The sequence below is a fragment of the Pseudophryne corroboree genome, chromosome 7 (assembly GCF_028390025.1).
Source record: "Pseudophryne corroboree isolate aPseCor3 chromosome 7, aPseCor3.hap2, whole genome shotgun sequence".
In the NCBI taxonomy this organism is placed as follows: Eukaryota; Metazoa; Chordata; class Amphibia; order Anura; family Myobatrachidae; genus Pseudophryne; species Pseudophryne corroboree.
In genome coordinates this window covers 442,408,775-442,681,852 of record NC_086450.1, presented here as the reverse complement: position 1 = coordinate 442,681,852, position 273,078 = coordinate 442,408,775, and the positions used below count along the sequence as shown (strand labels likewise).

The following is a 273,078-nucleotide window of genomic DNA, read 5'->3' as shown; positions in this document are numbered from 1 at the left end:
AAATATCTTTGGCTATAAAACAGTATTGTCTTAGTAGATCCACTACAAGGCCTACACCCAAGAAGCCCCTGTCCCATACCCTGCCTTGCACTAATGAGATCTGGCGAATAATTGACTTGGCCGAGAAGGACATGGATGCAAGCCTCCATCCATAATTCCCTAAGCAAATGTTAAATCCATTGTCCAGATATTACAACATGGACCTGATTCTGATTCGTCTGCAGCGTTTGGTGGACCTATGTAAATATCCAGCCATATTCTGAATTGGATACAACAGTGCAACAGCCCTGCCCCCAGCTGTCATCATCTGCATTTGCCACTACCCCATGCTTGGTGTAGGTGATTTGACCACTCTTCACAGGCTCAACTAGGAGTAGATCGCAACTCTGGCTGCATACTTCTCCTACATACAAATACCCCATTCCCGCCAGTTGCTACCCAGTAACTCCCATTCATCTGTTGCTTCGAAGTGACTAAGATGTTCCGACTCGTAGATGCTATAAGTTGCGTTTATAGGCTGCAACACCTGCAAGAATCAGACCACATGTACCACCCACAGCTGGATCTCCTTGCTGGAGAACATAGATTGCTGCACTGACAAGCCTTACTGTCATTTAGCCCCTCACCGATCCACTCTAGATCATTACAATATGCTTCTGTACCCTGATTAGCAAAAGACCACATAGATCGTTGCAATGATCCTTCTGTGCATTCAACACTCTCACTTCTGCTGATGTTCTGGTAACATAAACAATCCCTGAGAACATCTTGGTTCTACTTGGGGAAATGAAACAGAATGGAATTAATGAAAGCAAATGGGAAAATTGCTGAGCTATCTGTAAACCAGCCGAACCTGTGAAAATAACTCCCTATTAAAGCAATTATAGTCACCAGGCCCTCGTTTAGTATGCAAATATTTCCAGGCAATTAAAGGCTTTGAGACAATGAAGCAACTGGCTAAGCATTTTGTGCATGCAGCAATCAGCAAATGTCATAACACATGTCTGGTGTGGGAAATGATCTGCAGAGAGAAGACTCTGGCCTACAGTGGGAATAGAACAGCTTACTATCCCCCTACCCCTAGGATAGTCCCTGCAGTTATGTGCATGCGTTTGCTGACTTACCACCTATTGGGTAGTCATTAATGTGCCCCAAGGAGCCAATGAAAATGTCAGCAATCACCAGGAATGCTGCACTTCAGTCTTTCACAAATAGTCCCCAAGTGTCATCTTAGAATGGCTCCAGATCTTCTACTGCAAATCCCTACACTGGCTCCCTATGTCTGCCAGAACCCAATTCATATAACTCATCCTCACCTGCAAAGCCCACAACACAACCACCCCTTCATGCACCTCACATTACTCTCCCTCTCCCGCCGATAGATCACCTCTGACCTGCACCTGGTCTCTGGTAACCAGCATTCACCTCTCATTCTGCTTCCTACCATCCCATCCCAGACTCATCCACAGCTTTCAGGGCAATAAAAAAATCTTTGAAAACCCATCACTTTATTAGAGGCTACATTACTCACACACAGATATTATCTACTCTAATGTCACACCTGTCCATCTACCTACTGTATACCTCTCCCACCTATACTACCTACTCTAATACCATGTCACACGTGCCCATCTACCTGTACTACTCCCACCTACCCTATCTACTCTAATACCATGTCACACCTGCCCATCTACCTGTACTACTCCCACCTACCCTATTTACTCTAATACCATGTCGCACGTGCCCATCTACCTGTACTACTCCCACCTACCCTATTTACTCTAATACCATGTCACATGTGCCCATCTACCTGTACTACTCCCACCTACCCTGTCTACTCTAATACCATGTCACACGTGCCCTTCTACCTGTACTACTCCCACCTACCCTATCTACTCTAATACCATGTCACACGTGCCCATCTACCTGTACTACTCCCACCTACCCTATCTACTCTAATACCATGTCACACGTGCCCTTCTACCTGTACTACTCCCACCTACCCTATCTACTCTAATACCATGTCACACGTGCCCATCTACCTGTACTACTCCCACTTACCCTACTCCCACATATACTACCTACTCTAATACCATGTCACACGTGCCCATCTATCTGTACTACTCCCACCTACCCTACTCCCACATATACTACCTACTCTAATACCATGTCACACGTGCCCATCTACCCGTACTACTCCCACCTACCCTATCTACTCTAATACCATGTCACACGTGCCCTTCTACCTGTACTACTCCCACTTACCCTACTCCCACATATACTACCTACTCTATTACCATGTCACACGTGCCCATCTACCTGTACTACTCCCACCTACCCTACTCCCACATATACTACCTACTCTAATACCATGTCACACCTGCACATCTACCTATACTACTCTCACCTACCCTACTCCCACATATACTACCTACTCTAATACCATGTCACACGTGCCCATCTACCTGTACTACTCCCACCTACCCTATCTACTCTAATACAATGTCACACCTGTGCATCTACCTACTGTATACCTCTCCCACCTATACTATCTACTCTAATACCATGTCACACGTGCCCATCTACCTGTACTACTCCCACCTACCCTATTTACTCTAATACCATGTCACACGTGCCCATCTACCTGTACTACTCCCACCTACCATACTCCCACATATACTACCTACTCTAATACCATGTCACACCTGCCCATCTACCCGTACTACTCCCACATATACTACCTACTCTAATACCATGTCACACCTGTCCATCTACCTACTGTATACCTCTCCCACCTATACTATCTACTCTAATACCATGTCACACGTGCCCATCTACCTGTACTACTCCCACCTACCCTATCTACTCTAATACCATGTCACATGTGCCCATCTACCTGTACTACTCCCACCTATCCTATCTACTCTAATACCATGTCACACGTGCCCATCTACCTGTACTACTCCCACCTACACTATCTACTCTAATACCATGTCACACGTGCCCATCGTCCTGTACTACTCCCACCTACCCTATCTACTCTAATACCATGTCACACGTGCCCATCTACCTGTACTACTCCCACCTACCCTACTCCCACATATACTACCTACTCTAATACCATGTCACACGTGCCCATCTACCGGTACTACTCCCACCTACCCTATCTACTCTAATACCATGTCACACGTGCCCTTCTACCTGTACTACTCCCACTTACCCTACTCCCACATATACTACCTACTCTATTACCATGTCACACGTGCCCATCTACCTGTACTACTCCCACCTACCCTACTCCCACATATACTACCTACTCTAATACCATGTCACACCTGCACATCTACCTATACTACTCTCACCTACCCTACTCCCACATATACTACCTACTCTAATACCATGTCACACGTGCCCATCTACCTGTACTACTCCCACCTACCCTATCTACTCTAATACAATGTCACACCTGTGCATCTACCTACTGTATACCTCTCCCACCTATACTATCTACTCTAATACCATGTCACACGTGCCCATCTACCTGTACTACTCCCACCTACCCTATTTACTCTAATACCATGTCACACGTGCCCATCTACCTGTACTACTCCCACCTACCCTATTTACTCTAATACCATGTCACACCTGCCCATCTACCCGTACTACTCCCACATATACTACCTACTCTAATACCATGTCACACCTGTCCATCTACCTACTGTATACCTCTCCCACCTATACTATCTACTCTAATACCATGTCACACGTGCCCATCTACCTGTACTACTCCCACCTACCCTATCTACTCTATTACCATGTCACACGTGCCCATCTACCTGTACTACTCCCACCTACCCTATCTACTCTAATACCATGTCACACGTGCCCTTCTACCTGTACTACTCCCACTTACCCTACTCCCACATATACTACCTACTCTATTACCATGTCACACGTGCCCATCTACCTGTACTACTCCCACCTACCCTACTCCCACATATACTACCTACTCTAATACCATGTCACACCTGCACATCTACCTATACTACTCTCACCTACCCTACTCCCACATATACTACCTACTCTAATACCATGTCACACGTGCCCATCTACCTGTACTACTCCCACCTACCCTATCTACTCTAATACAATGTCACACCTGTGCATCTACCTACTGTATACCTCTCCCACCTATACTATCTACTCTAATACCATGTCACACGTGCCCATCTACCTGTACTACTCCCACCTACCCTATTTACTCTAATACCATGTCACACGTGCCCATCTACCTGTACTACTCCCACCTACCATACTCCCACATATACTACCTACTCTAATACCATGTCACACCTGCCCATCTACCCGTACTACTCCCACATATACTACCTACTCTAATACCATGTCACACGTGCCCATCTACCTGTACTACTCCCACCTACACTATCTACTCTAATACCATGTCACACGTGCCCATCGTCCTGTACTACTCCCACCTACCCTATCTACTCTAATACCATGTCACACGTGCCCATCTACCTGTACTACTCCCACCTACCCTACTCCCACATAGACTACCTACTCTAATACCATGTCACACGTGCCCATCTACCTATACTACTCCCACCTATACTATCTACTCTAATACCATGTCACACGTGCCCATCTACCTGTACTACTCCCACCTACCCTATTTACTCTAATACCATGTCACACGTGCCCATCTACCTGTACTACTCCCACCTACCCTATTTACTCTAATACCATGTCACACGTGCCCATCTACCTGTACTACTCCCACCTACCCTACTCCCACATATACTACCTACTCTAATACCATGTCACACCTGCCCATCTACCCGTACTACTCCCACATATACTACCTACTCTAATACCATGTCACACCTGTCCATCTACCTACTGTATACCTCTCCCACCTATACTATCTACTCTAATACCATGTCACATGTGCCCATCTACCTGTACTACTCCCACCTACCCTATCTACTCTAATACCATGTCACACGTGCCCATCTACCTGTACTACTCCCACCTACACTATCTACTCTAATACCATGTCACACGTGCCCGTCGTCCTGTACTACTCCCACCTACCCTATCTACTCTAATACCATGTCACACGTGCCCATCTACCTGTACTACTCCCACTTACCCTACTCCCACATATACTACCTACTCTAATACCATGTCACACCTGCCCATCTACCTGTACTACTCCCACCTACCCTATTTACTCTAATACCATGTCACATGTGCCCATCTACCTGTACTACTCCCACTTACCCTACTCCCACATATACTACCTACTCTAATACCATGTCACACCTGCCCATCTACCCGTACTACTCCCACCTACCCTACTCCCACATATACTACCTACTCTAATACCATGTCACACCTGCCCATCTACCCGTACTACTCCCACTTACCCTACTCCCACATATACTACCTACTCTAATACCATGTCACACCTGCCCATCTACCCATACTACTCCCACCTACCATACTCCCACATATACTACCTACTCTAATACCATGTCACACCTGCCCATCTACCCGTACTACTCCCACCTACCCTACTCCCACATATACTTCCTACTCTAATACCATGTCACACCTGCCCATCTACCCGTACTACTCCCACCTACCCTACTCCCACATATACTACCTACTCTAATACCATGTCACACGTGCCCATCCACCTGTACTACTCCCACTTACCCTACTCCCACATATACTACCTACTCTAATACCATGTCACACCTGCCCATTGTCACAATCCTGACTGTAGGTTTTATATTTGGTGACTTACCCCTGCCATCTGTCCTGGATCCTGTGTCTTTTCACTCACGGAGTTAAACAGCTTGTCAGTTTTCCTGAGTTCTCTGCCTGAGAGGTAATAGTTAATTAGCTCCACCTGTGGTGATCTCCTGTGTGAGGCTGAATTCAGTAATCTAAAAGCAAGCATCCTGTGTTTTGCAGAAGTCCAGGCTTCAGTGTTCTCTTGGCCTGCTAGGCCTCATTCTACATCACAGCCTTGGCTAGAGTAGTCACATGACAGTGACATCACCTAATCCTGCCCACCAATCATCAAGGACCAGGAAGTATAAATCAGGAGGCTGAGTTGGAATCTGGGCCAGTTCCTCGTGTCACATACAACCTTGTGAGAGTCTTTATGCTGAGCTCCCTTAAGGTAACCATTGTACCTAAGTTCCTGTGGAAACTCTGTTCCCTTGTTCCTGTATGGTTACTTGTGTGTTGCCATTTGATTTCACCATTTCCCTGAGTCTCAATGTAAAGGCACAGCTGCAATGTTTCGTCTTAAAGGCACAGTACTGAATTCCATGTTCTCCACTGAAAACCACAGCTGTCGTGTTTCAGTTTTACTACTGTTGTAGTTGGGATCTCCAGAGCTCAGTACTTCCGTGCTTCCAACACCTCCGTGCCTCCGTGCTTCCAGCATCTCCGTGACTCAGCATCTCCGTGCCTCAGCACCTCAGTGCCTCAGTACCTCCGTGCCTCAGTACCTCCGTGCTTCCAGCACCTCCGTGCCTCCGTGCTTCCAGCACCTCCGTGACTCAGCATCTCCGTGCCTCAGCACCTCCGTGCCTCAGTACCTCCGTGCTTCCAACACCTCCGTGCCTCCGTGCCTCAGCACCTCAGTGCCTCAGTACCTCCGTGCCTCAGCACCTCCGTACCTCCGTGCTTTCAGCACCTCCGTACCTCCGTGCTTCCAGCACCTCCGTGACTCAGCATCTCCGTGCCTCAGCACCTCAGTACCTCCGTGCCTCAGGACCTCCGTGCCTCCGTGCCTCAGTACCTCCGTGCTTCCAGCACCTCCGTGCCTCCGTGCTTCCAGCACCTCCGTGCCTCCGTGCTTCCAGCACCTCCGTGACTCAGCATCTCCGTGCCTCAGCACCTCCGTGCCTCAGTACCTCCGTGCTTCCAGCACCTCCGTGCCTCCGTGCTTCCAGCATCTCCGTGACTCAGCATCTCCGTGCCTCAGCACCTCCGTGCCTCCGTGCCTCAGCACCTCCGTGCCTCAGCACCTCCGTGCTTCCAGCACCTCCGTGCCTCCGTGCCTCAGCACCCCAGTGTCTCTACGCACTCCAGTGTCTCTACGCACCCCAGTGTCTTCACGCACCTCAGTGTCTCTACGCACCTCAGTGCCTCTACGCACCTCAGTGCCTCTACGCACCTCAGTGCCTCTACGCACCTCAGTGCCTCTACGTACCTCAGTGTCTCCAAGTACCTCAGTGTCTCCAAGCACCTCAGTGTCTCCAAGCACCTCAGTGTCTCCAAGCACCTCAGTGTCTCCAAGCACCTCAGTGTCCCCAAGCACCCCGTGCCCTTTAGCACAGTTGTACCTGTTATTCTTCACTGATTCATCAGCGCCTTTCCAGTTCTGTCTTTCAGGAGACCTTCAGCGCCCACACGTGCTTCCTGTCTGCCGACCTCATCCTGCATGAGGAGAACCTGGATTCGGCCATCTCTGCCGCGGTTCCTCTTCCCAGTCACCGGAAGAGACCCCGAGTCCACAACACTTCCAAAACCAGGTCAGTGGTGGTATTCGTGTAGTCCTCCAGTCGCCCGCGCAGACTTCGCTAGCACCGGGTTCACAAAAACCTTAGTCATGACAGTAGGAACTGGCCCATGGACCCGGCCGAAAGTGTTTGTCTGACGCAGGACCTCCTAAGCAATATTGCAGGACGCTTGGAAGGTCTGGAGTCGACTCAGCATCAATTGGCACAGTGTCTGCAGCGGAATTCTTTCTCCAGAGATTCTCTGACCTTCTGCTCTAAGACTCCTGACCAACTGCAGATATTCTACCAGATGTTATTATTACAGTTACAAGAACTTTTGCCTAGTATTCTCTCTGTAATGCCTGATCTCCTCAGGAATACTACCAACGTTGTTGATCCTGTTTTGTCCCAACCAGTTAATAGAGTCTCTTCCTCTGTGCAAGGAAAAGTTGTTCATCAGAGCTATCCACGGCCCAAGCTCTCTGAAGCTGAACGTCAGCGGCGTAGGGAGCTACACCTCTGTCTTTACTGTGGAAATTCCGGTCATTTTGTTAAAGACTGCATTCTTCGCAAGCCAGGGAATGGTGACAAATCGCAGTATCACAGTGCTCATGTCTACAAGTCATCCACAGTAGCCGATCCTGCTACTGCTGACGGGGGTATCAAGATGGCTACTCGGAAAGAGACTCAAATTTATGACTGGGGTCCGGTGATTAAAAGACCTTATCCCAAGTTGGGTGTCCAGAGAAGAATATTCAAGCCATTTACAGTCACAGAGGAGTCCGTGTCCACAGACCCAGGAGGGGCGTCTTCAGAGCGTCCAGCCCCAGGAGGGGCGTCTTCAGAGCGTCCAGCCCCAGGAGGGGCGTCTTCAGAGCGTCCAGCCCCAGGAGGGGCGTCTTCAGAGCGTCCAGCCCCAGAGAGTCTTCAGAGTGCTGCCCAGCCAGAGATTCTACAGAGTGCTGCCCAGCCAGAGATTCTACAGAGTGCTGCCCAGCCAGAGATTCTACAGAGTGCTGCCCAGCCAGAGATTCTACAGAGTGCTGCCCAGCCAGAGATTCTACAGAGTGCTGCCCAGCCAGAGATTCTACAGAGTGCTGCCCAGCCAGAGATTCTACAGAGTGCTGCCCAGCCAGAGATTCTACAGAGTGCTGCCCAGCCCCGTGAAGAGGGGGCTCTTGCCTCAGCCCAGCCCCGTGAAGAGGGGGCTCTTGCCTCAGCCCAGCCCCGTGAAGAGGGGGCTCTTGCCTCAGCCCAGCCCTGTGAAGAAAGGGCTCAGCCCGTCCCGGTTCCAGCCAGTCCAGCAATACTCCAGGACCAGCCTGGTCCGTCTCCTTTGGCTCCAGCCAATTCAAGTATCCTCGGATCCAATCCAGTCCTACTCATCCAGCCAAAGCTTTCTTCAGTTTCATCCTCTAAGCTTTCGTCTGATGGTTTTCCACCTATTTACTTTGATGGAGATTTATTGCAATATGCCGCTCTGGTTGAACAATTTCTTTCTCGGATGGAGTCTGATCCTTCAGGTGCAGTAACTCTTTCCAACGTTACTCGATATCTGTTCCTGGCATTCAGAGGAAGAGCTTTGGAGTGGGCCAACATGCTCTTTGAGAGTAATGATCCTGTGTTCCATGACTTACAGACTTTCAGTAACGCTGTAGTTAAAGAATTTAGTCCTAAACCTTTGGAATCTGCATCAACGAAGGTCCTAAATTCTTCTGTATGAATTTCTCAAGTTCCTCTAAGATTCAAGATGGGTGTCCGGAGTCCACCCTTGAAGAGGGGGATACTGTCACAATCCTGACTGTAGGTTTTATATTTGGTGACTTACCCCTGCCATCTGTCCTGGATCCTGTGTCTTTTCACTCACGGAGTTAAACAGCTTGTCAGTTTTCCTGAGTTCTCTGCCTGAGAGGTAATAGTTAATTAGCTCCACCTGTGGTGATCTCCTGTGTGAGGCTGAATTCAGTAATCTAAAAGCAAGCATCCTGTGTTTTGCAGAAGTCCAGGCTTCAGTGTTCTCTTGGCCTGCTAGGCCTCATTCTACATCACAGCCTTGGCTAGAGTAGTCACATGACAGTGACATCACCTAATCCTGCCCACCAATCATCAAGGACCAGGAAGTATAAATCAGGAGGCTGAGTTGGAATCTGGGCCAGTTCCTCGTGTCACATACAGCCTTGTGAGAGTCTTTATGCTGAGCTCCCTTAAGGTAACCATTGTACCTAAGTTCCTGTGGAAACTCTGTTCCCTTGTTCCTGTATGGTTACTTGTGTGTTGCCATTTGATTTCACCATTTCCCTGAGTCTCAATGTAAAGGCACAGCTGCAATGTTTCGTCTTAAAGGCACAGTACTGAATTCCATGTTCTCCACTGAAAACCACAGCTGTCGTGTTTCAGTTTTACTACTGTTGTAGTTGGGATCTCCAGAGCTCAGTACTTCCGTGCTTCCAACACCTCCGTGCCTCCGTGCTTCCAGCATCTCCGTGACTCAGCATCTCCGTGCCTCAGCACCTCAGTGCCTCAGTACCTCCGTGCCTCAGCACCTCCGTGCCTCAGTACCTCCGTGCTTCCAGCACCTCCGTGCCTCCGTGCTTCCAGCACCTCCGTGACTCAGCATCTCCGTGCCTCAGCACCTCCGTGCCTCAGTACCTCCGTGCTTCCAACACCTCCGTGCCTCCGTGCCTCAGCACCTCAGTGCCTCAGTACCTCCGTGCCTCAGCACCTCCGTACCTCCGTGCTTTCAGCACCTCCGTACCTCCGTGCTTCCAGCACCTCCGTGACTCAGCATCTCCGTGCCTCAGCACCTCAGTACCTCCGTGCCTCAGGACCTCCGTGCCTCAGTACCTCCGTGCTTCCAGCACCTCCGTGCCTCCGTGCTTCCAGCACCTCCGTGACTCAGCATCTCCGTGCCTCAGCACCTCCGTGCCTCAGTACCTCCGTGCTTCCAGCACCTCCGTGCCTCCGTGCTTCCAGCATCTCCGTGACTCAGCATCTCCGTGCCTCAGCACCTCCGTGCCTCAGCACCTCCGTGCCTCAGTACCTCCGTGCTTCCAGCACCTCCGTGCCTCAGCACCCCAGTGTCTCTACGCACTCCAGTGTCTCTACGCACCCCAGTGTCTTCACGCACCTCAGTGTCTCTACGCACCTCAGTGCCTCTACGCACCTCAGTGCCTCTACGCACCTCAGTGCCTCTACGCACCTCAGTGCCTCTACGTACCTCAGTGTCTCCAAGTACCTCAGTGTCTCCAAGCACCTCAGTGTCTCCAAGCACCTCAGTGTCTCCAAGCACCTCAGTGTCTCCAAGCACCTCAGTGTCCCCAAGCACCCCGTGCCCTTTAGCACAGTTGTACCTGTTATTCTTCACTGATTCATCAGCGCCTTTCCAGTTCTGTCTTTCAGGAGACCTTCAGCGCCCACACGTGCTTCCTGTCTGCCGACCTCATCCTGCATGAGGAGAACCTGGATTCGGCCATCTCTGCCGCGGTTCCTCTTCCCAGTCACCGGAAGAGACCCCGAGTCCACAACACTTCCAAAACCAGGTCAGTGGTGGTATTCGTGTAGTCCTCCAGTCGCCCGCGCAGACTTCGCTAGCACCGGGTTCACAAAAACCTTAGTCATGACACCCATCTACCCATACTACTCCCACCTACCATACTCCCACATATACTACCTACTCTAATACCATGTCAAACCTGCCCATCTACCTAAATGACTCCCACCTACCCTACTTCCATCTATACTACTCCCACCTACCCTAATTCCATCCATACTATTCTCACCTACCTTTCTCCCACCTACTGTATACTATGTATTCTAATGCCATGTCACACCTGTCCATCTACCTATACTACTCCCACCTACCCTACCCCCACTTATACTATCTACTCTAATACCATGTCACACCTGCCCATCTACCCGTACTACTCCCACCTACCCTACTCCCACCTACCCTACTCCCACCTATACTATGTATTCTAATGCCATGTCATACCAGTCCATCTAGCTGTACTACTCCCACCTATACTATCTACTCCAATGCCATGTCACACCTGCCCATCTACCTATACTACGCCCACCTACCCTACTCCCATCTATACTACTCCCACCTTCCCTACTCCCACCTGCCCTACTCCCACCTATACTATGTATTCTAATGCCATGTCATAACTGTCCATCTACCTATACTACTCCACCCACCCTACTCCCATCAATACTATCTACTCTAATGCCATGTTACACCTGCCCATCTACCTATACTACTCCCACCTACCCTACTGACATCTATACTATTCCCACCTACCCTACTCCCATCTATACTACTCCCACCAACCCTACTCCCATCTGTACTACTCCCACCTATCCTTCTCCCACCAATACCATCTGTTCTAATGTCATGGAACACCTGCCCATCTACCCGTACTACTCCCACCTACCCTACTCCCACATATACTACCTACTCTAATACCATGTCACACCTGCCCATCTACCCGTACTACTCCCACCTACCCTACTCTCACATATACTACCTACTCTAATACCATGTCACACCTGCCCATCTACCCGTACTACTCCCACCTACCCTACTCCCACATATACTACCTACTCTAATACCATGTCACACCTGCACATCTACCCGTACTACTCCCACCTACCCTACTCCCACATATACTACCTACTCTAATACCATGTCACACGTGCCCATCTACCTGTACTACTCCCACTTACCCTACTCCCACATATACTACCTACTCTAATACCATGTCACACCTGCCCATCTACCCATACTACTCCCACCTACCATACTCCCACATATACTACCTACTCTAATACCATGTCAAACCTGCCCATCTACCTAAATGACTCCTACCTACCCTACTTCCATCTATACTACTCCCACCTACCCTAATTCCATCCATACTACTCTCACCTACCTTTCTCCCACCTACTGTATGCTATGTATTCTAATGCCATGTCACACCTGTCCATCTACCCATACTACTCCCACCTACCCTACTCCCATCTTTACTACTCCCACCTATACTATATTCCCTAATGCCATGTCACACCTGCCCATCTACCTATACTACTCCCACCTACCCTACTCCCACTTATACTATCTACTCTAATACCATGTCACACCTGCCCATCTACCCGTACTACTCTCACCTACCCTACTCCCACCTACCCTACTCCCACCTATACTATGTATTCTAATGCCATGTCATACCAGTCCAACTAGCTGTACTACTCCCACCTATACTATCTACTCCAATGCCATGTCACACCTGCCCATCTACCTATAATACTCCCACCTACCCTACTCCCATCTATACTACTCCCACCTACCCTACTCCCACCTGCCCTACTCCCACCTATACTATGTATTCTAATGCCATGTCATAACTGTCCATCTACCTATACTACTCCACCCACCCTACTCCCACCAATACTATCTACTCTAATGCCATGTTACACCTGCCCATCTACCTATACTACTCCCACCTACCCTACTGACATCTATACTATTCCCACCTACCCTACTCCCATCTATACTACTCCCACCAACCCTACTCCCATCTGTACTACTCCCACCTATCCTTCTCCCACCAATACCATCTGTTCTAATGTCATGGAACACCTGGCCATCTACCTAAACGACTCCCACCTACCCTACTTCCATCTATACTACTCTCACCTACCCTACTCCCACCTGTACTATGTATTCTAATGCCATGTCACACCTGCCCATCTACCTATACTAGCCCCACCTACCCTACATCCATCTATACTGCTCTCACCTACCCTACTCCCACCTATACTATCTACTCTAATACTATGTCACACCTACCCATCTACCTATACTACTCCCACCTACCCTACTCCCACCTATACTATCTACTCTAATGCCATGTCACACCTGCCCATCTACCTAAACGACTCCCACTTACCCTACTTCCATCTATACTACTCCCACCTACCCTACTACCACCTATACTATCTACTCTAATGCCATGTCACACCTGCCCATCTACCTATGCTACTCCCACCTACCCTACTCCCATCTATACTATCTACTCTAATACCATGTCACACCTGCCCATCTAGCTGTACTACTCCCACCTACCCTACTCCCATCTATACTACTCCCACCTATACTATGTATTCTAATGCCATGTCATACCTGTCCATCTACCTATACTACTCCACCCACCCTACTTACATCTATACTAATCCCACCTACCCTACTCCCATCTATACTACTCCCACCTACCCTACTCCCATCTATACTATTCCCACCAATACCATCTGTTTTAATGCCATGTAACACCTGGCCATCTAAACGACTCCCACCTACCCTACTTCCATCTATATTACTCCCACCTACCCTATTCCCACCTATACTATCTACTCTAATGCCATGACACACCTGCCCCTCTACCTATACTAGTCCCACCTACCCTACATCCATCTATACTGCTCTCACCTACCCTACTGCCACCGATACTATCTACTCTAATACCATGACACACCTGCCCCTCTACCTATACTACTCCCACCTACCCTACTCCCATCTATACTACTCTCACCTACCCTACTCCCACCTCTAATGCCATGTCACACCTGCCCATCTACCTACCCTACGCCCATCTACCCGACTACCACCTACCCTACTCCCACGTACACTATCTACTCTAATACCATGTCACACCTGTCCATCTACCTACTGCACAGGTTCTCAAACTCGGTCCTCAGGACCCCACACAGTTCATGTTTTGCAGGTCACCTGTAGATTTTTAAAATGTGACAGTTGGTGATACACAGTGCAACTGCTGGGTGACAGAAAACGTGAACCGTGCGGGGTCCTGAGGACCGAGTTTGAGAACCAGTGACCTACTGTATACTACTCCCACCTACCCTACTCCCACCTATACTATCTACTCTAATGCCATGTAATGTCTGCTCTACTCCCACCTATCCTACTCCAACATATACTATCTATTCTAATGTCATGTCACTCCTGCCCATCTACCTATACTACTCCCACCTACCCTACCTACACCTATACTATCTACTCAAATGCTATGTCACACCTGCCCATCTACCTATATTGCTCCCACTTACCATACTTCCACCTATACTATCTACTCTAATGCTATGTCACACCTGTCCATCTACCTATACTTCTCACCTACCCTACTCCCACCTATACTATCTACTCTAATGCAATGTCACACCTGCCCTACTCCTACCTATACTACTCCCCCCTACCCTACTCCCACCTATACTGTGATACACAGTGCAGCTGCTGGGTGACGGAAAACGTGAACCGTGTGGGGTCCTGAGGACCAAGTTTGAGAACCACTGACCTACTGTATACTACTCCCACCTATCCTACTCCAACATATACTATCTATTCTAATGCTATGTCACACCTGCACATCTACCTATACTACTCCCACATACCCTACTTACACCTATACTATCTACTCTAATGCTACGTCACACCTGCCCATCTACCTATCCTATACTACTCCCACCTACCCTATTCCCACCTATACTATCTACTCTAATGCCATGACACACCTGCCCCTCTACCTATACTACTCCCACCTACCCTACACCCATCTATACTACTCTCACCTACCCTACTCCCACCTATATTGTCTACTCTAATGCCATATCACACCTGCCCATCTACCTACGCTACACCCATCTACCCGACTACCACCTACCCTACTCCCACGTATACTATCTACTCTAATACCATGTCACACCTGTCCATCTACCTACTGCACAGGTTCTCAAACTCGGTCCTCAGGACCCCACACGGTTCATGTTTTGCAGGTCACCTGTAGATTTTTAAAATGTGACAGCTGGTGATACACAGTGCAGCTGCTGGGTGACGGAAAACGTGAACCGTGTGGGGTCATGAGGACCGAGTTTGAGAACCACTGACCTACTGTATAATACTCCCACCTACCCTACTCCCACCTATACTATTTACTCTAATGCCATGTAATGTCTGCTCTACTCCAACCTATCCTACTCCAACATATACTATCTATTCTAATGCCATGTCACTCCTGCCCATCTACCTATACTACTCCCACCTACCCTACCTACACCTATACTATCTACTCTAATGCTATGTCGCACCTGACCATCTACCTATATTACTCCCACCTACCGTACTTACACCTATACTATCTACTCTAATGCTATGTCACACCTGCCCATTTACCCGTACTACTCCCACCTACCCTACTCCCACCTAAACTATCTATTCTAATGCCATTTCACACCTGTACATCTACCTATACTACTCCCACCTACCCTACTTCCACCTATACTATCTACTGTAGTGCTATGTCACACCTGCCCATCTATCTATACTACTCCCACCTATACTATCTACTCTAATGCTATGTCACACCTGCCCATCTACCTATACTACTCCCACCTACCCTACTCCCACATATACTACCTACTCTAATACCATGTCACACCTGCCCATCTACCCGTACTACTCCCACCTACCGTACTTACACCTATACTATCTACTCTAATGCGATGTCACACCTGCCCATCTACCTATACTACTCCCACCTATACTATCTATTCTAATGCCATATCACACCTGCACATCTACCTATACTACTCCCACCTACCCTACTTCCACCTATACTATCTGTCACAACTGAGGGCCTGAGCTGACGGGAGGCAGCCTCAGTTGTAGGGGCTGAGATGTACCGGAACCTGGGAGGTTGTATCAGACCCCTGGACATGTAAGTAACATGAATAATAACTGCCCGAAGGCGTGACCACGACAACTTGGATAAAAGTCAATGATGTTTATTATGACAACTCCGCAACACAGCAGCAGTAAAAGAAAACGTAAAAGTCAGCGAAGAATAAATACAGTTCCTGGGTACTACAGGATGGCAGGAGCCACAGGGCACTGGTAGTGTGAGATAGTTCTTATAATCTTCTAGATGGAAAGTCCTTACCAGGCCCGACTGTAGCAATGGAGATAAGCCAGGATTGTACCAGCTGGTGTTCCAGGAAAAGCTGGGTTGCTGAAGATAAAACGGCTGCTGTGGATACTGGCTGGAACCAGACTGTTGTTAGCACGGAGTGGATACTGGCTGGAACCAGTTAAATAATAAATGAACTTGGGAGCGATGAAATATGAACTGAAATGTAGAACTTGAGAGCGGAGAAATAATAATACCGGTGGAGAGTGGTAAAGTGTAGAAAGGACACCGGCCCTTTAAGAGAAGCTGTACTCTGCTGGAAGCTGGGCTGGAAGCAGGTAATGTTGTAGCTGGAAACAGATGAATCCACAATGGATTGGAGAGTCAGGCTACACCGCAGGTGGAATGCTGGTGCGGGTCTCTATGGTGGAAGTCTTGAGACAGGAGCTGGAACCTGGAAGACAATCACAGGAGAGAGACAAACAGGAACTAGGTTTGACAACCAAAGCACTGACGCCTTCCTTGCTCAGGCACAGTGTATTTATACCTGCAGCAAGGAAGGGATTGGCTAGGCAATTATGCAGATTAACAATACTGACAACAGATTGGAGGAAATGATCAGCTGACAGAATCCAAGATGGCTGCGCCCATGCAGACACTTGGAGGGAAGTTTGGTTTGTAATCCATGTGGTAATGAAAACAGTAATGGCGGCGCCGGCCACTGGAGACAGGAGACGCCAGGCTGACAAGTGCACATCCAACCACGCGGACACAGCGGAGGCCGCGGCTGACGTAATCGCCACTCTGACACTCTGCATGCAGAAGCTCAGGGACGGCGGCGGAGGCCGCGGGAGACGCCATGCCAGATGTAATAAGGCGTTACTGTGACAGCGTCTCAGAGAGACAGGAGAGGATGCAGGAATGTGAACATTAGGATAACAGATGGGATCCGGTCCTGGAGCGCTGAGCCAGCCTTAGGTGGCATCTGATGGGTAAGAAATGGCGTCCAGATACCCGGATCGTGACAGCACCCCCCCCCCTTTAGGAGTGGCCCCAGGACACTTCTTTGGCTTTTGAGGAAACTTGGAATGGAATCTCCGGACCAAGGCAGGAGCATGGACATCAGAAGCATTGGTCCATGAACGTTCCTCAGGGCCGTAACCCTTCCAGTCAATAAGATACTGTAGTTGACCGTAACGGTGACGTGAGTCCAGGATCTTGGCCACTTCATACTCAACGCCTCGTTGAGTTTGGACTTTCGGAGTTGGAGGAAGTGAGGAATGAAACCGATTCAAGATCAGCGGTTTCAACAGGGAAACATGGAATGTCCTGGGTATTTTTAAGAAGGGAGGCAACTGAAGTCTGTAAGCAACAGGATTGATGACTTGTTCAATCTTGAAAGGACCGATATAGCGAGGTGCAAACTTCATACTGGGAACTCTTAACCTCAAATTCTTCGTGGATAACCATACCCGATCACCCACCTTGAGAGCAGGAACTGCTCGACGCTTCTTATCCGCAAACTTCTTGTACCTGAACGATGCCTTGAGCAGAGCTGATCGTACGCTCTTCCAGATATTGGCAAACTGATGCAAGGTGATATCCACTGCGGGAACAGAAGTTGCTGGAAGCGGTTGGAACTCAGGGACTTTAGGGTGGAATCCAAAGTTAGTGAAGAATGGTGTTGAAGCAGATGAAGAATGATACTGGTTGTTATGACAGAACTCGGCCCAGGGAAGTAATTGAACCCAGTCATCTTGAGAGGAGGACACATAGATGCGGAGGAAGGCCTCCAAGTCCTGATTCACCCTCTCGGTTTGACCATTGGTCTGAGGATGGTAAGCCGTGGAAAACTTTAGCTTGACTTGAAGGACTTGACATAAACTTCGCCAGAATTTGGCTGTGAATTGAACTCCTCGATCTGAGATAATTTCTTCAGGAAGACCGTGGAGTCGGAAGATCTCTTGTATGAATACTTGAGCCAACTTGGAAGCTGACGGAAGACCGGTGAGAGGAATGAAGTGTGCCATCTTGGTGAACCGGTCAACTACCACCCAGATGGTATTGAACTTGTTGCACATGGGTAAATCTGTAATAAAATCCATCGACAAATGGGTCCAAGGTCGACGGGGAACAGATAGTGGAACCAGTTGCCCCGCAGGCGACTGGCGGGATACCTTATGTTGAGCACACTTTGGGCAAGATGCAATAAACTCCAAGACGTCCTTTTTCAGAGTTGGCCACCAATAGGACCTAGAGATAAACTCCAGGGTTTTTTGGATACCTGTATGTCCGGCAAAACGGGAAGCATGGGCCCAATGCATGAGCTTCTTCCTTAGCATCGGTTTCACAAAACTTTTCCCTGATGGGGGCGTAGAGTCCATCCCTACCGTGGAGAATGCCAACGGATTTATAACAGGATGCTTGTCTGAAGACTCTGACTCATTTTCTTGCTCCCATGAGCGGGAAAGGGCATCGGCCTTGCGATTCTGAGAGCCCGGACAGAACTGGAGTTTAAAGTCGAACCTGGAAAAGAAAAGTGCCCATCTGGCCTGACGAGGGTTGAGACATTGTGCGCCTTTCAGATATAAAAGGTTCTTGTGGTCTGTAAGTATGGTGATTGAATGAGAAGCTCCCTCCAACAGATACCTCCACTCTTCTAGAGCGAGCTTGATGGCTAGCAACTCCTGGTCGCCAATGGCATAGTTGCGCTCAGCTGGGGAGAACTTCCGGGAGAAGAAACTGCAAGGGTGTAAATGGCCATCTTTAGCCCTCTGAGATAACACCGCTCCTACTCCAACGGAGGAGGCATCCACCTCTAAGATGAAAGGAGAGTCGATGTCAGGCTGTTTCAGAACAGGCGCAGAGATGAACCTTTGTTTTAAAAGATGAAATGCTTGCATGGCTTCTTCAGACCACTTGGACGGGTTAGCACCCTTCTTAGTGAAAGCAGTAATAGGCGCCACAATGGTGGAAAAGTCTCGTATAAACTTTCGGTAATAGTTGGCGAACCCCAAGAACCTCTGGACCCCTTTGAGGGTTAAGGGTATCGGCCAATTTTGGATTGCTTGTAGTTTCTCAGGATCCATCTCTAGTCCGGAACCGGACACAATGTACCCTAGAAACGGAATGGACTTGACTTCAAAGACGCATTTCTCTAATTTGCAATAGAGATGATTGACACGGAGACGGGACAGAACCTCTTTAACCCAAAAACGATGTTCCTCTAAATCGTTGGCAAAAATGAGGATATCGTCTAGATAGACCACGACATGACGGTATAGAATGTCTCTGAAGATCTCATTGACAAAATGCTGGAAGACAGCTGGAGCATTACTCAATCCGAAGGGCATGACGAGGTACTCATAATGTCCGTCACGGGTGTTAAAGGCGGTCTTCCACTCGTCACCCTCACGGATCCGGATGAGATTGTATGCACCTCTCAAGTCCAGCTTTGTAAAGATGGTAGCTCCGCTAACTCTGTCAAAGAGCTCAGTAATCAGGGGTAAAGGATAACGGTTCTTGATGGTAATGTCGTTCAAACCTCTGTAGTCGATGCACGGCCGCAGACCACCATCTTTCTTTTTTACAAAAAAGAAGCCTGCGCCAGCTGGGGAAGAAGAAGGTCGAATGAACCCCTTTGCTAGGTTCTCTTTAATGTATTCCTCCATAGAATGCGTCTCAGGCAGAGAAAACGGATAAGTTCGGCCTCGAGGTGGAACCTTCCCTGGAACGAGATCAATCGGACAGTCCCATTCTCTATGAGGAGGAAGGATATCAGCAGAAGCTTTACTGAACACATCCGTGAAATCTTGATATGGAGGAGGTGGAACATCAGACGACCTGGGGGAGGAAGAACAGACAGGCAATACTTTAAACAAACATGTCTCAGCACAGGAGGAACCCCATGCCAGGATTTGCGTAGTCGTCCAATCAATTGTAGGATTGTGAAGACGGAGCCATGGAAGGCCCAGGACCACAGGATGTGTGGCTCTTGGAATCACTAAAAAAGAAATAAATTCGGAATGAAGAACTCCCACTCTCAGACGAACTGGTAGAGTCCTTAAAGAAATAACTGCATCAAAAATTTTGCTGCCATCCACGGCAGTTAAAGAAATGGACGAAGGAAGTCTCTTGGTGGGTAGGGACCACCGTTTAACATAGGCTTCGGTAATAAAGTTCCCAGCTGCTCCGGAATCAAGAAGGGCAATGACGTTCCGATAACGTTGAGCAACTTGAAGCGAGACTGGGAGATTACAATCTTGAGGAGATGGAGAGGAGATCATTACTCCTAGTCGGCCCTCTCCTTGGCGAGCTAGGATTTGGAGTTTCCCGGACGTTTGGGACAGGCATTAATGGTGTGAGACGGAGCTGCACAATAGAGACAGAGAGACTCGGAGAGACGTCTTCGGCGCTCAGCAGGAGTTAAACGGGAACGGCCAAGTTGCATGGGCTCATCTTTAGATGGTGACAGTTGACGAGGAGGAGGAGCAGAAGATTTTAGAGCAGATGATCTTCCACGCTCAGTTGCTCTCTCTCTGAAACGTAAATCAACTTTCGTGCAGAGTGAGATTAGCTCATCTAACTTAGAAGGTAAGTCTCTGGTAGCTAACTCATCTTTAATACGCTCAGATAAGCCATGCCAGAATGCAGCATACAGGGCCTCGTCGTTCCATGCCAGTTCGGATGCCAGGATCTGGAACTGTATCAGATATTGTCCTACAGTACGTGACCCCTGGCGTAAACGGAGAATCTCGGATGAAGCTGAGGTTACCCGGCCTGGCTCGTCGAAGATGCGCCTGAATGTTGACACGAAGGCAGTGTAGGAAGATAGCAGGGTGTCGGACCTCTCCCATAACGGTGATGCCCAATCAAGGGCTGAGCCACTGAGAAGAGAAATAATGTAGGCAATTTTTGTACGGTCACTGGGAAAATTGCCAGGTTGTAGCTCAAACTGAATCTCACACTGGTTGAGAAATCCCCTGCAGAATCTTGGAGATCCGTCAAATTTTGCTGGCGTTGGAAGATGAAGACGTGGAGCAGAAATGGGTAAGGTGGGTGGGGTTATAGCTGGAGTCACTGTGGTTGACGCACCAGATCCACGGAGAGTTGTCTGAATCCCATCCAGCCGAGTAGAGAAATCCTGGAGACAGCGGATGATGTGGCCCTGTGCAGCCTCCTGATGTTCTAGTCGGGCTGCCAGTTCTTGCATCGGCCTGGCCGCTTGATCCTGGTCTCCGGCTGGATTCATTAGGTCAGTGCTTACTGTCACAACTGAGGGCCTGAGCTGACGGGAGGCAGCCTCAGTTGTAGGGGCTGAGATGTACCGGAACCTGGGAGGTTGTATCAGACCCCTGGACATGTAAGTAACATGAATAATAACTGCCCGAAGGCGTGACCACGACAACTTGGATAAAAGTCAATGATGTTTATTATGACAACTCCGCAACACAGCAGCAGTAAAAGAAAACGTAAAAGTCAGCAAAGAATAAATACAGTTCCTGGGTACTACAGGATGGCAGGAGCCACAGGGCACTGGTAGTGTGAGATAGTTCTTATAATCTTCTAGATGGAAAGTCCTTACCAGGCCCGACTGTAGCAATGGAGATAAGCCAGGATTGTACCAGCTGGTGTTCCAGAAAAAAGCTGGGTTGCTGAAGATAAAACGGCTGCTGTGGATACTGGCTGGAACCAGACTGTTGTTAGCACGGAGTGGATACTGGCTGGAACCAGTTAAATAATAAATGAACTTGGGAGCGATGAAATATGAACTGAAATGTAGAACTTGAGAGCGGAGAAATAATAATACCGGTGGAGAGTGGTAAAGTGTAGAAAGGACACCGGCCCTTTAAGAGAAGCTGTACTCTGCTGGAAGCTGGGCTGGAAGCAGGTAATGTTGTAGCTGGAAACAGATGAATCCACAATGGATTGGAGAGTCAGGCTACACCGCAGGTGGAATGCTGGTGCGGGTCTCTATGGTGGAAGTCTTGAGACAGGAGCTGGAACCTGGAAGACAATCACAGGAGAGAGACAAACAGGAACTAGGTTTGACAACCAAAGCACTGACGCCTTCCTTGCTCAGGCACAGTGTATTTATACCTGCAGCAAGGAAGGGATTGGCTAGGCAATTATGCAGATTAACAATACTGACAACAGATTGGAGGAAATGATCAGCTGACAGAATCCAAGATGGCTGCGCCCATGCAGACACTTGGAGGGAAGTTTGGTTTGTAATCCATGTGGTAATGAAAACAGTAATGGCGGCGCCGGCCACTGGAGACAGGAGACGCCAGGCTGACAAGTGCACATCCAACCACGCGGACACAGCGGAGGCCGCGGCTGACGTAATCGCCACTCTGACACTCTGCATGCAGAAGCTCAGGGACGGCGGCGGAGGCCGCGGGAGACGCCATGCCAGATGTAATAAGGCGTTACTGTGACAGCGTCTCAGAGAGACAGGAGAGGATGCAGGAATGTGAACATTAGGATAACAGATGGGATCCGGTCCTGGAGCGCTGAGCCAGCCTTAGGAGGCATCTGATGGGTAAGAAATGGCGTCCAGATACCCGGATCGTGACACTATCTACTCTAATGCTATGTCACACCTGCCCATCTACCTATACTACTCCCATCTACCCTACTCCCACCTACCCTACTCCTACGTATACTATCTACTCTAATACCATGTCACACATGTCCATCTACCTACTGCACAGGTTCTCAAACTCGGTCCTCAGGACCCCACACGGTTCATGTTTTTTTTGCAGGTCACCTGTAGATTTTTAAAACATGACAGTTGGTGATACACAGTGCACCTGCTGGGTGACGGAAAACGTGAACCGTGTGGGGTCCTGAGGACCGAGTTTGAGAACCACTGACCTATTGTATACTACTCCCACCTACCCTACTCCCACCTATACTATCTACTCTAATGCCATGTTATGTCTTCTCTACTCCCACCTATCCTACTCCAACATATACTATCTATTCTAATGCCATGTCACTCCTGCCCATCTACCTATACTACTCTCACCTACCCTACTCCCACCTGTACTATGTATTCTAATGCCATGTCACACCTGCCCATCTACCTATACTAGTCCCACCTACCCTACATCCATCTATACTGCTCTCACCTACCCTACTCCCACCTATATTGTCTACTCTAATGCCATGTTATGTCTTCTCTACTCCCACCTATCCTACTCCAACATATACTATCTATTCTAATGCCATGTCACTCCTGCCCATCTACCTATACTACTCTCACCTACCCTACTCCCACCTGTACTATGTATTCTAATGCCATGTCACACCTGCCCATCTACCTATACTAGTCCCACCTACCCTACATCCATCTATACTGCTCTCACCTACCCTACTCCCACCTATATTGTCTACTCTAATGCCATGTTATGTCTTCTCTACTCCCACCTATCCTACTCCAACATATACTATCTCTTCTAATACTATGTCACTCCTGCCCATCTACCTATACTACTCCCACCTATACTATCTACTCTAATGCTATGTCACACCTGCCCTACTCCTACCTATACTACTCCCCCTACCCTACTTCCATCTATACTTCTCAGACCAACCCTATTCCCACCTATACTATCTAGTCTAATGCCATGTAACGTCTGCCCTACTCCTACCTTTACTACTCCCCCCTACTGTACCCTCTTTCCATCTATACATCTCAGACCTACCCTGTTCCTACCTGTACTACCTACTCTAATGCCATTTCCCACTTTCCCTACACCTACATACAGTATACTGCTCCCTACTATACTAATAATGTCATGCCGCAGTCACAGCGTGCATGGCGTTCGTGGCCTTCTGCCTTATCAGCAGACTGAATGGGTAAACATGTGTGTGTAATATAAAGCATAATGTATGATTATAATAATATATATATATATATATATATATATATATATATAACACCAAAATGCGTCAGGGGAATAACAAAAACAAGAGGGAGCAGTCCTATCTGACTCTTTCAGATTTGTGCTACTTCTCACAGTACACGCATTAGATCCTTACAATATATAACCAGTGAACTCCCTGAGGTACAGTGTGCGGACCTGTTACTTATTGGAAAGCATCCTATCAGTTCACTAGGAACCAGTGATGTCACTGCGGACATGTGACCCGGGAACACTTTGATGATTTATAAAAGCGAACTGTAATACATAAGCAAGCATCAGCGATTAAAATATTTTCAGGATTAAAAAAGGACATAACTGGATATACTGAAATAATGACATAAGGTCTTGGTTTTATAGGGAGATTATTATTTGAATCAGAATAGTCCCATCTTTGAGAAATGCGTGGACGAGGGATGTGGTAAACTGACGCAGTGACGTGCGGCGGGGTGAGGCAGGTGAGGCGGAGACTTTCCTGTCATACTAACGTTTGTGCCAGAGGTTTGACTGTATACAGTATACGAAAAATACAAAGAATATGTTTGAAATATCTTATTTGTATTATTCTAATCATTATTATAGCCAAAACTCTGGAGTAAAAAGTCTAAAGTAGGTGAGCCTATCTTTTCATCACATCTCTGATCAAATCTCACCAAATTTCTAGGAGTTTATACTGCTGCACCTGTGTATAATGCCCGCATGAACCCTTTGGCTCCTATATCGAATGTAAATCTGGCTCTGGTGCTAGTCAGTGCCTCCTGAGCCATTTAGCTCACCCTTAGTTCACATGCCCAGCTGTATCTAAGACCCTCTCCCTCATCCCAAGGTGTATGGGTCAGTGGGCACACGGCGATGAGGTAGGTAACGCAGTGCACACACATAACTGGTGGAAATTATGGCTACAGAGTCTTCTTCTCAAATAAATAAAATAATTCTAATCTATAGTCTCGACACAGTCTCATCTTCCAATCAAATAATACAGGGCAGCATGAATAACTGATCTGTACTTAAGTTTGCAGTATAATAATACTTTATTATCCCACCCCTCATTACTAGGCCTCTCATGCTATTACACGTTTACTTGGTTAACAGGCTAACACTCGCTCCTTGTGGAACCGTCACTATCAACTCTGCTTCTCTCCACCTGTACTGGCAGTGTAATATTTAGTAGCTGATCTCCCTCCCCCCATAACTCAACACGCAGAACTTGATATATGTATAAATCTTGCTATCGATAATAAAGCTTGTCTGCAGCTTTCTCTAAAGGTAACCCACGCGTTTCATGCTCTATGTATCAACACTTCACTTTGAACTCTCAACAGCTTGAATTGAAACTCCTACTTTTATAACCAGTACTCCACACTCACCTTCACAGAAATATGACGTCACTCCCGTTCTCCATGTCACGTTACTACACCCCAGGGAGCACTGCACAAATACAGTATGCATAGAAAATAAGAATTTACTCACCGGTAATTCTATTTCTCGTAGTCCGTAGTGGATGCTGGGAACTCCGTAAGGACCATGGGGAATAGCGGGCTCCGAAGGAGGCTGGGCACTCTAGAAAGATTTCAGACTACCTGGTGTGCACTGGCTCCTCCCACTATGACCCTCCTCCAAGCCTCAGTTAGGATTCTGTGCCCGGACGAGCATACACAATAAGGAAGGATTTTGAATCCCGGGTAAGACTCATACCAGCCACACCAATCACACCGTACAACTCGTGATATGAAACCCAGTTAACAGTATGAAACAACTGAGCCTCTCAACAGATGGCTCAACAATAACCCGATTTAGTTAACCATAACTATGTACAAGTATTGCAGATAAACCGCACTTGGGATGGGCGCCCAGCATCCACTACGGACTACGAGAAATAGAATTACCGGTGAGTAAATTCTTATTTTCTCTGACGTCCTAGTGGATGCTGGGAACTCCGTAAGGACCATGGGGATTATACCAAAGCTCCCAAACGGGCGGGAGAGTGCGGATGACTCTGCAACACCGAATGAGAGAACTCCAGGTCCTCCTCAGCCAGGGTATCAAATTTATAGAATTTTGCAAACGTGTTTGCCCCTGACCAAGTAGCAGCTCGGCAAAGTTGTAAAGCCGAGACCCCTCGGGCAGCCGCCCAAGATGAGCCCACCTTCCTTGTGGAATGGGCATTGACAGATTTTGGCTGTGGCATGCCTGCCACAGAATGTGCAAGTTGAATTGTACTACAAATCCAACGAGCAATAGTCTGTTTAGAAGCAGGAGCACCCAGCTTGTTGGGTGCATATAGGATAAACAGCGAGTCAGATTTTCAGACTCCAGCCGTCCTGGAAACATATATTTTCAGGGCCCTGACCACGTCTAACAACTTGGAGTCCTCCAAGTCCCTAGTGGCCGCAGGCACCACAATAGGCTGGTTCAAATGAAACGCTGACACCACCTTAGGGAGAAACTGGGGACGAGTCCTCAATTCTGCCCTATCCATATGGAAAATCAGATAAGGGCTTTTATAAGACAAAGCCGCCAATTCTGATACTCGCCTGGCAGAAGCCAAGGCCAATAACATGACCACCTTCCACGTGAGATATTTCAGATCCACGGTTTTTAGTGGTTCAAACCAATGTGATTTTAAGAAACTCAACACCACGTTGAGATCCCAAGGTGCCACAGGAGGCACATATGGGGGCTGAATATGCAGCACTCCCTTTACAAATGTCTGAACTTCAGGTACTGAAGCTAGTTCTTTCTGAAAGAAAATCGATAGAGCCGAGATCTGTACCTTAATGGAACCCAGTTTTAGGCCCATATTCACTCCTGCTTGCAGGAAATGCAGAAATCGACCTAGTTGAAATTCCTCAGTTGGGGCCTTTTCGGCCTCACACCATGCAACATATTTCCGCCATATGCGGTGATAATGATTTGCTGTAACCTCTTTCCTGGCTTTAATAAGCGTAGGAATGACTTCCTCCGGAATGCCCTTTTCTTTCAGGATCCGGCGTTCAACCGCCATGCCGTCAAACGCAGCCGCGGTAAGTCTTGGAACAGACAGGGCCCCTGCTGTAGCAGGTCTTGTCTTAGCGGCAGAGGCCACGGGTCCTCTGAGATCATCTCTTGAAGTTCCGGGTACCATGTTCTACTTGGCCAATCCGGAACCACGAGAATTGTGTTTACTCCTCGCTTTCTTATTATTCTCAATACCTTTGGTATGAGAGGCAGCGGAGGGAACACATAAACTGACTGGTACACCCACGGTGTCACCAGAGCGTCCACAGCTATCGCTTGAGGGTCTCTTGACCTGGCGCAATACCTCTCTAGTTTTTTGTTTAGGCGGGACGCCATCATGTCCACCTGTGGACGATCCCACTGATGTACAATCATTTGGAAGACTTCTGGATGAAGTCCCCACTCTCCCGGGTGGAGGTCGTGTCTTCTGAGGAAGTCTGCTTCCCAGTTGTCCACTCCCGGAATGAACACTGCTGACAGTGCTAGTACATGATTTTCCGCCCATCAGAGAATTCTTGTGGCTTCTGTCATTGCCATCCTGCTTCTTGTGCCGCCCTGTCGATTCACATGGGCGACTGCCGTGATGTTGTCTGACTGGATCAGCACCGGCTGGTGTAGGAGCAGGGATTTTGCTTGACTTAGGGCATTGTAGATGGCCCTTAGTTCCAGAATATTTATGTGAAGGGAAGTCTCCTGACTTGTCCATAGTCCTTGGAAGTTTCTTCCCTTTGTGACTGCCCCCCAGCCTCGCAGGCTGGCATCCGTGGTCACCAGGACCCAGTCCTGAATGCCGAATCTGCGACCCTCCAGAAGATGAGCACTCTGCAGCCACCACAGAAGAGACACCCTGGTTCTTGCAGACAGGGTTATCAAGCGATGCATCTGAAGATGCGATCCGGACCACTTGTCCAACAGGTCCCACTGAAAGATTCTGGCATGGAACCTGCCGAATGGAATTGCTTCGTAAGAAGCTACCATCTTTCCCAAGACCCGCGTGCAGTGATGCACCGATACCTGTTTTGGTTTCAGGAGGTCTCTGACTAGAGAAGACAACTCCCTGGCTTTCTCCTCCGGGAGAAACACTTTTTTCTGGACTGTGTCCAGAATCATCCCCAGGAACAGTAGACGTGTCGTCGGGACCAGCTGTGACTTTGGGATATTCAGAATCCAGCAGTGCTGGTTCAGCACTTCCTGAGATATTGCTACTCCCACTAACAACTGTTCTTTGGACCGTGCCTTTATTAGGAGATCGTCCAAGTACGGGATAATTAAAACTCCCTTTCTTCGAAGGAGTATCATCATTTCCGCCATAACCTTGGTAAATACCCTTGGTGCCGTGGAGAGTCCAAACGGCAGCGTCTGGAATTGGTAATGACAATCCTGTACCACAAATCTGAGGTACTTCTGGTGAGGATGGTAAATGGGGACATGCAGGTAAGCATCCTTGATGTCCAGGGAAACCATGTAAACCCCCTCGTCCAGGCTTGCAATAACCGCCCTGAGCGATTCCATCTTGAACTTGAATTTTTTTATGTACATGTTCAAGGATTTCAAATTTAAAATGGGTCTCACCGAACCGTCCGGCTTCGGTACCACAAATAGTGTGGAATAGTAACCCCGGCCTTGTTGAAGTAGGGGTACCTTGATTATCACCTGCTGGGAATACAGCTTGTGAATTGCCGCTAGCACCGCCTCCCTGTCTGAGGGAGCAATCGGCAAGGCAGATTTTAGGAACCGGTGGGGTGGAGCCGCCTCGAATTCCAGCATGTATCCCTGAGATACTACTTGAAGGATCCAGGGATCCACCTGTGAGCGAGCCCACTGATCGCTGAAATTTCTGAGGCGGGCCCCCACCGTACCTGGCTCCACCTGTGGAGCCCCACCGTCATGCGGCGGACTTGGAAGAGGAAGCGGGGGAGGACTTTTGTTCCTGGGAACCTGCTGTCTGTTGCAGCCTTTTTCCCCTACCTCTGCCTCTAGACAGAAAAGACCCTCCTTTTCCACGCTTGCTTTTCTGGGTCCGAAAGGACTGAACCTGATAAAATGGCGCCTTCTTAGGCTGTGAGGGAACATGGGGTAAAAATGCTGACTTCCCAGACGTTGCTGTGGAAACTAGGTCGGAGAGACCATCCCCAAATAATTCCTCCCCTTTATAAGGCAAAACTTCCATGTGCCTCTTGGAATCTGCATCTCCCGTCCACTGACGAGTCCATAAGCATCTCCTAGCAGAGATAGACAATGCACTTACTTTAGATGCCAGCCGGCAAATTTCCCTCTGTGCATCTCTCATATATAAGACTGAATCTTTTATATGGTCAATCGTTAGCAGAATAGTGTCTCTGTCTAGTGTGTCAATATTTTCTGACAGTTTTTCTGACCATGCAGCGGCAGCACTGCACATCCAAGCTGACGCAATAGCTGGTCTAAGTATAATGCCTGAGTGTGTATATACAGACTTCAGGATTGCCTCCTGCTTTCTATCAGCAAGCTCCTTAAGGGCGGCCGTATCCTGAGAGGGTAGTGCCACCTTTTTTGACAAACGTGTGAGCGCTTTATCCACCCTAGGTGGTGTTTCCCAACGTGACCTATCCTCTGGCGGGAAAGGGAACGCCATTAGTACCTTCTTAGGAATTACAAATTTTTTATCAGGGAAAAGCCACGCTTCTTCACACACTTCATTTAGTTCATCTGATGGGGGAAAAACTACGGGTAGTTTTTTCTCTCCAAACATAATACCCTTTTTTGTGGTACCTGGATGTAAATCAGAAATGTTTAACACCTCTTTCATTGCCTCAATCATGCAGTGAATGGCCCTGACAGGCATTAGGTTTGACTCATCGTCGTCGACACTGTTATCAGTATCCGTGTCGACATCCGGGTCTGCAAACTGAGGTAGCGGGCGTTTTAGAGCCCCTGACGACCCCTGAGGCACCTGGACAGGCACGAGCTGAGATCCCGGCTGTCCCACATTTGGCATGTCGTCAAATTTCTTATGTAAAGAATCTATACGTGCACTCATTTCTTTCCATAAGTTCATCCACTCGGGTGTCTGCCCCGCAGGGGGTGACGTCCCTTCAAAATGCATCTGCTCCGCCTCCACCTCATTATCCTCATCAAACATGTCGACACAGCCGTACCGACACACCCCACACACACAGGGAATGCTCAACAGAGGACAGGACCCACAAAAAGCCCTTTGGGGGGACAGAGTGAGAGTATGCCAGCACACACCAGAGCGCTATATATATACAGGGACTAACTGAGTTATGTCCCTAATAGCTGCTTTTCATATAATATATGTATATATACTGCCAAATTTAATGCCCCCCCTCTCTTTTCCCTCTTACTGTTACTGTATATTGCAGGGAAGAGCCAGGGAGCTTCCTTCCAGCCGAGCTGTGAGGGAAAAATGGCGCCAGTGTGCTGAGGAGATAGGCTCCGCCCCTTTTCCGCGGCCTATTCTCCCGCTTTTTATGGAATTCTGGCAGGGGTATTTACCTCATATATAGCCTCTGGGGTTATATATTGAGGTATTTTAGCCAGCCAAGGTGTTATTATTGCTGCCTCAGGGCGCCCCCCCCCCAGCGCCCTGCACCCTCAGTGACCGGAGTGTGAAGTGTGAGAGGAGCAATGGCGCACAGCTGCAGTGCTGTGCGCTACCTTGGTGAAGACAGAGTCTTCATGCCGCCGATTTTCCGGACCATCTTCTTGGGACGGCGGCGCGGCTCCGGGACCGAACACCAAGGACTGGGCCTGCGGTCGATCCCTCTGGAGCTAATGGTGTCCAGTAGCCTAAGAAGCCCAATCCGGCTGCAAGCAGGCGAGTTCGCTTCTTCTCCCCTTAGTCCCTCGCTGCAGTGAGCCTGTTGCCAGCAGGTCTCACTGAAAATAAAAAACCTAAGTCTATTCTTTCTAAGAGCTCAGGAGAGCCCCTAGTGTGCATCCAACCTCGGCCTGGCACGAATTCTAACTGAGGCTTGGAGGAGGGTCATAGTGGGAGGAGCCAGTGCACACCAGGTAGTCTGAAATCTTTCTAGAGTGCCCAGCCTCCTTCGGAGCCCGCTATTCCCCATGGTCCTTACGGAGTTCCCAGCATCCACTAGGACGTCAGAGAAATAAGGTTTTCCTTGCAGAATAATGTGTGTTAAGGGCCCCATACACTAGAACGATAATGCCCGATTTCGGCCCGATATATTGGGTGAAATCGGGCATTTTGGCTGTGTATCCGATCCGATCCGATGCGTGGCCCCGTGTGCGTTGGATCGGCTCCCCTAGATCGTTAGTGCTGCACTCGTGATATATCGGTTCCTGCAGGCATGGTTGGGATCGGATACGATATATCGCATTCACAATGTACCAAATCGTTTGGAATCGTATAGAACCACTCCCTGGAAGCTCCCGGGAGAATTCAAGGGAAATCGCCTCCGACTTCAGCCTCTAGACATATCGTTCTAGTGATTGGGGCCCTTTACACAGCATTTACAAGAATATTAAGAGGAAATAATGTTTTAGGGACCAAATTTGGTGCTTATGTATGTGGGTGCAACCAACCCTGTTGCCCAAATACAAGTTCTTTACCTTGTAAAGATGCTGAGACCCTGACGCAGTATTCTCTATATTAAATAGTGCAGACAGTGAACCCTACACTTTATTATCAGAAGTGTTCATCTTCTGTCCAGAGAAGCTTGCAATCTATTTCTGGCTTGTAAAAGACAAGAGGACTATTTTGCATTAAAATAGTTTTTTTTTTCTAAAGCGTTAAATCATTTACAAGGCAAAACCATGCCTTGTAAATGAGTGCCGCTTTAAGAAAAAATGTCCGAGTTTGACCGGTAACCCGCACCTCCGGCCAACTCAGAAGGCCTTACATTCAGCTCTTTGTGTCATCCGACAACCGGCCCACGCACAGCTTCAGAAACTCACACTGTGTCATATGTGAAATATATAAATTATATTTATTAATCAAGATATTTTCACTTCCTTCCAGGTACATGATTTTTGGGTTAATATAGATAAGTAGTAAGAGATGGACACAATGGGGCTGATTTCGAGTTGGATTCATATGCAGTCAGTTGTCCATACGGCAGTGGAAGACCACTGACCCGGCCACCCGAGGGACCAAGCCGTCTCCACTTTCAATCTCTTCCATGCACAGTTTAGCGATTACTTTTTTACGGCATATGTCGATATCCCTGGGATCCATCTGTGCTTCCACTTGCGACCAAATCACCTCCAAACCGGCCTACACCTTGGTTTTACCATAGATTTTGAGCAGAATATGGAAATGACAATGTTACTGGTCAGATGATAGACAGCCGGCTCCACACAAAGTATTAACACGCAACAAAGGTCACACAAATGAGGGACTACAGCGTTATAGCATTCTGACCACATCAATGGTGGCAGGAGGTGTCCAGGCTGTTCTCTCCATGGCCTGAGAATCCTTGGTGAAGACATTGGGAGGCCCTTGCAGCAGGGCGGTATAATGCAGAAGACAATTTTTATATCTTCATGCAAGTGTTATAATGGCATTGTGCCAAGCAAGCACACAGGGCCTTCTGCAGATAATTGATGGATTGTTATCCAGGGGGGCTTTGCGTGGAGGCTGCACCATACAAAAGGCCAGACATTAATCTATGTCTATGGGGTGCTCTATGGACATCCAAGGCTCACAGGCCAAGAGGTAACTAGCAAATTAGCAATCCCTGGGCAACACAGCAATCTTATTTTTTGGGGGAACAACAATGCCTACCTACAGTACTCACCACTCCAAATGTGGCAAATATGTCACAATATGCGACGTCTCAGTTCGGCAGCTCTCGGGTCCATCCCATAATAGGAAGAATTTAATATTTGTACTTGAAGAAATAATTTAGATTTTGGATTTGCCCAAATTGCCCCCACCCCTCGACACATTTATTATAATATGACTTCACTTTTCCAGATGTGATGGATGTTTTTTAAATGTCTACATTATACTGTAGTTGTTTTATTCCTCTTAAATGCAATAACTGCAGCTTGTAGCCGCCCAATCCGCCTGTGAAATGAACAGGCCACTCCCACTTGCACGAAGCCCCTCCTTTTGAAATTGTTCCAGTGAGGAATCAGGAATAATCTAAGCAAAATGCCTTAGATATTAGGAGCAAACCGCTCTTTGTATATGTTTCTATGATTTAATAAACAGCAGGCCTAATGTAGTCTAAATGTTCCTGTCGTGCGTGTGTAAGCCCTATGTGTTGTGATAAGACCCCAACTTCTTACATGTACTATGCTTTCCCGAAGGTCCTGGCAATATGCGCAAAACTATTAGATGGGTTCAGCAACATGCTGTTTTGGTGGGTAAGCATCTCAATGTACATCACAATCTTTATTTGCTATTACTGTCCCTCTCAAGCCAATATAAAGCGAGATACTTTGCCTGTTGCTACAAAACAATATCTGGTGACAAAATCCAGTCTCTTACTAGAATGAAGAGAATATAGACTGAAGCCACTGCGATGTCCTCCACATTCTCAGTAGAGCAGAAGGCCCCGCCACCATCTGGCTGTCCTAATCGAAGAAGGTCAGTATTACCAGCCAGAGAAATAAGTGCACTGGGTCACAACTGCATCTGGCTGACGTAGTTCACTGGGAAAAGGCCAATCCTGCCTGCGATCCTTCCACGCCACCAGTTGGGGTCCGAACTGTCCATGACCTCGATGACATCCCCTCGCTGGAATGACAGCTCGCCAGTCTTGCCGGACATGAAGTTGAACTGAGCCTGGACAAACTGTTTCTTCCTCTGCAGGGGCAGAAACAAAATGGGAATATTACTGGTTGTCCAAGCATGGCTGCAAGGTGGGAACGGCAGCATAAGCGGTGACATACGTCCTACCTGACTATGGTGACTGTAGGATGGACAAATTCAGACACAATGAAGACATGGACAAATGGAGACGTTTCCCATAGCAACTAACCAGATTCTAGCTAGTATTTATCAAGCACATTCTATAAAGTAGAATCTGATTGCTTGCTATGGGCAACTTCTCCACTCTTTAGAAGCTTTGATACATTTCCCCCTATTTAGGTGTAGACGTTTAGTTCGCCCTATTTATCAAGTTGATCTTCTGATTTCCAGCAGATATTTAGCTGTGCTTGAAAATGCTCTTGCAAATACTGCCATCATAGAGAGTGATAGAGTGAACTGCACCAAGGGATACAGCAACCCATCTGTACTGTACTGGTAATAGCTTCACAAACGGCGAACAAATGGATTGCTTCTGGCACTACCTCCCTGCCTGGCCACATGCTACAGTCCAAACAGTCTTTTGGCAACAGGCTATTCGGTCTAGCTCCCTGCCTGGCTATACAGTACAGTCCAAACAGTCTTCTGGCAATAGGACATTCACAATCATTATATATAGTCTTCTCTCTCTACCTCCCTGCCTGCCACGTGCTACAGTCCAAACAGTCTTTTGGCAATAGGCCATTCGCTCTACCTACCTGCATGGCCATACACCACAGTCCCAACAGTCTTCTGGCAATAGGCCATTCACAATCATTATATATAGTCTTCTGGCTGTACATCCCTGCCTGGCCACACGCTACAGTCCAAATAGTCTTCTGGCAATAGACCATTCACAATCATAGTAATATAAAGGTGAGATAAGTAGCACATTTACTTTTGGTCATAATACCAGCAGCAAACGCATCATAGACAGTATTTAGGGGCATTTTAACAGAGGAAAGGGCCCGTGTGCAGACTCTGGTGTGCCCCCTCCTCTCCACGGCGCAGTAGACTCCAGCATTATGCTGGCGTTTACTGCGCATGCACAGATCTCCAGGAACATGGCGCCCGCCATGTTCCGGAGACTAATTACTAGTGTTCATGTGCGGCGGACATTTTGGTGGTGATGTTTTCTGTGTCTGCAGCGTCTGTCATGGAACGCTGGAAAGGTAATTATTAAAACATGGGTGCAGTGTGTGGGCCCCCATTAGAGACACGCCAATGACAGTATTGGTAAATAATGCAGTATGTCTGGCCTGAAAATGATCTACATGGGATCAAAATGGAGAATAAAACTTTAGATAATTTTCTAACGGCGAGTTTGGAATTGCCGATACATCGATACCATTGTCACAAAGTGACAGTGCCTCTGTAGACGCGCAGGCTGAGCTGCTCTCCTGGGACGCAGAGGGCTCTCTCCAGTAGCAAGTGAGATCGCAACTGCTAATTTATGCACGCCCAGAAAAATGCCGCCTGAACGCCCATGACACGCCTGCGTTTACCCGATTACTCCCCGCTACCACCCCCAAACGCTGTCTTCCTGTCACTCACTCTGCGACTAATTCCTTGCTGCAACTCAGATGCATGAGCATAGAAAAAACAACATCGACCGATGTGCGTATAAAAGCAGCTTTGCAACCGTATCTGAAATAGGCCCCTTATGTCCAAGCAACATGTGGCTCTCCAGCAGTCAGCTTGAACGGCCTGCAGGGATATGTAGTTCATGCGCTGCCCTGAGCACCCTGCCTGTGAAGTTGTACTAGGCAGCTGTGTACGGGTGATGAATACATGCTGATTACTGCTTGCAGCACACAGGTGGCGGTGAGTGTCGCTGTCCAGGCGTTCATACACGACACAGCGGCCCACCACGTCTGTCAGCCCTATCTCCTCGCTCTGCAGGTCTATCCCGCTCACATGTCCCACACAGCAGCCTCCCATCACTCTCACCTCTCTGCACGCAGTCTGGGCACCTGCAGGCTGGGAGGAGCAGTTTTTCTTCAGCATTGTTGTAATTAAGTTATTGGTGAAAAAAATAGACATGAATATTCTGACAGCCTGCCAGGTATGAGGTGATCCCGTCCTGGGAGACGCACAGCCGACTCGTGATCCTGAGCTGGCAGCTTGTTACAAAATCTCTTCATAATCTTGCAACTTTATTATGATGCAGTCTTTATTAAATATATATGTGACATAAGGGGCCCTCTGGGCACAAGTCATGTACGTGCCTGATTTACCTACAGTGCTGAGGAGATAAAAAGGACTGATTATGATGTGGAATACGAGTTTAATATCTGTACTCAGGGGGCATAACCAGAACTTTGTGGGCCCCATAGCAACATTTTGTAGGGGCCCCTGTCCCAATACTTCTTGAGAGCACCTCTCCGCAGCAGTGGTTCATTTTATGCCCCATAGTAGATCCCTAGGTCATTCTGTGAGTCATAGTAATGCCTAGTTAATGTAATGCCCCATAGTAGTGCCCTAGTTCACATTATGTCACACTGTAGGGCTGCCAGTACACATTACAGTACCCCAAATTCACATTATGACATACAGTGTCCCCGGTTCATATTATGCCACCCAGGGTGGATCAGCCATAGAGCTAATCCAGAAGATTCCTGATAGGCCGTTGTGTCTGCGGGGCCTGTTTTGTATGTTGTCACGTGGCGCCACCACCCACATGACAGGCAGCCCATCACACTCAGTATACTGCATTGTCTCCATTCATTCTGCTATTCCATCTCTGCAGTACAGTAACTCTGCCATCCAGTGATGCTGCCATGGCTACACGCTATGTTATACCTCTTGTGCTGCCCATATTGACCACTGCTACAAAATTTTATAGGGCCACTTTTAGTTCCCAATGTCCCTTTAGTCTGCAGCAAAAGACGCAACGAAGGACGCATTTGCGTACCATCATGCCTTATGAAGGATTCCGCACCCTCAACAGACCCCACCTCCTTATCAGACCGCACCCCCATTAGGGCTGCTTCCATAAATTTCCTGGGCTGGTTCTCCATCCCAATCTGCCCCTGTGCCACACTATAGTGCCTCCACTTCATACTATACCTTACTATAGTGCCTCCACTTCATATTATACCTCACTATAATGCCTCCACTTCATTTTATGCCCACACTATAGTGCCTCCACTTCATATTATGCCTCACTATAATGCCTCCACTTCATATTATGCCACATTACAGTGCCCCCTGTCATTATTATGCCACACTATAGTGCATCCACTTCATGTTATGCCTCACTATAATGCCTCCACTTCATATTATGCCACACTATAGTGCCTCCACTTCATATTATTCCACACTATAATGCCTCCACTTCATATCATGCCACATTACAGTGCCCCCTGTCATTATTATGCCACACTATAGTGCCTCCACTCCATATTATGCCTCACTATAATGCCTCCACTTCATATTATGCCACACTATAGTGCCTCCACTTCATATTATGCCACACTATAGTGCCTCCACTTCATATTATGCCACACTATAATGCCTCCACTTCATATTATGCCACACTATAGTGCCTCCACTTCATATTATGCCACACTATAGTGCCTCCACTCCATATTATGCCACACTATGGTGCCTCCACTTCATATTATACCACACTATAGTGCCTCCACTTCATATTATGCCACACTATAGTACCTCCACTCCATATTATGCCACACTATGGTGCTTCCACTTCATATTATGCCCCAATATAGTGCCTCCAGTTCATATTATGCCACACTATAATGCCTCCACTTCATATTATGCCACACTATAGTGCCTCCACTTCATATTATGCCACACTATAGTGCCTCCACTCCATATTATGCCACACTATGGTGCCTCCACTTCATATTATGCCACACTATGGTGCCTCCACTTCATATTATGCCACACTATAGTACCTCCACTCCATATTATGCCACACTATGGTGCCTCCACTTCATATTATGCCACACTATAGTGCCTCCAGTTCATATTATGCCACACTATAATGCCTCCACTTCATATTATGCCACACTATAGTGCCTCCACTTCATATTATGCCACACTATAGTGCCTCCACTCCATATTATGCCACACTATGGTGCCTCCACTTCATATTATGCCACACTATAGTGCCTCCACTTCATATTATGCCACACTATAGTGCCTCCACTCCATATTTTGCCACACTATGGTGCCTCCACTTCATATTATGCCACACTATAGTGCCTCCACTTCATATTATGCCACACTATAGTGCCTCCACTCCATATTATGCCACACTATGGTGCCTCCACTTCATATTATGCCACACTATAGTGCCTCCACTTCATATTATGCCACACTATAATGCCTCCACTTCATATTATGCCACACTATAGTGCCTCCACTTCATATTATGCCACACTATAGTGCCTCCACTCCATATTATGCCACACTATAGTGCCTCCACTTCATATTATGCCACACTATAAGGCCTCCACTTCATATTATGCCACATTACAGTGCCCCCTATCATTATTATGCCACACTATAGTGCCTCCACTTCATATTATGCCACACAATAATGCCTCCACTTCATATTATGCCACACTATAGTGCCTCCACTTCATATTATGCCACACTATAGTGCCTCCACTTCATATTATGCCACACTATAGTGCCTCCACTTCATATTTTGCCACACTATAATGCATCCACTTCATATTATGCCACACTATAGTGCCTCCACTTCATATTATGCCACACTATAGTGCCTCCACTTCATATTATGCCACACTATAGTGCCTCCACTTCATATTATGCCACACTATAGTGCCTCCACTCCATATTATGCCACACTATGGTGCCTCCACTTCATATTATGCCACACTATAGTGCCTCCACTTCATATTATGCCACACTATAGTGCCTCCACTCCATATTATGCCACACTATAGTGCCTCCACTTCATATTATGCCACACTATAAGGCCTCCACTTCATATTATGCCACATTACAGTGCCCCCTATCATTATTATGCCACACTATAGTGCCTCCACTTCATATTATGCCACACAATAATGCCTCCACTTCATATTATGCCACACTATAGTGCCTCCACTTCATATTATGCCACACTATAGTGCCTCCACTTCATATTATGCCACACTATAGTGCCTCCACTTCATATTATGCCACACTATAGTGCCTCCACTCCATATTATGCCACACTATGGTGCCTCCACTTCATATTATACCACACTATAGTGCCTCCACTTCATATTATGCCACACTATAGTACCTCCACTCCATATTATGCCACACTATAATGCCTCCAGTTCATATTATGCCACACTATAATGCCTCCAGTTCATATTATGCCACACTATAATGCCTCCACTTCATATTATGCCACACTATAGTGCCTCCACTTCATATTATGCCACACTATAGTGCCTCCACTCCATATTATGCCACAATATGGTGCCTCCACTTCATATTATGCCACACTATAGTGCCTCCACTTCATATTATGCCACACTATAGTGCCTCCACGCCATATTTTGCCACACTATGGTGCCTCCACTTCATATTATGCCACACTATAGTGCCTCCACTTCATATTATGCCACACTATAGTGCCTCCACTCCATATTATGCCACACAATAATGCCTCCACTTCATATTATGCCACACTATAGTGCCTCTACTTCATATTATGCCACACTATAGTGCCTCCACTTCATATTATGCCACACTATAGTGCCTCCACTTCATATTATGCCACACTATAGTGCCTCCACTCCATATTATGCCACACTATGGTGCCTCCACTTCATATTATACCACACTATAGTGCCTCCACTTCATATTATGCCACACTATAGTACCTCCACTCCATATTATGCCACACTATAATGCCTCCAGTTCATATTATGCCACACTATAATGCCTTCAGTTCATATTATGCCACACTATAATGCCTCCACTTCATATTATGCCACACTATAGTGCCTCCACTTCATATTATGCCACACTATAGTGCCTCCACTCCATATTATGCCACAATATGGTGCCTCCACTTCATATTATGCCACACTATAGTGCCTCCACTTCATATTATGCCACACTATAGTGCCTCCACTCCATATTTTGCCACACTATGGTGCCTCCACTTCATATTATGCCACACTATAGTGCCTCCACTTCATATTATGCCACACTATGGTGCCTCCACTTCATATTATGCCACACTATAGTGCCTCCACTTCATATTTTGCCACACTATAATGCCTCCACTTCATATTATGCCACACTATAGTGCCTCCACTTCATATTATGCCACACTATAGTGCCTCCACTTCATATTATGCCACACTATAGTGCCTCCACTTCATATTATGCCACACTATAGTGCCTCCACTCCATATTATGCCACACTATGGTGCCTCCACTTCATATTATGCCACACTATAGTGCCTCCACTTCATATTATGCCACACTATAGTGCCTCCACTCCATATTATGCCACACTATAGTGCCTCCACTTCATATTATGCCACACTATAAGGCCTCCACTTCATATTATGCCACATTACAGTGCCCCCTATCATTATTATGCCACACTATAGCGCCTCCACTTCATATTATGCCACACAATAATGCCTCCACTTCATATTATGCCACACTATAGTGCCTCCACTTCATATTATGCCACACTATAGTGCCTCCACTTCATATTTTGCCACACTATAATGCCTCCACTTCATATTATGCCACACTATAGTGCCTCCACTTCATATTATGCCACACTATAGTGCCTCCACTCCATATTATGCCACACTATGGTGCCTCCACTTCATATTATGCCACACTATAGTGCCTCCACTTCATATTATGCCACACTATAGTGCCTCCACTCCATATTATGCCACACTATGGTGCCTCCACTTCATATTATGCCACACTATAGTGCCTCCACTCCATATTATGACACACTATGGTGCCTCCACTTCATATTATGCCACACTATGGTGCCTCCACTTCATATTATGCCACATTACAGTGCCCCCTGTCATTATTATGCCACACTACAATGCCTCCAGTTCATATTGTGCCACATTACAGAGTCCTTCAGTTAATACTACACCACAGTACAACAAGCAGGTCAGATTACGGACCATTACTTTGCCCTACGATTCAGATTATGCCTCGGTTCCTCACCCACAGCCTCACAGTGTCAGATTTCCCAGAGGAGGCTTTCAAAAATGTGAGCGACTCCTCTGATATGCCAGGGATATAGGGCCTGATTCAGTAAGGATTGCAAATTCTGCTAATTAGCAGAATTTGCAATCCTTTTGCTAGCATGCTGGGGGCCGCCCATCACAGGGCAAGGCTACCCACATGCTGACCGCCGCATCCCCCCTTCAACAAGCAGAAATTGCTTGTTAGCAGAAATAGATGATGCCTCCTGCCGGTGCAGTTTTGCTGCGCCCGCAGGAGGCCCGCCACCATTTTCCCGTTCGCGGCAATCATGCACCCGTTCGCACCGCACCGCCCTCGCAGCGCTCTGTCTCCATTCTGGAAACTGAGTGTTGCCACCCACCCCCCTGCCCGCAACCGCCTCTGCCTGATTGACAGGCAGAGGCGATCGCATTTTCTGGATCGCAATTTGCGATCCAACCTGAATTAGCCCCATAATGTGAGGGGACAGTGGATTTGGCTACAGCTGTTCCTGTGAGCTAACTTTAGTACATAGCGAGATATTTTAATTCACAATGAAAATAAGAATTTACTTACCGATAATTCTATTTCTCGTAGTCCGTAGTGGATGCTGGGAACTCCGTAAGGACCATGGGGAATAGCGGCTCCGCAGGAGACAGGGCACATCTAAAGAAAGCTTTAGGATCACCTGGTGTGCACTGGCTCCTCCCCCCATGACCCTCCTCCAAGCCTCAGTTAGGATACTGTGCCCGGACGAGCGTACACAATAAGGAAGGATTTTGAATCCCGGGTAAGACTCATACCAGCCACACCAATCACACTGTACAACTTGTGATCTGAACCCAGTTAACAGCATGATAATAGAGAAGCCTCTCGAAAAGATGGCTCACTACAACAATAACCCGAATTTTTTGGTAACAATAATTATGTACCAGTATTGCAGACAATCCGCACTTGGGATGGGCGCCCAGCATCCACTACGGACTACGAGAAATAGAATTATCGGTAAGTAAATTCTTATTTTCTCTGACGTCCTAGTGGATGCTGGGAACTCCGTAAGGACCATGGGGATTATACCAAAGCTCCCAAACGGGCGGGAGAGTGCGGATGACTCTGCAGCCCCCAATGAGAGAACTCCCGGTCCTCCTCAGCCAGGGTATCAAATTTGTAGAATTTTACAAACGTATTTGCTCCTGACCAAGTAACTGCTCGGCAAAGTTGTAAAGCCGAGACCCCTCGGGCAGCTGCCCAAGATGAGCCCACCTTCCTTGTGGAGTGGGCATTTACAGATTTTTGGCTGTGGCAGGCCTGCCACAGAATGTGCAAGCTGAATTGTACTACAAATCCAACGAGCAATAGTCTGCTTAGAAGCAGGAGCACCCAGCTAGTTGGGTGCATAGAGGATAAACAGCGAGTCAGATTTCCTGACTCCAGCCGTCCTGGAAACATATATTTTCCGGGTCCTGACAACGTCTAGCAACTTGGAGTCCTCCAAGTCCCTAGTAGCCGCAGGCACCACAATAGGTTTGGTTCAGGTGAACGCTGAAACCACCTTAGGGAGAAACTGAGGACGAGTCCTCAATTCCGCCCTGTCCGAATGGAAAATCAGATAAGGGCTTTTACAGGATAAAGCCACCAATTCTGACACGCGCCTGGCCCAGGCCAGAGCCAACAGCATGACCACTTTTTCTGTGAGATATTTTAACTCCACAGATTTAAGTGTGTCAAACCAATGTGACTTTTGGAACCCAAAAACCACCTGGAGATCCCAAAAGTGCCACTAAAGGCACAAAAGGAGGCTGTATATGCAGTACCCCTTTAACAAATGTCTGAACTTCAGGGACTGAAGCTAGTTCTTTTTTGGAAGAAAATTGACAGAGCCGAAATTTGAACCTTAATGGACCCCAATTTCAGGCCCATAGATACTCCTGTTTGCAGGAAATGTAGGAATCGACCCAGTTGAATTTCCTCCGTCGAGCCTTACTGGCCTCGCACCACGCAACATATTTTCGCCAAATGCGGTGATAATATTTTGCGGTTACATCCTTCCTGGCTTTGATCAGGATAGGGATGACTTCATCCGGAATGCCTTTTTCCTTCAGGATCCGGCGTTCAACCGCCATGCCGTCAACGCAGTCGCGGTAAGTCTTGGAACAGACAAGGTCCTTGCTGGAGCAGGTCCCTTCTTAGAGGTAGAGGCTACGGATCCTCCGTGAGCATCTCTTGAAGTTCCGGTTACCAATTCCTTCTTGGCCAATCCGGAGCCACTAATATAGTGCTTACTCCTCTCCATCTTATCAATCTCAGTACCTTGGGTATGAGAGGCAGAGGAGGGAACCCATACACTGATTGGTACACCCACGGTGTTACCAGAGCATCTACAGCTATTGCCTGAGGGTCCCTTGACGTGGCGCAATACCTGTCGAGTTTTTCCCAACGGTTTATAATCATGTGGAAGACTTCTGGGTGAAGTCCTTACTCTCCCGGGTGGAGGTCGTGCTGAGGAAAACTGCTTCCCAGTTGTCCACTCCCGGAATGAAAACTGCTGACAGTGCTATCACATGGTTTTTCGCCCCGCGAAGAATCCTTGCAGCTTCTGCCATTGCCCTCCTGCTTCTTGTGGCACCCTGTCTGTTTACGTGGGTGACTGCCGTAATGTTGTCTGACTGGATCAACACCGGCTGACCTTGAAGCAGAGGTCTTGCTAAGCTTAGAGCATTGTAAATGGCCCTTAGCTTCAGGACATTTATGTGAAGTGATGTCTCCAGGCTTGACCATAAGCCCTGGATATTCCTTCCCTGTGTGACTGCTCCCCAGCCTCGCAGGCTGGCATCCGTGGCCACCAGGACCCAGTCCCGCATGCCGAATCTGCGGCCCTCTAGAAGATGAGCACTCTGCAACCACCACAGGAGGGATACCCTTGTCCCTGGTGACAGGGTTATCCGCTGAAGCATCTGAAGATGCGACCCGGACCATTTGTCCAGTAGGTTCCACTGGAAAGTCTTGCGTGGAATCTGCCGAATGGGATTGATTCGTAGGAAGCCACCATTTTTACCCAGAACCCTTGTGCATTGATGCACTGAGACTTGGTTCGGTTTTAGGAGGTTCCTGACTAGCTCGGATAACTCCCTGGCTTTCTCCTCCGGGAGAAACACCTTCTTTCTGGACTGTGTCCAGGATCATCCCTAGGAACAGAAGACAAGTCGTCGGAACCAGCTGCGATTTTGGAATATTGAGAATCCAATCGTGCTGCCGCAACACTACCTGAGGTAGTGCTACACCGATCTCCAACTGTTCCCTGGATCTCACCCTTATCAGGGAATCGTCCAAGTAAAGGATAACTAAAATTCCCTTCCTTCGAAGGAATAATAAGATTTTACTTACCGATAAATCTATTTCTCGGAGTCCGTAGTGGATGCTGGGGTTCCTGAAAGGACCATGGGGAATAGCGGCTCCGCAGGAGACAGGGCACAAAAAGTAAAGCTTTTTCAGATCAGGTGGTGTGCACTGGCTCCTCCCCCTATGACCCTCCTCCAGACTCCAGTTAGGTACTGTGCCCGGACGAGCGTACACAATAAGGGAGGATTTTGAATCCCGGGTAAGACTCATACCAGCCACACCAATCACACCGTACAACCTGTGATCTAAACCCAGGTAACAGTATGATAACACCGGAGCCTCTGAAAGATGGCTTCCTTCAACAATAACCCGAATTAGTTAACAATAACTATGTACAATTTATGCAGATAAACCGCACTTGGGATGGGCGCCCAGCATCCACTACGGACTCCGAGAAATAGATTTATCGGTAAGTAAAATCTTATTTTCTCTATCGTCCTAGTGGATGCTGGGGTTCCTGAAAGGACCATGGGGATTATACCAAAGCTCCCAAACGGGCGGGAGAGTGCGGATGACTCTGCAGCACCGAATGAGAGAACTCCAGGTCCTCCTTAGCCAGAGTATCAAATTTGTAAAATTTTACAAACGTGTTCTCCCCTGACCACGTAGCTGCTCGGCAAAGTTGTAATGCCGAGACCCCTCGGGCAGCCGCCCAAGATGAGCCCACCTTCCTTGTGGAGTGGGCCTTTACAGATTTAGGCTGTGGCAGGCCTGCCACAGAATGTGCAAGTTGGATTGTGCTACAGATCCAACGAGCAATCGTCTGCTTAGACGCAGGAGCACCCATCTTGTTGGGTGCATACAATATAAACAACGAGTCAGATTTTCTGACTCCAGCTGTCCTTGCAATATATATTTTTAATGCTCTGACAACGTCCAGTAACTTGGAGTCCTCCAAGTCACTTGTAGCCGCAGGCACTACAATAGGCTGGTTCAGATGAAATGCTGACACCACCTTAGGGAGAAAATGCGGACGAGTCCGCAGTTCTGCCCTGTCCGAATGGAAAATCAGATATGGGCTTTTGTAAGATAAAGCTGCCAATTCTGATACTCTCCTGGCAGAAGCCAGGGCTAGAAGCCTGGTCACTTTCCAAGTGAGATATTTCAAATCCACCTTATTTAGTGGTTCAAACCAATGAGATTTTAGAAAGTCCAAAACCACATTGAGATCCCACGGTGCCACTGGAGGCACCACAGGAGGCTGTATATGCAGCACTCCCTTAACAAAGGTCTGGACTTCAGGGACTGAAGCCAATTCTTTTTGAAAGAAAATCGACAGGGCCGAAATTTGAACCTTAATAGATCCCAATTTGAGACCCATAGACAATCCTGATTGCAGGAAATGTAGGAATCGACCCAGTTGAAATTCCTCCGTCGGAGCACTCCGATCTTCGCACCACGCAACATATTTTCGCCAAATTCGGTGATAATGTTGCACGGTTACTTCCTTCCTTGCTTTAATCAAAGTAGGAATGACTTCTTCCGGCATGCCTTTTTCCTTTAGGATCCGGCGTTCAACCGCCATGCCGTCAAACGCAGCCGCGGTAAGTCTTGAAACAGACAGGGACCCTGCTGAAGCAAGTCCCTCCTTAGAGGTAGAGGCCACGGATCTTCCGTGATCATCTCTTGAAGTTCCGGGTACCAAGTCCTTCTTGGCCAATCCGGAACCACTAGTATCGTTCTTACGCCTCTTTGCCGTATAATTCTCAATACTTTTGGTATGAGAGGCAGAGGAGGAAACACATACACCGACTGGTACACCCAAGGCGTTACCAGCGCGTCCACAGCTATTGCCTGCGGATCTCTTGACCTGGCGCAATACCTGTCCAGTTTTTTGTTGAGGCGAGACGCCATCATGTCCACCATTGGTCTTTCCCAACGGGTTACCAGCATGTGGAAGACTTCTGGATGAAGTCCCCACTCTCCCGGGTGAAGATCGTGTCTGCTGAGGAAGTCTGCTTCCCAGTTGTCCACTCCCGGGATGAACACTGCTGACAGTGCTATCACATGATTCTCTGCCCAGCGAAGAATCCTTGCAGCTTCTGCCATTGCACTCCTGCTTCTTGTGCCGCCCTGTCTGTTCACATGGGCGACTGCCGTGATGTTGTCCGACTGGATCAACACCGGTTTTCCCTGAAGCAGAGGTTCTGCCTGGCTTAGAGCATTGTATATTGCTCTTAGTTCCAGAATGTTTATGTGAAGAGACGTTTCCAGGCTCGTCCATACTCCCTGGAAGTTTCTTCCTTGTGTGACTGCTCCCCAGCCTCTCAGGCTGGCGTCCGTGGTCACCAGGATCCAATCCTGTATGCCGAATCTGCGGCCCTCCAATAGATGAGGACTCTGCAACCACCACAGAAGAGACACCCTTGTCCTTGGAGACAGGGTTATCCGTAGGTGCATCTGAAGATGCGACCCTGACCATTTGTCCAACAGATCCCTTTGGAAAATTCTTGCGTGGAATCTGCCGAATGGAATTGCTTCGTAAGAAGCCACCATTTTTCCCAGGACTCTTGTGCATTGATGTACAGACACCTTTCCTGGTTTTAGGAGGTTCCTGACAAGGTCGGATAACTCCTTGGCTTTTTCCTCCGGGAGAAAAACCTTTTTCTGAACCGTGTCCAGAATCATCCCTAGGAACAGCAGACGAGTTGTCGGCATTAACTGGGATTTTGGAATATTCAGAATCCACCCGTGCTGTTTTAGCACTTCTTGAGACAGTGCTAATCCCATCTCTAGCTGTTCTCTGGACCTCGCCCTTATTAGGAGATCGTCCAAGTATGGGATAATTAATATGCCTTTTCTTCGAAGAAGAATCATCATCTCGGCCATTACCTTTGTAAAGATCTGAGGTGCCGTGGACAATCCGAACGGCAGCGTCTGAAACTGATAGTGACAGTTTTGTACAACGAACCTGAGGTACCCCTGGTGTGAGGGGTAAATTGGAACGTGGAGATACGCATCCTTGATGTCCAAGGATACCATAAAGTCCCCCTCTTCCAGGTTCGCTATCACTGCTCTGAGTGACTCCATCTTGAACTTGAACTTCTTTATGTACAGGTTCAAGGACTTCAGATTTAGAATAGGCCTTACCGAGCCATCCGGCTTCGGTACCACAAAAAGAGTGGAATAATACCCCTTCCCTTGTTGTAGAAGAGGTACCTTGACTATCACCTGCTGAGAGTACAGCTTGTGAATGGCTTCCAAAACCGTCTCCCTTTCGGAGGGGGACGTTGGTAAAGCAGACTTCAGGAAACGGCGAGGTGGATCTGTCTCTAATTCCAACCTGTACCCTTGAGATATTATCTGCAGGATCCAGGGATCTACCTGCGAGTGAGCCCACTGCGCGCTGTAATTTTTGAGACGACCGCCCACCGTCCCCGAGTCCGCTTGAGAAGCCCCAGCGTCATGCTGAGGCTTTTGTAGAAGCCGGGGAGGGCTTCTGTTCCTGGGAAGGAGCTGCGTGTTGCTGTCTCTTCCCTCGACCTCTGCCTCGTGGCAGATATGAATAGCCCTTTGCTCTCTTATTTTTAAAGGAACGAAAGGGCTGCGGTTGAAAAGTCGGTGCCTTTTTCTGTTGGGGAGTGACTTGAGGTAGAAAGGTGGATTTCCCGGCTGTAGCCGTGGCCACCAAATCTGATAGACCGACTCCAAATAACTCCTCCCCTTTATACGGCAAAACTTCCATATGCCGTTTTGAATCCGCATCGCCTGTCCACTGTCGCGTCCATAAAGCTCTTCTGGCCGAAATGGACATAGCACTTACCCGTGATGCCAGTGTGCAGATATCCCTCTGTGCATCACGCATATAAAGAAATGCATCCTTTATTTGTTCTAACGACAGTAAAATATTGTCCCTGTCCAGGGTATCAATATTTTCAATCAGGGACTCTGACCAAACTACCCCAGCACTGCCCATCCAGGCAGTCGCTACAGCTGGTCGTAGTATAACACCTGCATGTGTGTATATACTTTTTTGGATATTTTCCATCCTCCTATCTGATGGATCTTTAAGTGCGGCCGTCTCAGGAGAGGGTAACGCCACTTGTTTAGATAAGCGTGTTAGCGCCTTGTCCACCCTAGGAGGTGTTTCCCAGCGCTCCCTAACCTCTGGCGGGAAAGGGTATAATGCCAATAATTTCTTTGAAATTATCAGCTTTTTATCAGGGGCAACCCACGCTTCATTACACACGTCATTTAATTCTTCTGATTCAGGAAAAACTATAGGTAGTTTTTTCATACCCCACATAATACCCTGTTTAGTGGTACCTGTAGTATCAGCTAAATGTAACGCCTCCTTCATTGCCAAAATCATATAACGTGTGGCCCTACTGGAAAATACGGTTGAATCGTCACCGTCACCACTGGAGTCAGTGCCTGCGTCTGGGTCTGTGTCGACCGACTGAGGCAAAGGGCGTTTCACAGCCCCTGACGGTGTTTGAGTCGCCTGGACAGGCACTAATTGATTGTCCGGCCGCCTCATGTCGTCAAACGACTGCTTTAGCGTGTTGACACTATCCCGTAGTTCCATAAATAAAGGCATCCATTCTGGTGTCGACTCCCTAGGGGGTGACATCCTCATATTTGGCAATTGCTCCGCCTCCACACCAATATCGTCCTCATACATGTCGACACACACGTACCGACACACAGCAGACACACAGGGAATGCTCCTAACGAAGACAGGACCCACTAGCCCTTTGGGGAGACAGAGGGAGAGTTTGCCAGCACACACCAAAAGCGCTATATATATATCAGGGATAGCCTTATAATAAGTGCTCCCTTATAGCTGCTTTGTTATATCAAAATATCGCCATAAATTTGCCCCCCCCTCTCTGTTTTACCCTGTTTCTGTAGTGCAGTGCAGGGGAGAGACTTGGGAGCCGTCCTGACCAGCGGAGCTGTGAGAGGAAATGGCGCCGTGTGCTGAGGAGATAGGCCCCGCCCCTTTTCTGGCGGGCTCGTCTCCCGCTATTTAGAAAAATCAGGCAGGGGTTAAATATCTCCATATAGCCTCTAGGGGCTATATGTGAGGTATTTTTAGCCTTTATAGGTATTCATTTGCCTCCCAGGGCGCCCCCCTCCCAGCGCCCTGCACCCTCAGTGACTGCCGTGTGAAGTGTGCTGAGAGGAAAATGGCGCACAGCTGCAGTGCTGTGCGCTACCTTTAGAAGACTGCAGGAGTCTTCAGCCGCCGATTCTGGACCTCTTCTGACTTCAGCATCTGCAAGGGGGCCGGCGGCGCGGCTCCGGTGACCATCCAGGCTGTACCTGTGATCGTCCCTCTGGAGCTTGATGTCCAGTAGCCAAGAAGCCAATCCATCCTGCACGCAGGTGAGTTGACTCCTTCTCCCCTCAGTCCCTCGCTGCAGTGATCCTGTTGCCAGCAGGAATCACTGTAAAATAAAAAACCTAGCTAAACTTTTTCTAAGCAGCTCTTTAGGAGAGCCACCTAGATTGCACCCTTCTCGGCCGGGCACAAAAATCTAACTGGAGTCTGGAGGAGGGTCATAGGGGGAGGAGCCAGTGCACACCACCTGATCTGAAAAAGCTTTACTTTTTGTGCCCTGTCTCCTGCGGAGCCGCTATTCCCCATGGTCCTTTCAGGAACCCCAGCATCCACTAGGACGATAGAGAAATCATCATTACGGTCATTACTTCAGTAAAGACCCGGGGTGCCGTGGACCATCCCTACGGCAGCGTCTGAACTGATAGTGACAGTTCTGTACCATAACCTGAGATACCCTTGGTGAGAAGGGTAAATTTTGACAAGAAGGTAAGCATCCTTGATGTCCCGAGACATCATGTAGTCCCCTTCTTCCAGGTTTGCAATCACTGCTCTGAGTGACTCAATTTTGAATTTGAACCTCTGTATGTAAGTGTTCAAAGATTTTAGATTTTAGATTTTAAAATCGGTCTCACCGAGCCGTCTGGCTTCGGTACCACAATAGTGTGGAATAATACCCCGTTCCCTGTTGCAGGAGGGGTACCTTAATTATCACCTGCTGGGAATACAGCTTGTGAATGGCTTCCAAAACTGCCTCCCTGTCAGCGGGAGACGTCGGTAAAACAGACTTTTGGAAACGGCGAGGGGAATACGTCTCGAATTCCAATTTGTACCCCTGAAATATTACCTGAAGGATCCAGGGGTCTACTTGCGAGTGAGCCCACTGCGCACTGAAATTCATTGAGAACGGGCCCCCACCGTGCCTGAACTTGTAAAGCCCTAGCGTCATACTGAGAGCTTGGCAGAGGCGGAAAAGGGTTTCTGTTCCTGGGAACTGGCTGATCTCTGCAGCCATTTTCCTCTCCCTCTGTCACGAGCAGAAAAGAGGAACCCTTTTGTCCGCTTGCCAACCAGGACTGCGCCTGATAATACGGCGTCTTATTTTGAGAGGCGACCTGGGGTACATCCCCTTTTTTTTTAAGGCAATACTTCCAAATGCCGTTTGGAATCCGCATCACCTGACCACTTTACTGGTATAATTGGACAACGCACTTATACTTGATGCCAGTCGGCAAATATTCCGCTGTGCATCATGCATATATAGAAATGCATCTTTTAATTGCTCTATAGGCAATAATATACTGTCCTTATCTAGGATATCAAATTTCCAGTCAGGGAATCCGACCACGCCAACCCAGCACTGCACATCCAGGCTGAGGCGATTGCTGGTCGCAGTATAACACCAGTATGTGTGTAAATACATTTTAGGATACCCTCCTGCTTTCTATCAGCAGGATCCCTAAGGGCGGCCATCTCCAGAGAGGGTAGAGCCCTTGTTCTTACAAGCGTGTGAGCGCCTTATCCCCCCTAGGGGGTGTTTCCCAACGCACCCTAACCTCTGGCGGGAAAAGGTATACTGCCAATAACTTTTTAGAAATTATCAATTGTTATCGGGGGGAAACCCACGCATCATCACACACCTCATTTTATTTCTCAGATTCAGGAAAACTACAGGAAGTTTTTCCTCACCAAACATAATACCCCTTTTTTTGGTGGTATTTATATTATCAGAAGAGTGTAAACTTTTTCCATTGCCTCAATCATGCAATGTGTGGCCCTATTGGAAATCACGGTTGTCTCTTCACCGTCGACACAGGAGTCAGTATCCGTGTCGGCGTCTGTATCTGAGGTAACGGGCGCTTTAGAGCCCCTGTATGAGACGTCTGGACATGCACAAGCTGAGTAGCCGGCTGTCTCATGTCAACCACTGTCTTTTATACAAAGCTGACACTGTCACGCAATTTCAACAGTACATCCACTCAGGTGTCGACCCCCCAGGGGGTGACAACACTATTACAGACACTCTACTCCGTCTCCTCATCATTTTTCTCCTCATACATGTCGACACAAACGTACCGACACACAGCACACACACAGGGAATGCTCTGATAGAGGACAGGACCCACTAGCCCTTTGGGGAGACAGAGGGAGAGTATGCCAGCACACACCAGAGCGCTATATATATACAGGGATAACCTTATATAAGTGTTTTTCCCTTTATAGCTGCTGTATTGTTTATACTGCGCCTAATTTGTGCCCCCCTCTCTTTTTTAACCCCTTTCTGTAGTGTAGTGACTGCAGGGGAGAGCCAGGGAGCTTCCCTCCAACTGAGCTGTGAGGGAAAATGGCGCCAGTGTGCTGAGGAGATAGGCTCCGCCCCTTTCTCGGCGTCCTTATCATCCGTTTTCTTGCATGTTTTGGCAGGGGTTAAATGCATCCATATAGCCCAGGAGTTATATGTGATGCATTTATTTTAGCCATAAAAGGTTTTCTATCGATTTATTGCGTCTCAGGGCGCTGCCCCCCCAGCGCCCTGCACCCTCAGTGACCGGAGTGTGAAGTGTGCTGAGAGCAATGGCGCACAGCTGCGGTGCTGTGCGCCTACCTTTATCTGAAGACAGGAAAGTCTTCTGCCGCCGATTTTTCCGGACCTCTTCGCTCTTCTAGCTCTGTAAGGGGGCCGGCGGCGCGGCTCCGGTGACCCATCCAGGCTGAACCTGTGATCGTCCCTCTGGAGCTAATGTCCAGTAGCCTAAGAAGCCCAATCCACTCTGCACGCAGGTGAGTTCGCTTCTTCTCCCCTTAGTCCCTCGATGCAGTGAGCCTGTTGCCAGCAGGTCTCACTGAAAATAATAAACCTAAACTAAAACTTTCACAAAGAGCTCAGGAGAGCCCCTAGTGTGCACCCTTCTCGTCGGGCACAGAAAATCTAACTGAGGCTTGGAGGAGGGTCATGGGGGGAGGAGCCAGTGCACACCAGGTGATCCTAAAGCTTTCTTTAGATGTGCCCTGTCTCCTGCGGAGCCGCTATTCCCCATGGTCCTTACGGAGTTCCCAGCATCCACTAGGACGTCAGAGAAAACTAAAAAAACCTGTTGCGATACAGACTGTCAGTAATCACGGCAGTGCCAGTGGCTCCTAGTGGACCCATCTATACCCCATGGTGCTAATGTGGACCCCAGCATCCTCTAGGACGTAAGAGAAATAAAACAACCTGTTGCGATACAGACTGTCAGTAATCACGGCAGTGCCACAATTAGTAATACATAGCAAGGTTTTACTAGGCAGCAGTGTCATATAGAACATTTGTGGGGCAGACACGAGCAAGGAATGCTACATTTCCTTCTGAAACATCTAAATAATTGTTTGTTTTTACCATCTAGGGACATAGGTATTCCCAAATTCCCAGCAAGCTGTAAAGCGGGTACAGTAATTCCCAGACAAAGCCAAAAATCACACGCGGCAAGCCATATAAAGACAACAAATAGCTACATGTGTGACTAGTGACCTCTAGTGAGACGTGTAAGAGAGCCGCGTGGCGGTGCCATTACTGACACGGGAAGAGTTAATGTCTCCATCACACACGGCTGCCCCCACCTGTAGCCACTGAGATGTTCCACGAGCCCACCCAGCAGCTGTGGGTGGTAGACGGACATTAGGAGAAGTGAAACCCCGGCTTCATTCCTATAACCCTGTCTCTGCGCCTCTAAGATGCCGTTTTACGTTTATACAAATATGAAAGCAATGATTAAAGGGGCCCTCCGCCTAAAGTACAGTCTATGTTTCCCCTCTCCCCAGTACCCTATTTACATACAGTATGACCTAATACACACTCATTATTCGGCGCCTGTCACCTACCTCTCTACCCCAACGCCTGTAACAGGGCCTGGCGCAGAGGTGGACGTAGTTTCTGATGCTGCAAGGAGCCGCCAGTGGGCAGCTGGGAGCCTTATTAAGGAGATGGCCCTTGCGGTGCGGACGCAGCACCAATCCGAAGTGTGACCACCTCTGGATCAGGGCCACATTCTCTCACTATTCTGCCCTGATTTGGCCTTTTTAAACATGAGGATCCATGCACACGTGTCACATATGTTATTAGCGTGTTGGGAGTTACTGTCGAGTGAAGAGAGGTTCTTGCGGCGGAATATGACAAAACTGCCTCTAATGCGGATACACAAAAGCAGCGCTCTCGGAAACTCCTGGGCATTCAACTGAACAGCTTGCTAAAATACATCTCTTACCCTTTGGGGAGCCGGAAATCAGGATAGAAACATAGAATTTGACGGCAGATAAGAACCACTTGGCCCATCTAGTCTGCCCCTTTTTTATTTTATCCTTTAGGTAATCTCAACCCTTTTTGAACCTTAATTCTTTGTAAGGATATTCATATGCCTGTCCCAAGCATGTTTAAATTGCCCTACAGTCTTAGCCTCTACCACCTCTGATGGGAGACTATTCCACTTATCCACTACCCTTTCTGTGAAGTAATTTTTCCTTAAATTTCCCCTGAACCTCCCCCCCTCCAGTCTCAATGTATGCCCTCGAGTTCTAATACTTCTTTTCCTTTGAAGAATGTTTCCCTCCTGAACTTTGTTAAGACCCTTGATATATTTGAAAGTTTCTATCATGTCCCCCCCTTTCCCTTCTCTCCTCCAAACTATACATGTTAAGATCTTTTAGCCTTTCCGGGTAAGTTTTGTGATGTAGGCCATGCACCATTTTAGTTGCCCTTCTTTGTACACTCTCTAATGTATTTATATCCTTCTGGAGATAGGGTCTCCAGAACTGGACACAGTATTCCAGATGCATACCTCCCAACTTTAATGTCCTGTGGAGCGGGACACTTGCGCGGCGAAGGGGCGTGGCAAATGGAAAGGGGGCGTGGCTTCGCGGGAGGACCCGCGATCGCGAGCCACGCCCCCGTTTTCGTCACTGAGGGGGCATGCCCAGCGCTCTGTGAGCCGCTGGCATGCTCCCTCTCCCTCTGACTCCACTGAATAGACGCTGTGCGCATGCGCACAGCGTCTATTCACCGCTGCTCTGCTAAGCAGAGCAGCGATTGACAGAGCCTCCCAACTGACCCCCCCACCGCGGGACACTGCGGCCCGCGGGTGGGACAGCGGGACAGTCCCCAAAAAACGGGACTGTCCCGCGAAAATCGGGACAGTTGGGAGGTATGCAGATGGGGCCGCACCAATGACCTATACAGTGGCATTATCACTTCTTTTTTCCTGCTACTGATTCCTCTCCCTATGCAACCAAGCATCTGACTTGCCTTTCTCATTGCTTTGTTGCATTGCTTTCCTGCCTTCAAGTCACTTGAAATAGTGACTCCTAAATCTCTTTCCTCCTCAGTAGTTTCCATTATAGTACCCTTGATACTATATTTAGCCTTTTGGTTTTTGAGACCCAAGTGCATGATTTTGCATTTTTTAGCATTAAACTGTAGTTGCCACAGTCCAGTGAAAATCAGGACTGTTGGTATACCCAAGTTAAGCTATTCAATATTGAACATATACTTATCAGACATGATGCAGCAGTGAGAATACATGGATACAATGGACACATCTGGATGCTCACTAATAGATTGCCAGCTGAGGAAACTGGGTGATTAATTAGATTAGTAGTGGCTATTGTTAAGCTATAACTCTCATCACATTAGGACAGGATCAGTATGAGATACCGGCCCTCAAAATACAGACGCCGAGATCCATATGTGGAAGAAGCCAACAGGGGTGAGTGAGTGGTGTTCTCCCCTCCCCAACCCCTAACCCTCCCTACCCGCAGCCTAACCCTAACCACCCCCAGAGGTATCTAAACCTAACCTTGTGTCCCCGGTGCCTAAACCTAACCCCCACCCCCCACAGCCTAACCCTAACCCTCCAAAGGGGGTGCCTAACCCTAACCCCCCTCCCCGCTGCCTAACCCTAACCCCCCTCCCCGCTGCCTAATCCTAACTCCCTGGGACGCAAGCCTAACCCGCCCCACCAAGCAGCCTAAACCTAACCTCCATCCCCCTGCGGCTTACCTGTGGTGGGCCACGGACTGTCCTCGCTCGGGATCCCAGTTGTCGGTATTCTGGTGCCGGGATGGTGCACCCATTCTGGATGCCATGTCGGCATTCAGAATGGGGTCGGTATTCTGACCGCTGGGATACCGACAGTCAGGATCCTGACTGCTTTCCATTAGGACATGGGTTAGCTGAACCTGATGGGTTTTGTAGTTCAGCTGTAGCGGGTATTCCTGAGCCTGCCTACTGTTGCTGTATAATAATAAAGAGGAACTCCGTCATCAGAAGATCCTATTCGGTACGGGCAGATGTGTCCTTTCTAGCAGCCCTGAGACAGGAGAACAGACCAGCTGTGAAGATACTATTACTATTCAATGCACAGACCTGATTGTAATGGAAAGGAACTCAAGGCCCGGGACTGTACAGCTCTGTGAGGGTTGGAGTTCCCTTTTAAGTTAGCAATGATGGACCTAATGTATGGTACAAGGAACACACAAAATAGATCAAAGTTTGCCTGTGAAAATGCTTTCAGCTGCAGTCCCCTGTGTGCATCCCTGCGGTTTACAAGCACATTCCAGGCGTAGGGTGTACTGGAAGCTTTGGCTGCAGATCCTTGTCATTATTGTGTTATTATCCCCTGGCCAATCAGACATCAGCATTGTATTTTATAGGCGACAATCCCTAAGCATATAATGCTGGGAGGTATTCACCCACAAATAGTGTATGGTAATCATTATTCTTATTTACATGCTCCAGGCGCTCGGACCTGCCCAGATTGTACACATCAGCCTACATGCAGTGCACAACGAGAGCATGTTTCCAGACAGATACACTGACTCTCACATGGCTGTCACACAGGAGGCCTGCAGCCTTTGCTGAGGAAGCTCTGTGGTATGTCCATGTACTGTACGGGATCAGTACTAAATGCCGCCGGTCGGAATCCCGGCGGTCGAAATCCCGACGCCGAAATCCCGACCACACAATCCTGACAGGGGTGGTGAGCGGAACGCAGCCCCTTGCGGGCTCGCTTCGCTCGCCACGCTGCGGGCACGGTGCCTCGCTACGCTCGGCACACTATTATATTCTCCCTCTATGGGTGTCGTGGACACCCACGGAGGGAGAATATGTCGGGATTGTGGCGGTCGGGATTCCGGCGTCGGTATTTCGACCGCCGGGATTCCGTCCGGCGGCATCCTGACCGCATCCCTACTGTACATATACACTCAGTAGCCTGGGATGGGCTGCCTGCAGATCTGCAGCCTACCCTATGTAAGAGATCTCTGCAAGACATACACTGAGCTTACTGTGTAGAAAGGCCAGCTGCTTGCAGGGAGGGGCGCACACCGCCTTGGGGACTGCCAGGTACTAAGGTAATAAGCCAATAGGCACAGCTTGGTTATACGCTGCTTGGAGCTCATTTAAAATGAAACAAAAACCCCAAAAACTGTGTAACCTTCTTTTGAGAAATATAACCCACCTAAGTTTCTGCAAAACTGGAGGCCCGATGCAAAGATGTGCGCTGTGCCATGTGCAGAGCGGTGCTAGTGACTGGGGGCCTGATGCAGAGATGTGCACTGTTCCATGTGCAGAGCGGTGCTAGTGACTGGGGGCCTGATGCAGAGATGTGCACTGTTCCATGTGCAGAGCGGTGCTAGTGACTGGAGGCCTGATGCAGAGATGTGCGCTGTTCCATGTGCAGAGCGGTGCTAGTGACTGGGGGCCCGATGCAGAGATGTGCACTGTTCCATGTGCAGAGCGGTGTAAGTGACTGGGGGCCTGATGCAGAGATGTGCGCTGTTCCATGTGCAGAGCGGTGCTAGTGACTGGGGGCCTGATGCAGAGATGTGCGCTGTTCCATGTGCAGAGCGGTGTAAGTGACTGGAGGCCCGATGCAGAGATGTGCGCTGTTCCATGTGCAGAGCGGTGCTAGTGACTGGAGGCCTGATGCAGAGATGTGCGCTGTTACATGTGCAGAGCGGTGTTTGTGACTTGGGGCCTGATGCAGAGATGTGCGCTGTTCCATGTGCAGAGCGGTGCTAGTGACTGGAGGCCTGATGCAGAGATGTGCGCTGTTCCATGTGCAGAGCGGTGCTAGTGACTGGGGGCCTGATGCAGAGATGTGCGCTGTTCCATGTGCAGAGCGGTGCTAGTGACTGGGGGCCTGATGCAGAGATGTGCGCTGTAACATGTGCAGAGCGGTGCTAGTGACTGGGGGCCTGATGCAGAGATGTGCGCTGTTCCATGTGCAGAGCGGTGCTAGTGACTGGAGGCCAGATGCAGAGATGTGCGCTGTTCCATGTGCAGAGCGGTGCTAGTGACTGGGGGCCTGATGCAGAGATGTGCGCTGTTCCATGTGCAGAGCGGTGCTAGTGACTGGGGGCCTGATGCAGAGATGTGCGCTGTTCCATGTGCAGAGCGGTGTAAGTGACTGGAGGCCCGATGCAGAGATGTGCGCTGTTCCATGTGCAGAGCGGTGCTAGTGACTGGAGGCCTGATGCAGAGATGTGCGCTGTTACATGTGCAGAGCGGTGTTTGTGACTGGGGGCCTGATGCAGAGATGTGCGCTGTTCCATGTGCAGAGCGGTGCTAGTGACTGGGGGCCTGATGCAGAGATGTGCGCTGTTCCATGTGCAGAGCGGTGTTTGTGACTGGGGGCCTGATGCAGAGATGTGCGCTGTTCCATGTGCAGAGCGGTGCTAGTGACTGGGGGCCTGATGCAGAGATGTGCGCTGTTACATGTGCAGAGCGGTGCTAGTGACTGGAGGCCCGATGCAGAGATGTGCGCTGTTCCATGTGCAGAGCGGTGTAAGTGACTGGAGGCCTGATGCAGAGATGTGCACTGTTCCATGTGCAGAGCGGTGCTAGTGACTGGAGGCCTGATGCAGAGATGTGCGCTGTTACATGTGCAGAGCGGTGCTAGTGACTGGAGGCCCGATGCAGAGATGTGCGCTGTTCCATGTGCAGAGCGGTGTAAGTGACTGGAGGCCTGATGCAGAGATGTGCACTGTTCCATGTGCAGAGCGGTGTAAGTGACTGGGGGCCTGATGCAGAGATGTGCGCTGTTACATGTGCAGAGCGGTGTTTGTGACTTGGGGCCTGATGCAGAGATGTGCGCTGTTACATGTGCAGAGCGGTGCTAGTGACTGGGGGCCTGATGCAGAGATGTGCGCTGTTACATGTGCAGAGCGGTGTTTGTGACTTGGGGCCTGATGCAGAGATGTGCGCTGTTCCATGTGCAGAGCGGTGCTAGTGACTGGGGGCCTGATGCAGAGATGTGCGCTGTTACATGTGCAGAGCGGTGCTAGTGACTGGGGGCCTGATGCAGAGATGTGCGCTGTTCCATGTGCAGAGCGGTGCTAGTGACTGGGGGCCTGATGCAGAGATGTGCACTGTTCCATGTGCAGAGCGGTGCTAGTGACTGGGGGCCTGATGCAGAGATGTGCGCTGTTACATGTGCAGAGCGGTGCTAGTGACTGGGGGCCTGATGCAGAGATGTGCACTGTTACATGTGCAGAGCGGTGTAAGTGACAGGAGGCCCGATGCAGAGATGTGCGCTGTTACATGTGCAGAGCGGTGCTAGTGACTGGGGGCCTGATGCAGAGATGTGCGCTGTTACATGTGCAGAGCGGTGCTAGTGACTGGGGGCCTGATGCAGAGATGTGCGCTGTTACATGTGCAGAGCGGTGTTTGTGACTGGGGGCCTGATGCAGAGATGTGCGCTGTTACATGTGCAGAGCGGTGCTAGTGACTGGGGGCCTGATGCAGAGATGTGCACTGTTACATGTGCAGAGCGGTGCTAGTGACTGGGGGCCTGATGCAGAGATGTGCGCTGTGCCATGTGCAGAGCGGTGCTAGTGACTGGGGGCCTGATGCAGAGATGTGCGCTGTTCCATGTGCAGAGCGGTGCTAGTGACTGGGGGCCTGATGCAGAGATGTGCGCTGTTACATGTGCAGAGCGGTGTTTGTGACTTGGGGCCTGATGCAGAGATGTGCGCTGTTACATGTGCAGAGCGGTGTTTGTGACTTGGGGCCTGATGCAGAGATGTGCGCTGTTCCATGTGCAGAGCGGTGCTAGTGACTGGAGGCCAGATGCAGAGATGTGCGCTGTTACATGTGCAGAGCGGTGCTAGTGACTGGGAGCCTGATGCAGAGATGTGCACTGTTACATGTGCAGAGCGGTGCTAGTGACTGGGGGCCTGATGCAGAGATGTGCGCTGTGCCATGTGCAGAGCGGTGCTAGTGACTGGGGGCCTGATGCAGAGATGTGCGCTGTTCCATGTGCAGAGCGGTGCTAGTGACTGGGGGCCTGATGCAGAGATGTGCGCTGTTCCATGTGCAGAGCGGTGCTAGTGACTGGAGGCCTGATGCAGAGATGTGCGCTGTTACATGTGCAGAGCGGTGTTTGTGACTTGGGGCCTGATGCAGAGATGTGCGCTGTTACATGTGCAGAGCGGTGCTAGTGACTGGGGGCCTGATGCAGAGATGTGCGCTGTTACATGTGCAGAGCGGTGCTAGTGACTGGGGGCCTGATGCAGAGATGTGCGCTGTTACATGTGCAGAGCGGTGCTAGTGACTGGAGGCCTGATGCAGAGATGTGCGCTGTTACATGTGCAGAGCGGTGCTAGTGACTGGGGGCCAGATGCAGAGATGTGCGCTGTAACATGTGCAGAGCGGTGCTAGTGACTGGAGGCCTGATGCAGAGATGTGCGCTGTTACATGTGCAGAGCGGTGTTTGTGACTTGGGGCCTGATGCAGAGATGTGCGCTGTTCCATGTGCAGAGCGGTGCTAGTGACTGGGGGCCTGATGCAGAGATGTGCGCTGTTACATGTGCAGAGCGGTGCTAGTGACTGGGGGCCTGATGCAGAGATGTGCGCTGTTACATGTGCAGAGCGGTGCTAGTGACTGGGGGCCTGATGCAGAGATGTGCGCTGTTACATGTGCAGAGCGGTGCTAGTGACTGGGGGCCTGATGCAGAGATGTGCGCTGTTACATGTGCAGAGCGGTGTTTGTGACTGGGGGCCTGATGCAGAGATGTGCGCTGTTACATGTGCAGAGCGGTGCTAGTGACTGGGGGCCTGATGCAGAGATGTGCGCTGTTCCATGTGCAGAGCGGTGCTAGTGACTGGGGGCCTGATGCAGAGATGTGCGCTGTTCCATGTGCAGAGCGGTGCTAGTGACTGGAGGCCTGATGCAGAGATGTGCGCTGTTCCATGTGCAGAGCGGTGCTAGTGACTGGAGGCCTGATGCAGAGATGTGCGCTGTTACATGTGCAGAGCGGTGCTAGTGACTGGAGGCCTGATGCAGAGATGTGCGCTGTTCCATGTGCAGAGCGGTGCTAGTGACTGGAGGCCTGATGCAGAGATGTGCGCTGTTCCATGTGCAGAGCGGTGTAAGTGACTGGAGGCCTGATGCAGAGATGTGCGCTGTTACATGTGCAGAGCGGTGCTAGTGACTGGGGGCCTGATGCAGAGATGTGCGCTGTTACATGTGCAGAGCGGTGTTTGTGACTTGGGGCCTGATGCAGAGATGTGCGCTGTTCCATGTGCAGAGCGGTGCTAGTGACTAGGGGCCTGATGCAGAGATGTGCGCTGTTCCATGTGCAGAGCGGTGCTAGTGACTGGGGGCCTGATGCAGAGATGTGCGCTGTTCCATGTGCAGAGCGGTGTAAGTGACAGGAGGCCCGATGCAGAGATGTGCGCTGTTCCATGTGCAGAGCGGTGCTAGTGACTGGGGGCCTGATGCAGAGATGTGCGCTGTTCCATGTGCAGAGCGGTGTAAGTGACAGGAGGCCCGATGCAGAGATGTGCGCTGTTCCATGTGCAGAGCGGTGCTAGTGACTGGGGGCCTGATGCAGAGATGTGCGCTGTTCCATGTGCAGAGCGGTGCTAGTGACTGGGGGCCTGATGCAGAGATGTGCGCTGTTCCATGTGCAGAGCGGTGTTTGTGACTGGAGGCCTGATGCAGAGATGTGCGCTGTTCCATGTGCAGAGCGGTGCTAGTGACTGGGGGCCTGATGCAGAGATGTGCGCTGTTCCATGTGCAGAGCGGTGCTAGTGACTGGGGGCCTGATGCAGAGATGTGCGCTGTTACATGTGCAGAGCGGTGTTTGTGACTTGGGGCCTGATGCAGAGATGTGCGCTGTTCCATGTGCAGAGCGGTGCTAGTGACTGGGGGCCTGATGCAGAGATGTGCGCTGTTACATGTGCAGAGCAGTGCTAGTGACTGGGGGTCTGATGCAGAGATGTGCGCTGTTCCATGTGCAGAGCGGTGCTAGTGACTGGGGGCCAGATGCAGAGATGTGCGCTGTTACATGTGCAGAGCGGTGCTAGTGACTGGAGGCCTGATGCAGAGATGTGCGCTGTTACATGTGCAGAGCGGTGTTTGTGACTTGGGGCCTGATGCAGAGATGTGCGCTGTTACATGTGCAGAGCGGTGCTAGTGACTGGAGGCCTGATGCAGAGATGTGCACTGTTCCATGTGCAGAGCGGTGCTAGTGACTGGGGGCCTGATGCAGAGATGTGCGCTGTTACATGTGCAGAGCGGTGCTAGTGACTGGGGGCCTGATGCAGAGATGTGCGCTGTTACATGTGCAGAGCGGTGCTAGTGACTGGGGGCCTGATGCAGAGATGTGCGCTGTTCCATGTGCAGAGCATTGCTAGTGACTGGGGGCCCGATGCAGAGATGTGCGCTGTTCCATGTGCAGAGCGGTGCTAGTGACTGGGGGCCTGATGCAGAGATGTGCACTGTTCCATGTGCAGAGCGGTGCTAGTGACTGGGGGCCTGATGCAGAGATGTGCGCTGTTACATGTGCAGAGCGGTGCTAGTGACTGGGGGCCTGATGCAGAGATGTGCGCTGTTCCATGTGCAGAGCGGTGTTTGTGACTTGGGGCCTGATGCAGAGATGTGCGCTGTTCCATGTGCAGAGCGGTGCTAGTGACTGGAGGCCTGATGCAGAGATGTGCGCTGTTACATGTGCAGAGCGGTGCTAGTGACTGGAGGCCTGATGCAGAGATGTGCACTGTTCCATGTGCAGAGCGGTGTTTGTGACTGGAGGCCTGATGCAGAGATGTGCACTGTTCCATGTGCAGAGCGGTGTTTGTGACTGGAGGCCTGATGCAGAGATGTGCGCTGTTCCATGTGCAGAGCGGTGTTTGTGACTGGGGGCCTGATGCAGAGATGTGCGCTGTTACATGTGCAGAGCGGTGCTAGTGACTGGGGGCCTGATGCAGAGATGTGCGCTGTTCCATGTGCAGAGCGGTGCTAGTGACTGGGGGCCTGATGCAGAGATGTGCGCTGTTACATGTGCAGAGCGGTGTTTGTGACTTGGGGCCTGATGCAGAGATGTGCGCTGTTCCATGTGCAGAGCGGTGTAAGTGACTGGGGGCCTGATGCAGAGATGTGCGCTGTTACATGTGCAGAGCGGTGCTAGTGACTGGGGGCCTGATGCAGAGATGTGCGCTGTTCCATGTGCAGAGCGGTGTAAGTGACAGGAGGCCCGATGCAGAGATGTGCGCTGTTCCATGTGCAGAGCGGTGCTAGTGACTGGGGGCCTGATGCAGAGATGTGCGCTGTTCCATGTGCAGAGCGGTGTAAGTGACAGGAGGCCCGATGCAGAGATGTGCGCTGTTACATGTGCAGAGCGGTGCTAGTGACTGGGGGCCTGATGCAGAGATGTGCGCTGTTCCATGTGCAGAGCGGTGCTAGTGACTGGGGGCCTGATGCAGAGATGTGCGCTGTTCCATGTGCAGAGCGGTGCTAGTGACTGGGGGCCTGATGCAGAGATGTGCGCTGTTACATGTGCAGAGCGGTGCTAGTGACTGGGGGCCTGATGCAGAGATGTGCGCTGTTACATGTGCAGAGCGGTGCTAGTGACTGGGGGCCTGATGCAGAGATGTGCGCTGTGCCATGTGCAGAGCGGTGTTTGTGACTGGGGGCCAGATGCAGAGATGTGCGCTGTTCCATGTGCAGAGCGGTGCTAGTGACTAGGGGCCTGATGCAGAGATGTGCGCTGTTACATGTGCAGAGCGGTGCTAGTGACTGGGGGCCTGATGCAGAGATGTGCGCTGTAACATGTGCAGAGCGGTGTTTGTGACTGGGGGCCTGATGCAGAGATGTGCGCTGTTCCATGTGCAGAGCGGTGTAAGTGACTGGGGGCCTGATGCAGAGATGTGCGCTGTTCCATGTGCAGAGCGGTGCTAGTGACTGGGGGCCTGATGCAGAGATGTGCGCTGTTACATGTGCAGAGCGGTGCTAGTGACTGGGGGCCTGATGCAGAGATGTGCGCTGTTACATGTGCAGAGCGGTGCTAGTGACTGGAGGCCAGATGCAGAGATGTGCGCTGTTACATGTGCAGAGCGGTGCTAGTGACTGGAGGCCTGATGCAGAGATGTGCGCTGTTACATGTGCAGAGTGGTGCTAGTGACTGGGGGCCTGATGCAGAGATGTGCGCTGTTCCATGTGCAGAGCGGTGCTAGTGACTGGGGGCCTGATGCAGAGATGTGCGCTGTTCCATGTGCAGAGCGGTGCTAGTGACTGGGGGCCTGATGCAGAGATGTGCGCTGTTCCATGTGCAGAGCGGTGTAAGTGACAGGAGGCCCGATGCAGAGATGTGCGCTGTTCCATGTGCAGAGCGGTGCTAGTGACTGGGGGCCTGATGCAGAGATGTGCGCTGTTCCATGTGCAGAGCGGTGTAAGTGACAGGAGGCCCGATGCAGAGATGTGCGCTGTTCCATGTGCAGAGCGGTGCTAGTGACTGGGGGCCTGATGCAGAGATGTGCGCTGTTCCATGTGCAGAGCGGTGCTAGTGACTGGGGGCCTGATGCAGAGATGTGCGCTGTTCCATGTGCAGAGCGGTGTTTGTGACTGGAGGCCTGATGCAGAGATGTGCGCTGTTCCATGTGCAGAGCGGTGCTAGTGACTGGGGGCCTGATGCAGAGATGTGCGCTGTTCCATGTGCAGAGCGGTGCTAGTGACTGGGGGCCTGATGCAGAGATGTGCGCTGTTACATGTGCAGAGCGGTGTTTGTGACTTGGGGCCTGATGCAGAGATGTGCGCTGTTCCATGTGCAGAGCGGTGCTAGTGACTGGGGGCCTGATGCAGAGATGTGCGCTGTTACATGTGCAGAGCAGTGCTAGTGACTGGGGGTCTGATGCAGAGATGTGCGCTGTTCCATGTGCAGAGCGGTGCTAGTGACTGGGGGCCAGATGCAGAGATGTGCGCTGTTACATGTGCAGAGCGGTGCTAGTGACTGGAGGCCTGATGCAGAGATGTGCGCTGTTACATGTGCAGAGCGGTGTTTGTGACTTGGGGCCTGATGCAGAGATGTGCGCTGTTACATGTGCAGAGCGGTGCTAGTGACTGGAGGCCTGATGCAGAGATGTGCACTGTTCCATGTGCAGAGCGGTGCTAGTGACTGGGGGCCTGATGCAGAGATGTGCGCTGTTACATGTGCAGAGCGGTGCTAGTGACTGGGGGCCTGATGCAGAGATGTGCGCTGTTACATGTGCAGAGCGGTGCTAGTGACTGGGGGCCTGATGCAGAGATGTGCGCTGTTCCATGTGCAGAGCATTGCTAGTGACTGGGGGCCCGATGCAGAGATGTGCGCTGTTCCATGTGCAGAGCGGTGCTAGTGACTGGGGGCCTGATGCAGAGATGTGCACTGTTCCATGTGCAGAGCGGTGCTAGTGACTGGGGGCCTGATGCAGAGATGTGCGCTGTTACATGTGCAGAGCGGTGCTAGTGACTGGGGGCCTGATGCAGAGATGTGCGCTGTTCCATGTGCAGAGCGGTGTTTGTGACTTGGGGCCTGATGCAGAGATGTGCGCTGTTCCATGTGCAGAGCGGTGCTAGTGACTGGAGGCCTGATGCAGAGATGTGCGCTGTTACATGTGCAGAGCGGTGCTAGTGACTGGAGGCCTGATGCAGAGATGTGCACTGTTCCATGTGCAGAGCGGTGTTTGTGACTGGAGGCCTGATGCAGAGATGTGCACTGTTCCATGTGCAGAGCGGTGTTTGTGACTGGAGGCCTGATGCAGAGATGTGCGCTGTTCCATGTGCAGAGCGGTGTTTGTGACTGGGGGCCTGATGCAGAGATGTGCGCTGTTACATGTGCAGAGCGGTGCTAGTGACTGGGGGCCTGATGCAGAGATGTGCGCTGTTCCATGTGCAGAGCGGTGCTAGTGACTGGGGGCCTGATGCAGAGATGTGCGCTGTTACATGTGCAGAGCGGTGTTTGTGACTTGGGGCCTGATGCAGAGATGTGCGCTGTTCCATGTGCAGAGCGGTGTAAGTGACTGGGGGCCTGATGCAGAGATGTGCGCTGTTACATGTGCAGAGCGGTGCTAGTGACTGGGGGCCTGATGCAGAGATGTGCGCTGTTCCATGTGCAGAGCGGTGTAAGTGACAGGAGGCCCGATGCAGAGATGTGCGCTGTTCCATGTGCAGAGCGGTGCTAGTGACTGGGGGCCTGATGCAGAGATGTGCGCTGTTCCATGTGCAGAGCGGTGTAAGTGACAGGAGGCCCGATGCAGAGATGTGCGCTGTTACATGTGCAGAGCGGTGCTAGTGACTGGGGGCCTGATGCAGAGATGTGCGCTGTTCCATGTGCAGAGCGGTGCTAGTGACTGGGGGCCTGATGCAGAGATGTGCGCTGTTCCATGTGCAGAGCGGTGCTAGTGACTGGGGGCCTGATGCAGAGATGTGCGCTGTTACATGTGCAGAGCGGTGCTAGTGACTGGGGGCCTGATGCAGAGATGTGCGCTGTTACATGTGCAGAGCGGTGCTAGTGACTGGGGGCCTGATGCAGAGATGTGCGCTGTGCCATGTGCAGAGCGGTGTTTGTGACTGGGGGCCAGATGCAGAGATGTGCGCTGTTCCATGTGCAGAGCGGTGCTAGTGACTAGGGGCCTGATGCAGAGATGTGCGCTGTTACATGTGCAGAGCGGTGCTAGTGACTGGGGGCCTGATGCAGAGATGTGCGCTGTAACATGTGCAGAGCGGTGTTTGTGACTGGGGGCCTGATGCAGAGATGTGCGCTGTTCCATGTGCAGAGCGGTGTAAGTGACTGGGGGCCTGATGCAGAGATGTGCGCTGTTCCATGTGCAGAGCGGTGCTAGTGACTGGGGGCCTGATGCAGAGATGTGCGCTGTTACATGTGCAGAGCGGTGCTAGTGACTGGGGGCCTGATGCAGAGATGTGCGCTGTTACATGTGCAGAGCGGTGCTAGTGACTGGAGGCCTGATGCAGAGATGTGCGCTGTTACATGTGCAGAGTGGTGCTAGTGACTGGGGGCCTGATGCAGAGATGTGCGCTGTTCCATGTGCAGAGCGGTGCTAGTGACTGGGGGCCTGATGCAGAGATGTGCACTGTTACATGTGCAGAGCGGTGCTAGTGACTGGGGGCCTGATGCAGAGATGTGCGCTGTTCCATGTGCAGAGCGGTGCTAGTGACTGGGGGCCTGATGCAGAGATGTGCGCTGTTCCATGTGCAGAGCAGGGCTAGTGACTGGGGGCCTGATGCAGAGATGTGCGCTGTTACATGTGCAGAGCGGTGTAAGTGACAGGAGGCCCGATGCAGAGATGTGCACTGTTACATGTGCAGAGCGGTGCTAGTGACTGGGGGCCCGATGCAGAGATGTGCGCTGTTCCATGTGCAGAGCGGTGCTAGTGACTGGAGGCCTGATGCAGAGATGTGCGCTGTTACATGTGCAGAGCGGTGCTAGTGACTGGAGGCCTGATGCAGAGATGTGCGCTGTTACATGTGCAGAGCGGTGCTAGTGACTGGAGGCCTGATGCAGAGATGTGCACTGTTCCATGTGCAGAGCGGTGCTAGTGACTGGGGGCCTGATGCAGATTTGTGCACTGTTCCATGTGCAGAGCGGTGCTAGTGACTGGGGGCCTGATGCAGAGATGTGCGCTGTTACATGTGCAGAGCGGTGCTAGTGACTGGGGGCCTGATGCAGAGATGTGCGCTGTTACATGTGCAGAGCGGTGTAAGTGACAGGAGGCCCGATGCAGAGATGTGCGCTGTTCCATGTGCAGAGCGGTGCTAGTGACTGGGGGCCTGATGCAGAGATGTGCGCTGTTCCATGTGCAGAGCGGTGCTAGTGACTGGGGGCCTGATGCAGAGATGTGCGCTGTTCCATGTGCAGAGCGGTGTAAGTGACAGGAGGCCCGATGCAGAGATGTGCGCTGTTCCATGTGCAGAGCGGTGCTAGTGACTGGGGGCCTGATGCAGAGATGTGCGCTGTTACATGTGCAGAGCGGTGCTAGTGACTGGGGGCCTGATGCAGAGATGTGCGCTGTTACATGTGCAGAGCGGTGCTAGTGACTGGGGGCCTGATGCAGAGATGTGCGCTGTTACATGTGCAGAGCGGTGCTAGTGACTGGGGGCCTGATGCAGAGATGTGCGCTGTTACATGTGCAGAGCGGTGCTAGTGACTGGAGGCCTGATGCAGAGATGTGCGCTGTTACATGTGCAGAGCGGTGCTAGTGACTGGGGGCCTGATGCAGAGATGTGCGCTGTTACATGTGCAGAGCGGTGTTTGTGACTTGGGGCCTGATGCAGAGATGTGCGCTGTTACATGTGCAGAGCGGTGCTAGTGACTGGGGGCCTGATGCAGAGATGTGCGCTGTTACATGTGCAGAGCGGTGCTAGTGACTGGGGGCCTGATGCAGAGATGTGCGCTGTTACATGTGCAGAGCGGTGTTTGTGACTTGGGGCCTGATGCAGAGATGTGCGCTGTTCCATGTGCAGAGCGGTGCTAGTGACTGGGGGCCAGATGCAGAGATGTGCGCTGTTACATGTGCAGAGCGGTGCTAGTGACTGGAGGCCTGATGCAGAGATGTGCGCTGTTACATGTGCAGAGCGGTGCTAGTGACTGGGGGCCTGATGCAGAGATGTGCACTGTTCCATGTGTAGAGCGGTGCTAGTGACTGGGGGCCTGATGCAGAGATGTGCGCTGTTACATGTGCAGAGCGGTGTTTGTGACTTGGGGCCTGATGCAGAGATGTGCGCTGTTCCATGTGCAGAGCGGTGTAAGTGACTGGGGGCCTGATGCAGAGATGTGCACTGTTCCATGTGTAGAGCGGTGCTAGTGACTGGGGGCCTGATGCAGAGATGTGCGCTGTTACATGTGCAGAGCGGTGTTTGTGACTTGGGGCCTGATGCAGAGATGTGCGCTGTTCCATGTGCAGAGCGGTGCTAGTGACTGGGGGCCAGATGCAGAGATGTGCGCTGTTACATGTGCAGAGCGGTGCTAGTGACTGGAGGCCTGATGCAGAGATGTGCGCTGTTACATGTGCAGAGCGGTGCTAGTGACTGGAGGCCTGATGCAGAGATGTGCGCTGTTACATGTGCAGAGCGGTGCTAGTGACTGGGGGCCTGATGCAGAGATGTGCACTGTTCCATGTGCAGAGCGGTGCTAGTGACTGGGGGCCTGATGCAGAGATGTGCGCTGTTACATGTGCAGAGCGGTGTTTGTGACTTGGGGCCTGATGCAGAGATGTGCGCTGTTCCATGTGCAGAGCGGTGTAAGTGACTGGGGGCCTGATGCAGAGATGTGCGCTGTTACATGTGCAGAGCGGTGCTAGTGACTGGGGGCCTGATGCAGAGATGTGCGCTGTTCCATGTGCAGAGCGGTGTAAGTGACAGGAGGCCCGATGCAGAGATGTGCGCTGTTCCATGTGCAGAGCGGTGCTAGTGACTGGGGGCCTGATGCAGAGATGTGCGCTGTTCCATGTGCAGAGCGGTGCTAGTGACTGGGGGCCTGATGCAGAGATGTGCGCTGTTACATGTGCAGAGCGGTGCTAGTGACTGGGGGCCTGATGCAGAGATGTGCACTGTTCCATGTGCAGAGCGGTGCTAGTGACTGGGGGCCTGATGCAGAGATGTGCGCTGTTCCATGTGCAGAGCGGTGCTAGTGACTGGGGGCCTGATGCAGAGATGTGCGCTGTTACATGTGCAGAGCGGTGCTAGTGACTGGGGGCCTGATGCAGAGATGTGCGCTGTTACATGTGCAGAGCAGGGCTAGTGACTGGGGGCCTGATGCAGAGATGTGCACTGTTACATGTGCAGAGCGGTGCTAGTGACTGGGGGCCTGATGCAGAGATGTGCGCTGTTACATGTGCAGAGCGGTGCTAGTGACTGGGGGCCTGATGCAGAGATGTGCGCTGTGCCATGTGCAGAGCGGTGTTTGTGACTGGGGGCCAGATGCAGAGATGTGCGCTGTTCCATGTGCAGAGCGGTGCTAGTGACTAGGGGCCTGATGCAGAGATGTGCGCTGTTACATGTGCAGAGCGGTGCTAGTGACTGGGGGCCTGATGCAGAGATGTGCGCTGTAACATGTGCAGAGCGGTGTTTGTGACTGGGGGCCTGATGCAGAGATGTGCGCTGTGCCATGTGCAGAGCGGTGTTTGTGACTGGGGGCCAGATGCAGAGATGTGCGCTGTTCCATGTGCAGAGCGGTGCTAGTGACTGGAGGCCGATGCAGAGATGTGCGCTGTTACATGTGCAGAGCGGTGCTAGTGACTGGGGGCCTGATGCAGAGATGTGCGCTCTTACATGTGCAGAGCGGTGTTTGTGACTTGGGGCCTGATGCAGAGATGTGCGCTGTTCCACGTGCAGAGCGGTGCTAGTGACTGGGGGCCTGATGCAGAGATGTGCACTGTTACATGTGCAGAGCGGTGCTAGTGACTGGGGGCCTGATGCAGAGATGTGCGCTGTGCCATGTGCAGAGCGGTGTTTGTGACTGGGGGCCAAATGCAGAGATGTGCGCTGTTCCATGTGCAGAGCGGTGCTAGTGACTGGGGGCCTGATGCAGAGATGTGCGCTGTTCCATGTGCAGAGCGGTGCTAGTGACTGGGGGCCTGATGCAGAGATGTGCACTGTTCCATGTGCAGAGCGGTGCTAGTGACTGGGGGCCTGATGCAGAGATGTGCGCTGTAACATGTGCAGAGCGGTGCTAGTGACTGGGGGCCTGATGCAGAGATGTGCGCTGTTACATGTGCAGAGCGGTGCTAGTGACTGGGGGCCTGATGCAGAGATGTGCGCTGTTACATGTGCAGAGCGGTGCTAGTGACTGGGGGCCTGATGCAGAGATGTGCGCTGTTACATGTGCAGAGCGGTGCTAGTGACTGGGGGCCTGATGCAGAGATGTGCGCTGTTACATGTGCAGAGCGGTGCTAGTGACTGGGGGCCTGATGCAGAGATGTGCGCTGTGCCATGTGAAGAGCGGTGTTTGTGACTGGGGGCCAGATGCAGAGATGTGCGCTGTTCCATGTGCAGAGCGGTGCTAGTGACTAGGGGCCTGATGCAGAGATGTGCGCTGTTACATGTGCAGAGCGGTGCTAGTGACTGGGGGCCTGATGCAGAGATGTGCGCTGTAACATGTGCAGAGCGGTGTTTGTGACTGGGGGCCTGATGCAGAGATGTGCGCTGTTCCATGTGCAGAGCGGTGCTAGTGACAGGGGGCCTGATGCAGAGATGTGCGCTGTTACATGTGCAGAGCGGTGCTAGTGACTGGGGGCCTGATGCAGAGATGTGCACTGTTCCATGTGCAGAGCGGTGCTAGTGACTGGAGGCCTGATGCAGAGATGTGCGCTGTTCCATGTGCAGAGCGGTGCTAGTGACTGGAGGCCTGATGCAGAGATGTGCGCTGTTACATGTGCAGAGCGGTGCTAGTGACTGGGGGCCTGATGCAGAGATGTGCGCTGTTACATGTGCAGAGCGGTGCTAGTGACTGGGGGCCTGATGCAGAGATGTGCGCTGTTACATGTGCAGAGCGGTGTTTGTGACTTGGGGCCTGATGCAGAGATGTGCGCTGTTCCATGTGCAGAGCATTGCTAGTGACTGGGGGCCTGATGCAGAGATGTGCGCTGTTACATGTGCAGAGCGGTGCTAGTGACTGGGGGCCTGATGCAGAGATGTGCGCTGTTCCATGTGCAGAGCGGTGCTAGTGACTGGGGGCCTGATGCAGAGATGTGCGCTGTTCCATGTGCAGAGCGGTGCTAGTGACTGGGGGCCTGATGCAGAGATGTGCGCTGTTACATGTGCAGAGCGGTGCTAGTGACTGGGGGCCTGATGCAGAGATGTGCGCTGTTACATGTGCAGAGCGGTGCTAGTGACTGGGGGCCTGATGCAGAGATGTGCGCTGTTACATGTGCAGAGCGGTGTTTGTGACTTGGGGCCTGATGCAGAGATGTGCGCTGTTCCATGTGCAGAGCGGTGCTAGTGACTGGGGGCCAGATGCAGAGATGTGCGCTGTTACATGTGCAGAGCGGTGCTAGTGACTGGAGGCCTGATGCAGAGATGTGCGCTGTTACATGTGCAGAGCGGTGCTAGTGACTGGGGGCCTGATGCAGAGATGTGCGCTGTTACATGTGCAGAGCGGTGCTAGTGACTGGAGGCCTGATGCAGAGATGTGCACTGTTCCATGTGCAGAGCGGTGCTAGTGACTGGGGGCCTGATGCAGAGATGTGCGCTGTTACATGTGCAGAGCGGTGTTTGTGACTGGGGGCCTGATGCAGAGATGTGCGCTGTTCCATGTGCAGAGCGGTGTAAGTGACTGGGGGCCTGATGCAGAGATGTGCGCTGTTACATGTGCAGAGCGGTGCTAGTGACTGGGGGCCTGATGCAGAGATGTGCGCTGTTCCATGTGCAGAGCGGTGTAAGTGACAGGAGGCCCGATGCAGAGATGTGCGCTGTTCCATGTGCAGAGCGGTGCTAGTGACTGGGGGCCTGATGCAGAGATGTGCGCTGTTCCATGTGCAGAGCGGTGTAAGTGACAGGAGGCCCGATGCAGAGATGTGCGCTGTTCCATGTGCAGAGCGGTGCTAGTGACTGGGGGCCTGATGCAGAGATGTGCGCTGTTCCATGTGCAGAGCGGTGCTAGTGACTGGGGGCCTGATGCAGAGATGTGCGCTGTTACATGTGCAGAGCGGTGCTAGTGACTGGGGGCCTGATGCAGAGATGTGCGCTGTTCCATGTGCCGAGCGGTGTTTGTGACTTGGGGCCTGATGCAGAGATGTGCGCTGTTCCATGTGCAGAGCGGTGCTAGTGACTGGAGGCCCGATGCAGAGATGTGCGCTGTTACATGTGCAGAGCGGTGCTAGTGACTGGGGGCCTGATGCAGAGATGTGCGCTGTTACATGTGCAGAGCGGTGCTAGTGACTGGGGGCCTGATGCAGAGATGTGCGCTGTTACATGTGCAGAGCGGTGCTAGTGACTGGGGGCCTGATGCAGAGATGTGCGCTGTTACATGTGCAGAGCGGTGCTAGTGACTGGGGGCCTGATGCAGAGATGTGCGCTGTAACATGTGCAGAGCGGTGTTTGTGACTGGGGGCCTGATGCAGAGATGTGCGCTGTGCCATGTGCAGAGCGGTGTTTGTGACTGGGGGCCAGATGCAGAGATGTGCGCTGTTCCATGTGCAGAGCGGTGCTAGTGACTGGAGGCCGATGCAGAGATGTGCGCTGTTACATGTGCAGAGCGGTGCTAGTGACTGGGGGCCTGATGCAGAGATGTGCGCTATTACATGTGCAGAGCGGTGTTTGTGACTTGGGGCCTGATGCAGAGATGTGCGCTGTTCCACGTGCAGAGCGGTGCTAGTGACTGGGGGCCTGATGCAGAGATGTGCACTGTTACATGTGCAGAGCGGTGCTAGTGACTGGGGGCCTGATGCAGAGATGTGCGCTGTGCCATGTGCAGAGCGGTGTTTGTGACTGGGGGCCAAATGCAGAGATGTGCGCTGTTCCATGTGCAGAGCGGTGCTAGTGACTGGGGGCCTGATGCAGAGATGTGCGCTGTTCCATGTGCAGAGCGGTGCTAGTGACTGGGGGCCTGATGCAGAGATGTGCACTGTTCCATGTGCAGAGCGGTGCTAGTGACTGGGGGCCTGATGCAGAGATGTGCGCTGTAACATGTGCAGAGCGGTGCTAGTGACTGGAGGCCTGATGCAGAGATGTGCACTGTTACATGTGCAGAGCGGTGCTAGTGACTGGAGGCCTGATGCAGAGATGTGCACTGTTACATGTGCAGAGCGGTGCTAGTGACTGGGGGCCTGATGCAGAGATGTGCACTGTTACATGTGCAGAGCGGTGCTAGTGACTGGGGGCCTGATGCAGAGATGTGCGCTGTGCCATGTGCAGAGCGGTGTTTGTGACTGGGGGCCAAATGCAGAGATGTGCGCTGTTCCATGTGCAGAGCGGTGCTAGTGACTGGGGGCCTGATGCAGAGATGTGCGCTGTAACATGTGCAGAGCGGTGCTAGTGACTGGAGGCCTGATGCAGAGATGTGCACTGTTACATGTGCAGAGCGGTGCTAGTGACTGGGGGCCTGATGCAGAGATGTGCGCTGTTACATGTGCAGAGCGGTGCTAGTGACTGGGGGCCTGATGCAGAGATGTGCGCTGTAACATGTGCAGAGCGGTGCTAGTGACTGGAGGCCTGATGCAGAGATGTGCACTGTTACATGTGCAGAGCGGTGCTAGTGACTGGAGGCCTGATGCAGAGATGTGCGCTGTTACATGTGCAGAGCGGTGCTAGTGACTGGGGGCCCGATGCAGAGATGTGCGCTGTTACATGTGCAGAGCGGTGTTAGTGACTGGGGGCCTGATGCAGAGATGTGCGCTGTTACATGTGCAGAGCGGTGCTAGTGACTGGGGGCCTGATGCAGAGATGTGCGCTGTAACATGTGCAGAGCGGTGTTTGTGACTGGGGGCCTGATGCAGAGATGTGCGCTGTGCCATGTGCAGAGCGGTGTTTGTGACTGGGGGCCAGATGCAGAGATGTGCGCTGTTACATGTGCAGAGCGGTGCTAGTGACTGGAGGCCTGATGCAGAGATGTGCGCTGTTACATGTGCAGAGCGGTGCTAGTGACTGGAGGCCTGATGCAGAGATGTGCGCTGTTACATGTGCAGAGCGGTGCTAGTGACTGGAGGCCAGATGCAGAGATGTGCGCTGTTACATGTGCAGAGCGGTGCTAGTGACTGGGGGCCTGATGCAGAGATGTGCGCTGTTCCATGTGCAGAGCGGTGCTAGTGACTGGAGGCCTGATGCAGAGATGTGCGCTGTAACATGTGCAGAGCGGTGCTAGTGACTGGAGGCCTGATGCAGAGATGTGCGCTGTTACATGTGCAGAGCGGTGCTAGTGACTGGGGGCCTGATGCAGAGATGTGCGCTGTTCCATGTGCAGAGCGGTGCTAGTGACTGGAGGCCTGATGCAGAGATGTGCGCTGTAACATGTGCAGAGCGGTGCTAGTGACTGGAGGCCTGATGCAGAGATGTGCGCTGTTACATGTGCAGAGCGGTGCTAGTGACTGGGGGCCTGATGCAGAGATGTGCGCTGTAACATGTGCAGAGCGGTGCTAGTGACTGGAGGCCTGATGCAGAGATGTGCGCTGTTACATGTGCAGAGCGGTGCTAGTGACTGGGGGCCTGATGCAGAGATGTGCGCTGTTACATGTGCAGAGCGGTGTAAGTGACTTGAGGCCCGATGCAGAGATGTGCGCTGTTCCATGTGCAGAGCGGTGCTAGTGACTGGAGGCCTGATGCAGAGATGTGCGCTGTTACATGTGCAGAGCGGTGTAAGTGACTTGAGGCCCGATGCAGAGATGTGCGCTGTTCCATGTGCAGAGCGGTGCTAGTGACTGGAGGCCTGATGCAGAGATGTGCGCTGTAACATGTGCAGAGCGGTGCTAGTGACTGGAGGCCTGATGCAGAGATGTGCGCTGTAACATGTGCAGAGCGGTGCTAGTGACTGGGGGCCTGATGCAGAGATGTGCGCTGTTCCATGTGCAGAGCGGTGTAAGTGACTGGAGGCCCGATGCAGAGATGTGCGCTGTTCCATGTGCAGAGCGGTGCTAGTGACTGGAGGCCTGATGCAGAGATGTGCGCTGTTACATGTGCAGAGCGGTGCTAGTGACTGGGGGCCTGATGCAGAGATGTGCGCTGTTACATGTGCAGAGCGGTGCTAGTGACTGGGGGCCTGATGCAGAGATGTGCGCTGTTCCATGTGCAGAGCGGTGCTAGTGACTGGAGGCCCGATGCAGAGATGTGCGCTGTTCCATGTGCAGAGCGGTGCTAGTGACTGGAGGCCCGATGCAGAGATGTGCGCTGTTACATGTGCAGAGCGGTGCTAGTGACTGGGGGCCTGATGCAGAGATGTGCGCTGTTCCATGTGCAGAGCAGTGTTTGTGACTGGGGGCCTGATGCAGAGATGTGCGCTGTTCCATGTGCAGAGCAGTGTTTGTGACTGGGGGCCTGATGCAGAGATGTGCGCTGTTCCATGTGCAGAGCGGTGCTAGTGACTGGAGGCCCGATGCAGAGATGTGCGCTGTTCCATGTGCAGAGCGGTGCTAGTGACTGGAGGCCTGATGCAGAGATGTGCGCTGTAACATGTGCAGAGCGGTGCTAGTGACTGGAGGCCTGATGCAGAGATGTGCGCTGTTACATGTGCAGAGCGGTGCTAGTGACTGGGGGCCTGATGCAGAGATGTGCGCTGTTACATGTGCAGAGCGGTGTAAGTGACTTGAGGCCCGATGCAGAGATGTGCGCTGTTCCATGTGCAGAGCGGTGCTAGTGACTGGAGGCCTGATGCAGAGATGTGCGCTGTTACATGTGCAGAGCGGTGTAAGTGACTTGAGGCCCGATGCAGAGATGTGCGCTGTTCCATGTGCAGAGCGGTGCTAGTGACTGGAGGCCTGATGCAGAGATGTGCGCTGTAACATGTGCAGAGCGGTGCTAGTGACTGGAGGCCTGATGCAGAGATGTGCGCTGTAACATGTGCAGAGCGGTGCTAGTGACTGGGGGCCTGATGCAGAGATGTGCGCTGTTCCATGTGCAGAGCGGTGTAAGTGACTGGAGGCCCGATGCAGAGATGTGCGCTGTTCCATGTGCAGAGCGGTGCTAGTGACTGGAGGCCTGATGCAGAGATGTGCGCTGTTACATGTGCAGAGCGGTGCTAGTGACTGGGGGCCTGATGCAGAGATGTGCGCTGTTACATGTGCAGAGCGGTGCTAGTGACTGGGGGCCTGATGCAGAGATGTGCGCTGTTCCATGTGCAGAGCGGTGCTAGTGACTGGAGGCCCGATGCAGAGATGTGCGCTGTTCCATGTGCAGAGCGGTGCTAGTGACTGGAGGCCCGATGCAGAGATGTGCGCTGTTACATGTGCAGAGCGGTGCTAGTGACTGGGGGCCTGATGCAGAGATGTGCGCTGTTCCATGTGCAGAGCAGTGTTTGTGACTGGGGGCCTGATGCAGAGATGTGCGCTGTTCCATGTGCAGAGCAGTGTTTGTGACTGGGGGCCTGATGCAGAGATGTGCACTGTTCCATGTGCAGAGCAGTGTTTGTGACTGGGGGCCTGATGCAGAGATGTGCGCTGTTACATGTGCAGAGCGGTGCTAGTGACTGGGGGCCTGATGCAGAGATGTGCGCTGTTACATGTGCAGAGCGGTGCTATTGACTGGGGGCCTGATGCAGAGATGTGCGCTGTTCCATGTGCAGAGCGGTGCTAGTGACTGGGGGCCTGATGCAGAGATGTGCACTGTTACATGTGCAGAGCGGTGCTAGTGACTGGGGGCCTGATGCAGAGATGTGCGCTGTTACATGTGCAGAGCGGTGCTAGTGACTGGGGGCCTGATGCAGAGATGTGCGCTGTGCCATGTGCAGAGCGGTGTTTGTGACTGGGGGCCAGATGCAGAGATGTGCGCTGTTACATGTGCAGAGCGGTGCTAGTGACTAGGGGCCTGATGCAGAGATGTGCGCTGTGCCATGTGCAGAGCGGTGCTAGTGACTGGGGGCCAGATGCAAAGATGTGCGCTGTTCCATGTGCAGAGCGGTGCTAGTGACTGGGGGCCTGATGCAGAGATGTGCGCTGTAACATGTGCAGAGCGGTGTTTGTGACTGGGGGCCTGATGCAGAGATGTGCGCTGTGCCATGTGCAGAGCGGTGTTTGTGACTGGGGGCCAGATGCAGAGATGTGCGCTGTTCCATGTGCAGAGCAGTGCTAGTGACTGGGGGCCTGATGCAGAGATGTGCGCTGTGCCATGTGCAGAGCGGTGTTTGTGACTGGGGGCCAGATGCAGAGATGTGCGCTGTTCCATGTGCAGAGCAGTGCTAGTGACTAGGGGCCTGATGCAGAGATGTGCGCTGTTCCATGGGGGTCATTCCGAGTTGTTCGCTCGCAAGCGGATTTTAGCAGATTTGCTCATGCTAAGCCGCCGCCTACTGGGAGTGAATCTTAGCATCTTAAAATTGCGAACGATGTATTCGCAATATTGCGATTACACACCTCGTAGCAGTTTCTGAGTAGCTTCAGACTTACTCGGCATCTGCGATCATTTCACTGCTTGTCGTTCCTGGTTTGACGTCACAAACACACCCAGCGTTCGCCCAGACACTCCTCCGTTTCTCCGGCCACTCCTGCGTTTTTTCCGGAAACGGTAGCGTTTTTTCCCACACGCCCATAAAACGGCCTGTTTCCGCCCAGTAACACCTATTTCCTGTCAATCACATTACGATCGCCAGAACGATGAAAAAGCCGTTAGTAAAATTCCTAACTGCACAGCAAATTTACTTGGCGCAGTCGCAGTGCGGACATTGCGCATGCGCATTAAGCGGAAAATCGCTGCGATGCGAAGATTTTTACCGAGCGAACAACTCGGAATGACCACCCATGTGCAGAGCGGTGCTAGTGACTGAGGGCCTGATGCAGAGATGTGCGCTGTAACATGTGCAGAGCGGTGCTAGTGACTGGGGGCCTGATGCAGAGATGTGCGCTGTAACATGTGCAGAGCGGTGTTTGTGACTGGGGGCCTGATGCAGAGATGTGCGCTGTGCCATGTGCAGAGCGGTGTTTGTGACTGGGGGCCAGATGCAGAGATGTGCGCTGTTCCATCTGCAGAGCGGTGCTAGTGACTAGGGGCCTGATGCAGAGATGTGCGCTGTTACATGTGCAGAGCGGTGCTAGTGACTGGGGGCCTGATGCAGAGATGTGCGCTGTAACATGTGCAGAGCGGTGCTAGTGACTGGGGGCCTGATGCAGAGATGTGCGCTGTTCCATGTGCAGAGCGGTGCTAGTGACTGGGGGCCTGATGCAGAGATGTGCGCTGTTCCATGTGCAGAGCGGTGTTTGTGACTGGGGGCCTGATGCAGAGATGTGCGCTGTTCCATGTGCAGAGCGGTGCTAGTGACTGGGGGCCTGATGCAGAGATGTGCGCTGTTCCATGTGCAGAGCGGTGCTAGTGACTGGGGGCCTGATGCAGAGATGTGCGCTGTTACATGTGCAGAGCGGTGCTAGTGACTGGGGGTCTGATGCAGAGATGTGCGCTGTTCCATGTGCAGAGCATTGCTAGTGACTGGGGGCCTGATGCAGAGATGTGCGCTGTTCCATGTGCAGAGCGGTGCTAGTGACTGGGGGCCTGATGCAGAGATGTGCGCTGTTACATGTGCAGAGCGGTGCTAGTGACTGGGGGCCTGATGCAGAGATGTGCGCTGTTCCGTGTGCAGAGCGGTGCTAGTGACTGGGGGCCCGATGCAGAGATGTGCGCTGTTCCATGTGCAGAGCGGTGTTTGTGACTGGGGGCCTAATGCAGAGATGTGCGCTGTTCCATGTGCAGAGCGGTGCTAGTGACTGGGGGCCCGATGCAGAGATGTGCACTGTAACATGTGCAGAGCGGTGCTAGTGACTGGGGGCCTGATGCAGAGATGTGCGCTGTTACATGTGCAGAGCGGTGCTAGTGACTGGAGGCCAGATGCAGAGATGTGCGCTGTTCCATGTGCAGAGCATTGCTAGTGACTGGGGGCCTGATGCAGAGATGTGCGCTGTTCCATGTGCAGAGCATTGCTAGTGACTGGGGGCCTGATGCAGAGATGTGCGCTGTTACATGTGCAGAGCAGGGCTAGTGACTGGGGGCCTGATGCAGAGATGTGCGCTGTTACATGTGCAGAGCAGGGCTAGTGACTGGGGGCCTGATGCAGAGATGTGCGCTGTTACATGTGCAGAGCGGTGCTAGTGACTGGAGGCCCGATGCAGAGATGTGCGCTGTTCCATGTGCAGAGCGGTGTAATTGACTGGGGGCCTGATGCAGAGATGTGCGCTGTTCCATGTGCAGAGCGGTGCTAGTGACTGGGGGCCTGATGCAGAGATGTGCGCTGTTACATGTGCAGAGCGGTGCTAGTGACTGGGGGCCTGATGCAGAGATGTGCGCTGTTCCATGTGCAGAGCGGTGCTAGTGACTGGGGGCCTGATGCAGAGATGTGCGCTGTTACATGTGCAGAGCAGGGCTAGTGACTGGGGGCCTGATGCAGAGATGTGCGCTGTTACATGTGCAGAGCGGTGCTAGTGACTGGGGGCCTGATGCAGAGATGTGCGCTGTTACATGTGCAGAGCGGTGCTAGTGACTGGGGGCCTGATGCAGAGATGTGCGCTGTTCCATGTGCAGAGCGGTGCTAGTGACTGGGGGCCTGATGCAGAGATGTGCGCTGTTACATGTGCAGAGCGGTGCTAGTGACTGGGGGCCTGATGCAGAGATGTGCGCTGTTACATGTGCAGAGCGGTGCTAGTGACTGGGGGCCTGATGCAGAGATGTGCGCTGTTACATCTGCAGAGCGGTGCTAGTGACTGGGGGCCTGATGCAGAGATGTGCGCTGCTCCATGTGCAGAGCGGTGCTAGTGACTGGGGGCCTGATGCAGATATGTGCGCTGTAACATGTGCAGAGCGGTGCTAGTGACTGGGGGCCTGATGCAGAGATGTGCACTGTTCCATGTGCAGAGCGGTGCTAGTGACTGGGGGCCTGATGCAGAGATGTGCGCTGTTCCATGTGCAGAGCGGTGCTAGTGACTGGGGGCCTGATGCAGAGATGTGCGCTATTACATGTGCAGAGCGCTGCTAGTGACTGGGGGCCTGATGCAGAGATGTGCGCTGTTACATGTGCAGAGCGGTGCTAGTGACTGGGGGCCTGATGCAGAGATGTGCGCTGTTCCATGTGCAGAGCATTGCTAGTGACTGGGGGCCTGATGCAGAGATGTGCGCTGTTCCATGTGCAGAGCGGTGCTAGTGACTGGGGGCCTGATGCAGAGATGTGCACTTTGCCATGTGCAGAGCGGTGCTAGTGACTGTGGGCCTGATGCAGAGATGTGCGCTGTTCCATGTGCAGAGCGGTGCTAGTGACTGGGGGCCTGATGCAGAGATGTGCGCTGTTACATGTGCAGAGCGGTGCTAGTGACTGGGGGCCTGATGCAGAGATGTGCGCTGTTCCATGTGCAGAGCGGTGTTTGTGACTGGGGGCCTGATGCAGAGATGTGCGCTGTTCCATGTGCAGAGCGGTGCTAGTGACTGGGGGCCTGATGCAGAGATGTGCGCTGTTACATGTGCAGAGCGGTGTTTGTGACTGGGGGCCTGATGCAGAGATGTGCGCTGTTCCATGTGCAGAGCGGTGTAAGTGACTGGAGGCCCGATGCAGAGATGTGCGCTGTTCCATGTGCAGAGCATTGCTAGTGACTGGGGGCCTGATGCAGAGATGTGCGCTGTTCCATGTGCAGAGCGGTGCTAGTGACTGGGGGCCTGATGCAGAGATGTGCGCTGTTACATGTGCAGAGCGGTGCTAGTGACTGGGGGCCTGATGCAGAGATGTGCACTGTTACATGTGCAGAGCGGTGTTTGTGACTGGGGGCCTGATGCAGAGATGTGCGCTGTTACATGTTCAGAGCGGTGCTAGTGACTGGGGGCCTGATGCAGAGATGTGCGCTGTTACATGTGCAGAGCGGTGCTAGTGACTGGGGGCCTGATGCAGAGATGTGCGCTGTTCCGTGTGCAGAGCGGTGCTAGTGACTGGGGGCCCGATGCAGAGATGTGCGCTGTTCCATGTGCAGAGCGGTGTTTGTGGCTGGGGGCCTGATGCAGAGATGTGCGCTGTTCCATGTGCAGAGCATTGCTAGTGACTGGGGGCCTGATGCAGAGATGTGCGCTGTTACATGTGCAGAGCAGGGCTAGTGACTGGGGGCCTGATGCAGAGATGTGCGCTGTTACATGTGCAGAGCGGTGCTAGTGACTGGGGGCCTGATGCAGAGATGTGCGCTGTTACATGTGCAGAGCGGTGCTAGTGACTGGGGGCCTGATGCAGAGATGTGCGCTGTTCAATGTGCAGAGCGGTGCTAGTGACTGGGGGCCTGATGCAGAGATGTGCGCTGTTCCATGTGCAGAGCGGTGCTAGTGACTGGGGGCCTGATGCAGAGATGTGCGCTGTTCCATGTGCAGAGCGGTGCTAGTGACTGGGGGCCTGATGCAGAGATGTGCGCTGTTCAATGTGCAGAGCGGTGCTAGTGACTGGGGGCCTGATGCAGAGATGTGCACTGTTCCATGTGCAGAGCGGTGTTTGTGACTGGGGGCCCGATGCAGAGATGTGCGCTGTTCCATGTGCAGAGCGGTGTTTGTGACTGGGGGCCTGATGCAGAGATGTGCGCTGTTCCATGTGCAGAGCGGTGCTAGTGACTGGGGGCCTGATGCAGAGATGTGCGCGGTTCCATGTGCAGAGCGGTGTTTGTGACTGGGGGCCTGATGCAGAGATGTGCGCTGTTCCATGTGCAGAGCGGTGCTAGTGACTGGGGGCCTGATGCAGAGATGTGCGCTATTACATGTGCAGAGCGGTGCTAGTGACTGGGGGCCTGATGCAGAGATGTGCGCTGTTACATGTGCAGAGCGGTGCTAGTGACTGGGGGCCTGATGCAGAGATGTGCACTGTTACATGTGCAGAGCGGTGTTTGTGACTGGGGGCCTGATGCAGAGATGTGCGCTGTTACATGTTCAGAGCGGTGCTAGTGACTGGGGGCCTGATGCAGAGATGTGCGCTGTTCCATGTGCAGAGCGGTGCTAGTGACTGGGGGCCTGATGCAGAGATGTGCGCTGTTCCGTGTGCAGAGCGGTGCTAGTGACTGGGGGCCCGATGCAGAGATGTGCGCTGTTCCATGTGCAGAGCGGTGTTTGTGACTGGGGGCCTGATGCAGAGATGTGCGCTGTTCCATGTGCAGAGCATTGCTAGTGACTGGGGGCCTGATGCAGAGATGTGCGCTGTTCCATGTGCAGAGCGGTGCTAGTGACTGGGGGCCTGATGCAGAGATGTGCGCTGTTCCATGTGCAGAGCGGAGCTAGTGACTGGGGGCCTGATGCAGAGATGTGCACTGTTCCATGTGCAGAGCGGTGCTAGTGACTGGAGGCCTGATGCAGAGATGTGTGCTGTGCCATGTACAGAGCGGTGTTTGTGACTTGGGGCCTGATGCAGAGATGTGCGCTGTAACATGTGCAGAGCGGTGCTAGTGACTGGAGGCCTGATGCAGAGATGTGCGCTGTTCCATGTGCAGAGCGGTGCTAGTGACTGGAGGCCTGATGCAGAGATGTGTGCTGTGCCATGTGCAGAGCGGTGTTTGTGACTGGGGGCCTGATGCAGAGATGTGCGCTGTAACATGTGCAGAGCGGTGCTAGTGACTGGAGGCCTGATGCAGAGATGTGCGCTGTTCCATGTGCAGAGCGGTGTTAGTGACTGGGAGCCTGATGCAGAGATGTGCACTGTTCCATGTGCAGAGCGGTGCTAGTGACTGGAGGTCTGATGCAGAGATGTGTGCTGTGCCATGTGCAGAGCGGTGTTTGTGACTGGAGGCCTGATGCAGAGATGTGCGCTGTAACATGTGCAGAGCGGTGCTAGTGACTGGAGGCCTGATGCAGAGATGTGCGCTGTTACATGTGCAGAGCGGTGTTTGTGACTAGGGGCCTGATGCAGAGATGTGCGCTGTAACATGTGCAGAAGTATATAAAAGGTGCTATACTGCTGTGACTATACAAATGCAGGTATGATAGATGGGGGCACCTGTCTCCTGGTGGCAATGCTGATGGTTTTGCATTCGAAATTCAACAAGGTAAAAAATAAAAATAAAAAAATGTCATGTGACACTAGTGGGCGGAACATGAGCCACAGCACTCCATGTACTAAATGCTTAGGAGATGCTGTATAACTGTGCAGCTCTTTCAGCAGGTGAACTGGATCAAACCTTAACAGATGCAACTGGCTACTTGGGTGGGTGGAGCCAAGGTCTAACGTCATTAGCACCTCCCCTATTATGGGAAAATACAGCGAATTGTGGATTTTGCGACTTACGGGTGGGGCTATTGCATAATTTTAGTCACGCCCCTACCATACGTAACTGCAGTTCTAAGTATCACCTCCCCTTCCTACTCACTTCACTAGGGGGCGATCCACTCGCTTTTCCGGGGGTGCATGGGACTAACCGACAATCCAGGAGTTTCCCACAACCTCTGTGGGGAGAGTAGGTGTAACTAACTGGCTCTTTTCTGCGTTACTCCCAACTCAGAATCAGGTCCATAATCGGGAATTTACCTCTGAATTGCGGTTCATCATTGCTGTATGACCATCTCATGCAGCCCACCAAGAACCTTTACTATCTGGTGGGCAACTATGCAACAGATAGCGCCGATTCTTGTCTATCCATGCCTATTTCCCTATAGAGTGTAAGCTTGTGAGCAGGGCCCTCCTACTTCTATGTCTGTCTGCTATTACCCAGTTTTGTTTTATCACTGTTGTTTCCAATTGTAAAGCTCAACAGAATTTCCTGCGCTATAGAAGTAACTGTTAATAAATAAATAAATTCTAATGACAGACAAAGCTGTGACAATGGCGCTTTCCTCGATGAGCACCTAGTAGTGATAGAATCAGTAATACTGCAACAATCACAATGAATGGACCAATCCCCCCCACCCCTCAGTGTCTACCTTCTCCTCTTCATCCCGCAGGAGCACAAGGTGGGTTTTGGCGATGGAACTTGATCTGTAATAATCCACCAGCTCGTTCAGGGAGCTAAACCTGGTCTCCCACAGGAAGTAGGTGCCACTCTGCTCCCTCAGAACCTTGAAATGTTGCACGTGGTGCCCGTAGCTAGAAAGAGAGGAAGAAAGAGACTGAGGTAATGATAACCGCTTCAGTTATGGCCTCACCGTTCTGTTTTACCAGCAAGCTGCGCACTTACAGTAGCTCCATGGTGAGATGATCTGTGTGCCGCCATCACTTCCACAAATACATTTATTTACTCTTGAAGATCATGCAGCTTTGTTATGGTAAATTAAGAAAGGACACTCCTCAGTCACATATTGTTTAGACATCGGGGGTTAGATTTACTAACGCTTCTAAAACAGACCGGTGGTTTTAACCATAGGAACCAATGAGATTCTAGCTATCATTTCTCTATTGCATTCTAGGAAATGATGGTGGTCATTCCGAGTTGTTCGCTCGGTAAATTTTTCCGCATCGCAGCGATTTTCCGCTTAGTGCGCATGCGCAATGTCCGCAGTGCGACTGCGCCAAGTAAATTTGCTATGCAGTTAGGTATTTTACTCACGTTTTTTTCTTCGTTCTGGTGATCGTAGTGTGATTGACAGGAAGTGGGTGTTTCTGGGCGGAAACTGTCCGTTTTATGGGTGTGTGCGAAAAAACGCTACCGTTTCTGGGAAAAACGCAGGAGTGGCTGGAGAAACGGAGGAGTGTCTGGGCGAACGCTGGATGTGTTTATGACGTCAAACCAGGAACGACAAGCACTTAACTGATCGCAGATGCCGAGTAAGTCTCGAGCTACTCAGAAACTGCACAGAGATGTCTTTTCGCTATATTGCGAATCTTTCGTTCGCAATTTTGATACGCTAAGATTCACTCCCAGTAGGCGGCGGCTTAGCGTGTGTAAAGCTGCTAAAAGCAGCTTGCGTGCGAACAACTCGGAATGAGGGCAGATAGACAGAATCTGATTGGTTTATATGGGAAACACTCCCACTTGTCTGTTTTAGAATCTTTTGTAAATCTACGCCCTGGCGACACAATAAAACAGTTATGGGCCTGTGTCAGAGGTATACACCCTGTAGATGTTGGACGTAGTTGAGCAATATGTTGTGACTGCACAGCCGTCTAAGTGGCACCGCGCGTGTTTCTTGGCTGCTTCCGTGCAGTTGGAATGTCAGGCGCACGCGGGGAGGAGTGCAGTGATAATGTAGTGGACGGGCCTGGACGGTGACAGGGAGATGTCTTCAGAGCACGCACGGACATTGCCCATCTTACGGGCGTGTTATGGGAGATTGTGGGTGTGTCTGAGTAATTGTTTGCATGCTCACTCAGTCGCCCGACAACCGCCATAGGAGGCCATAGACTGACAGAGATTCAGTGCCTGCCATAGTCGCAGATGCGTAACCAATATATGCAGCTGCGGGCGATTCTGATCCACCTCTGACCCTTGCCTCAGTGATGTCACTGGTCTTAGGCAGCATTCTCATTATAACGCTTCAGGACACAAAATGGCTGCCCCTGTGTTTGAGGTGACATGTACATATTAGGTTGCTCACTACATTGTATAGAGACAGTGAATCGCAATGTGTTTATTGTGACCAGAGCATCAAGCAACTACGTTCAAGATTTCTGTATCCAGGCAGACCATGCAGTCCCTATCAGTCACACATGCCGTACCTGCAAACATGGAGAATAGAAGTTGGGACAAGTAAGCCTCATCACCATTGGAGAGTAGCCACAGTCAACTCATACCTGTGCATTTTCATCAATCAATCAGGTTGCTCTATACTGCCAAACTGCATTACTGGTTGACTTTGGGTACTACAGCCTGCATGCAACGCTTACAGGCCCTCATTCCGAGTTGATCGCTCGCTAGCTACTTTTTGCAGCCATGCAAACGTATAGTCGCCGCCCACGGGGGAGTGTATTTTCACTTTGCAAGTGTGCGATCGCATGCGCAGCCGAGTGGGACGAAAACGTTTTTTGCAATTTCTGAGTAGGTCTGGACTTACTCAGCCCTTTGCGATTGCTTCAGCCTGTCCGGTCCCGGAATTGACGTCAGACACCCACCCTGCAAACGCCTGGACACGCCTGCGTCTTCCCTACCACTCCCAGAAAACGGTCAGTTGACACCCATAAACGCCTTCTTCCTGTCAATCTCCTTGCGAACTGCTGTGCGAATGGAATAGTCGCTAGAAGAATTGCACAACAACAATGCTGTTTGTACCCGTACGACGTGCTTGCGCTTTGCGGTGCATATGCATGCGCAGTAGTAACCTGATCGCTGCGCTGCGAAAATCGGCAGCGTGCTATCAACTCGGAATGAGGCCCACTGTACGGTAAGATAGGCTGTATTGTACCCTGGCATTCCAGTATTGTAGAGCGTCTGCCGAATTCTTTTGTGCAACACCCTGCAGATCTCAGAGGAATTATTTATTATTAATATTATTATTTTATTTATATAGCGCTCTTTCTCCCACCAGGAGTGGGGTCCCAACATAACCGTCTACTCAGTGGAAAACGCAGGATTTCTAGAAGGGGGTTTCCAAACGCAATCCACAATTTCCCTCTCTGCGGAACATGGAATACAGTATTAATATTTAACACTAAAGATGATCTACTGTATAGGCTCTATCAAACATGTTTAAATAATATGAATAAGTGGTCAGAAAAAGTTAAACATACTATAATAAATAATATTAAATACGCAAACATAATAGAACCAGCACTGTACTTTCTAAGCACACATTCTCCCACCTCATGATAAGGCTCCTGTCTCTTCTTTCTGACAGCTACTCTCTGGTCCAGTGCACTGATTGAGGGCTCAGATCCACATACACAGCAAAGTTGGTAGAAGCTGCTACCACTTGGCATGTTCAGCAGCTCTAGCTCTACTCTGTCCCTTAAATTGCATGATGTGTTTGCAGCTTTAGTAATCCCATTATATACCATTGCCATTATCATAATTTGAGCCACTTGCCAAGAGGAGGGGGGTTTCCAGGCAACCGGAACCCCCCCCCCCCCCCCCCCCGCCCCCACCCTCCTGCATTTGCCTATGCTACTCCATGTATTTTTTAAATCCTGTGTCCTAATTCTGTGAATAGATAATAAATGCTCCTTTGCCTCTCTAGCAGACAGCATAAGAAGCGTCCTAGGCATACAGTCACTTCCATAATGGGTGAATGTGTGGAACTGACTTCCCAGCCTGTGCCAGCCTAAGGCAAACACTTCCCAGTGAGTAATCCTCAGCAGCAGCACTTTGTCTGGATGTTGCTTAAGCCTGCACCCTACCTGCTTCATACACAGAGGTGGGATGAGGCAGGGGGTGGAGGGGGTGAGGGAATCAGATGCTATGGAACTGGGTTCATATTCTACTGTAGAGCTTATTTACTAACATTGTATTCTGTGCACCATTGCTGTTTTCACGTGTACCTGTCACGTACACAAATGTTGAGGCAGCCATTTAACGTTTAGTTGCTATTTTAGACGAATACTATAAAAACTAATCCACCTATTAGATACCAAAGGTGTTGCCACAGCATCAGACCTTGGGGAGCGATAAATTGGGGAGATATAAAGTAACAGCCAATCAGCTCCTAACTGACATGTTACAGGCTGTGTTTGTAAAATGACAGGAACTGATTGATTGGTACTTTGGGGTCTATTTACTATTACCCCTTTCAGATCTCCAATGCTGGATCCCACCCGGGAATTGGAAACGGGTCCTTCCCAGGTGGGATCCAGCATTGGAGACTCTGCTACCCCTTTCGCTGGCTTCCAGACCCGGCAATATGCTGGGTCGGTTGCCATATCGGCAGGGAGGCGGAGCCGGCAGCGGGGGCGGCGCTGAGAGATGAGCTAATCTCCGCGCCGCCTCTCCCTATCTAGTAAACAGGCCCCGGATCGCCTCGACCCAGGTATCCGTTTATGCAGCCACTGACCCGGTATAACACTGCTTTATTCCCAGGTTGAATTACCGGGTCAGGCGACCTGGGAATTCCGCCATGGCGCTTTCACACCGCACACTGACCCGCGTCAACCTGGCAATATGCCGGGTCGATACCGGGTTATTTGTGCGATGTGAAAGTGGTATAAGGGGGACATGTACTAAACAGTGATAAAAGTGGAGAAGTGAGCCAGTGGAGAAGTTGCCCATGGCAACCAATCAACTGCTCTGTATACTTTTATAGTATGCAAATTATAAATGTTACGTCAATGCTGATTGGTTGCCACTGGCAACTTCTCCACTTTTATCACTGCTTAGTACATACCCTCCTAAATCTTGGATGGAGATAAATTGCACGGAGATAAAGTACCAGCCAATCATCTCCTAACTGCCATTTTACAAACACAGCCTGTGACATGACAGTTAGAAGCTGATTGGCTGGTACTTTATCTCCGTCCAAGGCTTAGTAAATAGAGCCCTTAATCTCTCTCCACATTATCTCTCTCGGAGCTTTGATACATCTCTCCTATTAAAACAATGTACTGGGTTCCGGACTCTGACTCACTTGACTTCATTATCAATGAAGTTGGAGTGAGAGGGTTACATTGGGAAAGAAGGAAGTTTTGATAGCCAGGAATAAATCCTCCATGCGGGGATGTGATGTGAATGAGACTTCAGGTTACAGTGTTATACAAACAGACTGTTCCAGGAGGAGTTGCGTTGGTTGGTGCCAATGACTCACGTTTGCTCAGAGTATTAATTGATCCACCCAATAGGTCCCACGTTTGTTTAACCTGCTGAATCTGTCTGTTTAGCGGCCGGGTGGGGGAGTTATAGATCTTAAATACACCAGAAGGTACGTGAAGGTTTGGTGTCAATCCCTCTAGGTTTTTTCCTTCATTTAAAGCTTAAAAGCATGTATAAGCCGTGAGCTCATTCATTCACTCATGACACCTTACTGTAAATATTTTATAGGATGTAAAACAGAATGCAGAGCTAAGTGACAGCATGAGGGAGCTAATCCCAAGCATCCGTGATCAAAGCTTTGGTGGGAGTACCGACCATTTACTTTCAGAGCAGAAACCTGTAAATCGGGAACTGTCAGGTTATAGAGACACCGTTAGTGGCGCCGGTGTTGTACGCCAGGAGTATTCCTCCCTTTAGAAACCACACTCATGGTTTGAGGCCTAGGTGGTCAACTGCTGGCTCGTTGGCCGGTGGAGGCCCTCATCGCCTTTGTGTCTCTAGCAACGTGAGACCCTTTGTTAGGTTTTGTCTTATGTAGGGAGCTAAGGAGTCTATTTACTAAGCACTGGATGGATATAAAGTACCAACCAAACAGCGTCTAACTGCCATGTTACAGGCTGTGTTTGAAAAATGACAGCTAGGAGCTGATTGGTAGGCTTAGTAAATAGACCCCTTACAAACAAAAAACTGCGACTACCAGGTGACATTAACGCATCGGGCTATAAAAGTCGTCCAGAGCCGCAGAATTAAAAGTCTTGAATAGGAAATGATCAAATCTAACAAAAATCTGGCAATAAATAAATCTACAAATAAATAAAATACATAGAAATGATCAAACGCAGTTAATAATGATTCCTGGCCTGTAAGGACTCCTTGAATGTTATGGCGTGTACACACGGTGAGATTTATCCTTGCGATTTTGACTATATAGTCAAAGTCGCAAGGAAAGTCAGTGCCCATCTCAAGGTGTTAGGCAGCTTGCGATACTGATGCGATACCGATGCGCTTTCCCGTGTGGTCGGTATCGCAAGGCTAGATAGACTGTGCAGGCAAGTCAATCTTGACTGTCTTGTGTGCAATCTAGTACAAAGTATAGTCAAAATTGGCACTTAACCTTGATAAAGTGCTAGAAACAGCACGAAACGCGTTGGTGGATAGCGGTATTACAAGGACATTCTGCCGCCGGAGAGATCGGACGCCGCCGAGTGACGTCACCCGCCAAACCCCGCCACACTCCGCCTCTCCGCTGGACGCAGCGGTGGAGGAGAAGAACAAAAAAGCCACGGACAGCTATTTACATCATCAGGCTGAGGAATCCCGTGGACTGAGAGTGAGGTAGGGAAAGTTAGATCTCTCATGGACTGTGCCATACCGCAAACAAAGCTCTTAAAAAGAGCTGTAAACATATGCTAACAAAATCTTTTTTTACAGGTGCCACATAGCTTTTAATTTTTTTCAAGCGCTCATTATTGTTTGATCAAAATTGGCACTTAGTCAAATTCAGGGCCGGATTAAGGTCTGTGGGGGCCCCTGAGCAACAAATTTGTGGGGCCCCCACACACTGTCCTAACAACTGCAAAAAACATTGGAGTAGGAGTACACCATTTACCCGTCTCCTCTCCGTCCTCCTCGGCAGCTGAGCTGTTCCTTTACTGCTGCGGCCGCCGAAGAGCTTCACTCACAGCAGTGTGAAGTCTCGCGAGAAAATGTAAAATCTCGCGAGACTTGACACTGCAGTGAGTGAAGCTCCTCGGCGGCCGCAGCTGTAATGGAACGTCTCAGCTGCCGAGCAGGACGGAGAGGAGACAGGTAAATGCTGTACTCCTACTCCGATGTTTTTTTTGCAGTTGTGAGGACAGTGTGTGGGGGCCCCACTTGTGTGGGGGCCCCGGGACGACCGCCCCTTCCGCCCTGCCGTTAATCCGGCTCTGGTCAAAATTGTACATAGACAAAATCGAAGGTACAGATAGTCAAAACCGGTGCTTCTGGGCTCTGGGGGAGTTCAAGGGAAATCGCATAGTCAAAATCGGAGGGGATGCGGTCAACATCCCGCCGGGATTCCGACGCCTGAATCCCGACTGCCACAATCCTGACATATTCTCCCTCCGTGGGTGTCCACGACACCCATGGAGGGAGAATATAAGTGTACCGAGCGTAGCGAGGCACCGTGCCCGCAGCGTGGCGAGCGAAGCGAGTCCGCAAGGGGCTGCATTCCGCTCGCCACCCCTGTCGGGATTGTGTTGGCAAGATTCCAGCGTCGGTATTTCGACCGCCGGGATCCCGTCCAGCAGGATTTAGTACTGATCCCAATCGGAGATGGTCAAACCGTACCGTGTGTACAAGGGTGCAGATGGAATTCTGTTCTGCCCAACCCACCCCCGCCCCTCTTCTTCCATATTGTGTTTACAATTTATTAAAATTAAATAAAAAATAGGCACCAATAAGCCAACCCCCATGCAGTTTGGTTCCCCCAATTATTAAGTACTGGGTTAATAATTGTATCAAGTTAAACCTAAACCATTTACTCCTGGCACTAATTAATTAATCTAAAATGTAAAGGTCGTTTTTACTATTAAAAAAAAAAAACACTCGGTCAAATAAATGAATTTTTTTTCTAAATGTTTGTTGTTAAATAAAAACCAGAAATTATAAACAAATCCACAGCTGAAACAATCCCTTATTAGGGAGCTGCCTGTGATGTCATTCTCACGTCCTCTCTAGGAAAGCAATCGCTGATTCGGCGCTGACTTCTTCCCTTTCTATGGGAAAACATTGGGCATCGGCGCTTTCAGTAATTACTTACTAACTTTTACTAATGCTTACTAACTTACTTACTTTTCCTAACTCACTGCCCCCTGCAGCATAGTGTACTACAGTATGTACTGAATGCAAGCACGCCTCTCTGTCTTACTGAGTGCTCGGCATGTGAACGCTGCAGGCAGCACTGTAAGTGACAAAGTTCGATTTGCTTACATTCATTTTTGGACTGTCAGCATTGCAGCATGTTTACCAGGCGTTAAGAACACACAATCCTGTGTACCAGCTTTCTCTGAAAAAAAAACAACGTAAAAAACATAACCACAATTTATTAGCATAGGCCCTCATTCCGAGTTGATCGCAGCAGGAAATTTTTTAGCAGTTGGGCAAAACCATGTGCACTGCAGGGGAGGCAAATATAACATGTGCAGAGAGAGTTAGATTTGGGTGGGTTATTTTGTTTCTGTGCAGGGTAAATACTGGCTGCTTTATTTTTACACTGCAATTTAGATTGCAGATTGAACACACCACACCCAAATCTAACTCTCTCTGCACATGTTAAATCTGCCTCCCCTGCACTGCACATGGTTTTGCCCAACTGCTAAAAAAATTCCTGCTGCGATCAACTCGGAATTACCCCCATATATCACTGGGGAAGGGGATTGAACTTGGCAATGTTGATGGGGGCTAATTTACCGCTTTGCTGGGCACAGTCCCTGAGGATCTGTACAAACATGGCTAATGGGCAAGTGCCACAGAACTGAGTACCTTCATATGGACTTCCCGTTCCACTAATAATAAAATAATAATTAAAAAAAGATTCAAAAAGATTCTTACAAAAAAAAAATCAAATATGTAAAAAAATAGGAATTTAATATCTACCGGTAACTCCTTTTCTCCTAGTCCATAGTGGATACTGGGGTCTTGTACTTTAGTACCATGGGGTACAGATCGGGTCCACTGGAGCCTGGCACTCTAAAACTTTTAGTGTGTGTATGTGTGTGCTGGCTCCTCCCCTCTATGCCCCTCCTACCAGATTCAGTCTAGGAAAACTGTACCCGAGGAGACGGACATAACATGAGAGAAGAGCAATACAACAGCGGTGAGGCAACAAGCCAACACACAACCATAAATGAAAGGAGGGCGCTAAATAGAACAGAGGATAGCAACACCAACCTAACCAGGATAGCACAGCTATCCCAACAACATAATGAGACTGCAACACCGGTCCAACCAAATACTTACACAGGTAAGCAGGAACGAGGCACTGAGGCGGGCGCCCAGTATCCACTACGGACTAGGAGAAAAGGAATTACCGGTAGGTATCAAATTCCTATTTTTTCTTACATCCTAGTGCAGAGGTTCTCAAACTCGGTCCTCAGGAGCCCACACAGTGCATGTTTTGCAGGTAACCCGGCAGGTGCACAGGTGTATTAATTACTCACTGATACATTTTAAAAGGTCCACAGGTGGAGCTAATTATTTCACTTGCGATTCTGTGAGGAGACCTGCAAAACATGCACTGTGTGGGCCCCCGAGGACCGAGTTTGAGAACCTCTGTCCTAGTGGATACTGGGGTCTTGTACTTTAGTACCATGGGGAAGTCCCAAAGCTCCCAAACGGGTGGGAGAGTGCTAAGACCCCTGTAAAACCGCCCGACCAAACTGAAGGTCATCCTTGACCAAGGTGTCGAAACTACAGAATTTAACAAACGTGTTCGAACCAGTCCAAGTAGCAGCCCGGCACAACTGAAGAGCCGATACACCCTGGGCAGCCGCCCAGGAAGAGCCCACTGACCTCGTCGAGTGGGCCTGCATAGACGTCAGCAAGGGCAGAGCCAACGAAGTATAGGTCTGGTGAATGGTTAACCTGAGCCAGCGAGCAATAGATTGCTTAGAAGTCGGCCGTCCAATCTTGGAGGCATCATAAAGGACAAGCAGCAAGCCAGATTTCCTATGACGGGCCGTCCGTTTGACATAAATCCTCAGAGCCCTGACCACATCCAAGGACTCAGGACCAACAGAAGCATCAGACAACACTGGAACCACAATAGGTTGATTCACATGAAAAACTGACACCACTTTAGGCAAAACTGAGGACGGGTCCTAAGTTCCGCTCTGTCTTCATGAAATATCAAATAAGGGCTCTTACAGGATAAGGCCCCCAATTCAGACACACGTCTGGCAGACGCCAATGCTAATAACATCACAGTCTTCCAAGTGAGAAATTTTAACTCCACCCTATGTAAGGGTTCAAACCAGTCCGGTGGGAGAAAGAACAGAATCACATTGAGGTCCCACCGAGCCATGGGAGGTACAAAGGGTGGTTGCAAATGAAGAACTCCCTTCAGGAACGTTTGAACTTCAGGCAACATGGCAAGTTGTTTCTGGAGGAAAATAGAGTGCGCAGAAATCTGAACCTTGATGGAGCCTAACCGTAGGCCTATATCCACTCCCGCTTGCAGGAAAAGTAGAAAACGACCGATTCTAAATTCCGTTGGAGACACCTTTCCACTTTCACACCAGAAAAGATACTTTTTCCAGATACGATGATAATGTTTTGACGTCACCATCTTCCTGGCTTGGATCATGGTGGAAATAACCCGGGAGGGAAGATCTTTTCTTGCTAGAATCTCCCTCTCAACTTCCAAGCTGTCAAACATAGCCGCTGTAATTCTGGATAGACGAACGGACCTTGCTGAAGAAGATCGTTTTAGAGCGGCAGAGGCCAGGAATCCTCCAGAGCCATGGCTGGGAGTTCCGAGTACCACGGCCGTCGAGGCCAATCCGGGGAAATTAGAATTGCTAGAACGCTTTCCCTGTTTAGTCTTTTCAGAACTCTTGGGATCAGAGGTAGAGGAGGGAACAGGTACACAAACTGGTTTGGCAAAGGCATCATCAGCACGTCCACTGCCACAGCCTGCGGATCCCTCGTTCCGGAACAGTAACGGCAAAGCTTTTTGTTGAGACGAGAAGCTATCAGGTCTATCTGCGGACAGCCCCGCCGGTGAATTAATTGTTGAAACACCTGGGGATGTAGACCCCATTCCCCCGGATGGAGGTCATGTCTGCTGAGGAAGTCCGCATCCCAGTTGTCCACTCCTGGAATGAATATGACTGAGATGGCCCTTATGTTGGCCTCTGCCCAGAGGAGGATTTTTGACACTTCTCGCATCGCTGCTCTACTTCTTGTTCCCCCTTGTCGGTTTATGTACGCCACTGCCGTGGCGTTGTCCGATTAAACCTGGATCGCTCGATCCGTCAGGAGATGGGAAGCTTGCCAAAGGGCATTGTAAATTGCCCTGAGTTCCAGTACGTTTATCGGTAGATTCCTGAACCGACCATATCCCCTGAAACTGGGCCCCTTGGGCCACAGCCCCCAACCCCGGAGGCTGGCATCCGGTGTCAGTACAATCCATGAGTGGATATTGAAATTCCTGCCTTCTACCAGGTGAGGAACTTGTAGCCACCATAATAGAGAAATCCGGGCTTTCGGAGATAAGGTCACTTCCTGATGCATGTGAAGGTGGGACCCCGACCATTTGTCCAGCAGATCCAGCTGAAAAGGCCGGGCATGAAATTTGCTGTATGGGATTGCCTCGTAAGCAGCAACCATCTTGCCCAGCAAACGTATGCAAAGATGTATGGACACCTTGTGAGGATGGAGCACCGAGCAAGCCAAAGCCTGGATGGCCAAGACCTTGTCCAATGGGAGAAATACCTTTTGAGATACTGTATTCAGTATCATTCCCAGGAATTGGAGATGTTGGGTCGGTTCCAGGTGAGATTCTGGAAGTTTAGAATCCACCCATGATCTGTAAGCAGGCGAGTCGTCAGATCGATGCTGTGCAGTAGACGTTCCCTGGACATAGCCTTTATCAGGAGATCGTCCACGTAGGGGACTATGTTGACTCCCATCCTGAGCAGTTGCAGCATCATCTCCGCCATGACTTTGGTGAAAACCCTCGGAGCTGTGGAAAGGCCAAAGGGCAAGGCATGAAACTGGAAGTGGTCGTCCAAGATGGCGAACCTGAGGTAAGCCTGATGAGGGGGCCACATGGGAATGTGTAGGTAAGCATTCTTGACATCCAGGGATACTAAGAATTCCCCCTCCTCCAGACCAGACACAACTGTCTGCAGGGATTCCTTCTTGAATTTGAACACCCGCAGATACGGATTTAGAGACTTCAGGTTTAAGATGGGCCGCACCAAACCTTCCGTTTTTGGAACAACAAGAACACTGGAGTAAAACCCCCTTTTGTGAAAAGGAGGAGGTACTGGAACTACCACCCCTGTCCGCAAAAGTTTTTGAATTGCTTCTTGCAAGGTAACTTTTGCATCGGGTAAAACTGGTAAACCCGAGTTGAAAAATCTTTGAGGAGGAAGTGCTTGAAATTCCAGCCGGTATCCCTGGGAAATGAAATCCCTCACCCAAGGATCCCGGCAGGACTCTGCCCACACATAGGCAAAGTGTTGAAGGTGAGCACCCACGTGAAAGTTACCTTGCTGCTGGGGCCAACCGTCACACGGAAGGCTTAGCGGCAGGTGATCCGGTGGCCTGGTCCGGAGAGACGGCAGTTGCAGGTTTACGAGATCCTCTGGAAGTAGTGGAGACCCCTCGGCCCCTGCTTCTGAACCTTTCCACACAAAAGGACTGCAAGGAGGAACCTGTGTAAGAACGTTGAGCAGGTGGCTCGGCCGACAGCAGATAGATAGACCTACCCACCATTGCCTGGGAGATCCATTTATTCAATTCATCCCCAAACAAGGCATCAACTGTAAAGGGAAGATTTTCTACACCCTTTTTGGAATAAGCGCCCGCTGACTATTGACATAACCACAGAGCTCTGCATGCCGACACTGCCATAGCAGTAGTGCTGCCATTTATATTACACAATTCCTTAATAGCCTCACTCATAAAATTTGCAGCATCCTGTGTGTGTTGTAGCAGAGTAATTACCTCATCCCGGGGTAGAGAGTCTAAACCATCAATAACAGTATCAGACCACTTGACCATTGCCCTGGAAATCCACCCACAAGCAATTGAGGGGGGTTGTGCTGCGGCTTCTGCCGTATAAATTGCCTTGCGCGTGGTCTCAATTTTACGATCAGCTGGCTCTTTCAGGGATATAGCCCCTGGCACCGGCAGTACCAATTTCTTAGACAATCTGGAGACAGACGTATCAACTGACGGGGGGTTTTCCCATACCTTCCTGTCCTCAGCAGGGAGGGTAAAAGTAGATAGAAACCTCTGAGGAATTTTAAACTTCTTGTCAGGGTTTACCCATGCCTCCCTGCCAGGGAGTTCAATTCCTTTGACACAGGAAAAGTGGCTGAGGTCTTAGGTCTAATATTAAAATACAACACCTTATCCGATTCTGCCTCCTGATCCAGTATGTGAAGAATCTCTCTTACAGCTTAAATGAGGGCCTCCACCCCAGGGGACAGAGAGCTGTCCTCATCCATATCATCATCATCATCCACATCAGGCTGATCAGAATCAGACTGGAGCACCTGTGGCAGTGAGCGTTTATGTGAAACCACTAGAAGGGGCTGAGAAGCCTTCTTGGTATCTGCTGCTTTAGCCACACAATCAATAGAATGCTTTAACATCTGTCTCTCTCTTTCAGCAGCAGCTAATTCTGAATTTACATTTTGAATCATGCTTGTAAAGCTATCTAGCCAGTCAGGTGCCTGTGAGCTGGATCCCTGTGGAGATAAGGAACATTGCTCACACATGAGTGACCCCGCTGAAGACGGAGTAGAGTTACAAGCAGCACACATAACCATGTCAACAGACATCTTACAAAACTGTTACACAGCGCAGCCCATTTACCAACACCTCCACACAGACCCTAGAGAGCCCCTGGAGTGACACTGAGAAGCGGACACCAGCACACAGAACACAGCAGCACAATGTGTTGGAATATGTGTATGACCTAATAGTAGTGCAGCGGCGCTACCGCTGGCGTGCTCCACCCTGTCCATGACCCCCTGGTACCAGTCTTATAATCTGTAGCAGCGAGGGTCCTGGAGGAGCAGCGTGCATGTAGCCTTGATGATCCACAGCAGGAGGGAAATGGCGCCTTCCCGCCGCTGGTCCCGCTCCGGGAAGCCTCGCCCCTTGCAATGGTGTGAGGTCTCTATCATAGAATATACTGGCCACATTATAACAAACATCAGAAAATGTATAGTACAGTCCACACAAAGCCTTGAGACAGTGAGAACTGCGGGGCAACAACCCTGAGCCAGTTTGTCTGCGGCAGGCACCGCAGCTCCGGGCCCGTGACCGCCGTGTGACTTGCTGCCAAAACTGCACCGGGGACCGCTAACAGGGGACCCCAGTGTAACACTCACTGTACCTTGTAACTTCGGCATCTGTTAGAGGGTGGCGGCTAGCTGCTGGCGTGGGCACACATACTAACGATGTGTGATCATTACCTCAGGAGCTCAGTGTCCTGTCAGCTGGGATTATGAACCATTAACCCTCAGGAGGTTGGTTCGGTCCCCCCTCTAACTCCCACGAAGCAGGTAGCCTGGTTGCCAACCAGAGCTACCTTAAAATAATAAACTAAAATAAAAAATAAAGGAAACTCGAGACATGCACCCGGCTCCTGGGCACATTTTTCTAAACTGAGTCTGGTAGGAGGGGCATAGAGGGGAGGAGCCAGCACACACATACACACACTAAAGGTTTTAAAGTGCCAGGCTCCAGTGGACCTGATCTATACCCCATGGTACTAAAGTACAAGACCCCAGTATCCACTAGGACGTAAGAGAAATAAATATATATATATATATATATCCACAAAGAAGGAGTGGCACTCGTGGGACTTCAGTCAAACAACAAAGGACACAGCGGTCACTATATATTACACAAAAAGCTCTATTTAATTTTGAAGCATTTTTGTGTCCTGGTTTTCATTTGTCGGTGGCAGTCCATCATACGCCAACGATTATTGTTAAATAGGCTCCGAATAGGGATGATCGCATCGGCCTCTGACGATGAATCTTACCGACGGCGATTCTTCTGTTGCCAGTGGTAACACTTTACATTAGCAACAGGCCTTTAATAAATATACCTGTAACATGGCCATGCATTTTTACAATGGGCGAACCCTGGATCCTCTATATTACTTTTAGGAATATAGGCCCTCATTCCGAGTTGTTCGCTTGCTAGCTGCTTTTAGCAGCATTGCAAACGCTAGGCCGCCGCCCTCTGGGAGTGTATCTTAGCTTAGCAGAATAGCGAGCGAAAGGTTAGCAAAATTGCTACTAAATAATTGCTTGCAGTTTTTGAGTAGCTCCAGACCTACTCCTAGATTGCGATCAGCTCGGTCCGTTCAGTTCTTGGTTTGACGTCACAAACACACCCAGCATTCGGCCAGCCACTCCCCCGTTTCTCCAGCCACTCCTGCGTTTTTACCTGGCACGCCTGCGTTTTTTAGCACACTCTCTGACAACGGCCAGTTTCCGCCCAGAAACACCCACTTTCTGCCAATCACACTACGATAACTCGAGCGATGAAAAAACGTTGCTCGAGCTTGTGTAAATCTACAAAGTTTTGTGTGAAAGTACTTAGCGCATGCGCGCTGCCTACCATGCACATGCGCATTTTTGCCGTTTGTTCACTTGATCGCTGCACTGCGAAAATCGGCAGCGAGCGAAAAACTCGGAATGACCACCATTGACTTTATATAAATTGGGAATTAATTTGGTCCAGGTGACCTGAGGAGGGGGGGATGATTGTTCTTTCTCAGAATCAGAATCAGTAGGCATTTCTAAAGGACTTTCCACCTAACAGTAGATCAAATATCACGAAAGTATCTGTTACCAGTGGATAGAAATAATAGTCCCCATAGCTTTACACAGTTGTTTGTGACACTTGTTCTGTAATGTAAGCTGTTGTTCTCTGTCATCAACCATTTTAAGGAGCATTCATAGTTATCTTGAGTTCTTGTTGTTATCCTTCACTTATATGGCATTGGCACCACAAGGGGTCCACAGCGTCAGCACCTTTCATAACACATTAACAGAAGCAATAGGGGGAATTCCATTCAATGCGATGTGCCACCGGGCATCGCTGCGCACATATCGCCATATATACGGTATGGCTGACATTGTAGTGCTGCTTTAAAGAGTTACAAGATGTGAAGTTACAGTAATATGACCTCCCACTCCATTCATTACAGGGAACTGAAGCTCGTAACACATACATTACTGTCTCACCAGGATCGCATCAAGCTGGGAGTGCAATTACTTCCACTATTGTTGTTACACTGCGGTATCAGCCTGTGTGCAAGAATCACCCTATTGCCACATTGCATTTCTACAGGGGAAGTATCAAAGCCTGTCAGTCACTTTCTGTCTGCTCAGTTAGAGAATCTCCTCCCCTAACATGGGCCCTCATTCCGAGTTGTTCGCTCGCAAGCTGCTTTTAGCAGCTTTGCACACACTAAGCCGCCGCCTACTGGGAGTGAATCTTAGCATAGTAAAATTGCGAACGAAAGGTTAGCAAAATTGCGAATAGACACTTCTTAGCAGTTTCTGAGTAGCTCCACACTTACTCGGCAACTGCGATCAGTTCAGTGCTTGTCGTTCCTGGTTTGACGTCACAAACACACCCAGTGTTCGCCCAGACACTCCTCCGTTTCTCCAGCCACTCCCGCGTTTTTCCCAGAAACGGTAGCGTTTTTTCGCGCACACCCATAAAACGGCCAGTTTCCGCCCAGAAACACCCACTTCCTGTCAATCACATTACGATCACCAGAACGAAGAAAAAGCCTCGTAATGCCGTGAGTAAAATTCCTAACTGCATAGCAAATTTACTTGGCGCAGTCGCACTGCGGACATTGCGCATGCGCATTAGCGACTAATCGCTCCGTTGCGAGAAAAAAATAACAACCGAACAACTCGGAATGACCCCCCATGGTACCTTGCAGCATAGGTGACACAGAACATAATGAACATATGTAAGTATTCCAGATATTGCATGCGTATCATTCAGTGCAATAATAAAGGCGTGGATAATTCTGGGGTATCTGGAGCCTGTTTGGTGTCCTTCTCACTACTCAAACACTGACCTATTTGTCAGTATTAGACAAGGGCTGCAGATGTTCTGCGCTGTAAGATTAGAGGCTGCAGTGAAATAGTTAATCGCCCTACCTCATTCTATATAATAAAAGGCCAACGCTGCTCCTCATCTCTTTGGGGGGAATTCAAGTGTTTTACGTGCCACTAGATGGCGCGTGACGGAGCAATTCGCTCGTTCAGGCTCGCAGACAATACTGTTATGTTGTTACGTCATTTTGACCGGCTGGTAACTAGTTACCTAATACACAGTACCACAGGTGTTCTCTGATCTAGCAGGACACTGACAGACAGATATCATAGTCAGAGCACCATAGACACCTGGTCACACAGCGCTACCTACCTGCACCACCAGGAATAGACATTAATTGCAAACGAGAAAAGATTCAATAATAACACATTTTATGACAGAATTGCACAAAGCTTGAACAGAGCTTATACACATGTATGTAGACAATAAATAAGAATTTATATAATAACTGTTATTTCAATTTGGCAATCATTTACCAAACTCTCTACATGTGAGGGTATAAAACGAGGAATGGTATGTGGGATGTATTGCTATATGCTGACGCTTAACTCTTCACATGACGCAGCCGATACCCCCTTTTTGTGTAGAATGTAAGCTCTCTTGTCAGCAGGGCCCTCTCTATCCTGTAAGACTTTGTTTTGTCCACCTTGTGTGTTCCTGGCGTACTGTATGACTGTATATGCTGCTTACTGGGCCTAATTCAAGGTTGATTGCAAAATAACACTTTCCTCTAATGGGCAAAACCATGTGCACTGCAGGTGGGGCAGATATAACATGTGCAGAGAGAGTTAGATTTGGGTGGGTCATATTGTTTCTGTGCAGGGTAAACACTGCCTGCTTTATTTTTACACTGCAATTTAGATTTCAGTTTAAACACACCCCACCCAAATCTAGCTCTCTCTGCACATGTTATATGATCTGCGCCCCCCCCCCCCCCCCCCCCCCAATGCAGTGCACATGGTTTTGCTCATTTGCTAACACATTTGCTGCTGCAATCAGATCTGAATTAGGGGGGTAATTCCAAGTTGATCGCAACAGGAAATTTTTTAGCAGTTGGGCAAAACCATGTGCACTGCAGGGGGGGCAGATATAACATGTGCAGGGAGAGATAGATTTGGGCGTGGTGAGTTCAATCTGCAATCTAAAATGCAGTGTAAAAATAAAGCAGCCATTATTTACCCTGCACAGAAACAATATAACCCACCCAAAATCTAACTCTCTCTGCACATGTTATATCTGCTCCCCCTGCAGTGCACATGGTTTTGCCCAACTGCTAAAAAATTTCCTGCTGCGATCAACTTGGAATTACCCCCTTGGCTCATAGATGGGACTGTGCTGTCACCCCGCGAGCTTTGGGGGCTGTTATTAGGTGAGGGGAAGGTAGCTGGGTCAGCAATATGGAAGCTAGGCTCAATATCCCGGCGCCAGGGACGAGAAACCCCCATCAGGGGAGCTTTGTGCCATAGATGGTGAAGAATCATTGGATCGCAAAACATCTACCATCGGTGGCTAACCATCGATTCATCGCTCCAAGGCACGATATACAATTCAGTGCCATCATTTCCGCTGATCTCTCCATATATCTGTGGTAGCTCTATGTTGCACTATAATTAATGAGAGAGTCAGCCAGCCAGGACGTCCCTTACCCGTGTGTAGCACCGCACAGGATATTATTAGATGATTCCATGGATGACCTCCCACTATTCTGTTTATGTTGGTGCATCCCTCCCATAGAATAACACGGCGCTTGTTTGTTTATATGCAGCAGCGTTAATCACCTCCACGATAAGGGCTTAGAAAGATGCCGCTCTGTTTTGGCAGGTGACACCAGGTGACGTGTAATCAGTCAGTGCTAGGGTCTATGGTGAAACATGGATGTGCGATGATTGCAGTAGGGAACATCGTCACAGAACAATTAGCATGGCTCTAGAACGGAAATACCTGCAGAGAAGAATGAATGGAATTGATTAAAACAATAAGTAATTATTGTGCATTGGTCAGGATCTTTTTGGCAAAGGTCATCAGACCTTACATAAAGCCACAGAGAACACACACACACACACACACACACACACACACACACTTCTCTTGCATCCTGTGCTGGAGATTACGTCTTCTGATTGCTTGTGAGCACGATAGGTGGCTGCAGCTCACAACCAATCAGATGTCTCCATCTATGACTGTAACCCCCTAACAATTCTTTCACACTTCTCCTGCTAAAGGTGCACGATAACCCTTTAAAAGGCAGCATTGCGGGGGGCGTGGCCTAGCGTGACATGGAGTAGCAGCTCGGCGTGAGTGCTCTCCACTCCCATACATCCGTCTGAATATCCTCTGGGGTCCCCCCGAGCCCAAGTTACCTTATCTGGCGGGGGAGGGAGCCGAGCCGCCGTGGAGCTACTGCGGGCCGCCGGACGGGTGCTGGTTGCAGGGATTCTGGACGCCGCGTCTCCTCTCCCCTGGCCTCTCTCCTCTCCTAAGATGGCGCCGTGACTTCCGGTCCCGACTCTCCAGCGCGTTCTCACAGTGTGCGCTGTGCGGGAGCCGCTCACACACGGGACCGCTATATAAGCCTGCCGGAGCCTGCATGACAATCTCCTGCTGTGCACTGTGACGCCCGCGACCCCCCCTCTCACGGGGGAATACAGCGTTGGCCTGTTTGAGCCTGCACACCACCCCCCTCACTTCCCCTGGCGCTGCTGTGAGCTGAGGCACCTGAGACCCCCCCTCTCCTCCTCTGTGCTGCCTGTGTGCTACAAGGCCTGGGGCCTGCATGAAGTAGGGGTCGTGCTCCTTCCTTCTTGGTCCCTGCTGTACACTCCTATGGGACTGCACTGGACTGCCATATAGTTTTCTGTGGTGCTGTGATTATATCCTCCTGCCTCCAGTGTGTGCACACGCTACTATCACTCTGGGCTCTACAATCTCTGTGCTGTTGTTTGATATTCTTTGAGCTGCTGATCCTGAATTACTCTAATTTATCTAAAAATGGTGAGGAATCACCATAAATCTGCTGCAGCCCGGCTTGCACAATACTCGCATACCCCTGGAGGGCGAGCGGCGGCGCCGGGTGGGGATACCCCTCCACCGGTGTCCCCCAGTCAGTCATCCTCCTCTGGCGAGGCCTCTGATGATGTGCTGCAAAAAGTGTTGGAAGCCCTGGCGGCTAGTAAATCCCGTCTCTCAGACAAGATAGGCCAGGTACAGGCTGACCTGACCATAATCCATCACGATATCCAAAAGGTTAGAGAAAAGGTCGGGGAAGTCGAGACCCGAACGTCTACACTGGAGGATAAGATCTCTCCGCTGAGCTCCCGTGTTACTGCCATTGATGGTCAGCTGTCCGCTATAAAAGGCAAGATGCTGGATATGGAAGGCAGACTGAGGAGGAATAATGTCCGCTTTGTGGGGCTCCCGGAGAAGGAGGAGGGCAACACCCCGGAGCAGTTCGTTGAATCTTGGCTGAAAAATTCTTTTGGGACTGACTCCTTTACGCCTTTCTTCACGGTTGAACGGGCTCACAGAATCCCTTTCAGGCCGCTGCCACCGGGTGCACCACCGCGCACACTTCTAGCTAAATTTTTCCACTACCGAGATCGGGACGCTGTTATATCTCTGGCGCGCACCAAGGGTCCCCTGTTGTGGAATGGCTCCAAAATTTCCGTGTTTCCTGACTTTGTGCTGGAGGTGCAAAAGGACCGTGCACAATTTGTTCCGATTAAAAGACGCCTCAGGGAACTTAATCTACAGTATGCAATGCTTTTTCCTTCTAGGCTGATGGTGGTGGCGGACGGAGAAACAAAGGGGGTCATTCCGAGTTGTTCGCTCGTTGCCGATTTTCGCTATACTGCGATTAGTCGCTTACTGCACATACGCAAGGTTCGCAGAGCGCATGCGCTTAGTTATTTTACACAAAAGTTAGGTGTTTTACTCACGGCATAACAAAGCTTTTTCATCGCTGTGCTGATCGTAGTGTGATTGATAGGAAGTGGGTGTTTCTGGGCGGAAAGTGCCCGTTTTCTGGGAGTGTGCGGAAAAACGCAGCTGTTCGAGTTGCAAAACGCAGGAGTGGCTGGAGAAACGGGGGAGTGGCTGGGCGAACGCTGGGTGTGTTTGACACGTCAAACCAGGTACGAAAAGGACTGAGCTGGTCGCAATGGCTGAGTAAGTGTGGAGCTACTCAGAAACTGCTAAGAAATTTCTATTCGCAATTCTGCTAATCTTTCGTTCGCACTTCTGCTAAGCTAAGATACACTCCCAGAGGGCGGCGGCCTAGCGTGTGCAATGCTGCTAAAAGCAGCTAGCGAGCGAACAACTCGGAATCACCCCCAAAATTCTTTGCCCCGCCAGGCGGGCGCTTGCTGATGATCCTTGATGTTTGATATATTCTTATGTTTAAGTTGGTATTTCTTGCTGATATCCGTGTCGCAGTATGTTACTCGGATAATATTACATTGCCTCTGCTAATGTTTATTTTTCGACATCACTGATGTTTACATTTAGGGCTCGGGGTGGGGTCTCCCCACGTTTCTTAGGTGAGGGAGGGGGACCTACGCCTTTTGTCTTTGGGTCATTCTATTCATTGCCCTTTTATGTTGGCATAGTTTGTTTTTTCTTTGTTAAAGGGGAACAGTTTATTGGAATAAGGTATGCCTCAGTTCGGGCGGGTATACAGGGAGGGGGGGCAGGACGGGAGGGATTGTATTTTGTTGTTTGTTTTCATTTTTTCTTTTCTTGTATGTGTTGCAGACGCTATGGGTTCATTGATTTTTTCAACGGCATCTAGTCTTGGTGTTGATGGCCTGCCGGGGATACGCGGGACCGATCATACATTTTGTTTTGTCTTGACCTAAGGCCTCTAAGCAAACCAAATTTTTATCCTGGAATGTCCGGGGGCTGAACAATAAAGTCAAATGTTCACTGGTGCTTCGGCACTTTAAACAATATGGTGCAGATATTATTTGGCTCATGGAGACCCATCTGGTGGGGGCAAAGGTCCTGGCTCTTAAGAAACCATGGGTGGGCTGGGCTTATCACTCCACCCATACGTCGCATTCGCGGGGTGTGTCCATTTTAGTTCGAAGGTCGGTCCCGTTTATCCTTGATCAGGTCCAATTGGACCAGTGGGGCAGATATGTTTTTCTAAAATGTCATGTATATTCTATGTCTTTGCTTATCCTGGCTGTTTATATACCGCCCCCTTATTCCTCGGAAGTTCTCAGAAAGGCAGCCGAGTTTATTACGTTGTATCCAAATGTTGCTATAGTTTGTCTTGGTGACTTTAATAACGTCATCGACCATGCTTTAGATAGAACTAGACGGTCTCCCGATGCCCCTGTGGTGCGTAGGAGGGACTTTGCGCTGCAGGTGGACAGTCTGGGCTTGGTCGACGCATGGAGGGTCCGTCATCCTGACATACGACAGTATACATGCTTCTCTCCTACCTACTTATCCTTCTCTAGGATAGATTTGGCCCTCACCTGTAAAGGCTTGTTGCCACGGGTGATTGATGTTCAGTATGCTACTAGGGGCATATCAGATCACTCCCCGGTAATTCTCTGTTTAGACATGGGAGATGTTAGGGGGGCACGGTTTTGGAGGTTTCATTCCTTTTGGCTGACTCAGATGGGCACCAGTGCGGAGTTGGTGGAGATATGGGGGGGCCTTTTTGCTGGAAAATCGGGGCTCAGTGTCTGACACAGTTTTATGGGATGCCTTTAAGGCATATGTCCGTGGTACCCTGATCAAAACAGTGGCTGTCTTAAAATTTGGTTATGCCCAGGGTGAGCGTGATCTTGAGGCAGGATGTAGGAGAATGGAGCTGCAGTATATGGCCGATGATCTTGACACTACGAGGGAGAGGTGATTGCTTGCGCAGGCTGAATGGCGTGATTGATTGGCTGATAAGGCTAAGTACCGTCTACTTTATGCTCAACACACGTACTATGCAACGGGTGATAGGCCTGGTAGCTTTATGGCAACATTGGCGGGTGCGGACAGGGCATCTAATACGGTGCCTGCAAATTGTACCAATGATAATTTGACCCATTTTAATACGACCGATATTGTGGGGGACTTTGTAGATTACTATAGACGGCTGTATAGCTCTAGATTTACTCACACTGGGACGGAAATAGAGGTGTACTTAGCTGATATTCCATTACCCACGCTGTCCCAGGACGCTATAACGTTTTTGGACTCCCCCTTAACACTGACTGAGGTGGAATCCGCTGTTAATTCTTTTCCTGGAGGGAAGACCCCGGGTCTTGATGGACTGCCCCTGGAACTTTATAAAAAGCAGCTACCTTTTTATGGCCCTAAACTCCTTGATATATATAATACTTTATTTGCACAGGGTAGGTTGCCTGACTCTATGGCTGAGGCCCTAATTATAGTCCTCCTTAAGCCGGATAAAGACCCAACACGGGTCGAATCTTATCGTCCAATCTCCTTGTTAACAACTGACGTTAAGATTTTAGCTAAAATTAGTGATGTGCACCGGACATTTTTCGGGTTTTGTGTTTTGGTTTTGGATTCGGTTCCGCGGCCGTGTTTTGGATTCGGACGCGTTTTGGCAAAACCTCACCGAAAAATTTTTGTCGGATTCGGGTGTGTTTTGGATTCGGGTGTTTTTTTTCAAAAAACCCTAAAAAACAGCTTAAATCATAGAATTTGGGGGTCATTTTGATCCCATAGTATTATTAACCTCAATAACCATAATTTCCACTCATTTCCAGTCTATTCTGAACACCTCACACCTCACAATATTATTTTTAGTCCTAAAATTTGCACCGAGGTCGCTGGATGGCTAAGCTAAGCGACACAAGTGGCCGACACAAACACCTGGCCCATCTAGGAGTGGCACTGCAGTGTCAGGCAGGATGGCACTTCAAAAAAATTGTCCCCAAACAGCACATAATGCAAAGAAAAAAAGAGGCGCACCAAGGTCGCTGTGTGACTAAGCTAAGCGACACAAGTGGCCGACACAAACACCTGGCCCATCTAGGAGTGGCACTGCATTGTCAGGCAGGATGGCACTTCAAAAAAATTGTCCCCAAACAGCACATGATGCAAAGAAAAAAAGAGGCGCACCAAGGTCGCTGTGTGACTAAGCTAAGCGACACAAGTGGCCGACACAAACACCTGGCCCATCTAGGAGTGGCACTGCAGTGTCAGGCAGGATGGCACTTCAAAAAAATAGTCCCCAAACAGCACATGATGCAAAGAAAAAAAGAGGCGCACCAAGGTCGCTGTGTGACTAAGCTAAGCGACACAAGTGGCCGACACAAACACCTGGCCCATCTAGGAGTGGCACTGCAGTGTCAGGCAGGGTGGCACTTCAAAAAAATTGTCCCCAAACAGCACATGATGCAAAGAAAAAAAGAGGCGCACCAAGGTCGCTGTGTGACTAAGCTAGTATACTTGACGACACAGAGGTAGGTAGAGCAGTGGCCTTCCGTACCATACTGCTATATATACTGGTGATCACTGTGTCAGCAAACTGCAAAACTAAAATGCACCACAGGTATAGAATGTAGATGGATAGTATACTTAATGACGACACAGAGGTAGGTAGAGCATTGGCCTTCCGTACCGTACTGCTATATATACTGGTGGTCAGTGTGTCAGCAAACTGCAAAACTAAAATGCACCACAGGTATAGAATGTAGATGGATAGTATACTTAATGACGACACAGAGGTAGGTAGAGCAGTGGCCTTCCGTACCGTACTGCTATATATAGTATACTGGTGGTCACTGTGTCAGCAAACTGCAAAACTAAAATGCACCACAGGTATAGAATGTAGATGGATAGTATACTTAATGACGACACAGAGGTAGGTACAGCAGTGGCCTTCCATACCGTACTGCTATATATAGTATACTGGTGGTCACTGTGTCAGCAAACTGCAAAACTAAAATGCACCACAGGTATAGAATGTAGATGGATAGTATACTTAATGACGACACAGAGGTAGGTACAGCAGTGGCCTTCCGTACCGTACTGCTATATATAGTATACTGGTGGTCACTGTGTCAGCAAACTGCAAAACTAAAATGCACCACAGGTATAGAATGTAGATGGATAGTATACTTAATGACGACACAGAGGTAGGTACAGCAGTGGCCTTCCGTACCGTACTGCTATATATAGTATACTGGTGGTCACTGTGTCAGCAAACTGCAAAACTAAAATGCACCACAGGTATAGAATGTAGATGGATAGTATACTTAATGACGACACAGAGGTAGGTACAGCAGTGGCCTTCCGTACCGTACTGCTATATATAGTATACTGGTGGTCACTGTGTCAGCAAACTGCAAAACTAAAATGCACCACAGGTATAGAATGTAGATGGATAGTATACTTAATGACGACACAGAGGTAGGTACAGCAGTGGCCTTCCGTACCGTACTGCTATATATAGTATACTGGTGGTCACTGTGTCAGCAAACTGCAAAACTAAAATGCACCACAGGTATAGAATGTAGATGGATAGTATACTTAATGACGACACAGAGGTAGGTACAGCAGTGGCCTTCCATATCGTACTGCTATATATACTGGTGGTCACTGTGTCAGCAAACTGCAAAACTAAAATGCACCACAGGTATAGAATGTAGATGGATAGTATACTTAATGACGACAAAGAGGTAGGTACAGCAGTGGCCTACTGTACCGTAATGCTATATATTATATTATATACTGGTGGTCACTGGTCAGCAAAACTCTGCACTGTACTCCTCCTATATAATATTAATTATACTGGTGGTCCCCAGTCCCCACAATAAAGCAGCACACTGAGCACAGATATGGAGTGTTTTTCAGGCAGACAACGTATACTGGTGGTCACTGTCAGCAAAACTCTGCACTGTACTCCTGCTATATAATACAGCTGCTCCCCAGTCCCCACAATTAAGCAGTGTGAGCACAGATATATGCAGCACACTGAGCACAGATATGGAGCGTTTTTTTTCAGGCAGAGAACGGATAAAACTGGTGATCACTGATCAGCAAAACTCTGCACTGTACTCCTTCTATATTATACAGCTGCTCCCCAGTCCTCCCCACAATTAAGCAATAATGCACAATCAAGTTCAACAATAACGGAGAGGACGCCAGCCACGTCCTCTCCCTAACATTTCCAATGCACGAGTGAAAATGGCGGCGACGCGCGGCTGCTTATATAGAATCCGAATCTCGCGAGAATCCGACAGCGGGATGATGACGTTCGGGCGCGCTCGGGTTAACCGAGCCATACGGGAGAATCCGAGTATGGCTCGGACCCGTGTAAAAAGGGTGAAGTTCGGGGGGGTTCGGTTTCCGAGAAACGGAACCCGCTCATCACTAGCTAAAATACTAGCGACAAGGTTTAGCGCTGTGATTCTACAATTGATACATGAAGACCAATCAGGGTTCATGCCGGGCCGGTCCACCTTACCTAATATACGTAGGCTCTATACGCATCTCCAGGCCCCTCACGAGGGGTCCTGCTCCTCAGCTATAGTTTCCCCGGATGCTGCTAAGGCGTTTGATTCTGTGGAGTGGGGCTTCTTGTGGGGGACATTGGACCGATTTGGTATTGGACCTATTTTTAAAAAGTGGGTCCAGCTGCTTTATTCTGCACCCCAGGCTAGGGTTTCTGTTAACGGCCACATTTCCTCCACTTTCTCTTTACAGAGAGGAACCCAATCCTATTTGCTCTGGCCATAGAGCCTTTGGCCTGTATTGTTAGATCCTCCTCGCGGGTGGCGGGCATCCGGTTGGGTGGCAGGACAGACAAAAATTGACCTTTATGCACATGATATTTTGCTGTTTGTATCTGATTACTTTGCCACTATGCCTCACATCTTGGAGGTAATTGACATTTTTGGGGGATTCTCTGGTTTGTCCATTAACTGGGACAAATCCTGTGTCCTTCCGCTTAGAGGCCTCTGTCCGGTCTGCCCTCCCGGGGGCCTGCCGCTTCGCTGGGTGGACTCTTTTAAATACCTGGGGGTATGGGTTACTAACCGGTCCTCGCAATTTATTGATCTGAATATACGTCCACAAATGGACTATCTACGGTCTCGTGTCAGGGTGTGGAGTAAACTGCCACTTACTGTTACGGGTAGGATAAACCTAATTAAAATGGTTGTATTACCTAAAATGCTGTATGTCCTCCAATATTCCCCTGTCTACCTCCCCCAGAGATTATTTGGTATCATAGATGGTATCTTGTCCTCACTGGTATGGTCCAACCGTAGAGCTCGGATTAAACTAGATACTCTAACTAGGCCTCGGGACTCGGGTGGTCTGGATCTCCCTAAACTTAGATTCTATTACTTAGCAGCTCAGCTATTCCATCTAATTCCTTGGGTCTCCGACCCGTCTGGGGATTTATTAATCTCTAATGTATGTACTAGCATCTAAAATCAATTTGTCACCCCTCCAGCTCCTACTTAGTGATAATGTTACACTCCTTAGGATGCCGCTGGTTAAACAAGCGATTATGGTTTGGAGGCAGATAATACATTCTATGTTGGGGGGGGGGGGAGGGATGGGATCCTGACACCCCATTGATGCACACTCGTGCTCTCGCTCATTTCATGTCCCTACAAATGGGATTGGTGTGGGGACGCTGGAGAGTTTGTTCCCTTGATCAGTTGTACTCCTCTGGCACATTTATTTCTTTTGGACAAATGCAGACTGAGTTTAATATACCCGCATCCTATTATAGATATATTCAGCTTCGCCACGCGTGCGCGTCTCAGTTTAGTGCTGCTCCACCTCTCCTTCGGAAGTCACCGGTTCACCTGCTCCTGACTGACACTCTAGGCTCTGGGTCTGTTTCTGATCTCTACGCCGCTCTGCTCAATGCCCATCATTCTGACAGTCTCTCACACCTTAAATCTAAATGGGAGGCTGATTTGGGACCGGTTTCCCTAGATGTGTGGGGGGAGGCCTTGGGGACTTCACGTACCACTACCACCTCGGCTCGTTTTCAACAGATACACTTGTTTATATTACATCGAGTCTACATCACCCCCACACGTCTTGTCAACATAGGGGGACGGAGTGACTCTAGGTGCCCGAAGTGTGCCTCTCCTGATGGTACCTTCTGGCATCTATTGTGGGCCTGTCCGGTGGTGCAGGACTTTTGGCAGGCGCTGATACGGATAATAGCTTCTACGGGAATCCCCTTTGACGTTTTTACCCCCCTTGTGTGTAGCCTTGGGGTCATAGATGAGGAGATATTGGATGCTCATTCTAGAAGATATATTCTTAATCTATGCGCTTTGGCCAAAGTACTGATAGTACGCTCAAGGATGGCGACAGCGGGCCCTGATATTAATAAATGGATCCCGCTAGTGAACTCGGTTGTGTCTCATGAAAAGTTTGTTTATATTTCTAGGAAAGCCCTGGATAAATTTGATAAGATATGGGATAGGTGGTTATCATCTCCACTGTACCAGTGCAACCGTGCTTCTGCCTCGTATTGATACATGGTCACTTCATGTAGCACCATTGTGTAAAGAAATCACGACACTCGCTATGTATAACTTGTAGCTGTTTGCAACCCTATTTATCCTGCTCTGTTGATGCATACAACACTCATTGATTTTTATTTGTGTACACATAGTGCATACCTTTTGTTTTGTTTTTGATTTTTTATTTAATGTTATGGTTTGTATGTTTGTCTGAAAAATCAATAAAAACTTATTGAATAAAAAAAAAGAAGAAGTCAGTATTGCAAAAGTGAATGCTAACCCTTTGTTAGTGTAAAGAAATACATTTACCATTACAGGACTATTTTCAGGCTGCACCCACTGTGTGGAATTCCCTCTCTCGAACACGACTTTTTCCTAGTCTTCAAACCTTCAAGCGTTCCCTGAAAGCTTCCCTCTTCAGACAGATATCGTATTCCAGAATCACCCACTTAACCTCCATATGCTATTCTGCTAAATACTTCCCCTCTACACAGTTCACACAATACTTACATGTGTTCTCTCTCTACACTCACTGACCCCAGGACAATATTGCTGTGTGACTATATCATACAGCCCACAATATGGCTGGACCATTATGTAAGAAGCAGCACCTATCCTTGTGTATCACATAACTATTTCCCTATAGACTGCAGATAGCTTAGGAGCAGGGCCCTTCCACCTCCATGTCTGTCTTGTTTTATTACTGTTTTGTTCACAATTGTAAAGCGCAACGGAATATGCTGGCGCTATATCGGTATATACACTTGCAGGGGTGCCCTGGGTTGGTATTCCAGGACCAATTCAAACTATTTATGGTCAATATAATAGGCAAAACCAGTGCTGGTGGCTGTCAGTCATAAAATATGTGGACAAACAGAAGCAAATCTTGTCCCTCACCGCATAATTGAACCTAAGGATGACATATAAACACAATTTACTTAATTTAATATTTTTTTCTAAATTTCTCAATAAGTAACTTTTGGCCTAGGGGTGCTGTGAAACATTCTGACACTTTAGGGCGCCGTGATTCAAAAACGTTTGGGAACCACTGTGCTACAGACAGTATAAACCATGACACGACTGGCATATACACGTAGACAAACCAGTATACTATATTTAGCAATGCAAAGTACGCTATCATTTCCAAGTGAATAATGCTGCTGGGATTTACGTGACAAAAAAAGAAAATACTTATTAAATATAAAGTCATTTCCCAGTGCAGCGTGGATTCAGCAACATCCCATGACACATGTGCTCCACCCCACTTGCAATACCTGTGTCATATGTGCAGGTAATATAGGTAATTTATGCATCACCTGGATAAAAGCCAATTACACTGTAAGAACCTAATTCCGGACTATGACTGGGCCAATAGCTAGCTGTGTAGGAGGCCAGAGTGGGAGAATGTACTCTGAGTGGGATCTGCAATGCTGACTGTGCTCTCTGTCAGGGAACCAGAGCTAGCTAGGCTTCATGCTGAGACCAGCCGGGGTCTGACTGCACCATCCAAAATGGTACAACCGCCCAGCAGGGTACACACAAACACCTCTAGCACTGCTGTCATGTTGTGGTAGTAAGGAGTGTCCGGCCAGGCTCTCAGCCCTCCATGTAGCATAACCGGTTCCTTGTCTTTTGTTATTCTTGTATAACAATACATTCTATACATTACTGGATTACGTGTAATCTACCGCTATAGTTGTCTGAAGGTTATCACACAAGTATGTTTGTTATCAGTGCTGTTTTTGCTAAGTGTGTAGAATAGGCAGTTGTACAAAAACAATATTCCTTCCACAGAATGTAACATATTAACTCCTAATCTAGATTCAAATAGATATTTGTAGCTGTAATATAGATTAGCTGTCTCCCCTTTCTGAATATATCACAGCGGGATCAGGGTAATTTTGTGTGTTGATGTCTCGTGTATTATGTCATCTGGACATACCTGGATTATCTATTAGGCAATCTATGCTTCTGCCTAGGGTCCAGGGAGAATTTAGGGGCACAAATTAACCTATTACAGTTGGGTTTTTTTTTTTTCTTACAAATAGAAGGGGCCCTAACCAGTGTTGCTTAGGGCCCCATTAATTATTAATCCGGCTCTGGGCTGTGAACTTCAGACCACACTAAGGGGGACATTTACTAAGCAGTGATAAGAGCAGGGAAGTGAGCCTGTGGAGAAGTTGCCCCATCAACCAATCAGCAGCTCTGTATAATTTTATAGTATGCAAATTATAGATGTTACTTCAGTGCTGATTGGTTGCCATGGGTAACTTCTACACTGGCTCACTTCTCCACTCTTATCACTGCTTAGTAAATGTCCCCTTAAGACAGAGAATGCAAAGGATACGGATTCTCATTTGTTGGTGCTCAAACTGTGTCCACCAAGAGATCCCGATCTCGTAGGGCCACCTATAAATACGACCACACATCTCCAGTATAGATAACCCACAAAGGCTTTATTTAGTTAAGATTTTTTTTATTTCTAAAGAAAATGACAGTTTTACATTTTCAACGTTTACCAAAAGTAGAGCTGGACGCCCAAAATCTGTCCTCCTAGTTCCATTGCACATATGTGACCTGGCAATTATAGTTCACATATAGGCAGGCAACACTGCATACAGGCGAAGGTCCACATTTTTTTTCCACGGGGCGTGGTAAATTTTGTCAACATGGTTGTGATGTCAAAATGCAGCATGTCGACTTGCTTGGCAGGTCGACACAGGCCACCTCTAAATTCATCATGATGACACTGATGAAATGTCGACATCATTTGAATGTTGTCAATACTTCCTTGGTGGTCTAGTGGTGACTTACCTAGTAACAGCGGCACCAGCAAGTTCTTCTTGGTGGTCAGGTGATAATGACTTCTGGCGGATCCAGCGGTAGATTCTGCAGTAAATAGGCAACATCCGCTCCTGCAGCCTAATCTTCCCCCTAGTGCCTAATCCTCCCCTCCTGAGGTTTAACCCTAGTGCATAACCCTAACCCTCCCCTCCTGCAGCCTAACCCTCCCCTCCTGCAGCCTAACCCTCTGCTCCTGCAGCCTAACCCTCCCCCCTAGTGCCTAACCCTCCCCTCCTGAGGTTTAACCCTAGTGCATAACCCTAACCCTCCCCTCCTGCAGCCTAACCCTCCCCTCCTACAGCCTAACCCTCCCCCCTAGTGCCTAACCCTCCCCTCCTGCAGCATAACCTTCCCCTCCTGCTGCCTAACCCTCTCCCTAGTGCTTAACCCTCCCCTCTTGCAGCCTAACACCCCCTCACCCTAGTGCCTAACTCTAAACATCCCTAACCCTCCCCCTAGTGCCTAACCCTCCCCTCACACAGCCTAACCCTCCCCCTAGTGCCTAACCTTCCCTTCACACAGCCTAACCCTCCCCCTAGTGCCTAACCCTCCCCTCACACAGCCTAACCCTCCCCCTAGTGCCTAACCCTCCCATCACACAGCCTAACCCTCCCCCTAGTGCCTAACCCTCCCCTCACACAGCTGAAACCCTCCCCCTAGTGCCTAACCTTCCCCTCACACAGCTTAACCCTCCCCCTAGTGCCTAACCTTCCCCTCATACAGCCTAACCCTCCCCCTAGTGCCTAACCTTCCCCGCCCACAGCCTAATGCTAATCTCACTCTAAAGCCTATCTCTAACCTCCCTTCCTGTAGCCATATCCTTACCCTCTGCTGCCGGTCCGCGCACAATGGTGGTCCTTCCAAGTTGATCGCTAGCTGTATTCGTTCGCTGTGCAGCGATGAGGCAAAAAAGCAGAACTTCTGCGCATGCGGCGCAATGCACACGCGCGACGTACTATTACAACAAACGATGTAGTTTCACACAAGGTCTAGCGAAGCTTTTCAGTCGCACTGGTGGCCGCAGAGTGATTGACATGAAGTGGGCGTTTCTGGGTGTCAACTGACCGTTTTCAGGGAGTGTTCGGAAAAACGCAGGCGTGCCAGGAAAAACGCAGGAGTGGCTGGGCGAACGCAGGGCGTGTTTGTGATGTCAAAACAGGAACTGAATAGTCTGAAGTGATCGCAAGCGCTGAGTAGGTTTAGAGCTACTCTAAAACTGCACAAAAAAATGTTGCCGCCGCACTGCGATCCTTTCGTTCGCACTTCTGCTAAGCTAAAATACACTCCCAGTGGGCGGAGGCATAGCGTTTGTACGGCTGTTAAAAACTGCTAGCGAGCGATCAACTAGGAATGACCCCCTATGTCAATATTTCAGGTGTTGACATTCTGCGCATGTTGACATGTTCAATGTTGACATTTCAGCAATTTTGACGGCATAACTGTCAACATTGTGATGTCAACATTATGGATATTTACATTATGACTACACCCCATTTCCAAGCACGCAACGTGGACGAAAATTCATCAGACTTGCGTACAACTCTAAATCAGTCCCAAAATGTGTCGGCAATACACAACATAAACCATTTATCCAGACATCCCTGTACCTGGGCCAGAGCCGGATTAAGGGGGGGGCCCGGGGGATACGTACCCCGGGCCCCCCTTTCCAAAAGGGCCCCCTGCTACACCGCAGATCGGATCTCTCTTCCGATCCGATCTGCGGTGCTGTGCTCCGCTCCCCGGCTCCAGAACAGATTGACATGCGGACGAGCGTCCGCATGTCAATCTGCGGTCTCCTCTCCCTCCCTGCTGTGTTGGAGGGACTTCTCCTGTGTCCCTCCCTGGCTCTCCCCCGGCCGGTCTAAGGAAGTGCCGTTCGTGAGCTCTGATTGGCTCACGAACCGGCACTTCCTGTATTAGACCAGCCAGGGGAGAACCAGGAGGGACATAGGAGAGACGCGCGATGCGCTCCGTGTCCCTCCAACACATGGGGGGGAAGCAGGCACTTGGGGCATATACCTGGCACTGTGGGGGGCAGATCTGGCACTGGGGGCATATACCTGGCACTGTGGGGGGGGGGAGATCTGGCACTGGGGGCATATACCTGGCACTGTGGGGGGCAGATCTGGCACTGGGGGCATATACCTGGCACTGGGGGGAAGATCTGGCACTGGGGGCATATACCTGGCACTGTGGGGGGCAGATCTGGCACTGGGGGCATATACCTGGCACTGTGGGGGCAGATCTGGCACTGGGGGCATATACCTGGCACTGTGGGGGGAAGATCTGGCACTGGAGGCATATACCTGGCACTGTGGGGGAATATCTGGCACTGGGGGCATATACCTGGCACTGTGGGGGAATATTTGGCACTGGGGGGAGCAGGCACTGAGGGGGCATATGTGGCACTGGGGGGGGGGGGTATATGTGGCACTGGGGGCATATACCTGGCACTGTGGGGGAATATCTGGCACTAGGGGCATATACCTGGCACTGTAGGGGAATATCTGGCACTGGGGGCATATGTGGCACTGGGAGCATGGCCCTAGCAACAAGCACTACCCCCTAGCAACGAGCATGACACCCAGTGCATGAAACCCCTTGCAACGAGCATGACACCCTGATCATGAAAACCCCTGGCACCGTGCATGGAACCAAGAGCATGAAACCCCTGTCAACGAGCAGGTAATTTAAAAGTAATTAGAAGCCTTACTGTAGAACTTAATGTGTAATGGGCATTACGGTGTGTGTCATAATGTATCAGGCATTACGGTGTGTTGTATACTATATCACGGGCATTGTGGTATGTGGTATAATGTCTCAGGATCATTGTGGTGTGTGTCATACTGTGTCACAGACATTGTATGTGCTATAATGTATCAGGGGCATTGCAGTGTGTAGCATAATGTATAACGGGCATTGCGATTCCTGTCATAATGTGTCACAGGCATTACGGTGTGTGGCATAATGTGTCTGGGGCATTACAGTGTGTGCATATTGTGTCATGTGCATTATTGTGTGTGGAATAATGTCTAAGGGCCATTGCAGTATGTGGAATAATGTATACTGGGCATTACTATAAGGAGGAAAAATGACAAATAATGTAAGGGGCATGAATCAGGATTATTTTTCTTTCCTGTGGTGGCCAACGTCTGGGCGTGCAGGTTGCAAAACTGGGGTATAAGGTAGTCTTTTCCTGCAATGCCACGCCCTCCACGCAAAGCCACGCCCATTTCGACAAAGCCACCCTTTATGCCGGCGCGCGCCTGCGGCGTGCACATTTTTCTACCTTTGCTAGTGCCAATTACGGGGGGTATGGGGGGGGGGGGGGGGGCGCCGAAGGATTTTTTGGCTCGGGGGAGAAAAATTTCTAGTTACGCCACTGGGCTCAGCTGTCCAATAATGTATCAATGAAACAGCCTGCGTGCCCAGCCAATGACTGAGCGGCAGGCTGCTTCATTCATACTTTATTGGACAGCTGAGCCGTCGCTCAGCTCAGCTGTCCTGTCTGTGCGCCCGCTGCTGCAGTGAGGACGGTCTCCGGGGAGCACAGCACCGCAGATTGGATCGGAAGAGAGATCCGATCTGCGGTGTGGCAGGGGGTGTGCTGCTTGGGGAGGCAATATATATATATATATATATATATATATATATGTATATGTGTGTGTATATATATATATATATATATATATGTATATATATATATATATATATATATATTATTATTTATTTTCTGCCTTCTCTATTAGGGGCCCCACTCTCTTAAGTGCCCCGGGCCCCCCATGGTCTTAATCCGGCTCTGACCTGGGCTATCTGTGTGTGCAATACCAGACACACAGCAGTCGTCTCCTAACCTGACTATGGGGGTAATTCCAAGTTGATTGCAGCAGCAAGAAAGTTAGCAATTGGTCAAAACCATGTGCACTGCAGGGGAGGCAGATATAACATTTGCAGAGAGAGTTAGATTTGGGTGGGTTATTTTATTTTATTTAAGCTTATTATTATTTTATTGCGGCTTTTTTATTTAAGCAGGGTAAATACTGGCTGCTTTATTTTTACACGGCAAATTAGATTGCAGATTGAACACACCACACCCAAATCTAACTCTCTGTGCAAATGTTATATCTGCCCCCCCCTGCAGTGCACATGGTTTTGCCCAATTGCTAAAAAATTTCCTGCTGCGATCAACTTGGAATTACCCCCTATAATTCATTAGCAATTACATTATTGGATGCAGTGATATATGTTCCAGGCTACAAGGGAGATTAATGGCTTGCCTATCAGACACTGACTCACTGGAAACTGATGAATACAATTGTCATTAGACTGAAATAGTTTTGTGGAGCCAGACTTCGGTATGTACCTGACTGCTAAACCTGACAGTCACCGGATCCTGGCAGCCCATCAAGGGTTAAAGCTAATGATTATCCAGAGGAATTATTGTGCAGGTTAGATGGGAGGACTGGACAGGGTGGCATTCCGCCAGGGCTAAGTGTAGAGGGAACATTACCGGCTCTGCTTCACAAATAACCCTGATGGTTTCCTTTCATCATACTACAAACCTAACTATTGTTCATCTGCGAATATTACTGACTTTCTCTTGGTGCAATAAAGCGGAGACAGAAAATCTGTGTTATCCCAGCATTTACCCTACAAAGAATGAAGGGCCTAATTCAGACCTGATCGCAGCAGCAAATTTGTTAGCAGATGGGCGCAAAACCATGTGCACTGCAGGAAGGGGGGGCAGATGTAACATGTGCAGAGAGAGTAATGGAGTAATGGGCCCTACGCACTGATAGATCCGCAGCCGAGCTGACCGACGGGCGACCAGGCGGCGGGGGGGCAGTGATGGGGGGAGTGAAGTTTCTTCACTCCCCCCGTCACCTGGCTCCATAGCAGTGCAGGCAAATATGGCCTGCATGCACAAGCGACGGGGCACCAGCGATGAACGGTGTGCCTCCACACTGAAAGATATAAACGGTATCTCGTTCATTAATGAATGAGATCGTTCATATCTTTCAGTATTATCTGCCAGTGTGTAGGGCCCATTAGATTTGGGTGGGGTGTGTTCAAACTGAAATCTAAATTGCACTGTAAAAATAAAGCAGCCAGTATTTACCCTGCACAGAAACAATATGACCCACCCAAATCTAACTTTCTCTCTGCACATGGTACATCTGCCCCACCTGAAGTGCACATGGGCCTTCATGCCGAGTTGATCGCTCACTAGCTACTTTTTGCAGCCGCGTAAACGTATAGTCACCGCCCACAGGAGAGTGTATTTGCGCTTTGGAAGTGTGCGATCGCATGTGCAGCCGAGGGGACGAAAAAGTTTTTTGCAGTTTCTGAGTAGCTCTGAACTTACTCAGCCCTTGTGATCACTTCAGTCTGTCCGGTCCCGGAATTGACGTCAGACACCCGCCCTGCAAACGCTTGGACACGCCTGCGTTTTAACAACCACTCCCAGAAGACGGTCAGTTGACACCCATAAACACCCTCTTTCTGTCAATCTCCTTGCAAACGGCTGTGCGAATGGAATCGTCGCTAGAAGCATTGCACAGCAACAATGCTGTTTGTACTCGTACGACGCGCGTGCGCATTGCGGTGCATACGCATGCGCAGTAGTAACCTGATCACTGCGCTGCAAAAATCGGCAGCGTGCGATCAACTCGGAATAATGGTCATGGTTTTGCCCATCTGCTAACAAATTTGCTGCTACAATCAGTTCTGAATTAGGCCTGAAGTCAGAATCAGACCCTGTTTGTGGAGAACAAAGGACAAGTTTATTGTCGTCTTGTCACAAGTAATAGAGATGACATGTAAATAGTTTCTGTTGACTGATGGAAGAATTATTACTGCAATTTCCTCCCCTTGCTAAGTGGCCTAATTATAATAAACACAATGGGCCCTGCGCAAATTAACCACATAGGCCCAAATGTACAGTGTTAAGCCTTAGCAAGAGATAAAGTGGAGACAGATAAAGAGTGATAAAGTACCAGCCAATCAGCTTCTTAACTGTCATGTCACAGGCTGTGTTTGAAAAATGACAGGAGCTGATTAGCTGGTACGTTATCACTCTTTATCTCTTGCTAATGCTTAATACATTTGGGCCTTATGTAGTCTGTGGCTGTAGAGTCTAATATATTGGAGCTATCATTGCTCCAGTGCTGAGACAGCTGCTCCGATAAGCTCTAGCATCAACACTTTCACCACTAACAGTAGCAGCTGAAGTTTACACTGCCGGGCTCTCTTCTGGATGCATTAAGGGGTGTGGTTGCGGGGGGTGGGGAGGTGGTGAGTACCATTGGACACCCTGGGGGAAATTTACGAAGGTGGGAGTTCTATTTAAGATGGGATGTTGCCCATAGCAACCAATCACATTCTACTTCTCATTTATCTAGCACCTTCTAGAAGATAATACCTGGAATCTGATTGGTTGCTAGGGGCAACATCCCATCTTAAATACAACTCCCATTTTAGTAAATTTGCCCCCCGTCTTAAGGAGCCCCCCCCCCTTGGCCAAAGTTGCTCTGGTGCTACTGTATGCTATTCTAAACTGCACTGTGACACCGTGTATGCCAGTTTGACTTGAACTGTTATACCGTGTATGCCAGTTTGACCTGCACTATGATGCAGGGTATGCCAGTCTGAATTGCCATGTGGTGCTGTGTAAACCAGTCTGACCTGCACTGCGACACCGTGTATGCGAGTCTTTACTGCGCAGTGACACTGTGTATGCCAAGCGGAATTGCCATCTGGTGCTGTGTATGTGGCATCCCGTGACACCTAAGAAGTGCCCGTCGTATTGGGCAATTCCAGCCCATAATCTACTGGGATTGAGGGGATTAATGTCCCCCGAGGTAGAGTTGAAGCAGGAGGAGGCGGGGCCTACCCCAGTCCAGACAGAGTGACTGACCTGGAAAGGAAAGGCAGGATTGGCTGGAATGCGGAGAGGAGGGGTGTGCTGAGCATGGTGGGAAGGAGCAGCGGTGATGAGGTGCAGAGCGTGCAGGAAGCTGGCGGCTGAACACACGTGGTGCGGATCGGGTGCTCCAAGAGTGTGCAAGTGTTAGTAATAAAAGGTATACCGTTCTTAGCTGAAAATAATGAGTGGGACATACTAATATTAATCGCACTGTTGTGATATGTTATATAAGCTATAAAGTAACTCACTTACTGTTGATGAGACCACTGTACTAAACGTGTTGTGTTTGTTACAAGTGCAGAAGCATTATTGAAGTGACCTGTTTATTTACCAGATTTTTGACAGCATAGAGAAATTCAGGGGTTCTCGCACCAGTGACGTAGTACACATGCCGATTGTAACATGTAAAAGACCCTGATTGGATAGCCGTAGTGTCACTTGCTCCTTGAGTTCCCAGCAGGTGTCACTGAGCTGACGGATAACAAGAACTGGGTTATTCCCCGCACCAACAAGGTAAATCACATCTACACTCGGGTCGTGTGCACCACATAGTTATTTTTGGCGTATACGAACAGGATCCGGAGTACAGTTCAAAGAAGTAACAGTAATGGAACAACAACAACCACAGGCCAGGGATGGAGCACCAGTAGGTGGAGCGCCAATAGGAGAACAGAGAGTAGAACAACAAGAGCCACCCACTATGGCAGCAGCCACGCCAATCACGCTCCCATACTACTTTGGGGCCCCGTGGCTACCTACCTACAGCGGAGATACTAACAAGCCGAGAGGAACCACATTTGTCGAATTTAAAAAAACTGAAGTCGATGTTTCGATTATACTCGTTACAAGAACAGCAGAAGGTGGAGAGCCTGATAGGTCAGCTAACGGGTTCTGCCCTCCGCGAAGGGATATTGTGACCCCCAGACAATAAGAAGGACGTAGAGCACATATTGAAAAGACTATCTACCACCTTTGAAACAATGTCACTCCCGGAACTAAAAATGAAGCTTTATGCAAGGAAGCAGCAATCGGGGGAGATGCTTTGAGATTATCCTCTTAGTTTACAAGAGACCATGAGGGCAATTCCGGCCATCAATCCAGAAGAAGTAAAATACTCAGATGAAGCGTTGTCAGTCCAATTGATAGAAGGGGCATCGAGAGAGAGCGTGCAAGCAGAACTGAGATTATTACACAGACAGATGATGGGGAAATCATTCCTGGACTTTAAAGAAGCCACTATCGCAGTAGTCGGCACCCAAATAGAACACACAGAAAAATACCCAGAATTACTAGGTTTCCACGAACATTAAAACTCACACGGAGCCACGGCTACCAGTCTCTCCGGGGACCAGTTACAAATGTTGCAAAACAAATGGAGGAACTAACAGTCAGGATGGCGGACATGCAAAGAAAGATGCGTCAGATGGCAAGGCAACCAACATACAGCACCGGAGAGTTCGGATGGATGGCAGAACGGCGTAGACCAACTGGGAACCGATGGGACCCCCCGAGAGAGTCCGGCAGACGACCCACCGACCAGTTTGATGGACAGGGACGTCCTATTTGTCGGCGATGCCAAGAGGCCAGTCATGTTGAGAGAAATTGTTACAGCTTGGAGCCATTAAACTCCAATGCCCCGAAGACGGGGGCCGAGCCTCGGGAGAACGTTGGGAATAGACCCAGACCCAGAGAAGTGGTGACCCCAATATGTAGGACAATGTCCGACAATGCCCGTGATAATAAATGGAATAGAGACACTCGCCATGCTGGACACGGGGGTCGCAAATAACAACTATACAGCTGGCGACCCTTCGACAACATTGGGGGAAGGATCTGTTACTGTCACCACCCCCTTAAACTGATTGTCAGCAACGGCCTGCAGATTTCGTGCGTCGGATATTGGGAGGCCAACATGAAAATTGGGGACACTCTCTTGCCCAAACAATGGTGTTTAGTAACCACAAGTTGGGAAGTAAAGGTAACACCCATAATCCTAGGCATGAATATATTACAGCAATGCCCCGAAGAACTAGTGACCATCTTGAGGGGGAGAAATTACAAATATGGGCCCATCAGCACAAAGAGCCTTACAGAAAACGAACAAAGTGTTGCAAGGCCATCAAAGATTTATACAAAAAGACTGGAGAAGTTGGGAAAATCCAATTAACAGACAGGAAAGCCATCAAATTACAACCAAATTCGGAGACGATCCTGTGGGGAAAGGCATGTTGTGGTCCAAGCAGATGTGATTATGATGCCCTCATTGAAGCATGCTTGATACCGGCACGCCATGATGTGGTGGTGGTGGCTAGCGATATCGTCAGGGTTGAGAACGGAAGAATACCAGTGCGGGTGTTAAACCCCCACAATCACACGGTCATTGGTGACGTTGTTGTGGACCATGTTCCAGGACATTTTACATCCAGCCCCGCCGGTGAAATGTACCGCTGGAATTGAAAAAGAGTCAGGAAACACACCAACCTGTGCGTGGTGGAACGAAGTTCAAGTCGGAGATGCGAACACCAGGGAATAACACCGACAGGGAGTCCTACAGGTGGTGAAAGAAAACGCTATCGCTTTCAGCAAAGACAGCTCCGAATTGGGGCTCATAGAAGAAATTTGTCATCAAATTCCTACGGGGGCTGCTCGACTCATCAAAGACCGACACCGACTGGTGGCCCCAGCCCTCTACCAACCAGTCTGGCAGATGCTCTAGGACGTGAAGAGAAACGGAATCATCCGAGAAAGCCATAGCCCCTGGGCCGCCCCGATGGTTCTAGTGAAAAAGAAAGACGGACAATTACACTTCTGCGTAGACTATAGAAAACTGAATAGCGTGACACACCGGGACGCATACTCCCTCCCTCGTATTGAGGAGTCAATAACAGCCCTCAAGGCAGCCAAGTATTTCTCTACACTGGACCTGACCAGCGGATATTGACAGGTCCAGATGGCTGAAGCGGACAAGGGGAAGATGGCTTTCGTCATCCCAATGGGCCTATATGACTTTAACAGAATGCCCTTCGGGCTATGCAATGCCCCAGCCACGTTTCAGCGGATGATGGACCATTATCTGTGTCATCAGCATTTCGAAACTGTACTCCTTTACCTGGATATTTATCATCTTTTCAGAAACGTACACCGCACATCTGCAACACTTGTGGGAGGTGTTTCAACAGTTTGCCAAATACAGGTTGAAACTGAAGCCCAGCAAATGCTTCCTCCTAAAACCTGAAGTCCAGTACTTGGGACACGTGGTTAATTCAGCGGGAGTCTACCCAGACCCGAAAAAAATCAAGGCAGTGGTAGAGTGGCCAGTCCCGAGGACAGTTAAAGATGTCAGGCGGTTCCTGGGGTTCATGGGGTATTACCCTCGATTCATGAAAGACCACTAAAATCGCGACGCTCCTGATGAATATGACAGGAGAACGACCGTCAACTGGACTACAACCTACCATAGCGCCTTTGACCAACTCAAGGGGACCCTAACGAGGGCACCGCTATTGGCTTACCCAGACTACAGTACTCCATTCCATCTGTATACAGACGCAAGTAACCAAGGATTGGTTACTTGCAACTACAAGACGGGCAAGAGCGCGTCATCGCCTACGCCAGCCGAAGTTTGAGGAAGACCGAGCGTAATGACGCCAATTACAGAGTTCTTGGCGCTGATGTGGGCGGTGACAGAGAAGTTCAGAGACTATCTGGCCGCTACCCCTTTTGTACCAGTAACAGACTGTAATCCCCTCGCACATCAAGCGACTTCAGAATTCGTACAGTTGTGGAAGCAACGAGATTGGCTAGAACTAACAAAAGGGCTGTTATACAGATGGTGGATGGATCCAAAAATACATCGCTTGCGGAAACAACTGATTATCCCAAGGGTAGCCATCAATGATGTCCTAAGAGTCTTTCATTACCAGTCGGGCCACTTTGGGGTTCAAAAGACGGAGGACAACATACGCAACCATTTCTATTGGCCCCACTTAAGAAAGGATGTCGAAGGATGGTGTAAGACCTGTATAAACTGCACAACTCGGAGGTCAGCCACCCCACAGGAGAGGGCCCCTCTTCACCCGGTATCCCTTGGAGCTTGTGATGTTAGAGCATGTGAAGCTGGAACCCAGTTGCGCTGGCTATAATTATGCCCTCACCATCATGGATCACTACACGAAGTTTGCAGTGGTGTTACCAGTCCGTGACCTAACTGCTCGAAATACTGCAGAAATATTCTGCAGAGCGTTTGTCCGGCCGTATGGTTTCCCGAATCAGATCCTCACCGATCAAGGACTGTCGTTTGAGGCCCACCTCTTCAAATAACTTTGTACCCTCTATCGGTGCAAGAAATTGCGCAGCACCCCGTATCACCCGCAGAGAAATGGATTGGGTGAGCGCACTAACCTGACGTTCATCAACATTTTAAGGGCAGTCCCTGCTAAACAAAGACTCGAGGGGCCTACAACAATACGTGCCATAGCTCCACAGGCTATTCGCCATACTTTCTACTCTTTGGCCGGCCGGGCAAACTGCCTGCTGATTTGCAGTTGGATGTCCCTGACACGGACCCACTAGGTTGGAGGAAGCTCGAGCACTGGTGGATCAATGGTTGGAACGAGTGCGGGATCGACAAAACACCAACTATGACAAGAATGCCCAAGCTTGTACCTTACCAGTAGAGACCGTAGTGTTAAAAAGGAACAACAGACCACGAAGTAAACTAGATCCCAAATGGGAGTCCAATCCATACGTCGTGCAAGAGAGACCTCACTCGACCATGGCGGTAAACCATATTGCAAAATGGGATGGGTCCCATCCTCAGTGGATCCACCAGGATCAACTTAAACCTCACCCCGACTCTGACCAAGCCCTTGCGGAATCCACCAGTGACGAATCTGAGGAGCAAACAACTACCAACGATGCCAATCAATCCACTAGAACTGTTGCTCGATGTGAGTTGGCCTATGGTGCCTGCTGCGGTGGCGCCTGTGGAAGAATGCGCTTTACCCCCTAGTCAGGCCCTGGTAGCACTTTCAGATGTGTCCCAAGTCCATGAGTTACGACGTTCGACTAGGAGCACAAGAGGCACTCTGCCACTCCGCTTCCAGCAGTAAGGCTCTTCAGATAATGATACTGTGCATATTGATGTATTGTAAAGCTGATTAGGTAAATGCGTTAAGATGTTAATGGTTCAGACTAAATACTAACCTGCACCTCTTGTACGTGAGGACACGCTCTTGAAAAAGCGCGGATGAATGTGGCATCCTGTGACACCTAAGAAGTGTCCATCGTATTGGGCAATTCCAGCCCATAATATGCTGGGATCGAAGGGGTTAATATCCCCCGAGGTGGAGTTGAAGCAGGAGGAGGCGGGGCCTACCCCAGTCCAGACAGAGTGACTGACCTGGAAAGGAAAGGCAGGATTGGCTGGAATGCAGAGAGGAGGGGTGTGCTGAGCGTGGTGGGAAGGAGCAATGGTAACAAGGTGCAGAGCGCACAGGAAGCTGGCGGCTGAACACATGCTGTGCGGATCGGGTGTGACGGCGCGTCAGTGCTCCAAGAGTGTGACATGGGGGTCAGAGCTGAGTGCGGCAATGCATAGCGCCCACACTAGCGTGACTCGGGATTGGAGACAGCCAGGCAGTGATTGCTTCAACAGAGGCCTACTACGCACCAGCGGCTGCCGTGCGGGCGCGTCTAGACGAGACTACAGTGACCAAGGGATACTGTGTGAGCCAGGACATCCAGCTGGAGCTGGCAACTGGAGAAGGTACTGGGCACCCTCACAACCACCGCAGGTTTGAGCCAGGGACACTGGGCATTAGCACTGCCATCGCAGATTTGAACCAGGGCTATTGGGTACCCGCTCAGACACCACAGAACTGAGCCAGGGCTATTACAAAGACACATGTCTCCCCCTTCTCTCCTTCCTTATCTCACATTAACACTGGGTTACCTGCCCAAAGGCAGATTCTGCTACCCAGCAACGGTGAATGGGACAGTGACTGTGGGTGTAAACCCTATTTACAGGAATAGAGACTTAAATCCCTGTGCACAGGTTGGGTTTTGTTTACCACACACTTGCAAGTGTTAGCAATGAAAGGTATACCGTTGTTAGCCGAAAATAGTGAGTGGGGCATACTAATATTAATCGCACTGTTGTGATATGTTATATAAGCTATAGATAAAGTAACTCACTGTTGATGAGACCACTGTAGTAAACGTGTTGTGTTTGTTACAAGTGCAGAAGCATTATTGAAGTGACCTGTTTATTAACCAGTTGTCTGACAGCATAGAGAAATTCAGGGGTTCAGTGACCAGTGACGTAGTACACAGGCAGATTGTAACATTTGTGGAATAATAAAAGACCCTGATTGCATAGCCCTAGTGTTACTTACTCCTTGAGTCCCCAGCGGGTGTCTCTGAACTGCCGGATAACAAGAACTGGGGTATTCCCCGCACCGATAAGGTAATTCCATCTACACTCAGGTCGTGTGCACCACATGTATACCAGTCTGACCTGCACTGCGATGCCATGTATGAGAGTACCTGAACTGCACTGTGACGCTGTGTATGCCAGTATGACCCGCACTGTGACGCTGTGTATGCCAGTCTGACCTACATTGTGACGCCATTTATGCCAATTTAACTGCCGAAGTTTCAAAGGTTGTGCTGCGGTGGCAGAGGTTGTGGTGTAGTGTCTCTGTATAGACAGGAATGCACAGGAACCAGGCTACGCTCATCTCAGACACCCTGTGCCAGGTTCAGACGTCCTGTTTCTTGTGGCTTGTGACCGTAACAGGGACCAGTCTTGGAGGGAGCCCTGCCAAAGCAGACATGTTCTCAGATAAGGGCTTGATGTCATTTGTTTTTGGTGTGTGATAAACTTCCCCAGACACCACGTTCATTTGGAAGAACAAAATATGAATTTTTTTTTACTAAATAATATCTGGCAGGTGTCCAGGAAACAGCACCATGCCGCAATGTATGGGTCGGTATCGTGTGGCGGGATCCCGGCATTTAGATGCCTGGCGGGAGGGCGAGCGCACAAAGCCCCTTGCAGGCTCGGTGGCGAGCGCAGGTTCTGTTCCCAGTCTATGCCAACTGTCGGAATTGTGTATTGTGTGTGTGTGGGGGGGGGGGGGGGCAGGATAGAGGAGTGGGCATTGTGACTGGAGGTCTCCTGACTGCCGGTCTCATAACTATATCCCGTAATGTATGATCTTCTCAGAAACCTGGATGCGCTTTCATCATCATTTCATGGGATCACCTGAACTCAAGCAGGGTAATTAACCTGGGCAACGTTCCCACTTGTCCTCTGTAGAAGGTTTGATAAATCTCTCTCAGTCCTCGTCCACTGAAGAAGGACTGATGTTTAACTGATATTATGGGGGACATGTACTAAGCAGTGATAAAAGTGGAGAAGTGAGCCAGTGGAGAAGTTGCCCATGGCAACCAATCAGCATTGACGTAACATTTCTAACTTGCATACTATACAATTGTACGGAGCAGCTGATTGGTTGCCATGGTAAATTTCTCCACTGGCTCACTTCTCCGCTTTTATCACTGCTTAGTACATGCTGGGAACTACATACACGCTTGCTGATGTCGGCAGTGATGGAGCGATTGTGGGGGCCATGCTGCATCATCTAGTGTATTCCCAGCTTTATGGTTAGTGACACCGCCACCTACCCTTACACCAACTCTGCGTATCCCTGCCGACACACCATCCCTGGAGGCGACACAACCTCCCGGAAGGCGACACACCCTCCCTGAAGGCGACACACCCTCCCTAAAGGCATACCTCCCAACATCCAGGATTATCAACCCGGGACTCCAGCGCACATGTGCCCAAAAATAAGGGTGTGGCCTTGTTAAAAGGGGCATGGCTTACCGGGAATGCCGCAATTGCGAGCCACGCCTCCCGTTTTTGTCACTGGCAGCATGGCCAGAGCTCTGTGAGCCGCTGGCCATGCCCCCAGTCCCTTTGCCTTCCATGAATAGACGCTGTGCTAAGCAGAGCAGTGAGTGACAGGTGGCCTCCCAACTTCCACCCCTCCACGGGTCACTACCCAAAAAACGGGACTGTCCTGCGGAAATCAGGACAGTTAGACGGTATGCTGAAGGGGAGCTGTATCAAGCCTTGGAGAGAGATATAGTGCATACGTTGCGCAGAGAAAGCAATGTGTCTAACTTCATGTCAAATGCTGCGCTAGATAAATGAATAACAGATTCTGATTGGCTGCTTTGGGCAACTTCAGTTCTGGAGCAAAAGCAGTGCAAGAACACGCATGATACGCTCTACCATCGGGCAATACCTTCCACTGTGCATTGGCCCCACTGAGTACTAACTGTCAGGGCTGATGTGGGCAAGACTTAGCAGTGGCTCAGTAAGAGGACAGGTGGAGGAAGACGGACACAGAAGATGTGGTGAGAGAGGACTGGAGGATGCTGAGGGGAAACAGGAAGTCTGGCGGTTAGCCCAGGAAGTCAGCGGGCCGCATACAGCCAGTGTTGTGAAGATGAGATCCAGGACCATGGAGTCTATTTACTAAGCCTTGGATGTAGATAAAGTGGACGGAGATAAAGTACCAACCAATCAGCTCCTAACTACCATGTCACAGGCTGTGTTTGAAAAATGTCAGTTATGAGCTGATTGGCTGGTACTTTATCTCCGTGCACTTTACCTCCATTCAAGGCTTAGTAAATAGACCCCCATATAAGAGCATGGCCCTGGGCCCCGTCTACCAGGATCCTTGTGAGACAGCTCTTCCTCCCTGTGACAGCTTGCTGGTTCACTGGGGAGCAGATCAGACAGAACCATTACTAGGTATACTTAGGGCAGTGTAAGCTAAGGCTGCATTCACTAATGACTATGGGCCTGTCGCCCACACACACAGTACACAGGGCAGGCAGACATATTCAGAGCTGTGCTGATATCATGGGAAAGAAGCATACACAATTCCTAGAACCGGGCTCCAGCAATCATGGGAGAGAAAGACACGCAATTCCATGAAACTGGCTCCAGCTTCCCAGAGAACTGACAGAAAAAAGAGGAGAATAGAGGGGTCATTCTGAGTTGATCGCTAGCTGCCGTTGTTCACTGCGTAGCGCTCAGTGAAAAAAAAGGCTAATCTGCGCATGCTCCACAGTGCACACGCGCGTCGTACGGGTACAACGTCCATTGTGGTTTTGCACTGGTTCTAGCGACAATTCCAATCGCACAGCCGGCCGCAAGGAGATTGACAGAAAGAGGGCGTTTCTGGGTGTCAACTGACCGTTTTCAGGGAGTGCTTAGAAAAACGCAGGCCTGGCAGAAAAAACGGAGGGCGTGGCTGGGCGTTCGTTGGGCGGGTGTGTGACGTCAAAAGCCGTCCCTCCGTCGTTAGAATCAACGCACACGAAGAGTAACTACAGGGCTGGTCTTGTTTTGCACAAAATGATTTTGCAGGCGCTCTGCTGCACAAGCGTTTGCACTTCTGCAAAGAGAAAATACACTCCCCGGCGGGCGTCGATTATGCGTTTGCACGGCTGCTAAAAACTGCTAGCGAGTGATGAGCGTGACATCAGCAAGGTCACACATGACTAAAAGACTGAGAATGTGAAGGAATGACCGGACTAACTGCTTTAAATAACGCTGGTTCACCAGAGAGGTCCCTGGCACTCGGCTCATTATGACAGCCCCACAGGATAGTCCTGAGGCATACATACTGGTACCAGCCAATTAAATAGCAGCTCTGTCCTGGCGAGAATATTCAGCATGCCTGGTGCACATAGGGCCTAATTCCGAGTTGATCGCAGCATCAAATTTGTTAGCAGTTGGGCAAAACCATGTGCACTGCAGGTGGGACAGATATAATATGTGCAGAGAGAGTTATATTTGGGTGGGGTGTGTTCAAACTGAAATCTAAATTGCAGTGTAGAAATAAAGCAGCCAGTATTTACCCTGCACAGAAACAAAATAACCACCCAAATCTAACTCTCTCTGCAAATGTTATATCTGCCCCCCCCCCCCCCCCCCCCTGCAGTGAACATGGTTTTGCCCAACTGCTAACAAACTTCCTGCTGCGATCAACTCGGAATTACCCCCATAATGTGCAGCGTAACAAAACCCTATGTGCCTTTTATACATGGATAACACTCTGACATGACTAATGGGTCCTTTTATCAATAATCACATCTGCAATGCGATCTGGGTGCAATACTAGTGTCCAGAATCGCATTGCAGGATGAGATCATACCGCCTGGGTGTACGCAGGGACAGGGGCTCAGAAAGTAAGCCATCCCTGCATGCAAGGCCGGGATAAGGGAGGGGCGGCAGGGGCAGCTGTCTCAGGGCCCTCACACATTAGGGGCCCCCACACTCTGCTGTGTAAAGCAAGGCAAAGTAGTCCCACTCTGATGGCGGCCAACAAGGAGCTCCCCAGTGTACAGCAGACACTGACGCTGAGCCGGCCGGGTGTACTGCTCCTGCGGCACACTGTGGCTGGTGGGTGGGAGGGGGGTTGCTCAGGGTCAGGGCCGGCTCTACCATCAGGCAGGTTTAGGCAGCTGCCTAGGGGTGCCGGCCCCTAGAGGGCGCCACTGAATTCATCTAGCAAAAAACTGAAAGATGTCTCTGTATGCAGCCTCCTCCTTTTACACTGCACTGGCTTTCGCTGCTATCAGGCTGTACCACATAGTGCCTCAGCGTTTCCTCCATGCCGACATGTATAACATCAAATCATGTTAAGGCACATAGGAGGTGGATGTAACTATGGCTCCTGGGGGCGCCTCCACGGCCGCTCCTCAAAGCCCTGATGCACCTCCTCCAGGCCTCTGGACCCCGGCTCTCCAACAGCAAGCAGCACCTGACTACATGTCGGCACCCATCAGCTTCGCTGTAATGCAGCTGTCATCATCAAAGGGGATCCTGTCAATGCCAAGGGAAAAACAAGAAAACTGCTCAAGGGAAGTAACCCATGGGGGTTCTGAGGTCTGCAGACCGTGCAGATCTTACAGCCTGGTGGGGGTTCTGAGGTCTGCAGACAGTGCAGATCTTACAGCCCGGTGGGGGTTCTGAGGTCCGCAGACAGTGCAGATCTTACAGCCTGGTGGGGGTTCTGAGGTCTGCAGACAGTGCAGATCTTACAGCCCGGTGGGGGTTCTGAGGTCCGCAGACAGTGCAGATCTTACAGCCCGGTGGGGGTTCTGAGGTCTGCAGACAGTGCAGATCTTACAGCCCGGTGGGGGTTCTGAGGTCCGCAGACAGTGCAGATCTTACAGCCCGGTGGGGGTTCTGAGGTCTGCAGACAGTGCAGATCTTACAGCCCGGTGGGGGTTCTGAGGTCCGCAGACAGTGCAGATCTTACAGCCCGGTGGGGGTTCTGAGGTCTGCAGACAGTGCAGATCTTACAGCCCGGTGGGGGTTCTGAGGTCCGCAGACAGTGCAGATCTTACAGCCCGGTGGGGGTTCTGAGGTCTGCAGACAGTGCAGATCTTACAGCCCGGTGGGGGTTCTGAGGTCCGCAGACAGTGCAGATCTTACAGCCCGGTGGGGGTTCTGAGGTCCGCAGACAGTGCAGATCTTACAGCCCGGTGGGGGTTCTGAGGTCCGCAGACAGTGCAGATCTTACAGCCTGGTGGGGTTTCTGAGGCCAGCAGACAGTGCAGATCTTACAGCCCGGTGGGTGGTTTGTACTTGTAAACAGCATAATAGGGAAAACACAGGTACTGGGGCACAATACAGTACAAATGGAGGAGGGGGGATCACTAATGAACTTACAGATGGGTGGATGGAACACTATAAGGCGCATACAAATATATGTATGTCTATGTGTATATGTATGTCTATGTGTATATATGTAAGTATACACATACAATTAAAGGGATGTAGCTGGCATCCCGGCGGATGGGATACTGCTGTTCAGAATACCAGCGTCGGAATCCCGACACCTGTCAGAATGCCAACGCCAGAATCCCGGCATCCTGAATGTTGTGCCAAGGAGGGTTAGGGTTAGGCTGCGGGGAGGAAGATGTTAGGGGAAGGAGTAGGGTTAAGTCCATTCAAAATGTCAGGATTAAGGTGGTCGACCTACCATCCCCATCGCCAATTAAATATCCCTACCAGACCACATAAACAGTATATATATATATATATATATATATATATATATATATATATATATATATATATATATCCAAGCAGTCTGTCCCGGCACTCCCTGCTCGTATTATTAACTGGCTGCGGTGCCCTCCCAGGGCAGATGAATGAAATCTCCCAATGTAGACTGAAGATAACAATAGGCGGCACTCAGCAGACTTGTAGTTGAAAAAAGTGGTTAGTTTATTCCGACATGTTTCGGGGCTAACCCCGTCCTCAGGGCCTAGTTAGGCCCTGAGGACGGGGTTAGCCCCGAAACATGTCGGAATAAACGAACCACTTTTTTCAACTACAAGTCTGCTGAGTGCCGCCTATTGTTATCTTCAGTCTATATATATATATATATATATATATATATATATATATATATATATATATAAAAGTTGAAATTGGCCTCAATGTCCTCCTATACGATTCCTAACATGCTGGCTGGCGTGTATACATAAAGAATAGATGGTGCTCAAGGACTTTTGTGAAGTGAAGGTACAGTTTATTGTGAGTAATTCATACCAGCCCACCTAGGGGCCACCTGCATCTCCCCTCCGGGCAGTTTGGGGGTGGTGGGGTTTGTAGGTTAGGGGGCGCTGGGCCGAAGCTTTGCCTTGGGTGCAGAGAGATCTTGCACCGGCCCTGCTCAGGGTTTACCATCCTGTTCCAATCAGCACGTGCACCTGAACACCACCTCTCTAACACCTGACCAATAGGTTATGGGCAATAGACTTCTCAGCCCTGAGATCTGGCAAGCCTTGGAGACATACTCGGTCCTCAGGACCCCACACAGTGCACATTTTGCAGGTCTCCTCACAGAATCACAATGCAAATAATTAGCTCCGCCTATGGCTCTTTTAAAATGTGTCAGTAAGTAATTAATACACCTGTGCACCTGCTGGGTTACCTGCAAAACATGCACTGTGTGGGGTCCTGAGGACTGAGTTTGAGAACCTGTGCTGTAGAGGTTGTAATGATTTATTTTACTCTGGGATTCCCATCCACCTCCTGCTTGCAGCTCATCCCTGTTCCCATGCTGCCCCCTGATGGAGGAACTCTGTATTACTGAGGTATGACTCAGAACAAATGGGAATAAAAAGGATTTAGTTTAGCTGTAGGAGCACTTATTCCCTTCCACAAAATAATATTGTGATTTTAATTGATTAAAAGTGATTATATTTTATTAAATTACAACATTAATATCGTAAGGAAGAGCAATACCCATATGTGACATGAATATCTTTATTGCTATTCCATAGGGTGTATCATTTATTCCCCTAAATTAGCATACCTCCCAACATGACCCTTCCCAGGAGGGACAAAATGCTCTGCTTCTGGATTTTTTTCCCCTTAATTCAAGATTGCCGGCATCTGTTTCGAACAGGTAATGCAGGCATTCCCAACCACGGTCCTCGAGGCACACCAACAGTGCAGGTTTTAGTGATTTCAAGGCTGCAGCACAGATGGTTAAATCAAAATAACTGAGGTACTAATTAAGTCACCTGTGCTTAAGCCTGGATATCACTAAAACCTGCACTGTTGGTGTGCCTCGACTCGAGGACCTTGGTTGGGAATGCCTGAGGTAATGGATAAGAAAGGTGTTTCAGCACAGATGATGGCAAACCTAAATTAAGAGGGAGGTCCAGGAGCAGAGCATTCTGTCCCTCCTGGAGAGGGTCATGTTGGGACATATGAATTAGGGTCATACAAAGCGAAATATAAAGGAATTATAAAAATAGTGTGTTAGAAAAGAAAAGAAAATGGTTTTGTGTAAATAACGAGTGCGATATAAAAGAAAATACTTGTGCGCTGTCATTATATTCAGGTGATATATCCAAATTGTTCTGCTCTTCACCATACATAGGTGGTCATTCCGAGTTGATCGCTTGCTGCTGTCATTCGCTGCGCAGCGATCAGGCAAGAAATCGGCACTTCTGTGTATGCGGCGCAATGCGCAAGTGCGTCGTACTATTACAACAACTGATGTAGTTTCACACAAGGTCTAGCGAAGCTTTTCAATCGCACTGCTGGCCACAGAGTGATTGACAGGAAGTGGGCGTTTCTGGGTGTCAACTGACCGTTTTCAGGGAGTGTTCGGAAAAACGCAGGCGCGCCAGGAAAAACGCAGGCGTGGCTGGCCGAACGCAGGGCGTGTTCGTGACGTCAAAACAGGAACTGAATTGTCTGAGGTGATCGCAAGCGCTGAGTAGGTCTGAAGCTACTCTGAAACTGCACAAAATTATTTTGTAGCCGCTCTGCGATCCTTTCGTTCGCACTTCTGCTAATCTAAAATACACTCCCAGTGGGAGGCGGCATAGCGTTTGCACGGCTGCTAAAAACTGCTAGCGAGCGAACAACTCGGAATGACCCCCATAAGGTCCTTCTGGCAGTGTATGGACAAGTGGTTACATAGATGGTAACAATGTCACAGATATTTGTTACTTTTATATTCTGTGGTTACAGATGTTACATTTGTTTCTTTTTCAAGTAACACTATGGTCAGAATGTTCAGACAGTGGTTTAATATTCCACTATAGGTCTTTTAATGTTTATGGTAATAAATAATTTGGTCTGTCCACCAAGTAATAATTAATAATAGTATTTCTTTTAATTATTATTAAGCAAAGAATTTTAATCATATTAAATGCAGGTTCTTGTGGCGCCTTGTGACTTCGCTCTCACAACCATGTCAAATAGTACAGCTTGCCTTCCTATATGTGGACCAAGTCCAATATTTTATCATTATAATATCAAGTTCTATACATGGCATGCATACTTTCTTTCTCTTACGTCCTAGAGGATACTGGGGTTCCATTTAGGACCATGGGGTATAGACGGGTCCACTAGGAGCCATGGGCACTTTAAGAATGTAAGTATGGGCTGGCTCCTCCCTCTAGGCCCCTCCTACCAGACTCAGTTTAGAAAATGTGCCTGGAGGAGCCGGTCACACTTATGGAAGCTCCTGAAGAGTTTTCTGCATTTATTTTTCTGTTTGTTATTTTCAGGCAGGACTGGTTGGCACCAGCCTGCCTACTTCATGGGACTTTGGGGGGTGGGGGGGGGGGGGGGTGGGGGGCTGGGAGGCCCAACCTCTTGAAGGGCTAATGATCCCGTTCCCCGCTGACAGGACACTGAGCTCCTGAGGGAACTATTTGCAAGCCTCACCACGGCGAGCGTACATTCCCGCAGCACGCCGCCACCCCTAACAGAGCCAGAAGAATGAAGAGTGGTGAGTACTGAGCCGGCGTCCCAGTTAGCGGGTCACCAGCCATTATGGCGGCATGAGCGTGCGGAGATGCACGGCTTCTAACCGGGGCAGATTGTGTCTCCAGACTCAGTACACTGTACATAGTACCCAGACTGGCAATCAAAGCTTTAAAACGGATCTGTACCCATTTGAAGCACAAAATTACCTCAGCCAGCGGGGCTTCACTATGAGAGGATCCAGCAGCTCACCAGTGCCATTTTCCCTCTGCAGTGGACACAGACGCTGACTGACAGGGACATGCAGCTCCTCTGGTGTGACTCCAGATTACCTCAGCGGTACCAGGGGGTCATAGCAGGGGGGGGGGGGGGCGACTATTAGTGTACTAAGTCCCCAATCTGGGTACTTAGTCTGCGACCCGGCTAAGCTTGGCATTATCGATAAGGGCGCTGTGTGCTGGCTCCAATATCTCTGTGTCTCCCTGAAAGGGCTCTTTGTGGGTTAATTGTGTTTTTAACTTTTCCTGTGTGTGTGTGTGCTGTCACATTTACAATATGTCAGGCAAAGAGTGTGTTTCATGCACGGCAGAGTGTTCCTCTTCCCAAGGGATCTCACTACTATGTACTCAGTGTAGTGCACCTTCTCAGGCTAGCGGGGCTGAAACAATGTGGCTGGATCCCATTAAAGGGATGATTTCCAATATCTCTAATAAATTGTCCCACAATAAGAAAGAGACGCAATAGTTAAGACAGTCTGTGTATGAGATTATGAAAAGAGACTCAGTCCCTAAACAAGCATCTCAGTCCCCTACCATTTGGCCGCAAAAATGTACTCTGGCCCATATCCTGCAGTCTGACTCTGATGCTGAGGGGTCAGACATGGAGGAGGGGGAGGTGGACTTAGAGGCGGGGGGATGCTGCTCTGTCACAGGGAATAGAGGCTCTTATAGAAGCAATCAGAGATGTGCTGCAAATTCCTGATAAGGTGTTAGAGGAGTGTGATGATTCTTATTTTAATGTCAAAAAGAAGTCCTCAGTCACTTTTCCTGTATCAAAGGAATTGAATACCCTGATTGAAGAACCGTGGGTTAATCCTGATAAGAAATTTCAAATCCCTAAGAGGTTACTCTCATCCTTTCCTTTTCCTCCTGAGGGTAGAAAAAAAATGGGAAAGTCCACCGATAGTGGATGCATCAGTATCCAGGCTGTCACGGAAAACTGTATTACCTGTCCTTGGTGCAGCCTCCCTGAAAGACACAGCTGATAGTAAAATTGAGACTACACTCAAAATCCTTGCACACAGCTGCTGGGGTGGCCCAGAGACACACTATAGCATGTGCGTGGATTACTAAAGCCATTGCTAAATGGTCAGTTAACCTAACTGAGGGGTTGGATTCCTTGTCTAGGGGGGAGATTCTTTTACTCCGCCAACATATACAGGACTCTGCGAACTTTATGGTTGAAGCCATAAAAGAGATTGGTTTGCTTAATGCACATACCACTGCTATGGCAGTGTCAGCATGCAGGGGCTTATGGTTATGCCAGTAGACTGCGGATGTGGACTCCAGGAACGGCGTAGAAGGCCTACCCTTCGCAGGAGAGGCCTTATTTGGAGACGAACTAGACAAATGGATCTCCAAGGCTACTGTGGGTAAGTCCACATATCTTCCTTCTGCAGCTCCCCCAGCCAGGAAGACCTACTCAGGGCCTACTTTACAGTCCTTTCGGACTGCCAGGTTTAAGGGCAAAGTCAGAGGATCTTCTACAGCCAACAGAGGTGCTAGAGGTAAACCACGCAAACCAGCAACTGCCGGTTCACAGGAGCAGAGCTCAAGCTCTGCTTCATCAAAGCCTTCAGCATGACGGTGGACTGTGATGCCTGGAAGACTGGCAAGTGGGAGCCCGACTAAAAAATTTCAGACACATCTGGACAACATCATGCCATGATCCCTGGGTCATAGATCTTATTTCCTGGGGCTACAGACTGGAGTTTCAGGAGCTCCCACCTCACAGATTCTTCAAATCAGGCTTACCAGCTTCACAAGAAGCAAGTATAACCTTACAAGATGGCATTCAAAAACCGATACAGACTTAGGTCATTGTTCCACTTCCACCTCATCTCCGAAACAAGGGATATTATTCCAACTTGTTTGTGGTGCCAAAACCGAACGGTTCGGTAAGGCCGATTTTGAATCTAAAATCATTGAAACAGTACTTACGAGTGTTCAAATTCAAGATGGAGTCTCTGAGAGTGGTGATCTCAGGTCTGGAGGAGAGAGAGTTCCTAGTGTCTCTGGATATCAAGGATGTGTACCTTCACATTCTGATCTGGCCGCTTCACCAGGCTTATCTATGATTTGCACTGCAGGACTGTCACTACCAGTTCCAGGCCCTGCCATCTGGTCTCTCCACGGCACCGAGGGTGTTCCCCAAGGTGATGGCAGAGATGATGTTTCTCCTTCGCAAGCAGGGAGTGAACATAATTCCGTACCTGGATGATCTTCTGATAACGGCTCCATCCAGGGAGAGGTTGTTGACCAGCATTGGTCTCACAACCAAACTACTCCTGGATCACGGGTGGATTCTAAATCTTCCAAAATCTCACTTAGAGACAACTCAGAGGCTCCCATTTGTGGGAATGATTCTGGACACACAGTCGAAGAAAGTTTTTCTTCTGTTGGAGAAGGCATTGGTAATCCAGGTGATGGTTCAGGATGTCCTGAAACCAACTCAGATATCGGTGCATCTATGCATTCGTCTTCTGGGGAAAACAGTGGCCTCTTACAAGGCTCTTCAGTACGGAAGGTTTCATGCAAGACCCTTCCAGCTCGACCTGTGGGACAAATGGTCCGGATCACATCTTCACATGCACCAAAGGATCCGTCTGTCGCCAAAGGCCAGAATCTCCCTTCTGTGGTGGCTGCAGACTTCTCACCTAATCAAAGGTAGTCAGTTCGGGATTCAAAACTGGATTCTGATAACCACGGACGCAAGCGTCAGAGGTTGGGGAGCAGTCACCCAGGGGGTGCAGTTTCAAGGAAGATGGTCAAGGCAGGAAGTCATCCTTACAATCAACATTCTGGAACTCAGGGCCATATACAACACCCTTCTGCCGGCCTCATATCTTCTTCAAGATCGGGCCATTCAGGTCCAGTCGGACAATGTGACAGCAGTGACGTACATAAACCGACAGGGAGAACGAAAAGCAGAGCGGCAATGTCAGAGGTGTCAAGAATTCTCCTCTGGGCAGAAAACACGCTGCGGCGTTGTCGGCGGTCTTCATTCCGGGAGTAGACAACTGGGAAGCAGACTTCCTCAGCAGACACGACCTGCACCCGGGGGAGTGGGGCCTTCACCAGTAGGTGTTCAGGTGCTTGGCACGTTGATGGAGATGTCTACAAATCGACATTATGGCCTCTCGTCTCAATAAGAAGCTCAAGCAGTATTGTTCCAGGTCAAGAGACCCACAAGCAGTGGCAGTGGACACTCTGACGACTCCATGGGTCTATCAGATGGTGTACGTGTTTCCTACACTTCCTCTGATCCCAAGAATTCTAAAAAGAATAAAAAGGGAAAGGGTTCAAGCAATTATCATTGCTCCGGACTGGCCAAGAAGGGCCTGGTACGCGGACCTTCTGGAGATGCTCCTCGAAGATCCGTGGCCTCTACCTCTTCGCGAGTATCTTCTGCAACAGGGCCCATTCATCTATCAAGACTTACCACGGCTACGTTTGACGGCATGGAAGTTGAACGGCTGATTCTAGCCAGGAGAGACATTCCTGACAAGGTCATCCCGACTATGATCCAAGCCAGGCAGGGGGTAACGTCTAAACATTATCACCGTCTTTGGAAGAAATACGTCTCTTATTGTGAAAGCAGAAAATATTCTGCGGTGAACTTTCATCTGGGACGTGTCCTGCTTTTTCTGCAGTCGGGAGTGGATGTGGGCCTACGTTTGGGCTCCATAAAAGTCCAGATTTCAGCCCTGTCCATTTTCTTTCAGAAACAATTGTCTTCTCTTCCTGAGGTCCAGACATTCTTGAAATGTGTTCTGCACATCCAACCTTCCTTTGTGCCTCCCACGGCACCTTGGGATCTCAATTTGGTGCTGCAGTTCCTACAATCGGACTGGTTTTAACCGCTACAGGAGGTAAATGTAAAATATCTTACTTGGAAGATCGTCACACTGTTGGCCTTGGCTTTAGCAAGACGTGTGTCGGAACTGGGGGTGTTGTCTTACAAGAGCCCCTATTTAATTTTCCATGAGGATAGAGCTGAACTCAGGACCGTCAGCAATTTCTTCCTAAGGTGGTGTCTGCGTTTCACATCAACCAACCTATTGTGGTTCCGGTTGTTATCGACACCTCTGTTACTTCAATGTCTTTGGATGTTGTGAGGGCTTTGAAGGTATATATGAAGAGAACAGCTCGTCACAGGAAATCGGACTCGCTGTTTGTTCTTTATGATCCCAATAAGATTGGATGTCCTGCTTCAAAGCAGTCAATTGCGCGTTGGATCAGGCTAACTATCCAACATGATTATTCCACAGCAGGGTTGCCGGTTCCCAAATCTGTACAGGCCCATTCAAATAGGTCGGTGGGTTCTTCTTGGGCGGCTGCCCGCGGTGTCTCGGCCTTACAGCTCTGCCAAGCAGCCACTTGGTCAGGTTCGAACGCGTTTGCTAAGTTCTACAAGTTTGATACTTTGACCAAACTGAAGGTCCTCAGAGGCCAATCAGACCTGCAGGAACCTCAGCACTCTCCCGCCCAGTTTGGGAACTTTGGTACTTCCCCATGGTACTAATTGGAACCCCAGTATCCTCTAGGACGTAAGAGAAAATAGGATTTTAATTACCTACCGGTAAATCTTTTCTCCTAGTCCGTAGAGGATACTGGACGCCCGCCCAATGCTTTGTTCTTCCTGCACTGTTACTTGGTTAAGTATTGTTATTTGGTTCAGCTGTTGCTGTTCCTGTTTCAAGTTTGGTTAGCTTAGCTTTCCTCTTGTTGTGTGTGCTGGCTCGGAATCTCACCACTATCCTTTTATAACCTTCTCTCAAAGTATATACGTCTCCTCGGGCACAGTTTCCTAGACTGAGTCTGGTAGGAGGGGCATACAGGGAGGAGCCAGCCCACACTATCAAATTGTTAAAGTGCCCATGGCTCCTAGTGGACCCGTCTATACCCCATGGTACTAAATGGAACCCCAGTATCCTCTACGGACTACGAGAAAAGGATTTACTGGTAGGTACTTAAAATCCTATTTTTTTGCATGTGTATATAGGCCCTCATTCAGCTTCAGCTGCAGTTTTTAGCAAAACCGCAACTGGCTGTGATCACATGCTGGGGGCCGCCCAGCACAGGGCAAGGTCAGCAGCACAGGGTGAGATTACCGACATTGCTTGGCATGGGGGCGGGGCCAGGATGACGGTATTCAGCGCAAATGGCATCATCGGACCCCTGGACAGCAGCATGGGGGGGGGGGCTGCTAGGAGATGCGGGGGGATGGCGCTCAGCTGGGAGACTTGCAACTTTTCCGGGGGGGGCAGATATTCAGGAGCCTCCCGCCCATTCCGGCAGAGTAGACAAGTATATGCAGGACTCAGTCGGGTCTTACTTTCTATCATATGTCCAGATGACAGAGTCTACATCACTTGCCCTTAGCTGACTATACATCATGTTACATTATTCTGCAACTCCATTACCTGTCTGTCCACACAGGTGACCTTCCCGAGGCCAGAGGTGCAAGCTCTGACACTATCACTAGAGTAATTACAATTTTGGCCTGGGGATTACTACTCATGCCCATCCCCCTCTGCTGTTAACTGCTTTAATATATTAAGTTCTGCCTCTGATAGAGCAATGCAATATGCCAACAAAAGCCAATGTCACCCTAGGTCGCAACTCCCTTGTACAGGGGACGTATTTATAATGGATGCAGTGTCTGCAGTGCACACAGGCCCCTGGGGTCCAGCGGGGCCCACACTGCACACTCTGCACCCATCATTTTTAATACTTACCCACTGGAGTCCGGTGGTGCAGCAGCAGCACTGCAGAAATCACTGGGAAAATGGCGCAGGACCATTTTCCTGGTGATTCGCGAATGCACAGTACAAAAATCACTGGGAAAATGGCCGCCGTGCCATTTCCCTAGAGATCTGTGCATGCGCTGTAGACTCTGGGACATTGCTAGGGTCCATTAGGGACCCTAGTGCCCAGAGCTAAGTGCTGCAGGCTAGAGATACACGGACCTCCGGCTCTCTAGAAACGGCCTCACATTGGCCTCCTCCTCCTCTCTAAAACGCCCCTGTCCTGATGGGTCCCCCTTTACACATACAGTATAAATGCATGAAAATGTCAATACATTTGAAGAGTGATAGTGTGTATATAAATGTGGCACAGGGTAAGAATTACAAATCTGATCAATGCTTTCTGCCCATTTCACATGGAAACATCAATAAACACAAGGTTCCAATATGCTAGAACTCATGTCCACCATTAATCTGTCTGGGACCTAAAACACATGGATAAGAAGCAAACAATATTGTTCACACCATACAAAGAAATAGGTACAGTAGTGAATAACATTAAACCATATTCACAGATCATATTATTATCAACTGAAGACTATTCACTGTTTTGCTTTTTAACATTGGGCTGACATCACCTATAAGTGAGCTGTATGCTTTACTACTGGACTAGAATGGTGATGCACCTTATTAGATGAGACTGTGTGTCAGTGACAATTTCCATTGTTCTGTAACCCAAAGTGTCAGTGTGCCATTCTCCTGTAACCCAAAGTGTCAGCGTGCCATTCTCCTGTAACCCCAAGTGTCAGCGTGCCATTCTCCTGTAACCCAAAGTGTCAGTGTGCCATTCTCCTGTAACCCCAAGTGTCAGTGTGCCATTCTCCTGTAACCCCAAGTGTCAGCGTGCCATTCTCCTGTAACCCCAAGTGTCAGTGTGCCATTCTCCTGTAACCAAAAGTGTCAGTGTGCCATTCTCCTGTAACCCAAAGTGTCAGTGTGCCATTGTTCTGTAATCCCAAGTGTCGGTGCGCCATTGTACTGTAATTCCAAGTGTTGATATGCCATTGTCTTGTAACCCCAAGTGTCAGCACGCCATTGCTCTGTAGGCCCAAGTGTCAGTGTGCCATTGTACTGTAACTCCAAGTGTCAGTGTATCCTTGTCCTGTAACTCCAAGTGTCAGCGTGCCATTATTCTGTACCCCCAAGTGTCAGCATGCCATTGCTCTGTAACCCCAAGTGTCAGCGTGCCATTGTTCTATAACCCCAAGTGTCAGCGTGCCATTGTTCTATAACCCCAAGTGTCAGCGTGCCATTGTTCTATAACCCCAAGTGTCAGCGTGCCATTGTTCTATAACCCCAAGTGTCAGCGTGCCATTGTTCTATAACCCCAAGTGTCAGTGTGTCATTGTTCTGTAACCCCAAGTGTCAGTGTGCCATTGCTCTGTAACCCCAAGTGTCAGTGTGCCATTGCTCTGTAACCCCAAGTGTCAGTGTGCCATTGCTCTGTAACCCCAAGTGTCAGCGTGCCATTGCTCTGTAACCCCAAGTGTCAGTGCGCCATTGCTCTGTAACCCCAAGTGTCAGTGTGCCATTGCTCTGTAACCCCAAGTGTCAGTGTGTCATTGTTCTATAACCCCAAGTGTCAGCGTGTCATTGTTCTGTAACCCCAAGTGTCAGCGTGCCATTGCTCTGTAACCCCAAGTGTCAGCGTGCCATTGCTCTGTAACCCCAAGTGTCAGCGTGCCATTGCTCTGTAACCCCAAGTGTCAGTATGTCATTGTTCTGTAACCCCAAGTGTCAGTGTGCCATTGTTCTGTAACCCCAAGTGTCAGCGTGCCATTGTTCTATAACCCCAAGTGTCAGTGTGCCATTGCTCTGTAACCCCAAGTGTCAGCGTGCCATTGCTCTGTAACCCCAAGTGTCAGCGTGCCATTGTTCTATAACCCCAAGTGTCAGTGTGCCATTGCTCTGTAACCCCAAGTGTCAGTGTGCCATTGCTCTGTAACCCCAAGTGTCAGTGTGCCATTGCTCTGTAACCCCAAGTGTCAGTGTGCCATTATTCTGTACCCCCAAGTGTCAGTGTGCCATTGCTCTGTAACCACAAGTGTCAGCGTGCCATTGTTCTGTAACCCCAAGTGTCAGTGTGCCATTGTTCTGTAACCCCAAGTGTCAGCGTGCCATTGCTCTGTAACCCTGTGTCAGAGTCTCAGCTTTCTGTATCCTGAAGTGTCAGTGTGCCATTGTTATAGGATACAAAAGAGGAGGTTCTCACAATGTATAACATACAGTATCAGACAATCTATGGACCACTAACATACATTTTACAACACTGTTGGGGTAAGGAAATGCAGTTTGGACTAGAATACAGAATTTGCTTCTCTTACTTGACAGAGATTGAGAATTCTCCCGGAGAGCTCTCGCTGTCCCGGATTAAGAAGGCTCCTAGGAACCTCCGTTTTAGCAGGATTTCCTCAGCCACTTGCCTGGAGATCCGTCCCGCATACCACCTGTAGTAAGAAACACAATGTTTATGTGGCAAATACAGCAGCTTCTGAGCAATCTAATTCTACACACAATCAGCAATTCATCTTGTAGGCCAAATACGTAGATGGAGCATGTATGTTCCTCCTTTCCCATCTCCCTGCTTCCTGTTAGTGTCATCTCCTGTTGGTCCCCATGGCAGTACACTTATCTGCTTAACAGCATTACTGCAGATGTATACAGCATGTCATTCCTGAGCACTGACTGTCTCAGCAGGCAGAGAACTGCTTATTGTACTGAGAGGCAGACAGACAGACAGACAGGCAGGCAGGCAGACACAAACAGACAGACACACACAGGCAGGCAGGCAGACACACACACACACACACACACACACACACAGGCAGGCAGACACACACACACGCAGATAGGCAGACACAGAGAGACAGACAGGCATACACAGGAAGGCAGACACACACACACACACACACACACACACACAGGCAGGCAGACACACACAGGCAGGCAGGCACACACAGGCAGACAGACAGACACACAAAGGCAGGCAGACACACACACACACACACACACACACACAGATAGAAATACATGCAGACACACACAGGCATGCAGGCAGACACACACCCACACAGGCAGACACACACCCACACAGGCAGACAGGCAGGCAGGCAGACGCACGCACGCACGCACACAGACAGACAGACAGACAGCAAGCAGACAGGCATGCAGGCAGACAATTAAAATAATCTTGGCAAAAACACGTACACATTACACACTTAAAAGTTGTACACATTATTTTCTGTCCCATTGAAATCTATGGCTATTTAATTTAAAGGCATACAAACAGTATTTAGTTTTCTATTTTTACCATCAAGTTCACCCTATATACTTGGCTGAGTGTGATGTGCAATATTATATTATAATGTGCTGCCATAAGCTATACTATAACTTACTATTATTGTATCGGACTGTATAATAATCCAAGAGAAGCCCAGGGGAAGCTGCCACCTGAGAACTCCCATAAAGTTCTAAGCATACAAGTACAGAGCCTGCAGCCATCAGCCATACAGCACAGTCACACGTTAAATATTGCTGTTTTGGATATTTTAATAATGTACTCTTCCATATTCCATTTACATGTCCTCCCGCAAGATTCACTGGTAACATTTACTTTATCTTTCACTTTTTTTCTGTGTATTTCAGCCATGTTTCCCAAGCTCTGGTTTTTTGTTTCCATTGTCCTTTGGATATGACACGGAACTGCTCTCGATACATTAACGCCCAAGGCAAGGTGTCATACCTTACAGGGCAAACAGGAGGTAAATGAACCAGCTCAGCCTGATGATATAAAGTCATGGATGCACAGATGGGAAACAGATTAGAAAATGAAGCATGCTGTAAAAGTGGCAGCGCAATATAGACAGAATAGGAGGCACACAATCCCTGTTACTGATGTTCTGGATAGACGTGCCGCAAATAAAGTAACTGCGTGCTGCACTTTCTCGTGCTTTGCGGCAAATCAGCTTTGTTTTAACAACAAATTAAAATGAACTAAAGGTGGAAAATGCATTTACAGCAAAGTGGTGGCTACTTCAGGAAAGCTATTCAGTATAATAAAAAGGGAAGCATTCGATATCCCGGCTGTCGGGATCCCAGCGCTCAGCATAACGGCGCCGGGATTCCGACCCCGGGATACCGACAACTATTCAACTTCTTGGGGTGTCCATGACACCCCTGTAGGGAAAATAAATTCTACATAAGAATAAGTGTCCGCAAGGGGCTCTTTTGCACTCGCATCACTGCCGGCATTTCAGCGGTCAGAATCCTGGTGCCGGTAGGCTGGGCGCCAGGATCCCGACAGCCGGAATATCATAGTAGACCCTTATAAAAAGGGTAGGATGCTGCACAATTATATGGAACGGTGCAGATTGGATGTTACACAGTATAAGCACTGCACAATAAAAGTATGAGCCATTGGCCAAAATGGGAAGCGGTTATATGACCGCCGGTTACAATACCAACACTAGGATCCCGAACCCCCATTATCCCATGCCGACCAACAGGGACTATTACGTGACTATCCAGGGACTATCCACGACAGTCATAGAGTAGGAATACAACCTATGGCGAGCGCATCAAGCCACCTAGGGTCTTCATTGCGCGCCCCCCCTTCCCACCCCACCTCTGCCTGCCACCTAACTGCCGGGATGCCAGTGTCATTATGGTGACCGGCGGACAAACCCAACCCAACCAAAACATGTCAGCATACAGCCCAATGTCTTTGGTCCTAATTTATGTACATACACATACATGTAGTTACAACCATATATTAAATGTGAAAATAAAATCTTGTCACATTGTACGGATGGTGTAATGGTTAGCATTACTGCCTCACAGCACTGAGGTCATGGGTTCCATTCCCACCATGGCCCTAACTGTGTGGAGTTTGTATTAGAGATGAGCGGGTTCGGTTCCTCGGAATCCGAACCCGCCCGAACTTCAGGTTTTTTTACATGGGTCCGAGCGACTCGGGTCTTCCCGCCTTACTCGGTTAACCCGAGCGCGCCCGAACGTCATCATCCCGCTGACGGATTCTCGCGAGGCTCGGATTCTATCGCGAGACTCGGATTCTATATAAGGAGCCGCGCGTCGCCGCCATTTTCACACGTGCATTGAGATTGATAGGGAGAGGACGTGGCTGGCGTCCTCTCCGTTTATAGAGAAGAGAGTGAGACTAGAGCAGAGAGAGACACAGTATTTACTTTAGTAATTTTGGGGAGCATTAGGAGGAGTACTACTACTTGCTGAAGTGATAGTGTGACTGTATATCTGACTTGTGGGGGAGACAGTGGGGAGCAGTTAGAGTCTGAGAGCAGGAGTACATATTTTAACGTACAGTGCACACTTTTGCTGCCAGAGTGCCACACTGCCATTGTGACCACACTGACCACCAGTATATACTATATATTGTGATTGTCTGCTTAGGAGTACTACTTGCAAGTTGCTGATAGTGTGACCAGTGACCTGACCACCAGTTTAATTAATCACCACCAGTTTAATATATATATATATAACTAGGTGCTTCATCGCGCCCTACGGGCGCTCTTCACACCGTCGCAAGGGGCTACGCCCCCTTAACCCTTGCATGCCTTTCTGGGGTTTAATATTTGTATTATATGGAGTATTACCTGCATTCCTTTGTTAGTGGTTAAATATTGCACAATGAAAGGGCGTGCGATGGTGAAGGAGGCGCAGCCCCTTGCGACAGCCTGAACAGCACCTGCAGGGCACGATGTACAGAATTTAGCGGGTGCGGGGGGACTGCGGATGGTGTCTGTAGATGCTGCGGGTGGAGGGGAGGCAGAAGTGGGGGTGGGGCCCGGATGGGGAAGGTTCGGGAGGTGCTGCGCGTGGGGGAGGGGCAGAGGAGTGGGGGATGCAGATGGGGGAGGGGTCCGGAGGCACTGCAGGGTGGGGGAGGGGCAGGGGTGCCACGGGTGGGAGAGGGGCAGGTGTGGGGATGTTGTGGATGGGTGAAGGGTTCCGGAGGTGCTGTGGGATGGGTGTGCCGGGAGTTGGGTAGGGGACCGCAGGCACCATGGGTAGGGTAGGGGCAGGTACGGGTGTTGCGGCGGATGGGAAAGGAGGTCCGGAGGTGCTGCAGGTGGTGGAGGGGCAGGTGCGGGGGTGCCATTGGTGTGGGAGGGGTGGGTGAGGGGGGGACCGCTGATGGAGGAGGGTGTCTGCAGATGCTGCGGGTGGAGGGGGGCAGGTGTGGGGGGAGACGTATAAGGGGGGTGAATGGTGGAAGGGGCCTGGAGGTGCTGTGGGTGGTGAAGGGGTGGAGGAGTGGGAGCCACGGGTGGTGTAGGGGGTCTGGAGGCACAGCATGTGGGGGAGGGGTGGAGTGCCGCATGTGGTGGAGGGGAAGGTGCGGAGGTGTAGTGCATTGGGGAGAGGTCTGGAGGCGCTGCGGGTACTGTACATGCCATAAAAGGTAGTTGGAGGGTATGCAGTAACAGGGCCAGGACAGGGGTGACAGGGTCAGGACAGGGGTGACGGGGCCAGGACAGGGGTGACGGGGCCAGGACAGGGGTGACGGGGCCAGGACAGGGGTGACGGGGCCAGGACAGGGGTGACAGGGCCAGGACAGAAATGATAGGGACAGGATAGGGGTGACAGGGCCAGGGTAGGGGCGGCAGGACCAGGACAGGGGTGACAGGGCCAGTGTAGGGTTGACAGGGCAAGCACAGGGGTGACAGGGCCAGGATAGGGGTAACAGGGCCAGCATAAGGGTGACAGGGCCAGGATAAGGGTGAAAGGGCCAGGATAAGGGTGAAAGGGCAAGGCCAGGGGTGACAGGGACATGACAGAACACAGGGCACGGGAGAGATTGGTATTAGGGACAAAACAGTGGTGACAGACAGATGCGTCTTACCGGAGTCACTGCTGCTGGCTGCTGCTGTTCCATTCCAACCTGTTGGGATCTGCTGCTGCTGGAGACTTGGCATGGCTGACTCTCTCAGGCTGGAGTCCTGCTTTCTCTGCCAGTCCGCATCCCTCCCCCCCTCCTCAGTCACACACCGCAGACCTCGCGCAGCTGCCGGGCACTGTGGTAAGGTGAGACTGGAAATGACTGGTTAGCCCCCAGGAGATGCTGCGGCTGGAGGGAGGAGGGGGTCATAGCATGCACGTGGCGCGCACCTCACGGCTTCCGGGCACTGTGGTAAGGGGAGACTGGGAGTGACTGGTTAGCTCCCAGGAGACGCTGCGGCTGGAGGGAGGAGTGGGTCAGAGCCTGCAAGCAGCTCGGATTTCTGCAGCGCTACCCGCCAGCTAAAGTGTGTGAATGAGCTGGGCGCACTCCACTGCGGGTGGCAGCGCTGCAGCTAGCGGTGGGGTTGCCGGGGCTGGAGATAACAGAGGCAGTATGGAACCTGCACAGCGGCAGGTGCCCCACTAAACTGCAGCTAAGAAGCGTGGAGTGTGTCAGAAAGTGACGCTCCTCCGTACCAGAGAGACCCTGCTGAGTATGCCGATGTGGGGGGTCAAGCACACAGTGAGCCGGTGCCCGTCTGTCTGTATGACATACCCCTCACACACCCCCATACCTCCCAAATGTCCCGATTTTCGCGGGACAGTCCCATTTTTTGGGGTCTGTCCCGCTGTCCCACCCGCGGGTCGCAGTGTCCGGCGGTGGGGGGGGGCAGTTGGAAAGCTCCTGTACTCGCTGTTCTGCTTAGCAGAGCAGCGGTGAATAGTGGAGACAGAGGGAGAGGGGGCATCAGGGGGTACGGATTACGGGGGGGGTTCCAGCAGCAGAGCCGGATTAAAGGGGGGGGGGGGGTGGCCAGGGGATACGTACCGTTGGCCCCACAGTTTTAGGGGGCCCCCCGGCTGGAGTAGCTCTGTCCCAGCTCAGAAGCTCCCCCCGTCCTGCCAGCAACAGCGGCAGCATTGTGCTACAGTCAGCACACGCTGCTGCATATTGGCAGGTCTGTGGTGTTGCAGGGAGGCAGCAGTCTCCCTGCTTTCTTCTCCCTGTGCGGGTGTGTAGGGGGAGCGACCACGTCCTCTGGATTTAAGCCCTAGCTGAGGGGTCAAAATCCCATAAAAAAAATAAAAATCGGAATTTGCATAAGGGGGCGTGGCCGCGCGGGCCGCGATTAGGCCACGCCCCCAACCCACAGCAGGCACAGCAATGAGATAGGGCTCCCCTGTCTCAAGTGCCCTGTGCCCCCCGGACTCATAATCAGCCCCTGGGGGCATGCCAGCAGCTCACAGAGCGCTGGGCAAGCCCCCTCACTGACGAAAACGGGGGCCCTCCCGTGAAGCCACGCCCCCTTTTTGCCGAGTGTGTTTCCCTCCTTCTGCCTGGAGAAAGCTCCTGCAGAAAGCTGGGAGGTATGCACCCCTGCCTGTGACATGCCCAATGCCCATGCTATCTGCTTCTGCTCCTAGTCTCCTGTAGATTTGGCCAGATCTGTGACTCATTTGAATAACTCCGCCCACTGTTGTGACTCCGCCCAGCGTTAGCAAATGAATCACAAGGTCACAGAATAGGGCTATTATATAGGAGATTGTATATAATATATATATAATTGTATACCACCTACCCGTGTTTTTTTTTTTTCTTTCTTCTTGATACATACTACTATAGTAGCTTACTGTAGCAGTCTGCGGTGCTGCTGAGCTGACAGTGTCCAGCAGGTCCGTCATCAGTCATTACATAATAAATATATATACCTGTCCGGCTGCAGTACTAGTGATATTATATATATATATATATATATTAATTTCATCTCATTATCATCCAGTCTATATTAGCAGCAGACACAGTACGGTAGTCCACGGCTGTAGCTACCTCTGTGTCGGCAGTCGCTGGTCCATCCATAATTGTATACCACCTACCCGTGTTTTTTTTTTTTTCTTTCTTCTTGATACATACTACTATAGTAGCTTACTGTAGCAGTCTGCGGTGCTGCTGAGCTGACAGTGTCCAGCAGGTCCGTCATCAGTCATCTCCTATATAATAGCCCTATTCTGTGACCTTGTGATTCATTTGCTAACGCTGGGCGGAGTCACAACAGTGGGCGGAGTTATTCAAATGAGCCACAGAGATCTGGCCAAATCTACAGGAGACTAGGAGCAGAAGCAGATAGCATGGGCATTGGGCATGTCACAGGCAGGGGTGCATACCTCCCAGCTTTCTGCAGGAGCTTTCTCCAGGCAGAAGGAGGGAAACACACTCGGCGAAAAGGGGGCGTGGCTTCACGGGAGGGCCCCCGTTTTCGTCAGTGAGGGGGCTTGCCCAGCGCTCTGTGAGCTGCTGGCATGCCCCCAGGGGCTGATTATGAGTCCGGGGGGCACAGGGCACTTGAGACAGGGGAGCCCTATCTCATTGCTGTGCCTGCTGTGGGTTGGGGGCGTGGCCTAATCGCGGCCCGCGCGGCCACGCCCCCTTATGCAAATTCCGATTTTTATTTTTTTTATGGGATTTTGACCCCTCAGCTAGGGCTAAATCCAGAGGACGTGGTCGCTCCCCCTACACACCCGCACAGGGAGAAGAAAGCAGGGAGACTGCTGCCTCCCTGCAACACCACAGACCTGCCAATATGCAGCAGCGTGTGCTGACTGTAGCACAATGCTGCCGCTGTTGCTGGCAGGGCGGGGGGAGCTTCTGAGCTGGGACAGAGCTACTCCAGCCGGGGGACCCCCTAAAACTGTGGGGCCAACGGTACGTATCCCCTGGCCACCCCCCCCCCCCCCCTTAATCCGGCTCTGCTGCTGGAACCCCCCCCGTAATCCGTACCCCCTGATGCCCCCTCTCCCTCTGTCTCCACTATTCACAGCTGCTCTGCTAAGCAGAACAGCGAGTACAGGAGCTTTCCAACTGCCCCCCTCCACCGCCGGACACTGCGACCCGCGGGTGGGACAGCGGGACAGACCCCAAAAAATGGGACTGTCCCGCGAAAATCGGGACATTTGGGAGGTATGGGGGTGTGTGAGGGGTATGTCATACAGACAGACGGGCACCGGCTCACTGTGTGCTTGACCCCCCACATCGGCATACTCAGCAGGGTCTCTCTGGTGCGGAGGAGCGTCACTTTCTATCACACTCCACGCTTCTTAGCTGCAGTTTAGTGGGGCACCTGCCGCTGTGCAGGTTCCATACTGCCTCTGTTATCTCCAGCCCCGGCAACCCCACCGCTAGCTGCAGCGCTGCCACCCGCAGTGGAGTGCGCCCAGCTCATTCACACACTTTAGCTGGCGGGTAGCGCTGCAGAAATCCGAGCTGCTTGCAGGCTCTGACCCACTCCTCCCTCCAGCCGCAGCGTCTCCTGGGAGCTAACCAGTCACTCCCAGTCTCCCCTTACCACAGTGCCCGGAAGCCGTGAGGTCCGCGCCACGTGCATGCTATGACCCCCTCCTCCCTCCAGCCGCAGCATCTCCTGGGGGCTAACCAGTCATTTCCAGTCTCACCTTACCACAGTGCCCGGCAGCTGCGCGAGGTCTGCGGTGTGTGACTGAGGAGGGGGGGAGGGATGCGGACTGGCAGAGAAAGCAGAACTCCAGCCTGAGAGAGTCAGCCATGCCAAGTCTCCAGCAGCAGCAGATCCCAACAGGTTGGAATGGAACAGCAGCAGCCAGCAGCAGTGACTCCGGTAAGACGCATCTGTCTGTCACCACTGTTTTGTCCCTAATACCAATCTCTCCCGTGCCCTGTGTTCTGTCATGTCCCTGTCACCCCTGGCCTTGCCCTTTCACCCTTATCCTGGCCCTTTCACCCTTATCCTGGCCCTGTCACCCTTATGCTGGCCCTGTTACCCCTATCCTGGCCCTGTCACCCCTGTGCTTGCCCTGTCAACCCTATACTGGCCCCGTGACCCCTGTCCTGGTCCTGCCGCCCCTACCCTGGCCCTGTCACCCCTATCCTGTCCCTATCATTTCTGTCCTGGCCCTGTCACCCCTGTCCTGGCCCCGTCACCCCTGTCCTGGCCCCGTCACCCCTGTCCTGGCCCCGTCACCCCTGTCCTGACCCTGTCACCCCTGTCCTGGCCCTGTTACTGCATACCCTCCAACTACCTTTTATGGCATGTACAGTACCCGCAGCGCCTCCACACCTCTCCCCAATGCACTACACCTCCGCACCTTCCCCTCCACCACATGCGGCACTCCACCCCTCCCCCACATGCTGTGCCTCCAGACCCCCTACACCACCCGTGACTCCCACTCCTCCACCCCTTCACCACCCACAGCACCTCCAGGCCCCTTCCACCATTCACCCCCCTTATACGTCTCCCCCCACACCTGCCCCCCTCCACCCGCAGCATCTGCAGACACCCTCCTCCATCAGCGGTCCCCCCCTCACCCACCCCTCCCACACCAATGGCACCCCCGCACCTGCCCCTCCACCACCTGCAGCACCTCCGGACCTCCTTTCCCATCCGCCGCAACACCCGTACCTGCCCCTACCCTACCCATGGTGCCTGCGGTCCCCTACCCAACCCCTGGCACACCCATCCCACAGCACCTCCGGAACCCTTCACCCATCCACAACATCCCCACACCTGCCCCTCTCCCACCCGTGGCACCCCTGCCCCTCCCCCACCCTGCAGTGCCTCCGGACCCCTCTACCATCTGCATCCCCCACTCCTCTGCCCCTCCCCCACGCGCAGCACCTCCCGAACCTTCCCCATCCGGGCCCCACCCCCACTTCTGCCTCCCCTCCACCCGCAGCATCTACAGACACCATCCGCAGTCCCCCCCGCACCCCGCTAAATTCTGTACATCGTGCCCTGCAGGTGCTGTTCAGGCTGTCGCAAGGGGCTGCGCCTCCTTCACCATCGCACGCCCTTTCATTGTGCAATATTTAACCACTAACAAAGGAATGCAGGTAATACTCCATATAATACAAATATTAAACCCCAGAAAGGCATGCAAGGGTTAAGGGGGCGTAGCCCCTTGCGACGGTGTGAAGAGCGCCCGTAGGGCGCGATGAAGCACCTAGTTACATAATAAATATATATACCTGTCCGGCTGAAGTACTAGTGATATTATATATATATATATATTAATTTCATCTCATTATCATCCAGTCTATATTAGCAGCAGACACAGTACGGTAGTCCACGGCTGTAGCTACCTCTGTGTCGGCAGTCGCTGGTCCATCCATAATTGTATACCACCTACCCGTGTTTTTTTTTTTTTTTCTTTCTTCTTGATACATACTACTATAGTAGCTTACTGTAGCAGTCTGCGGTGCTGCTGAGCTGACAGTGTCCAGCAGGTCCGTCATCAGTCATTACATAATAAATATATATACCTGTCCGGCTGCAGTACTAGTGATATTATATATATATATATATATATATATATATATTAATTTCATCTCATTATCATCCAGTCTATATTAGCAGCAGACACAGTACGGTAGTTCACGGCTGTAGCTACCTCTGTGTCGGCAGTCGCTGGTCCATCCATAATTGTATACCACCTACACGTGGTTTTTTTTTTTCTTTCTTCTTGATACATACTACTATAGTAGCTTACTGTAGCAGTCTGCGGTGCTGCTGAGCTGACAGTGTCCAGCAGGTCCGTCATCAGTCATTACATAATAAATATATATAACTGTCCGGCTGCAGTACTAGTGATATTATATATATATATATATATTAATTTCATCTCATTATCATCCAGTCTATATTAGCAGCAGACACAGTACGGTAGTCCACGGCTGTAGCTACCTCTGTGTCGGCAGTCGCTGGTCCATCCATAAGTATACTAGTATCCATCCATCTCCATTGTTTACCTGAGGTGCCTTTTAGTTGTGCCTATTAAAATATGGAGAACAAAAATGTTGAGGTTCCAAAATTAGGGAAAGATCAAGATCCACTTCCACCTCGTGCTGAAGCTGCTGCCACTAGTCATGGCCGAGACGATGAAATGCCAGCAACGTCGTCTGCTAAGGCCGATGCCCAATGTCATAGTACAGAGCATGTAAAATCCAAAACACCAAATATCAGTAAAAAAAGGACTCCAAAATCTAAAATAAAATTGTCGGAGGAGAAGCGTAAACTTGCCAATATGCCATTTACCACACGGAGTGGCAAGGAACGGCTGAGGCCCTGGCCTATGTTCATGGCTAGTGGTTCAGCTTCACATGAGGATGGAAGCACTCAGCCTCTCGCTAGAAAAATGAAAAGACTCAAGCTGGCAAAAGCACCGCAAAGAACTGTGCGTTCTTCGAAATCCCAAATCCACAAGGAGAGTCCAATTGTGTCGGTTGCGATCCCTGACCTTCCCAACACTGGACGTGAAGAGCATGCGCCTTCCACCATTTGCACGCCCCCTGCAAGTGCTGGAAGGAGCACCCGCAGTCCAGTTCCTGATAGTCAGATTGAAGATGTCAGTGTTGAAGTACACCAGGATGAGGAGGATATGGGTGTTGCTGGCGCTGGGGAGGAAATTGACAAGGAGGATTCTGATGGTGAGGTGGTTTGTTTAAGTCAGGCACCCGGGGAGACACCTGTTGTCCGTGGGAGGAATAGGGCCGTTGACATGCCTGGTGAAAATACCAAAAAAATCAGCTCTTCGGTGTGGAAGTATTTCAACAGAAATGCGGACACCATTTGTCAAGCCGTGTGTTGCCTTTGTCAAGCTGTAATAAGTAGGGGTAAGGACGTTAACCACCTCGGAACATCCTCCCTTATACGTCACCTGCAGCGCATTCATAATAAGTTAGTGACAAGTTCAAAAACTTTGGGCGACAGCGGAAGCAGTCCACTGACCAGTAAATCCCTTCCTCTTGTAACCAAGCTCACGCAAACCACCCCACCAACTCCCTCAGTGTCAATTTCCTCCTTCCCCAGGAATGCCAATAGTCCTGCAGGCCATGTCACTGGCAATTCTGACGAGTCCTCTCCTGCCTGGGATTCCTCCGATGCATCCTTGCGTGTAACGCCTACTGCTGCTGGCGCTGCTGTTGTTGCTGCTGGGAGTCGATGGTCATCCCAGAGGGGAAGTCGTAAGCCCACTTTTACTACTTCCACCAAGCAATTGACTGTCCAACAGTCCTTTGCGAGGAAGATGAAATATCACAGCAGTCATCCTGTTGCAAAGCGGATAACTGAGGCCTTGACAACTATGTTGGTGTTAGACGTGCGTCCGGTATCCGCCGTTAGTTCACAGGGAACTAGACAATTTCTTGAGGTAGTGTGCCCCCGTTACCAAATACCATCTAGGTTCCACTTCTCTAGGCAGGCGATACCGAGAATGTACACGGACGTCAGAAAAAGACTCACCAGTGTCCTAAAAAATGCAGTTGTACCCAATGTCCACTTAACCACGGACATGTGGACAAGTGGAGCAGGGCAGGGTCAGGACTATATGACTGTGACAGCCCACTGGGTAGATGTATGGACTCCCGCCGCAAGAACAGCAGCGGCGGCACCAGTAGCAGCATCTCGCAAACGCCAACTCTTTCCTAGGCAGGCTACGCTTTGTATCACCGGTTTCCAGAATACGCACACAGCTGAAAACCTCTTACGGCAACTGAGGAAGATCATCGCGGAATGGCTCACCCCAATTGGACTCTCCTGTGGATTTGTGGCATCGGACAACGCCAGCAATATTGTGTGTGCATTAAATATGGGCAAATTCCAGCACGTCCCATGTTTTGCACATACCTTGAATTTGGTGGTGCAGAATTTTTTAAAAAACGACAGGGGCGTGCAAGAGATGCTGTCGGTGGCCAGAAGAATTGCGGGACACTTTCGGCGTACAGGCACCACGTACAGAAGACTGGAGCACCACCAAAAACGCCTGAACCTGCCCTGCCATCATCTGAAGCAAGAAGTGGTAACGAGGTGGAATTCAACCCTATATATGCTTCAGAGGTTGGAGGAGCAGCAAAAGGCCATTCAAGCCTATACAATTGAGCACGATATAGGAGGTGGAATGTACCTGTCTCAAGCGCAGTGGAGAATGATTTCAACGTTGTGCAAGGTTCTGCAACCTTTTGAACTTGCCACACGTGAAGTCAGTTCAGACACTGCCAGCCTGAGTCAGGTCATTCCCCTCATCAGGCTTTTGCAGAAGAAGCTGGAGGCATTGAAGGAGGAGCTAAAAGGGAGCGATTCCGCTAGGCATGTGGGACTTGTGGATGGAGCCCTTAATTCGCTTAACAAGGATTCACGGGTGGTCAATCTGTTGAAATCAGAGCACTACATTTTGGCCACCGTGCTCGATCCTAGATTTAAAACCTACCTTGGATCTCTCTTTCCGGCAGACACAAGTCTGCTGGGGTTCAAAGACCTGCTGGTGACAAAATTGTCAAGTCAAGCGGAACGCGACCTGTCAACATCTCCTCCTTCACATTCTCCCGCAACTGGGGGTGCGAGGAAAAGGCTCAGAATTCCGAGCCCACCCGCTGGCGGTGATGCAGGGCAGTCTGGAGCGACTGCTGATGCTGACATCTGGTCCGGACTGAAGGACCTGACAACGATTACGGACATGTCGTCTACTGCAGTGTCACTGCATATGATTCTGTCACCATTGAAAGAATGGTGGAGGATTATATGAGTGACCGCATCCAAGTAGGCACGTCAGACAGTCCGTACTTATACTGGCAGGAAAAAGAGGCAATTTGGAGGCCCTTGCACAAACTGGCTTTATTCTACCTAAGTTGCCCTCCCACAAGTGTGTACTCCGAAAGAGTGTTTAGTGCCGCCGCTCACCTTGTCAGCAATCGGCGTACGAGGTTACTTCCAGAAAATGTGGAGAAGATGATGTTCATTAAAATGAATTATAATCAATTCCTCCGTGGAGACATTGACCAGCAGCAATTGCCTCCACAAAGTACACAGGGAGCCGAGATGGTGGATTCCAGTGGGGACGAATTGATAATCTGTGAGGAGCGGGATGTACACGGTGATATATCGGAGGATGATGATGAGGTGGACATCTTGCCTCTGTAGAGCCAGTTTGTGCAAGGAGAGATTAATTGCTTCTTTTTCGGTGGGGGTCCAAATCAACCCGTCATTTCAGTCACAGTCGTGTGGCAGACCCTGTCACTGAAATGATGGGTTGGTTAAAGTGTGCATGTCCTGTTTATACAACATAAGGGTGGGTGGGAGGGCCCAAGGACAACTCCATCTTGCACCTCTTTTTTCTTTCATTTTTATTTGCGTCATGTGCTGTTTGGGGAGTGTTTTTTGGAAGGGCCATCCTGCGTGACACTGCAGTGCCACTCCTAGATGGGCCAGGTGTTTGTGTCGGCCACTAGGGTCGCTTAGCTTACTCACACAGCTACCTCATTGCGCCTCTTTTTTTCTTTGCGTCATGTGCTGTTTGGGGAGTGTTTTTTGGAAGGGCCATCCTGCGTGACACTGCAGTGCCACTCCTAGATGGGCCAGGTGTTTGTGTCGGCCACTAGGGTCGCTTAGCTTACTCACACAGCTACCTCATTGCGCCTCTTTTTTTCTTTGCGTCATGTGCTGTTTGGGGAGTGTTTTTTGGAAGGGCCATCCTGCGTGACACTGCAGTGCCACTCCTAGATGGGCCAGGTGTTTGTGTCGGCCACTAGGGCCGCTTAGCTTAGTCATCCAGCGACCTCGGTGCAAATTTTAGGACTAAAAATAATATTGTGAGGTGTGAGGTATTCAGAATAGACTGAAAATGAGTGGAAATTATGGTTTTTGAGGTTAATAATACTTTGGGATCAAAATGACCCCCAAATTCTATGATTTAAGCTGTTTTTTAGTGTTTTTTGAAAAAAACACCCGAATCCAAAACACACCCGAATCCGACAAAAAAAATTCGGTGAGGTTTTGCCAAAACGCGGTCGAACCCAAAACACGGCCGCGGAACCGAACCCAAAACCAAAACCCGAAAAATTTCAAGTGCACATCTCTAGTTTGTATATTCTCCCCGTACTTGCGTGGGTTTCCTCCGGGTACTCCGGTTTCCTCCCACAATCCAAAAATATACTGGTAGGTTAATTGGCTCCCAACAAAATTAACCCTAGCATGAATGTGTCTGTGTACATGTGATAGGGAATATAGATTGTAAGCTCCACTGGGGCAGGGACTGATGTGAATGACCGAATATTCTCTGTAAAGCACTGCTGAATATGTGTGCGCTATATAAATAACTGGTAATAAATAAATAAATAAATAAATAAATAAATTGTAACCTCTGCGCTAAAGGGCCCCATACACTACTGCGACATGTCCATCTGACATGACGGAGGCGATCGCTGGCGATCACCCCGGCAGCCTCTCGGGCGTCAGGATCGCCCAAGATACATCGTATGCAAAAGGACAGCATCCATCTTGGGTGATCCTGGGTGATCCCAGCCACGCCTGCGGGGTCGGACCAGCTTTGAATGTGCAGCACGTTCAATATGGAGGATCCGATCAGATGCTCACGGGGCTGCGCATCAGATCAGATCGGATACACAGCCTAAATGCCCGATGTCACCCAATATATCGGGCCGAATGACCGAATTGGCCTGAAATCGGGCATAATCGTTCTAGTGTATGGGGCCCTTTAGAAGCTCATTTATACTCCATGATAGCTGTAGAGTTTACTATAATTACTTTGATGATCTGTAGTCTAGTGCTTACGCTGGGTACACACTCAGTGATATCAGGCTTTAGACTGAATGAGGAGTCTCCCGCAGCTTCTGGGAGGTTAGGTAAGTATGCTGCAGATATATTAGTGCATCTGGCTGTGTGTACGAGCGGCTCCGCCCACTTCTCGCTCTGCTGTGTATCCAGTGATGTTAGAGAGAACAAGGCTCCGCCCACTTCTCGCTCTGGTGTGTATCCAGTGATTTTTGAGAGAACAAGGTTCCAGATTTTACACTGACCTATTATGCTCATTTCAGAGCCAAGTTCTACCTGTATGAGTGTGGGATGGAAACCTACACGAATATGGGGAGAACATACAAACCCCACACAGATATGTCCTTGGTTCAGGAATTGAACATATGACTGAGACATTGTGAGGCAGTCATTCTAACCACTATGCTAACCGTGCTGCCTGTGTGATGCATCAAGTTTTGTTCAGAAGTTTAATTAGAAGCAACTACTGCAACAAAATGGTGCTGAAGGATTTACAAGTACTGCATGCCGTCTCAGTACCATGTGACTGGAGGGTGCCTGATTTTTACTGACTGCTACTATTTTCCTACTGAGGTGAGAGGTATTACCTTTTTTTTTACTGACTGGCAGTAAATTTACAGTTGAAAGTCAAACTCTTAATTCCACCGACCACCATGTGCTGCAGTGTGAGTACTGGTAGCTGTGGTTTCAATTTCCTACTTTTACCATTGTGACTTCAGGGAAATACCAACAAACCAAACAGACGTTCTGAGTTTGGGCACGCGAAGTCACAGGTGCACAACATATACAAGGCATACAGAGGCGGTGTGTGTGTGTGTGTGTGTGTGTGTGTGTGTGTGTGTGTGTGTGTGTGTGGGGGTGGGGGGAGGGGGGGGTGTTACACACACACACACACACACACACACACACACACACACAGTCACAGAATGGTACTTACGGGTAGGGCTTCACTTTTATATAGTTCTTAGGAACATAACCTTCCATGCCATTTAATTCTGCTTTGTACCAATTCTGGTCATCTTCCATATTAAGTATCTGAAACAGAGACGTAGATATTTAATAATATTTATGTACCTTAGCTCCACCAACTTATTCCATTGCGCTTCACAATTAGCAGCAAAACAGAAATAAAAAAAGACTGTAATAACAGACAGGCAGAGAGGTAAGAGGGTCCTGCTTGCCAGGTTACCATCTACAGGATTACAGGGCTATAATACAGATTGCATATTGGTCTAACAAGATTTCAAGGGTAAAAAGGTCACACGCAGAAATGTCAGTCTGGGGGTCAAAGGGCTGTTTCAGTAGAGAAGAACACATGTGAGTTTTGTGTGAACTGTGTAGAGGGGTAGTAATTGTATAGAATTATACAATTACTAGTTACCAGCCCATCAGAATGACAGAACAGCATAACATTAATGTCGGCTCCGGCGGCTGTGCGCGCTTAAACGGAGCAACAGAATTGCTCAGTCGGGCGCCATCTAGTGGCTGCCAGTGCACAACACAATTGAATTCCTCCCATAGAGGTTGAGGAACAACGTTAGCCTTTTATTATAGATGTATAAAATCATTATTACCACACAGTTCTCCACAGTGCCAGACAGTGTAATTATTGGCTGCGTATATGCTAAGACAAGGGCGTTTTCTAACAATACATTATTTAGAAGGTGGAAGCCTAATGGTTGGGTGTGCACTCATCCATATGGAGAAAGTGCACACACAATTGGTTACACAGATGAAGTAAACCAAGTTTCTGCAATGAATAGAAGAATGAGAGATTCTGAACAGATTGCATCAGTGGATTGCGCATTTCAGACTGCACAGGAAAAGTGGGGGGCATATGAGATGTGGATGAGGTAGAAGGAACTGGAAGTACATAGTGGATGGGACGTTTGGGGGCAGAATGAAAAGTATCAGCAGATAATGGGGTTACACAGTGGCCAGGGGTGGAATATTCCCAGCAGCCATCAGGAGAGGCAGAACGAGAAAGAGGACATGCGTGGATGATTTGTGGGTGTGAGGTTGCTTCTGCTTCTGTGGCCAGTGAGTGAGAGTGAGATGTGGGTGCCGGAAATAGAACAGGTCAGAGGTGACGACTGGCGAGGAGTCACCTAGTGACCTGAGAAAAATAACTGAGCAGGGAGAAATAGGAGGTTGGAGAGAGCAGCGGAATGTGGAGAGAAGGGGGCAGCAGATAATGTGAAGCAAAACTAGCAGGTGTATGGTGGAGTGATGTGTGGCATGTGGATGAATGGGGATTAGCAACGGCAGGTACTGAGGGCCCGATTTGGAAATAAAATAAAAGCAAGTAACTGTGCACCTGTGTAACACCATGCTGCACTGCAGATGTGGCAGATATAACATGTGCAGAGAGAGTTAGATTTGGGTGGGGTGTGTCCAAACTGAAATCTAAATCGCAGTGTAAAAATAAAGATGTACAGCATTTGAGGCTACATACAAAAGCAGCCAGTATTAACCCTGCATGCAAAAAAAACAATTTACGCATGTGCACCCCTTTCAGCGCAACATGGTGTGTCCAGGTACACAGTTATTTGCTCTTTCTACTTTATTCCTAATACCCCTTTCAGACACAGCCTTTTAGACTCAGGATATTGCGGCTCAGCCCAGGTCCTCGGCTATGCCTGAACAGAACTGACCCGGGTGTTCCGTGTCTGCAACCCTTCAGGGTTATTCCCAGGACGAGCCAGGGCTCCTGCATTTTGAAAGGCATTACTTAGGTCACGATGACCTGGGTCATGTCTAAAAGGAGCTGATTGGAGGGCACCGTAGCGCTGGGAGATGACATCATCTCCAAGCTCCATTGTAAGGCAGAAGACCCAAGTCACTGGAAAACCCGGGTCAGGTGTGAACGGCGACAACCCGGTAATAACCCATCCAGGTAAGAAAGGGGGCAAATACTGAATCCCAAGATTTAACCCTGGTTCAGTGTCCTGGGTCTGAGCTGGGTTAAAGCCGGGGTTTATGTCTTAAAGGGGTATAATTCAGAATCAGGCCCTGAAGTTAGTGTGGAGCAGCAATTGGGCAATGGAGGTATATTACAGGAAGAAGTTCCTTGGATTACAAATTAAGAATTTCCATTGGATAGCAAGAAGGACAGCCCCTTGGAATACAAATAAAGAATAATATATTAATATACTTTTTAATTGATAAATTGTTGAAGAGTTTGGGGAGTTTGTTTTCAATAAAATATTATTTGCTTCTGTGTCTTTTATTTACATTGTATTACTACTGGGGCCACTGAGGTATCAACATTGCATGCAGTACACACATTGGAAACACCAACTGAAATGAATTGGCCATTTAAATAATGGGATATTGAAAAGAATGGCTCATTGAAATCAGTGGCCTATGTGGCGCTTGGATTCTAGATGCTTTGACCAATGCAGCAACCATGGGTCTACTGCTACCACAAGACACAATCACGTACAAAACTCAAAGAATGTTTACACATTTTAACATGCAATATAAGTACAGGCAAATAAACTGTAACCAGCAATTAATTAAAAATACATATCATTTTAAAAATGGGACACTTAAAATAATAGTTCTCTTACGCTTTAGAGGATACTGGGAATCCATTTAGTACCATGGGGTATAGACAGGTCCACTAGGAGCCTTGGGCACTTTAAGAATTTGATAGTGTGCACTGGCTCCTCCCAATATGCGCCTCCTACCAGACTCAGTTTAGAAAATGTGCCCGATGGAGCCGGTCACGCTTATGGAAGCTCCTGAAGAGTTTTCTGCATTTATTTTATATGTTTGTTATTTTCAGGCAGGACTGGTTGGCACAAGCCTGCCTGCTTCTTGGGACTTTGGGGGGGAACGGCCCAACCTCTTGAAGGGTTAATGGTCCTGTTCCCCTCTGACAGGACACTAGCTCCTGAGCGAACTATTTGCACGCCCCACCATGGCGAGCGTACATTCCCGCAGCACGCCGCCACCCCTAACAGAGCCAGAAGATAGAAGAGTGGTGAGTACTAAGCCGGCGTCCCAGTTAGCGGGTCGCCGGCCATTATGGCGGAATGAGGGTACGGAGACGCACAGCTTCTATGGGGGCAGCGGGGTCTCCAGACTCAGTACACAGTGTGTACACACTGCTTCTGAGGGAGCGAACTGAGTCTAAGTACACTACGGGTGTACACAGTACCCAGATTGGCATTACAGACTTAAAAGGGGACTGACTCCATTTTAAGCACTAAAATGACCTCAGCCAGTATAAAAAAGAGAGGGAAGACCGCGCTCCATTGACGGGGCGGGGCTTCACTATGAATGGATCCAGCAGCTCACCAGCGCCATTTTCCCTCTGCAGTGAACACAGACGCTGACTGACAGGGATGCGCAGCTTCTCCGGAGAGACTCCAGATTACCTCAGCGGTTCCAGGGGGTCATAGCAGGGGGGGGGGGGGGGGGGGGAGTGCTTACTAGTGTACTAAGCCCCCAATCTGCGACCCGGCTAAGCTTGGCATTAGAAATAGAGGCGCTGTGTGCTGGCTCAGGCTATCTCTGTGTCTCTTGAAGGGCTCTTTGTGGGTTAATTGTGCATTTAAAAGGGGTTGTATCCAAAGATATTTAGGTGCTATGACATGAACTGCCCTGCTAAGCAGCAGCCAATATGTAAAGGGAAGTCACTCCCAATATACAGCAACACAACAAGAAAAAGAGGGGGAGGCTGTGCTCGAGAGGAAAGAACAATTAATTACAATAATATGTCAATTTTAAAAAGAAAAAACAATTTATTAAAAACAGTATCCTATGTAGTGATTTATATGCCACATGAATTCATGTAAATTTAAAAATGAATGGTTTACCCGATATATTGGGTCAGGACATATAGCGTATTGCAGTATATAGAGTCCGTTCCAAATGGTGTCCTTAGATGAAGTCCAATATAGGTCCAATTTGAGGAGTCTTTCATAGAATGACAGAGTCCATGGTTTCTCCCATACAAGCCTTATGCAGCGAAATGCGTCAGGTGACACCAATTGGAACAGGACAATTTTCATTTGGATCCGAACCAGGTGGGAGAGTGCTGAGGTTCCTGCAGAACTGATTGACCAAACTGAAGGTCCTCAGAGGCCAAAGTATCGAACTTGTAGGGCATTCCACATAGTGGGTGCAGCCTGATGAAAGTCCTGCAATCGTGAGTCGGAGCGAGTAATGAGTGTGGATGAGAGACGCAGGTCTTGTGAGCGAAGAGGTCGGGTTGGGAGATATTTTGAGATAAGCAAAGTGATGTACGTTGGTGTAGTTTGGTTAATGGCCTTGTGTGTGAATAAAAGTATTTTATATTGAATGCGGTAGAGTACAGGTAACCAATGGAGGGACTGACAGAGTGGATCTGCAGACGATGAACGTCTAGCGAGGAAGAAAAGCCTCGCCGCTGCATTCAGAATGGATTGTAGTGGTGAGAGTTTCGTTTTGGGAAGATCAGTTAGGAGACTATTGCAATAATCTATGCGGGAGATAATGAGAGCGTGGATTAGAGTTTTAGCAGTGTCTTGTGTAAGGTATGGTCGTATTTTGGATATGTTTTTTAGATGCATGTAACATGATCTTGAGACAGATTGAATGTGGGGAACAAAGGACAGATCAGAGTCAAGCATGACACCTAGGCAGCGAGCTTGTGGGGTAGGGTAGATAGTCGAGTTTTCAACAGTGATAGAGATATCAGGTTGGTACCTACTATTGTCCGGTGGAAATATAATTAACTCTGTCTTTGAAATATTCAGTTTGAGGTGGCGAGATGTCATCCAGGATGAAATGGCAGAAAGGCATTCAGTGACACGGTCCAGTACAGATAGGGACAAGTCAGGGGAGGATAGGTAGATTTGAGTATCATCTGCGTACAGATGATACTGAAAACCAAAAGAGATGATTAGTTTAACAAGAGATGAGGTATAGATAGAGAAAAGCAGAGGACCCAAGACTGAGCCTTGCGGTACTCCAACTGAAAGAGGTAGCAAAGAGGAGGTAGATTCAGAGAAGCGAACACTGAAGGAGCGATTAGATAGGTAGGATAGGAACCAAGAAAGGGCTGTGTCTTTAAGACCTAGGGATTGTAATGTCTGTATGAGAAGAGAGTGGTCTACAGTGTCAAATGCAGCAGATAGATCTAGAAGAATAAGTAGTGAGTAATGGCCTTTAGACTTCGTAGTGACCAAATCATTAATGGCTTTCTTCTGGCGACTCGACCATGCAGCCCATTTTTCTTCAAATGCCTCCTTATTGTGCATCTTGAAACAACCACACCACTTTTTTTCAGAGAGTCCTGTATTTCAGCTGAAGTTATTTGTGGATGTTTCTTTGCATCCTGAACAATTTTCCTGGCAGTTGTGGCAGAAATTTTTGTTGGTCTACCTGACCGTGATTTGGTTTCCACAGAATCCCTCATTTTCCACTTCTTAATTAGAGTTTGAACACTGCTGATTGGCATTCTCAATTGCTTGGATATCTTTGTATATCCCTTTCCTGTTTTATACAGTTCAATAACCTTTTCCCGCAAATCCTTTGACAATTCTTTTGCTTTCCCCATGACTCAGAATCCAGACACGTCAGTGCAGCACTAGATGAAAGATGCAAGTGTCTTTCAGGAGTCCAGAAACTCACTGACCTTTTATACACACACACTGATTACAAGCAAACAGATCACATGTGAGGAGGGTTACCTTTAGTAGCCATTCAAACCCGTTTGTGTCAAATTGTGTGCATGTTATCAGGCCAAAATCTCCAGGGTATGTAAACTTTTGATCAGGGTCATTTGGGTATTTTGACCTGTCAGCATTTTACATGTCAGTATTTTGACCTTGTCGGTATTTTAAATGTTGGTATTTTGTCCATGTCAGGATTTTGACCTTGTCGGGATTTTGACCATCGGTCAATTGGTGTCGGGATTTTGAACGTTGGGATTTTGATTGAAGGTAAACTGACTGCATCTCGTCCTATCACCACTTAACAGTAAACAGACCCATATATAAGTTTCTGACCTAAAGCAGTAGAACAGATAGACATGACAACATAACCAGATGACTGAAAAACAGTAAAATGAAGACTAGGGGTAGATGTACTAAGCAGTGAAGAAGTGAGCCAGTGGAGAAGTTGCCCATGGCAACCAATGAGTGTTGAGGTAACATTTATAAAGTGCATTCTATAAATTTATACGTAGCAGCTGATTGGTTGCCATGGACAACTTCGCCACTGGCTTACTTCTCCACTCTTTCACTGATTCATAAATAGACCTAAACCACCAACATACAGCACAGTACTTGTACCTAACAAATAGGAAAAGTAACATGTAGTTAAGCAGAGCCCTCACCAATGTCACCGGGGAGCACTATTAAATGAGAACCTTGTTATGCAAACCAGCAAGCATCACCCTATTTAGGGCGTGTTTCTGTATTTTCCTACAAAATACACTGACACTGCCCAGCATCCAGTGGTGCAAGTAGAAATTTTTTCTTAGTGGCAGTGATAGTAAAAATGGGAGTGGTCACGTGTCATGAGGGGGTGTGGTCACACAAAACTAGGGGAGTGGCTACATGACAATAGGGGCATGTCCACATAATGCCACACACCATAATGCCCCTTACACGTTGTGCCAAATGCCGTAATGCCTATTACACATTATGCCACACACTGTAATGCCCATTACACATTATGCCACACACCGTAACACCGATTACACATTATGCCCATTACACATTATGCCACACACCGTAATGCCTTACATATTATACCACACACACCGTAAAGCTCATGCTTATTACACATTATGCCACACACCGTAATACCCATTCCACATGATGCCAGACACCGTAACACCCTTTACACATTGCCCACTACATATTATGCCACACACAGTTATGCCACTGACACCATTTTATGTCCCACACACAAAAATGCCCCTTATAAAAGATGCCCCAGTGGTGGGCTTATGTTACTGAGTACCACCACTATATTTCTTAATGGTACTCCGTACCACCCCTTACCACCCTACTTGGCAGCATCCCAACCCATCAATGACCAATCAATTTCCAACATATGATATCTCCTTTATAATGTCCAGTATATTATATGCACAGAAGCCCAGTGTCCAGCACTGTATTCATCAGGTCTAACACTAGGGTTCACTAATATCAATACTAGAGATGAGCGGGTTCGGTTCCTCAAGATCCGAACCCCCCCGAACTTCACCCATTTTACACGGTTCCGAGGCAGCCTCGGATCTTCCTGCCTTGCTCGGTGAACCTGAACGAGGCCGAACGTCATCATCCCGCTGTCGGACTCTCGCGAGATTCGTATTCTATATAAAGAGCCGCGCGTCGCCGCCATTTTCACTCGTGCATTGTAGATTGAACGGAGAGGACGTGGCTGCGTTCTCTCCCTGAAAAGCTCCGTAATCTGTGCTCAGTGTGCTGCAAATATCTGTGCTCAGTGTGCTGCAAATATCTGTGCTCAGTGTGCTGAAAATATCTACGTTCTCTGCCTGAAAACGCTCCATATCTGTGCTCAGTGTGCTGCAAATACTGTATCTGTGCTCAGTGTGCTTTATTGTGGGGACTGGGGACCACCAGTATATAATTAATTATACATATAGTAGTACAACACAGTAGGCCATTACTGTATCTTGCAGCACTGTGTCACTGCAAGTATCCATTCCATATCTGTGCTGCATTTTTGTGAGCAGTATATAGTATTACAGTGCAGCATTTTGGTGACCCAACAGTATATAGTTGTGTACAGTAGGCCATTGCTGTATCTTGCAGCTCTGTGTCACTGCACGTATCCATTCCATACTTGTGCTGCATTTTTGTGAGCAGTATATAGTATTACAGTGCAGCATTTTGGTGACCCAACAGTATATAGTTGTGTACAGTAGGCCATTGCTGTATCTTGCAGCTCCGTGTCACTGCAAGTATCCATTCCATATTTGTGCTGCATTTTTGTGAGCAGTATATAGTATTACAGTGCAGCATTTTGGTGACCCAACAGTATATAGTTGTGTACAGTAGGCCATTGCTGTATCTTGTAGCTCTGTGTCACTGCAAGTATCCATTCCATATCTGTGCAGCATTTTTGTGAGCAGTATATATAGTATTACAGTGCAGCATTTTGGTGACCCAACAGTATATAGTTGTGTACAGTAGGCCATTGCTGTATCTTGCAGCTCTGTGTCACTGCACGTATCCATTCCATATTTGTGCTGCATTTTTGTGAGCAGTATATAGTATTACAGTGCAGCATTTTGGTGACCCAACAGTATATAGTTGTGTACAGTAGGCCATTGCTGTATCTTGCAGCTCTGTGTCACTGCAAGTATCCATTCCATATATGTGCTGCATTTTTGTGAGCAGTATATATAGTATTACAGTGCAGCATTTTGGTGACCCAACAGTATATAGTTGTGTACAGTAGGCCATTGCTGTATCTTGCAGCTCTGTGTCACTGCACGTATCCATTCCATATTTGTGCTGCATTTTTGTGAGCAGTATATAGTATTACAGTGCAGCATTTTGGTGACCCAACAGTATATAGTTGTGTACAGTAGGCCATTACTGTATCTTGCAGCTCTGTGTCACTGCAAGTATCCATTCCATATCTGTGCAGCATTTTTGTGAGCAGTATATATAGTATTACAGTGCAGCATTTTGGTGACCCAACAGTATATAGTTGTGTACAGTAGGCCATTGCTGTATCTTGCAGCTCTGTGTCACTGCAAGTATCCATTCCATATCTGTGCTGCATTTTTGTGAGCAGTATATATATAGTATTACAGTGCAGCATTTTGGTGACCCAACAGTATATAGTTGTGTACAGTAGGCCATTGCTGTATCTTGCAGCTCTGTGTCACTGCACGTATCCATTCCATATTTGTGCTGCATTTTTGTGAGCAGTATATAGTATTACAGTGCAGCATTTTGGTGACCCAACAGTTTATAATTGTGTACAGTAGGCCATTGCTGCATCTTGCAGCTCTGCATCACTGCAAGTATCCATTCCATATCTGTGCTGCATTTTTGTGAGCAGTATATATAGTATTACAGTGCAGCATTTTGGTGACCCAACAGTATATAGTTGTGTACAGTAGGCCATTGCTGTATCTTGCAGCTCTGTGTCACTGCACGTATCCAATCCATATTTGTGCTGCATTTTTGTGAGCAGTATATAGTATTACAGTGCAGCATTTTGGTGACCCAACAGTATATAGTTGTGTACAGTAGGCCATTGCTGTATCTTGCAGCTCTGTGTCACTGCACGTATCCATTCCATATTTGTGCTGCATTTTTGTGAGCAGTATATAGTATTACAGTGCAGCATTTTGGTGACCCAACAGTATATAGTTGTGTACAGTAGGCCATTGCTGTATCTTGCAGCTCTGTGTCACTGCAAGTATCCATTCCATATCTGTGCTGCATTTTTGTGAGCAGTATATATAGTATTACAGTGCAGCATTTTGGTGACCCAACAGTATATAGTTGTGTACAGTAGGCCATTGCTGTATATTGCAGCTCTGTGTCACTGCAAGTATCCATTCCATATCTGTGCTGCATTTTTGTGAGCAGTATATATAGTATTACAGTGCAGCATTTTGGTGACCCAACAGTATATAGTTGTGTACAGTAGGCCATTGCTGTATCTTGCAGCTCTGTGTCACTGCAAGTATCCATTCCATATCTGTGCTGCATTTTTGTGAGCAGTATATATAGTATTACAGTGCAGCATTTTGGTGACCAAACCAGGGCCGAAACTAGGATTCCTGTCACCCGGGGTAAGGCAGTAATTTGGCGCCCCCCACCCCACCCCACAAAAAAAATTAAAATAATGAATACATTTTTTTAAATAAAAACATAAATAAATAAAATAATAAATAAAAAACACAGAAAACCCCACAACTGTACACTTTGCCTTTCAGACATTTTTCAACCATGAATGATGGCCTTTCTGACATCCTTTCTGACATCCCTTAAAAATATTGAATGGTTTCTTAAATAACACCATCAAATATCCAAATTTGTAACACTTAAAAAGACCTGCCTGAGTGCCGATATATTTATATATCTATATGTGTATAACATATATATATATGTATAATATATATTTATATAAATTATATATATATATATATATATATATATATATATATATATATATACACATACATAGAACAGCCAGTCAGGCGGCACTCCAATTACTTCAAATGATTCGCATAAAGCATGCCGGTGCTCTCCAATTGAAGAAAGAAACTTATTCCTCAAACATAAAACGTCTGTGCAGGCGGCACTTACGGCGGAGAAACAGGACAAGAGCCAAAAGTTGCTGTCATATTCATACAAAAATAGGCATATATATATATATATATATTAATGTGGGATACTGGTTTAACATTTTTTTTACCTGTCAGTGAGCCAGTCACAGTGTATATCGTACTCTGCGGCCAAGCATGTTAGCCCCGGCCCCCGTTGCTGATAGTGTGGTGATAGATGCGGCCGCTGCGCCAGAGAATCCCGCCTCCGGCTCCGTCCTCTCTCTAGCCGGGTGCGTGCGTGTGACGTCACATGCACGTGCGACGTCATGATGTCACACGCGCGATGTGCCGCCGTCCGCATCCCAGAAGCCCAGGGAGCCGCGTCTAGTGCTGCTGGCTCCCTACAGCAGGTCAGTTGCTGTCGGGGAGCCAGCGGAAGCTATTGTTACACAAGAACTGGGCTCAATAGCGCACCCTACAGCCCAGCACCCGGGGCACGTGCCCCCCAAGGGCCCCCCCCCCCCCTAGTTTCGGCCCTGACCAAACAGTATATAGTTGTGTACAGTAGGCCATTGCTGTATCTTGCAGCTCTGTGTCACTGCAAGTATTCATTCCATATCTGTGCAGCATTTTTGTGAGCAGTATATATAGTATTACAGTGCAGCATTTTGGTGACCCAACAGTATATAGTTGTGTACAGTAGGCCATTGCTGTATCTTGCAGCTCTGTGTCACTGCAAGTATCCACCCATTCCATTTTCTTCCAGTGATTTGGACCAATAATACCATTGATTAGAACGAATAATTCCAGTGATTTTGTCATTTTCTTCCAGTGATTTGGACCAATAATACCATTGATTAGAACGAATAATTCCAGTGATTTTGTCATTTTCTTCCAGTGATTTGGACCAATAATACCATCGATTAGAACGAATAATTCCAGTGATTTTGACATTTTCTTCCAGTGATTTGGACCAATAATACCATTGATTAGAACGAATAATTCCAGTGATTTTGTAATTTTCTTCCAGTGATTTGGACTAATAATACCATTGATTAGAACGAATAATTCCAGTGATTTTGTCATTTTCTTCCAGTGATTTGGACCAATAATACCATTGATTAGAATTAATAATTCCAGTGATTTTGTCATTTTCTTCCAGTGATTTGGACCAATAATACCATTGATTAGAACGAATAATTCCAGTGATTTTGTCATTTTCTTCCAGTGATTTGGACCAATAATACCATTGATTAGAACGAATAATTCCAGTGATTTTGTCATTTTCTTCCAGTGATTTGGACCAATAATACCATTGATTAGAACGAATAATTCCAGTGATTTTGTCATTTTCTTCCAGTGATTTGGACCAATAATACCATCGATTAGAACGAATAATTCCAGTGATTTTGACATTTTCTTCCAGTGATTTGGACCAATAATACCATTGATTAGAACGAATAATTCCAGTGATTTTGTAATTTTCTTCCAGTGATTTGGACTAATAATACCATTGATTAGAACGAATAATTCCAGTGATTTTGTCATTTTCTTCCAGTGATTTGGACCAATAATACCATTGATTAGAATTAATAATTCCAGTGATTTTGTCATTTTCTTCCAGTGATTTGGACCAATAATACCATTGATTAGAACGAATAATTCCAGTGATTTTGTCATTTTCTTCCAGTGATTTGGACCAATAATACCATTGATTAGAACGAATAATTCCAGTGATTTTGTCATTTTCTTCCAGTGATTTGGACCAATAATACCATTGATTAGAACAAATAATTCCTGTGATATTGAGGTGTTTGTGTCGCTTAGCTTAGCCGTCCACCGACCACAGTGCACCTCTTTTTCTCTTTTCTTTGCATCATGTGATGTTTGGGGCCAATTTTTTTAAGTGCCATCCTGTCTGACACTGCAGTGCCACTCCTAGATGGGCCAGGTGTTTGTGCCGCCCTCTGGGGTCGCTTTGCTTAGTCATCAAGCAACCTCGGTGCAAATTTTAGGACTAAAAATAGTATTGTGAGGTGCAGTGGCGTAACTAGAAATTTTTCTCCCCCAAGCCAAAAAATCCTTCGGCGCCCCACCCCCCCATAATTGGCACTAGCAAAGGTAGAAAAATGCAAAAAGGGGGTGTGGTTTTGTCGGAATGGGCGTGGCTTTGCGTGGAGGGCGTGGCATTGCAGGAAAATACTACCTTATACCCCAGTTTTGCAACCTGCACGCCCAGACGTTAGCCACCACAGGAAAGAAAAATGATCCTGATTCATGGCCCTTACATTATTTGTCATTTTTCCTCCTTATAGTAATGCCCAGTATACATTATTCCACATACTGCAATGGCCCTTAGACATTATTCCACACACAATAATGCACATGACACAATATGCACACACTGTAATGCCCCAGACACATTATGCCACACACCGTAATGCCTGTGACACATTATGACAGGAATCGCAATGCCCGTTATACATTATGCTACACACTGCAATGCCCCTGATACATTATAGCACATACAATGTCTGTGACACAGTATGACACACACCACAATGATCCTGAGACATTATACCACATACCACAATGCCCGTGATATAGTATACAACACACCGTAATGCCTGATACATTATGACACACACCGTAATGCCCATTACACATTAAGTTCTACAGTAAGGCTTCTAATTACTTTTAAATTACCTGCTCGTTGACAGGGGTTTCATGCTCTTGGTTCCATGCACGGTGCCAGGGGTTTTCATGCTCAGGGTGTCATGCTCGTTGCCAGGGGTTTCATGCACTGGGTGTCATGCTCGTTGCTAGGGGGTAGTGCTTGTTGCTAGGGCCATGCTCCCAGTGCCACATATGCCCCCAGTGCCAGATATTCCCCCACAGTGCCAGGTATATGCCCCCAGTGCCAGATATTCCCCCCACAGTGCCAGGTACATGCCCCCAGTGCAACATATACCCCCCCCCAGTGCCACATATGCACATATGCCCCCTCAGTGCCTGCTCCCCCCAGTGCCAAATATTCCCCCACAGTGCCACATATGCCCCCTCAGTGCCTGCTCCCCCCAGTGCCAAATATTCCCCCACAGTGCCAGGTATATGCCCCCAGTGCCAGATCTTCCCCCACAGTGCCAGGTATATGCCTCCAGTGCCAGATCTTCCCCCCACAGTGCCAGGTATATGCCCCCAGTGCCAGATCTGCCCCCACAGTGCCAGGTATATGCCCCCAGTGCCAGATCTGCCCCCACAGTGCCAGGTATATGCCCCCAGTGCCAGATCTGCCCCCACAGTGCCAGGTATATGCCCCCAGTGCCAGATCTGCCCCCACAGTGCCAGGTATATGCCCCCAGTGCCAGATCTTCCCCCCACAGTGCCAGGTATATGCCCCCAGTGCCAGAACGGCCCCCCACAGTGCCAGGTATATGCCCCAAGTGCCAGGTATATGCCCCCAGTGCCAGATCTGCCCCCCACAGTGCCAGGTATATGCCCCCAGTGCCAGATCTGCCCCCCACAGTGCCAGGTATATGCCCCAAGTGCCAGGTATATGCCCCCAGTGCCAGATCTGCCCCCCACAGTGCCAGGTATATGCCCCCAGTGCCAGATCTGCCCCCACAGTGCCAGGTATATGCCCCCAGTGCCAGATCTTCCCCCCACAGTGCCAGGTATATGCCCCAGTGCCAGATCTGCCCCCCACAGTGCCAGGTATATGCCCCCAGTGCCAGGTATATGCCCCAAGTGCCAGATCTTCCCCCCACAGTGCCAGGTATATGCCCCCAGTGCCAGATCTGCCCCCCACAGTGCCAGGTATATGCCCCCAGTGCCAGGTATATGCCCCAAGTGCCAGATCTTCCCCCCACAGTGCCAGGTATATGCCCCCAGTGCCAGATCTGCCCCCCACAGTGCCAGGTATATGCCCCCAGTGCCAGGTATATGCCCCAAGTGCCAGATCTTCCCCCCACAGTGCCAGGTATATGCCCACAGTGCCAGGTATATGCCCCAAGTGCCTGCTCCCCCCCCCCCCCCATGTGTTGGAGGGACACGGAGCGCATCGCGCGTCTCTCCTGCGTCTCTCCTGGCTCTCCCCCGCTGGTCTAATTAAAGGAAGTGGCGGTTCGTGAGCCAATCAGAGCTCACGAACGGCACTTCCTTAGACCGGCCGGGGGAGAGCCAGGGAGGGACACAGGAGAGACGCGCGATGTGCGTTCCGTGTCCCTCCAACACAGCAGGGAGGGAGAGGAGACCGCAGATTGACATGCGGACGCTCGTCCGCATGTCAATCTGTTCTAAGTCAGTGGCGCCCCCGCAGCCCCTCGCCCCCAAGCCACCGCGAGGACTGCGGGGGCAGTAGTTACGCCACTGGTGAGGTGTGAGATGTTCAGAATAGACTGGAAATGAGTGGAAATTGTGGTTATTGAGGTTAATAATACTATAGGATCAAAATTACCCCCACATTCTATGATTTAAGCTGTTTTTGAGGGGTTTTTAAAAAAAAAAACACCCGAATCCAAAACACACCCGTATCCGACAAAAAATTTTCAGGGAGGTTTTGCCAAAACGCGTCCGAATCCAAAACACGGCCGCGGAACCGAATCCAAAACCAATACACAAAACCCAAAAAATTTCCGGTGCATATCTCTAATCAATCCCAACATGTCTGTGATTAATTTGCAGTATGTCATGCCCAGTAATATACCATGTAGTGCTAATGTGATACCATGTACACCTATAGTAATATGCCAACCAGTAGGAATGTATTCCTGATAACATGCACAGTTGTAGTATTAATGTGCCCTACAGTAATAATATTCACAGTATCATCATGCTCAATAAAAGTAGCCATGAAAAATAAGAATTTACTTACCGATAATTCTATTTCTCATAGTCCGTAGTGGATGCTGGGGACTCCGTAAGGACCATGGGGAATAGCGGCTCCGCAGGAGACTGGGCACATCTAAAGAAAGCTTTAGGACTAACTGGTGTGCACTGGCTCCTCCCCCTATGACCCTCCTCCAAGCCTTAGTTAGGATACTGTGCCCGGACGAGCGTACACAATAAGGAAGGATTTTGAATCCCGGGTAAGACTCATACCAGCCACACCAATCACACCGTATAACCTGTGATCTGAACCCAGTTAACAGCATGATAACAGAGGAGCCTCTGAAAGATGGCTCACAACAATAATAACCCGATTTTTGTAACAATAACTATGTACAAGTATTGCAGACAATCCGCACTTGGGATGGGCGCCCAGCATCCACTACGGACTATGAGAAATAGAATTATCGGTAAGTAAATTCTTATTTTCTCTAACGTCCTAAGTGGATGCTGGGGACTCCGTAAGGACCATGGGGATTATACCAAAGCTCCCAAACGGGCGGGAGAGTGCGGATGACTCTGCAGCACCAAATGAGAGAACTCCAGGTCCTCCTCAGCCAGGATATCAATTTTGTAGAATTTTACAAACGTATTTTGCTCCTGACCAAGTAGCTGCTCGGCAAAGTTGTAAAGCCGAGACCCCTCGGGCAGCCGCCCAAGATGAGCCCACCTTCCTTGTGGAGTGGGCATTTACAGATTTTTGGCTGTGGCAGGCCTGCCACAGAATGTGCAAGCTGAATTGTACTACAAATCCAACGAGCAATAGTCTGCTTAGAAGCAGGAGCACCCAGCTTGTTGGGTGCACACAGGATAAACAGCGAGCCAGATTTCCTGACTCCAGCCGTCCTGGAAACATATATTTTCAGGGCACTGACAACGTCTAGCAACTTGGAGGCCTCCAAGTCCCTAGTAGCCGCAGGCACCACCAATAGGTTGGTTCAGGTGAGACGCTGAAACCACCTTGGGGAGAAACTGAGGACGAGTCCTCAATTCCGCCCTGTCCGGATGGAAAATCAGATAAGGGCTTTTTCAGGATAAAGCCGCCAATTCTGACACGCGCCTGGCCCAGGCCAGGGCCAACAGCATGACCACTTTCCATGTGAGATATTTTAACTCCACAGATTTAAGTGGTTCAAACCAATGTGACTTTTGGAACCCAAAACTACATTGAGATCCCAAAGTGCCACTGGAGGCACAAAAGGAGGCTGTATATGCAGTACCCTTTTCAGTGGCGGAACAAGCAAGCGGTGGGCCCAGGTGCAACAAAATGCTTTGGGCCCCCCCCCCCCCATCCCATCCAAGTCCACCCCATGGGCAGTGCGCGCCGTAGGCGCGCGCAAAAATACATAGTGGCGTGGCTTCGTGGGGAAGGGGTGTGTCCACAAAATAATACCAATTCATAAAACGGTGCACAGTAGTCTCCATTCTTCAAATTACGCCGCACAGTAGCACCACTACACCAGGTAGAGACCCTTTTACTCCTTACAGCGAACAGATTCCCATTTTTACACATAACGGCAGACAGTGTGCACTTTTTACACATAACGGCAGACAGCGTGCCCTCGTTACACATAGCGGCAGACAGCATACACTTTTTACACAATGGCAGACAGCGTGCCCTCGTTACACATAGCGGCAGACAGCGTGCCCTCGTTACACATAGTGGCAGACAGCGTGCACTTTTTACACATTACGGCAGACAGCGTCCCCATTTTACACATTACGGCAGACAGCGTCCCCATTTTACACATTACGGCAGACACCATACACTTTTACACATAACGGCAGATAGCGTGCCCTTTTTACACATTACGGCAGGCAGATTCTACCTTTTTACACATAGCGGCAGGCAGATTCCCCATTTTTATACATAGCGGCAGGCAGTCCCCCCTTTTTACACATTGCGGCAGGCAGTCCCAACAAATAAAAAAAGAAAGAGAAAGAAAGAAAGAAAGAAAGAAAGAAAGAAAGAAAGAAAGAAAGAAAGAAAGAAAGAAAGAAAGAAAGAAAGAAAGAAAGAAAGAAAGAAAGAAAGAAAGAAAGAAAGAAAGAAAGAAAGAAAGAAAGAAAGAAAGAAAGAAAGAATTATACTTACCCTCTCTGTTGGCTCAGGCTCCTCGGTGCAGCTTCCCGGGCAGTAGAGAAGAAGGAGGAGGGAGGTGAAGGAGGGAGCCGCAGCAGCGCTGTGTTACTGGTGGAGGCGCTGCTGCTGCTGCCCCTCTGCTTCCCTATAGGCTGTTCTCAGAGACAGCCTATAGTGAAGCAGAGGAGCAGCAGCAGCAGCGCCTCCACCAGTAACAAAGCGCTGCTGCGGCTCTCTCCTTCACTGAGAGACTGTGACCTGTTTGTATATGAGGGAGGGAGGGACGGACCCTCCTCCCTCCTTCGTGTGCGGGTGGCCAGAATCGTTCCTTATGACGGGCGGGTCACGGGAGCGCTGGTGTGCGGCTGCGGCATGACATACAATGAGTCATTGTGACTCATTCATGTAATGCCGGCCGGCGGCTGTGGGCCCTTGAGTGCGGCGGGGCCCCAGTGCAATGCACTGCCTGCCCCGCCAGTAGTTCCGCCCCTGACCCTTTTTACAAACGTCTGAACTTCAGGGACTGAAGCTAGTTCTTTTTGGAAGTTGACAGGGCCGAAATTTGAACCTTAATGGACCCCAATTTCAGGCCCATAGACACTCCTGTTTGCAGGAAATGTAGGAATCGACCCAGTTGAATTTCCTCCGTCGGGCCTTACTGGCCTCGCACCACGCAACATATTTTCGCCAATTGCGGTGATAATGTTTTTGCGGTTACATCCTTCCTGGCTTTGATCAGGATAGGGATGACTTCATCCGGAATGCCTTTTTTCCTTCAGGATCCGGCGTTCAACCGCCATGCCGTCAAACGCAGCCGCGGTAAGTCTTGGAACAGACAGGGTCCTTGCTGGAGCAGGTCCCTTCTTAGAGGTAGAGGCCACGGATCCTCCGTGAGCATCTCTTGAAGTTCCGGTTACCAAGTCCTTCTTGGCCAATCCGGAGCCACGAATATAGTGCTTTCTCCTCTCCATCTTATCAATCTCAGTACCTTGGGTATGAGAGGCAGAGGAGGGAACACATACACTGACTGGTACACCCACGGTGTTACCAGAGCGTCTACAACTATTGCCTGAGGGTCTCTTGACCTGGCGCAATACCTGTCGAGTTTTTTAATCATGTGGACGACTTCTGGGTGAAGTCCCCACTCTCCCGGGTGGAGGTCGTGCTGAGGAAGTCTGCTTCCCAGTTGTCCACTCCCGGAATGAATACTGTTGACAGTGCTATCACATGATTTTCCGCCCAGCGAAGAATCCCTGCAGCTTCTGCCATTGCCCTCCTGCTTCTTGTGCCACCCTGTCTGTTTACGTGGGTGACTGCCATGATGTTGTCCGACTGGATCAACACCGGCTGACCTTGAAGCAGAGGTCTTGCTAAGCTTAGAGCATTGTAAATGGCCCTTAGCTTCAGGATATTTATGTGAAGTGATGTATCCAGGCTTGACCCTAAGCCCTGGATATTCCTTCCCTGTGTGACTGCTCCCCAGCCTCGCAGGCTGGCATCCGTGGTCACCAGGACCCAGTCCTGAATGCCGAATCTGCGGCCCTCTAGAAGATGAGCACTCTGCAACCACCACATGATGGATACCCTTGTCCTTGGTGACAGGGTTATCCGCTGATGCATCTGAAAATGCAACCCGGACCATTTGTCCAGTAGGTTCCACTGGAAAATTCTTGCGTGGAATCTAACGAATGGGATTTCTTCGTAGGAAGCCACCATTTTTACCCAGAACCCTTGTGCATTGATGCACTGAGACTTGGTTCGGTTTTAGGAGGTTCCTGACTAGCTCGGATAACTCCCTGGCTTTCTCTTCCGGGAGAAACACCTTTTTTCTGGACTGTGTCCAGGAACATCCCTAGGAAACAGAAGACAAGTCGTCGGAACCAGCTGCGATTTTGGAATATTGAGAATCCAATCGTGCTGCCGCAACACTACCTGAGATAGTGCTACACCGACTTCCAACTGTTCCCTGGATCTTACCCTTATCAGGGAATCGTCCAGGTAAGGGATAACTAAAATTCCCTTCCTTCGAAGGGATATCATTTCGGCCATTACCTTGGTAAAGATCGGGGTGCCGTGGACCATCCCTACGGCAGCGTCTGAACTGATAGTGACAGTTCTGTACCATAACCTGAGGTACCCTTGGTGAGAAGGGTAAATTTTGACATGAAGGTAAGCATCCTTGATGTCCTGAGACATCATGTAGTCCCCTTCTTCCAGGTTCGCAATCACTGCTCTGAGTGACTCAATCTTGAATTTGAACCTCTGTATGTAAGTGTTCAAAGATTTTAGATTTTAGATTTAGAATCGGTCTCACCGAGCCGTCTGGCTTCGGTACCACAATAGTGTGGAATAATACCCCGTTCCCTGTTGCAGGAGGGGTACCTTGATTATCACCTGCTGGGAATACAGCTTGTGAATGGCTTCCAAAACTGCCTCCCTGTCAGAGGGAGACGTCGGTAAAGCCGACTTTTGGAAACGGCGAGGGGGAGACGTCTCGAATTTCAATATGTACCCTTGAGATATTACCTGAAGGATCCAGGGGTCTACTTGCGAGTGAGCCCACTGCGCACTGAAATTCATTGAGAACGGGCCCCCACCGTGCCTGAGCTTGTAAGGCCCTAGCGTCATACTGAGGGCTTTGCAGAGGCGGGAAAGGATTTCTGTTCCTGGGAACTGGGTAATCTCTTCAGCCTTTTTCCTCTCCCTCTGTCACGAGCAGAAAAGAGGAAACTTTTGTCCGCTTGCCAACAAAGGACTGCGCCTGTTAATACGGCGTCTTATTTTGAGAGGCGACCTGGGGTACAAACGTGGATTTCCCAGTTGTTGCCGTGGCCACCAGGTCTAAAAGACCGACCCCAAATGTCCCCTTTCAAAGGCAATACTTCCAAATGCCGTTTGGAATCCGCATCACCTGACCATTTTACTGGTAGAATTGGACAACGCACTTATACTTGATGCCAGTCGGCAAATATTCCGCTGTGCATCATGCATATATAGAAATGCATCTTTTGAATGCTCTATAGGCAATAATATACTATCCTTATGTAGGATATCAATATTTCCAGTCAGGGAATCCGACCATGCCAACCCAGCACTGCACCTCCAGGCTGAGGCAATTGCTGGTCGCAGTATAACACCAGTATGTGTGTGAATACATTTTTGGATACCCTCCTGCTTTCTATCAGCAGGATCCTTAAGGGCGGCCATCTCATGAGAGGGTAGAGCCCTTGTTCTTACAAGCGTGTGAGCGCCTTATCCCCCCTAGGGGGTGTTTCCCAACGCACCCTAATCTCTGGCGGGAAAGGGTATACAGCCAATACTTTTTAAGAAATTATCAATTGTTATCGGGGGGAAACCCACGCATCATCACACACCTCATTTTATTTCTCAGATTCAGGAAAACTACAGGTAGTTTTTCCCTCACCGAACATAATACCCCTTTTTGGTGGTACTCGTATTATCAGAAATGTATAAAACATTTTCCATTGTCTCAATCATGTAACGTGTGGCCCTACTGGAAATCACGGTTGTCTCTTCACCGTCGACACAGGAGTCAGTATCCGTGTCGGCATCTGTATCTGCCATCTGAGGTAACGGGCGCTTTAGAGCCCCTGACGGCCTATGAGACGTCTGGACAGGCACAAGCTGAGTAGCCGGCTGTCTCATGTCAACCACTGTTTTTTTATACAGAGCTGACACTGTCACGTAATTTTCAACAGTACATCCACTCAGGTGTCGACCCCCTAGGTGGTGACATCACTGTTACAGACACTCTGCTCCGTCTCCACATCATTTTTCTCCTCATACATGTCGACACAAACGTACCGACACACAGCACACACACAGGGAATGCTCTGATAGAGGACAGGACCCCACTAGCCCTTTGGGGAGACAGAGGGAGAGTATGCCAGCACACACCAGAGCGCTATATATATATACAGGGATAACCTTATGTAAGTGTTTTTCCCCTTATAGCTGCTGTATGTTTTAATACTGCGCCTAATTAGTGCCCCCCTCTCTTTTTTTAACCCTTTCTGTAGTGCAGGGAAGAGCCAGGGAGCTTCCCTCCAACTGAGCTGTGAGGGAAAATGGCGCCAGTGTGCTGAGGAGATAGGCTCCACCCCCTTTTCGGCGGCCTTATCACCCGTTTTTTTATATATTCTGGCAGGGGTTAAATGCATCCATATAGCCCAGGAGCTATATGTGATGCATTTTTTTTGCCATGTAAGGTATTTTTATGTTTTATTGCGTCTCAGGGCGCCCCCCCCAGCGCCCTGCACCCTCAATGACCGGAGTATGAAGTGTGCTGAGAGCAATGGCGCACAGCTGCAGTGCTGTGCGCTACCTTATTGAAGACAGGAACGTCTTCTGCCGCCGATTTTTCCGGACCTCTTCGCTCTTCTGGCTCTGTAAGGGGGCCGGCGGCGCGGCTCCGGGACCCATCCAGGCTGAACCGGTGATCGTCCCTCTGGAGCTAATGTCCAGTAGCCAAGAAGCCCAATCCACTCCGCACGCAGGTGAGTTCGCTTCTTCTCCCCTTAGTCCCTCGATGCAGTGAGCCTGTTGCCAGCAGGTCTCACTGAAAATAACAAACCTAAACTAAAACTTTCACTAAGAAGCTCAGGAGAGCCCCTAGTGTGCACCCTTCTCGTCGGGCACAGAAATCTAACTGAGGCTTGGAGGAGGGTCATAGGGGGAGGAGCCAGTGCACACCAGTTAGTCCTAAAGCTTTCTTTAGATGTGCCCAGTCTCCTGCGGAGCCGCTATTCCCCATGGTCCTTACGGAGTCCCCAGCATCCACTTAGGACGTTAGAGAAATTTGAGGTGATTTTTTTAAGCAGTAAGCACTTTAGCATTCTATAAGAATTATGATTGTATTTATCATTTTTACTTGGTTGGTTTCTTCAGGCTTGTATTAATGGTTTGTAATTCTGCCTTCTCTGTGATACCATGGTAACCACAGGCATATGGCACATGATGCAGTGAGCAGCGGCGCTTTGGAACACCCCTCTGAATCTGTCTGTTCTGTGCACTGCTAAATCCTCCCCCTGCATCTTCCCTCCTCTGCCTCCACATGACAGGTGTGTGCAGATGTATCAGTTGAATGTTTAAATTGTATACAGTGTGATACTTAATGGGAAAAAACCCTGGGATTGCTACTTCAACAAGAAGGAAAACATTGATTCATTTCCACCACAGGCGCCTGAACTATATACTGGTCCATGCTCAGAGACAATGCCCTGTCTGTTCACAAACCTACGCAGTATCGAAACCATTGCTTTGGAATTTCTATCTGTAATCTAGTAGGGCCGTGAGAATGTTAGCTATTTACTGACACCTATATATTTTTACTGCAACATGAAAATGTCACAGCATTTTAACTGATGTAAGATTGCAGTAACACCTAGTGTTCCTTTGACCATTAGAAGTATGGGAAGGCATCAACAAGGGTATACACACAGATATGGAGGGAGGTCAGAAGGCTTGCTTTCTAAAGAGCCTCACATGTTCAGAAATGTCCAGACTAGACTGCGAGTGAGGCCTGTGTAGGACAGTGAGACACACAACGTAAAATGTCTATACACAGCATATTTGTGTACTGCCCCGGGCGGAAGAAAACATCCTGTCTGTCTGCAAATCTTATGTTTTGTTGTTGTTTTGACCAAAGACTTGATGGAACTGATAAAGCTGATTCTGGCATATTATGAGCTCACTGAAGGCCATCTATGAAGGTACCAAGCTTCAGACAGGGCAGCTGAGACATCAGGAGATATAGGCCACCGGTAGGGAGCACAGCGGTGCACACAGAGGGAGGGGTGATGGTTGTAGCTCTGTGGGGAGGGGGAATGGGGGCATGGGTACGCTCCTTTGCACTCGTGGGCCGTAGACTGTCTCAGTCCCTGGTCTCACCAACCCCTTCTCATGGCAAGCTTGACTACTGGCCCGCAGTTGAAATGACATTTTTTTATGTCTTTGCACAAAAACATCCTCTCTGGTAGGTGGTGCAACGGATGGCGGTTTCTGCTTGGATGCCAATATCTTAGGTAAAGGCCTACGGAGTGGTCAAAAGGTGGCTGCAACTGCATATACTATTGGGTCTGTTGCATACGGATTGTGCATGACCACTAATTTCTTGCAACACCCTATCTTATAACTACATAGCTCAGCCCATCAGAAGAGAAAAGAAGTTCCCAGGAGTCTAAAGCACTAGAGACTTTGCCAAGGCCCGGATTTCTGACTGAAAAAGAATGTGGGATCTGCCGGACACTTGGAGCTCTAGTGCACAGTTATCCTAGTGGCCATTTAAAGACCATAGTGTGGGCATGCAGCTACTGTATATATGCGTAAGGCCGGAAAATAGCCACTTACAGCAAATAGGACAGTGCTGCAGGGGCACATTAGTATCTGTCTCCTAGGTAAGGTCCAGTGTGGTTTACTACTTAGTGTTGCAACATAATAATGTGAGGCTGAAATTGGAGCACCCAGTTAGTATGGAGGGCTGGGACAGTATTTAAAGGTCAGTAAAACACAGTAATACATAGTATCTGCTGCCTACAATGTAATAATATCTGTTATAAACTATGAGCGTCGCTTATAATCAGTGACCTCTGATGTCATCAGTTTAGTCTTCATCTGGAAAACCATTCAGTGTATTATAAGTAATAAAACAGCCTACTGTAAAATATTAAACTGACTTAAACACCAGAAATTACAGGTGGCAATTGCAATGGCAAGACTGTGGTGGGTATTCAATTAGCCACGGATTTGCGTACATTTTCACGCAAAAACTGCTTTTTGCGGTTATGCACACTCCCATTTTTCGACCTCTTCAAGTCCAAACGGGTTTCACATGAACATTTTTGCAATGAAAAGTGTAGGTGAAAATGTGGAAATCAGCCTATACCCCAAAAAATGCTAAACTAACATAGGGTAACAGAAGAGAAGTGTATTAGAGATCACATTAAAAAGTGTTTGGGGACTTAAATTGTGTGAAATGGCTGTTATATGCATTTTTTTTAAATTTGGTGGTACATGAAAATGGGTATAAGTATATATTTGGATAATTTTAGGGTACTTTAAAAAAAAAAGTGGTAACAGACAGATTACTCCCACCTGCAAGCCTAAAAACACTTGTCCCACTCATAAAGCACCCCAATATACCTGTCCCATACCTTGAACCGCAATTTCCATCACGTTGTACTTTTTCACCCCCAAATGACAATTGGCCAGTTAAAAATAATTAAAAACTTCAACGTGCCTAATTAGTCGTTAAGGGGGGTGTCCCAGGGGTTCTGTACCATATCCAAACGTTTTTACCTTAAAATAGGGATTTTTCCCAACTTTTATGAAAAAATTAACACAGATAAATTTTCCCGGATAATTGAATAGGCTGTTATCACGATTCGCGAAAAAAGTCTGTTTTTTTTAGCGAAAAGTCCGTTATCGCAGCTAATTGAATACCCACCTGTGAGTGTGGTATCTGCAATCATTAAATAAATGATACCCATTATTGCACCCCTCAGTCAGTGATTGTATTGATTATATATCAGTGCCTTTAGTGTGACTCAGAGGCGGAACTACCGCCAGTGCAACCAGTGCGTTGCACTGGGGCCCGCCTCTGTCCAGGGGCCCAAAGCATGTAATGAGTCAAACTGACTCATTACATGCCGCTGTGCGCTGCGGGCAACCGCTGCCCGCAGCGCACAGTCGCCCGGAGAGAGGAGAGGAGCAGCGGTACAGGGGAAGGAGGAGGATGGAGGTGAAGGAGGGAGCCGCAGCAGCGCTTTGTTACTGGTGGAGGCGCTGCTGCTGCTGCTCCTCTGCTTCACTATAGGCTGTCTTCCGAGAACAGCCTATAGTGAAGCAGAGGGGCAGCAGCAGCAGCGCCTCCACCAATAACACAGCGCTGCTGCGGCTCCCTCCTCCACCTCCCTCCTCCTCCTTCTCTACTGCCCGGGAATCGTCAAGCTGCACCGAGGAGCCTGAGCCAGCGGAGAGGGTAAGTATAATTCTTCTTTCTTTCTGTCTCTTTCTTTCTTTCTTTCTTTCTTGGGACTGCCTGCCGCTATGTGTAAAAATGGGGGACTGCCTGCCGCTATGTGTAAAAAGGGGGAATCTGCCTGCCGCAATGTGTAAAAAGGGGGAATCTGCCTGCCGCAATGTGTAAAAAGGGGGAATCTGCTTGCCGCTATGTGTAAAAATGGGGGACTGCCTGCCGCAATGTGTAAAAAGAGGGAATCTGCCTGCCGCAATGTGTAAAAATGGGGAATCTGCCTGCCGCAATGTGTAAAAATGGGGGACTGCCTGCCGCAATGTGTAAAAAGGGGGAATCTGCTTGCCGCTATGTGTAAAAATGGGGGACTGCCTGCCGCAATGTGTAAAAAGAGGGAATCTGCCTGCCGCAATGTGTAAAAATGGGGAATCTGCCTGCCGCAATGTGTAAAAATGGGGGACTGCCTGCCGCAATGTGTAAAAAGAGGGAATCTGCCTGCCGCAATGTGTAAAAAGAGGGAATCTGCCTGCCGCAATGTGTAAAAATGGGGAATCTGCCTGCCGCAATGTGTAAAAATGGGGAATCTGCCTGCCGCAATGTGTAAAAATGTTGAATCTGCCTGCCGTAATGTGTAAAAAGGGGGACGCTGTCTGCCGTAATGTGTAACAAGGGCACGCTGTCTGCCGTAATGCGTAAAAAGGGGGACGCTGTCTGCCGTTATGTGTAAAAAGTGTACGCTGTCTGCCGCTATGTGTAACAAGGGCACGCTGTCTGCCGTTATGTGTAAAAAGGGGACGCTGTCTGCCGTAATGTGTAAAAAGGGGGATGCTGTCTGCCGTAATGTGTAAAAAGGGGACGCTGTCTGCCGTAATGTGTAAAAAGAGGAATCTGTCCGCTGTAAGGTGTAAAAGGGTCTCTACCTGGTGTAGTGGTGCTACTGTGCGGCGTAATTTGAATAATTGAGACTACTGTGCACCGTTTTATGAATTGGTATTATTTTGTGGCCACACCCCTTCCCCACAAAGCCACGCCACTACGTATTTTTGTGCGCGACTGCCCCTGTTTTGCATGCAGGGGTGGGGCTCCGATGCCGTTTCTTGCACACAGTGCAAAAATGACTAGTTACGGCAATGTTGCTAGGTATCCATTTCTCTGGCCCTGAGAGATTTTGTCGCACCTGGGCCCACCGCTCGATAGTTCCGCTACTGAATGTGATGGAGGGGTAAGTCCCAGAGTGGCGTCTCCTTGTCGGCTCCTGTGAGTGCCTATGTTTATTACACCCAACACCCACCAACCCACAAGTGACACACACACAGTGCAGCTTGATGCATGTGCTACCATCTACTGCCCCCTCCTGCAGTCACAGTGAGATGGCGGGGGTAGTGGGAGCCATGTTGCATTCAGCAGCAAGGCCCTCACAAGCGGTATCGCCTGTCAGGTGCAACGGATGATGTCGCAGATGATGCGCGGGAGCAAACATCGTCAATGACATTGTGCATACACACTGGATGATATCATGAATGAGGTGTCTGAATCAGGCACATCGTGCCCATATATAGGGGGTCACCAACATTTATCATGCCTCCGGGCGACTGGGGCGAACTTACGCCACTGAGGACAGTCTTATAATGTAGAAAGCAATCGGAGCTACAGCATATTGTAAGAGAACTGGATTATATTATATATTAATGTTATATTTATCTCATTCCATTACATGTAAATGAACTTGTGTAAATATTCACTATGTATTCCAGAAATAATAATAATAATAATAATAATACTAAAAAATTATTATTAGTATAATAATCAGTAAACATCATAACCATCTAATAATAATAATAATATAGTATTCATGATAAAAATATTATTATCATTATTATTAATATTATTATAGATTTATAATTATTAATAACATATCGTAATATATTATTATTATTATTATTATTATAGAAATGAAACATATTATCTAATAATAACAACAAGAAGAAATAATACAGATATGCAGATATATTGTGTTGAGTGTATATATATATATATATATATATATAATTTTATTTTAATGATCCTTTTTTATGTTTTGGGTATTTTCTATATATTTTCTTATATAGTAAAACAGCTGTGCCTTTAGAAATAAACACTCTACATAAAACTAATTGATTTGTACACCTTAATCCCAGTAATATTGCCTTTCCAGCTCCACTATTACCTTCAGTATATCTCCTTTGCTAAATGGCAGCTCGTCCTTCTCGGTGGTCTTGAAGTTGTATATTGCCACGGCCTCCATCTCGTCTGGTGGGGTAGTCTCCGACACTCAGTGGGTTAAAGTTCCCCCTTACAGCAGATGAGAAATCAGTTGGAAAATCTGTGGGTGGGTGCTCTCAAGTGGTGAACATGTGCACTGAGTTCTTGGCAGTTGAAACCGACTCAAGCATGTCCGTGAAGAGGTCTGGGCCGACAGCAGAAAACCCAGATGGGTCCAGCCAAACGCAGAGACCTTCCTGGGCAAATGAGTCACCAGCCTGTGCCTAGGAGGACACCAGCAAAATTTATTTGCATGACAGTGGTTTTGTGGACATCATGCCTAAAGGCAAACACTCATGATTATACACAACACAAAAAGTTAGCAATTGGGCAAAACCATGTGCACTGCAGGTGGGGAAGATGTAACGTGCAGAGAGAGAGAGTTATATTTGGGTGGGTTAGATTGTTTCTGTGCAGGGTAAATACTGGCTGCTTTGTTTTTACATTGCAGTTTAGAATTCAGTTAGAACACACCCCACCCAAACCTAAATCTCTCTGCACGTGTTACATCTGCCCCACCTGCAATGCAACATGGTTTTACGCGATTGCTAACTTTTTTGGTTTGCTAACAAACCTGAATAAGGCCCTTTATTCAGATATTATACACCAATATACTGTAGCAGCATCATTCATGCATTATAAGAGTTTAAACACACACACAAACATGTCCATTGGGCCTCTTAGAGGAGATGTGTTACCCCAAGTCTCTATCATCAGACAACCACAGAGCTCCCTACACACCTGCTGCAAAGTCTGCCACATACACCGGTCAAACCCTCTGCCCATCTCACCTGCTCAGCGCACTACAAGGTCTCTTCTGGTGACGGCTGGAAGTCAGGACTTGCGGCTGAAGTCTTTCTCTGCTCTGCTGATCTTGCAAAGGAAGAGTTTTTTCTCTTCTAGCAACCTTAACCTTTTTTTTTTTTTAGATAAAGACAAACAGGATGTTACTGTAAAACACACTGCCAAAACACAAGAGCTTGTGACAACACTGGGTAGACAACACAAATGTGTCCTTCCACACTGTCTCGGTCTTTGGTGTGATCAGAGTCACTGGAAAAAATTTTTTTTATTCTGTGACAAATCCAATGTTACAGCATCCTTAAACTAAAAGATAGAGGCCTGAATCTGTGTCTTTTGGCCAAACATCTGCTAAGAACCTTTTCTCTGGCAGGGTCCACAGGTTATCCACAGGATAACAATGGGATATGACAGAGCGACAGCGGAATGGCACCAAACGATCACAAGCTTTCAGTCCTCCCAGGATGCAATGGGCCCGTCCATATATCCTCGCCTACTGGCTCAGGCAAATCAGTTTTTTGTTTGGTGCGGCAGGAGCCGGATCATGGTCACAGGGCTGCTGTTTTTGGCAGCCCTAAGCTTTCTTATTTTATTTGTATAGTCTTACTACGTTTTCTGACTGATCTTTCCTAACAGCATCTTACACGCATATTGGAAAGAGTCGCTCCAACAACTCTCCGCCGGGTCGCAACAACGCTTACCCACGGTACAAGTGCTGTCTCGACGGGCGTCTTTGTCGGATATACTAGCAGGCCCAGCAGACGTTACCAGGCTGTGGCCCGAGCACGGGGAGAAGTTAAGGTATCGGTTCCACTTAGAAGGGGAATAACGGACACAGCCGCACTGTATTGGGAGGAGACTACAAAACAGTAGCTGGCACGCCGCCACCACGAGTGCTCCAGCACTAGGCCTTAGGGATCATAAGGCACCAGGATTAGTATGAGGCTGCGAACCCTAGGGTTGATGTCAGCGGTGGGGAGTCAGACGCTCTCCTGGTTGCCCCTCCCCCCAGTTCATGACCACTTTCTGCCGGTCTTTCGCCATGAACTGATTGCCTCACTTCCGTCTCAGACGCTACCACGAGGGGTCTCGGTCGCAGCATAGCACTGCGTCTGTGTACACTAAGCGCTACCGCGAGGAGAACCGGTCACAGTACAGGCATCTGTATGACCGGTGCGTCTGCATGCACAGTGCGTCTGTGTTCACTAAAAGTTCCCGGAGCGGCAGTGTACACTAGTAGAGTCTGGATCCATTCAGCTTTCGCTAACGTATTGATCGATCTTGGAAGTGGGGTGAGTCTCCCTGTATCCCACTCTACTGGAGTACGGGTTATACAGCACTAAATTTCTATCTACTTTTTGTCAGTATGAATAGTTAAGTTTAGTGCCTATTGCATATGAGTCTGTGTACATTACTGTGGTTTTCTTCGCAATGCGTCTGAATACTTTATAAAGACTGTATAAAACAGGATTCAGTAATGTGTACTCCTACATACTTTGAAATGTGTTTGTAGTTGATAATATGCTCATATGACTAATATATAACATGTGACTGCTAGTGTGATTGCTGACTTTATATATGTTTGTCAGTGGTTTCTTCTGAGCCTCAATGCTGGTGCATGGGATGGGGTCATTTATATCACTTTAATATAGTAAAGTGATTACAGTCACAAAGTGTGTAGTACACTATGAAAAGCTGATTATTTATCATGTCTAAGAGCGGCAAAAGTGACGAGGTTACATTAACAGTAACGCCAACACTCATAACATGTTTGTCCTGCAAAGTAGGATTACCCTCTCAGGATCTGGCACAAGATGGGTTATGAACAAATTGTTTTGCGTTCCAGCAGATTGCAAGGCAGAACCCTGTTCAATAGCAGGTAGATCCACCTTGGGCTATGTTTGCACAGACCTTGTCCAGTATAGCTGAACGTGTAATCCTTACAGCTTCAATACCAGGAGTAGGGAACACTATTAACCCATACATGCAGCTCCCTTCTTACGGTATAGCCCCAACAGCTTCTCCAAGGAGACAAGCTGATAAACCGAATGTAAATATATCATCAAGTTCACAGGCTACACAAGATGATACATCTGATGATAATAGCTCTATATACTCTGCTTCAGCATATGAAGAAAAGGTAGAAAGTATCAGCTCAGAGGATATAGCTGAATTAATTAAAGCAGTGAAGGCTATTCTATCCCTAGAGGATTCAGCAGAGCCAATGTTAAAAACTAAGCATCTGTGTTTAAACATCCCAAAACAGTTAGGGTCGAGTTTCCAGGGTCAGATCAGCTTACGGAAATCATGGAGGAAGCTTGGGCTACACCCAATAAAAAATATAGAATAACAAAAAAAAATGGGATTCCTATCACAATTCCACTCAAGACCTCTGCAGCATCTGATTCTGACCAGATGGAATGGAGTACATCAGACAATAAAGAAACAGACGATGGTACTTCCAGTAAAGGTAAAAAGGTCATTAACCTGGTGGCTGCAGACATCCCATCTAGACAAGGGGAGACCCTTTTGGATATCAGATTGGGAGATCCTGACAACGGATGCCAGTCTTTGGGGCTGGGGAAAATTATGGTTCCAAGGACAGTGGACCACAGAAGAAAGTTGCCTGCCAATAAACCTGTTGGTACTTCGGGCCATATACATGGCACTAATTCAGGCAAAGGACACTCTGCAAGGAAAACCAGTCCAGATCCGCTCGGACAATGCAACGGCAGTAGCGTACCTCAACCATCAGGGAGGAACTCGCAGCCAAAAAGCAATGAAGGAGGTAAGTCACATACTAAAGTGGGCAGAACTCCATCTTCCAGCCTTGTCCGCAGTGTTCGTTCCGGGAGCCCTAAACTGGGAAGCGGACTTTCTCAGTCGACACACCATTCATGCAGCAAATGGGCTCTACACCCGGAGGTTTTTCAGACTCTAGTAGACAAATGGGGGTTGCCAGAGATAGATCTCTTGGCATCCCATCTGAACAACAAAGTACCAGCATTCGGGTCAAGAACAAGGGATCCCAGAGCGATATTTGTGGACGCCTTGTCAGTGAAATGGGACTTTCATCTGGCATATCTGTTTCCTCCGATCAACCTGTTACCCAGGGTGGTGAGGAAAATAAAACAAGCAAAGGGTGCCGTGATTCTAATAGCTCCGGCTTGACCCAGAAGGCATTGGTACATAGATCTGCAGAGGATGTCGATGGATGCTCCAATTCTGCTCCCTCAACGTACAGATCTACTGATGCAGGGTCCTTGTTATCACAGGCATCTGGATCGATTGTCTTTGACGGCGTGGCTGTTGAAACCTCTATCCTGAAGTCAAGATGATTTACACAACAGGTAATTCAAACTATGCTCAGAGCAAGGAAACCTTCCTCAGCTCGCATTTATCACCGAATATGTCAGGCCTATATTCATTGGTGCAGTGAAAGAAGTATGGACCCAAAATCTTTCCAAGTTTCCAGGGTCCTAGATTTCCTTCAGACAGGAATGGATAAGGGTTTGAAGGTGGCTTCCTTGAGAGTGCAAGTATCAGCATTGACTGTATGGTTTCAAAAGAAAATTGCCAATTTACAGGAGGTGCATACTTTTTTTTCCAGGGAATGCTGCGCATTCAACCACCCTTTGTTCCTCCTGCAGTGCCTTGGGATTTAAGTCTGGTTCTCAAAGCCCTTCAAAGTGCTCCGTTTGAACCACTTAATAAAGTGGATCTTAAATGGTTGACAGCTAAAGTTATCTTTCTACTGACTATGGCATCAGCCAGAAGAGTATCAGATTTAGGAGTGCTGTCATGTAAATCTCCTTTTCTGATGTTTTATCCAGATAAAGCAGTTCTCAGAACTAGGTCTGGTTATCTTCCTAAGGCGGTATCTAAATTCACCTTAACTAAGAAATTGTAGTCCCGGCTTTTCAGGTACCGGGACTTTCTGCGGGAGAAGCATCGCTGGACGTAGTCCGTGCATTAAGAATCTACGTGGATCGTACCAGTGCCATCAGAAAGACAGATTCTCTCTTCATTCTCTACGGATTTCACAAGAGGGGATGGCCTGCTACTAAACAGACGCTAGCAAGATGGCTTTGAATGACGATTTCAGAAGCATATTCTCGAGCTGATCTCCCTGTCCTGGCTAATGTCTCTGCTCACTCTACGCGTAAGGTAGGTCCTTCATGGGCAGCACAACATGGTGCTTCGACAGAACAGATATGTAAGGCAGCCACATGGTCTTCCATTAACACATTAATTAGACATTATGCCTTGGATACTTTTGCCTCTCATGACGCTGAATTCGGGCGTAAGGTTCTCCTGTCTAATCAGGAGCGTCCCCACCACTAAATTGCTTTGGGAAATCCCATTGTTATAACCTGTGGACCCTGCCGGAGAAATATATACGTTTTGGTAAGAACTTACCGCTGATAACGGTATTTCTCCTATGTTCACAGGATTCCACAGGGATCCCACCTATACTCACTAACTTCTTCCCTCTTGCATAGAAGGGTGTGCATGTGTGTTCTTCTCACCTGAATAGGGTTCTACATAATGCTCCTGCCTAAATGCTTTGGAATCCAACTGATTTGCCTGAGCCAGTGGGCGGGGATATATGGACAGGCCCGTAGCATTCTGGGAGGACTGAAAGCTTGTGATCGTTTGGTGCCAATCCGCTGTCGCTCCATCATATCCTAATGTTATCCTGTGGAAACCTGTGGACATAGGAGAAATACCGTTATCACCGGTAAGTTTTTTGTACCATAACGTATATATTTACGTATAGTATGTTAATTGTACAGTTCATTAGACTTTTTTTGATTATCAGTAGTCTTAGTGTTTAGAGGCCCTGATTCAGATGTGCGGCGGGATGTAATGTTGTCCGAGATCGCCAGAGGTGCGGGATGGCGGCCGATCTCTGATGTGTTTTTTTTTAAAGGCGCAACACTTAAAAAAAATAGTTTTGCCTTGTAAGTGTTTGCCCTTTTAAAAAAACATTCGAGATTAGCCGGCATCCCGCAGCTCCGGCGATCTTGGACACCATTACATGCTGCCGCCGATTGGAGGTGTGGCAGCAGCACTTAGCGCAAAGATGTTCAGTACTATTAGTCTGCTGCCATTTAGGGGCGGGGGCAGTGACAGGATCTCCGTTGGAAGATGGAGATTTCCTGGCCTCTATGTAAGAACTGCGTCGGCTGGCTTGCACGACCCCATGTGTCACGCAGTCAGTCAATAGTGTTGCAGGTGATCTGATGGATCACTAATGCATGTTACATACAGTAGTTACATAGTTATTGAGGTTGAAAGGAGGGAAAATGCCCATCAGGTTCAACCTGTATTCTGTGTTAAGCTGTTTATATTATAAAGCACCTGCTGAAGTAATGGTTTAATAGCAATTGACAACTACGATTCTACCACTCCCAGATATTAATGCATCAACTTATATCTGACGCCTCCTGCTGCATTACCATGTTAGCGCATACCTCTGCTTCCAAGGCAGCTGCAGCGACGCCTCCTCCAGCCACATCTGAATAAGGCCCATCTGTGTCTTTTGTCAGCTTTGTTTATTGCGACTTTATGCAAATACTAGTGATGAGCACCGGAAATTTTTCGGGTTTTGTGTTTTGGTTTTGGGTTTGGTTCCGCGGCCGTGTTTTGGGTTCGAACGCGTTTTGGCAAAACCTCACCGAATTTTTTTTGTCGGATTCGGGTGTGTTTTGGATTCGGGTGTTTTTTTCAAAAAACCCTAAAAAACAGCTTAAATCATAGAATTTGGGGGTCATTTTGATCCCAAAGTATTATTAACCTCAATAACCATAATTTCCACTCATTTTCAGTCTATTCTGAACACCTCACAATATTAATTTTAGTCCTAAAATTTGCACCGAGGTCGCTGGATGACTAAGCTCAGCGACCCAAGTGGCCGACACAAACACCTGGCCCATCTAGGAGTGGCACTGCAGTGTCACGCAGGATGGCCCTTCAAAAAACTACTCCCCAAACAGCACATGACGCAAAGAAGAAAAAAAAGAGGCGCAATGAGGTAGCTGTGTGAGTAAGCTAAGCGACCCTAGTGGCCGACACAAACACCTGGCCCATCTAGGAGTGGCACTGCAGTGTCACGCAGGATGGCCCTTCCAAAAAACACCCCCCAAACAGCACATGACGCAAAGAAAAAAAGAGGCGCAATGAGGTAGCTGTGTGACTAAGCTAAGCGACCCTAGTGGCCGACACAAACACCTGGCCCATCTAGGAGTGGCACTGCAGTGTCACGCAGGATGGCCCTTCAAAAAACTACTCCCCAAACAGCACATGAAGCAAAGAAGAAAAAAAAGATGCACAATGAGGTAGCTGTGTGACTAAGATAAGCGACCCTAGTGGCCGACACAAACACCTGGCCCATCTAGGAGTGGCACTGCAGTGTCACGCAGGATGGCCCTTCCAAAAAACACCCCCCAAACAGCACATGACGCAAAGAAAAAAAGAGGCGCAATGAGGTAGCTGTGTGACTAAGATAAGCGACCCTAGTGGCCGACACAAACACCTGGCCCATCTAGGAGTGGCACTGCAGTGTCACGCAGGATGGCCCTTCCAAAAAACACCCCCCAAACAGCACATGACGCAAAGAAAAAAAGAGGCGCAATGAGGTAGCTGTGTGACTAAGATAAGCGACCCAAGTGGCCGACACAAACACCTGGCCCATCTAGGAGTGGCACTGCAGTGTCACGCAGGATGGCCCTTCCAAAAAACACCCCCCAAACAGCACATGACGCAAAGAAAAAAAGAGGCGCAATGAGGTAGCTGTGTGACTAAGATAAGCGACCCAAGTGGCCGACACAAACACCTGGCCCATCTAGGAGTGGCACTGCAGTGTCACGCAGGATGGCCCTTCCAAAAACTACTCCCCAAACAGCACATGACGCAAAGAAAAATGAAAGAAAAAAGAGGTGCAAGATGGAATTGTCCTTGGGCCCTCCCACCCACCCTTATGTTGTATAAACAGGACATGCACACTTTAACCAACCCATCATTTCAGTGACAGGGTCTGCCACACGACTGTGACTGAAATGACGGGTTGGTTTGGACCCCCACCAAAAAAGAAGCAATTAATCTCTCCTTGCACAAACTGGCTCTACAGAGGCAAGATGTCCACCTCATCATCATCCTCCGATATATCACCGTGTACATCCCCCTCCTCACAGATTATCAATTCGTCCCCACTGGAATCCACCATCTCAGCTCCCTGTGTACTTTGTGGAGGCAATTGCTACTGGTGAATGTCTCCACGGAGGAATTGATTATAATTCATTTTAATGAACATCATCTTCTCCACATTTTCTGGATGGAACCTCGTACGCCGATTGCTGACAAGGTGAGCGGCGGCACTAAACACTCTTTCGGAGTACACACTTGTGGGAGGGCAACTTAGGTAGAATAAAGCCAGTTTGTGCAAGGGCCTCCAAATTGCCTCTTTTTCCTGCCAGTATAAGTACGGACTGTCTGACGTGCCTACTTGGATGCGGTCACTCATATAATCCTCCACCATTCTTTCAATGGGGAGAGAATCATATGCAGTGACAGTAGACGACATGTCCGTAATCGTTGTCAGGTCCTTCAGTCCGGACCAGATGTCAGCATCAGCAGTCGCTCCAGACTGCCCTGCATCACCGCCAGCGGGTGGGCTCGGAATTCTGAGCCTTTTCCTCGCACCCCCAGTTGCGGGAGAATGTGAAGGAGGAGATGTTGACAGGTCGCGTTCCGCTTGACTTGACAATTTTCTCACCAGCAGTTCTTTGAACCCCAGCAGACTTGTGTCTGCCGGAAAGAGAGATCCAAGGTAGGTTTTAAATCTAGGATCGAGCACGGTGGCCAAAATGTAGTGCTCTGATTTCAACAGATTGACCACCCGTGAATCCTTGTTAAGCGAATTAAGGGCTCCATCCACAAGTCCCACATGCCTAGCGGAATCGCTCTGTGTTAGCTCCTCCTTCAATGTCTCCAGCTTCTTCTGCAAAAGCCTGATGAGGGGAATGACCTGACTCAGGCTGGCAGTGTCTGAACTGACTTCACGTGTGGCAAGTTCAAAAGGTTGCAGAACCTTGCACAACGTTGAAATCATTCTCCACTGCGCTTGAGACAGGTGCATTCCACCTCCTATATCGTGCTCAGTTGTATAGGCTTGAATGGCCTTTTGCTGCTCCTCCAACCTCTGAAGCATATAGAGGGTTGAATTCCACCTCGTTACCACTTCTTGCTTCAGATGATGGCAGGGCAGGTTCAGGCGTTTTTGGTGGTGCTCCAGTCTTCTGTACGTGGTGCCTGTACGCCGAAAGTGTCCCACAATTCTTCTGGCCACCGACAGCATCTCTTGCACGCCCCTGTCGTTTTTTAAATAATTCTGCACCACCAAATTCAAGGTATGTGCAAAACATGGGACGTGCTGGAATTTGCCCAGATTTAATGCACACACAATATTGCTGGCGTTGTCCGATGCCACAAATGCACAGGAGAGTCCAATTGGGGTAAGCCATTCCGCGATGATCTTCCTCAGTTGCCGTAAGAGGTTTTCAGCTGTGTGCGTATTCTGGAAAGCGGTGATACAAAGCGTAGCCTGCCTAGGAAAGAGTTGGCGTTTGCGAGATGCTGCTACTGGTGCCGCCGCTGCTGTTCTTGCGGCGGGAGTCCATACATCTACCCAGTGGGCTGTCACAGTCATATAGTCCTGAGCCTGCCCTGCTCCACTTGTCCACATGTCCGTGGTTAAGTGGACATTGGGTACAACTGCATTTTTTAGGACACTGGTGAGTCTTTTTCTGAGGTCTGTGTACATTTTCGGTATCGCCTGCCTAGAGAAATGGAACCTAGATGGTATTTGGTACCGGGGACACAGTACCTCCAACAAGTCTCTAGTTGGCTCTGCAGTAATGATGGATACCGGAACCACGTTTCTCACCGCCCAGGATGCCAAGGCCTCAGTTATCCGCTTTGCAGCAGGATAACTGCTGTGATATTTCATCTTCCTCGCAAAGGACTGTTGGACAGTCAATTGCTTGGTGGAAGTAGTAAAAGTGGTCTTACGACTTCCCCTCTGGGATGACCATCGACTCCCAGCAGCAACAACAGCAGCGCCAGCAGCAGTAGGCGTTACACGCAAGGATGCATCAGAGGAATCCCAGGCAGGAGAGGACTCGTCAGAATTGCCAGTGACATGGCCTGCAGGACTATTGGCATTCCTGGGGAAGGAGGAAATTGACACTGAGGGAGTTGGTGGGGTGGTTTGCGTGAGCTTGGTTACAAGAGGAAGGGATTTACTGGTCAGTGGACTGCTTCCGCTGTCGCCCAAAGTTTTTGAACTTGTCACTGACTTATGATGAATGCGCTGCAGGTGACGTATAAGGGAGGATGTTCCGAGGTGGTTAACGTCCTTACCCCTATTTATTACAGCTTGACAAAGGCAACACACGGCTTGACAAATGTTGTCCGCATTTCTGTTGAAATACTTCCACACCGAAGAGCTGATTTTTTTTGGTATTTTCACCAGGCATATCAATGGCCATATTCCTCCCACGGACAACAGGTGTCTCCCCGGGTGCCTGACTTAAACAAACCACCTCACCATCAGAATCCTCCTGGTCAATTTCCTCCCCAGCGCCAGCAACACCCATATCCTCCTCATCCTGGTGTACTTCAACACTGACATCTTCAATCTGACTATCAGGAACTGGACTGCTGGCGCTCCTTCCAGCACTTGCAGGGGGCGTGCAAATGGTGGAAGGCGCATGCTCTTCACGTCCAGTGTTGGGAAGGTCAGGCATCGCAAACGACACAATTGGACTCTCCTTGTGGATTTGTGATTTCGAAGAACGCGCAGTTCTTTGCTGTGCTTTTGCCAGCTTGAGTCTTTTCATTTTTCTAGCGAGAGGCTGAGTGCTTCCATCCTCATGTGAAGCTGAACCACTAGCCATGAACATAGGCCAGGGCCTCAGCAGTTCCTTGCCACTCCGTGTGGTAAATGGCATATTGGCAAGTTTACGCTTCTCCTCCGACAATTTTATTTTAGATTTTTGAGTCCTTTTTTTACTGATATTTGGTGTTTTGGATTTTACATGCTCTGTACTATGACATTGGGCATTGGCCTTGGCAGACGACGTTGATGGCATTTCATCGTCTCGGCCATGACTAGTGGCAGCAGCTTCAGCACGAGGTGGAAGTCGATCTTGATCTTTCCCAATTTTTGGAACCTCAACATTTTTGTTCTCCATATTTTAATAGGCACAACTAAAAGGCACCTCAGGTAAACAATGGAGATGGATGGATACTAGTATACTTATGGATGACGAGCAACTGCCGACACAGAGGTAGCTACAGCCGTGGACTACCGTACTGCGTCTGCTGCTAGTATAGACTGGATGATAATGATATAAAAAATATATATATATCACTACTGCAGGACAGGTATATATTATATAATGACGGACCTGCTGGACACTGTCAGCACTGCAGACTCCTAAAGTAAACTACTAGTATGAAGAAGATAGAAAAAAAAAAAAAAAAACACCACAGGTAGGTATACAATTATGGATGGACGAGCGACTGCCGACACAGAGGTAGCTACAGCCGTGGACTACCGTACTGCGTCTGCTGCTAGTATAGACTGGATGATAATGATATAAAAAATATATATATATATATATCACTACTGCAGGACAGGTATATATTATATAATGACGGACATGCTGGACACTGTCAGCAGAATGCGTTTATAGAATAAAAACACCACACGACGAGCGTTTAACTTTTTCAGGCAGACAATCACAATATACTGGTGGTCAGTGGTCACTGGTCAGTCACACTGGCAGTGGCACTCTGGCAGCAAAAGTGTGCACTGTTAAATATGTACTCCTGCTATAACTGCTCCCCAGTCTCCCCCACAATTAAGCTGTGTGAGCAGTGAGCACTCAGCACAGTTAGATATACATAGATGATGCAGCACACTGAGGCTGAGCACAGACATGGTATGTGACTGTGTATCGTTTTTTTTCAGGCAGAGAACGGATTATATTAAATAATAAAAATAAATAAAACTGCACTGGTGGTCAGTCACTAGTATAACTATCAGCAAAACTCTGCACTCTCTGAGTACTCCTCCTAATGCTCCAGTAAATCAAGTGTCTCACTCTCTATCTATTCTAAACGGAGAGGACGCCAGCCACGTCCTCTCCCTATCAATCTCAATGCACGTGTGAAAATGGCGGCGACGCGCGGCTCCTTATATAGAATCCGAGTCTCGCAATAGAATCCGAGCCTCGCGAGAATCCGACAGCGGGATGATGACGTTCGGGCGCGCTCGGGTTAACCGAGCAAGGCGGGAGGATCCGAGTCACTCGGACCCGTGTAAAAAAAGGTGAAGTTCGGGCGGGTTCGGATTCCGAGGAACCGAACCCGCTCATCACTAGCAAATACTGCAACAAGCCCTTCCCTGGTGTACAGCCGTGCGTCTGAACATGGAACTTGTGAGTCTCTGATCCCTGCCCTTCTGTAACAGGTGCCTGCCTCAGCATGGTAATCCCCGCCTCCCCGATCCCTGCCCTTCTGTAACAGGTGCCTGCCTCAGCATGGTAATCCCCGCCTACCCGATCCCTGCCCTTCTGTAACAGGTGCCTGCTTCAGCATGGTAATCCCCGCCTCCCCGATCCCTGCCCTTCTGTAACAGGTGCCTGCCTCAGCATGGTAATCCCCGCCTCCCCGATCCCTGCCCTTCTGTAACAGGTGCCTGCCTCAGCATGGTAATCCCCGCCTACCCGATCCCTGCCCTTCTGTAACAGGTGCCTGCTTCAGCATGGTAATCCCCGCCTCCCCGATCCCTGCCCTTCTGTAATAGGTGCCTGCCTCTGCATAGTACTCCCTGCGTCTCCGATCCCTGCCTCTGCATAGTACTCCCTGCGTCTCCGATCCCTGCCTCTGCATAGTACTCCCTGCGTCTCCGATCCCTGCCTCTGCATAGTACTCCCTGCGTCTCCGATCCCTGCCTCTGCATAGTACTCCCTGCATCTCCGATCCCTGCCCTCAGTAACAGGTCCCTGCCTCTGAATGGTACTTCCAGCGTCTGATCCCTGCCCTCCGTACAAGGAGGGTAATTCAGACCGGATTGCTAGCAGGCGATTTTTGCACTGCTGCGATCAGATAGTCGCCGCCTACAGGGGGAGTGTATTTTAGCTGTGCAAGTGTGAGAACGCATGTGTAGCAGAGCTGTACAAACAGATTTTGTGCAGTCTCTGCGCAGCCCAGGACTTACTCAGCCGCTGCGATCACATCAGCCTGTCCGGGACCGGATGTGAAGTCAGGATCCCTCCCTGTATGGACACATCTGCGTTTTTCCAGACACTCCCTGAAAACGGTCAGTTGACAGACACAAATGCCTTCTTCCTGTCAGTCTCCTTGCGATCACCTGTGCGAACGGATCTGTCGCACAAACCCATCGTTAAGCAGCGATCCACTTTGTACTTGTGTGATGCGCTTGCACAGTTTGGACCTGATCGCCCGATGTGCGAAAAGCAGCGATCCGATCTGAATTACCCCCAGATCTCTGCCTCTACTCAGTACTCCCCGCGTCTCCGATCCCTGCCCTTCATAACAGATCCCTGCCTCTGCATAGTACTCCCCACATCTCCGATCCCTGCCCTCCATAACAGATCCCTGCCTCTGCATAGTACTCCCCGCGTCTCCGATCCCTGCCCTCCATAACAGATCCCTGCCTCTGCATAGTACTCCCCGCGTCTCCGATCCCTGCCCCCCATAACAGATCCCTGCCTCTGCATAGTACTCCCCACATCTCCGATCCCTGCCCTCCATAACAGATCCCTGCCTCTGCATAGTACTCCCCACATCTCCGATCCCTGCCCTCCATAACAGATCCCTGCCTCTACTCAGTACTCCCCGCGTCTCCGATCCCTGCCCCCCATAACAGATCCCTGCCTCTGCATAGTACTCCCCACATCTCCGATCCCTGCCCCCCATAACAGATCCCTGCCTCTGCATAGTACTCCCCACATCTCCGATCCCTGCCCCCATAACAGATCCCTGCCTCTGCATAGTACTCCCCACATCTCCGATCCCTGCCCCCCATAACAGATCCCTGCCTCTGCATAGTACTCCCCACATCTCCGATCCCTGCCCTCCATAACAGATCCCTGCCTCTGCATAGTACTCCCCACATCTCCGATCCCTGCCCCCCATAACAGATCCCTGCCTCTGCATAGTACTCCCCACATCTCCGATCCCTGCCCTCCATAACAGATCCCTGCCTCTGCATAGTACTCCCCACATCTCCGATCCCTGCCCTCCATAACAGATCCCTGCCTCTGCATAGTACTCCCCACATCTCCGATCCCTGCCCCCCATAACAGATCCCTGCCTCTACTCAGTACTCCCGCGTCTCCGATCCCTGCCCCCCATAACAGATCCCTGCCTCTGCATAGTACTCCCCACATCTCCGATCCCTGCCCCCCATAACAGATCCCTGCCTCTGCATAGTACTCCCCACATCTCCGATCCCTGCCCTCCGTACCAGATCCCTGCCTCTGCACAGTACTCCCCGCATCTCTGGTCCCTGCCTCTGCACAGTACTCCTCGCGTCCCTGGTCCTGCATAGTACTCCCCGTGTCCCCGATCCCTGCCCTCCGTAACAGGTCCCTACCTCTGCACCGTATTCACTGCGTCTCCGATCCCTGCCCTCCGTACCAGATCCCTGTCTCTGCACAGTACTCCCCGCATCCCTGGTCCCTGCCTCTGCACAGTACTCCCCGCATACCCGGTCCCCACCTCTGCATAGTACTCCCCGCGTCCCTGGTCCCTGGTTCTGCATAGTACTCCCCGTGTCCCGATCCCTGCCCTCCGTAACAGGTCCCTGCTTCTGCATAGTACTCCCCGTGTCCCCGATCCCTGCCCTCCGTAACAGGTCCCTACTTCTGCATAGTACTCCCTGCATCCCCGATCCCTGCCCTCAGTAACAGGTGCCTGCCTCTGCATAGTACTCCCTGCGTCTCTGATCCCTGCCCTCAGTAACAGGTCCCTGCCTCTACATAGTACTCCCTGCGTCTCTGATTCCTGCCCTCAGTAACAGGTCCCTGCCTCTACATAGTACTCCCTGCGTCTCTGATTCCTGCCCTCAGTAACAGGTCCCTGCCTCTACATAGTACTCCCTGCGTCTCTGATTCCTGCCCTCAGTAACAGGTCCCTGCCTCTACATAGTACTCCCTGCGTCTCTGATTCCTGCCCTCAGTAACAGGTCCCTGCCTCTACATAGTACTCCCTGCGTCTCTGATTCCTGCCTCTGCATAGTAATCCCCGCCTACCCGATCCCTGCCCTTCTGTAACAGGTGCCTGCCTCAGCATGATAATCCCCGCCTCCCCGATCCCTGCCCTTCTGTAACAGGTGCCTGCCTCAGCATGGTAATCCCCGCCTCCCCGATCCCTGCCCTTCTGTAACAGGTGCCTGCCTCAGCATGGTAATCCCCGCCTCCCCGATCCCTGCCCTTCTGTAACAGGTGCCTGCCTCAGCATGGTAATCCCCGCCTCCCCGATCCCTGCCCTTCTGTAACAGGTGCCTGCCTCAGCATGGTAATCCCCGCCTCCCCGATCCCTGCCCTTCTGTAACAGGTGCCTGTCTCAGCATGGTAATCCCCGCCTCCCCGATCCCTGCCCTTCTGTAATAGGTGCCTGCCTCAGCATGGTAATCCCCGCCTCCCCGATCCCTGCCCTTCTGTAATAGGTGCCTGCCTCTGCATAGTACTCCCTGCGTCTCCGATCCCTGCCTCTGCATAGTACTCCCTGCGTCTCCGATCCCTGCCTCTGCATAGTACTCCCTGCATCTCCAATCCCTGCCTCTGCATAGTACTCCCTGCATCTCCGATCCCTGCCTCTGCAGAGTACTCCCTGCATCTCCGATCCCTGCCTCTGCAGAGTACTCCCTGCATCTCCGATCCCTGCCTCTGCAGAGTACTCCCTGCATCTCCGATCCCTGCCTCTGCAGAGTACTCCCTGCATCTCCGATCCCTGCCTCTGCAGAGTACTCCCTGCGTTTCCGATCCCTGCCTCTGCATAGTACTCCCTGCGTATCCGATCACTGCGTGACACTCTGAACTGGGCACCCTTAATTTGTACTACAAAGGGTATGCATTGCAGGCATCTGTCGGACTGGATAAGACATGAGTAAGGTCCCCTAATTTTCCCCTTGCTGAGCTTCGATTACTACCCATCCTGTTAATGCTGAAGGGGTTAACACTCACTTCTGCTGTTGCCTGGGAGACACCAGCAGGACCAGTGAGCAGACAGGCACTAGGACCCTTGGACTGACTTATAATGGAGGAGGGAGTGAGAAGGCTGATGGAGTTTTGATTGGCTGTGGCAGAGCGGAAAAAGATGAGACGGGGTTCGCACGCACCAGTGTGTGAGAGAGGAGACACGCTGTGGAGAGCGGAGCCGCTGCTGAGACCACTGTGAGAGCCGCCAGCCGCTGCACTGATACCAGCCTGCTCAGTACTGAAAGAAGCTGACGGGAAAGGTCTCAGGTGATAGAGGGGAGTGGGTGAGGCCGCTGATAGCAGGTACCTACCTCTGACACACAGACACTCCAGCTAATGCCCTCAGATAGAAACCCAGTCACCCAGCTCCGCATACACAGCTGAATAGGGGTCAGATGAGAGAGAGAGACACTATCCCCTGTCACAATAGTGCATCTTACTCAGAGTCAAGGACGGTGCCCTCCTTATCAGTCAGAGCAGAGGACCTCAGTATACCGGCGCCGGAATCCCAACACCCGGCATACCGACACAACCCCCCTGGAGGGAGAATAAATAGCGTGGTGTGCGTAGCACGCCACCGTGCCCGCAGCGTGGTGAGCGCAGCTCGCCCAGCTGCCGGCGGTCAGGATCCCGGCGCTGGTATGCTGGCCGTCGGCATACCCTACTACACCCTCCTAGCCAACTAAAGTCATAGAGTATGAGACTGAGCCACCTCACAAATGCTGCCCCTTATTTAGCTGATAACACGTTGAGACAGGCAATCAGGCTCAGCTTGTCAGTCACTAGTATAGCTATTGGAGTTAGAGGCTGAGGGGCATATTTATTAAGCTCGGTGAAGTGATAAAGTGGAAGGTGATAAAGGACCAGCCAGTCAGATCCTAACTGTCATTTTTCAAACCCAGCATGTGTCATGGAAGTTAGGAGATGATTGGCTGGTCCTTTATCACCTTCCACTTTATCACTTCACCGAGCTTAATAAATCTGCCCCTGAGTGAGAGAAAGAGACACTACCATCTTTGCTCCGTAGACACAGTTATTCAGCATCCCAGGGATTCACTACAGCCGGCATCCAGCTTTGCTTAGAGCCCTTTTGTTTTGCCTGAAACTATTCATCTTTTATGCACCCTAACTGAGCTCTACTTCCTGCATGATAATAGACTTCTGTTCAGCTTGTAAGCTTATGCATGCTTTCGCTATTGATTGAACACTGGGAGTCATTCCGACCCGATCGCTCGCTGCAGTTTGTCGCAGCGCAGCGATCGGGTCGGAACTGCGCATGCGATGGCGCCGCAGTGCGCCGGCGCATGGCAGTCGTCGGTGCCCTGCGATCGCCTCTGAGACAGAGGCGGTTGCTGGGCTGGGCGGCGGCTGAACGGCGGCGTTAAACTGCCATTTAGTAGGCGTGGTCCGACCAACGCAGGCGTGGCCGGACTGTTGGGGGGGCATGGCGCGGCGGCTGCGTGACGTCTTACACAGCCGCCTCGGCCAGCGGCAGCGACACACATCTCCCGGCCAGCCGCAGGAGCTGCGCTGGCCGGGAGTTACTCCACAGATACAAAGGCATCGCCTTTGTCATCGATACACCCACATCTGCCTAGCCACGCCCGTTACCTCCCAGTAACTCCCACTAAAATTCAGACTCCCTGCATCCAAATTTGTTCAGCGTCTCAGTGCAGTAACAATCAGATGCATGCACAGAACGCAGCACTTAAACCATCCGCCAACTGCGCTCATATCGGCATAGCATGCAAACTCTGATTTAGGTCCAAGGTGCACGCCATGTGCCTCTTTTAAAGGTATTTTTACTTTTTTAGGGATGGCCTTCAACCACGGTTCACAAGCATCAATAGTTTTGACACTGATGGTCGATGGTTTTACCATCTCTGGTGGAGATTCGATGGGTCCCTGCCAATGAAGGCAGACAGCATGCCAATGTTTTTTTGTTTTTTTCTTGTTGCAGGGGGCACAGAGCTTAGCAACACACCCGCTGGCCAACTAAGCCTCGCCCTCTTCCCCGATTTTCCAGCCATTTGCCATTCCCTACAGCAGGTGTCCACGAATGGGTGCAAACCATTGATAGTCCTCCTCCTCTGATTTCATGCCATCAATGTTAAACACCGATACACTATCGATGGTAAATATTGCTGGTTAACCCACCGATGGACATCTCCAGGGCAAAATTTACTAAGCAGTGAATTTGGCGTCATTTAGACACTGGCACCCTGGAAAGACCAGTTTGGGACTGGTTAACGTTATGTCAGGGGGACTGACCCTGTGTGACTCCCTGCTCTAGGGTTATCGCCCCGGTCGGTTCAACTGGTGCAGGTTAATGGGAAAAGAAAAATGTTCCCCCTATTTTCCAGTACCAACGCAAGCTCAGAGATCCAGGGCAGGTTATGGATTTGTAGGGGTACCCATACATAGTTAAAAGTAAAAAACAAAAAATAAAACCCAAACAATTTTCTATCATTTTAAACGGGTGTAGTATGGTATGCCGGTGGCGGGGCTCCCGGCGACCAGCATACCGGCGCTGGGAGACCGAACGCCGGCATACCGACAGCATGGAGAGCGCAAATGAGCCCCTTGCGGGCTTGCTACGGTGGCACGCCACGCTATTTTATTTTCCCTCCAGGGGGGTCGTGGACCCCCACGAGGGAGAAAGCGTCGGTATGCCGGCTGTCGGGATTCTGGCGCCGGTATACTGTGCGCCGGGATCCCGACAGTCGGCATACTGAAGACCACCCTTTTAAACATAATAAAGCCAGCACAGATCACACCAAGGAAGACCTTTCTAGTGGCGTCTGCATAAAGTTACCAAGGTGCGACTAATAGCCGCAGCCATATCCACCTCTGAATCATGTACAGAAAATGTATAACCACATGTAAGCAGTAGGGTTAGTGTTAAAATATCTGTAACCCAGTATAGTCAGTATATCAGTATAAGGCTGTATATCTCTGTATGTTCTAGGATGTGAAGAGAACATTTTGCTTGTTCCCATGGGCCATGAGAACAGGTAAATACATGATTTTATATGTTATTATTTAGCTATAACTAGAAATGGAGCAATACTGCCCCCTGCCGCTAAATAAAGTAGAGCATCAATGTATGGATGCTCTCTTGTTTGTATATATCTTTGGGAGACACCACCCCCTAATCTCAAGGGGGATAAAAGATTGTAATGTGGAATACAACTTGGCCTTTGCAACTTGAGCTGATATGGATGGATGTGTCCAGTATTCACGTTCTTCAATCTGGATATCTGATTAGAAGTGTGTGTGTGTGTGTGTGTGTGTGTGTGTGTGTGTGTGTGTGTGTGTGAGAGAGAGAGAGAGAGAGAGAGAGAGAGAGAGAGAGAGAGAGTGTGTGTGTGTGTGTGTGTGTGTGTGTGTGTGTGTATTTTTTTGTGTGTGTGTGTTCTGCTGTATGCTGAAAACGCTTGGTCTCTAAATATATATATTTATATTATAACAACGTTGCTGCTGTGTCTCTTACTTGATTCCGTCACATTTTCATGTATAGAATGTGTATGTCTTTTATTGACATTCTCAAAATATGACAGCACACAGGGGCGGATCTAGACTTTTCTTTTAGGGGGTAGGCGATTTGATGATTTATTCCAACTCCTCCCCTTTCCGGTTCCAACTCCTCCGCTTTACTTTTTTCTATTTTTACTTGTATATAAAAATTGGAATAATCTATATATCTATAAATAAATATCTAATGACGGGATGTACTAAGGGCAAAAATGCATCCAAAACTACGAAAATGATGTTTTCGAAGAAATTGCATTTCCATTTGTTGGGGTTACTCATAAACTCGGAAGCTCTGTGATTGCAAAGGACAGTTCTTATCGTGAGAGCTGTCCTATGTGATTCTTATCACATTTCTGGGTACATACCGGCGCTATTAATGCCGGTAGGTACCTGATTAGTGGTGGGATGTATCGCATCGATTTCCCCCCAGGAATTCCTCACTCACCCCGGCCCCCACCTTCTTGGCCGAATCACCGCGGGATTGGGGCAGATTATACAATTTTAGCTAGAAGCTTTGGAATGAGGAGCGGACCGGTCGGTATATATCCATGTGTCTTATTACTCCTATAATATATGGATATGGGGGGTAATTCAGACCTGATCGCTAGGGTGCGTTTTTTGTATCCCTGCGATCAGGTAGTCGCCGCCTACAGGGGGAGGGGGAAGTGTCTGTGTAGGTGTGTGATTGCATGTGCAGGAGAGCTGCACAAGCAGCAGTTTGTGCAGTCTCTGCACAGCGCAGGACTTACTCAGCCGCTGCGACGATCGGGGCCAGAGTTGACGTCACGAATCCTCCCACAAAACGCCGGGTCCCTCCTGCGTTTTTCCGGACACTCCCTAGAAACGGTCAGTTGCCACCCACAAACGCGCTCTTCTTGTCAATCTTCTTACAATCGCCGGTGCGATTGGATTTTTTGCACCGTCCTGTAGCTGCCCGGTGCTCCCCGCCGCTGCGGACTGTCTCGCCTGCGCATTGTGGTGCATATGCATGCGCAGTTCAGGCCTGATCGCACGTGCGAAAACGCACAGCAGCAATCAGGTCTGAATTAGCCCCATGGTTATATGCTGTAATATTAATTATTTATATAGTTAGCGCAATGCAGCAGAACCTAGCATGACAATATGCGATGACGTACAGCTTATGAAATGGTACTAAAATGGTGTCATTTATAGTGACAATTTTATTTTTCTTAATGTGTTATACATGATTTTACAAAATACAATGTTCTAAGCTCTCTATATATCTGCTGACTGACTGCATTTGGGCTTTGGAGAACTCTATAGCCGATATATGATGAAGCCTGCTTTTTTTTTTAAAGGGGCAATCGTGTACAAGGCTAAACCACGTCTTGTTCATGATTGCCCCTTTAAAAGAATTAATTACATCCCGTCCTATGTGTAATACATGTGCAAATGTTCATATAGCTCCCAGCAAAATGCTACCACTATAGAAGGAGTGTAGAGAACCCAACATAATGAAGTAACATCAGAATAGCCTGCGTCTGGCACTTATGGAGAAAGAAGGCAGCCATGCTTCAGCCGCTCACTGCACAAACTATGATTCACACTGACCATCGATGGCTTCCTCCCAATGGTCATTGTTGTTAGAAACAATGGGGGAATTCCGATGGTGAATACAGTAACCAATTGTTTTGCTGTATTGTGCGTGCTCCTTTAATTTGCGCACGCAAGACTGAAACCAGTGATGGTTAACCCCTCGATGGACAATGCTAGCACAAAGTATTGCACGGACTCTGTGACGACACTAGCTCCTAGTGAATTAGCCGCAATACCCTTCTTGTTACAGAAAGTAAATGGGTTTGATAAAGAGAAATGAGGGCCAGGCATTTGGCATCACTGGTGTAACCAGCACTCTGGCGACATCTTGTGGCCAATATAAGGTCATGCACCAATAGCAGCTAGTATAAGGCACAGTGGCAGGGGAGGTGCTATGGTGCTGATCCCAGGTTAAGTCATCACACTGTCACATTTTAGGACACAGCCAAGGAAATCCATACACCCTGGCCTGCTATGTAGGTTGCTTTCACATCCAGATTGTCATCCAGCAGCACGAAATCTGTACACGAAGGAAAAAGTATAAATTAAAAGAGAAAAAAAGTCTGTTACTAGCCCTATCCAGCTGCCGGTGACTTTTGGGCTCAGTGTAGGGTTTAAGCTAAAATGTAAAAGAAAACAGAAAGATAAAAAAAAAAAAAAAAAAAAAAAAAAAAGTTTCCTATAAGGGAAGATGAATTAAATTTTTGAGAGTATATAAAGTAGAGAGGTGGCCCATAACAACCAAAAAACTCCAGCTATCATTTATCCGACAGTCTATAGAATGACAGAAGCCGATTGGTTTCTATGAGCACCTTCTTCACTCTCTCTCAAAGGTTTGATACATCTCCCCATAGCCTGTTTGCAATGCCCACATGGGGAAAGTAGCATCTCCTGGCTGCTGGCCCAGTGAGGCACCGGAAACACAAGCCTGCTCCCCCATCCTGCAATCACCATTCAGTCCCCAGGAGAAACCAGACTAGAGATGTTCAGCCAACTCATCTACAGAAAATAGGAAAATCCGGGCAAATAACATTCTATACTCCATCCCACACATACAGACATATATACCCCTCAATACCACATTTACTATCATAGATCTGGTCTGCGTCATCTCACGTGAATGTTCTACCTGCATCTGAACCGAAATCCAGAGTTCCCTTGCGGTGCTGTAGGCCAAGGACTTTTGCTGGATGAAGAGACGCAGCTTCTAGAGCCTCTTCCACGGTACAACCTGCCAGGAGACACAGGAGGCCGCTGTATTACCCTGCACAGACTCCTGGTAATATAGTGAGGAGCTGTATATCACATACATACAGACAGACTACAGCTGGCCACACATGGGAACTTATCAACTTACATCCTGGAAAATAGGATTTTGGTACTTACCAGATAAATCCTTTTCTTTGATCCACAGGGGGAGCTGGAGTACTCTTGGGATATGGACAAGCCATTAGCAGTGATAGGCACAATTAAATATTTAAAATGAGTAACCCTCCACCCCCTCCAAACTCCCAAGATGCTTCAGTGTTTTTTACTGAGTCGAACAGGAGCGAAAGAGAAGAATAAACAAATAGAAAGTTGACATGACAACAGATAACAATCACCTTAACATTCCAAAAAGTCTGTGGTAATGTGTTCCATAAGCGTTACTAAAATTACCACAAGCCAGGTGAAACTGCTCTGGGTGGGCATCCAGTGCCCCCTGTGGATTCAAAGAAAAGGGCTTTATCTGGAAAGTACCAAAATCCTATTTTCTTTTTCATCCACTAGGGGTCAGTGGAGTACTCTTGGGATGTACAAAAAATTTCCCCTTGGGCGGGAGAGCTTGTTGGCACCTGTAACACTAGACGGCCAAAGCTAGATGCTGATGCCGCAAACATATCAAACTTGTAAAAGCGCACAAACATAGACCATGTGGCTGCACGGCAAAGTTGCGTTGTGGAAGGTCCACGACCTGCCACCCATGACGTTCCCACAGAACGCGTGGAATGTGCTGAAATAGATACAGGCAGTAGTAGACTAGCATGAAAGTAAGCCTGACGAATGGTCAGCTTAATCCATCTAGCCAAGATCTGTTTGGAAACTTGCCACCCTATTTTGACTGCATCATAGAGAACAAACAATGTATCCGTTTTCCGTACTGTAGACGTTCGGGCTACATAAACGCGGAGTGCGCGTACCACATCCAAAGAAGCTGGAGATTCTGAACCTTCTGAAAAAAACAGGAACTATGATTGGTTGATTGATGTGAAAAGATGACACTACCTTTGGTAGAAAAGCGGGATTCGTCCGAAGTTCCGCTCTATCATCATGAAACACCAGATACAGTGGTTTGTATGACAAGGCACCTAACACTGAAACACGCCTTACTGAAGCTAAGGCTTGGAGAAACACTGTTTTCCAAGTTAGAAACTTAAAATCCACTTGTTCAAAAAGTGAAGACTGCAAAAAATCCAAAACTAGATTCAAGTCCCATGACGCTGTAGGTGGTATAAACGGAGGTTGTTCTCTGAGGACACCTTGCAGGAAAGTGTGAACTGTTGGCAAAAGGGCCAAACGCCTTTGAAAGAAAATTGATATAAAGCAGAGACCTGGACCTTTAGTGTAGCTAAACGTAGTTCTCCATCTAGGGAGGCCAATCCCGGGCCGTTATTTCAATCCCGGGATTTGGGATTAAAAAAAGATCAATCCTGGGATTCCCGGGATTGCAGTAGAGATCAGTGGAGGGCAGTGGAGAAGGGTGTAGGGAGCAGGGAGGCTGTAGGGAGCAGCGCTGGAGGGTGGGTGTAGTGTAGGAAGCGGCGCGGGAGGGAAGCTGTAGGGAGCAGCGCTGAGGGTGGGTTTAGGTAGTGGCACGGGAGGGAGGCTGTAGGGAGCACTGCAGCGAGGGAGGGTGGGTTTAAGTAAAACTACTTACAATTAGGCGGGCGGCAGCCATGGACACACGCTGAACGTGCCGGTGGCCTTTTAAATTGTAGCGCTGGCCACCAGCCAGTCAGAATGGGCAGTCCGGCAGCCCATCAGGATCCGCTGCTGTGGCCGCTTCCCTGATTGGCTGGCGGGCTGCACTACATTTGAAATGCCGCCGCCGCGTTCAGCATGTGTCCATGGCTGCCGCCAGCCTAATAGTAAAAGTATTACTTACACCCACCCTCACTCACTGCACATATGCAATCTAATCCTGTGAATCCCGGGATTGGAGGATCCCGAGATTGGCCTCCCTACCTCCATCTAACCTAGTCCGTAAAGATAACAAAAGACGGTATAACTTGAAAGGAGATGTCGGAAACTTCTGAGCTTCACACCAACCAATATAAACTTGTCAAATTCTGTAATAATGAGCTGCTTTAACTGGTTTCCTAGGACGTAACATGGTTGGTATAACCGACTCTGGATGCCCTCTTGTCTTAAGAGATCGGTTTTAACAGCCACCCACGTCAAATTCAGCCGCGCTAAATTGGGGTAAAGAAACTGACCCTGTTGCAGAAGGTCTGGACGTAGCGGAAGTGGCCACGGATCGTCTGCGAGTAGACCGCAGAGATCCGAGAACCACGTTCTCCAATGAGGCGCCACTAGTATGACGGTCGTGGACTCTCTTTTGATCCACTTTAGCAACCGAGGAAGCAGCGGAAATGGTGGAAATAGATACACGAAGCTGTACGCCCACGCTATCGTGAGAGCATCCACTGCCACTGGCTTTGGATCTCTTGTTCTGGACACATAATTGGGTGTCTGATGATTTTGGCGAAATGCCATTAGATCCACCTGTGGGTAACCCCACCGCTGGACTAACATTTGGAACACTTTTGGATGCAAGGCCCATTCTCCTGGATGAAAATCCTGACGACTGAGATAATCTGCTTCCCAGTTGTCCACTCCAATGAATACTGCCGATAATATCCCTTGCTCGGCCCAATTCAGGATTCGAGCAACTTCTCGCATGGCCATGCGACTTCGAGTCCCTCCTTGTCGGTTGATGTATGCGACTGCCGTCGCGTTGTCTGACTGAACTTGAACAGTCTAAGACTGGAGTATGTGAACTGACGGTCGCAGAGCGTTGTAAATTGCACTGAGTTCCAGGACATTTATTGACAGTAATCTTTCTTGGTCTGACCATAGACCCTGAAGCTGATAATGTAGGACCACTGCTCCCCAACCTCTGAGGCTTGCGTCCATCATCAGAATTATCCAATTCCAGACTCCGAACCTTTTTCCTGTGGTGAGATTTTGTATGTGGACCAACCAGAGTAGTGATACTCTGGCCCTTGGAGACAACCGCACCATCTGATGTATTTGCAGCCTGACCGCTGTGCGAGAAGATCCAGTTGAAAAGGGCGTGAGTGAAATCTTCCGAACTGGGTTGTTTCGAAAGACGCCACCATCTTTCCTAACAGTCGAATGCACAAGTGCACCAAGACTGTCCGTGGTTTGAGCACTAACTGTACCAGATGACAAATACTTTGTGCTTTCTGTTCTGGCAGGTAAACTTGTTGATACACCATATCCAGAATCATTCCTAGAAATGTAATTCTTTGAGATGGAACCAGGCTTGATTTTTTGAAGTTGACAATCCAACCGTGCCGAACCAGTACATTGTACATCAGTAAGGCATTCTGAAGGAGTAATTGTTGAGATGAAGCCTTGATGAGTAGGTTGTCTAAGTACAGAACTATTATCACTCCCAGAGACCTGAGATGAGCAATCATCACAGACATCACTTTCGTGAATACCCGAGGCACTGATGAGAGGCCAAACAGTAATGCCTGAAATTGATAATGGGTTTGTTATACTGCAAACCTTAAGTACGCCTGATACGGTAGCCAAATTGGAATGTGTAAGTACGCATCCTTGAGATCCAGCGAATTCGTGAATTCCCCTGGTTCTAAACCTACAAACACTGACCACAGGGATTCCATCTTGAATCTGTATTAAGTGACGTACTGATTGAGCCCCTTTAGGTTCAATATCGGTCTGACTGAGCCGTCCGGCTTTGGTACTACAAAAAGATTGTAATAAAACCCTAGACCTTGTTGGTGTACTGGTACTTGAATTAAAACTGCTGAATCTACTAGAGACTGAACAGCGGTGTGCAGAACTGCCGTTTTGTCTGCTGACACCGGCAGCCCTTTCTTGAAAAATTGCATTGGCGGTAGGCAATCGAACTCTATTTTGTAACCTTTGAACACTGAATTGCGGATCCACCCATCTGTGGATGTCTGAAACCACGCCAAATGAAACATTTGATGGCATGCTCCCACAACTGAAGATCCGAGATGGGCTGGAAGCCGGTCATGCCACTGGCTTGTCAGCGGTCTTGTGTCCTCATGGCGGTTAGTGGTTTGTTGAAAACCACGTCCTCTACCATTTCTACTCTGTACTGTTGTTCCTAGAGCACGTCCTTAAAAGGACTGAGGTCTAAAAGATTTGAACGCTGGTCCAGCGCATTTTCTTTTAGGAACTGGTGTGGGCAACGATAGGAAAATAGACTTTCCCCCAGTAGCCTGAGAAATCCATATGTCCAATTCAGGACCAAATAACATATCACCAGTATAAGGCAATGCTTCGATTCCTCGTTTTGATTCAGCCCCGGCCTGCCAAGAATGCAACCAAAGCGCCCATCGGGCCACAATTAGTGAAGCTGAAAGTCGAGAACTAACCTGCCCAACGTCCATAAAAGCCATACCTAAATACTCAGCCGATTCACAAATGTGATCAGTCAGAAGTATAAGCTGGACTGTGGAAAGATCCTGTTGTAGGCCTAACTTGAGCTGTTTTGCCCATGCAACTACAGCCTTGTTAACCCAAACTCCAACTAAAGCAGGTCTAAGCAACACTCCTACTGCTGTACACATGGACTTTAGCATAGCTTCTAGCTTCCGCTCTGACGGATCTTTAAATGTTGTTGCAGCTGGGACTGGAATGGTTAACTTCTTTGAAAGTTTGGAAACTGAGGAATCCACTGGTGGTGGATTTTCCCATTTTTTTTTTAAATAAAGTATTTTTATTTCGAAGGAGATTAGTTTGCACACAGATAATGCATATCAGGAACATACCATACACATAATGACATGTCAACATCGGGAAACATCATTCATTTTCGGCTTAATATGATACTATGTCATACGTTGAGAGGCGCCTAGGTATGTACATTTATTTATACCAAAATCTTGCATAATCCGTGCACACTAGTACTCAAGAAATTTCATTATACTTAGTTTTGGTTTTTCTCCCCAATTAAAACACTTACGGACAACTTGTCCGAGTAAATCCCCTCAAAGAGGAAATATCAAACAGAAACCAAACACAGAAAACCCAAAAAAAGAAAAACGAAGAAACAACAACAAAAAAATAGGGGGAAGAGGACACATTGGGGGATATTAGCACTCTATATCCTACCCTGTCTAGCTGGGCGTAGAGCCATCCTCTCATACACAACCCATTGGGTGAGAGGGAAGCCTATAGCCCTAGAAAAATCATATATCAGCAAATCCAGGACCCATTAGCAACCCTGGCGCCACTAAGTTATAGGGTCTGGCAAGGAGTATATGGAGTCAAGCCATGGAGACCAAATTCTGTCAAATTTAGCGGAGGCATTATGTTTCATATAAATGTATCGTTCCTTGAAGACAGTGTCGTTTATTAGTGCCTTAAAAGCGGGGAGTGTAGGGCCCTTGGGGGCCATCCATAGCCTCGCAATGCTCACCTTCGCCATTGCACAGATGTTGCGGGCATAGAGGCCCTGTGGACTAGATACAAAATCAGATCCTCCCATTCCCAGGATGCAAAATTGCGGAGTAAGCATGGCCTCGTCCACCCCCGTGTTCCCCAGAATCGACCCGACCCCCGACCAGAAAGCCCGCAACTTCGGACAGTCCCAAATAAGGTGCCAAAAAGTACCTGCAGTTATCCCACACTTAGGGCAGCCACCCGCACGGCCCGTCCCGAGTCTAGCCAGTCCGGCCGGGGTCATATATATTCTATGCAAAAGGAAGTATTGTATTTGTTGATACCTGATGGATTTGGTAAACCTGCTCGGAGTTTCCAAAGCAAGGGCCCAGTTCTCCTCATCTATGGGGCCCAAGTCCTCCTCCCATTTGACACGGAGACGTGTCAAAGGGTCTGTATGCAGTTTGGCGAGTAGATAACCATAACCATGGGAAATCATCTTAACTCGACCCAGCATACTTACAAAGGTCTTAATGGAAATATGGTATGATCTTAGGGGGGGGGAGTGGCGAATTGGGACTGCAAAGCATGCCTGAGTTGGAGGTATCTAAAAAAATAGGAGTTAGGTAGATCAAACTCATCTTTTAGTTGTTGGAAGGATTTAAGTGTATTATCCGTATAGAGGTGATTTATGGAAACTACTGATTTAGGGGCCCAAACCTCCCTTCCCTCGAGCGCATATAGGCCCTCATTCCGAGTTGTTCGCTCGCAAGGCGAATGTAGCAGAGTTACACACGCTAAGCCGCCGCCTACTGGGAGTGAATCTTAGCTTCTTAAAATTGCGACCGACGTACGCGCAATATTGCGATTACAAACGAGTTAGCAGTTTCAGAGTAGCTCCAGACTTACTCTGCCTGTGCGATCATTTCAGTGCTTGTCGTTCCTGGTTGACGTCACAAACACACCCAGCGTTCGCCCAGGCACTCCCACCGTTTCCCCGGCCACTCCTGCGTTTTTTCCGGAAACGGTAGCGTTTTCAGCCACACGCCCCTGAAACGCCGTGTATCCGCCCAGTAACACCCATTTCCTGTCAATCACATTACGATCGCCGGAGCGAAGAAAAAGCCGTGAGTAAAAATACTTTCTTCATAGTAAAGTTACTTGGCGCAGTCGCAGTGCGAACATTGCGCATGCGTACTAAGCGGATTTTCACTGCGATGCGATGAAAAATACCGAGCGAACAACTCGGAATGAGGGCCATAGTTCAGGGAGCCATTTAGAGTACCAGAGGGGGGTGTCCGGGTCCAATCCATCAAATTTCAAAAGAATTCTTAGTGCCTGCCACACCTTCATGGCTTGATATAGAAGAGGAGGAAGGAACCGGGCCAGGCTCCCACTCAGCAACACCTGCAGGGGAGACAAGCCGGGGAAGTAGCATTGTATAAATACCCAATGGAGAGAAGCGACGCCAGTATCCTGCACCCATGCACTAATAGGATTTTCCCATTTAGTTGTCATAGACTCTGGGAACGGGTAGTTAGACAGAAACCGCCTGGGCATAGAAAACAGTTTATCTGGATTTTTCCATGTTTCCGTTAACTGCTTATTAAGAGAATCTGAATAAGGAAAACACACAGTCGCCCTCTGTTTTTTAGCAAATAAAACTTCATCCTTTGACAGAGGCTCCTCAGTCTCAGTAAAATCTAGTATCTGGCATACTGCCCTGATGAGATAATCAGTGCTCGGGCTATCAGTGACCTTACTATCTGACTCCTGGCCCAATTCCCCTTACTCCTCTTCCTCCTGAGTTATCAGGTCTGGCATTGAATCATCATAATGCCACACCGCTGGAACCGGTAAAGTATGAGACAAATGAGGACTACTTTTAGGAATCGCACTATACATGAACTGTTGTAAACCCTGCAAAGTTCTAGAAATATCCTGAGCCCACTCTGGCTGCTTAGACGGCATTAACCATGAATCAGACTTAGCTGCCTCACGGTCTTTGCGTGCACTGGACAACTCTGATCTCAAATCAGCCATGACACCTGCCATCATCACCCAAGGAGGATCAGGGCAGAGGTCCTTATCTGGACCCGAATTTGCAAGAAACACTGTGCAAGCGGAAATTCCATCACGTAACACACTATCACAGACATCGCAGACAAGCTGCTTCTTTGATTTTGCATTAGTTTTACTTATAATGCACACAGACAGACAAGTATACAGTGAAACAAGTCCCCACGACTCAGTACAAAATTGAACTAAAGTGTGTAAAAGCCAGAAGTGCACCGCACTTGGGGGGTCATTCCGAGTTGTTCGCTCGTTGCCGATTTTCGCTACGGAGTGATTAAGGCAAAAATGCGCATGCGCATGGTTCGCAGTGCGCATGCGGTTAGTATTTTAACACAAAACTTAGTAGATTTACTCACGCCCGAACGAAGATTTTTCATCGTTGAAGTGATCGTAGTGTGATTGACAGGAAGTGGGTGTTTCTGGGCGGAAACTGGCCATTTTCTGGGAGTGTGCGGAAAAATGCAGGCGTTTCAGGGAAAAACGCGGGAGTGTCTGGAGAAACAGGGGAGTGGCTGGGCAAACGCTGGGCGTGTGTGTGACGTCAAACCAGGAACGAAACTGACTGAACTGATCGCTATTTGTGAGTAGGTCTGGAGCTACTCAGAAACTGCTAAGAAAAATTTCTATTCGCAATTCTGCTAATCTTTCATTCGCAATTCTGCTAAGCTAAGATACACTCCCAGAGGGCGGCGGCTTTGCGTGTGCATTGCTGCTAAAAGCAGCTAGCGAGCGAACAACTCGGAATCACCCCCTTGGTACACACTAAGATCTGTTAAATATGTGTTTCACTGAATTCCTACTAACACCCTTGCCCCCTCCAGTGGCCGTGTGTTGTACGACACCAAACTCCTGCAAGAAGAAACAGGAAGTAATTTTAAAATGGAGTCATCATGTTCTATAAACATATACAGTACACATTAGACTTATACACATAACACTGTTGGCATATCCAAATTCTCCTCTTATATTGTGGGGAATCATCAGGGACCGCCATTAATTATCCCTCACCACCCTCTGCATGTGAGACGCGTGCTGGCCGTTAGCCCCAGCTAGCTGTCCTCCCTCCCCATCATGTGTGAGCGCAGGCAGCGGCCAACGGCAGCAGGGGAAGCTGACCGCATCCGGATCAGTGGAGCGGGAAGAGCTGCGGCTGAGAGCCGGGGAGCGGTGACGGCAGCCAGCGGCAGCAGAGGAAGCTGACCACAGCCGTAAGCAGAAGGGCGGGCAGGCGCAGTGCTGCAGAGAGCTGGGGAGCGGTGACGGCGCCCAGCGGCAGTAGAGGAAGCTGTCCGCGGCTGGGCGCTGGGGAGCATTTATACAGTTATTATAACTTCCCCAACACACCAAAACAGCCCCAATTGAGCGGTGGCAGCGTGAGCTGGCCCTCCCGCTCCTTACCTCTGTGGGATGTGGAGGCTACGACTGGACTTCTCAAATAAGCACTATCCAGCTCCTTTTGCAGCCGAGGTTGAAATCAGCAAACGCTGATTAAGGTCTATGGCGGGGCTCCTCTCCTGAGCGCCGACAAGCCTTTGCTACTATCAGCAGCACACACAGACTGGGATGTAACAACAAAAAAAGTATTTTGAAAAATTGAAGTAAACTTTGGAGATCCCTCAAATGTCCCTTGCCCTGTAAGACACAAAAAACCACTGAGGCATCTTTGGAGTATGGAGGGGGAAGAGGGTTACTAATTGAAATATTTAATTGTGCCTATCCCTGCTAAAGCTCCGGCCATATTCCAAGAGTACTCCTGTGACCCCTAGTGGATGAAGAAGAAATATGGATCTGTGTAGGATTAGGCCACAGACTTGGTTAGCCAAAGGGGACAGGGCTGGTCATGATTATAATCTGCAGGATGGTGACCGTGAGGGAAGAGGAGAGGGACAGGAGAGTAATGGAATGGAGGGGAGAGTGACAGGATTGTGATGGAGATGAAGGGGCGAGAAGAATGATGGGACAGAGGGGAGGGGACAGTCATGAGTTGGTGACAGTGACAGGATGGTGACAATGATAAGGAGAGGGGAGAGTGATGGGTCAGTGACAATAACAGGATGGTGACAGAGATGAAAGATAGGGGAGAGTGATGGGACAAAGGGGAGGGAAGAGCGACAGGTTGGTGACAGTGATAAAGGGAAGGGGAGAGTGACGGGACAGAGATGAGGGGAGTGACAGGTTGGTGACAGATGAAGGGGAGGGGAGAGCGACAGGTTGGTGACAATGATGAAGTGTTATAGGTTACTCACCTGTGGCTTCATGGAAGTGCTTTACACATGTCTCCATGGTAGCTATGCTGCCCGCCAGCGTACAAGTACCTGGTATGGGTGAGGGGGCACAGGTCACTGTGCAGAAATCTCAGTTGGTACACACAGAATATTATATCTGTAGCCGGCTCCGGCATTCAGACCTTTTCCTAAGAACATTTGTACCACACTAACCAGATGTGTGTCCTACCTCTACTGCTCTGCCACATGCTGGTATTACCAGGAGCCATTTAATGTATTTCATGAATGTTATGGAATAACCGCTGTGATACCTGTTACCATACACTACTGAAAATGTAACATGATAGGATGAGGATTCCATGGAGGCTGAACCTGGCGCTCAGCACCGCTGTGTTACAAGACACAATGTACTCTAATACAGGGGTAGGCAACCTGCGTTACTACCCATTCAAGAATGCTACACTGCAGTTTTGCTAAAACTGTTGCGAGGCATGCTGGTAAGTGTAGTCCCACAGATTGCCGACCCTTGCACTAATAAACAACAGCAAATACGCAGCTACTCATATACAGACTGACACTTTTCCACTTACCAGCCACGTATGCGTTATACCCATCAATGAGTATTTCCTGCTGACCCAGAGTGTGTCTCCCGGGCCCAAGGCCCATGGCCGTGATGGCATCTGTCACTAGCACCAGGCCTGGAACACACAACAAGATACACCATGACAGGGGTCTACTTATGGGTGGGAATGTGCCCCATGCAGTAAGACAAGAGAGGAGGTGGCACAATGTAGAGGAGTCTGACTGGCATGGAAACGGGTAGTTATGGGAGACAAATGCCCTCCTCCCCCCCGGATACCAGAACACAGGGCAAGTGCAGGACTTTGGAGGTGGAACGCCATACATATAGATATAGCAGTATGTGACCTATCCGTACGGCTCAGAACTTCCCCGTCTCATACAGTCTATCACATTCCTGACAACCACAGAAGATTATACTGGGGGAGGGGGAAGGGGGTTATCCAGAATGATTGGGATTGGAGTTCTCTCATTTAGGATTTGGAACACAGTACATTAACAAAAAACCCATTGTGACTGAGGAAGATATACCGGCTGCGGGTTGTTGGTCATGTGGGTTGGGTACAGGATGCCAGCAGTCAGAATGCCAACCCCAGAATCCCAACTGCCATAATCCTGACAGAGGCGCTGAACTAAACTAACCCTACCCCTAATAGAACCTGTGGCGAGCGCAGCAAGCTACCGAGCCCGCAAGGGGCTTCTATGTGCTCCCCCTGTCGGCATTCTGGTGGCCGGGATCCCAGCGTCGGTATGCTGATCACCGGGATCCCGAACACAACGGTCACCCGTACCCAACCCATATAAACCTTATCACAGTCTACAAGCTGCGCGGTATAACACGTGGTTACAATAGAAGGGCTTTGTTGTCTTTTGATCCACGTTTCTCGGGGTAAAGCCGAGCCCCAGCCATGCCCCCCCCTACCCACGCCAGTGACACTCACCATTGGGGTGGGCACGATGGCCTATCCGAAGTGCGGCGGGATTGGTGTGGATTCCGTCTGCAATCATCCCATAATAAACCGTCCTTCCGGCTGGGATGCGATCACTCGTCAGTAGCCCCACAATGCCAGGGTCGCGGTGGTGGAACTGCAGCGGATGGGTCAGGGTGTATGGTTAGTGTATTATCAGACACAGGCACACGGTATAGAAGTCTAGGTGACAGCAGCAGACGGTACAGGTAGAGAGTGTCCCAATGGCAGGAGATTGGCTGCCGAGACTCACGTACCGGCAGCATGGCGTTGAAGAGGTGCGTAATAAACGAGGCACCGCAGCTTACGGCGTCTTCAGCCTGAGACAGATTGGCCACTGAGTGCCCTGTGGACAGAGAGGACGTTATACCACGGCTATGTCAGCAAAGAAGTCCTCTCTTCTCAATATCAGCTATGGCTAAGTCGCAGGGACCCCAGCGTGCCAGGAGGGGCTATTTGCAGCAATTAGAGCAACTGTTTATGAGGACATCTATCAGAGGTTAATTAAAACTGAAAAAAGTCATTGTTATTATCAGGGGCAGATTTAGGAATCGGGGCGCCCCCAAGGCACAACAGTAATGGCCTCCCCCTTCTGCCCAACTGTATTATTTTCATTGTTTGGTTATAAGCCACCATTATGTATTATAAGAATAAGAAAAGGTTCTGAACTAGAAGACTTCATTTTACTCTAAAAGACCGGTGGGGTCTTTTTTTTTTACTTAATCCGTTTGGTATAAGTCTCTGAGTGCCGCCCATTAGAAAGGAGATATTTACAGATGCTGATCTGCGGGGAGGGCACCGGAGCAAGAAATACGTAAGACCGGAGTGCCAGGGACCCTGTATGCATTGATTATATATATATATATATATATATATATATATATATATATATATATATATATATATATATATACATACACACACACACACACACACACATACTCACTAAGCACAGTAGGACAGATATCAGGGGCAGTCTGTGCATGTCCTACCCATTTACACTCCACTCAAGGTGGTGTATGGTACAGTACAGTGAAATATTTACAGTACAGTGAAATATTTTGTAGGGAAATTTCAGGCTGACAATACTGCAACAAGCCACAAGGTGTCACCCAACAAGTGTCACCCCTAGGCATCTGCCTACTGAGAAATTCACCACTGGTCATTATGAACGAGTATGACATTACTGTCCCCATGGGCTACAGGACAGAAGTGTGCACACACCTAAGGAGACACATATCCCGCGCCGCACCAGTTCTGTGATCACCTCCTGGCTCCGACCCATCTCAGGGGCGAGTGTGACAATGCTGACTCCTTCCAACGTCCCATAGGTGTCCAGGAGCTCGGAGAAACCCTTCTCACTGAAAGAGCGCAGACAATGCTCAGGGTGGGCTCCCTTCTTCTCTGCGCTGATGTACGGACCCTCCAGGTGGACACCTGCAGCCAGAGGAGGAACAGGGATTAGAGAGACTAAGAAACGTCAGTGATTCTGTGTACAGGTACATCTAGTGCTGCCCTGAGGTAAAGGGTGACCGCATAAGGCAGGGGGAGACAGGTCGACAGAGGGTGACAACAGAAGGCAATGGTACGCAGAGGGTGATGGGGAATCAGTGGGTGAGAGGAGAACAAGCACAATGTCTTGTGTGGTGTGGTGAATAGGGAGCATGTACCTCGGTGGGGGCAGGAACACAGTGGCCTGTTATCTGTGACAGTGCCCCCGCCCCTCGTGCTTTCCTCTGCTTGGCACTCGGTCAGACAGTCTCTGACAGGACCAGTTACTCCGGTTGTGAGCTGCCAGCAGTGAATCAGAAATAATGTAAAGCTATCTGTTAATTTGAGGCTGTGATCATCGCTGATACAGTAGGTGGCAGGACTCCTCTATCAGTCCAGCACACACAAGGTCAGCCCCGCCTCCCTATGATAAGGTACAGGTCCCTCAGGCAGTGGGGCCCACCCTGCTGTCTGCACTGGGCCAATCACCCAACATTGCTCAAAATGGACTTCGGAGGGGCCAGGGAATAACTCATTGCTGGTATGGGTAGAGGTGGACCCCTTAGTCCTCAGGGGCCTGGTGCAATGCACCTGCTGCACTAATGGCAGTTCCGTCTCTGGGCCTATCTCTCCTGTATGCAGAAGCTGAGTGACCCTCCACCAATTATCTGAGAGAAGCTGAGGAGACCTCCTGTGTATAGCGAAGGCCCATCTCTCCTGTAAGCAAAAGCCAAATGCCCCTCCATAATCTGTCTGAGAGAAGCTGAGGAGACCTCCTGTGTATAGGGGGAAGACCTGTCTCTCCTGTAAGCAGAAGCCATGTGACCCCCCCACTACGTGTCTGAGAGAAGCTGACTGTGTATAGGGAAAGGCCCGCCTCTCCTGTAAGCAGAAGCGGAGTCACCCTCCATTATCTGTCTGAGAGAGGCTGAGGAGACCTCCTGTGAATAGGGAAAGGCCCGCCTCTCCTGTAAGCAGAAGCGGAGTCACCCTCCATTATCTGTCTGAGAGAGTCCGAGGAGACCTCCTGTGTATAGGAAAAGGCCTGCCTCTCCTGTAAGCAGAAGCTGGGTGACCCTCCATTATCTGTCTGAGAGAGGCTGAGGAGACCTCCTGTGTATAGGGAAAGGCTCGCCTCTCCTGTAAGCAGAAGCTGGGTGACCGTCCATATCGATCTGAGAGAGGCTGAGGAGACTTCCTGTGTATGGGGAAAGGCCCGTCTCTCCAGTAAGCAGAAGCTGGGTGACCCTCCATTATCTGTCTGAGAGAGGCTGAGGAGACCTCCTGTGTATAGGGAAAGGCTCGCCTCTCCTGTAAGCAGAAGCTGGGTGACCGTCCATATCGATCTGAGAGAGGCTGAGGAGACTTCCTGTGTATGGGGAAAGGCCCGTCTCTCCTGTAAGCAGAAGCTGGGTGACCCTCCATTATCTGTCTGAGAGAGGCTGAGGAGACCTCCTGTGTATAGGGAAAGGCCCGCCTCTCCTGTAAGCAGAAGCTGGGTGACCCTCCATTATCTGTCTGAGAGAGGCTGAGGAGACCTCCTGTGTATAGGGAAAGGCTCGCATCTCCTGTAAGCAGAAGCTGGGTGACCCTCCATTATCTATCTGAGAGAGGCTGAGGAGACCTCCTGTGTATAGGGAAAGGGTCGCCTCTCCTGTAAGCAGAAGCTGGGTGACCCTCCATTATCTGTCTGAGAGAGGCTGAGGAGACCTCCTGTGTATAGGGAAAGGCTCATCTCTCCTGTAAGCAGAAGCTGGGTGACCCTCCATTATCTGTCTGAGAGGGGTTGAGGAGACCTCCTGTGTATAGGGAAAGGCCCGCCTCTCCTGTAAGCAGAAGCTGGGTGACCGTCCATTATCTATCTGAGAGAGGCTGAGGAGACTTCCTGTGTATGGGGAAAGGCCAGTCTCTCCAGTAAGCAGAAGCTGGGTGACCCTCCACTATCTGTGGATGATGAGCATTGTCAGGCATGACCTACAGTATGTAGAAAAGAAGAAGTGGAGAGGGTATAATCTGTTAGTCATTACCCAACACTCCGGCTCCGTGCGGCCCACCATCCGTCACAGATATCTGAGGCAGCACCTGTCAGAGAAACAAAAAGGAGTTTGGTCTAAACATTTCTGGCCTTTTCCCAGCTTTGTCATTTATACTTTTTGTCCTGGAAGATGTTATTATAGTACACCGTTCAATAATGAGCACGATGCATGTTATTTATAAATGACTCTCTCATTCCATGCAATAAGCATGACGCTTGTTATTTATAAATGTATTTTAGGAGATTCTTTAGATACGTAAAAAGCCAAAAGAAGACACCAGAAAAAGACAGCATCACCAATAGCTACAGGGGATCTGTGTGTATAGTAACATTCAGACTCACCTGCAGCATTACCACTGGATGTTAGAGAGGCCCTGGGCTGAGGTAACATGGAGCATCTTCAATTAATCTGAGAGTTGTTTGAGCAAATTTGGGAGCCACAGTATTCTCTAAAACTGACTTTATAGGATTCAGGGATTTGATCAGGATCAAAGAGGTAACACTGGTCACTGTGACTACTTAGTGATGCCTTTCAGCCTATGTAATGTCCCAGCTATATTTCAAGATTTTAAGAATGTGACTTTTAGATAATGGCCCTCATTCAGAGTTGTTCGCTCGCTGACGTTTTTCGCAGCGCAGCGATCAAGTGAAAAAGCGTCAATTCTGCGCATGCGCATGGTACGCAGCGCGCATGCGCTAAGTACTTTCACACAAAACTTGGTAGTTTTACCCAAGCTCGAGCGACGCTTTTCAGTCGCTCCAGTGTTCGTAGTATGATTGACAGGAAGTGGGTGTTTCTGGGCGGCACCTCTGCATTTTCAGGGAGTGTGCTGAAAAAAAAGTAGGTGTGCCAGGCAAAAACGCAGGAGTGGCTGGAGAAACGGGGGAGTGGCTGGCCGAACGCAGGGCGTGTTTGTGACGTCAAACCAGGAACTAAACAGACTGCAGTCATCGCAAGATAGGAGTAGGTCTGGAGCTACTCAGAAACGGCATGAAATTTTTAACGCGCAGTTCTGTTAATCTTTCGTTCGCACTTCTGCTAAGCTAAGATACACTCCCAGAGGGCGGCGGCCTAGCGTGTGCACTGCTGCTAAAAGCAGCTAGCGAGCGATCAACTCGGAATGAGGCCCAATATATACGGAGTGTTTTTTGTTTTTGTTTTTAAATAAAAGATGACCACATTCGGTGTGTGTACTGTATTTATATTGCCGTGTGTGAGGGGGATGTATTCATGTGACTAGCATTCAGGAAACAGACGGTCACATAACCTCCCCCTACATCCCGCCCCCTCACAATCCCGACAGTCGGCATGACAACCAACAGGGACTATTCCCACTCGTGTCCACGACACCCATAGAGTGGGAATAGAACCCGTCGTGACCGCAGGTCACCACCGAGCCCGCAAGGGGCTTGTTGCGCTTGCTCGCCCCCCGTGCCGGGATTTCGCTGCCGGGATCCCAGCATCACTATGCTGACCGCCGGTCAAGCATACCACACCCGTGTGAGGAATAATTATGTGGTTTTACTGCTCTCCACCAACTTAGTGAGGGCTAATAACGAGTCCTATAGGCCCCGCACACACGTGTATGACTCAGGTCAGGAGTGCACATACATCCAAGCATGCACAGGGAATACGCAAGCACAATATATCGTGACTTTCCCAGTCCCAAGATGTCAACGTTACAGAAAGTCCCACACATAGCACAGGCTCTAATACTGTACGTGGGAATAGTTCTCGGCTAGAAGAGTTCTGCAGGACAATTCCTACAGCATGAATAGAAGGACACTTAGGGGGGACATTTACTAAGCAGTGATAAGAGCGAAGAAGTGAGCCAGTGGAGAAGTTGCCCATGGCAACCAATCAGCACTGAAGTAACATCTATAATTTGCATACTATAAAATTATAGAGCTGCTGATTGGTTTATGGGGCAACTTCTCCACTGGCTCACTTCTCTACTCTTAGTAAAATGTCCCCCATAGTGGACTACAGGGAGCCGTGATTACTGCTACAGGAGCGGCTAGTGAGTGACAGGGCGCCCAGGCTTTCCCACATGCCGCAGTCCCAGCTTTATTCCTATCTGTTCCAGTCAGCAAATAAATAGTAATCGTGTATTACAATGTAGGGAAATAGCCGCTGTCCAAGTGTGAGCCCTGCAGAGATCATGTACATTTATCACACACGGTCCAGGGGATAAAGTGAGCCAGAACGGGGCGGAACTGCGTTCCGTCAGTTCCACTTGGAGACGGAACGCAGTTCCGCCTCCTCCGGCTCACATAACCCGATGTGTCCACAGCACCGCACAGGGAGATGACGGGCGCCCGCTGAGATTATGTTACCAGCGGGCGCCCGTCTCTCCTCTACACCGAAAGCTGGAGGCAGGAGCTAAGTACTGAACTCCGGCTTCCGGCACTGTCACTGTGCGGCGTGCGCTATGGAAGAGACGTCAGTCATGACGTCTCTCTCATAGTGCTGAGGAGCGGACGCCAAGAGAGGAAGACTGCAGCGGTCTGGAAGCGGGAGCGGGGCTCGGTGAGTATGGTGTGTTTTTTGTTTTCTTCCTTAGTGCAGCGGCGCATCTACTGGGGGGACATTACTACTGAGGGGGCATCTACTGGGGGCAAACTACGGGGGGACATTACTACTGGGGGGGGCATTTACAAGGGGCATTACTGGGGGCAAACTACTGAGGGGCATTACTACTGGGGGACATCTACTGAGGGACATTATTACTGGGGGCCAACTACAAGGGGGCAAGCTATAAGGGGGCTAACTACAAAGGGGCTAACTACAGGAGGGCATTACTACTGGCGGTGTAACTACAGGGGCATTACTACTTGGGGGCTAAACTACAGGGGGGCTAAACTACTGGGGACATAACTACAGGGGCCAAACTACTGGGGGCTAAACTATAAGGGAGGCATAACTACAAGGACTAAACTACAAGGGGGCAAACTACAGGGGGGCATTACTACTGGCGGCTAAACTACAAGCAGGCAAACTACTGGGGGCATTACCACCGGGAGGCTAAACTACATGGGGCAAACTACATGAGGGCATTACCACTGGGAGGCTAAACTAAAGGGGGGGGGGGTAAACTACTGGGGTCATAACTGCAGGGCATTACCACTGGGGGCATAACTACTAGGGCTAAACTACAGGGGGCTAAACGACTGAGGGCATTACTGCAGGCAACATTACTACTGGGGGCAATACTACACACGGGCATTACCATTAAGGGCATTACTACTGGGGGCCCTATTAATGAGGGCATTGTAAAAGGGGCACTTCATAAGGGGCATCACTCCTAGGGACATAAGGGGCACTACTATTGTGGGCATTGCATAAGGGGCACCACTACTATGGGGTCTATATAAGGGGCACTACCAGTACAGTGGACAGTGCATAATGAGCACTACTACTGTTGGGCATTGTATAAAAAGCGCTACTATGGTGTTCATTATGTGTATTACGGGGTGCTACTACTGTGGGCATTATTACTGTTGTGTGACCACACCCCTTTCTTTTGGAGACCACAACCCTTTTTGCGCCGCGCCGTGGGGAGGTGGGGGGGAGGGGTGAGTTCCACCACCTCTCTAGGACCACTTTAAGCACTGCACACACCAATTCATTCATACAAAGGAATAGGTCAAAACGTAATGTAAGCAAAGTGACTGACAGTGAGAGAAGCCAAATCAGACGCCCGCACCCCAGTTACTGGCAAGTGCTCCAGGATCAAAGGTCAAAATAGCCAAAAAGTCACTAAGCCACAGGATGGCTGCCAGGTCCAGGTCCATAATCCAAAGGTCACCAATATATTCCAGCAGAAGTAATGCAGGTGCAGAGGAAGGGGCAAGGAACTTGGGGGGCTGCAGAACAGCATTAACCAAAGCCAGGGTTAATTCCATTGCCTAATGACAGGCATCTATATAACTGCACAGAGACCACCTTGGACAGCTGGTAGAACTTACACTGTCCCCAGCACCCAGGGTCATCCCTATAGTGAGAAGCGGGATGTAGGGGGGATCATTTCCTGTCTGCAACAGTCTACGTTAGGGGTGTGTACCCCAGTGATAGAGCCACCAGTGATCCCGGTGATGGTATACAGTCTATGTTAGTGGTACCTACCCCAGTGATAGAGCCACCAGTGATCCCGGTGATGATATACAGTCTATGTTAGGGGTGTGTACCCCAGTGATAGAGCCATCAGTGATCCCGGTGATGGTATACAGTCTACGTTAGTGGTGCGTACCCCAGTGATAGAGCCACCAGTGATCCCGGTGATGGTATACAGTCTACGTTAGTGGTGCGTACCCCAGTGATAGAGCCACCAGTGATCCCGGTGATGATATACAGTCTACGTTAGGGGTGTGTACCCCAGTGATAGAGCCACCAGTGATCTCGGTGATGATATACAGTCTATGTTAGTGGTACCTACCCCAGTGATAGAGCCACCAGTGATCCCGGTGATGGTATACAGTCTACGTTAGTGGTGTGTACCCCAGTGATAGAGCCATCAGTGATCCCAGTGATGGTATACAGTCTACGTTAGTGGTGCGTACCCCAGGGATAGAGCCACCAGTGATCCCGGTGATGATATACAGTCTACGTTAGTGGTGCGTACCCCAGTGATAGAGCCACAAGTGATCCCGGTGATGATATACAGTCTACATTAGTGGTGTGTACCCAAGTGATAGAGCCACCAGTGATCCCGGTGATGGTATAGAGTCTACGTTAGGGGTGTGTACCCCAGTGATAGAGCCACCAGTGATCCCGGTGATGATATACAGTCTATGTTAGTGGTGCGTACCCCAGTGATAGAGCCACCAGTGATCCCGGTGATGATATACAGTCTAGGCTGAACATTGTGGGAAGACCACATACGCCCATAGCTAGGGTGCCGGTGGCGGAAGTTATCTGCTGGCATGGAAAATATCATTACAAAAGGTGGAATATAATATACTGTATAAGAGGTTTTATTCTTGTATAAGAAGCTGATTTTTACAGGAGATTGTACTATAATTTAGTGTTCTCTTTGTAAATCAAGAACATGGGCACATTTATATGGTTGCCAATATATGGCTCCTCTCCTGGACACATCTAGGGCCTGATTCAGAGCCCATCAGTGTCGGACTGGGGCATGAAGGACCCACCGGGGGAATGCAGTGATAGGGGCCCATACTTAGGGGTGTGACCAGCTTACAAAGGGGGTGTGGTCAGCCTCCATAGAGGCCTGAAATACACAATAGTTTAGTGCAGTGTAATACAAGTGCACAGTCTGGAACCTGATCCCTAGAGGAAGGAGTGGTCACTCAGGCAGTGGGGCCTACCGGTGGTTTCCCTGGTACCCCTGTGGGCCAGTCCGACCCTGGAGCCCATGTTCACGTATTTCAGTGATTATGTGTGAAAAATTCCAAAAATCACAACGGCGCACACGCTACACACAGTGTATCTTCAAACGTGCTGCTGCCACCGGGACGGACAGAATCAGAGATGGGGCAGCACAGGGACACTTGGAAAGTCCATCTTGTGGGTGTGTGATGGGCGTGTCAGGGAAAGCGGCTGCGTTCTCCTACTGAGCATGCAGAGGCCATGCTCAGTAGGAGAAACTGCCGCTGCGATAAAGCTGGTGCAAGCACGGATGAAGCAAGTGCTGGTGCGCAAGTGATGCATTGTCCAGAATAACCAGTGGTATTAGTGTGCAGAGACGCGGATAGTGGGCGTTCAGAGCTTGCACACTTAGGCGCACGCTTGTACACTAGGAGGAGGCAGAGACCAGCATTAGCATATTATCGCTCTTGCAACTTCGCCAACAAACGCAAGAGCAGACGCAGCAGCCTTCCCCTCTGAATCAGGCCCTTGGGTTCTACTTATTCCCTGGATGTCTTGGCCTAAGCCACTCAGGAACCTCCTTGGTGGTCATGAGATGGAAGAGGACAAAGGGGGCCAGGTTTTGTTATGAATGTTCCAAAGCCATTCTTCCCAGACATATGTCAAGTGACTGTGGTTACCATGGCGATCACATGACACTTTGCAAACTGTTAACCATCATTAGCAGCTTGAATCAAACCCTAAGGAAAAAATGGATGACTCCACAGTTTTTCTTATAAGTAACCAGAGGAATTTCGGCTGACACACCCCTCATTTTAAACAGCATCAGCATTAATGTTATAGTAGAATGAGCATTTTGTCTTTATTTTACACAGATGATATATTTGGGAGGTTGGAGCCATGATCTCTATGGCAGAGGGTAGGGGGCACAACTATCCTAGGGAGGGGAAACGGGCAAATCCTGACTGTCCCACCTGTGTTCCTGTGAGGAGATATATAAGCCAGACAGGGGAGCTGTGTACTGTATATATTTCCCGCCCGACTAGAGGAATACCCAATGCCCTCAGTTTAAGGCAGGTGACACAATGACACAATGTAAACACACAGACAGCATGAGATTTTGTACATACTCCTCTCAGTGAATCCCATTATCCACTGCTGCTGTTTTCCTGTGGAAACATTCACAGTAAGTAAAAGTCAGGGTCGCACCTTGTGGTAGACAGACGCGGGGGAGGTCACCAGGGTTGGGCAGAAAGAGGTGACGCCATGAGACAGGATGTTACCAGCGACCAGAGAAAGCCCAGCTCTCACATCATCTGTTTCCTGGGAAAAGTCCACACCAAACCCTCCTGATGTAACAAGAAAGGACGGAAGAGGTCACATTAATCTGTGGGTGATGGCATGTGCCAGGTATACACAGTCAGAACCATGGGCAGACCAGCCACTGACGGGGAGAATGTCCAGCACCTGTTTTCCTCAGCTAAAATAATCTAAACTCAAGAAAACAAGAGCATAACATTATCACACTGGTGATACGGCCCAGGCTGGACATAAGCAGCCACTAGACATGACTCTCTTACCATTGATCTGGGTGTCAATGAATCCAGGTGCAATGATCCTCCCCCGACAGTCCACCTGGGCATCAGCTACCCCTTTCTCGTCAAAGAACAGCTTCTCGGGGTCAAGAATCTTCCCCTGCCGCACCCACAGATCCTCCCTATAGGAGCGAGGGACAGAGACCTTACTGACACACCTGAGCTTTACTGCTTCATTCTTCTGAGTGTTAAGGCCCCCATACATTACGGCTACTTGTCTGAGGCACAAGTCGTTTACGATTTACCTTGAACTCCCCCCGGCAGTTCCCCGGGAGTGCTTCCATCTGATTTGGTACTTGATGTGCCATTTTTCCCATGCGATTTATTGCATGAGATATATATCGCATGCTGCTGCTGCCGCTGTGTGTGTGGGTGGGTGGGTCCAGAGAAAAGCCACTCAAGTGAAGACATGCGAGAATTTGTAGGTATATCGCAGGTGCTAAAAAACTAGCCGCGATGTGCACCTGATGGCTGCGATTCCGATTTATCCTATGTACAGCATGTCCGACCACCAAATCAGCCCCGATGACACGCCACCGCACATCGGATGTCAAAAACATCCAATTTAGCCACTTTTCACCTGATTTCGCGGCCCGATTCGTCAGAACCGGGTGAAAATTGCCCATATCGGACAAGTGTATTGAGGCCTTTGGTTCAACCTGGAAAACAGCTGCCTCCATTGTGTGTGGGTGAGGGGTGATACATAGTGTAAGTGTCCTTTATAGAAGATAATTCTCTACTGCACATACATAGCCATTATACACCCTGACATGATGTATGAATCACTTAGTTTCCGAGGGTAAAAATGATACTCATATAAATGTTATTTTCCCCCATATATGGGCACCTTTCCCCAACATTCTCCAATTTATTACGTCCCATCATAGAAAGCCAACTGTAACCTGTGTATTCCTAGTACTGTGGTACAAAGGACGAGACTTACTCTATCCTGACGTTGGGTGTGGTTCATCAAATCGACAGTGTCTAGGTCGACAATGTTTAGGTCGACCACTATAGGTCGACAGTCACTAGGTCGACATGGATGGAATGTCGACAGGGTTTCTAGGTCGACATGTGCTAGGTCGACAGGTCTAAAGGTCGACATGAGGATTTTTTTAATTTTTTTTGTGTCGTTTTCTTCGTAGAGTGACCGGGATCCCAAATTAGTGCACCGCGTCCCCTCGCATGGCTCGTGTGCTTCGGGCATGGTGCCTTCGCTTCGCTCGGCACACTTTACCGTTCCAATCGTAGTCCACGTGAATCGTTAAGTATGAAAAAATTCAAAAAAAAAAGAAAAAAAAATAAGAATTTACTTACCGATAATTCTATTTCTCGGAGTCCGTAGTGGATGCTGGGGTCCCTGAAAGGACCATGGGGAATAGCGGCTCCGCAGGAGACAGGGCACAAAAAGTAAAGCTTTACGATCAGGTGGTGTGTACTGGCTCCTCCCCCTATGACCCTCCTCCAAGCCTCAGTTAGGTACTGTGCCCCGACGAGCGTACACAATAAGGAAGGATCTTGAATCCCGGGTAAGACTCATACCAGCCACACCAATCACACCGTACAACCTGTGATCTAAACCCAGTTAACAGTATGATAACAGCGGAGCCTCTGAAAAGATGGCTCACAACAATATTAACCCGATTTTTGTAACTATGTACAAGTAATGCAGATAATCCGCACTTGGGATGGGCGCCCAGCATCCACTACGGACTCCGAGAAATAGAATTATTGGTAAGTAAATTCTTATTTTCTCTATCGTCCTAGTGGATGCTGGGGTTCCTGAAAGGACCATGGGGATTATACCAAAGCTCCCAAACGGGCGGGAGAGTGCGGATGACTCTGCAGCACCGAATGAGAGAACTCCAGGTCCTCCTTAGCCAGGGTATCAAATTTGTAGAATTTTACAAACGTGTTCTCCCCCGACCACGTAGCCGCTCGGCAGAGTTGTAATGCCGAGACCCCTCGGGCAGCCGCCCAAGAAGAACCCACCTTCCTTGTGGAGTGGGCTTTTACCGATTTTGGCTGTGGCAGGCCTGCCACAGAATGTGCAAGCTGAATCGTACTACAAATCCAGCGAGCAATAGTCTGCTTAGACGCAGGAGCGCCCAACTTGTTGGGAGCATATAGTATAAACAGCGAGTCAGATTTCCTGACTCCAGCTGTCCTTGAAATGTATATTTTTAAAGCTCTGACAACGTCCAACAACTTGGAGTCCTCCAAGTCGCTTGTAGCCGCAGGCACTACAATAGGTTGGTTCAGATGAAATGCTGACACCACCTTAGGGAGAAAATGCGGACGAGTCCGCAGTTCTGCCCTGTCCGAATGGAAAATCAGATATGGGCTTTTGTAAGATAAAGCTGCCAGTTCTGACACTCTCCTGGCCGAAGCCAGGGCTAGTAGCATGGTCACTTTCCATGTGAGATATTTCAAATCCACAGTTTTTAGTGGTTCAAACCAATGAGATTTGAGAAAGTCCAAAACAACATTGAGATCCCACGGTGCCACTGGAGGCACCACAGGGGGCTGTATATGCAGCACTCCCTTAACAAAAGTCTGGACTTCAGGAACTGAAGCCAATTCTTTTTGGAAGAAAATCGACAGGGCCGAAATTTGAACCTTAATAGATCCCAATTTGAGACCCATAGACAATCCTGATTGCAGGAAATGTAGGAATCGACCCAGTTGAAATTCCTCCGTCGGAGCACTCCGATCCTCGCACCACGCAACATATTTTCGCCAAATGCGGTGATAATGTTGCGCGGTTACTTCCTTCCTTGCTTTAATCAAAGTAGGAATGACTTCTTCCGGCATGCCTTTTTCCTTTAGGATCCGGCGTTCAACCGCCATGCCGTCAAACGCAGCCGCGGTAAGTCTTGAAACAGACAGGGACCCTGCTGAAGCAAGTCCCTTCTCAGAGGTAGAGGCCACGGATCTTCCGTGATCATCTCTTGAAGTTCCGGGTACCAAGTCCTTCTTGGCCAATCCGGAACCACTAGTATCGTTCTTACGCCTCTTTGCCGTATAATTCTCAATACTTTTGGTATGAGAGGCAGAGGAGGAAACACATACACCGACTGGTACACCCAAGGCGTTACCAGCGCGTCCACAGCTATTGCCTGCGGATCTCTTGACCTGGCGCAATACCTGTCCAGTTTTTTGTTGAGGCGAGACGCCATCATGTCCACCATTGGTCTTTCCCAACGGGTTACCAGCATGTGGAAAACTTCTGGATGAAGTCCCCACTCTCCCGGGTGAAGGTCGTGTCTGCTGAGGAAGTCTGCTTCCCAGTTGTCCACTCCCGGGATGAACACTGCTGACAGTGCTATCACATGATTCTCTGCCCAGCGAAGAATCCTTGCAGCTTCTGCCATTGCACTCCTGCTTCTTGTGCCGCCCTGTCTGTTCACATGGGCGACTGCCGTGATGTTGTCCGACTGGATCAACACCGGTTTTCCTTGAAGAAGAGGTTCTGCCTGGCTTAGAGCATTGTAGATTGCTCTTAGTTCCAGAATGTTTATGTGAAGAGACGTTTCCAGGCTCGACCACACGCCCTGGAAGTTTCTTCCTTGTGTGACTGCTCCCCAGCCTCTCAGGCTGGCGTCCGTGGTCACCAGGATCCAATCCTGTATGCCGAATCTGCGGCCCTCCAATAGATGAGCACTCTGCAACCACCACAGAAGAGATACCCTTGTCCTTGGAGACAGGGTTATCCGCTGGTGCATCTGAAGATGCGACCCTGACCATTTGTCCAACAGATCCCTCTGGAAAATTCTTGCGTGGAATCTGCCGAATGGAATTGCTTCGTAAGAAGCCACCATTTTTCCCAGGACTCTTGTGCATTGATGTACAGACACCTTTCCTGGTTTTAGGAGGTTCCTGACAAGCTCGGATAACTCCTTGGCTTTTTCCTCCGGGAGAAAAACCTTTTTCTGAACCGTGTCCAGAATCATCCCTAGGAACAGCAGACGTGTTGTCGGAATTAACTGGGATTTTGGAATATTCAGAATCCACCCGTGCTGTTTTAGCACTTCTTGAGACAGTGCTAATCCCATCTCTAGCTGTTCTCTGGACCTTGCCCTTATTAGGAGATCGTCCAAGTATGGGATAATTAATACGCCTTTTCTTCGAAGAAGAATCATCATCTCGGCCATTACCTTGGTAAAGACCCGAGGTGCCGTGGACAATCCGAACGGCAGCGTCTGAAACTGATAGTGACAGTTCTGTACGACGAACCTGAGGTACCCCTGGTGTGAGGGGTAAATTGGAACGTGGAGATACGCATCCTTGATGTCCAAGGATACCATAAAGTCCCCTTCTTCCAGGTTCGCTATCACTGCTCTGAGTGACTCCATCTTGAACTTGAACTTCTTTATGTACAGGTTCAAGGATTTCAGATTTAGAATAGGTCTTACCGAGCCATCCGGCTTCGGTACCACAAATAGAGTGGAATAATACCCCTTTCCTTGTTGTAAAAGGGGTACCTTGACCATCACCTGCTGAGAGTACAGCTTGTGAATGGCTTCCAAGACCGTCACCCTGTCGGAGGGGGACGTTGGTAAAGCAGACTTCAGGAAACGGCGAGGTGGATCCGTCTCTAGTTCCAACCTGTACCCCTGAGATATTATCAGCAGGATCCAGGGATCTACCTGCGAGTGAGCCCACTGCGTGCTGAAATTCTTGAGACGACCCCCCACCGCCCCCGAGTCCGCTTGAGAAGCCCCAGCGTCATGCTGAGGCTTTTGTAGAAGCGGGGGAGGGCTTCTGTTCCTGGGAAGGAGCTGCCTGTTGCTGTCTCTTCCCCCTTCCTCTGCCTCGTGGCAGATATGAATATCCCTTTGCTCTCTTGTTTTTAAAGGAACGAAAGGGCTGCGGTTGAAAAGTCGGTGTCTTTTTCTGTTGGGGAGTGACTTGAGGTAAAAAGGTGGATTTCCCGGCTGTAGCCGTGGCCACCAAATCCGATAGACCGACACCAAATAACTCCTCCCCTTTATACGGCAAAACTTCCATATGCCGTTTTGAGTCCGCATCGCCTGACCACTGTCGCGTCCATAAACTTCTTCTGGCCGAAATGGACATAGCACTTACCCGTGATGCCAGTGTGCAGATATCCCTCTGTGCATCACGCATATAAAGAAATGCATCCTTTATTTGCTCTAAAGACAGTAAAACATTGTCCCTATCCAGGGTATCAATATTTTCAATCAGGGACTCTGACCAAGCTACCCCAGCACTGCACATCCAGGCTGTCGCTATAGCTGGTCGTAGTATAACACCTGTATGTGTGTATATACTTTTTTGGATATTTTCCATCCTCCTATCTGCTGGATCTTTAAGTGCGGCCGTCTCAGGAGAGGGTAACGCCACTTGTTTTGATAAGCGTGTGAGCGCCTTGTCCACCCTAGGAGGTGTTTCCCAGCGCGCCCTAACCTCTGGCGGGAAAGGGTATAAAGCCAATAACTTCTTTGAAATTAGCATTTTTTTATCGGGGGCAACCCACGCTTCATCACACACCTCATTTAATTCATCTGATTCAGGAAAAAATAAGAATTTACTTACCGATAATTCTATTTCTCGGAGTCCGTAGTGGATGCTGGGGTTCCTGAAAGGACCATGGGGAATAGCGGCTCCGCAGGAGACAGGGCACAAAAAGTAAAGCTTTAGGATCAGGTGGTGTGCACTGGCTCCTCCCCCTATGACCCTCCTCCAAGCCTCAGTTAGGATACTGTGCCCGGACGAGCGTACACAATAAGGAAGGATTTATGAATCCCGGGTAAGACTCATACCAGCCACACCAATCACACTGTACAACCTGTGATCTGAACCCAGTTAACAGTATGATAACAGCGGAGCCTCTGAAAAGATGTCTCACAACAATAATAACCCGATTTTTGTAACTATGTACAAGTAATGCAGATAATCCGCACTTGGGATGGGCGCCCAGCATCCACTACGGACTCCGAGAAATAGAATTATCGGTAAGTAAATTCTTATTTTCTCTATCGTCCTAGTGGATGCAGGGGTTCCTGAAAGGACCATGGGGATTATACCAAAGCTCCCAAACGGGCGGGAGAGTGCGGATGACTCTGCAGCACCGAATGAGAGAACTCCAGGTCCTCCTTAGCCAGGGTATCAAATTTGTAGGATTTTACAAACGTGTTTGCCCCTGACTAAATAGCCGCTCGGCAAAGTTGTAAAGCCGAGACCCCTCGGGCAGCCGCCCAAGATGAGCCCACCTTCCTTGTGGAATGGGCATTTACATATTTTGGCTGTGGCAGGCCTGCCACAGAATGTGCAAGCTGAATTGTATTACACATCCAACTAGCAAAAGTCTGCTTAAAAGCAAGAGCACCCAGTTTGTTGGGTGCATACAGGATAACAGCAAGTCAGTTTTCCTGACTCCAGCCGTCCTGGAACCTATATTTTCAGGGCCCTGACCACATCTAGCAACTTGGAGTCCTCCAAGTCCCTAGTAGGCGCAAGACACCACAATAAGCTGGTTCAGGTGAAACACTGACACCACCTTAGGGAGAGAACTGGGGACGAGTCCGCAGCTCTGCCCTGTCCGAATGGACAAACAGATATGGGCTTTTTTGAGAAAAAAACCACCAATTTGACACTCGCCTGGTCCAGGCCAGGTCCAAGAGCATGTTCACTTTTCATGTGAGATGCTTCAAATCCACAGATTTGACTGGTTTTAAACCAATGTGTTTTGAGGAATCCCAGAACTACGTTGAGATCCCACAGTGCCACTGGAGGCACAAAAGGGGGTTGTATATGCAATACTCCCTTGACAAACTTCTGGACTTCAGGAACTGAAGCCAATTCTTTCTGGAAGAAAAATCGACAGGGCCGAAATTTGAACCTTAATGGACCCCAATTTGAGGCCCATAGACACTCCTGTTTGCAGGAAATGCAGGAATCGACCGAGTTGAAATTTCTTCGTGGGGCCTTCCTGGCCTCACACCACGCAACATATTTTCGCCACATGTGGTGATAATGTTGTGCGGTCACCTCCTTTCTGGCTTTGACCAGGGTAGGAATGACCTCTTCCTGAATGCCTTTTCCCTTAGGATCCGGCGTTCCACCGCCATGCCGTCAAACGCAGCTGCGGTAAGTCTTGGAACAGACATGGTACTTGCTGAAACAAGTCCCTTCTTAGCGGCAGAGGCCATAAGTCCTCTGTGAGCATCTCTTGAAGTTCCGGGTACCAAGTCCTTCTTGGTCAATCCGGAGCCATGAGTATAGTTCTTACTCCTCTACGTCTTATAATTCTCAGTACCTTAGGTATGAAAAGCAGAGGATGGAACACATACACCGACTGGTACACCCACGGTGTTACCAGAACGTCCACAGCTATTGCCTGAGGGTCTCTTAACCTGGCGCAATACCTGTCCCGTTTTTTGTTCAGACGGGACGCCATCATGTCCACCTTTGGTAATTCCCAACGGTTTACAATTGTGTGGAAAACTTCCCCATGAAGTTCCCACTCTGCCGGGTGGAGGTCGTGCCTACTGAGGAAGTCTGCTTCCCAGTTTCCATTCCCGGAATGAAACACTGCTGACAGTGCTATCACATGATTTTCCGCCCAGCGAAAAGTCCTTGCAGTTTTTGCCACTGCCCTCCTGCTTCTTGTGCCGCCCTGTCTATTTACGTGGGCGACTGCCGTGATGTTTTATCCCACTGGATCAATACCGGCTGACCTTGAAGCAGAGGTCTTGCTAAGCTTAGAGCATTATAAATTTACCCTTAGCTATATTTATGTGGAGAAAAGTCTCCAGACTTGATCACACTCCCTGGAAATTTTTTCCTTGTGTGACTGCTCCCCAGCCTCTCGGGCTGGCCTCCGTGGTCACCAACATCCAAAACTGAATGCCGAATCTGCGGCCCTCTAGAAGATGAGCACTCTGTAACCACCACAGGAGAGACACCCTTGTCCTTGGATATAGGGTTATCCGCTGATGCATCTGAAGATGCGATCCGGACCATTTGTCCAGCAGATCCCACTGAAAAGTTCTTGCATGAAATCTGCCGACTGGAATTGCTTCGAAGGAAGTCACCATTTTTTTTACCATGGCCCTTGTGCAATGATGCACTGATTTTAGGAGGTTCCTGACTAGCTCGGATAACTCCCTGGCTTTCTCTTCCGGGAGAAACACCTTTTTCTGGACTGTGTCCAGAATCATCCCTAAGCACAGGAGACTTGTTGTCGGGATCAGCGGCGATTTTGGAATATTTAGAATCCACCCCTGCTGTTGTAACAGTATCCGAGATAGTGCTACTCCGACCTCCAACTGTTCCCTGGACTTTGCCCTTATCAGGAGATCGTCCAAGTAAGGGATAATTAAGACGCCTTTTCTTCGAAGAAGAACCATCATTTCGGCCATTACCTTGGTAAAGACCCGGGGTGCCGTGGACAATCCAAACGGCAGCGTCTGAAACTGATAGTGACAGTTCTGTACCACGAACCTGAGGTACCCTTAGTGATAAGGGCAAATTTGGGACATGGAGGTAAGCATCCCTGATGTCTCGGGACACCAGATAGTCCCCTTCTTCCCGGTTCGTTATCACTGCTCTGAGTGACTCCATCTTGATTTGAACCTTTGTAAGTGTTCAAATTTTTTTAGATTTAGAATAGGTCTCACCTAGCCTTCTGGCTTCAGTACCACAATATAGTGTGGAATAATACCCCTTTTCTTGTTGTAGGAGGGGTAATTTAATTATCACCTGCTGGGAATACAGCTCGTGAATTGTTTCCCATACTGCCTCCTTGTCGGAGGGAGACCTTGGTAAAGCAGACTTCAGGAGCCTGTGCAGGGGAAACGTCTCGACATTCCAATCTGTACCCCTGGGATACTACTTGTAGGATCCAGGGGTCCTGTACGGTCTCAGCGTCATGCTGAGAGCTTGTCAGAAGCGGTGGAACGCTTCTGTTCCTGGGAATGGCCTGCCTGCTGCAGTCTTCTTCCCTTTCCTCTATCCCTGGGCAGATATGACTCTTATAGGGACGAAAGGACTGAAGCTGAAAAGACGGTGTCTTTTTCTGCAGAGATGTGACTTAGGGTAAAAACGGTGGATTTTCCAGCAGTTGCCGTGGCCACCAGGTCCGATGGACCGACCCCAAATAACTCCTCTTCCTTTATACGGCAATACACCTTTGTGCCGTTTGGAATCTGCATCACCTGACCACTGTCGTGTCCATAAACATCTTCTGGCAGATATGGACATCGCACTTACTCTTGATGCCAGAGTGCAAATATCCCTCTGTGCATCTCGCATATATAGAAATGCATCCTTTAAATGCTCTATAGTCAATAAAATACTGTCCCTGTCAAGGGTATCAATATTTTTAGTCAGGGAATCCGACCAAGCCACCCCAGCTCTGCACATCCAGGCTGAGGCGATCGCTGGTCGCAGTATAACACCAGTATGTGTGTATATACTTTTTATGATATTTTTCCAGCCTCCTGTCAGCTGGCTCCTTGAGGACGGCCCTATCTATAGACGGTACCGCCACTTGTTCTGATAAGCGTGTGAGTGCCTTATCCACCCTAAGGGGTGTTTCCCAACGCGCCCTAACTTCTGGCGGGAAAGGGTATACCGCCCATATTTTCTATCGGGGGGAACCCACGCATCATCACACACTTCATTTAATTTATCTGATTCAGGAAAAACTACGGTAGTTTTTTCACATCCCACATAATACCCTCTTTTGTGGTACTTGTAGTATCAGAAATATGTAACACCTCCTTCATTGCCCTTAACGTGTGGCCCTAATAAGGAATACGTTTGTTTATTCACCGTCGACACTGGATTCAGTGTCCCTGTCTGTGTCTGTGTCGACCGACTAAAGTAAACGGGCGTTTTAAAACCCCTGACGGTGTTTTTGAGACGTCTGGACCGGTACTAATTGTTTGTCGGCCGTCTCATGTCGTCAACCGACCTTGGCGCGTGTTGACATTATCACGTAATTCCCTAAATAAGCCATCCATTCCGGTGTCTACTCCCTAGAGAGTGACATCACCATTACAGGCAATTGCTCCGCCTCCTCACCAACATCGTCCTCATACATGTCGACACACACGTACCGACACACAGCACACACACAGGGAATGCTCTGATAGAGGACAGGACCTACTAGCCCTTTGGAGAGACAGAGGGAGAGTTTGCCAGCACACACCAAAAACGCTATAATTATATAGGGACAACCTTATATAAGTGTTTTCCCTTATAGCATCTTTTTTATATATTTCTAACGCCAAATTAGTGCCCCCCCTCTCTGTTTTAACCCTGTTTCTGTAGTGCAGTGCAGGGGAGAGCCTGGGAGCCTTCCCTCCAGCCTTTCTGTGAGGGAAAATGGCGCTGTGTGCTGAGGAGATAGGCCCCGCCCCTTTTTCGGCGGCCTCGTCTCCCGCTCTTAACGGATTCTGGCAGGGGTTAAATATCTCCATATAGCCCCCGGAGGCTATATGTGAGGTATTTTTAGCCAAAAATAGGTTTTCATTGCCTCCCAGGGCGCCCCCCTCCCAGCGCCCTGCACCCTCAGTGACTGCCGTGTGAAGTGTGCTGAGAGGAAATGGCGCACAGCTGCAGTGCTGTGCGCTACCTTAAGAAGACTGAGGAGTCTTCATGCCGCCGATTCTGGACCTTCTTCTTGTTTCAGCATCTGCAAGGGGGCCGGCGGCGAGGCTCCGGTGACCATCCAGGCTGTACCTGTGATCGTCCCTCTGGAGCTAATGTCCAGTAGCCAAAGAAGCCAATCCATCCTGCACGCAGGTGAGTTCACTTCTTCTCCCCTAAGTCCCTCGTTGCAGTGATCCTGTTGCCAGCAGGACTCACTGTAAAATAAAAAACCTAAGCTAAACTTTTCTAAGCAGCTCTTTAGGAGAGCCACCTAGATTGCACCCTTCTCGGCCGGGCACAAAAATCTAACTGAGGCTTGGAGGAGGGTCATAGGGGGAGGAGCCAGTGCACACCACCTGATCCTAAAGCTTTACTTTTTGTGCCCTGTCTCCTGCGGAGCCGCTATTCCCCATGGTCCTTTCAGGAACCCCAGCATCCACTAGGACGATAGAGAAACTATAGGTAGTTTTTTCACACCCCACATGATACCCTGTTTTGTGGTACCTGTAGTATCAGCAATATGGAACGCCTCCTTCATTGCCAAAATCATATAACGTGTGGCCCTACTGGAAAATACGGTTGATTCGTCACCGTCGCCACTGGAATCAGTGCCTGTGTCTGGGTCTGTGTCGACCGACTGAGGCAAAGGGCGTTTTACAGCCCCTGACGGTGTTTGAGGCGCCTGGACAGGCACTAATTGATTGTCCGGCCGTCTCATGTCGTCAAACGACTGCTTTAGCGTGTTGACACTATCCCGTAATTCCATAAATAAAGGCATCCATTCTGGTGTCGACCCCCTAGGAGGTGACATCCCCATATTTGGCAATTGCTCCGCCTCCACACCAATATCGTCCTCATACATGTCGACACACACGTACCGACACACAGCAGACACACAGGGAATGCTCTTAACGAAGACAGGACCCCACTAGCCCTTTGGGGAGACAGAGGGAGAGTTTGCCAGCACACACCAAAAGCGCTATATATGACAGGGATAGCCTTATAATAAGTGCTCCCTGTATAGCTGCTTTAATAATATAGTTTTGCCACAATTTTGCCCCCCCTCTCTTGTTTTACCCTGTTTCTGTAGTGCAGTGCAGGGGAGAGCCTGGGAGCCTTCCTGACCAGCGGAGCTGTGTGAGGAAAATGGCGCTGTGTGCTGAGGAGATAGGTCCCGCCCCTTTTTCGGCGGGCTCGTCTCCCGCTCTTTAGTGGATTCTGGCAGGGGTTAAATATCTCCATATAGCCCCCGGAGGCTATATGTGAGGTATTTTTAGCCAAAAAAGGTTTTCATTTGCCTCCCAGGGCGCCCCCCTCCCAGCGCCCTGCACCCTCAGTGACTGCTGCGTGAAGTGTGCTGAGAGGAAAATGGCGCACAGCTGCAGTGCTGTGCGCTACCTTAAGAAGACTGAGGAGTCTTCTGCCGCCGATTCTGGACCTCTTCTCGTTTCAGCATCTGCAAGGGGGCCGGCGGCGAGGCTCCGGTGACCATCCAGGCTGTACCTGTGATCGTCCCTCTGGAGCTAATGTCCAGTAGCCAAGAAGCCAATCCATCCTGCACGCAGGTGAGTTCACTTCTTCTCCCCTAAGTCCCTCGTTGCAGTGATCCTGTTGCCAGCAGGACTCACTGTAAAATAAAAAACCTAAGCTAAACTTTTCTAAGCAGCTCTTTAGGAGAGCCACCTAGATTGCACCCTTCTCGGCCGGGCACAAAAATCTAACTGAGGCTTGGAGGAGGGTCATAGGGGGAGGAGCCAGTACACACCACCTGATCGTAAAGCTTTACTTTTTGTGCCCTGTCTCCTGCGGAGCCGCTATTCCCCATGGTCCTTTCAGGAACCCCAGCATCCACTAGGACGATAGAGAAAATGTGAAAAACTCATGTCGACCTTTAGACCTATCACATGTCGACCTAGAAACCCTGTCGACCTTCCATCCATGTCGACCTAGTGACTGTCGACCTAGACACTGTCGATCTTCAGACCGGATCCCCCTGACGTTACCACTACGGTACCAGAACAGGGGCAGTTACAGAGCAGCAGAGATGCAGCTTGGACACCATCTCTGCCCCCCTGTCAGTAAGTACTTCAGGTAAGTACTGCATGTACACGTGTGTATGGGGAACACATAGCAGGACTGGATACTGGGCAATGAGAGTACTCCTAGCTGAATACAGAGTAGCCACAGGTCTGCGCCGCATGTAAACACACAGATCAGACTACACGGTGCAGCTGGAGTTATCTGGATACAGGATGGTCAGACAGGGACAGGTTACATGCACATTATATATCCTGGGCCACAGTCCTGCAAATATTCCCACAGATCAATTACACAGACTGCAGAAAGCACACTCACCACTGCAGCTTATGGTCCCTGAGGATCCTGCAGTTCCTGAACTGGGTGATGGGGGCATCAGACACTGACTTGTTGGAAGGCATCGCCTAATACTGGGCCAGTAGCCAGGTCTGTAGCCTTCAGCTGTCCATCACACCCGCTCCATACTCCTCACTCAGTGCTCCACTTTTCTATATACAGTAACTATGCACAGCAGTCACATGAGCTCAGGTCAGGTGACAGGACATGCCTTGCTTCTGGTCACATGACATGGAGGACTGAGTCAACCATTTTTAAAAGGACAGTCACTGCAGCCATCTTGAGAAGGTCACTGCAGGATTTCTTTTTTTCCCCATTTTTTTTTAAATAAACGTTTAATAAGGTAATTTAATGCTGTTCCTGTATCTATAGTCTTACTGCATACAGGATCATGCATTTCTCTGATTCAGTCGTTATATACATAATATTATCCCTTTTTTTAAATCTGTGTAAATCATAGGTGTCCCGAATTAAAGTCATATCATGGATAGCCTTAATATACAGCAGCCTTATTTATACAACTGACTACATTGATGCAATGGAGGGTGATTAGAAAATGTGTTCCAGCTGCCTGCTTTACAATGTTGCACAGCAGAATGATCAAAAATGTAGATCAGGAGACTAGTCTGCAAAAATAGAATGAGGAATTCTAGTAACGTGTAATTCACAGTGTGGCTACCAGGGGGCAGATGCTGGCCACCTCAGGATGCACAGACCAGGGAAACACTGTGGGCACAATCCAATTATTTGCGAATCTGTGAATGCAATTTTGCTTTCGTGAACCTTGCAAACTTTGCCCAAATGTGCGCATCCAAGAAATGCGAGAACCAATTAGAATACTTGTGGCGAGGAGTGTAAATCTTCAAAGTGCAATCTATTAGAAGTGTATGAAAAAATGTTAAAAAAAGTAGAAGGAAAAGGTGACTTAGGGGTAATTTGATGGCACTTTACATTTTTTCAAAACAATGTAAAGAAAATATTTTTGGTTTAAATAATAACTATTTGGGGTGCATAATAAAATGAAAAAGTTGATTTTGGAGTAATTTGAGGCCATTTACTTTTTTTTTTACCCCCAAAAATGACGTATAATTATTGGCCTAATTAAGCTAATTGAAAATCATCAAAATGCCTAATTAGTCATTGGGGGGTGTCCAAGGGGTTCTGAAGCAAGTCCCAACATTTTTACCTTAAAATAAAGATTTTCCCTACATTTTCACACCCTCAGGGGGTTCACACACCAAAAAAATGCAAATTTCCTCTGAAAAAGCAATGTGAATTTGGAATTGGAGTGCAAGTGTAATTTGCTGTGCGATTTCACCATGAGAGCGTCTTGTAGGACCCGACTCACACTTAATTGGATTGATCCATATATACATATACTTGCCACAATATCCCTTTAATCTGAGACACCTGTGCTTTATATGGCTACTGTGACTGACTGCATTCAAGCCTGCATTTCACTTGATTTTAATCAGCCACAGAAACCCATAGCTGTCCCAGATTAAAGGGATATTATGGCAAGCCCTTAATATAAGCTACAGTTACAGTATGTCGCAGTGCAATTGCCTGGCAATAAAGGCACAGCTATGCCTTAGTTACGTTCTGTTATCATAGCTGCCAAGAGTGGTCATGGGCCCGGGTACTGGGGGAGCAAGGCCAAATCCAGGGAGGTGTGGCCACGCCCCCCTAAAAAAAATAGAATTAAGAAAAAATAGTATGTGCTACGCCATGAGCCCGCTGCACAGGGGAATAAGGTTTTCTCTGCATTTGTCATCGACATTCCTGTGACCATCCTGTTCTGTGACTGTGATTCAGTTGTCGTCGCATAACAGTGCTGCGTATCAAGCGCATACAATTGCTGACACATTGTGCCTGTAGCTATGGCTGTCCCTTTTCTGTTTCTCACAATGCACTTTCCTTTAGTAAAGTGAAATCTGTGGCCTCTCTGTTCTAGGACACTGATGACGATACGATTTGTTCCCATCTCTGGTACATAAATCACGTCTCGAATTTCTGAGACTTTTGTAATTGTTGCAATTTTTAAGTAATTTTAATCCTTCCAAACTTAGCAGCTGTATGTACTCGATTGATCCCTTTGATTGTGATAGAGTCACATTTGGTTAACTTGGTGACCCATTCTTCAATGCAGCAGAAATGCCTTGTTGAGCCTGAATCGATATACCAGGAATCTTTTCTGCAACTATCTGTAACACTCACGAATGACTCATCTTTGCCTTTGCATCTCTTGCTTTGTATTCGATTTACATTCTTTTGCTTGCAGTCAATTGCTTTGTGACCTATCTTGTGACAATTGTAGCTCCCCGTTTAGGATCCGCCACTGCGTGTAGCCAGGATATCTGCTTATACATAGCATGAGAGATTCAATGTAGCACTGTTAATGGAAGCTTGCTGCTGAATGGAGTAGTTGGTGTGCTAACCAATCAGACAGGCAGCGCTATTATTATCATCTTTTATTTATATGGTTTCCACAGGGCCTAACAGAAATTGGCAATATATACATGTGACAAGATCCTGCTATACTGTAAGCAGCAAACGATAGGGGGGTCCCATTATCATTGATCACATACTCGATCTGGGCTCGATATTACTGACCAGTATTGCATCTCAATATGCTATCACTTCGGGTGAATGTATCATGATGACAAGGATTCCCTGTGATGTCTCCATGTGCTGCCGGGGTCCTGATGACCGCACATGCACAGTGGCCATTTCCGGCAGAGTGTTCCGGGGGTAACCTCCAGAACTAAAGCTGCGATGTGTAACCTATAGGCTACAATGTGCTACCGCCATCTGCAGTTGGTGGTAGCTGCAGGGGTCAATCAGAGTGGGTACAGCAAGCAGGCTTGGACTTGGCCACAGGGGTACAGGGGACACCACTGGTGGGCCCTACTGCCTGGGAGCCCACCTCCTGCTCTAAGGATCAGGTTCCAGACTGTGCACTTGATTTATACATTATGCATATGTTACCTTATACTGGACTATGGTGTATTTTCTACAGTGCATTGCTGTTATTAATCTGGTACATTATCATGCATGCAGCAGCGAATTTACTGTCTATATTTATGAAGGGGCCCAGACATTGCACTCTCTAATGGTTAGTCAAACCAATGAGGTGGCAGGCCACACCCCCTCTGTAGACTGGCCACAACCCTAACATAGGCCCCTACCACTGCATTCCCCCGGTGGGCCCTACATGCCCCAGTCCGACACTGACAGCAGGTACACGGGGAGTGGTGGTGGTGGGGGGGTCTGAGCACCTAGAATCCCCCTGCCACTGATAATTGCCATAGCCACACCAAATGTTACTGTGCAAGGCGGAGATATCTCAGGGCATGCTTCAATGGAGAGGGAGGGGAGGGGGGGGGGGGGGAATGCAACGCCGCCACCCCAGCACAGCAGCCAAGACCACCCAGAAGACAGTGAGTTTCCTGCTGCCTGCCAGACCCAGTGCCACAGCAACAGGGAGGAGCCAGGGACTGTATTTTAATAAGCAGGGCCAAGGGCAGGTTTTTGAAAGGGGGGTTCCAAATGGTTGTTTTTTTGGAAAAATTAAATAATATGATGTTGTGCGGTGGGGGTAAGCTGAGCAAATGTATCCCAGGCTGGCCACATAGATATATTTAGTTGCAGAATAGTAAGATACTGTATAAAGGGATTTATACATGTGCCCTACTAGGTGTAAGCAGTCTGTTGAAGCAACAGAGTTTAACCTAAAACACAAAACAAACATACAAAGACCAATATAATGAAATGGTGTAATACACAAAGCGCTTCCATATACAGCCTAGAAAATGTGATTGTGATGATGAATAATAATAATTTAAAAAAGCAAAACAATATAATTGTAAAAGTGCAGTTTAGGCGCTAAAAGATCATCCCCATAACTTCTAAAATACTTAAATAAAGTTTTTATGCTGAGTCTATTACGCTTGGCAAGAAATCCTATCCTTACTGTCACAACATAAATGCCATATAAATAAATGGAATTATGTCTCTTTAAGCTATAACTCGCAGATACTAACATTCTGCTGAGTTCTGAGCCTCGATTGGTTGGATGTCAACAATAATCTCATGGACAATTTAGACTTTGTCTTTAAATTCCTCTTATCAGCAGTTAAGATGAGATAATGCATTAAGAGATGTATACCTTAATGAATTTAGCCTCTCAATCCCCTTTTAGTCAGTAAAGCAGGATTAGGAAGAGTGTATTTATATTACTGTCAGGAATCCCAGGACCTGGATATGGGAGGCAGTTGTCACAGCGGGCCAAGCTTTTTGTCAGAAATCTAATATATGAACAATAGGATTGTATGAAAAAGTCATTAGCTCTTTTGTGAACTGAATTTAGCCTAAACATAATATATTTAGAATGGGATCCGGTCTGAAGATCGACAGTATCTAGGTCGACAATGTTTAGGTCGACCACTGTAGGCCGACAGTCACTAGGTCGACATGGATGGAAGGTCGACAGGGTTTCTTTCTATGTCGACATGTGCTAGGTCGACAGGTCTAAAGGTCGACATGAGTTTTTCACATTTTTTTTCTTTTTTTGAATTTTTTCATACTTAACGATCCACGTGGACTACGATTGGAACGGTAATCTGTGCCGAGCGAAGCGGTAGCGGAGCGAAGGCACCATGCCCGAAGCATGGCGAGCGAACGCGGTGCACTAATTTGGGATCCCGGTCACTCTACGAAGAAAACGACACAAAAAAAAATCCTCGTGTCGACCTTTAGACCTGTCGACCTAGCACATGTCGACATAGAAACCCTGTCGACCTTCCATCCATGTCGACTAGTGACTGTCGACCTACAGTGGTCGACCTAAACATTGTCGACCTAGATACTGTCGATTTGATGAACCACACCCATTTAGAACATATGTTCAATAACACATAGTGGTATATGTAATAAGGTGCGAGTTATACCCCGTGGCATAAGTGTTTAATTCCACTATACTGATTTGGGTCCTTATTCTGGTTGGATCGCAATTGGCGATCCAACTGCAAAAATGCTGCAACAATGCTGATGCGGGCGATTGTGCAGGGACTGTCAATCAGGTAGAGGCGTTCCTGGGGCGGGAGGGGGTGGCAACGCTTTATTTCCTAGGCGGAGACGGAGCGTTGCAGGACGGCATTATTGGAACGAAGGCGTGGCAAATGGTGGTGTGGTGTGGGCATGATCGGGGCGGCTGCGTGTGACGTCACACGCAGCCGCTCTGATCAAAAAGATGGCATGCGGGCCTCCTGCGTCGCAGCCAATGATGGCCCCCAGCGTTTTTGCAAAAGGATTGCAAATTCTGCTAAAAAGCAGAATTTGAAATCCTTACTGAATAGGGTCCTTGGTTGCTAGCTTACATCACATAGTAAAGGTATGTGTGTGTGGGGGTCATAGGAAAACGCAGGGGGGGTTCCGGTTGCCCGGAAACCCCCTTCTTTTGGCAAGAGGCTCACATTTTGACAATAGCAGCGGTATATAATAAGAGTACTAGAGCTGCTGCCACATCATGTAAGTTAAGAGACAGAGCAGAGCTGCTGCACATGCCCAGTGGTAGTAGATTCTTCTACCACGTTTGCTGTGTGTGGATCTGAGCACTCAGTCAGTGCACTGGACTAGAGAGTAGCTACCAGGAAGAAGAGACAGGAGCCTTATCATGATGTGGGAGAATGTGTGCAGTACTGGTTCCATTGTGTTTGCGTATTTATTTATTATAGTATGTTTAACCTTTTCATGACCACTTATTTATATTATTTAAATGTTTGATACATTCTATACTATAGACCAGTGGTTCTCAAACTCGGTCCTCAGGACCCCACACGGTTCACATTTTTCATGTCACCCAGCAGCTACACTGTGTATCACCAACTGTCACATTTTAAAAATCTACAGGTGACCTGCAAAACATGGACCGTGTGGGGTCCTGAGGACCAAGTTTGAGAACCTGTGCTATAGACCATCTATAGTGTAACATATTAATACTGTATTCCATGTTCTGCAGAGTAGTAGACTGTGGATTACATTTGGAAACCCCCCTCTAGAAATCCTGCGTTTGCCACTGGGAGTGAGGGCGGGGGGGGGGGGGGGCTGGACTGCATGCCCTAATTTTAACCGTAAGAGGTGATACCTTGCTGAGACTTGTAGTGTCACACAGAAAAAGAGTATGCAGGTGCACACTCTAAGCACCAAGAATACTGGTAATCAAAACTGTTATAATAATACAATTTAACGTGGAGTAAAACTGAGGTTCTTAGCATAATTTGGGCAAAAAATGTGGGCCACCTACTGCGTCATGGTGACCTCATCCGGTGGGTAACTAACATACTGCTTCGGGCACAGGTTGGCTGGGCAAAACATTTTACCACTTTTCACTTAGGAGTTGAAAATCCCTGCTTAGTGGGTGGCTGCAAATAGCTGTCACAGTTTACAGACCACCCAGCAGGTCACATGTTCCAAGTCACCCAGCAGATGCACAGGGAGAGTTCACCAACTGTCACATTTTCCAGAGCACAATGGTGATGCATTGTAAATGGCATGCGGCAGTTTTGCCACATCTAAAAAAATCAGGTATTGTGTATAACATACTCTATGGGAAAGATTCAAATGGTTGAAAAGTCAGTTGGAAGTCTGTTTTTGCTATGTAATAGACAGGAAAAAACAGTCACCCAACCGACTTTTCAAACATTTGAATCTCCCCCTATGAGTGGGATGTATCAAGCCTTGAAGAGTACAGCTGTCAGCCGGGATACGGTCATTAGGTCGACAACACGTAGGTCGACAGTCTTTAGGTCGACCACTATTGGGCGACATGCATTAGGTCGACATGGCCACTAGGTCGACATGTACTTGGTCGACATGGAAAAAAGGTCGACTTGCGTTTTTCAATTTTTTCCCATTATTTTGAACTTTTTCATACTTTACGATCCACATGAACTACAATTGGGAATAGTAGCCATGCGAGGCTGAACACGGGCCTCCTCCTCTCTTAAAACGCCCCCTGCATCACAATGCCGCTACACTCTGCACTGTGTAGTGGGAGCGAGGCCATGATGAAGTGGTCAGGCAGACATGTCCCCAGTACCGCCCCACATTCAGCATCATGATCCCCCACCATTCCTCCCATACCACTGTGCTGACCTGGCTGCCTCCCTCCCAGAGGGGACAGCTAGAATGTCGGCAAGTATGGACATCCCCCCTCCCCAGCCATTTGCAAACAAACAAAAACAAAAAAACAAAACGGGGCTCTAATACAGATGGGTTTACTGTGCCATCCCCAGCAAGTGGAGCCAGAGCCGTCTTAACAGCAGTGTAGGCCCCTGGGCACAGCAATGCACTGGGCCCCCTACCCATCTTCCAGCAGTAGGGGTGGGGGTGCTATAAGCGGCAGCTTTGATGTCCCGCGGGCGGTAGGGGGCGTTCTATCTTCCGCTCAGCATGTAGGACCTGGAGCAGTAATTTCTGCTAATTACTCCTTTACTGCACAGATGGAACTAAACTGTAGAAGGGGGCATTGGGCTGAATGAAGAAGCCCTAGTACATGACTTCTAGGGTGGTAGGGGGTGTTTAATACATAGGGGAGGGGTGGATAGTGGAGTGGGCTTAATATTTATCATTTTCCGGTGGGAGGGCAGCTTGCTTGACTGCAGATATCTCAAGTTCCTGAAAATATATTTCTTAGCTTTGAAAGGGATAAAAAACTAGAGAGTCCCACCTTTACGAAGGTTCTGGGGACTTTGGGATCAGAGTTCAGGAGCCAGAGCAATTCACCAACGAAAATATAAAACTGCATACCAGGAGTGTAGATCTGGAGCAGGGACCAGCTGCTTGAAGGCTGATATCTCTGGTTCTGGGCATAGTAGAGACAAGCTGACAGTGTCCACCAAAAGGGGAGAGTCACAGCTTTTGGTTTATATCTTCAGAAATATTCTAAGTCAGACAGAACCCGAGATATCAGGCTAGGAAGAGCAATTAACAGGCTTGGATGGGGACCATTGCTTTCAAGTCGGATATCTCCGGTTCCCCAGGGCCGATTTTCAAAAATCTAGTACCCCTGGAAAGAGGGGACCCTCAGCTATCAGCCTAGGGCCCTTATACTCCTGAGGCCCTTGGGCAAGAGCCCATTGAGCCCATACGAAAAGAAGGCCCTGAGTGGAGCCCCTAGGCACATGTCTCACGTACCTCATGGAAAATCCACCACTGCAGATCGCACAATGGGGGTAATTCAGAGTTGATCACAGCAGCAAATTTCTTAGCAGTTGGGCAAAACCATGGGGGTCATTCCGACCCATCACACACTGCACTTCTTCGCAGAGGTGTGAACAGGTCGGAACTGCGCATGCGCGCCGTTGCTCGGCGCTGGCTGTTGCCGGGCAACGACGCCGGGAACGAGGAAAGTGGTCGAAGATTGACAGGAGGAAGGCGTGTCGGGGCGTCAAATTACCGTTTTCCGGGAGTGGTCCAGTGAACGCAGGCGTGTCCAGGCGCTTTGAGGGCGGATGTCTGAGGTCAAATCCGGGACCTGCATCACTGGATCGTCTAGGGCTGGTCTTGTTTTACTTGAAACATTTTTAGCATAGCAGGGCTGCATAAGCGATCGCAGCCCTGCTATGCTAAAATACACACCCCCATAGGCGGCGTCTAGTTGATCGCACGAGCAATGTGCACTGTGGGGGAGGGGGGGCAGATACTGTATAACATGTGCAGAGAGAGTTAGATTTGGGTGGGGTGTGTTCAAACTGAAATCTAAATTGCAGTGTAAAAATAAAGCAGCCAGTATTTACCCTGCACAGAAACAATGTAACCCACCCAAATATAACTCTCTCTGCACATGTTATATCTGCCCCCCCCTCCCCCCCCCCCTGCAGTGCACATGGTTTTGCCCATCTGGTAACAAAATTGCTGCTACGATCAGGTCTGAATTAGGCCCTATGACCGGTATTTAACCCAAAAACCGAGAGCTGCGAGGCAGCATTGCTATCCACTGTGCAATTGTTCTTGGCATATTGCTTTAAGCACAATGCATTTAAATGCATCACAGAACCAACCAAAGTAATGAAAGGTCTTTGACTCCTGAACCCAGCACCAAGTTGCTGCATCCTCTTTGCATTTCTGCATACACTGGAGGTAGATCTTTTACAGGGCTAATAAAAGCACAGAACCGTAAATCTTGCCAATCTCTAAGGTTTACATTTGAGAGAGGCATGTTCTTACAGTGCATTAACAATTCATGAATAAATACAGCTTGTGTTCAGACTCCACTGCTGAGTGAGGCAGAAGCTTCATCAACATCCGGAAAGTTGAAACCAAATCACCAAATCTTAGCTGCCTCAAGTCAATAGAGCAGAGTTGGGGAAGAGGCCACTGTCTACCTGAGGTTCTCATTAGAAAAGTACATACAGTACATATCCTCCTCTTCTTCTTCTTCTTCTTTTTTTTCTTTTTCTTCTTCTTTTTCTTCTTTTTTTTTTTCTTTTTCTTCTTCTTTTTCTTCTTTATTAAAGGGCTATTCCACTGTCAAATGACTTTACTGTATTATTATGGTCTGTCTTATTATGGTCTTATTATGGTCTGTCCATGCTGTCCTTTAACCAGGGGCGTTTCAACAGAGGAGAGGGCCCGTGTGCAGGCTCCAGGTGGGCCCTCTCCTCTTAGTGGCGCAATAGATGCTGGCATTATGTGAACTCCGGAAACATGGCGCCCGCCATGGTCCGGAGTCTAAATCTGCACTGCGCATGCACGTGGCCATTTTGGTGGTGATTTTAGCACCGCAGCTGCAGCTCCGAGTCTCTGACACGGGACTCCGGAAAGGTAAGTAATAAAAACATGGGTGCAATGTGAGCGGTGTGAGCCCCTCCTGGACCCAGGAGCTCGTGTGCACCGCACCAGCGCACCCATTATAGAAACGTCAATGCCTTTAACTTTTATTAAATGCGTTGCTTTATTTCCATGGCTCTTTGATGCGCTTTCCAACTGTTTATCTATAAGATCAGGAAAATGTATTTGTTTGGTTGCATAAAATTAATATACCGTATGTGGAAAATCACAGAAAAAAAAAATGGAAAGAAAATATTGGCTCAGATTTATCAAGATTTGGAGAGTGATAAATAGCACAGTGCGATAATAATCAGAACGTGTAGTGTAGAACCCCTGTAGGGCCTGTTCACACATGAGAAAATGAATAAAAGCGCACGAAAGAGAAATTGTTCTGCAACGCGTTTTGGGGGTCATTCCGAGTTGATCGTAGCTGTGCCAAATTTAGCACAGCTACTATCATTCACACTGACATGCGGGGGGACGCCCAACAGAGGGCTAGTCTGCCCCGCATGTCAGTGCCCCCCCCCAGTAGCTCCTGACCAGCGCAGTTTTAGCGTGCTGGGGAGCTTCATCGCTCCCCAGCCCGCAGTGGCTGCGTGTGACGTCACGCAGCCGCCGCGGCCCGCCCCCCCAATGGTCCGGCCACGCCTGCATTGGCCGGACCGCGCCCCCTACATGGCGGCTTGACGCCGCTGTCCAGTCCCCTCCCGCCCAACGACCGCCTCTGCTTCAGAGGCGATCGCTAGGCAACGACGGATGGCATGCGCCGGCACACTGCGGTGGCGGCGCATGCGCAGTTCCGACCCGAGAAACTGCAGTGAATGATCGGGTCGGAATTACCCCCCTTGTGATGCAACAACTCATTTTAAATTCACTTTTTATGCTTTGAGCTTATAGAAATACAAAACATTGTAGAAGAAAGCACATTTATGCTCTAACATATAAAAATTGCTTTCAAATAAAAAAACTATAGCCCTTAAGCTTGTTTAAGGTTGTTTCTAACCTACAGTATCTACTACTTAAATAAGTTGGACAAACTGAATGGATTGGGTAAATGTAATAGCCTGAACCTTGCAGGCATGGATGAGTTCCCAACAAGCCTGCCCAATTTTTTAAATGAGTTATCATTTAAAAGGCAAAACCAGGTCAGCTTTGCCTTTTCAATCATTGCCCCTTTAAAACATTGGGCAGACTCGTTGGGCTTACTTTTACCCCTATGCATGCATTCAGTTTATCAAGATAAAGCCTGGCCTCGCACTTCCCCCTCCCTTATCCATTCATCGTAGCTAAATAATGGGGCAGGTAGTGACTGCTAGCATTTCTTTTAAGCAATAATCTGAAACATTAACAAACCTTAACAAACGTAAACCCACTGTGGTACACAGGAGCTAATAAGCTTAAAAAGCATGAAAAAATTCAGGCATGTCTTTTAACGTAAATCGGTGTGGCATACTATGAGAACAATTTTGATAGTTATCATTTACTAGGGATGGTCATGAAATGGTTCATTATTGGTAGTCTTCATCCACTGACGTATCTATAATAAGTGCAGTGGTGCCAGGGACTCTGGAGATGTAAGTATTAAAGAAATGGGTTCAGCGTGTGCTGTGTGGGCCCCCCTGGACTCAGAAGCACGTGTGCACATGGACCCCTCTCCGAAATTCCCGGCAGCGGCTGTAACAGAGTACAAATCATTTTGCGCATGTGCAGTGCAGAAATTGCCAGGAAAATGGCAGCCATGATATATTTAGGGAGATCTGTGCATGTGCATCAGTGCTCAGACTCTATACAGCGCTGCCAGCTATAGAGAAGGGGGGCAAAATGGAGCCTGAACACAGGCCTCCTCCTCTCTTAAAACACTACCACCTACTGCAAAACCATCGACAATCGGTGGCATGCCATCAAAGGTTGATGGCCCTGCCCACCATTTTCCCTTGTTTTTTTTCTTCTTCAGACAATTATTACTGATTTATGATCCAGGAATACCATAGCAACCACAGTCACATGACACATGATGTAGTGAGAAGAGAGGCTTTGGAACACCTCTCTCAGCTCTGTCTGCATTATGGCAACCTCCCCTCCCCCCACCTCTGCCATCACATGACTTGCTGAAACTGGGAGCTCTAAATGATATTTCTGAATCACGAAGCAGAAGAAAAATAAATAACAAGGGTTGCAGATTTTGTTATTGTCAAAGGGGGATATTAAATGAAGCAGAAAATGAGAGAACATCTCAGAATTTGTCATATCTGGAATACAAATACAAAATGATGTGGAATACATAGTACAGCAGTCTGATTATTTGGATGTGTATTGCAGTAAATTCAGACTGAAGACTTCTGAAAATAGCAAGAATGTGCGATTAATAAAAATAAACTTCTGATTGTGCTGCTGGCGCAAACCACAAATCTATTCCTAATTACATGTGAGATGGAACAACCAAGTACTGTACATACCTCCCAACTGTCCCGAATACAGCGGAACAGTCCCGCTTTTTGGACACTGGCCCTCATTCCGAGTTGTTCGCTCGGAGATTTTCATCGCATCGCAGTGAGAATTCTCTTAGTGCGCATGCGCAATGTTCGCACTGCGACTGCGCCAAGTAACTTTACTATGAAGAAAGTAAGTTTACTCACGGCTTTTTCATCGCTCCGACGTTCGCATTGTGATTGACAGGAAATGGGTGTTACTGGGCGGATGCACGGCGTTTTAGGGGCGTGTGGCTGGAAACGCTACCGTTTCCGGAGAAAACGCAGGAGTGGCCGGGGAAACGGTGGGTGTGCCTGGGCGAACGCTGGGTGTGTTTATGACGTCAGCCAGGACCGAAAAGCACTGAACTGATCGCACAGGCAGAGTAAGTCTGAAGCTACTCAAAAACTGCTAACTCGTTTGTAATCGCAATATTGCGCATACATCGGTCGCACATTTAAGAAGCTAAGATTCACTCCCAGTAGGCGGCGGCTTAGCGTGTGTAACTCTGCTACATTCGCCTTGCGAGCGATCAACTCGGAATGAGGGCCACTGTCCCGCTGTCCCTCCCACACAGTGTCCTGCAGGCTAGGGGAGACAGTTGGGAGAGCCAGTGATCACCGCTGCTCTGCAAAGCAGCCGGTAATCACTGAATAGATGCCATGTGCAGGGAGGGTTAGCTGGGGGGCTGCCCAGCTGCTCAGGAAGCGATGGTCATGCCCCCAAAATGACGAAAACTGGAGGTTGCGCTAGACCCCGCCCCTCCACCCAAGGCCCGGTTCACTCCTCCTGAGGCCACACCCCTTTTTTAGGGCGTGTCAGGACCCGATTTACCATGCTTAAAAGTTGGGAGGTATACAACAACCTGATAAAGGGGTCTATGTACCTGAGGGGTCTATTTACTAAGCCTTGGGTGGAGATAAAGCCGCTAGAGACAGACTGTGTTTGAAAAATGACAGTTAGGAGCTGATTGGCTGGTACTTTATCTCCAGAGACTTTATCTCTCTCCAAGGCTTAGTAAATAGAACCCTAAGCCTTGGAAAGAGATAAAGTGGAGAGAGATAAAGTCCCAGCCAATCAGCTCCTAATGCCATGTTACAGGGTGTGTTTGAAAAATGACAGCTGCTGGTTGGTTGGTACTTTATCTCTCTCCAAGGGTTAGTACATAGACCCCACAATCTGAATCTTGTTCTGCTTACCTGGGAAAATTGTAGTCAAGGCTCCAAACATAAAATTAAGAGGAGCCAGGGACATAAGTGTCCTAGTATGGACGTGTCTTATTCGCCTGTGATGCCATTGCTTACTGGTGATTTGCCAGGCTGAGCTCACACATACCTCACAAATGTCCCAATTTTGTAGGACTATCCTAATCTGCCGGGACGGTCCCTCCAGGGCTGGACTAAGAGCCATATGGCTGAAAATGATCAAGGACCTATTGTGAGAAGCAGAGGAGGAGTGGCCTATGCTGTGGGTGTGATCAGCGCTGTGTGGGTGTGGCCAGTGCTGTGTGGGTGTGGCCAGTGCCATGTGGGCATATACACCCCCTACAGTATCAGCCCCACTGTCTCCCAAAATACATAAAACCAGGAACATTTTGTGAGAAAACTAGAAATACTGGGCTTAATTCGGACCTGATCGCAAAAGCAAAATCTTTCTCTAATGGACAAAACCATGTGCACCGCAGGTGGGGCAGATATAACATGTGCAGAGAGTATTAGATTTGGGTGGGGTGTGTTCAAACTGAAATCTAAATTGCAGTGTAAAAATAAAGCAGCCAGTATTTACCCTGCACAGAAACAAAATAACCCACCCAAATCTAACTCTCTCTGCACATGTTATATCTGCCTCCCCTGCAGTGCACATGCTTTTGCCCATTAGAGAAAAATTTTGCTTTTGTGATCAACCCTGAATTAGGCTTACAATTGTAATATTTAGAATGATGGGCCTATTTGTATGTGTGGCCCGGAGTTGTAGCTCCATTTGCCCTATTATTAATATGGTCCTGGGTCCCACTGCCCCACACTATGCACATTTATCCCAATTTGCAAGGAACGGGGAGGCGTTGGTGCTGCGGTGACCAGACACAGGTGTCCCACATAGTAGACGAGTGTGTTTGATGGAAGGCTAGCATTTTGTAGCACTAAGCACGCCCCAATGGTGTGGCCCCAGCTTCTGCTGTGTGACCTTGCCCTCTGGCATGCTGCAGCCATGCCCATTTTGTCGATATGTCCTGAATCAGATAATGTTCAATGTTTGCAGGTATGCGCAAATGTGTATTGACTTGGGGGGGGGTCATTCCGAGTAGATTGCACGCAGCAACTTTTTGCTGCTTGTGCGATCAACCTGAAGCCGCCTATGGGGGAGTGTATTTTAGCATAGCAGGGCTGCGATTGCTTGTACAGCCCTGCTATGCTAAAAAAGTTTTAAGTAAAACAAGACCAGGGCTGCAGTTATTCATCCAGTGCGACGGATCCAGCGATGAAGGTCCCGGTCCCGACGTCAGACATCCGCCCTCCAAACGCCTCGAACACACCTGCGTCGGTCTCACCACGCCTGGAAACCGGTGACTATCCATCCCGGAACGCCTCCAGCCTGTCCGTCTTCTTGCGATCGCCGCTGTGATCACATTTCTCGCTGGCGGTGGCGTTGCTCGGTGACGATCGTCACCAAGCAATGACGCACGTGCGCAATGCGTCTGCCGCACATGCGCATTTCCGACCCGTTCGCACCGCAGCGAAGAACCGCTGCTTGCGAATGGGTCGGAATGACCTCCTTAGGCCACAATATGTCTACCTCTGACAATACACTTTGGGATCAATCCAATTCCCTGCGAAGGATCCGATGTGCAGTTGCTGCTGCATGAAAACGCTGGCAACACCCCCAAATGCCCCTTTTAGTGCCCGACTCGCGGCTTCTTTTTGTTTGCAGCCCTATGGAACAGGCATGTAAGTGTTGCATAGCGTTGCACTTACTCACACCCGCAAACACATAGCGGGGAATAGGATGTTCCCTGAAGCCTTGCCCATAGTTAGGTCTGACCTAGTGCTGTTTGGCTTCCTTCACATAACATGCATTAGTACATTTTTGGCATATAGCCAACTGGACGGAAGCCGGGCACCCAGAGTGAGTGTGTCTGGGGGGTATCGGGTACATATTACCCAGACCGTGCTTGACAATTCACCTGATTGTTACATACTTGGGGGACAAAAAGAAATTGGAGATACATACATTCAAATGGGATCATCAGCGCCATTTCCCTGCATTGGTTATAAGGCACAGTGGGGCAGATGTATTAAGCCTGGAGAAGTGATAAAGCAGCGATAAGTGCAAGGTGATAATGCAGCAGCCAATCAGCTCCAATATGTAAATTGACAGGAGCTGATTGGCTGCTGCGTTATCACCTCGCATCTATCACTGCTTTATCACTTCTCCAGGCATAATACATCTGCCCCAATGATCCTTATGGCTACATGCATTTTCACTTAAGGAGGCAGATGTATTAACCTGGAGATGGCATAAGGAAGTGATAAACCAGTGATAAGTGCAAGGTGAAAAACACACCAGCCAGTCAGATCCTAACTGTTCATTTACATATTGGAGCTGATTGGCTGGTGCCTTTATCACCTTGCACATATCACTGGTTTATCACTTCCTTATGCCTTCTCCAGGTTAATACATCTGCCCCATTGTTTCTTGTTGCCACTTATATGGAACCTTTTGTAAAACACAATACACGAGTAAGCTCTGAAAAGTATCAATGCATTTTTATCAACTAACTGCTTTGGCGCTCAGTTACATTTGGATGTAAGTAATTTTTATTATACGCCTCTCCGATGTAGCAGTACACGTCCACTTTAACACTGCGCTTATATCGTAGTTATTGCTTTCACGTTCTCCGTGAAATGCTTTTTCAGAAGTTTGACCCAGACTCAGGCATCTGTGGGGTTCCATGAGAGCAGGGGTGGTATAAACATGCCCCCCCCCCCCCTTCATAGGCAAACGCAGGGGGTTTTCCGTTTGCACAGAAACCCCCCTTCTCTTGGCAAGTGCCTCATATTATGACAATAGTAATGGTATATAATACAGTTACAAGAGCTGCAGCCACATTATGCAGTTTAAGGGACAGAGCTATACTGCACATGCCGAATAGTAGCAGCTTCTCCTAGCAACATTGCTATGAGTGGATCCTCAATCAGTGCACTGGACCAGAGAGTCGCTACTAGGAAGTAGAGACAGGAGCCTTATCATGAGGTGGGAGAATGTGTACTTAGAAAGTGCAGTATTGCTTCTATTATGTTTTTATATTAATTTATTATGGTATGTTTAACCTTTTCCTGACCACTTATTTATATTATTTAAATGTTTGATACAGCCTATACTAGAGACCATCTAGAATTAGAGACCACCTACAGTGTTAGATATTAATACTTTATTCTATACAGTATCCAGTATATAAAAAGACCAATGTTTACATTAATGTCCAGGGTCGTTAGTAGGTTCTTCTGCCACTCCCCCAGACTCCCACACTTGCTCTAATATTCCGCAGAGTGGGAGAGGAGATTGTAGACTTCATTTGGAAATCCCCCTCTAGAGATCCTGCGTTTGCCACTGCCCTTGCAATACCACGGTCATGCACCTCGTTTCACTGCCGAGCGCCCCATGTATGCAAGAGGATGTACAGTAGCTGCACCCTTTACAGTGGCCACACCACCCAGTATATTTCTCAGTGGATATCAATGCAGCTAAATACCTACTTTTTAATTTATAGTAAAAACATTGTTCTATTCTAAAATAATATTATTATCCTTTATTTATAAGGTGGAGAGGGCCTTGCTTGCATGTAACTCATTTTCCCGGACACATGGGGAAAGGCAGGATTTGTATAGGGGGCAACGATTATCAGTTGCTCCCTGTCTGTTACCATATTTGTAATAACATATATCCCACATACCTATTCATTGAAATAAAAATTAGAAATTATTTATGCAACAAGTTAATTTTTTATTATTTTTTTTATGTATTATTTGTTACCATTACTGTGATTAGCCCGGTACTTCTCACTTCCAGAGAGCTCAACAAATCAGGCGCCAGTGAACGATGACTAATGGGCTCATTTATCAATGAATAATAAATTTCACTGTGAGTGAAAAATTGCACCAGCCAATCATCTCTTAACTGTCATTTTTCAAACACAGTCTGTAACATGGCAGTTAGGAACTGATTGGCTGGTGTAATTTATCACTTACAGTCAAATTTATCACTCATTGATAAATGAGCCCATTAGATTGTAGCGAGGGTGTTTTTAGTTCTTGGGTAGAAGCCTTTTGTATGCAATTTTCTGTTTTACTGTATACAGTATTTCCCCATGATTCAAACAATATATCAGAAAAGCCCAGATTTGTTACTCTGTCTCTATTCTTTATACCATGGGTAGTCAGGTGCTAGAATACCAGAAACTGACAGCAACATATACAATACAATGCCTAACTACCAGACTACCCCGCCAGACTACTGCCAGCACAATCAATGTATGGGAATAATGCTGGTACTGTATAACTATTATTGGAACACTGCTGGTATCATCACTATGGGGGCACTGCTGGCATAATAACTAGGGGGGCACTGCTGGTGCAATCACTATGAGGGCACTGCTGGTATAATAACTATGGGGGCACTGCTGGTGCAATCACTATGGGGGCACTGCTGGCATAATCACTATGGGGGCACTGCTGGTGCAATCACTATGGGGGCACTGCTGGCATAATCACTATGGGGGCACTGCTGGTGCAATCACTATGAGGGCACTACTGGTATAATCACTATGGGGGCACAGCTGGTGCAATCACTATGGGGGCACTGCTGGCATAATCACTATGGGGGCACTGCTGGTATAATCACTATGAGGGCACTGCTGGTATAATCACTATGGGGGCACTACTGGTATAATCACTATGAGGGCACTGCTGGTATAATCACTATGGGGGCACTACTGGCATAATCACTATGGGGGCACTGCTGGTATAATCACTATGAGGCACTGCTGGTATAATCACTATGAGGGCACTGCTGGTATAATCACTATGGGGGCACTGCTGGTATAATCACTATGAGGGCACTGCTGGTATAATCACTATGGGGGCACTACTGGCATAATCACTATGGGGGCACTGCTGGTATAATCACTATGAGGGCACTGCTGGTATAATCACTATGGGGGCACTGCTGGTATAATCACTATGGGGGCACTGCTGGTATAATCAATATGAGGGCACTGCTGATATAAACACAATGGGGGCACTGCTGGTATAATCAATATGAGGGCACTGCTGGTATAATCAATATGAGGGCACTGCTGGTATAATCAATATGAGGGCACTGCTGGTATAATCAATATGAGGGCACTGCTGGTATAATCACTATGGGGGCACTGCTGGTATAATCACTATGGGGGCACTGCTGGTTTAATCACTATGAGGGCACTGCTGGCATAATCACTATGAGGGCACTGCTGATATAATCACTATGAGGGCACTGCTGGTATAATCAATATGAGGGCACTGCTGGTATAATCACTATGAGAGCACTGCTGATATAATCACTATGGGTGCACTGCTGGTATAATCACTATGAGGGCACTGCTGGTATAATCACTATGGGGGCACTGCTGGTATAATCACTATGGGGGCACTGCTGATATAAACACTATGGGGGCACTGCTGATATAAACACTATGAGGGCACTGCTGGTATAATAACTATGGGGGCACTGCTGGTATAATCACTATGGGGGCACTGCTGGTATAATCACTATGGGGGCACTACTGGCATAATCACTATGGGGGCACTGCTGATATAAACACTATGGGGGCACTGCTGGTATAATCACTATGGGGGTACTGCTGGTATAATCACTATGAGGGCACTGCTGGTTTAATCACTATGAGGGCACTGCTGGCATAATCACTATGAGGGCACTGCTGATATAATCACTATGGGTGCACTGCTGGTATAATCACTATGAGGGCACTGCTGGTATAATCACTATGGGGGCACTGCTGGTATAATCACTATGGGGGCACTGCTGATATAAACACTATGGGGGCACTGCTGATATAAACACTATGAGGGCACTGCTGGTATAATAACTATGGGGGCACTGCTGGTATAATCACTATGGGGGCACTGCTGGTATAATCACTATGGGGGCACTACTGGCATAATCACTATGGGGGCACTGCTGATATAAACACTATGGGGGCACTGCTGGTATAATCACTATGGGGGTACTGCTGGTATAATCACTATGAGGGCACTGCTGGTATAATCAATATGAGGGCACTGCTGGTATAATCACTATGAGGGCACTGCTGATATAAACACTATGGGGGCACTGCTGGTATAATCACTATGGGGGTACTGCTGGTGTAATCACTATGGGGGTACTGCTGGTATAATCAATATGAGGGCACTGCTGGTATAATCAATATGAGGGCACTGCTGGTATAATCACTATGGGGGCACTGCTGGTATAATCACTATGGGGGCACTGCTGGTTTAATCACTATGAGGGCACTGCTGGTATAATAACTATGGGGGCACTGCTGGTTTAATCACTATGAGGACACTGCTGGTATAATAACTATGGGGGCACTGCTGGTATAATCAATATGAGGGCACTGCTGGTATAATCAATATGAGGGCACTGCTGGTATAATCACTATGGGGGCACTGCTGGTATAATCACTATGGGGGCACTGCTGGTATAATCACTATGGGGGCACTGCTGGTTTAATCACTATGAGGGCACTGCTGGTATAATCACTATGAGGGCACTGCTGGTATAATCACTATGGGGGCACTGCTGACATAAACACTATGGTTGCACTGCTGGTATAATCACTATGGGGGCACTGCTGATATAAACACTATGGGTGCACTGCTGGTATAATCACTATGGGTGCACTGCTGGTATAATCACTATGGGGGCACTGCTGGTATAATCACTATGAGGGCACTGCTGATATAAACACTATGGGGGCACTGCTGGTATCATCACTATGGGTGCACTGCTGGTATAATCACTATGAGGGCACTGCTGGTATAATCACTATGGGGGCACTGCTGGTATAATCACTATGGGTGCACTGCTGATATAAACACTATGAGGGCACTGCTGGTATAATAACTATGGGGGCACTGCTGGTATAATCACTATGGGGGCACTGCTGGTATAATCACTATGAGGGCACTGCTGATATAAACACTATGGGGCACTGCTGGTATCATCACTATGAGGGCACTGCTGATATAAACACTATGGGGCACTGCTGGTATAATCAATATGAGGGCACTGCTGGTATAATCACTATGGGTGCACTGCTGGTATAATCACTATGAGGGCACTGCTGGTATAATCACTATGAGGGCACTGCTGATATAAACACTATGGGGGTACTGCTGGTATAATCAATATGAGGGCACTGCTGGTATAATCAATATGAGGGCACTGCTGGTATAATCACTATGGGGGCACTGCTGGTATAATCACTATGGGGGCACTGCTGGTTTAATCACTATGAGGGCACTGCTGGTATAATAACTATGGGGGCACTGCTGGTTTAATCACTATGAGGGCACTGCTGGTATAATCACTATGGGGGTACTGCTGGTATAATCAATATGAGGGCACTGCTGGTATAATCAATATGAGGGCACTGCTGGTATAATCAATATGGGGGCACTGCTGGTATAATCACTATGGGGGCACTGCTGGTTTAATCACTATGAGGGCACTGCTGGTATAATAACTATGGGGGCACTGCTGGTTTAATCACTATGAGGGCACTGTTGGTATAATCACTATGGGGGCACTGCTGACATAAACACTATGGTTGCACTGCTGGTATAATCACTATGGGGGCACTGCTGATATAAACACTATGGGTGCACTGCTGGTATAATCACTATGGGTGCACTGCTGGTATAATCACTATGGGGGCACTGCTGGTATAATCACTATGGGGGCACTGCTGGTATAATCACTATGGGTGCACTGCTGATATAAACACTATGGGGGCACTGCTGGTATAATCACTATGGGGGTACTGCTGGTATAATCACTATGGGGGCACTGCTGATATAAACACTATGGGGGCACTGCTGGTATCATCACTATGGGGGCACTGCTGGTATAATCACTATGGGTGCACTGCTGGTATAATCACTATGAGGGCACTGCTGGTATAATCACTATGAGGGCACTGCTGATATAAACACTATGGGGGTACTGCTGGTATAATCAATATGAGGGCACTGCTGGTATAATCAATATGAGGGCACTGCTGGTATAATCACTATGGGGGCACTGCTGGTATAATCACTATGGGGGCACTGCTGGTTTAATCACTATGAGGGCACTGCTGGTATAATAACTATGGGGGCACTGCTGGTTTAATCACTATGAGGGCACTGCTGGTATAATCACTATGGGGGCACTGCTGACATAAACACTATGGTTGCACTGCTGGTATAATCACTATGGGGGCACTGCTGATATAAACACTATGGGTGCACTGCTGGTATAATCACTATGGGGGCACTGCTGATATAAACACTATGGGTGCACTGCTGGTATAATCACTATGGGGGTACTGCTGGTATAATCACTATGGGGGCACTGCTGGTATAATCACTATGGGTGCACTGCTGGTATAATCACTATGGGGGCACTGCTGGTATAATCACTATGGGTGCACTGCTGGTATAATCACTATGAGGGCACTGCTGGTATAATCACTATGAGGGCACTGCTGATATAAACACTATGGGGCACTGCTGATATAAACACTATGGGTGCACTGCTGGTATCATCACTATGGGTGCACTGCTGGTATAATCACTATGAGGGCACTGCTGGTATAATCACTATGGGGGCACTGCTGGTATAATCACTATGGGGGCACTGCTGGTATAATCACTATGGGGGCACTGCTGATATAAACACTATGGGGGCACTGCTGGTATAATCACTATGGGGGCACTGCTGGTATAATCACTATGGGTGCACTGCTGATATAAACACTATGAGGGCACTGCTGGTATAATCACTATGGGGGCACTGCTGGTATAATCACTATGGGGGCACTGCTGGTATAATCACTATAGGTGCACTGCTGATATAAACACTATGGGGGCACTGCTGGTATAATCACTATGGGGGTACTGCTGGTATAATCACTATGAGAGCACTGCTGGCGCAATCACTATGGGGGCACTGCTGGCATAATCACTATGGGGGCACTGCTGATATAATCACTATGAGGGCACTGCTGGTATAATCACTATGGGGGCACTGCTGATATAAACACTATGGGTGCACTGCTGATATAAACACTATGGGGGCACTGCTGGTATAATCACTATGGGGGTACTGCTGGTATAATCACTATGAGGGCACTGCTGGCGCAATCACTATGGGGGCACTGCTGGTATAATCACTATGGGGGCACTGCTGGTATCATCACTATGGAGGCACTGCTGGTATAAACACTATGGGTGCACTGCTGGTATAATCACTATGGGGGTACTGCTGGTATAATCACTATGAGGGCACTGCTGGCGCAATCACTATGGGGGCACTGCTGGCATAATCACTATGGGGGCACTGCTGATATAATCACTATGAGGGCACTGCTGGTATAATCACTATGGGGGCACTGCTGATATAAACACTATGGGAGCACTGCTGATATAAACACTATGGGAGCACTGCTGGTATAAACACTATGGGGGTACTGCTGGTATAATCAATATGGGGGCACTACTGGTATAATCACTATGGGGGCACTGCTGATATCATCACTATGGGGGCACTGCTGGTATAATCACTATGAGGGCACTGCTGGTATAATCACTATGGGGGCACTGCTGGTATAATCATTATGGGGGCACTGCTGATATAAACACTATGGGTGCACTGCTGATATAAACACTATGGGGGCACTGCTGGTATAATCACTATGGGGGTACTGCTGGTATAATCACTATGGGGGCACTGCTGGTATAATCACTATGGGGGCACTGCTGGCATAATCACTATGGGGGCACTGCTGGTATCATCACTATGGGGGCACTGCTGGTATAAACACTATGGGGGCACTGCTGGTATCATCACTATGGAGGCACTGCTGGTATAAACACTATGGGGGCACTGCTGATATGATTTATTTGGGGGCACTGCTGCTTTGGTCAATACGGGAAACAATATGGGGCACTGCTGGTGCAATCACTATGGGGAAATGCCACTTAGTTCAGCTACATATGTATAGCCACAGGTTTCCTAATCCTCTCCTGGTCATTTGGGGGCAGTAGCTGCCTATGGGGCAATTACAGGATAGACTGATATTTTTATACTGTAGTTGCCCAGGCCTCCTATTACTGCTGTAGTCCTTGGGGGGCTGGGAGCTGTCCATGGTGCTGTGCAGTCAGTCATGTACATAGCAGTCAGGGCCAGGTCAGGACACCTCTCTGATGCTGAAGGCCAGTGATAACAGGTCTCCCTCCTCATCATCACCAGGCTCAGCTCAGACTCCTCCTGGTCTGTCCAAGTGACAGCTCACAACAGGCCGGGCTAATGAGCCATTGCTGGACCAGGGGAGATTTATGTCCTGTGCAATGCAATGCAATGCAGCATTAATCAGGGGACGCAGGACAGAGCCTCCTAGTAGTGGGCTACTCCGAGGGGGCTGCAGGCAATGTGCTGATACAAGGGGAAGCTGTGCAAGGAAACTTTGCAGGGATGGGATACGATACACCATGCAGTGAGACAAGCCTGGGATAGAAATATAACATACACAGTGGTTACAAAGTAATAGCACATGCAGCAAAGGCAGCAGAGAGAGAGAGAGAGAGAGAGAGAGCCCAGGAGCGGGAGGAAATGCACAACATATCTGCAGAGTGATTACAGCAGTGTCCTCTTCTGCCTGCATCCAGCAGCCCTGAGACCCGGTGCTCTCTACAGCAGCCCTGAGACCCGCTGCTCTCTACAGCAGCCCTGACTGCACAAGGAGTTGGAGGCATTTTTTAAGTCAGTCCCCACGCAGCACCCAGTGTGTGTCATATGAGGGCTGGCTGCAGCCCCACACACACATCCCTGCAGTGCCTGTCTGCTGGAGGAGGAGGAGGAGGAGAGGAGCTGAGATGCCCTTACCTGAGCCTGTGTGACAGACCAGCTGCCTCTGAGACCCAGAGACCTTCCCAGCAGGTAAGTCTTATTTACCCCCCTGTCCCGGGGAATACTGGGATAATCATTCAGGATAGGAACCATCCTCAGCCCTGTGGTGGGAATATCAGTCACTCAACTGCAGCCTCTAATGTCCTGCCTGTGGGTGCATGCAACCTGCAGCCCATACTGCACCCTGTACTGTAACCTACTGAGTACCCTCTGATACCCTTTTTTGTATTTAACCAGGGAGAATTCAGTGAAGGCAATGTGGTGCAGGCTAGCAGGTGCTCAAATTTCCATGGCTGGCACTGCAGCTGCCCCCCCCCCCCCCCCTTCGTGCCAGCTGCCTTTTCATGTTGCTGGGTAGCCAGTGGCTGGCACCACATACCAACTCCTAAGACCCTCAGTTGCTGGCTGTTGTTGTTAGAGGATAAGCTTGTGAAACAGTCAGGATTGTTGTTTGACCAATGCTGTACTGTGTTTACATACATGTCTAATTTCACACTCAACTAAGTTAGATTACTAGGCATATACATTGTGCATATTATATCCCTAGGCCATTATCTATAGCTGCAACCATCAGGTATGTATAATGTGTAAGTCACCACTGCTCTGGTGTGTTTCTTTAGTGTGTACTTATTCTGCGTCAGTGCAGCAGCCATCCAGGTGAGAGATGCACAGACTGTGGGTCAAGATTCCAACTGGTTTCTGGGGATCCCTGTCGGTCAGATACGCAAGAAATTCTACTGGGAACGACCTTGACTGGGATCCCAGGACAATGGCATGCTGATACCTGTAGTCCCAGAACAATGGCTAACTAACACTTGGTGTCCCAGCTAATGTTGTGCACCACTGATCTGAATACCATATAACTGCCAAGCTTGAAGCTCCATTGCCAGTGCCACCTACAGTGAGGAACATTTCCATTTGTCACTTGAAAATGGCTGCGGGTGGACCAATCAGAAGCTTCTATGGCAGTGGTTGCAGGTTCCCATTGGTTATAATGCTGACACCCCCCCCTTCAGGAGCATCACACAGGCCAAGTTGGCATACTAACCACAGCGCCCCTGGGAAGAATGGGTGTGCGGAGTAGCCCCTCGGGTGCATGGAGAGGGCATAATCAGCAGGTGGCAGTGCAAATTTAAGT

General features: G+C 49.0%; 3 protein-coding genes across 6 annotated transcripts in view; 1 reads left to right on the top strand and 2 right to left on the bottom strand.

Moving 5' to 3' along the window:
- Positions 1-32,379: 32,379 nt before the first annotated feature.
- Positions 32,380-191,471, bottom strand: GRAP (GRB2 related adaptor protein). The gene is made up of 6 exons (XM_063934935.1): positions 191,053-191,471; positions 190,167-190,485; positions 162,675-162,772; positions 146,492-146,614; positions 84,884-85,046; positions 32,380-34,228 (listed from the first exon to the last, which is right to left on the bottom strand). Exons 2-6 carry the CDS (start codon positions 190,242-190,244, stop codon positions 34,046-34,048), a joined length of 645 nt encoding a protein of 214 aa, XP_063791005.1. The 5' UTR covers positions 190,245-190,485; positions 191,053-191,471; the 3' UTR covers positions 32,380-34,045.
- A 19,582-nt stretch (positions 191,472-211,053) lies between these two features.
- Positions 211,054-247,640, bottom strand: LOC134945567 (N-acetylglucosamine-6-phosphate deacetylase-like). 2 transcript variants are annotated; one of them, XM_063934933.1, is made up of 11 exons: positions 247,392-247,640; positions 234,399-234,535; positions 234,028-234,167; positions 227,482-227,536; positions 225,188-225,400; positions 224,221-224,309; positions 223,937-224,081; positions 223,007-223,114; positions 222,438-222,506; positions 212,579-212,680; positions 211,054-211,969 (listed from the first exon to the last, which is right to left on the bottom strand). In XM_063934933.1, exons 1-11 carry the CDS (start codon positions 247,472-247,474, stop codon positions 211,884-211,886), a joined length of 1,227 nt encoding a protein of 408 aa, XP_063791003.1. In that variant the 5' UTR covers positions 247,475-247,640; the 3' UTR covers positions 211,054-211,883. The 2 variants fall into 2 exon arrangements, with proteins under 2 accessions (XP_063791003.1, XP_063791004.1); XM_063934934.1 differs by lacking the exon at positions 222,438-222,506.
- Positions 247,641-271,880: 24,240 nt separating this feature from the next.
- Positions 271,881-273,078, top strand: part of LOC134945565 (testis-expressed protein 2-like) — a 102,592-nt gene continuing 101,394 nt past the window's right edge. For all 3 annotated transcript variants that reach the window (XM_063934929.1, XM_063934928.1, XM_063934930.1), the window contains exon 1: positions 271,881-271,970. The gene's annotated coding sequence lies outside the window, so the exon portion shown is untranslated. The remainder of the gene's footprint in view (positions 271,971-273,078) is intronic.

Excerpts from the sequence above, each read along its gene's own strand:
- GRAP (XM_063934935.1), bottom strand. The coding sequence starts at position 190,244 with ATGGAGGCCGTGGCAATATACAACTTCAAGACCACCGAGAAGGACGAG. Across the intron at positions 162,773-190,166 it reads GCAAAGGAGATATACTGAAG|ATACTTAATATGGAAGATGA; the intron begins GTAATAGTGGAG and ends TCTCTGTTTCAG. Across the intron at positions 85,047-146,491 it reads GAATTCTCAATCTCTGTCAA|CTACGGGCACCACGTGCAAC; the intron begins GTAAGAGAAGCA and ends CTCTCTTTCTAG.
- LOC134945567 (XM_063934933.1), bottom strand. The coding sequence starts at position 247,474 with ATGCCTTCCAACAAGTCAGTGTCTGATGCCCCCATCACCCAGTTCAGG. Across the intron at positions 225,401-227,481 it reads GCACGGAGCCGGAGTGTTGG|GTGTCCACCTGGAGGGTCCG; the intron begins GTAATGACTAAC and ends CTCTGGCTGCAG. Across the intron at positions 212,681-222,437 it reads GCACTTCCATGAAGCCACAG|GTTGTACCGTGGAAGAGGCT; the intron begins GTGAGTAACCTA and ends GTCTCCTGGCAG.